Below are 287684 nucleotides of genomic sequence, written 5' to 3' on the forward strand. Positions count from 1 at the left end.
TAATTCATTTGAATGTTCCACAACCTGATTTTATTTAGTGGGGATTTTCGCACCATGGACAGTGATGTTTAATTTGTCAATACAAGACTGTAACCTACACTCATTCATTCATTCAATGAGTTTATTAAACTGTCAGTTTTTTGAGTTTTTCGTGCAGGTTATGCATATTTAAATCTGGAAATGACTCTTTTAATAGAAATTTCACAATATTAGATTGGTTAATTATTAATGTTTTTCCATCAAAAGCTGAATGGCCCCGTTCATACAGGGTTTGTGAGATAAATATAATTATTACAACCTGTGATCCGATTTATGTAAACAGCTGAATTATTAATAAGGTAATTGATTGATCATTTTTGCACTGTGTATTTTCTAGAGTAAACATTGAAAGTTAGCTGCAACTGGCTGAAGAAGCCACTGATCCGTTGGAGGAGAGTGAACAGCACCGAGCAGCTGATCCTGGACCAGGACCAGAGGCCCTGAAGATGGACCAGGATATTTTTCTATTCTTTAATAAATTCACTTTGCTGAAAGGGTCTGGCTCAGAGAGTCCCAGTGTAGTTTAAAGAGTGTGAGACCTGCTTTAATTTAAGTTCAGGTCTGGTTTAATGGTGTAATAAATTCAAACCGATTGAAAGCGGTTGGCTGCAGGTTAAAGCGGAGTGATCAAAACTACTTTCCCCAAGTTAATTTTTATGAAGTCCTGAGTGTAATGAGTGTGGACATCCCTGGTTTAAAGTCTCTGTGGGGAGCAGAGTTTCTTTGTAGTAAAAAAAAAAAAAATCAAGCTTAAACTATAAAATGTAGCAGAATTTTTTAGAAGATTTATTTTTTTCCACAGTTCATCATAATCCTGAGGACTGACTGACTGGACACTACTGCTTTGTTTTGACCCATCAGCCGTACGTCTGACTCCTGTGGTCTGAGGATTCATGTACAGTCAATAACAAAGGTGGGGTTGTGCTTCATTGTTGTAATGATTATAATAATTACGGCCTCGGCTTTGGAGGACTTGCATTTGGTTCCTGACAGCTGAGACGGCTGAGACAGGCGCTCCTGTTCGTGTTATCTCTCGCAGCAGAAACAGACAGTCTCCAGTGTTGCTCTGTGGTCTACAGTGAAATGTTGTATCAATAAAACACTGAGACGGGAGACAGCGGGTATGAATTATTGAAAGGCACAGTGGTTCAGCCGGGGTTCTAATCTCCACAGTGCAGTTAATTTGATGTTCTTGTTTTTCTGTTTTGGAATCAACCTGCAATGCGCCATTCGTCCCCGCAAATACCAGGAACGGGCGAGAGGAGCAGGCCTGTGGGAACCAAACCAATGATCCGCTGACGCTAATGTCCTCTGCCGGCCAAGGTCTCGCTTAATAAACCTCACAATGAGGCGAGCGTGCGAGAAATGGCGTGATCAAAAATGAGCCACGTCAATCTGAGCCCACACACCTGAACCGGCAGCTTTTTAATGAAAGCGGGATCGGTAATGAGGCCGAGTGTTTGGAGAGGCGGGGGCGTGGCGGGAAGGGGGCATTCAGGCGTTGAGGAGCGCCGCGGGCTTAAGGGATATGCTTTGTAACCTGTATCACAGCCCTGGATTGAATATCAATATCTAAGGCAGGCAGCTGATCAGAGGGAAGCGTTTGCTCAGCAGAGTGCGGACGCCGCCGATCCGAGCGCTCATTTATCTCACTGAGAAAGTCGTGTGTTGCCTCTCACAGCAGGTGGGTTCGGCGCCGTGGCAGCGCCAGCCTTCATCGGAATACAATCAGGACTCAACAAATTGCTCGATAAAGACAATTGCTTATTATCTCCCAGCCGCATCAGGACGGGGGAATTGAAGTCCCAGGCTTTCTAATTAGTCGTTCTTATTTTACTATAATCGGTCTGAAGCTGCAGCGAGGAGGGGGGACGCTCCGCCGCCGGTTCAGGATGAGATCTGCCCTGATAAGAATGACTCCACTGCTGTGAGCGTGATAGCTGCTGATACTTTCCTGCAGATGCATTGTCACAGAGCCATTGAGCTCCTTTGTGCCGTCGCGGAGGAGGAAATCGGGCGGATGTTTTTTAAGTCTCCTAAAATTTCTCTCTAAGTTCTCAGGGAGGAATATCTGTTCATTTTCCCAGCTGCTTTATATCGCTCAGGTTCTCAGGGTTGGAAGCCGACTGTGGGTGAGGGCGGTGCAAGCACAGAATCAAACCGATGAGAAAGTTTAGAGTTGAACATGAGGCTCAGATAGTTTTTGGTCTGTGGGAAGACGCTATGTGAAAACCAACATGTGCACAGGGAGAACATGCAAGCTTCAATCAGAAAGACTCTGGACTGGGCTTGAAATGAGGGTCTACTGGCTGCAGCACAGGGAGAAAAATGACTAAAACAATTAAATATAGGGTTAAAATACATTTTAATAATGCACACTTTATAGATATATAGTTGTTTCTCTTTCCCCTGCTGGGGTCAATCATCCTGCGCTTCTGACCAGGAATTAAATTATTACCACACAATTATCAAACATTTTTTTTATGAAATAGCTCTAATTCTCTGTAATTTATGGCTTTTTTTTGTCTGAAAACATTTATAAGAAACTTAAATAGATAAATAAAGGTCTCTCACTTAGAATTTGCAAAGCATGAAGTGTGAAAACATAGCATAAATCAGGCACTGATCTCCAGTAACTACTGACGTGTTCTGCAGCAGTGGTTCAGGTCCAAACATCACAGTCCAATCAAGGAAACTGATATCTGTCCTGGATATATTTATTCTTGCATTTCCGTTAGAAACCGTTGCCGATACGTCTCATTGAGCGCTCCCATCCGACCATGCCCCCATTGTGTCTGTTTTTCTTCTTTAGTGGCGGTATGACTAAATACGGTGTCACATTTGTTTGTGCTTAATCAGATTCAGTCAGGTGACCCTGTGTGCTCGGCGGGAACCAGAGCAGCTTTGTTCCAAGGCAAAGGTTAAATGTAATTTTAGTGAAGTGTGCTTCTTTACACAAACAGAATCCATTCCATTGTGCTGCACAGCTATTGTTTCTAGATGTCTCAACGTTATCACTTTATCACTGTTTTTCTTTTTCGGAAGGGTCCGCTCACTGTAACAGTTCAGTCTGTAACAGTTCAGTCGGTATCTTTCCTTTCAGTGCCAAGCGGAGGGGGGGAGATGACACAGTTTGATCCGCAGCGCCGCATATTGCTCTCTGCAGGATGCACGCATTGCTGCACAAGCCATACATGCAAGGAGACGTGTCTTCACAACCCCCCATCTCCCCAACCTACACATCCTCCAACATTATGTGAAGCAGCTTGTCTTTAGCTTCCACGTGGCAGAAGGGATTTGCATCAGTGGCTACATAACATGCAATGGCATTTAATGTCCCCCCAGCTCAGTGCCGGACGCCAGTGGCACTGTGATGTACGTTCAATTCCTCCGCTGAGGATGATGTGAGGTGACAGTGGATTTGGTCAGGATTGGTGTGACGTGCACTCTGAACAGGGAGCCATCCTCTACGAAGGCAGCCGCAACTCTGATTTTTTTCATTTTTTCTTTGTTGCCGTCCACCTGCTGACAAAGCTGTGGACATTTTCCTGGTAAACACTGGAATCGGTGCTGACAGACGAAGAGCAAACTCGAAAACAGAGTTATAAAATCAGATGGATTGGCAAGTGTGATTGCAGGGCGCAGTTCTGAATTTATTATGTAACGGATCACATAACTGGTATGAAATTGTCCTGATACAGTTATTGCATTTGTATTTTAAACCCATCAGTTCTGCTCCAGTCTCTTTTTCCTTTTTCCATGCTTGTGATCAGCTATCAAGAGAGAAATAAAGCATCACTTCTTATTCTGTACAGAAAAAAACCGACATGCTGCTTTCTAAAAATGTGTGCACAGCGAGATCCAAGCATCCTTTCAGAATCTATAAGTACCCCTTGGTCATATCTCGTTTGCACTGAGCTATTGAATTAGGTTACATTTCCCACTGCTAAGCTTCTTTCTGCTTCAGGAAAACCCAGCCAATATTTGCCAGATTAAACATCTTAAATGCATCAAACGCAGATTCTGTATTGCAGCGACGCTGATGTTGCAGCGCGTGCGAAGCGAGGGATTACTCCTTTAAAGAGGGGTGATGCTCGCTGCAAGTGCCAAAGCAACAGATGCAAGAGAAAGCAACAGATGTGTAAATCAGCTCTCATGAATAAGTCAGAAATTCACTCCCGGGATGTAAAAACTTTGCTGAGCAAATTATACACACACACTTCTCTGCGCTCCGGCGCTGATTGCACTGCATGTCCGCGCACTTGTTACTCACTCAGGCATAAAACATACATCCCTGAAAAAAGGATTCTCCTTTTTTCTTTTTTTTCTTCCCCCAGCTTGTTTCTTTTCTTTCGCTGTCAGCCTGAGTGGTCAGGACAGCATCAGCCGGCATTCGTCTGCCTGGAGGTTTATCTATTAACGGTATAGAAGGATCAGCTCTCTGGAGCAAACTGTGGACACAGTGTGAGTTTGTTTTATGCACCTATTGCTCCCGGTTACCCTGGGGTCACAAAAACTCATTAAGGATGTATTAATGGATGACAGCGTTTACCCAAAGCCCTGCGCAGGCTGCCATCTGTAACCATGCCTATAGTCTAAGCAAAACAAATTGAGACACATGTTAAATGAGGAAAAGCTGCACGCTGCATGGCACATTTTCGGCTCTCACATCCCAGAACAGCAATGAAACCCTCAGAGACGCAAATAAGCGTGGATTCTTGCAGCTCGTGCACATCAGGAAAAGCTACTAGCCTGACAGCCAGTATAGATCAGGAGTTAATCATGTTACTTACCCACTTCTCTGTGGTTTGAGTTCTGGCTGGTCAGTAGGAAGAGGAAATCCTGACAGGTGTCCTGTTCCAGCAGAGTGCTGTTGTGCAGGCAAAGGTCAACAATTAGGGTCACAGCTTTCTGACAGACCATGTCATACTCCTCTCGGTCAGAACTCATGCTCCCAGCTGCATCCTCAGCCCTGTGTGCTCATCCGAGGGGACTAACACACCCACACACACGCAGCGGCGGCAGCAGCGGCAAGCCTGGCATGCGGATGATAAATGCAACTTGTCTCCGTCCTCGACTGATTCTTCTCCTTCTTCCACGGTCCCTCAACTGTGTTTAGACATAAATACACTTCAGTGTGTGCATGCGCGTGAGCACAGTGTGTGTGCGTGTGTGTGTGTCTGTGTGCTTCGGTTTGTTTGTGTGTTGATTTGTGCAAGCCAGGCCAATGACATGAAGGGTATGAGCATGTTGTGTTTGTGCCTTTCTCACACAAGTGTGTGTGTGGGTGTGTGTGTGTGTGTGTGTGTGTGTGTGTAGCCGCCGTTGTGGGCTTAATGAATCACACGCGTCCCCAGGTGATGCAGGGGCTGAATTATTGCATCACATCTAAAGAAGCAAGTCAAATGAAGCACATTAATGACATGCAGAACTTGATATGCTAACAAATGCCAAAGCTTAATGACCCCTTCAGCCCCTCTCCCCACCCACAAGCCTTGATCTGACCGATCTGCCGCCACTTCTTCTCTCAATGTGCACAACCTTAGAAAAAAAAAAAAAAAACCCTCTCATAACGACCAATAGACTTGTTTTTGTCAGTTCGGCTGACACGGCCGATTCCTGGGAGGTCAGAGCATCTCCTGTGATGAATTCCCTCTGAGCCGAACCACCTGTGACTGCCGGGTCTCCGCGGTCCCAGTCCCCCGCCGCTCCCGTCGCCATCTCTGAGCGTCGACGACCTCCAGTGATGATGATTAAACCTCTCGTGAGCGCGGCTGCATGCGGTGCATCAACAATGTGCAAGTGCTGATGCATACTGAGTGAGTTCCATTCCACTTAAACACATCTCTCTTTAACAAGGGCTTTCATACTCAGCTTCAGTACAGCTGTATGACCATTTAAAAAAACTCCACGATCAAGAAATTACTCCTAAATTTTGCCTTGAGCTATCACAAGGCGCACACACAGACAAATAGCCACACACACACACACTCACATTCACATCTCCAGTTAATTTAGAGGCACCAATTAGCCTCTGACATGTGTCTTTGGGACTGTGAGACACGACCAAAATACACCCCAAGAAAATTCACAACTGCAAAGGGAGAACATGGAAACTCCACAGCCTTCCCGCCTTGAAGCAAGCGTTAAACACAGCACCACAACAGTGAAGTTACTGAAGTTACTGAAGTTACTTTGTATAAATAATGTTAGCATTTAAAGAAAACTACAACCTCCACGCCCATTTTCAGGATTATTTTTATAGGCTGCATGAGCTTGACTTTAAAACAAACTTGCACATTGACTCAGTGCCTTTCTTTATTTTATTGGGCTTTTTTTTATTATTATTTTTACTACGCTGCTGTGCCGCACTGTGAAGTCTGGAGGGACGCTGCAGCTAATGAAGCCCAATAAAAACACATCTCCACCAGCGGCCCTGTGCGATTTTTCTATACACCTCAGAGGATTTAATTTAAATTAATTTCTCATATCTAAATGTACAGATGTGTTTACTTTCAAATCAGGGCCGTGAAGAGGAGAAGAACGTTAATTGGCTTCACTTTTTCTCCACGTCGCATTAGACTATATGTGAACTTGATTGAACTCACCATTTGATAATGTTCTTAGCAACTTAAACATTAATCAAAGTAATTTAATAAACCCTGCGACGAATAGGGCTTCATAAAAGTGATTTCATGCCTATCTAATTTCAAAATGATATTGAGTTTTACCAGATCTCCTTCGACTCGCCGTCCTAATTGAGTTAAAGCAGAGTGTAAATCCTACCGTGCCTGTTGGAGGACAATCACTTGGAGATAGCGTGGATAATTGAGAGCTTATCGGAGCGGCCCTCCTTCGAAGGTTGGATCTGGGGTCCGCTGCGCTTCCTGTTACTGTTAGATCGGATCTGCGCTTCCTGGGCAATCCTGATTAACAGGTACGTAACAGATCATTCCTGGCTGCGGGTTTTTTTTTTTTAAAGGACTCAATCAGTTTGCCGCGTCTGCTGGAGTTCATACCGACCGGCGTCCTTTCTTTCCGCCCCAAGGCCCCATTAATGCGTTCACCAATACCTGTATTCACGAGCTAAAAACAAAGCTGGGTAATTACCTCAGGAGCTCCTATAACACGACCCATACAGCAGCTGTTTTAATGTTGGGTAAAAATAGCAGTAGCAGCTGCTCCCCGTGCCATGGCTTTACTCGGGAGGTACTGTCCAAGGGTGTGGGACAATAAAGCGACTTTATGTAATGGCTCCTTGTTAACTCGTATTCCTTCACTCCGAGACAGCTGGGAAATAACCTGCTCTGAGAAATAAGATTATGCACCTTTACCCAGGAAGGCTTGCAACATTTTACCAGCTTTCCACTTTAATAATAAATCTCTCCTCGTGTTTGAGTTTGAGACAAACCCAAAGGAGAAATAACCGAGGAACAATACTGCATTTTACTGTATTTATTTGATTTTTGAGGTATAACTATTTGTTTTTCTTTTTTTGGGGGGGATTTGTAACACGTTTAAGACAGTACCTCAGACTAATAATGCTTTGATTTGGGTAACTTCAGCATGTATTCTTACATACGGTATTTCAGTAAATTACCGTTTGCATTTACCGTTTGGTCAGGATGCCCCAGCCTCCAGTCGTCCAGGCCAGACCCCCCCCCCCCCCGGAGGAACGAGCCGTCGATTGTGTGAACAGCAATGCTCGTGCAATAGTGATTAGCTCATTTAAAGGGCAGGTTCTCGGGGAGGTTGTAGAGAGTCGCAGTGGAATGAGTCTTTCTGCCCCCCCCCCCCCCCCCCCCCCCCCCGAGCCACGTTCCCACTGGCTTTGTCCTCTTTTCGCTTCTCTACAGCAGGTGGTGCTCATGCCACCACCCTCAAAGGTCAGGTCCACTGTGGGGAAACGCGCCACACCAGTCCTGTCAGCTTTGCTGACGGTCATACTGAGAGGCGTAGCTCTCACACCCTCATCTTGGGGCTTCCATGGCTTACGACTCCCGAGCCCCACGTTAAGCCTCCAACCTGGTTAATTTGATGTCGTTAACCTATCTCGTCTTTCAGTTTGAGCACTTCCTGTTTTATTTTGATAAACCCCTCTCGTCTCCTTTTTCCTCCCGGTGCCTCCCCCTCCCCAGTGCGCACATACTCACTCCCCTGACGTTCTGTTGCTGGATCATCTTTCCATCTTCATGTCAAATCACTCAGTGTTTTTCAAGTGTACTGACCGTGTTTTCCCCTGTGACATGTTTTTTTTTTTTTGGGTTGTCCCTGCAGACACCTTTGATCGATCTGTTTGGGCTTATTGAAATAAATCTCTGGGACTTGTTTTCCTCTCTGAGTCTGCATCTGGGCTCTGACGGTGTTTGTGACAACATGTGAAAAAAATCGATGTGCATAAGAGCGCATCTCCATCAGAAGAAGGCTCAAGATGCCCTTAAAGAGGAACCATGCATCAATAAAGTGGAAAAAAAATCACCTTACTTTTGTACTTGAGCACATTTCAAAACCTGTTTTCTTTTCTTTTACTGATTTAACCAGTTGATCAAGTTGTTATGGTCACTGTTGTATTTGCATGCATTTACCTTCCGAAGTGCATATGAGTGTTTGGTTTGTGTGCGTGCGTGCGTGCGTGCGTGCGTGCGTGCGTGCGTGCGTGCGTGCCTTCATCGCCTGATTGGAAAGCAGCTCGTCAGTCCCGTCAGCCAATCCCACGAAGCCACCTGAGGAAATAAAAGCGGCAGATCTCTGACCGGCAGCCAGCTGCTACTGACGGCTCTCACGTGCCGCTTGGTGCAGTCAGGACTGAACTCTGTTGGGTATTGAGGCACTACGTTCCTTGTTTAGTTTTGCTTTCAGGAATCATTGTCGTACTTTCCTCAGTTCCTTTGACTTATTAGTTCAAGATTCTGATAGGTTAGAGTCTATTTTTGTTCTTGTTGGATCTTATTTGTCTTACTTTTATCAATAACTTCTTTTGCTACTGAACTGTGGTCTTTATGTTACTTCCTTTACCCCAACGAGGCGCTTGGAACAGAAGTATTTTCACTTTCACTAAATTTTTTAACGTGTTCATCTGAACTTTTTTCTGAATTTAAGTTGCTTTTTTATTTTAATCTTGCTCGATGATTTTATCTTGCTTGTATTCATCTTTTCTCATTGGCTATTCTCCATCAACAATCCTGACAATAATACGAGGGGCAGTTCTGTTACTATAATTCACCGCTGTCAGCTTGAGTCCAGCTGAACCGAAGGAAAGAGAATCATATTGGTGCAAAGTGTATCAAGTGACTGACAAAGAGGCATCATTGTGTTTTATCATTGTGTTTGTCACACGGCAGCAGTTGAACAATAGACATTCATGTAGTGATTCCTCTTTAGTTTATTTGTGTCCATTTACAGTATCTGTTTTATAATAAATTAACATGTATTTTAAAGTTCATTTCACAGGGGATAGCTACAAATTCTTTGACATATTTAAACACTTTGTTTTTTGTCTAGTAATTAGCTACTTTTAAAATATTTATTTTTGTTATTAACTTTTTGGAAAAAGGAACGATGACAGTTACTTTTTAAAAGTAACTTGCCCAACACTGCTTGTTTCTATTTAAGTTATTAATGTGAGCACTTTGGTGAACTGAGTCAACATCGGTTGAATATCAGGATTTCCTGCTTCTGTTTTTCTTCTCTCTGTTATATTACAAAAAAAAATCCTCAAAACCTGCCATATCTTTTTTTCCTTTTACTTCTGAACCTGTTCTCTCTTACTGAAAGGACTGAACTGGTACTTTTACTTTTATTAAATTATTTAGAGGTATCTGTACCTCTGCTGAAAATGTAAAGCGGGTACTTTTGCTAACTGTAGATTAACCTCACATCACAGCGCACACATCCAGGTGAATTATGTACAAAGTGGTAAAAAAAAAAAAAAAAAAAGATGTAAATCCACAGAAGAAAAAAAGTCTTTCATAGCAGATTGTTAATGTGTTGAAATGGGCACTGTGCTATGATATAAACAGTAGAAAAGGATTTGATTAAAGAGCTCAATTCTAACCGCGCAGTCCATTTTATCCTCTTTGTTAATCATTCATGAAGTGCAGTCGCACAGACCACAAATACTGTCCCTCTCACAAATGCGTTTCCACCGCTGAATAATTAAAACCTCTGCAGCTCCGAAGCTGCTTTAAGGAAAGTAAACATCCTTGTGTGTGTTAATAGTGAATGAATCAGCGCACCTGCTGAGGGGGCTCCTTTTAAATAGCAACACTAACAATCCGAGAGATTAAAATCCAGCCCGTCAGGATTCTGCCTAAAAGCCAAACGTAAATAAAAAAGAGGAAAAAAAAAAAAAAAAGGCTGTGCATGGGTGAGTTCGGAGCAGGTGCGGGCATATTTTCTCACAGAAAATGAGGGGGGCTGCGGCACACGAGGTGCCCGGTTTGATATGCAGATCAGCGTCATCTGCGGTGAATCTTTGTGTGCGGAGAGCCCGGTGGCTGCAGATGTTGAACTTGATTCATCGTGTCAAATGCATGACAAAGGGATGGCTCACTCCGAGCTATGCTAATTGACTGTAGCACTTCCAAAGTTCTCCTGCGGCTCCCAGCATAGGGATTTCTATAGTGTGTACCCGGCATATATACGTGTTTGTGCGTGTACGTGTGGGCGGGTGCATTTTATTGTCACAATTTGTTTATCAAAGCTTCCCAACTTGCCTGTCAGGCAGAGAGAGAACATTGCTATTTTGACTCACAGTTAATCCGGTTAGTAACGGTCTTAAATTGTGTAAGCAGGATTTTATGGGTGTCGTTCTGCAGCCACAATGCAGATGAAGCGATGATCTGCGAACAAATAGATCCGCCGGTGAATATTACAGGAGAGTGAAGGACTCACAGTGAAATCAACTCGTGCTATTTCCGTAAGGACCTCAATGGGGCTTAAAAATACTTACCGAGCCCGAACGCATTGTTTTCCAATAAAGCTGAGCGCACAGCACGAATGACATTAACTCCAGTATGGAAATGTGCAGGTGAGGCGCGAGCGCACGCCGGAGCGCGGCTCATCCCAGCACATCCTGAATGTCACTGAGATGGGTTTGTTTAATTGAGCAGCCCGCCAGAGTAGTTCAGTCCAGGAAGGTCGATTCTCTGCAGCCACTGTAATGCATATCAATCCCAACGCCACGCAAACCCAAATCCCAGCTTTTGTTTCCATTTGATGTTCAGAATTCATTCATGGCAATGCAAACAGAGTGAGGCACATGCAGTTATTTAGTATTTAGATTCATGCTCGCTCAGGAGGAACATGCAACACTTCAGCCGATTCATGGCTTAAACATCTACTGAGACACACCTGCAGGCTGAGCCCGTCAGATTCACATTGCACCTGTACACACACACACACAATATGATAGCAATCTACTAAATGCAAGGAGATGAGCAGAACTTCACGCCTTCCGCTTTGCATTAAAGATGTAAAGGATGCCACGGTCACTTCTCCGATCTGAGTTACTTGATTATGAATGGAATCAGACGTGAGCCTCAGTCTCCTCACAGCTCGTCTGTTACTGCGTGCAATAATAAATCTCCTGCTTTTGTTTTGCACAAATTATAGACTGTTTATGAGCTCCCAGCTTGTAGATGTATAATCTTAAGGGATTAAGGGATTAAAGTTTAATGTTAAAGAAGCTGCATAAAGTTCTGACATTCTGAAGTAGTTGTATAGATACTTGTGGAACTTCTTAAAAAAAATGGCTCGGGTGGATGATACCTTTTTAAATCTGTGTCTGGATTTTATTGTATCAAATTTGGTTTTCAGCAATTCTCCAAAGAAATATTTTCAGTTCTTACAGTTTCAGTGAGAACTGACCTGTTTTGATATTTGACAGCATACTTGTGTTTAAATTTGTTGAAGAAATCAGAAAAATTAGCAGAACAGCAAACTAAACAATACTTTAGTGCTGACAAGTTAAAAATCCACATAAATATAGAAAAAAATCAGAAATATTGATTTACCTGCCTTCTTGTCTGAGGTTTCTTACCCAGTGGTGACCTGGTTACTTTATATCTTAAAGGATAAACTCATACTTTTGTTCAGGAATTGAAGAAAGTGGTGGGATTTCTGGGAATCATCAGTGAGAACTGGACTGGTGGGTCCATCACCTGAGAGCCATCGCATTTTGTTCCATATCCCAAGCAGACTCTTGGTGCTGAAGAAAATGTATTTGCCTGTAAACCCTCAGCATCGCAGCATTAACCTCCATCACCATCATCATTGAGGAAGAAGCTTTTTTTCTTGCTCTTCTCATCTCCGGCTTGTACAGCTGGATATAGCGACCGTGCTGCCACTTTAGCCAGTGGGCGCTGTCTACCTACAGAGCCATTTGATTCATTACTGCTGACAGTTTTCACACTCACCTCGCTGCGGAACATGAAAAGACCAGAGGGGCGTTGCTGGCATCTGTGTCTTCACTCATGAAGCAAACACATTTTTTCACTGAATTCACCGATCACAAACATGACAGCCGATCAAACGGAACTCTTATCCTCGAACCGGGGATGAGCGGTTTCCAGGTTTGTGCTCCTCGCTGCTGATTTAGCAGAATCACTCACATATGTGCACATTAGTGTCTGACATCTTTTATTTGCCATACAGACAGACCAACCACTGCACCAATGTGCTGTATACAAAATATGCACTGATCAGCTGAGATATTGGAGTGGCTTTGGCTCAGGAAGTAAAAAAAAATTAATCATCCAGGCTTCTTTGAAAAGTAGTGACTTTAATAGCTGCTGAGAATTAAAAAACGAAAAAAAAAAAAGTATCCCCTTTGGTCAGGGCCTGACCAATAATGTGGAATAAAGTGTGTGGCACATTAGCTGAGCTGTCAGCGCTGTGTGGGTCCCTATAGTGATTGATTAAGGCATTAAGTTTAGCTAAAGTTACATAAGTTTAAAAAGGAGGTTGCTTTATAGTAGTAGTGTCCAAACCGTAGGGCATGGTTTATTTAAAAATGATTTAAAAATCAATTTCTAAAACTGTAATGAAAGATGTTCTCCACATTGAACTCGACTGTGTTCAGTGCAGCGTCAACCTTTTAGTAACAAATGTTCCTTTAAAGCCACAAACTAAATTCGAAGGGCTATAAAACGGTGAGTTTCAGAACTTCTTGATTGACATTTTTTTTCTTTTCTAACATATCCTGAGAGGTAATGACAGATCGCTGTGGGCTGCCAGGGGAAAACTGGCCGCTCAAGAGTGAGCCTTCCCAGAAAACAAGGTTAATCAAAGAAATGGAGGATAATGCAGACAAGTTCAGGCAATTTAATATTCTTTACCTTGATTATTTGTAATAAACACGGAGCTCAGGCATGGAGAATGACTTGCAGCAGTTATAATACCCTAACCTTCAAGAGGATTAGAAGGTATTATGGTGCTGAGCAGCAGGACTTATTTCTCCGGAGTTTCCATGTTCTCCCCTGCGTCTCCGTGGATTTTCTTCGAGCATTGTGGCGTCCTCTCACAGTGCGGGGGACATGCTGGACCGGTTAGCCGTCTCCACGGTGCACGCTGCTCTTCACCCAGAAAGCTTCAGCTCTGAGTTAAATAAAGCAGATTGAGTTGATGGATGACCGAGTCTGTTTAAAACAATGTTGCTGCCTTTAAGGCCCATTTGCGCATTACTAATTTACGAACATAAACCGAGCGTATGAGCCATCTATAAATTGTGCAGCACTGGCCGACAGTCATCCGCGATACCTCACTGGCTCAGCATCCGCAAACCCTCTGGACACATCAGAATCCCACGTCTAAAGAACAGCGAGGACACAGACAAGGCTCTGTCCATATTCATATGTGTGACACCGAGTATAAAAGAGGGCAGCGGTGGCCGAGAGACTGGAGAAGCAGAAGTTCTCAGGTAGGAATGCCACTATGACCCCCCTCCAACAGCGCCCTGATATGACTGCTCACCGCATCCCAGAAATAGAAGTGGTGAATGAGGAATAAAGACTTTCCCCGAGGGGATTTATTAGTAAAATATGGTTGTTTTAGTTCGTTTGTACTTGTGTATGTCCTTAACGTTGCACGTCACGTCGTACATCCACTGAGTCAAAAGTCCCGGCAATAATTTGTACAGAAACAGACGAGCAGAAGTCGCGTTGACGACAACAAACATGGCGACTGTTGGAGAGACTGTGACAATGCCTGGCTTGAGGAAGAGAATAAAACAGAGGAATGCCTGTTATATTTAGAGGATAGGGAATTTTCCTCTCTAGTACTATTAATGATGGAAATTGATGATGATCTGCATTTTCAATTTTTCACAATGCACATTGGGGAATTTGGCGACTTGCTCGGTAGAGTGGTGTGACGTCCCACATCAGGCCTGACGAGTGAGGCTGAATGGCAGCTTTTTTGGAGATTCTTTAGTTGTTTTTTCAAACTTGGTTGCTGCTACTTCAGTAATGTTTCTTTCTTCTTCTTTTTTTTAATGACAGTTCCTGGTAGTATTTCAGAGTGACGCTTGATTGATCACTGAAAACAATGTTGTCCAGCAGAGCAGACTTTCTAACATGTCAACTAAAATGAACCGATGATACCAGTGAGAGGACGCAGTAGTTTTATTTAAGGATGTAAGTTTTCCTTTTATGCCACGAACTGGCATCTGTTTTGTTCATGTTTTCCAAAAAAGCAGGTCAAAATCCCTTTTCCGATCTGACTCTGTCAAAACAACCCTGGCTGTGTGGGATTCCAGGTTTTGTGTGTATTTGTGTCCTAAATTGAGTAAACCCCCTCAACATAAGGGTTGGAGCATCAGGTCACATGATCGGCCTGAGTTTCTCCAACCTACAACCCAAATACACAGATCTCATTTTGATTACTGAGACTAAAACACTCAAGTTCATTGGTCGAGGTTACAGCCTCACAACTGTACAGTGGATAGAACTTTTGAAGAGGACAGATGGGTTATTGTGCAACAGTTTTAATCGGTTCAGATGTAATTAAAGTGATATTCATATCTTTAGATGATCTGTTCCCTCTGCGGAGTCCCGGACAAATAAAGAGAGGCTGCTTCATTTTGTTCTGTGTCAAAGTTTCACAGCTCTAGAAGCACAACAAGTGCTGCAGGAAAGCTGCCCCGGGTTGACCACGATATAAAAAACCCAGCATGTCTTCTGGTGAGCACGGAAGATTATTGGAGCCGAGTGCTTCTCTTCAGATGTGAGCGCGGATGAAGGCGGAGAGGATCAATGCCCTCTTTGATCCATTCTCTGGGTTTTAGAGAGACAGGCAGAAAAGAGAAGGGCTCGCTTTGAAAGTTGTCCTAAAGGACTGTTGGATCTGTAAGGAGCGTTTTACAGCTTTTTGCTTAATTTGCTTTTTAATTATCTCCATGCATTGTGGCGAGCGGTTTTAATTCCCTCGTATAATTTAGCGAGAAATGTTGCTGCTGACAAAATGATACAATGTTTTACTGTTGGAGGGGGAAAAAACACCGCATGCTATGATAAAAAGATCTTCTGGAGATACAGTATATTAACAGTATTTGAAATAATATGTCTTGCGGCTAATTATCTGTTTCCTTTGTGATGCAAGAAGAATGTTTCATTAAAGCTGCTTTCTGACAGTCTGTCACTATTTAACTCAACTCCTTAAATATTGTGTTTTTGTTGCTTCCCTGTACAACCAGTCTTTGTGCTGGTTGTGGTATTTGGTTCATAAATCTATTTTTTCCAAAAGATCTTAGAACATTTTCCTCCCTTTTACTGAAAAAGACTTAAACTCTGCTTCTAACTAAAGGAGAAAATTGAGGTTTGTGGGCAGATTTTATTTGTCGAAACGAGCAAAATAATTACTTCACAAAGCAAGAACTTGAGTCCATGAATCATTTTCAGTAACTTGCGCATCACTGAATCAGGCGACGTTAAAAAAGACGGTGTTTCCACACCACGGCGAGCCAGAAGCTGCTCAGTTAGGGGGGGGGGAGGGTGTACGGCGGCCTGCGCTGTGAATCGCTCGGAGCAGGATCAGATAGCCGGGCCGCCAGAGAGATTCAGTGGAAACATTTGAGTTATTTCAACCCTCAAATGGACGCATTAACATTGGGAGGGGGGCAGATGGGCTGGGGGTGGGGGGGTAAAGCTTGTCTGGATGGAAGATTGCTGGTATCTGCAGAAGCACGGCTCAGGAGACGGTGATGTGGTTCCAGACAAAAACATCTCTACACACCTTCACCTTCTCCTCTGAATACTAATGAAACAGGCTGTTCAGGTATGTGATGGATTCATCACCAAAATCCAGAAAGGAGGGGATGATGTTTATGATTTCAACTGAAACTAAATGCAATGAGTTGCAATTCTCATTGACGACTAATCAAATGGTGAAATTAGGATTTTTTTTTTTAATCATTCCAGACAAAACACTGGCTCATTTTTTTAATTTGATAGCAGTAAAACATTGTTTAAAACAAGTCGTGATGGTGCAATAAGAGTCTGGAAAAGTTAAAGAAAAAAAACAGCTACATGAGTAATTTGCATCGATTTAATTTAAATGGAAAAGTTTAACAAGACATGTTAAGATAATTGTGTGACCACAGTAACTTAAAGTAACTGTGTTGGCAAAACACTGTGGTCCAAAAAGGTTTCATCTCTGCACATCAGATGTTCTCAGGAGAGCCATATTGAAAGTTTTTTTATAATTCTTTCTTAGACGTTGTGCAGATGTCTCATCGGGATGTTGCATTTATGTCAAAGAAAAGATGATTAATTGACAGTTAGACTTATTATTGACTTAATGACTTATTTCATTGTCTTGACAATGTTGAAATAATTCACATATTTTTCCTGCTTTTGAATATGACGACATTCCTCCTGACACACGTATGAATTTTCAGATTAAACCACACCAGCTGGATTTAACCCTGGAGTTGAAACAAACTTGGAATTTGACCTTTACTCAGTGACTCAGTGACCTTTTACTCAATCTTTAAAGCTATTTTTATGTTAGCACACTAATGCTGCCTTCCAGTTGCTTCAGTCCTGAAATCCTAACATATCTGGAAAAACATTAAAAAACGAATCTAAATCGTCTCTCGACTTTTTCCTCCACATCTGTGCTTTGCTGAAGTGGATGCTTCCTCTTAACGCCGTTCGAAAGGCCACCCGGAGGATCCACGGCTTATTTATGGTCTGATGGGTGTGTTAGTAATTTAAGACACTCGTATCCTTGTATCGAACAGGTGCCTGTTTTCATTACACAGGAGGAAATGTGATCTCCTCGCCACGAGGGGAAGAAACAATAGGAAGAGGGTTTGGAGAGCGAAAGTCCAAACTTGAATGATTAATTAGAAACATGTCAGGAGCCTTGAGTAGAACCGTCTCCATGCACTTCAGGCACATCAGTATTTAATTACAAGGTAAACTCATTAGCAAGAAGTCTCTCCCCACAAATCTGACCGCTCAAATCGAATGCATGTGGATTTATCCCAAAATTCAATGTCAAAAATTGAGATATTTAACATCACTTGGAGCCGCGAGTGGAGTATATACTTCTATTAAAACATGGGCGAAACAAATCCATCTATCTATGTTTGTGTGCAGCTGTGGCCCAAAGTTCTTACTGGCCTTTGCTACCTGATTTATTCTCCCAAACCTCCGCCTCCCGGAGCATGAAATCATCGGTGCAGAAAGATAAGACTCCTGGCTGGGCAGCAGACGCATGTTATTTGTTTCTGTGTAGATAAGCACAGCTTTGGCTGTTGTCTCAGAAATTCCAAACACTTTGTTTTTCAATTTCCAAGTGTGCGAGGCAGAACACGGTCACACACAGGTTCAGCTACTTTTCTAAATGCACCATGTTTCATTCTCGAAGAAATGGAGAACGATTGTTGTTTTGATGGAAGTCCTGACAAAAAAAAAAACTCCAGACATTTGTTTGTCTTTTTTTTTTGTGAATAATCTAAGTTATCTGATTAAACAGACTTTTCAGATTTTCTGAATTTCAAATTTGCAGCTTCATGGTTGTGTTTTGTTTACCAATCCTCCTCTCATTCCAGATGTTTCACTCTGCCCTCATACGTCCTCGGCCATCAGTTACAACCTTTGGTCTTTCTACTCTGTGTTTTGTCTTTATTTCCATATTTCTGATAAGTGTTTGACATTTCAGAAGCAGGCTTTTCTATTCATCTTTTAGAAGTGAATAAATCACAGGATGACCTGTTATTTCCCTGAATACTCTGGTTTCCTCCCTCAGTCCAAAAAACAGGTCTGAGGTGAATTGGTGACTTTTTTGCTGAAAGGTGTGAACAAGAGTGAATGTGACTGTTGTTAAACTTGCAGCCTGTCCAGGGAGGACTCTGTCGCAAACTCTGGAGTGGAGAAAGAGACATATAGACGTCTTATCTTTGTAAGCTTCTAAAAACAACATGGCTACATTACCAAAGTGCCAACCTGTCATTTCGAACCAGAAGATATAACAAGATGTTTGTAATGAGACCTGTTGGTGTTTGTCTTGTTTGACATTTCCGGTCCTGCGGCGAGGTTGTTGAACATAAACATTTTATAATGGAAACGAGAATCTGACAACAAACTGTGCATAGAGATGAGCAGAAACCCAAAATAATGCAGTAAGAGGTTTAATACACTAAAGTTAGCAGCACATTTGGTCCCTTGGGGAACGTATGTTTACCACTTATAACAGGTAAAAAAAGCTTTTTTTCTTCTTTTTTCTTCCTGTCTCAACAGTAAAGAGTATCGCTCTTGAAACTATGTTTTCTGAATATCCTGATACCGTACTTACTTTATACGGTGCAACTATAGCATGCTGGTGAATCAAGGTAAGATGTGCTTCAACATATCAAACCACTAAAGTATCAAAAATCAAAAATAACCAAGTCCACATGAGCGCAGCCTCGCCACGGCCGATCCTCCAGCTCTGGATTTGATTTATCAGGATTGTCGCTCTGCTTCTGCAAACTCTCAAAAGTGCAGTAATGAATAAATAATGTCCATGTTGCACAGTTTACAGCACATTAAGGCTGTGTGGGTTAACTGGTGCATTTTCTGAGAGATGATAAAGTGTCCCATTAGCTTCCGCATTGTCATTTAGCCACTTGTTAGCAAATTGCTTTTCTCAAGACACTTAAAACCTTCAGTAATCACAAGTGGGGTATTGACAAGTGTGTTTTATGTTGTACACTAAATCCCAAAAAAATCTATTGAGCATGTGTAAACCACGTTCTTTATAAATGAGCTGCTGTCACTTGAATTTATCGACTCTGCAGTTTTAGTCCCGATGGAATTTTGTTTTTCAAAAGGTTGCTAAAAACACAGAACCATACAAAGACAGATTTTACATTGTGGTTTTTAATCATAGTCGAACACACGGATTTAAACGCATAACATGCTGCTTTATATATAAAAAAAAAAAAAAGGCTTTGATCCAAGGGTGCAGTTTTATCTTTTGGCAGACCAACAATTGTCAGTGGATTTTCAGAGGATTTCTTCTTTCTGGATTAACATCCAGGGTGTTCCAGTTTCACCTTCCCTCTCTAAAGCCTCACCACGGGCTGCCTCGGCAAAAAGAACAAAACCCTTTAAAAACAAAGCGCCCCGATTTCCCTGCAAATCCAATACTGAACTATTAGATTTGGCAGCGCGAACCCTTCTAGCCGTTTTTTTTTTTTTTTAAACTGAAAGACATTTTAAGAGAGTGCCGGAGCAGGCCACCCTCTGTAGGCTGCGCTCTTTGTTTCCCCTAATAATCAGTTGAGGTCTCCTCCTGCCCACCACCACTCAGTAATCGCCTCCCATAATAACACAGCTGCCACTGGAACGTGGCAGGAGGCTGGAGCCCCCCGAACGTTAAGCGCCTCTGGTGAGAGGGAGGAAAAGCCGCTCTCCTAAGACGGGCTGTATAGGGAACATCGGGCTCTGCAGCCCTCCCAGGGTTTAACGTCTTATTATTTTCCACGGACGGTTGGTGAAATGAATGGTTTAGTCAGCCGGGATGCTTCCTCGGAGTTCAACTCGCATAACTCGTTTTATTCATTACGAGCCGTTCATTTATAGGAGCGTCTTATATGTGAGTTAGATCCGCGCTGCGGAGGGTTCGGTTATGCACACAGGAGGAATTAGACAAGACTCAGCATAGGAATGCACAAATACCGAGCCCGATATAGCGCTATCCAATTATTTCTTTCCGTTGCCGGAGTGTCGCCACATCTGTGACTGCGCTCCTGTTATAACGCTTTGACTTATTGAATTCGTGGCTCGCACACTGGTTGGATTTTAGGCCAGTTTGTTCATTTCCACCAACCATGAATCATATGAGTCACGGAGCCCGAATTAACTGCGTGTAATGAGCAGTTAGAAGGAGTGGCGGGGATGAAAAGCCGTCTTTTTTATCTAACTGTCCACTAAAAGAGGAAGGGCGTGTTCGGAGGGACTCTGACTGACTGACTGGCTGAAGTGGACGTGGAGAGCGTGAAATGACCGTGCGATGCATGATCCAAACGCTTCTCGCATTTCTGAAGCGTCGCACGGCCGCATTGATCGCAGAACAATCGGCTTTCGCACACGCAAGACTGGTTAACATCCTCCGCTCGGCTGTCAGACTCTGCATGCGTGGTGCGACGGCGTGATCAATCGCGGCGTGTTGGGGAGGCGAACTTTAGCTAGCAGATGGATATGTAGAGGAGAACCTCGGGAGTGAAGGGGAAGTAGCTGTTTATTTGCAGAGTGAAAGAGGAGACCGGTGTCGGGATAAATGGAGGCGCAGAGACGTTTCGCTGATGTCTCAGGAAAAGGCTGCCTCGGAAACTCCAAACAATATATTTTTCAGTAGGATAAATGACTTGTAATCTCCCGATTAGGCACTTTGATGGCTCCTGTAATGGCAGCATAAACCATCATAGTCGCACTCAATTTAAAGAACTGAGAGGAAACGTTGAGTTTTACTGCACACGCAGAAATAAAAGGGAGGGTTTTTTTTTTTTTTGCCAATTCCAGCTGTATTTCTCTTACAGTGAACTCAGCAAACGCGAGCGTGCCAGCAAGAGGCGATACCCACAAGTATAGTGCCCCACTCATCAGCGGCATGTGATTGGAGCAGACTGCAGATTATCATGTGGGCTGTGAGCAGCGTGCAAGCACTTAACCGTGCCTTCAGACGCTATTAATCACAGTAAACCCCTCTTGGTAAATGCAACAGAAATAAACTGTGCAAAAAATAAATAAATAAATAGATGAGTAACCGCCACACATACAGTATAGGCAAGGCGGACTGTAATATGCAGCTGCAAAGTAGTGGGTGCAGGAAATCCGCATGTTCACGATCATCGGAGCCACGACAACACGTCGTTCATCTGCGATTCAGTGAGCAAGTGGCATCCAGTAATACTGTCCAATACTGATCACGGACGTGATGTTATGATTTTTTTCAATTCTTCTGTAATCGCTCCCCCAGTATGTAAACACTGACTTGATTAAAAGGGAGAAGCACGGCGGGGGGCCTCGCTGTGTAATTTGGCATCAGCTGTGTATTACATGTGAGTCATGGAAATAGCAGTGATGAGTGTGTTCGGGGGTTTGGTGACACTGTGACGGCTGGACTGAAAGACGCTCTTTGTGGGGTGCTTGACGGCGTGGACAGCCTGAGCTGTTGTTGCAGCGTGGAACAACAAATAAAAATCTGACTCACCTTTGTGCTCAGGAGGCGCTTTTTACTCCTAAATAAACACTATGGCAGCTGCACGAAAAGGAATAAAAGAAAATCTGCGGAACGGACTGAATTGAGAGAAACAAAAAGTCAAAGTGAAGCTCTTATGTTGCTCTGGGAAGCATGTCTGATGCCGAGTAAATCAACCCAATTATTGTACATGAATAAATGGATCCCAGTATAACATCCTCCTACTGCCGCATGCTGAATGTGAATATCTTGTATCCTAGTTGAAATAAATCTGCCCTCAGGTGTGTTTTGCATACGCAGTAGACGATCATAAATAATCCAGCGAGTAAAAATAATAAATGATAACAGCATTTTCTCAATGCATGAATAACAATAGCTTTGAAAAGAATGCATATAGAAAAGTTTTCAAACCTTCTTTATTCAGGAGAGGCTTTGCTGAGCAAGCTGTAGTGCCCCCCCGCCCACCGCCGCCTCCTGAAGAATACAATAAAGATGAGTTTGTTCAATATTTTATGCTGCTGCCTAATGTTTTGCTTTTCCCCGACACTCTTGTCCACAAATAATGCTGGCCCAACGAGCCCACGGTGTGTTATTATCAAGCTCTTCAAAGCTGTCACCCCATTGAGAGGCACCGCTGTGCGGCCGTAAATTTGGAATTCAATTAACCAAAGCACATCTTGACCTTTGATGCAGGAGCACAGCATTATAACGGTGCCGTGCAGCGGTGTGTGCAGGCGCAACGCTCAAAACTGCACATGTAGGTGACAACTTTGTTTTGCGTCAGCAGCAGCCACTAATAAATTTATGATCAAACGCCTGCCTCTTTGTGCTTTTTGCTGTGTTATTCCACTTTTTTTTTCTTCCAAACTGCCCATCTGTCTGTGTGTGGGTCTAAACTGCGTTTTGTGCCTTTGTTCATTTTCTCTTTGCAGAGAGCCGTGTTCGCGTTGAAAGCCGCAGTCTGCCGTGCCAATAATTCAAACAACGATGAAGTTATGTTCCTCAACAAGCACCGGAATATCTCACAGAAACGGCCTCACAAAGCATCAACAGCATGGATGTGCCTTCGATCCATTCAGTTTTACTGTTGCACGATGAAAAATCCATCTGCTTTAAAGAGGCTCCTTGTAAAAGCTAAGCTACGCCTCCGCTGTTCACTGGGTGGCAGCGATGAGCCACTTGAGTGTTAATTTTAGTTGGTGTTGCAGAAGCCATGACTGAGTCCAGTAGATTTAAGTTTTAGCTGAAATGATGCCCTTCTATGCCTCACCACCGCCCCCCCATGTTTCCACTTGTATTTCATATTGAAAAACCAACTCGTTCTACGGGAAAACCATCGTCCTTAAAATGTCTTTGAAATAACATCAAAACTCTGGAATGTCTCATTCTGATTATTATTTCAGCTTACTGTGTTTCTATATTAAGCCAAGAGTTTATATAATGTACCTTCAATACTATTCACCATCAAATGAAGTAATTGCAAACGAAAAAGAAATTCTCTTATCCATCATTGCATAACTCATACATTCACATATAATCAGCCGACTGACACAGTAAAGTGCACAGACCCAGTGAAGTGGTCGAAGTTAAAAATTATTGTATTTTTCTAATTGTTTGACACATTAATCAATTCAAATTGATTCATGAGCCATTTACAGTGCTTGTAATACACTTCATTTTTTAAAAGGGGATTTCAAATAGAGTTAAGTGTAGCACCACCACGCAACCGTTTCAAGCTATAAAATCAAAGTGAGAAGCATTATAGCATTGAAACAAAAATCCATTTCTAATTCATGATGAGCTGTTACCTAATATTCTACCAAAACTGACCATAGTCCATCAGTTTTTAGCCATAGCTGCCATGACTCGTCCTGAAGTTATCGGAAAGTTTGTTCCAGATATTTAAATTCGTAATGTCTCAGTGAAGAGAGAGTCAGTACGGTCCAGACAGCCTGGGAAGTCTCGACGGCTGAAGTGAAGAAGTTGGTATTTTTACAGAGTTTCTTTTTTTTTCTTTTCTGTCTGTTCTTCTGCATCAGTCAGAAATATTGTGCTACTCCAGCTTTACAGCTCTGTGCAGATGGGAGAACTGCACACGAAGAATACACACTGCATATTGCATATTGGCTGCATCAGTGTTTGCTCCACAGGTAGAAAAAGTTTTTCTTACACAGCTATTGTTATTTAAATCATACTAAACTTATAGTAAAAGAGTACTCACGTCAAAGTGTCAAGGTTTTTTCTCTGAAACTAAAGTACTTTTTATGTTAAGTATGAAGCGTACACTCAATGTAGATTCAAAAAACACAAAAATAATGCATTAGTGACTATTCATTAGTTATTTCAACACTGTTTTATGAGGATGCTTGAACCAAACTTACCTAACTTAAATTTACAGATTAGGATGCACAAAAAAGACATTAACTTGGATTTCTGTCACAACTTAGCCCTGAAATGAAGGATGGAAACCTGATTTTAAAGGTGCAGAGCTCCAGCTGCTCCCTCACAGGGCTGCAGTCACAGGTAGCCGAGCGGTGCCACGACTACATAAACACTTTGAATTTATGAAATCTCAAAGGTAGCATTCTGTTGACAGGTTAATTTATTTGACCATAATACGCCCAGAATGAGGGAGATTATTTCTGGCCTGAGAGCTGTTGGGGCAGCAGACAATGTGAAAACTATAAAATGTCTCCATCTAGTGACTAGAATTAAACAAACATGCTTTTTTTTTCACAGAAGATGGGTTTGGTTTGGATTCAGATCTGACTTGGGTGCTTGGGAAAGAAAGAAATCCATTGTGGAAAAACCACACAAAAATGATTTTGTTTTTTTCCAACAGAAAGGAGGGAAATGTCCTTTGACCTTCAGGCTGCCTTTTGCTTCATTTGGTAAATATTTCCATATGCCTCTAACAAACAAAAAAGTTAGGTTCTTAAGAAAAAAAAAAAAAAGCTGCTATCGCTAAAACAGCAGAGAGAATTGAAACCACTGAATTGACTAAAAAATACTCTAAATAATTTTAGAAAAATACAGCTCAAATAGCTGGAACCACTACAAATAGGTAGAACCACTACAACTGCTGTAATGGATAAAAAGTGCTTAATAAATAAAATAAAACAACGAAAAACTGAAAAATTACATGAGGTTAAATAGCTGCAAATAGCCAAAAAGAAATTTTAAAATAATGAAAGGATAAAATAATTAATACAAAGGTTGAACCGGGGAAATAGCTAAAAAAAATTCCCCCAAAAATTACAATAGTTAAAGAAAAACTGTATATATAGATTTCAAAAGAAAGATTAAAAATTGAAATGGATGGAAAGGTAAAAAGATTTTTTTTAATTGCTAAAATAGTATAAGAGCTCTTAAAATAAATGAAAAAAAAAGTTAAACAGCTGAAAAAGGCTTAAAGTGGCCAAAATGGCCCTTTAGGTCATAAAGGTTGTGGACCCCTGGTCCAGGGTCGACCCCACCTTTACCCAGAGTGAGTTAAACAAATGGAAACGTGTTGGTGCTAAAAACTTTACACTTTCTGAGAGAGTAATACCCACAGGAAACTGAGTATTCTTGACCCAGCCTCAGCCGTATGATATAAAATGTCAGTGTTAAATGTTACATCCACCCTGTGAGCACCTAATTTGCAGCATTTGTGCAATGTCACCTCTGTGGAAGATGTCCGTCAGCAGATCTTACATCTATCACCTACCTGACCTCAGGGACAGAGAAAGTTCAACAGCAGCTCTCCTTCTAATTGCACTGCAAAGAAGTATTTCACTCTTTATTTTACATTCAAGGCCATCATGTCGTTTCTGCTTCCTCATTATCCCCCACTGAGCGATGAGCGGCGGAGGTAGATCGACGTGGGCTACATGTGTGTCCTCCACCGGCTGAATTTTAACCACTTTATTGAATTAAACATATCCTGATAGCCTCGGGGGATTTTCTCCATCTGGAGCTTAGCTGGTTAAAGTTGGTGCAAAGAGATTGAGTGGGCCTGATGGATGAATATATTGGGGGTAAAAAAAATATATATATATTTAAAAGGTCATTTTTTCAGGGCCAAGACTTTTTTGTGCTTAAGTAGGGCAGACTTGAAAAAAAACAGGAAAAAAAAACCCAGAAAGGAAGAACATCACTTAACATTATAAGTGTTTGTTTACACTGAACTCCTTCCAGTCAATATTTATTCAGCAACTATTTAGCAGCGGGAGAAGAAAAAATGTTGCTGATGGCTGGATTTAGGTTTAATTACAAGATGAAAGAAAACTGGCTGCAACTCTGGGGCATGATGGGAGGACGAGTGGGATTTTATAATTTCACAGTTTGAAATACAGGGCTTTCTCACTGGTGCTCACACACCGATATTTGCACACACAGCATTCTTGGAAAACTCTCGAAATTACTTGAAACTGAGGACATGCTAAAACAGCTCAAATTTTAGCCAGTGCTCAAGAAAAAAATGACTCTGCATGCAAACTAAACGTTTCAGCTCAACTTCATTTTTTATTTATTTTTTTTAATGTTTGCATGTGCGCCTTTATCTTTGTCGACAGATTGGACCCTCCTGGGCACGGGTGATTGCAGATGGTGCCAGCAGACAGGTGGTCTCTTGAGTTCACTCCTGGTGCTCGGAGCCACAAAATATCTACTTCAGTCGCAGTAACAAGCTCTAAACTTTCCTTCTTTATCCCCTGTGGAGACAGAAATATGAAGGCCCTTCACAGAATATAAAAAAAGCAGCAACTTGGAAAAACAGCAACAGAAAAGAAAATTTTGATCTTTAATACAGGCAAAGTTAATTCTTTAACAAAATTACAGAGAATTATAGAGGGAAATGCAGTCAAATACTATTAAATATCATGTTGTTAGATTATATAGTGGAATGCAATATCAGCATCCAGTGGATGGATGGATGGATGGATGGATGGATGGATGGATAATTAATTGGTGGATGAATGGATATTTAAGCTGTTTGTGTATAAAATAAACTAAAATACAACATTTCGGTTTAAAAAAATTTAAACCACTGGAGTCAATCCCATGTAACCATGGGCAAAGGCAGGGTACACCGTACAGGTCATCAGTCCATCACAGGGCACAGAAGGAATGACTGTTGGGTGAGAGGGCTCATACATACACACGACACACAAAAAGTGAAAGATATTTGGGTTTTGGGTGAAACTTCAGGATGGACCTTCAATGCAGTATAACCTTTACCAATGATCAATCCGGAACTCTCATACAACTTGTGAATGGTACAGTGACATGCCCACGCTGTATTCCAGTATCGTAGAACAGTCATTGTGGTTCTACATGAACAACACAAGCTGCAATACGTATATGTGCCTCTTTTAAATTGGCTTGTATTTTAGGTGTTGGTGTGCATGTAGCGAATGTGAGAGTGTTGTGTGTGCGTGTGGTAAAATATGACTTTTTTATTTACCTTCTGCTTTTCTGTTCAGCGATGGTGTCCGGCCAAAAGATTCCGGTCCAGAGGCCACTGAAGATGGTTCCGGGTTGATCCAAGAGTGGGAGCAGGCGGGGGGTGGTTGCACAGATTTTGACTATTGTTTAGGATTTACTTTATTCATTTGGGGGATTTTTTTAAGTTTATTCTTAAGGAAAATCTTTTGTTTTCTTTAGATTATTATAATTAGTTTTGGAGGGAAGGATTTTAACATAATTCCAGTGAGCTAATATTATGTTGCACACCTATGGAGTGTTTATGGTTTTACCCACTTGAGGTGAACGTATTTAAGCGCACGGAGACCTTCACAGTCAGGGAACTGTCTGTGGATATTTGAGCTGGGGAAGCCACCACTCCACTGAAATTGTCCCATTCACTTTACATATTTTTCGCTCATAAAAATAAAAAGAAGTAGACCATTCGACCTTGGCTCATCTCCTCTTGCTGCTTGCTGTTTTCCACTGCTGGTGCTGTCCTGCTTTCAGCAGGGTCATGGTTAGAACCTAATATAAAAACTGGCTTAATCCTGTGTTTGTTTTATTATTTTTTGTGCGTGGATGAGCTTGTTGTTCGTATATCAATAATCTGATTTTATAGATTTTTTTTCATGAATATCTCTTGACTGTACAGCAAACGCAGAAGGGTCCTCACTGCAGCAGGTCAAAGCTGGCATCATGTAAAAAAATACCTTAATTTATTTTTTTAAAAATTCGTCTGGTCCATAGTTCATGAAAAGATGATTCATGACAGGTTGAAACTCTCTGTGATGTACGTGAATCTCTTCTCAGAAATGCACAAATAATTGGAATTTAAATAGTTAATAGTTTAAATAGTTATGGTAAAAGATCAAAGCTATTCAAATACAGAGGGAATGGTAATTCTCAAAAATCTCCTTTTTAGTTAGAAGCCCTCCTGGTTGATCATCTGTTTCTCCCCTCACATTAAGGGTCCGGGTCCAGATTCAGGTGAAGTCAGGGCTAATAAAATGACAACATTTTGTTGATGTTGCAAATGCATTGGTACATGCATGCAAATGATTGTGTGCCATTCTCTGCTGTATCCTACATTATCAATTGCTTGTATCATGTTCAGACTTTTGGTCAACAGTGCAGGTTTGTAATCCAACAACAGGAGCGGGAGCACTGTATACATACTGAAGGGTGAAAAATACACCGGTGATACTCTGTACTGTTAAAAGAAGCTTTTGCTTGCTGATGTGTCCTGCTGGGATGGCAGTGCCTGCACGGCCTGGTACGGGTCATAATGGTACAGGTCATGATTACCCCTGCCCAGGCCGCTTATTAAGGAATTTGTTTTGCTTAATACTGCTCTTCAGAAGATTCTTAGAAACTGATGTAATAGTGACCACACCTTCGAAAAGGTATAAAACAGTGATGGATGAGAACCGCTTTGGCTTTTTCACTTACAGACTCTGAACTATCTGAATCTGCTCCCTGACTGCGCATCTTGTAATAAAAGACATCCTTTCTGCTGGACTTTGTCTCCGACTGATTTCATTCTCTCCCAGACAGAGAAAACCCTTCAATACTGTAATGCTTCATACAACATTACACTTCCAGTTTCCAAGTATAATTCATATTTCATACAATAATATATCTTAGTCAGTTTTATCTTTTACTTATATGCACTTGCCATGGCTGTAGAAAAGAAGATGCAATTTTATGTACAGTATCTTATCCCAAATAAAAAAGCATGTAATTCACAAAACTCATTTAGTGTCTTCTGGATAGAGGATATTGGAATTGAAAGCAAGTGACATACTGTACAACTTCATCAAGGCTGTCTGCAATCCAACAAAATGCAAAAAGCAAACATTAAACCAAAGAAGAAAAAAGTCCTACTCCACCCACAACACTTATTAAAATAAGCAATCATGACAATATAGATAAAGGTTTATTATTTTATTTTTGTTAAAATTTAAATTGATGTTTCACAAAAACAACACAGTAGGAAACAACACGTCGTCCGCTTCGACGTCAGGATCACGTCCGTGCTTGTGGAGTCTTCGTGTTTCTGCTGCGGCTGTTTTTGTCTTTAATATTTAATTTTTATGAACATTTAAATTGCAGTATTTCCCCGAATAGCACGGACGTAGGAGACAACACGTTGCCCTCTGCATCGACGTCAGGATCACGTCCGTGCTTGGTGGTGTCTTCGTGTTTCTGCTGCTGTTGCTTCTCTTCGTTCCTGGAAACAAGTTTTTTATACTTTTTTCTTCAGTGCATGCTGTTGGCAATTCATTTTTTTTGACTTACTTACTGTTTTGTTCCTGGAAACAAGCTCTTTATACTTACTTTCTTCAGTGCGTGCTCTTGGAAATGAATTTTTTTTTTACTTACTTACCATTTTGTTCCTGGAAATTACTTTTTTTCATTTTCTTTACCTCGTTGTTCCTAAAATTCCTGAAATGAATTCTTTTCACTTTTTCTTAAACCATTTTCTGTCCCGAGTTCCCCATTTCCAGGTTCTAGTTTCCATCCCTAATTTTAAATTTCTTGTTACTATTTCTGAATTCCTCTTCTCTGGATCCCCACCCCCGAGTTCACTGTCCCTAGTCTCAAGTTCCCTATCCCTTTTTCTGGGTTCCTTTTCTCTGATTCCAAGTTCCCTGATCAATCCATCCATCGTCAACTACTTACCTGGGGCAGGGTTGTGGGGGGCAGCAGTCTAAATAGAGATGGCCACACTTCCCTATCTCCAGACACTTGTGTCAAATTCCCCATTCTTTGTTCCCACTTCCCTGCCCCTCATTTGAAATTCCCCACCCCTCATTCTCAATTCCCTGTCCCTTATTCGTGGTTCCCTGCCCCTTGTTCCAGTTGCCCTGCCCTTTTGGTTCTTCTTCCTAACTCGGAGTCCTCCTTCCTCTAATCATCGCACACCCGGAGAAAGGTGAAGAACGGCATGGTCGACTTGATGGCCTCTTCCTTTCCTTGCTGCTCGGCGTCGTCCGTGCTCGTCAGCCACTTGTGGAACGTGGAAGACGAGATCAGTCTCCAGTAGTAGAAGACATCGAAGAGCAACCACAGGAGGCCTGGAGAACAGGAGAGGAGATGCATATTAGATTATTTCTCTATTATTTCTGTTTCTGTTGTTGTTTATGTGCCCATTAATGCAACATGTGTTTGTGCGTGCTTTTGTTTTTTGAAAGGTGTACCTTCAGTACAGTGAAGGTGATTGACCAGCCATTGAATGGACACTACTCAGATTCCATTCAACATTCAAGGAAAAAACTTTGTAAAACTTCCTGAAGAAGTTAGATAGTTAGTTAGGATGCAGCACTTACGTGGCGGGTGACCAAGGGAGTCCATCAGAGCCTGAAGTGCATAAAGCGCCTGCAGCTGTCGTTCATCGTCCGACTCCAGGTATTTTAGTAAGACCGGCAATCTCTTCTTTAGGGGGACGAGCGCGTCCATCCAACAGCTGTCTTCATTATCTGTGCAGCAAAACAGGAGGAAGAGTGAGGGTGAGTGCACGGGCGAGAAGCTGCTGCACTGCCATCTGAGCAGAACACCGGAGGAGCGTCTCCTCCGGGTGCCGCATTGCTTACCGTTCACTGTGGCCTGGCACACTGCCTTCACCAGAGCTCTGACGAAGGAGGACGAGCTCAGCTGAGGTTCTTCCACGTTGGCCTGAAAAACAGATAAACACACCTTCAGATGATCAAACAACCTGCTGTCGACATGGAGCTGCTCAAAGTCGAGTCCTACTGTTCACAAAATATAAATGATGCCATAACAGTTTCAGATTGAAATATCTTCTCTGTAGCCTTTCTGGAAGACATTTAAAAGGTTAATTTTCACACCTCGACCCAGTCAAAGATTTGCTGGTTGCTGGCCTCGTCCTCCAGGAGAAGTCTCTCCAGCTGCCGGCTGAGCTCCTCGGGAAACACGGCGCTTTGAGATGGAGCGTCTTCGGGGACTGCGCTGTCCGGCTCAGTGTACTGGAGCTCCTGTGGGAGTTCAGACGAGAAAAGTGGCTCCACCACCGCCTCCACCGGCTCCTCCACCGGCTCCGCAACCGGCTGTACCGGCTTCACCACTGGCTCCACCACTGGCTCCACCACTGGCTCCACTGTAAAAAGATAATGCAGAGTCACATTTGTGTTTGTATGGGAAATTAACACAATGTTTAAAACAACAACCACCACCTCAAGCTGCTCTGATCTGATCAATGGATTCATGCTTTTGAGAAAACAATCATATTAAAACATGTTTGTGTCATGCAGGTTTGGTGTAGACCACTGTCCCTCACCTGGCTCCTCTATGTTTTGCTCCATCAATGATTGTTTCCAGGACTCTTTTTGTCGCTGCTTCTTGGTTTTCTTTGTCATTTTTTGCAGGTCCACAGGGTTTTGACCATCCTGCACTTCTTTACAATGGCCTCCCTGAATCAACGGCTCGGGATGTGAGGACGACGGTGCGGGCGTCGGCGGCAGCGTCTCACCGGGCTCATTGTCTGCTCTGTTTTGACTACTGAGAAGAGAGAAACAAAACAAACTGATCAGTCAATCAGGACGACACGGCACAAGAAGCACACAGGCTTCAGAGGCAATACTGACGACGATTGGAGACCAACAAAAGCTGGATTGGGTCTTTACCTTTCCAGAGCTCCCATGTCTGGGTCTTGTGGGGGAGTGCAGGGCCTTGTAAAAGGCGTCGACGGCAGCACAGAGTCTCGCTTGGGGTCGACGGTCTGGGAATTCCATGATACCAATGATACTACAAAAGAGAGCAATCAAGGAAAAGTCTCATTATCACCACTCAGACGCAGCAGCACATCACAAAACATAAAATCACTTGTGTGAGAAATCTGAATCTTTTCCATAGTTCTGTGAGCTCAGCTTGGCAAAAGGCTCCCATGTATTGAAGTGCAGCTGGGAGGAGAACTTACCCGACTTTCTGCCGGTTCTCCTGGACTTGGACTCTGTCATGGCTGCCACCTGGGACACAGCAGGTGTGTGAATGGCAGAGGTCTGGGATACTTCTGATGCAACAAAAAGAAAAATCAAGAGAAGATTAGATTTTACATGAAACTTGAGAGGAAAAAGGTGTTTTCATGATGAGAGTTTTCTGAGCTCAAGAGGAGCTCTTACCTGACTTGCTGCTGGTTCCTCTGACGACATCAGCCCATGTCCTGGACGCTGTCTTGGCCTTGACTACTGGCTGTACCGGCTCCGCCACCAGCTCGACCACCGGCTCCACCACTGTCTCCGCCACTGGCTGTACCGGCTCCGCCACCGGCTCCGCCACCAGCTCGACCACCGGCTCCACTGTAAACAAATAATGCAGAGTCACATTCGTGTTTGTGTGGGAAATTTACACACACTTTAAAACAACAACCACCACCTCAAGCTGCTCTGATCTGATCAATGGATTCATGCTTTTGAGGAATCATATTAAAACATGTGCTTGTGTCATGCAGGTTTGGTGTAGACCACCGTCCCCTCACCTGGCTCCACATCTGGGAGTTCCGTCCTCACACTTGGTCTCCTGGGCTCAGCTGCCACTCGTTCCCCTGGTGTGGATGTCACTGCAGGGTGTCGGTGAATGACAGACCTCGGGGATACTTCTGATGCAGCAAAAAGAAAAATCAATGGAAGATTAGATTTTACATAACATTTGAGAGGAAATAAAGTATTTTCTTGCATGCAGCGGAAGATCTTACCTGACTTGCTGCTGGTTCCCCTGACCACATCAGCGTATGTCCTGGACCTGGACTCTGTCTTGGCCTCCACCAGAGACACAGAAGGTGTGTAAGGCCACGAGGCCACGCGTGACTTCACTGTTGACAGATAACGGAGAATCACATTTGTGTTTGTGTGGGAAATTTACACACTGTTTAAAACAACAACCATCACCTCAAGCTGCTCTGATCTGATTAAAGAAATCATGCTTTTGAGGAAACAATCTTATTAAAACATGAACATGTGTCATGCAGCTTTGGTATCAACCACCGTCCCCTTACCTGGCTCCAAAGGTGGGAATTCTGTCAAATAACTTTGTGCGGATATCCATGCAGGGTGTTGGTAAATGCCAGAGCTCTGGGATGCTTCTGATGCAAAAAAAACAAAAAACAAAAAAAAAACAAGGAAAGATTAGATTGCACGGAAAATCTGAGAGAAAAAAAGTATTTTCTTACATGATGAGAATTTTGTCTGCTCATGACAAGATCTTACCTGACTTGTTGGCTGGAGAGTCTCTGTTCCACCCTGACTTGTTGGCTGGAGCGTCCCTGTTCCTTCTCTGTGCCCATGACCTCTCACCCTGTGGCCAAGTCTGGATCCTGTCACCAAACTGTGGCTGCAGAAGGAAAATACAGAGATATTTAATGATCCTGTAGTCTTGAAGGAATGTCACACTCACAGAAAAAGAAGTGTATTATCAGTCTTTTCTTAAAACAATGTAAGCAGGCTCATGCTGCTGCAGGTGGAGAAATGCATTTAGAAAGTCCATTTCTGGAGGAGGTCAGTGTCACAGGTGGTACGAAAACCATTGAAAAGTTGGTAGTTTCCATCCAGCTGCTGCAGGAGGAGCTCACCCTCCCTGCAGTGTGTCTCACCTTTGAATCCCTGGTCTTGACATGAGAGGCGAAGGTCCTGGTGGTCCGATTCACAGAAGGGGCACCCCTCGTTTCTCCTCGTTGATATCGAGGAGCGACGAAAGTTCCTGAGAACACACCATCACACAGAGAAACACAGTTTAAAAACACTGGCTGTTCAGTCATGGTGGCGACTCAATGACATATTTAGGTTTCACTGTTTCTGCTGTGCATGAGGGAAAATCATAAGTCAGCTCACAGATGGTTTGTGTGTGTGTGTGTGTGTGTGTGTGTGTGTGTGTGTGTGTGTGTGTGTGTGTGTGTGTGTGTGTGTGTGTGTGCGTGTGTGTTTTTTTAAACAAAGTTTAAAGTCACAATCACTCAAGCTGCTCTGATCCGATTAAAGTAATGATGCTCTTGAGGAAACAATGATAAGAAACATGTTTGTGTCATGCAGGTTTGGTATCGAGCACCGTCCCCTTACCTCGCTCCACTGTGATTCGTTCCTTCAATGCTTTCTCCCTGGCCTCTCTATGTCTATTCTTCTTGGCTTTCTTTTTCATCTTTCGAGACATGTGAGGGCTTTGACCATTCTGCACTTCTTCACAATGGCCTTCCTGAATTAACAGGTCGGGCTGTGAGGACGACGGTGAAAGCGGCGGCGTCTCGCCGGGCTCGTTGTCTGCTCTGGTTTGACTACTGAGAAGAGAGAAACAAAACAAACTATCAGTCAATCAGGACGACACGGCACAAGAAGCACACAGGCTTCAGAGGCAATACTGACGATGATTGGGAGAACAACAAAAGCTGGATCGGGTCTTTACCTTTCCAGAGCTCCCGTGTCTGGGTCTTGTGGGGGAGTGCAGGGCTGAGATAAATTCATCGACGGCAGCACAGAGTCTTGCTTTGGGCTGGCAGTCAGGGAAACTCCGGATTCTACAAAAGAGATCAATCAAGGAAAAGTCTCATTATCACCACTCAGATGTAGCAGCACATCAGAAAAACAGCAAAACTTTGGATTTCACAAAAAATGAGAGGGGAAAAAATGTTTTTCTTTGCTTAAGACTTTCAACTCATTTTTTCGGGTGCAAATGTGAAGGAGCCTCGTTGACAAACAAGCAAAAATCAGTTGTATGAGTAATCTGCATCTTTTCCATAGTTCTGTGAGCTCAGCTTGGCTAAAGGCATTCCCATGTGTTGAAGCTGTAGCTCAGAGGGCGATCTTACCTGACTTGCTGCTGGTTCCCCTGGCGACATCAGCCCATGTCCTGGACTTGGACTCTGTCTTGGCCTCCACCGGAGACACAGTGGGGGTGTCAGGCGTCGAGTCCACTGGTGGTTTCACTGCTTTCACTGTTAACAAAAAATAGAGAGTCACATTCGTGTTTGTGTGGGTTTTCCTTTTTCTTTTTTAACAAAGTTTAAAGTAGCAACCACCTCAAGCTGCTCTGATCTGATTAAAGTAATCACGCTTTTGAGGAATCATATTAAAACATGTGCTTGTGTCATGCAGGTTTGGTGTAGACCACCGTCCCCTCACCTGGCTCCACATCTGGGAGTTCCGTCCTCACACTTGGTCTCCTGGGCTCGGCTGCCACTCGTTCCCCTGGTGTGGATCTGACCACAGGGTGTCGGTGAATGACAGACCTCGGGGATACTTCTGATGCAACAAAAAGAAAAATCAATGGAAGATTAGATTTTACATAACATTTGAGAGGAAATAAAGTATTTTCTTGCATGCAGCGGAAGATCTTACCTGACTTGCTGCTGGTTCCCCTGACCACATCAGCGTATGTCCTGGACCTGGACTCTGTCTTGGCCTCAACCGGAGACACAGCAGGTGTGTAAGGCACCGAGGCCACGCGTGACTTCACTGTTGACAAATAATGGAGAATCACATTTGTGTTTGTGTGAGAAATTTACACACTGTTTAAAACAACAACCATCACCTCAAGCTGCTCTGATCTGATTAAAGAAATCATGCTTTTGAGGAAACAATCTTATTAAAACATGAACATGTGTCATGCAGCTTTGGTATCGACCACCGTCCCCTTACCTGGCTCCAAAGGCGGGAATTCTGTCAAATAACTTTGTGTGGATATCATTGCAGGGTGTCGGTAAATGCCAGAGCTCTGGGATGCTTCTGATGCAAAAAAAAAAAGAAAAAACAAGGAAAGATTAGATTGCACGGAAAATCTGAGAGAAAAAAAGTATTTTCTTACATGATGAGAATTTTGTCTGCTCATGACAAGATCTTACCTGACTTGTTGGCTGGAGAGTCTCTGTTCCATCCTGACTTGTTGGCTGGAGCGTCCCTGTTCCATCCTGATTTGTTGGCTGGAGCGTCCCTGTTCCTTCTCTGTGCCCATGACCTCTCACCCTGTCGGCAAGTCTGGATCCTGTCACCAAACTGTGGCTGCAGAAGGAAAATACAGAGATATTTAAGGATCCTGTAGTCTTGAAGGAATATCACACTCACAGAAAAAGAAGTGTATTGTAACAGTCTTTTCTTAAAACAATGTAAGCAGGCTCATGCTGCTGCAGGTGGAGAAATGCATTTAGAAAGTCCATTTCTGGAGGAGGTCAGTGTCACAGGTGGTACGGAAAGCAGTGAATAGTTGGTCGTTTCCATCCAGCTGCTGCAGGAGGCGCTCACCCTCCCTGCAGTGTGTCTCACCTTTGAATCCCTGGTCTTGTCTTGAGAGGCGAAGGTCCTGGTGGTCCGATTCACAGAAGGGGTGCCCCTCATTTCTTCCCGTTGATATCGAGGAGCGAAAAAAGTTCCTGAGAACACACCAGCACACAGATAAACACAGTTTAAAAACACTGGCTGTTCAGTCATGGTGGCGACTGAAGGACATATTTAGGTTCCACTGTTTCTGCTGTGCATGAGGGAAAATCATAATTCAGCTAACAGATGGATGCAACAAGTAGGGGGCTTTCAGTCTGCTGTTGGCCACAGGGACAGAAAGACGTCCTGTGTGCAGGCTTCTGGTGTCCCTGTGGTTGTGTGATTCTCAGCCTTACAGAGGATTTCCACTGAGGGACTGACCTGGTTTTCTCCAGTCATCGTTGGAGCGTTGCTGCTCATTTTGCTGCTCCTTCTCTTTTTTCATTCCTGCGTCTTTGCGGACCTGGAGGGTGGTCTTTGGGACCTCGTTGGCTTTCCGAGGAACCCAGTTGCTCTGCGAAGAATAAATGGATTTTATTATTGTCAGTCAAGGAGTTGTAGTTGTGTCAGGTTCTGCAGCTTCAATTCAAACAACAAAAGAATATTCTGAAATATCTTGTGTTTAACCGCATCAACTAAAAAAAAAAGATAGCCTGGTTAAACACGTGTATCTCAATCGAGAATATTCATCTATGATGATCACTGTCAATTTCTATGACACTTCATCATTTGTTTCAGGTCATGAGCCCGTTTACAGGCATACTGAAATCCATAGTGAGGTGTACGTAGTTTGTTTTGAGAGCGAACCTTTGTCCGCGCCTCCGTTGTCAGCATTTCTGGGTCCGTTGCAGGGCTGCCACGCTTCATGCTGGGCTTCCAAGGGTTTTCACACTTGCTGAGTTCACTGTTCTTCAACAAGACGATCCTCCTGGGTAAAGGTACTCCAGCCTCAGTTTTCATTGTCTGTGAAGGCAACAGAAGGAAACATATGGAGCAAACCCCAGCTGCTGTGGGCGAGAGCAGGATACACCCTGGACAGGTCGCCAGTCTGTCGCAGGGCTAACACATATAGACATACAACCGTTCATGCTCACACTCAGACCTGGCTCATTCCATGTCAAATCAACCAATATCCAAAACAGTTCAAGCCAACCTTTGATTTCCATCATATTCAGTCTGTGTGTGCCATTTGGTCCCAAAGGAAGGTCGGAAACAGGTTTTCTGTAATATTTGTATGCATTGTGCTTTTACACCCCATTATATGGGGGTAGGTTTAGGCCGTCATTCTGGTAGGTACTTCACATTGCCATCATTCTTGAAATATAACCACTAAAGGCATGAGATTCACAGGATCATCTCATTTTTCACTGCTGATCACAAAACAATCAGACTTTTTAGCCCTAGCCTGAGTGTGAAATTTTTCCACGTACACACGAGGAGAACATGCAAACTCCACACAGAAAGGTAGCCTCATAAACCAGCCACAGCCATTTCAAATTTAAATTTGGAGTGGGAGAGACTGGTTTACAAGGCCGCCTTTCTGTGTGGAGGCCCCCAAGCCCCCGATATAGCAGTTCTAACTAAATATTCTAAGCAGTTCTAGTTGTATTCACGTCCAATAATTGTGACTGTGAGAATTGAATGTTCTTTTCTTACCTGGGGGGTGGAGTCTTGGTTAGACTCTCGGCAAGCTGTATATCCTCGATTTGAATGGCTCATTTTCAAGCTACTGTGAAACGCAATCCCTTTAAAACTTTCAAAAAGGCAAAAAGTATCAACGAAGTTGAAAATTGATGAAAAAAAGCTGTTTAACACGCGCTGAATTCGCTCCTCTCGAAAATCCGACCACACTCGGCTGTCGCTGGTTCAAATGTGGCTGAATCAGAAGCCCGCTCAACAGAAGTTGTGATGACGCACTCTCTGTTGTCATGGAGACATCAACGGCTCCTTGTCCCGGAAATGCAACGATATATATATTTTTATTAATGTTATTATTTTTTTTATTGTTATTATTATTTACGAGATAAGTCGAGGGAAAAATCTTAATAGTTTGGCTACCGGACCGGCAAAAAGCCTGAAAAAACAAAACAAAAAAAGCAACGTGCTTTTTTGGTTGCGCTGCCACTGAATTTACACTTCATCCAGCAGGACATTAAACAGAATGCCTGATTGGTTATAGGAGGTGCTATTGACACAACAGTCTTCAACAAATAATACCACAAATGTGCTAAATTATGTTTTCAGTTTTTGTCGCTGGGATATGGAACATGAAACACATACGTGCACAATAAATTAATAAATGTACCATTAATTGTTTTCAATGTGTCATTAAATAATGAATGTCTGAGAATGAATTTTTTTAAACTGTCATTAAATCTGTTATTAATTAAATACCAATTATCATAGTGGATTTTTAAGCCTGTGCATCAAGTCAAGGCGGGTCTCAGCTTGGTTAGAATAGATAAAACACGAAGTAAAAACACGAGCTCCGCTGCCTACAAAATGCCCAAATCTTGCCCTTAGCGGAGCTGCTGTGAAAAACAGCAAATGTGATCCAGGAAGCCCTGTGCAGGACTCCTCCAGCTTCGGAGGCTCAAACAGAGCAGATGGTCGCTCCATCACGTCCGCGGTAATCTAAGCCATGTCACGTTTTTAGGCGTGAGTCAATATGATTCATGATTCATGTCTTTTTTTTTAATGCAGGCAATGACAGCGATCCCATGGCAAAAAAACTAACCGATGGAAGCGTTTCCAAAGCTTCAGATTTCTTTTTTCGTTGAACTGGTTGAAAATGTCAAAATGCTTGAGGTTTAATTCCACATGAACGTGCAAAATGAACACATTTGCCAGTCTTATTGAGCTGGTGCAAATCAATTCTTTTTTAACATTGTCTGTCAAACAAGAAGAAGACTGCAGTCAGTAGTGCAAAACTGTAAACAAATGTGCTTTGTTTCAGGTAATGCACATCATTTAAGAAACCCTTAAAGATTATTTGCCAGAAAAAGAAGTCTATCCATAGCATCTGGCTTCAGAGTCGCTTTGTGGCAGGATACAATATTGCCGCTGGGGCTAAAATCCCACACCTGGTAGCAGGACTGCAGAGGTAACACTTTGTAAGTAGGCTTCCTCTGGGATACGTTTGGATGGAGGAGTTTCCACCATGCCAGGGGATCTGTCTCAGCTGTAGCCTATTTCCATTACACTTTGTTGCAAAATCAAAGCAATATGTTAGTACAATTGTGATTTGTGGACATTTCCATTGTATGGTGTTTAAACCCCATCGAGTGGGCTTATTCAGCGATCAACATGTGCTTTGAGACTTTGAGGTCCTCCGGAGCAGCAGTGAGAGCCGCTTTCTTTTTCCATTAGAAAGAAAAAACACTGATAACTTTTCTGCACACAGCCAGGGCTCCTTCAAACCCCTTGTTTTGAACAGTTTCTTCCGAGAATAAATTAAAAAAAAATGCAGAGGAAGATGATTATATTAAACTGAGTAATAAGAAATATTGCATTATAGTTTCCATACATCATTAATGACAGTGCAGAATATGTTTTCCAGTTCAAAAGCAACAGACACCATACAATATGGCGCCACACACACGGTCTAAAAGTGCTGCTTCTCTCCAGTCAGCCCCACCTAAGAGCCTCACCTGCTTGACCATCAGTCCTCTGGTCCAGTCATCCTCTGCATCTCACATCAAAAAAGAAATTCCCTTTTCAGAAATGAAGCTGCTCAGAATGTCATGGGGATGTGCTTCCTAAAGAAATGTATGCTTCGCTGATTCATGCCTTCAAGGCTCCCTGGCATGCACGGACTGGAGCATATTTGACAGTGATTTGGATGAACAAGCATCTGTTGTAACGGATTATATCAATTTTTGTGTTAATAACTGTATCCCCATGGTAACCTACAGGACATTTCCGAATTCTAAACCTTGGATTCCATCTCATATTAGAAGAAGACTAATGGAAAAACATAGTGTATTTTAACAGAAGGATTGGGCCTCACTCAGAATGATTGACAGACAGATTAAAAATGACATCATTAAAGCAAAGCTCAGATACAAACACAGAATAGAGCAAGAGTTTTCAAATATGAACACTAAACAATCTTTTCAGAAAATAAAAACACTCACAGGACAGAAGGTGAAACAGGACTATTCCACAGTCACAGACCCCCAAACCTTTGCCCACACACTCAACACCTTTTATTCCAGATTTGACATCACTGACTTCTCAGCTGCCTGTAACGAGCTCCTTGACACTCTCCCATTTGATCCATCAACATCTCCTCCATTTACAGAAGAAGATAATAATAATAATAATAATGACAATAAACTTTATCTGTATAGCACCTTTCAAGAGCATTGAGTCACAAAGTGCTTTACACATCATAAACAACAAGGGATAAAAACACAGAACAAGAAACAACACAAAAACAGGAAAAGAAACAACAGAATCACAGAAAAGCAAGACTAAAGAGTCGACAGTGTCCGCTGATCTTAGATTAACTGGGAGGGAGTTCCAGAGAGCGGGAGCCACAACCTCAAACGCGCGGTCACCTTTAGTTTTCAGTGTTGAGCGAGCGACTACCAGCAGGCCCTGATCGGTGGACCTCAGGGACCTGCTGGTAACATAAGGCTGTAACAGATCTGTGATGTAAAGTGGTGCCTGGCCATGCAGAGCTCTGTACGTGACCACAAGGATTTTATAGTGTATTTGAAACTTAATGGGGAGCCAGTGAAGAGCAAATAAGATTGGAGTTATGTGGGACCTCCTGGGGGTCCTGGTCAGCAGTCTGGCAGCGGTGTTTTGGACCACTTGCAGGCGATCCAGAGACGCTTTGCTGACACAGGTAAACAGCGAGTTGCAGCAATCCAGGCGTGAGGATACAAGCGCATGGATAAGGATCTCCATCTCAGCTTGAGACACAATGGGCGTCAGTTTGGCTGTGTTCCTCAAGTGAAAAAAGCAAGAACGAATCAGAAGTTTCACATGTTGATCCAGAGTCAGAGCCTGGTCTACAGTGACACCTAGAATTTTAACGGAGGGTTTAATCATGGAGGTATGGAGACATAAATCATCTTTGATCCTTGGCACAAGACTAGGAGGTGCAGAGATAAGAAATTCAGTTTTATCAGAATTTAGCTGCAGAAAGTTATTAGCCATCCAGTTTTTTATCGCTGTCACACAGTCACTTAGAGCTGACAGGGAGGCAATGTTGCAGGGTGAGAAGGAAAAATAAAGCTGGATATCATCAGCGTAGCAATGATAAGAGACACCTTTAACCTGATTGATTATTTGCCCAAGAGGAAGCAAATACAAGGCAAATAGAATTGGACCAAGGGCTGAGCCTTGGGGCACACCACAACGGAGAGGTTCAGATGAGGAGGCGAAGTTACCAACTGAAACAGCACAGCTCCTGTCAGAGAGGTAGGAGGAGAACCACTGCAGGGCTGTCCCTGTCACACCCACCCACTGACCAAGTCTCTCTATCAGTATGCCGTGGTCCACTGTATCAAATACTGAGCTGAGATCCAACAGCACCACCACTGAACAGTCTCCTGCGTCACTGCGCATCAGGAGGTCATTTGAGACTCTAAGAATGGCAGTTTCTGTCGAGAACCTTCGAAAACCTGACTGAAACTTATAAAAAATACCGTGATCATCTAGAGCACTTGTGAGCTGGATCGCAACCACTTTCTCCAAGATTTTTTGCAAAAAAGGCAGCTTGGAGATGGGCCTGTAGTTTTGAGGCAGAGAAGAGTCCAGATTTGATTTCTTGAGCAGAGGCTGAATAACAGCATGTTTGAAATTAGCAGGAACACAACCAGATAACAGAGAGGTGTCGATTATAGAGAGCACCTCAGGACCAATTGACCCAAGAACATCTTAAACAAAGATGTTGGAAAGACATTGAGAGAGCAAGAAGAAGTTTTCATGCGATTAACCACGTCAGAGAGTTGATGCAGGGTTGATGCAAGATGTTCGACGGGAATTGAGCCAATGCAAAGTTGGCAAGGCTGTGGGGCCGGATGGCACCTCTGCCAAGGTGCTTAAGATGTGTGCCATGGAACTGCGTCCTGTTCTGTTCTCCATCAAGCAGGAGTCTTATCACACTGCATGGTGGCCCACACTCTGGCTGGCTTTGGTTCTACTTCTGGGATCCATAGTTCCTGTGCTGGACCGTCCAACGGACTGTACTCAACATAATCCTAGGCTTTACTTCTTATTGTCTCATGATTGCTGTTGCCAAAGCTGTCCGTCCCTGGGAGTGGGATCCCTCCATACTGTGGTTCTCCCCAAGATTTCTTCTTTTCCCACTGGGTTTTTGGAGTTTTTTTCTTGCCGGATGTGAGGGTCTAAGGCGGTGGTTGATTCGTTTTGTCTTGTTACTGTGAATTTGACATTAATATTATGCTTATTCACTGTTTTTTTTTTTACCAATCAATGTAACATCTTGAGGCCCTCTGAGGCAACTGTTGTTGTGATACTGGGCTATACAAAAATAAATTGATTGATTGATTGATTGATTAATTGATTGACTCTGGAGAACATCTACAATCATTCCATTGCCAAAGAAACCACGGCCCTCAGAACCCAACCACTACAGACCTGTTGCACTCACACCTATAGTGAGTAAATGTTATGAGAAACTGATTCTACGGACCATCCTTCCAGCTGTCAATACTCAGCTGGACAAACATCAGTTTGCTTATAAGGCCAAGCGTGGTACGGAGGATGCTGTGGCATGTCTCCTCCACTCCCTCCTTCAACATCTGGAAACACCTGGCAACTTTGCAGCAGTTCTTTTTGTGGATTTAAGTTCAGCCTTTAACACCATACAACACCACCTGATGATACACAAATTACAGCAGTTAAACATTTTATCTCAAATCATCCACTTGATCCATAGTTTTTTGAGCAACAGACCACAGGCTGTGAGGATAGGAACTGCTATATCTGACACCACCATTACCAACGCTGGAGCCCCACAGGGCTGTGTCCTCAGTCCCTTTCTCTACACGCTCTACACTAATGACTGTACAAGCCCCACACCTATCACTCTCTACTACAAATACTCTGATGACACTGCAATCTTGGCTCTCCTCAATAATCAGCACTCCATCACTGCCTATCACAGCTCAGTCACCCACTTCACACAATGGTGGATGTACAATCATCTTTACATTAACCCTGATAAAACAAAGGAAATGGTCTTTAATCCACCCACTCCCAGCCTGAACCATCTCTCCATCAACGGCAACGCTATAGAACAGGTGAACACATTTAAATATCTTGGAATCACCCTGGACAGTAACTTCACCTTTGAGCACCACATCATGGACATTCATAAACGCTCACAACAAAGACTTCCTGTTCTCCGTACACTCAGCGCTCTCCATGTTGCTCCTCATCTTCTGCTGCTGCTGTATAAGAGTATCATTCAGTCCATTCTGTTGTATTGTTCTTCCTGTTTTTACACAATGCTGTCAGTCTCCAATAGAAACAAACTCCTTAAAATCAGTCACACAGCATCCAAAATAATCTGCTCTCCCACGCCAAACATTTCAGAACTGAATGACAGAGCAATAGCCCGGCTTGCCAAATCAATAGTTTCAGACACAGATCACCCTCTTCTTAACTTCTTCCAACTCCTCCCCTCTGGGCGCAGATATCGGACTCTTAAATGTAGATGGGCCCGTTTTAACAAGAGTTTTGTTCCATCAGCTATTGCTGTCCTGAACAGGGTACCTCGCTGATTTACTTGCCAATCTATATTAACTGCTGTTTGTTGTTCTTTGTTGTATAGTCTGTTTTTGTAATTGTCTTATTGTCTTACTTGTGGTGTATGTGATGGTGTCATCTTGAACTGACATGAAGGCTGTGGAAACAAATTTCCCTTCACGGGATAATAAAGTCTTATCTATCTATCTATCTATCTATCTATCTATCTATCTATCTATCTATCTATCTATCTATCTATCTATCTATCTATCCATCTATCTTCATTTCTTTCAATGGGACCATGCCTCTGAGCGTTGTGCCCACAAATAAGGGTGTCTCACCGTAATTTAAATTTTGCCACCGTCAGTGACACCCTCGCAAGAATCAGAGGTAGCAAGAGGGAGGCCGAAGTGAGGAAAACGATGGAGAGACGGCCCCCAGCCTGGAACATCTGAGAGGACAGCCGGACCAGCTGTGATTGTCAACAACGAGCTGGATCATGAAGAAACAGACCACGGTTTGTGTCGTCACAAAAGGATATATATATGCATTTAAAACAAATACACTTTAACTTTTACAGTATTTCACAGTCCTGCAAGTGTGGATGGAACAGTAGCATATTGAACAAAACCCTAATTTCAGAAATGTTGACACAGAAGGAAAAACAATCCTAATGTTTTATGAAAAAAAAATCACTGCAGTATCTGAAGAGCACTTACAGTTTTTCTCCATTGGTTTGGCTCATTTCTTGAAACTGAAATTACATTTTCAAAACTCGAAGATCATTTGGCAAAATGGTCTTACAGTTCAGCTCAACACCATAGTTCACTAGCAAAAGCTCATCTCTCTTCCTAAACTGATCACACATGTTTCAAAGCTTCATTTCTTTCCCATATAAACAGTCAGAGCCTCCAGAATGTAAAGATCCTTCTCAGCAGCTTCGGCTCATTTTTCAAAACAGACCGGACGTTCTCAATTCTCTTGGTTCTCTTGTCAAAAACAACCTGGATGGTTCAGCAAAACACCACGGTTCACCTGTCAGAGATCAGATCTCTTCCAAAACAGTTCACTCAGGTGGAAAAACTAAATTTCTCTCTCAAACAAATGGTCAATGCCCTCAAAATGCTTTGTCCTTTTGACATTGTGTGAGCTCTAACAGTCAAAATGTTTAGATATTTTGTCATTAAGGGCAAAGGACCATTGAAACATTCCTCATCTACCTTTCTGCCTGTGCCCAGTCCTTCATTCATAATGGTTATGGTGATCGTTTTTATCTTCTTCTTTGGGTTTTTTAGCTAACAGAAAATATCGTGTATAAGAAAATGAAGACAAAAAGCATTTTACAGTAAGAAGAACCTTCAAGTTCTGATTCACACATTGCTCTCATACCTCCACGGAAACTATTATAATTTGTATTCACACACAGAGCAACTTCCATCCATTGGAGTTCAATATACTGTAAAATAAAAACAATGAAACAAACAAAAAAAAAACTAGAATTTGGCACTCAGAGAGTGCAGACCTCCGCCACAGCTCAAATCAGTCACCAACAACAATAAGAACACCATATATGATAAAAAAAAACAAACAAAAAAACATTTTATTTCTCCCCAACACAAACAATGTATGGGAGAAAGCTGTTTGTTGCATGTTCATATCTCAAAGTGCTGCCTCACAGTGACTGACACTCCGGAATCCCCCTATTTCTGTCTGTTCTGGATCCTGGTATCCGGAATACTTCCGTGATCTGGATCAGCAGCTGATATCTCTTAGAGTCATTGAAGAACTTACACTGTAATTTTTTTGCTGAGCCCCCTTGTCATTTATTGTTGAGTTATGCCCGACTATGTCAAAGACTGCTATGATAAAGATAAAGATAAATGATAAAGAATCTTTAAAAAAATTCCTAGATCCAGACAGTGATCCGGATCATCACCAAAATTTAATGGATTCTAAGTTTGCCCAAGGCTCACCTTTCCACAAAGTTTCATTTCAATCCATCCATAACTTTTTCCGTAATGTTGCTAACAAACCAACAAACCAACGTGATTGCAAAACTAGGTTAGGTAACAAAACAAAAAGGAAAATTGTATGTAGCCCAATGTACTGTAAATGAAGCTGGAGTTTCACAGCTCACTTCTTCACTGGTCTCCCTCTTCACCCTCCTGACTGTCCTCCTCACCTTCATGCAAACAGATCCATGTCTGGTATTCATGGTATTGAAGTGTGTTTTTGACTAATTTTGACAGCTGAACAGATGATTTTGCAGTTGGTGACTGATACAATGAAATTAGGCTGATATGTTTTGGAGAGAACAACCATCAGACTGAGAATCAATCAATCAGTTTAGATCGACATGACATATTCACTTGGGAATTGTGCTAAATCTATCCTTACTGTGCTTAATCATTCACAAAGATTTTCTGAGACACTGAGACGTGTACTAAGACATTTCCAATGTGATGACATGAATGATAAATACCGTTCTGTTGTGAGCAGTTACAGGGTAGTTTGGAGATTTGTCCATGTTGTTTTGAAAATGTAATTTCGGTTTCAAGAAATGAGCCAAACCAATGGAGAAAAACTGTAAACAACACATCTGGGTTTGGGAATCGGCCTTTTGATAACGTACTTTTTAAGTAAATGTTCACCACTGTTACCTTTTCTTTCATTTAGTTTTTGAGCACTCAAGACACCAGTTAGTGAATGAATGAAGTCTAGGAAGTAGAGTTTCCCCGTTCATCCATCAGAACAGCTGTTTCTGCATCGTCTCAATCACAGGAACCCTGGGACTGTAGGCAGGACGAGAACCGGCACCGACTTGTAAAATGATGGGAAATCCCTAACAGACATCTGAACAGCAGCATATATTCTAAAATGTGTAAATGTCTGAAGGATAATATTTATCAGCATTTGAATGGATTTTATAAAGAACTCCCTTGTGCTGTTATGAACTTTCTCCCTGCTGTGGCAAGTTTTGTGAAGTTTGGGTTCAGGAATTTTTCTGTCTTAGGTCAGAAGAACCACGTGAGAACCATGCACCAAATGGAACAGCTGAGGACGGGATTGAAAGATGTGATGGTTTGGCCAGCTTCATCGGGCTCCCTGGCCCAGCTGCTGACGTTCTGGTCAACAGTTGGGAGACGTGGCCTCCTGAACTGAAAGTGGAGATTTCTGGGGGAAACCTTCCTCCATCCTCCACATGCTTTGAAACACTCAAGCTGCCAGCTCATTTCAAAAACTACATGGACTTTAAGGAAGCACTGGCTTCTGTAATAAATAGTGCACACACTAGATTTGGACCTATTTAAATATTTTTCTGCCTGATCAAAGGATCAGTTAGCTGAATTTGGCTCCCTCTGGTCCCCTGTGATCAGCTCCATGTAATAGGGGGATTGTAGGGGGGGGCTCTCAGGTCTACTTCTGGGCTTCTCAGGGGTTAAAGGTCATGTGTACAATCACTGTCACATTTGCATGATCACCCTGATCTTTAATCACTCTTCATATTCTGCTGCTTTGATGCTGGACAGGACATGTTATGAAAAAATAAAAGCTCATGTTTGTTCTGCTGAATAAAGTCGTGGGTTGGACATCAATCTGCTGTCATTCTTGACAAAACCTGCACAGATTCTTCATATGATGGAAGTGCATCAGTAACAGAAACTCCTGGAACCTCTTCATGTGAGAGCTGAATCTCAGGGACTGACGCAGCGCCTCCATGAAGACTGTTGTCCATTCCAGTCAATCCGAAGTCGTTTATAACCTGAATGGAAGATGATCATGCCTAGGTTGTACTCAAAACTAGTCAGTCATTACAAAGGTTTAAGATTAGTTTTGGTCAGCAAGTTGCTGAGAAATTGTATTGAGGCATACATGTTGGAGATTCAGTTTTGTTCTGTAATATATAGGTAATCTACATCACAAAATGCAGTAGTTTCTTTCAGGATATATGACATCAAGTCTTCTCTCTTTGAGCAAGAAAACAACAGCATTTTTTATTAACACATGAATAAACTTGAACATAATCATCACCAACCATCAACTATTAACAAAATGCTTATAATAATGGCAAGAAGTGATCAAACTATAAGGCCTGTGAACACATGCTACTGTTGCACACAAACATGAACACATGCCCTCGCGCACACACACGCACACACCTGAGGCATACATTCAAGACCATGGATTGCTACTTGACCTCAATGCCAGGTTCCAGAAGATGAAAGTGATCGATAACTAAACATTCCTCTTTAAACAATGCTCAACCAAAAATGAAGACTTGCAGAGACACACAATTAACGGAGCATTGTCTTTACAGAAGTGCTTTCTTCTGGCCTTCTTCAGAGAATGCCCATTTTATGTCCTTAAAATCCAAATTATGAAAGATGCTCAATGGACATAATTGTGAGATTACTGACCCTCAATTGGTTTAAAAAAAAAAAAATCTCTGATGTTTACATATGCGCTCTGGACAGATGAGCGCTTTTATTTTGACATGGCCCCAGTTCAATTTCTGCGCAGTATGCGTGCACTTGCCTTCCCATTAAGTAAAATCTGCTATGTCTAATATGCATTGTTGGAGTCTAAACTTTTGGCGTTTTATAATCAGATCTTCTGGAAGTTACTGTTGTATATGAATATTGGTTTTCATGAAATCTTAAAATTGAGGGTTGTCATAAAGAAGATCTGTTTTTTTTTTTATTATTCCGAGGGTCCTTGAATGCATCGTGCGTCACTGTGACACACGCTGCCTTCAAGGACCCTGGGAAATAACGTGTCAGTGCAGACTGTCATGGCGCAGAGGAGGCCAGGCTCATCCGTGGCGTCAAACTTTGATTCCCACTCCGTTTCTGATATCTCCGCGTCTCACACTCTCTAAAACCACCGTCATCTGGAGAGGACACACACCGGTAAGATATTTAAGCTCGAGTTGGTCTGTTTTTGGGAGGTTTGGCGGGGGATAGATGGATGTTAGCTCGGATGTCATGTTGAACTGGAAAATAACATTACGTGCTTCGTATGAGCACGATTCCTCCATAATGTTTGCAGACGTTTTTAACAAACGGAAAAAAAGGAACTTTTCCTTCAAATTAGTAATTTGTGGGTGTATTATCTCAATTATTAAACACTAAAACATGACGGAAGCATCCTCCTCAGAGCGTAAACATCGAAGTAATTGCCTACAGAGAAGTTGCAGACAGTTGTCAAGACTCTGCCGTGTTGTTATTGCCATGCTTACGTTTTATTCGCATTATCAGCATTTATATAAGTGTGTGTGTGTGTTAAAATGGTGAGATGAAGTCTACGTGTAAGGCGCCACAACCTGACTGATGGAGATGTTTATGACTTCCATCTGTTTCTCCTGCTGCATGAGCAGAAATGAGAGGAATGCAGGGCCAGAAAAGGGGGGAAAAAGCCACCCCTGGTTGTACAAGGCTGTGTCATAATCCACAAACAAGCCTCCTGGGTGGTACTAAACTCATTCTACCCCTTTACCCCTCACATCAAAAGTAAAGAGTAATGTGCTGGTCATCCATCTGTTTTAAACTACAGAAAGTTGCACTGTAGACATAGAAGGACAACACTGAAACAGCACATCCACACATTAATCTGCACAGAGGTCGCCCACTTCTCCATGAACGGCTATCTTGTGCCAATTTGTGTTTTAATTTATCCTAAGTTGTCTTTTCTTCCTTAATCATATTGTTTTTAATTCTTCAGTCATAATTTAGTCCACTCCAGTAAAACAGCAACATCAAAAATAACAGTGACATGAGTTGCATTCATAGTTACTGTATTGGTCGGGATATATGATGCTGATTATGATATCAATTTCCTGTTTACAAGGCAAGTCTTTATTTACAACAACGCCACACACCTGTAGCTGCCTTCTAATGATCTCAGTATGATCCCAAAGTCACTTTTCATTGGACTGACAGTACCTGACATTCAACCGATGCAGTCACAACAACTTCTCCTGTTGTTTTTGAGACCTCTGTAAAATTTATGGTGCAAAAAATCCCATCTTATATTCAGTGTTTCTGTGAGAACAGCATGCAACATCACACGTCTTCTTCTGCACATTTGGACAGCTTGAGGGCAGAGTCTCATGGGTAAATTTGAACCGAAACAAACCTGCAAAAAGACGAAGCAAATCTCAGCAAAAATTGGACTTCAGTATTGGTGGAAATGTGCCGTATCAATTCACAGGGCTGCTTTTGGTGTTATTTTATAGGAGATGGTATTTGAATGTAAGGGAGTGAATTGTTTGTGTGTGTTTGTGTCCATCAGTGTTCGGCTTCACAAAATTTGGGCAAATATGGGATGATAGAAACAGATTATACCTAAAAGGGGAGGAGCGCAACCTTTTCTAAATTACTGCTCTGAATCTGAAATTGTTAGTAACTCCACATCAGATGTGAATCTTGGCTTGTACAAAATGTTTTCTCAGTCAAAGCAAACAGTTTATATCCAATTACAGGGAATCAGAGCAAAATCATAGATGACAGAGACAGTCATTAAATGCACCTCGGTGTGCGACAGCTGGCTGCCGTGTGATTGGACATTGTTTACACGATATGCTCCTGCATCAACAAACCGGGAATATCTCCAGCCGCATGCTGGCTCTTATCTGTGTTGCCGCTTCTGCTGTCCTCCTCCCCCTCCCCCTCCCCAGTGGAGAAAGAGGTGAGTGTGGTGTGGTTGCCTTTTTATGGCCAGGAGGACAGGCTTCGCTGTGGAGCACCGGCGGTTTGTGCTGCTGCACTCCGGTGGTTGCCTCGGCCTGAGTGGCCTGGAGTGACACCAGTGGGAGCAGCTGCCTTTATGCCCGCCAGGTGCCGAATGAGACCACTGAACTTTCATAAAACACTCAACACTGTTGTGATGCAGAAGTGGTCATCATGACAACAGATTGCTGATTGCACTAAAAGTAAACCACCTCCAAGCCAAAATTTGACTTCATAGCTATTAATTGACTTCATTTTATGAACAGAAGAGCTGTTAAAATTCAGATTCTTGACTATAAACATGCAGAGATGATGCCGATGGAAATGGTGATGATCCCTGATGGCAATTACAGATTTGCACCAGCGTGGGGCGTCACTGCCACTGGAACCAGACTCTGTTTGTGATTCAAAGCTTTCACGTCCATGCAGCAGCTCTCAGATAAACATGGAGACTCTTCCTGGGAACAATGAAGCTCTCTCTTGAAGTTGCTTCTTCCGTGTTTCAGTGGCCCAAAATGTTTTTTATCAGATGATTGTGGTGGTTTGAGTTTTGGGCTTTTGATTGTTTTGCCTTGTTGCTCTGGGGGTATGGCAGTGTTGGTCTCTTCACTTTTTAATTCCAATATGAAGTCTGTTCATATTGATGATCATGAAACTTTGTGGGAGCATTAATTAAAAATGTCCCTCGTTTCATGTGTTTGTAAGTTTCAGAGAAACTACCACTCAAAGTTTTGGAGATTCTGATTCTATGTGGCTGTCTGTTATTTGACTGTCTTTCACCTTTTCATGATCCTACAACTTAGAAAGTATTCTTTGTTATATCACAGCTGGGCTCATGATGATTTGCTTGTCAGCAGTTTCCATTTGCATGTGGTGGTAATATGCAAACACATTCAACGCTCAGTTTTCACTTGAAAACATGTGACCATTGCCCTCGATCTCACTCTTTCCAGCCCACGTCATACTTTCTCTTAAAGTTTTCAAGACTCAAGGAAATCATGACATCAACTTTTTCCCTGTAACCTGTTATTAGCATGTTGATAATCATTGTGTTCTCGCTCGGAGGAATCATGTTGTCCCTGATTGCGTTTCCTATAGATGCTGAGAAAAGCTCCCCTCCCTGCTGCTTCGGCCGCTGCTCTGATTAACATGCCAGAATTCGCCACACGCTGCATTTTCTCTGGTTTTTCCTGACAGGCTCATAAACAATGTTGTCAGAATGTTTTGTTGCCTGTCATTTCATTTTTCCAAATAATACTGAGACGGTTTGTGTAAGCATAACGCTGCATAAACTTTAGGAAAGTGAACTATAATGTAATGCACGATTCATCATGCAATTGTTTAAAAGTTTTCTTGTTAAGTCAAGGAACTTTATCACAGTAGGACATTAAACCTGGTCATATATCACCAGGATTTTCAATTAAACTTTGTCGTGTCATGAAAGTTTTTACCTCAAATCTTATATTGCACACATTTCTTGTAATATTAATTTTTTTTTTGGTGTTGCACCAAGATACTGTGTACCATACAGACTATATACCATGAAATGTTGTTTTTTTCATGAGACTGCTGCCTGTTTGACACCAGCACAGACTCAGCGGTGTGAGGAGATGGCTGCGATGACGATCTGCCCCTGATAACCCACTGCTGATCAGATCGCGACCTGTTCCTCATGCGCTTTCGCGACGTTTACACCTATCCTTCAATCTCGTCGTCTGATTGCAGTCTGATTTCTCAGGAAAAGCAGTTTAATGTCAGGTTGGAACAGGCCTTTAAATAAAATATATCCCTGCGACACATGCTGATGTTATCACTTCGCTGGAAGTAGAGCCGCCACGCAGCTGAGCCCGACAGAGCCGCTTTCATAGCTGCTGACTCTGAATCGGCTCAGTGGACTCATCAACATGTCGCAGCAATCCCGGAGTTTCTATTTACAGTTTTAATCTGCAACCTGGCTTCCAAAACTGGAATCAAGCTTCCTCATAAACCATTTTAAGGAATAACGAATAGCTCGCGCAACGCAGTTGGAATCTCATGAGTTTTGGCTGGTTTGTTACTAAGCTCGGTGACTAACGGCATTGTAACTCTGGTCTTCCTGGACCTGACTGCGGGTCAGCAGTTCAGAGACGCAGTCAGACGGAGGGCCCCGGGTCTCGTTCGTCGTATGGCCGGGCTGCGGCGGTACACTGTGCTCTCTGTGCTCCTCACTCATAGATGTGAGATTGTTTCCACACCTCTGCTGTTCCTCCCCCCCAACCATCTCACCTTCCCTCTGCCTTCCTTCCAGAGGATACATTTCTGCCTGCTATTCTTGGAGCTGGTGGATAAACACGCTGGTTTTAAGTTGCTCAATACTCCTGACTCTCATACAAAGCCGCCACAGCTATAAAAAAAAAATACAAACAGAAGCATTTAAAGCTTTTCCAGTTGATGACTGTGAGTCAGCGATCACATATGCGACTGTCGTACTGTTTAAGCAGATGATGGTCTTTCCTTACACAGAACTGATAAACCTTTCTTTTTTTTAATCTCTTCTGCAGAGTTGAGGAAGTTATGTGTTTCTTTTCAGCGCAGGTCTGGCCTGTGAGGCCCCGTCTGTCCTTCAGGAAAGCATTTTGAGTCCTGGCAGAGCTATTTGGACTGCTGCATTATTGAACCCTGGTGTGGAATGTGTGCTAAATCCTTTGGGCAGAGAACCAGGAACTTTACAACCTTTAAACAAATCTCGGTAAGGGGATACCTGTGTATTTTGAGCATGAACGACCACCTCCAAATTGTTTGCCACAGTTGCATGCTACAGATCGTCAAGCCCAGTTTTATCATCGGATAATGGGTGAAAACACAAAGTGCAGTTCATCGGTGATGATTTCATTTATTAAGGAAATACGATATCCAAACCGTTCTGGGTCTGTGTGAGGTTAACTGGTTGTGCCACCACTAACTGATAATGAGCCTGAAGAAGAATGTCTTCCCTTTTTAATTTTTTAGTATATATATATATATATATATATATACACACACACACACAATATATACACACACACACGATATATATTCGTATATATATTTTTTACAGCATTATCTTTGCCACATTGGAAGGTATAGTATGTGAATTGCCTGCTTAAAGTCAGCGTATCAGTTACATTAAAATTTGTACTTTGACTTGGTATCTGCACACAATTCAATCAGATTAACTGGATTTGGAAGATGGTTTGCTCCTCATCTCTGTGTCTCCATCAGTTCATACTGTTCCCTTAGATAGGCTGGCTAGTCTTGCTTTGTTTTTTGTTTTTTTTGCCCAGCAGGTTTTTTCACTTTGAAACTTGTACATAGAAGCGATTTTTGCATTTCTTTGTTGAACCATGAAGAGTTAAACCTGCAGTGTTTTAGTAGTTGTGGGTTCTTTGGTGACCTCCTCGATGATGTTCTCCATAAATTCCCCAGGCTGAATTACCACTGTTTGTTTCCATTTGTAGATAATGGCTCCTGCTTTCTTTCACCAAAGTCTCAAACCCTTGGAAATGATTTTGTAATTCTCTCCAGACTGTTGGATGTTAATGAATTAAACAATTTCTTGTTTCTGCTAGTCTGGTAGTGATCACACCGGAGTGCGGCTACTGAAATTGATGATTATTTTCACTTGATCTGCAAAAAATTAACTGTTTTCTAGGGTTGAAGGTTTCCTCTCTTCATAACCATGCCATTTTCAGCTTTTTCCAATATTTTTGGAGAAGTTTTGTCAATATTTTAGTCTTGGCACAGTGAAGAAGTGATAGCACTCTTGTTTCAGAGGGGGAGGGGGGGGGGGGGGGGGGGGGGGTGTACTCTCACTACAGCGTCAGCCCACTGCGTGTTAGGTGTTTTACCCCCGCCCTCGTCTGGAAATGGACACTGCGAGTGTATTTATAGCCCCAGAACACAAGCAAGCTGTCTTTCTTAAACACGAGTAAGGAGCTGGTGGTGTTCGGCGGAGTCGTGCTGAGCTGCGCTCTCGTGCTTCCTCGACTGCTACACGCTGGCGCTTCGGTCGTGAAAGCCTGGAGAGGTTCGTCAGGTAGGGAGAGAACAGTGTGACTTCTCGGAATTTCTAATCCTGGATTGGTTCTTTTAGACATTTCAGATAGTTCCTATCTGATTGTTCAGAGTTCACTTGTGTTTGAAGGTATTGCGTCCGATGATAACAATCTATGAATGTGAATTTCACGGACCTTTTTCTTTATAAAACTTGAGATTTTGTTGAAGTAATTATTTTCAGAAGATTATAAATGACTGTCTAAATCAGTGTCTGTATTGTACACCGTGTAAACGCTTTAAATTGCTGGTATCTGTCAGCGATTAAGTACTTTTCCATTTAAAAGGTCAACCTTCCTGCTCCGCTGTTTTCCTCCTTTTCTTCTCTCTTATAAGGCTTCAAACGTTTTATTATTTGGTTTTGGGCAGTTGCCAGCAAAAACACATTTGAACAGTTCAGCTTAGGACATTTTTGAACACTGCACTGAGAACCTTTAGTTCCCTTTTTAAGTGTTCTCAACTAAACCAGATACTCATGATTGAGCTTCATTCTGATATTTCTATGCATTTGTCATTTTATCTCAGATGAAAACAGCGTTCTGAGCACCACCTCAGTGAACCAAGACACTCGGAGACAGGCGAGATGGAAAAGCCGGTCTTGCAGACACAACCGTCCACCCTGCCGTTTTTCGACACGGCCCACGCCTTCAACCTGCTGCGGGGGATCCACGAGCTCCGAGCCGAGCGCAAGTTCTTCGACGTGACCCTGTGCGCAGAGGGCCGCGAGTTCCACTGCCACCGCACGGTGCTGGCCGCCGCCAGCACCTACTTCCGGGCCATGTTCGCGGGGACGCTGCGGGAGAGCGCGATGGACCGGGTGGTTCTGCACGAGGTGTCGGCCGAGCTCCTGGGCCTGCTGGTGGACTTCTGCTACACGGGACGGGTCACCGTCACCCAGGACAACGTGGACCTGCTGCTGAAGACGGCCGACCTGTTTCAGTTCCCCTCCGTCAAGGAGGCCTGCTGCGCCTTCCTGGAGCAGCGGCTGGACGTCTCCAACTGCCTGGAGATCCAGGACTTCGCCGAGGCCTACGCCTGCAGGGAGCTGGCGGCCAGCGCGCGCCGCTTCGTCCTCAAGAACATCATGGAGCTGGCCAAGGGGACGGACTTTGAGCGGCTGCCGTGGAAGCGCCTCCTTGAGTTTGTGTCGGACGACGAGCTTTGCGTGGATAAAGAGGAGACGGTGTATCAGATCGCGGTGCGCTGGGTGAAGGCTGACCTCAAGCGGAGGCTGCACTACTGGCCGGAGCTCCTCCAGCAGGTCCGCCTGCCCTTCGTCAGGAGGTTCTTCCTGCTGGCGCACGTGGAGAGCGACCCCCTCGTCTACCTTTCGCCCACTTGCCTGCGCATGGTGAACGAAGCCCGCAGCTTCCAGTCGTGCGAGTACGACCGCTACGACCGGCCCTGCCACCGCATGCGGCCGCGGCCGTCCACGGGGCTGGCGGAGATCCTGGTGGTGGTCGGAGGCTGCGACCAGGACTGCGACGAGCTGGTCACGGTGGACTGCTACAACCCTCAGACCGGGCAGTGGCGCTACCTGGCCGAATTCCCCGACCACCTCGGGGGAGGTTACAGCATCGCTGCCCTCGGGAACGACATGTACGTCACAGGTAAGACACCCAGAACCGTCCAGCCACACAAACACCCCGGAGCTTTGGACCTGAACCAGACTACGTGAGAGAGTCTAAAAGGCTCATTTTCATTATCGCTTGAGTCACTGTTAAATCCTTCTGGTTGTGATTAGAACTCAAGATGTGAGGATAATTGAATCCTCACGATAACGCCAACTATATGAGTCATTTATCCCAAAGTGTATTTGGTCTCATTACAGTTTTTCTGTTTGAAGTTAGTGATGAGCTTTGTCTGGTGCCCCACTTAGTGAAATCCAGATCATAAATAGCGTGCAGCGGTTTCTATCTGCTGCTGTGTGACGCTCCGGTCGTTAGATTTCTATTCCTGCTCCTTCATCTTATGAAATGGACGTCAGACAGTGCTTATAAATAAACCGCCAGCTCTGTGTGAACCGGGAAAAGCGAGGCAGGACGTGGTGTGCTGCCAGTGCAGGACAGCAGTGGCATTATCTTCATCACCATCATCATCATCATCATCACCGGCAGACTGGCCTTGTCTGACTGGATTGCGTCGGTGGTAAATCATCCCAGACTTTCGCCAGGAGTTTGACGCTCCTGTAAAGCGCTGACTGCCGGCCTTAAATTTCATAGCTTCCCCTCAGTGACAGATATAACGGCAGTGTGTGATTGCATAATGTTGACATGACGTAATGTTCAGTTTACCTTATCTGCATTAGTACCAGCTCGACACGGGTCCGGTTTTGATCAAAAGACCTTCTAATATTGAAAAGGGGAGAGTAAATAAGGCAACAAAGACTTTTATTTCATACTTTTATTTGTATTTGTATAAGATAAGGCAGATGGATAAATTTAAAAATAAAAAATGTCAAACTTGAGTCATTTTCGAACCACCAGAGAGCCTCGACAAGATTAATTTCACTGTGTGTTTTCCGATTAAATATTAATAGGTAAAAGCATTCCATATCTTAATGGCTCATTAGGATTTTCCATGTGATTTTACATAATTTATACACTGTCTAGACAAACATCCATCCTCATCAGGCAATACGTTTTGCTGTCACACTGTGGAAATGACTGTAACTCACATTAGGTTAGCTCAGCAAAAGCAATTTATTCATTTCAAATTAACTTTTCTTTTATAATGAAAAATGCTCCTACATGTCCTGCTGTAGACAAAATGCTTGTTTCTTCCAGTCTTATGAATATTTATTTTAACTAATGGTAAATGTTGAACATTAAGTTGCCTGTTCAGCGCTCTTTGGAGTTATTTAGATGACTAAATAGGATAACAAGTCCTTTTTTTAAATTATGCCAATAAAGCTTAAATCCTACTCGTTATTTTTAGTGGTTTAAGTGTAGTTTTGAATATTAAAACCTGAAAAGTTCTTAATGTTTGATCTGTAAAAACTGGAGTCATAAACTTAAAGCAAAATCAGCATAAAGTATTCAGTTTTCAGTGTTCGGTGCTACAGATACTCTTTTGTTTATGGAGCTGATAGATGTGGTGATTTCTCTGCTGACGGCACCACAGCTTCATCTGCTTGTCTCTTGTTTAGCCAGAGAGTTACAGTATGCTGAATGATGAGGTGACGGACATATTGATTTATTGCGTGTGTGTCCTTGACCAGAGGTGTGTGACCGTTCTACATACCACACAGGGAAATGTAGAGGTAGACAGCTCATTAGACTCCCGTTGAATGTCATTGCTGGAGCAGTAAATCCATCCATACAGACTGAATTCAAATGGAATTACCATCGTGAAACTCCATGACCGTGTCCCTCAGGTGGCTCCGACGGCTCCCGCCTCTACGACGGCGTTTGGCGCTACAAGTCCAGCGTGAACGAGTGGACGGAGGCGGCGCCGATGCTGAAGCCCCGAGAGTACCACAGCTCCTGCGTGCTGAAGGGCCAGCTGTACGTGGTGGCGTCGGACAGCACCGAGCGCTACGACCACGCCCTGGACTGCTGGGAGGCGCTGCCGGCCATGCAGCACGCCATGGACAACTGCTCCACCACCGCCTGCAGGGGCCGCCTGTACGCCATCGGCTGCCTGACTGGCGAGGACACCATGGCCATCCAGAGCTACGACGCCGACGCCAACCGCTGGAGCATGGTGAACTGTGGGCAGCTGCCCCCATGGTCCTTCACTCCCAAAACCGTCACTCTCAACGGACTCATCTACTTTGTCAGGTAGATAATAATGGACTCAAATCTAATTTCCCATGAATGGCTGCAAAAAAAAAATGGCTTTGAAAAAGCCAGCCCAACATTTACCACGTCTCGCTGTTCATTGCTGATAATCAATGCTAATCTGTAAAAGGAAAAACATTTCGCCGTTTGTTCAGTAACCAGTGAAGCGATCAGGATGGAGTTTGTTTGTGTATTCGTCTGACTGGAGTCTCTTTCTATTTGCAGGGATGACTCAGCTGAGGTTGATGTCTATAATCCTCAGAAGAATGAGTGGGATAAAATTAGTCCCATGACCCAGGTTTGTATTTCACATCGAGCGTCGGTGTGCCAGCGTTGCCTAACGGCATGTTTGATGATCTCTGAAAACCCTGCATGAGCTTGACTCAGTGCATCGCAAATCTAAGATGACATGGAGGGAAATAAATCTCTGTTAGTGTTGAGACACTAAAGACTGATTCTGTTTTCCACCTGCTTTGATTGAGCAGCAGCAGCAACTTTAGGAGGTAAATTTTGTCTCCTAGATCAGTACATGAGACTCAATGCGCCATCCTGTGGTGTAAAACTGGTACTGCAGGAGTAAACAGGCTGATTTTATTCTTAATGTCACAAGAGTGTTTTCAGGATCACTTTTATACTTTCAGTAATATACTATTCTTATTGTGAGTTTTATCTTTTAATTTTTATTTGTTAGACATTATTATTATTTGAATTTATATATTTTTTTCTAAACAAAACCTATCAAAAATATTTTAGCACATTTTGAATTTTACATGAAAATAAAGTATCAAAAAAACTAAGCTGATTTTCTTTTGTGTGTTTCATATTCATGGATGTGTTTGTATAAACACACACGCTAAGATAAATGGTTAACAGCAAGAAACCATTTAATTTCTTTGAGTTTGAAACTATTAACTATTAAACTATAACACAATATTTTTAAATAGACTAACATTAAATTAATGTGACAGAAACTTCTTTTAGGTTTGTAATCATCTGTCAAAGCTACTTCATTATTTATGTTTCTACTAAGTTGTAACATGTTTAATCATCACATTTCCTTTGCTTTTTTTCCCCCAAAATAGTCCACAACTGGATTTCCTCTTTTAGTTGAAATCTAACGACTGTATCTCACAGGTCCATGTTGGAGGCAGCGTTGCCGCCCTGGGGGGTAAACTCTACGTGTCGGGGGGCTACGACAACACGTTCGAGCTGTCCGACGTGGTGGAGGCGTTCGACCCGACCACTCGCTGCTGGACCCTGGCGGGCCGCCTGCCTCAGCCCACCTTCTGGCACGGCAGCGTCAGCATCTTCCGCCAGTTCATGCCGCTGGTGTCCAGCGCGTTTGAGCCCACCGACCTCCCCGACTCCAACGCCATCCACCTGCACCGGCACCAGCGGCACCAGGCGCTCCACAACCTCAACAACAATCTCAACCAGAACCAGGACGTGAACGCGGCGCACTGAGTGGCCCCGCCCCGCCCCGCCCCCCTGTCCAGTCTGCTCCTCCCTCGTCGTGCCGTCGTCTCTAGTTTACTGTGAATTTACCTCACTGAGGACCGAACGTGTGCACGCCGCTCCTTGTCATGGTGTTGGCAGGAAGCAGAAAGGCCAGATGGACAAAACTGACCCACACACACTTACACACACACACACACACACTATTGCTGTGAATTAAGTGTGTGTATTCTGCAGTGCAGGCTTTCAGATTGTAGGAGGATGAGTTATCGCCCCGCACAGACTTACTCATGTGTTTCGCATTACGAGGTGTTATTGTTAACTCGGGCAACGCAGTACATCGTAAATTTATCGCCATGGCAACAGCCACAGGTGCAATATACACACCGTAAAGGACAAACCTTGCATTTCTGAGCAACGAGGAACTTGTAGCTCAGTGAAACAGCCGGTCTGCTGTTCGCAGTTATGAACCCAATGAGCATCAAATACTGAAGTATTTGTTCAGGCATCATATCGCCACTGTTTCCTCAATACTCTGCAGGATTTATTCTTTGAATTCATAGGCAATAACTCTTCTCATGCCAGTTAGATGCTTTTTATTTAAAGTAGTCTGTTATAACTGTTTTATTTAGGATTTTACGCTGACTTTTTTCAGTTTTTTTTTTTTTTTTTTGCGTCTTTCTTTTTCAACACTTGAAGTCTGAAAATGTATTTTAACTTTTGAGGTTCATTGAAAAACCACGCTGGGAAAAGGTTTATCCCATGAACCTCTGATTTATTTTTTTTTCACCCCGCTGCTGCTGCTTCTTCCCCCAAGAAATGTTATTCTGAACATGAGGCTGCTCATCAAACAACAAAACAAAAACAGCTTGGTGGAAGTGCGGATTTGCCGCCTCGCCTGCCAACGTGGACGCTCATCACTCACAGATGTGAATATTTATGACTCTCCTTATGGCTGATTTATGTCCCCACGAAAGCGCCGCCGCAGCAGCGGGACATCAGTCATACTCGCTGACGATTTATGAGGTTCCAGTGCTGCCGATGGCCAAAACACAAGACAAAGGTCAAACTCCACAAACTCGACTGCATCCTCGTGCCGTTTATACATCCGGTCGATCCTGCTTCCTGATCCTCTTGTGGAGATGAGTAGATGGGAGTCGATCCCGGACGGAAGCTCCACACAGTCACTAAACAAACCAGTTGTTACTGAAGTGACGTTTTTTTTTCTCCTGTTACACTAAAACAAGCTGCATTGAAGCAAAATCTTTTTTTTTTTTCCACTAAAAATAAGATAAAGCAAGTGTTGATGGTGCTTGGATTGAATGTGAGGAACCCAGGTTAGAATTCCTGTTACAGAAGGGAGGGTGTAAAATGAAAATGGCCAAATATTAGGTGTAAGTTACAATAATGTGAAAAACGAGCATTCAGATACTCTATTTGACGTGTGTGGCGAGTGTCTTCACCTTATGGCCACAAGGTGGAGCACCAGCCCCTTAAACGTTAAAAGACACCTGGACTCAGTTTTTAAGCAGCTTGTCTTGGTGCTGAAGAGTTCTGGAGATATCACACACTTCCTGGACGAGACGGTTTCCAGTGGTGAGCGGCGTCTCTCTGTGTGAACATATCGGAGAACTTTTCTTCTTCTTCATTTCAAATTTCAATGCAGCGAGCAGATGTGGGCACAGATGTGTCGCAGCTTTACAGGACTCTGTCCCGCCTCTGACCTGGAGGGGAACTTGCACCACGTCCAGGTTTTGTTTACAAGCTTTGAGAACTATTATAACCCGTGTGAAAGGAGTCAGATTGTAGCTCTGAGCAGCTCCCCGTCGACAATCACAGAAAAAATATCAGCTTTCGACGCAAACGCAATCAAAAAGATTACTCTATCAGCAGTTCGCAGCCCTCAGGCGTTCAATCAGAAAGCACAGCAATCTGTTTACATTCCAAAAACAGCAGCGATCGCAACTGACATCAAACAGACACACCTGAGTGGCTTCATACGGAAGTTTGAGGTTGAATGGGAGGAGTGATGGCTGCGTGTGCCTCGTGTTGACCTTTATATTGAGCTGCATCAGTCGAGTGTGCATGAAGATTCAGCTTTAAAAAAATAATCTATTTATGGACATTCAAGTGGTTTTGTATGTTTATTTATGGTTATATCTCTGCTGTGGTGGCTCATGAATCAACCTTTCTGCTGCAGTGCTTAAATGCTGGCGATGAGGCAGCGATCTCAACTGGAAGTGCACAACAATCTCAACGATTCTCTACGTTTCGGGTGTTTTTACACTATTGTCGGCGCAGCAGTCATCTTAGTTTTTCATACGTTTGTTGAATGGATGTTTTGTAAATACAGTATATTCTTAAGTCCACGTGCTGTGCTGATATGATGTTACCTTTGTGAATAAAACTGCAGGCAGGTCTGAGAGTTTATTCTGCGGAGTCGTGTCTCATCTTTATTATTCATGAATGTACAAAGACAATTTTATTAGCCGAGCTTCTGTAGTGAAGAAGAACCTCAGGTTTTACTCTCCTCTGTACTTTCTATGATTCCCTCCATGTCGATGGTGGACTGGTACGTCTGTGTGACCAGCGGTGTTTGCTCCATCTCCACCGGCACAGAGAAGCTCTGCGCGGCCTCCACCTGTCCCAGTCTCTGATTGGTCACCACCTCCTCCTCCATCACAGCCTCGACCCCCGACCCGATCACCACCCTCACAATGCAGCCCGGGGCCAGGTCGGCCGAGGACGGCTCCGCCGCCACCTGCTCGGCGAAGTAGGTCCCGTCGGCGGCGGCGGCCGGGGAGTCCTCGGCGGCCTCGTTCTGAGCCGGACTTCCCTCCACCTCCTGCACGATGACGTTCCTCAGTTTCCTCTGCCGGGGGTTGTAGTTCTCGGTGCGTTTGTGGACCTGAATGTGTCGGCGCAGGTGAGCCTGGAGACGGAGACGAGCGAGGTCAGAAGACAAATTTTGGCGTCAGTGCACATCATGGTTAACCGATGTCATGCAGGATGAATTTCTTGTGGCGCTTTATAGGAATTTCTGCGTTTGAAATCACTGTACACAGCCCTGACCGGGCGCCCCAGTGGCCTAATGGATAAGGCACTGGCCTCCTAAGCCAGGGATTGTGGGTTCGAGTCCCATCTGGGGTGGGTAACTTATCAAATCTTTAATTATTTGCACGGTGACAGCCTGCCGATATAATTAATACTTAAAAATTGAAAAAAAAAAAACCTCAGGAAGTTCTAATTCTCCTCACATCGGGGCTTTTCTGTGTTCTATACACACGCCTACCAGCAGCACAGTGTGTAACAGGCCTTTATGTGCTTTCTTTTGTACTGAAACCATTGTTTGGACTCGGTGACCTTGTGTGCTGACCTGCTGACACTCTCTCCACATTGCCCCAGTCGCCTAACGGATAAGGCACTGGGCTACTAAGCCAGGGATTGTAGGTTCGAGTCCCATCTGGGGTGTACAACAGTTTACATGCTGCATTTTCATTGTAAAAAAGATATATATATATATATATATATATATATATATATATATATATATATATATATATATATGTATATATACACACCTTTAATCATTTAAAATTGCTTCCACAAGAGAGCATATTGCACAATTTCATATGCAGAAAATATATATATTTCCAAAGGGCACTGTGTATCCCGTTTTTGTAAACAGACAATCCAGGTGCAATATGTAGATTTTATGTAGTTCCACTTTTGTACTTTAGGTGGCAGCATTCAGTCACTTTCATACTTTCAGCTTGGCATTTTGAAGAAGTAATGATCTCTTTGATCACTGTCGTGATTTTGAATAATCAAGAGCTCAAAGCTGTGTGATGTGAACCGTTCAGTCTTTCATTACTCCAGTTGAGGACAAACCTGATGATACCTAACTGTTGAGTTTTATAAGCTTATATCTGAAAGGTTTGAAAATATGACAAACCTGTCGGGTGAACTTGTAGCCGCAGTCGTCACACTCAAACTTCCTCATGCCTTTATGGCGCTGCAGGTGGACGCGGAGCTGCTCCTTTGCTGGTGAAGGCCACAACAGAAGCAGTCACGTCAAACGTACGTTTTTCTTGGTGACCCACGCCGCATGAAAGCAGTTATGTTCTACCTTTGAAGGTCTTGCCGCAGATGTGGCAGCAGTGCGGGCGGCCCTCCTCGTGCTTGCTGGCCTTGTGGCGGATGAGCGCTCCCTTCTCCGTGAAGCGCTGCTCGCACACGTCGCAGCTGAAGGGGCGCTCGCCGGTGTGCGTGCGGTGGTGTTTATCCAGGCTGGCTGGAGCAGAAACAGAGAAAACAGAAAGTTTGAGAGGCTCCGTCCGCTCTGATGTTATCAGGATGCAGACGTGCGCGCCTCACTCTCACCTTGCGTCCTGAAGGTTTTCCCACAGAGGTGACACTGGTAGGGCCTCTCCCCGCTGTGGATACGCAGGTGCATGTTCAGGTTGTTCTTCTGGGAGAACGCGTGGCCGCACAGGTTACATACGAAAGGCCGCTCGTTTCTATGAGGAAGAACAATGACAGAAAAACGTCCAAATTTTCCATCAAACTCACTGCCGATCCAAAATGTGTCCACTGGGAGTCGCTCCGTTTCATTTCATCGAGTTTGTGAAAATTGTGCATAAAGAAGCTGCAGGATTTTAAACACAGAGCAGATGATTTAAAAGATGTGAAGTTTTCCACATAAACGAGAAAAAGTTGAGTTGTTATTTCTCACACTGTTTTACTGATCCGGCACCCCTGAGATCAAATCAGTTTTCAAGTTGCTCCTGAACTGAAGTTAAACCAATCAGCGAGCCAGTTTGAAGAAAGTATGGAAGAGAAAAGCCTTTTTGCATTCAAATGTAGAAACTAAGAGAAAAAATGCCATAAAAAACGACTTCAGTGGAGTAATGAACTACAGATACTTTGTTACTTTCCACCTCTCGTGACGTCATTGTTTAAATTCCTGTAACTGACTTGACGTCTCTCTACCTGTGGATGGCTTTGATGTGCATCTGCAGGCCGTTGCGGCTGGACGCTCGGTGGCCGCACTCCTCACACACGAACGGCTTCTCGCCTCGGTGTTTGGCCGCTTCGTGCACGCGCAGCTCCGTCCGGGTCAGAAAGGTCTTGGTGCACTGGGTACACTAGAAAACACGCGCATCTTTAGCCGGCGTGGAGGCCGCGGCCTGGTTTGAACCGGGTGCGCGACGGCGACTTACGGCGTGCGGTTTGGGGTAACCGTGCACCTTCATCATGTGGATTGTCAAGTTTTTCTTGTACATGAACTGCTCGGGGCACGTTGAGCACTGAGAGGAAAAGACAGCATGTGGTTAAGATCTACTGCAGCGGTTTTCTAAGTGTGGGGCGGGAATTCCCAGGAGGGCGCGGGAAAAGCTTCAGGCGGTCGCAGCGACTCCACTCCATTCATCAACGTGACACATCTCTGCGTCAGAGCCACACACTGTGCTGTAATAATGATTTCCCTCATTTCTGAAGAACATAATCACATATTTAGAGTAGCTTCTGGTCTGTATAGTCGTATAATAAAGAGAAATAAATGTGTGCTGGGTCTTCACCTTATGGGGCATATCTCCTGTGTGCGAGACGATGTGCAAACGCAGCTCCTCCTTGGATTTCAATACGGAGGAGCAGGTCGGGCAGGGGTACGTCTGCAATGACGAAAAGACGTGAACACTCACGTTCCTCAGCGGGAGAGACTCGTGAGACGGATTCCCTCCCTCACCTGCACTCGAGCGCAGTCTCTGATCTCGTGTATGAGGAGGTTCTCCTTCCTGAAGTACCTCTTTCCGCATTTGTTGCAGCCAAAAGGCCTCTCCCCCGTGTGCCGCCTGCAGAAAACACACATTAGTGGACGTTTTACAGCAGTTACGGTAGAGGTGGAGAGCTGTGGTACCTGTTGTGGACCTTCAGGTAGTATTTGCTTTTGAAGGACTTCATGCAGACGGGACACTGCACTGACTGCCTGCTGGAGTCCTCCTCCACGGTCTCGCTCTCCTTGCTTCGGCTCGTTTTACCTCTGCTCTTCTGTGACGTGGACGCGGACGGAGGTGAGGAAGCGGGCTCCTCGGCAGGAACGTACTCCTCGTCCGTGCCCTCATTGATCGCCTCCAGATCCTCCACGTCGTCGTCGTCGTCTTCCTCCGTCGCCTGGCTAACACAGTCCTTCACTTCAATCTGCTGCTTAGTTGCCTGCAAAATCCATCAATAATTTATCTTTAGAAGCACCAAAATCAGTTCAGAAATGTGCGTTTTTTTTTTATTGCGTGCACTGTTTTTCTTGACGTACCTCAGCTTCAGCTGCTGGCTGATCAGAGTTTGTGTTTTCAGTCACGTCACAGCTTTCTGCCTCTGCAGGAACACTTGCGGGCCTCTTGCTGTCAGAGATGGAGCTCTCATCTATCGTCACCAGCCTTCTGGGGCCTTTAACCACACGTCCGGAGCGCGTGGTTGTTGTGGCAGAACTGGAACTGGGAGACGGAGTCAAACTGGCCGTGCTTGCATCAAGGCCGGACTCATCTTTGGTGGCTTTAGTCGGATTCTCCTCCTTCACCGCAGTCGTGTCGACTGCAGACTTCCTGGGCCTGCCTCGCTTACGTTTCACGGGCAGCGGCTCCTGAGGCGTGTCCTTAAACTGCTCGCAGAGCGCCAGAGCCTGCGGGATGCCCAGGCTGCTGGCCGCATGCTGCACCTGATCCAGGTTGTCGGGGTCCAGCTTGAGCTCTCCGGTGTAGACGAAGTTGAGCAGCAGCTCCAGGCCGCTGCCGGGGCAGCCCTGCAGGCTGAACTCCATGCAGGGGGCGGCGGGAGGAGCGGGGGGCTCCTGGAACAGCTCGCTGAAACAGGCCAGGACGCAGCGATGGGCCAGGTAGACCACCCCGCCTCCCACATGCAGGACAGCGTCACAGAAGTTCCCTGCTGCCCTCTGCTGGTTCAGAGAGGACAGGATGCGCTGAGCGTGGTGACCTTCGGCTGCAGGCATCCTCCCAGACCTCTGCAGGCACACAATTTAATCTATAAAACACATGCAAATCAAACAAATTAAGAAAACTATCCTTTATAGAACACATTGGATAAAACATTGTATTCAAACAGTTATGATTTTTTTTAATTTTTTTTTTTACAATAAGCCATAATCCATCCATTTTCATCCCCACTGTATCTCTCTTACTGGCAAAGCCTGTGCTCTACCACCGGGCTACATCCCCACCAAGGCCAGAACTGTCATGATCAACTTTTTCAAAGTTTTTGAAACCTTAAACCTACACTAAGGAACTTTTCAACCTTAATAAAACATTTTAATATCTTTTGTGATGATACATCGACTTACAACTAGTTGAATGACCCCTCTGTCACGGGCTGAGGGCGTCGGTATTGCTTTCACTTGGACTAAGCAGCTGTGAGGAGGGTGGTAGGAACTTTGCACACTAAAAAACTCCAAATGTGCGAACTGCTTTACGGCGTGTGTCACGTCACAATATAACATTGTTTAGCCATCATTAGATTCATTTAGATTCATTACCTCGTCGCTATCCATCCTTCACACAGCCACTGGAAACAAATGAAGGCGAGTTCAGTCCGACAGCATGCCACCGGGAGCAGCATTTTACGACGCCACGCGCTAGGCCTCATGGGAACTGTAGTATTCGTTCAGGCAAAACACTACCGCTTTTGTCCACTGGCGCCGCCAAAATCAGCGAAAACTGAAAGTTCCTTAGTGTTGCTTTAACTAAATTTTTTTATGATTCACACTTTTCAGTGTGTGCCTATATTCAGCAAATAAATCTAAATATAATAAGTGGAATCTAATTAAATACATAATATATGCTGCAAAATGTTTTCTTTTTCTTAACTTTTCTTCTGTTCACTGAGTTTAGGCTCAAACTATTGTTTTTAATCATGTCACCCTGTGACACAAGTTTGTTTAAAATGGATGAATGGAGATGTGTTGTGCATCTACTGGACACATTACAAATTAATATCTCCATACAAAAGAATATAAATCTTAAAGAAATAGGCCATAGGTGTACAGGAATGTTCTGAGACTTTATCACTGCCCTATGTGCCCCATCATTGTTTCTAAAGTCCAGCTCTTTTCTAATTGGTTTGCATATACGCTTGATAGTGTGTTCATTTGAAATTCCACATTTTTATGCCAGGTAAATGAACTGTGTTCTGTACTGTTCCAAAATAATCAACGTGCATAACCAGTGAAGAAAGCCAGTGTGGGATAACTTACGAGTGTAGGAGCAGGGCCGATTTTGTCATTTTTTTGTTTCTGTATCAGTGACTACAGGCAATACAAGGTTTTGTTGATCAATTAAAAACTCTAATCATAAACAATCCATTTCTTATCATGCTGTTAACATAAACAGTCACGTGCTCACCACGTAATTAAAGCGCATTGAGCCCGACATCACTTCTAGGAATTTAAAAATCACATTGACTACCGACAATATGTAGATTTAATCGTGCTGGGATTAAAATTAAAGAGTAAATGCGTTACGGTGTATTTTCCAGACGGTCCCATGAGTGCGGTAGTGGCAGTTTTTGATGAAATGATAGCAGCCCCTTCCTCACCTCCACGTTTCTTTCCCCGATGGTCTCTTTAAAGACGCTCCCTTAAGCGCAGTGCGCCGCTCACACAGCTGCATCCACAGACCCGCATCTGCAGCACGGAACAAAGTTAACCATACGCCCACTGTCTTTAAACAAGCTGCAGCCGCATCAATGCGAACAGGCTGTAGATTAAAAAATAGCAAAGCTTACCGACGGGCAGCTAGTTTTCGTTACTTGTAGGCCCCTAAGGAAGAGGATGTGACGCTATTTAAGCGACGGTAACTCAGTGAAAGGTTTTGTTGTCCGATATCATAAGCTTTACAAAATAAAATCACTAAATTCACTGAAAGACTAATAAATCGCAGGAAAAATAAAACACTTGCATTTATAGATTTATTTTTATTATTTGTTTTGATACGAAGATAACAAAAACTATTATTTGTCAATACTTGAATGATGAATAACACTCCGTGAAACGTTGTAGTCGACCATCCCGACGCGGCGTCTGCTTGTCGCTCACACATGTAATGTAGCCTGTTAGCCCGTTAGCACCAGCGTATCTCCACCTCCTGGGAGTCCTGTGTTTAAACTACAACATCTCTCCGTTTGGTAGAATCAGCAGCGCCGGTTTCTGCAGCTCTGTGTCGTTTCTCCTCAACTGGGGGTACGTTTTCTTCATTTGCTTGCAACAGTAGCAGCTAGCTGTCAGTGCTAACACAAACTAGAGGTGGGTGACGTTAGCCTGTTAACTTCACCTTAAGTTTAAAATGCAGCGATATAATGTTGTTAAGATGATGTTTCTACCTTTAAGATGAAATAAATTAATCTTTAGACTTGCATATTTAAAGAAATAAGTGAGGAGAATCGCTTGTTTATGCGTTAGCTCGATTAGCTTAGCTTATCGCTACTATAGAGTAATGTGGATACGTGTAAATGTGTGGAGTATTTTCATTTTTGATTTTAAAAAGTTTTAATTTTATTTGCATTTCTGTACTTGGGTTTATCTGATATCGAAAACCCGGTTTTAGATCAGTTTTACCTTATAACTCATAGAAATGCTTTTGCAGGATTATATAAAACAAACAAGGATAATAAATTTCATAAAAGCTTTGAATTTCATTGCCTGGTAGTTATTGTTTATAAATAAATGTTTAATGCAATTATCAACGCTCAAACAAGACTTATTGAGTATAGCTCAACAAGTGGGGGACCCACTTTATTTATTGTTCTGCCTCATCACAGAAATATTCATATAAACTCATGACATATCTTCATTTAATTTTTTTATCTGTAGATTTAAGCAATCCACTTTTAATATTGCAGTTTTACTTTATCTGTCAAAGTGTTTCATGTCTGTTTACTCCAATGTATGTAGTTTATTCTTATCACTGTATAAATTGATAATGTAAAAGTGTGTAAAACAAACATTTATATGGAAGAAGACACATCAACCTGCATAAATGTAAGGCGATCTCTATACGGTGTCTGTAAGGTTTCGCTATAAGGCAGAGTAACCTAAATGTATTTGACAAAAAACACATAATTCAAGAGCAAAACACTAACAAAATGTGATTTTTTTTTTTTTTTTTAGCAATCTCCTAAAAGGCAACCCTTTAATATTGAAGGAACAATGCACAAAAAGAAACGGATGATGCTGTACAACCACGTGAAAGCCAGATTTTAACACTGTACTCATCTTTCTACAGGCTCTCCCCTTTTGTTTTTCTTCAGCTTCCACATGATTAGCTTCTGACTACAGGATCATGAAGGCAAATAAAAACACGCATGCAAAGGGAAAATCTCAGAAGTGGAAGGATGTGAGAGGAAAACGATGCAGGCCTCCCATCAGCTCCTCCGACCTCGGCTCCACTCCTGTGGTGTCGACGGTGGTAAAGGAACAGCAGCAGTCAAGAAAGAAGAAACAAAATGTCAAGAGACTGAAAAGTAAAGTCAAACCAGTCTCTGACAACAAGATAAACACGCCTGAGTCTGGCTTTAAGAAATCATACCCTCAGGCTAATGGGAGTTCGGCGTTTACCTTGGACAATGAGTCAGACGACTCTCAGGACTGGAAGGAGTACTCGCACTCAGCTTATGGGAACGGTGTCAAAACCTCAGATGACACGCAGGACGTCCAGCCGGGAAGACTTGAAGGAGAGGCTCTGCACCACTGTGCTCAGAGAGACGACAGACAGAACCGGGCAGTGCTGATCATGCAGCTGGGCCAGGTAAGGACGTTTGGCTACAATCAGGCATGTGTTCATCCCATTTGGCTTGCTGCTGTCGCTGAGTATCTCTTTACTTCTGTGCAGACCCTGTGTTTCCGCGGCAAGTGTTTAGTGACCTGTCTGTACGGTCGAGTAGAAGTGATGGGATTCACTATCGAAGAGGGCCAGCAGCCGTATCCGCTCTTCTCCCCGGCGTCACATTCTCCACTCACCATCAGATCTATGCAGAACCCAGACGACACCAGAGACGACAGAACAGAAGCTTCAGTCATTCTCCAGCAGTATCTCTCTGCAGGTAAGCAGCTCACCTGCTGTGGTAATAAATATATGTAACGTATCTTCAATGAGAATCTCGAATCTCTGTGTTTTAAGAATACTTCAGAATGAACCCTGAACTTTCAAATGTTGAATTCTCCTCCTTCCACAGTTATTGTTTACTATGCTATGGCTGCTACTCACAGAAAAGCAAGTCTGCCACTCAGAGAGGCTATTTTTCACTGATTTTTTGGCAGTTGAAGCCTCATACACCTAATTCTGGTGGGAGTGAGTTCACCTATGTGCATCGGGGTGAAACTCTAGCATACGTCACACAAGGAACTGGGTAGAATTTTAAACATGCAGCACTGTTTGCAAATAAATAGGAAAAGGCTTTTGAGTTTGTTGAATACAAATAGTAGGTGTGATCCTCTTGAGTTTCTTTGTGATCTGGTGAAACCTCAGACCTTCAGAGTAGTAAAGGAAACTTTGGCAGCAAGCAAACTGTTTTAGCTTAAAGGCAATTTGTTAAAATAGAGAAAAGGGCTATTGTTAGTATTTGGAGATGCTTGACAAGAGCCAAGACCTCATTGATCTACTTCCAGGACTTAAAAGATCTGCCAGTAGCATTTTGGTGTGAGAGGTCTTTTGGAATCCATTCTTTAATCAGCCAGCGCTGTTCAGGCAGAATCAGAGGGAATGACACTTTGTTCTGCAGGTGGTCATAATGTTATAGCTTATGGGTGTGTCATGCATTCCTGATTTAAAATTGTACTTTTATTACTACAACATTGCTGGTATCGATATATTAAAGAAAAACGTGTTTCTGCAATGAATATTTGTTCCGTTTGTAGCGTCACGGAAGAAGCTGCTGAAGAAGGTCCGATCCAACACCTCCATCATCCTGCTGGAGCCCATGGAGACGCCGCTCACACGCTTCCTGTCCAGCTTCACCGAGCTCAGTGAGCTGTTCAGCACACCCGCCGTGAGTTCACAGGTTTTCTCTCAGCTGTTACGCAGCCGTCAACAAATCCCACGAAGCGCGCTCGCCTGAGACCAACCCCCACATCCACATCAGCGTCGTTTCTCAGACGTGTCTGTAAATGAAAACTCTTTCCTCACTCGGCGTCTGCAGAGCGAGCTCATGTCCGCTGTTCTCGACACTCCTCTCAACGGTTTGGGCATGATTCCCCTGGACTGCACCGTCGAGGGCATGAAAATATCCAAGAGCTGCAGAGATGCTCTGCAAGCAGTGGTCAGTGCCTGGAAAGGTGAGCCTCTTTCACACACGCAGCTCTTTTTTTCTTTTCCTGTGTGCTACAGTCACGTGTGAGTCGGTATCTTCTCCATATGCATGGAAGAGATCTGAATCAAGTCCATTTAAAAGCTGCAGAGGAACGCTGTCCAGTACACAGAGAGATAGTGAGGGAGCGTCTTGTTCTGGCTCCTGAAGGACAGAGTTATAAATGTAATGCTCATTCTGCTTTCTTGTGAGCACAAAGAAATTAAATATGTCAAAACAATTTTTTTTTTATGATGTGATCAGCCTGTAAAACTCGTGCTCACCACACTGAAACGAACCGTAAACATTCCTAAAAAGTGATATGCGTGCAACACTCATGCTTTATCCTTGTACTGCGTCACAAACGCCATATATAGAGCATATATATGATTGTGCTATGAATTTGGCATAACCTTGATGTATTATTAGCAGTTTTTTGATATAGTCCATAAATATTTCATGTTAAAATATCGCATAAGATCAAATCTTTTTTTCCATTGACTAAGTGACATAATTATTGCCAATCAAAGTTAAGAGATACTCAAATTATCGATTGTTATAAAATAACATCAATCAATCAATATGTTTTTCTGACAATACATGCTTATTTCAGTACTTACTGTCTCTGTTGTTTTCCTTCTGCCCTAATCTCACTGATCTCACTGTGTTTTGATCCTTTAATGAATGAACTGTTGCAGCATGTTTGTCCGTTTTCTTTTCCCTCTTTTCTTTCTTCATGAAAGTGAATAAAGTCAGAAAGCCATGTGTTGTATTGACAGGAGAAATGGAGGGCTCTGCAGTTATCCTCGTCTGTGGGGCGAAAAACGTGGGCAAGTCCACATTCATCCGCATCCTCATCAACACCTTATTAAATCAGTGAGTGTGCCACAAGCTGCCGCTTTCAGCATATCTTATGCTATTAAATTTGTTTTAGAATTAATCGTCCTTTTTCGCTGAATCACTCTATCAGTTCTTGATGGCTGAGATTTGATGGACGGGATCACAGTAACTCGTTGTGTGTCTGCAGCACTACCAGCGTGGACTACCTGGAGGGCGACCTCGGCCAGACTGAGTTCACGCCCGCCGGCTGCCTGTCTTTAACCTCTGTCAAAGAGCCGCTGCTAGGTACATTTTTATCCGCTCGATTTAAATTTTGTTGACAGTTTTTTTTTTTTTCCCCCCTAAGATGTTAAATCTAAATCACTTCAGAGTGTCCCGGTGCTCCCTTGAACCTGCTCGGGTTGTTTCATGTGTCTCTGAACTTGAATCTTTACATTGAGCACATGTCTGATGGTTTTGTGATAAAAGTGCACAAATTCGTAGCACGCCCACTACAGCAGTAACTGAAACAACAAAACAGACTTTAAAGCTCTGGAGTGTTTTTTTTTTTCAGTGGTGAAATAAGTTAGATGTACGTAGGATTTAACATTTCTTCCAAACTATCAATGGTTAAAGGTATTAAAAGAAAGTAAATATCCTAACATAGTTCAGTGAATCATATTCAGGCTCCTTTACTTATTAGGAAAACAATCACGTTATTGTGAGAGTTTTAGTGACTTAAGGACATCAGAATTGTTTTTATTGAAATTTACTGGCAAATTAATACAATTTAGAGACATTTCCAAGCTGTAAACACTTAAAAATGTATAGTTTGGGGAACTTTCCATAAGATTTGATCACATAATGTTATCTGTATGCTTTCTTATTTGTTTGTTTCAATGTTAAGCATCTTTTTTCTGTATCTGTGTCTCCAATAAAAAGGTTAATGTGTCTCTCAAACACCTGTTCCTGTATCCCTGCATGCATCAGCAGACTCACACTCGACTGTGTTTCAGGTCCTCCTTTCACACACCAGCACAGCCCGGAGCACATGGTCTACTACGGACAGTCGTCGTGCGAGTCGGACCTGGACCGCTACCTGGAGTCTCTCAAGTCGCTGTGGCGCCGGCGCTCCCAGAGCAGAGATGCGGCCGTGGTCATCAACACCATGGGATGGGTGAAAGGTCGGCTCAGGCAGCAGTGAAACAGGACGGACCTCTCCGAGCGCGTCGACACTAAACTGTGCACGTGCGTGTTCGCAGGATTCGGTTTCCAGCTGCTGGTCGACATGATCCGCTTCTTCCCCGTCTCGCACGTGCTGCAGCTCAGCCACGGCGGCGTCAATCAGTTCCCCGCCCTCACTCCGGAGTTCCTGAGGACGGCCCACGGCTACCAGACGCACCCGCCCGCCCAGACCGCTCTGGACGAGTTCACGGAGAGCCACAGTCCGCCCAGGAGCTACAGTCACCTGGTGGTGCAGTCGGAGTTTCAAGGAGCGGGGCGCCAGGGAACAGCGTACGTACCCCACTGCAGGGAATCTGACCGGCCACACGGTGGCGTAGTGCTCAGCAGCTTTAACCTGCCTGCCTTCACCATCTTTTGACAGGAGACACCAGCGAACCAATGAGCTGAGAGAGCTGTCTCTGCTGGGTTACCTCAGCCAGCTGCAGTCATCGGACTCCGGGCCGGTCAGACCGCTGCACAGCCTCACTCCATACCAGGTACGCAGCATCCACGTGACCGCCGCGCTGTCCCAACATCAACTTTTTAACCCTGCAGTTCAGTGGCTGAAAAGTCCAGATTAGCAGTTTATCCTAAAAGCTAATTGTGAACGTGCCCTCTGAACCGCAGGTGCCTCACACGGCGGTGGCGTTGGGGGTGGTCCACTGCGACGTGGTGCCAAGTCACATGTTCTACGCCGCCAACGCCAGCCTGGTGGGACTCTGCTGCCTGGCGGAGAAAGTGTCGAGCCGAGGAGGTCCGGTCCTGCTGTCCCAGGCTCCCATCTGTCCCTGCGTGGGCTTCGGTACAGATCCTCAGCTTTTCTTTGTCTGACTTGTAGTTCACTTCCTCAACTTCTACACAGTTAAGAACACCTCAAATGGAAAAATTAATAGTTATTAATTAATATTAACTATTTGGCCTGTTTTTTTCTGAATTCTTGACCGTTTTAAATGTATTGGCTACTTTTTTTTAATTTCGCCAGTCCTCCTGACACTTTTTTCCGTTTTCTTTCTACCAATTTTAGCAGTGTGTAGTGTTTTTCTAAATAGCAATATTAGCAGTGTTAGCCTTTTTAGCCAAGAGTCTTTTTGAAAATATTGGATATGCAAATTAAATAAAAAAAAAATGGGATGAAAATTGTTCTACGTATAATTTTCAGAAAGCTTTAGAGTCGATACTAAAGAGCCTCAGGTTGTATACCCGTTTTAGCAGAAACTTTTAACTGATACTCTGAGTAACAGAAATTCACTACTGCCGCCAAGTGGAATAAAGTGGCATTATTTCTTCCTCTTAAATCTTCCATCCTGTACCTTTAAAAAGGCAGATCTTTGAGACTCCTAGAGCTTCTGTCACAAACTGATATATTACTTTATGTTTCATTTCAATAATGAGCTCACGTGAAATGCTAACAGGTCTCCATGTGCACAAACACAACAGGTTTAATGATTAAGTATTTAGCCTGTAAATCTGTTCTCACTGTGACGGGCAGAAGCGCCGAGTCGCTCGCTGCGGCAGACTCAGGCTGTGTTTATGTCAATAAAACAGAACAAGTTGTTACTCGCAGTGATTTGCGAGCGACTCTCTGCACACCGAACAGAACAATACGGCCCGAAGGGGAGTTTGAGCGTAACAACATGCTCCCCTTCACGTCCTGCAGGCGTCCTTCGAGGCATCGACATGGCACGAGGCCTGTACCTCGTGCTGACTCCAGTAGATCCGTCCGTCCTGCGGAAAGTCAACTGTCTCCTCCTCGGAGGAATTTCGCTGCCTTCGTGCATCCTCACAAAACAGGTCAGTGAAAAACCCGGTCGTACGCAAACGCAGCGGAGCCGTCTGTTATTCCAACCAGGTGTGTGTGTGTGTGTGTGTGTGTGTGTGTGTGTGTGTGTGTGTGTGTGTCTGTGTGTCTGTGTGTCTGTGTGTCTGTGTGTCTGTGTGTCTGTGTGTCTGTGTGTGTGTGTGTGTGTGTGTGTGTGTCTGTGTGTGTGTGTGTGTGTGTGTGTGTGTTCCAGCCCGGTATTGAAGGGGAGATGCCCTACGTCACGTCAGACTACAGCTTCGAGCTCACCGGTGCAGGGAAGCTGCGAACCTTCAAGGGACTGATCAGGCCGGGTCACTTAGGAGCACAGTGACCAATCGCTTCAGCACACCTTCACATTTCATGACGTTAACAGTTTACACAAACCCAGCGGGCTCCGGCTTGTCGCGCCGGGATGCACCGAGGCTGCGCAGCAGGAGGCGGCCGCAGCGCACAGCACTCACAGGACCTTGTTTTGAAGTGATCCTGCAGGCGGCGAAGGAGATCGCACGGCCCCTCGTATAACGCAGCCTCGTGTAGTTACAGCTGTTGTTCCAAGCCTTTTTTCTTTTGCTGGTCACATTCCAAAAGTAAGTACCTGCCAGATATTAAACACATATTTTTCCTCAGACTTTGTGCTTCTTCTTGCCTTCACACGTTTCTCATACCAGCATCACCGCTGGTTGTTGCAGCTGATTGTCCTTATTGTTGATCTTTGTATCATGACACAAGAGTGCAGGACAGAGGTAATAAATTCAGTGAGTTATTTTTCTTTTCTGTTCATCTTGGTCAGTATTGTTTGTATGCCAGTCGAAGGTTTCACTGAAATGCTTTTTACTGTTTTACATCTGTCAGAGAAACACATGTCACTGCACCTGAAGGTCATTTTGATAAGCTCTCTTGGTGTTTTTTGTTTTGTAGACCTGTGTGCCAGAGAAAGGATGAAAATAAACAAAAATAAAAGTCTTTGTTTCTACGTTGCAGGTTTATTTTCCCCCTCAGGGGGGCAGCAGACAGATGTGGCCCGTGATTCTTGCTTTGAACAACTGCAGATGTTCACATAAAGTGTCAAGAGCAGGAAAAATGGCAGTAAAAGTGCCGAGAGACTGGTTTGATGGTGAAGAACGTTTCAGAGACGCGGTTAACTTGTGACTGACCTTTACATTGTGAGACAGGAGGACTCGGAGGAGGACCCGGCCGTAAACAAGCCACTCTTCCAGTTGGGGAGTTGCTAATTTTGTTAAGTGGGCTGTTTTAACGTCCCCTCTCTGCCCCCCGCGCTCCTCTTTGTTCCCCGCCGCCCGCCTCTTTATTGAGAGCACAAACACGGCGCTGCCACATTTTGGCCGAGTCATTGTTTTGGCTTTGTCAGGTCAGATGTTTTCCCAAAGACCTCGTGCAAAAACCAAAGAGAGATCCCACAGCTGAGGTGCAGCCGTGACACCATCCCCACACAGCTGATGGAGCGAAGTGACACATTTCACATGAAAAGCTCTTCACTTCATATTACGTTTAATTTCCGTGGATTACATGTGGGGGGAAAAAGCACAGATTATGCTGTTTAGATGTGCAGGCCTGCAGTTTTTGGTGTCATTTGTGATTGTAAAATTGATTAAATGGGGTTTTGCGGCTGCTGACCAGACAAAACAAATCTATTCAAACAATTATAGGATCCCAAAATAATCAATAGGATTGAAAATCTCATTCGAACACCATTCACTCTTGTTTGCCCTCAGTCACTTTGTATTGGAAAATACATTTTGCACAATTTAATACTTTCTAATGGAGAATTTTTGTGTTAAATTATGTAAAAAAGGTGATGTTCAAGCTCAGAATGTCTTATGAGCAAATTTTAGTACAGGAAAGTCTTATCTCCATTAATAAGTGGACAATTGTTACAGTCGGTTTGTTTCGGCTCTCAAGGACAAACTTACAGAACTTTTCATTCAACAAATGTCAATAACACAAGAAGGAGGATGAATGAAGATATGAGGGAGAGGATGTAACATTTCATTAAAGAAAAACAGCAAGAAAGTTGAGATTTGAAGCTTAAAACCAGACAAGAGCCGTTTGATAAACTGTCGATCCTAAAACAGCCGGAAGAGCTTTTTATCAAAGTCTCCTTTATTGAAGTTTTCCTTCCAAACATTTCTATCAGTGTGGACAATTTAGACTCACCAGTTAAACTTAGAGTATACGTTTTCAGACTGTGGGTGGAAACTAGAGAAAACCCATGCACAGGTAGAACATGCATCCTGATCAGATCCGAGGCTGGGTCCACCATCAGTTTTTACAGACAACTATTAAACTGAAGTCAATATTTTTGGGGCTGCAGAAGGAGAAAAACCTCAACCTGAAACCAGAAGATCAACAGATCATCCCAGGATCATCTGACGGTCTTCAGAACCGTGTGTGTGTGTGTGTGTGTGTGTGTGTGTGTGTGTGTGTGTGTGTGTGTGTGTGTGTGTGTGTGTGTGTCTGGCGCCCCCAGCGGGCGCTGGAGGGACAGCACCAGGCGGTCTTTGTGGATCGGCTCCGGCTGAATGAATGAGAGGAAGATCACAGGAACGCAGCGGGACGCTCGCGCTCCTCCAGCCTCACGTCGTGTCCGCAGGCTCCCGGAGGGGAACCCAGCCTCCTGCCCGCGGTCCTCCAGTCCTGCTCCTGCTCTGAAGGATCCGTGGAGGAAGAGGAGGAGGAGGAGGAGCAGGAGGGGGGGATTTGTCTTTCGCCTAATCCCCCGTTCCTTTCCCCCCGCATCGACGCGGTCTTCCCCCCGCAGACACTCGGCTTCCTCTCTCTGCAGCAACAGGTCACCGCCAGCGTCCGACCCTGCAGCGGATCGTTACTCCGGTTCTCTCCTAACTTTTCCATCGCGTGCATTGAGGGGATTTTTTTCTTTCTTTCTTTCTTCATTACCCCCCCTGTGGGTTCATGTGATCTGCGGCGTGGCGGCTCGTCCTCCAGCCGGGGCGCACTGCGGAGCGGAGCGGGGGGAAGGACAGGACGGCAACATGAACCCAAACTGCACATCAGACATTTCTGGCTGATCGGGGATTCCGGACAGACCCGCAAAAAGAGAGGATCTCTCCCTCCCCCCCCCTACACCTCCCCGCATGCATAGATGGTGCCAAACAAGTGGAGCATGAATTCAGTCCTGCACAAGTCTCCGCCGCGGAGCTGGCTGGGGCTCCGGTTACGACTCAGTGAGTAAAAAATGCATGAAGTCGAGCGTTCATCTCTGTCTTTGTTGCTCCGTGCATCCGTCTTCCACTCAGCAACAGAAGTCACAGCCTCAGCCTGGCGTCCATGGAGCCATAGATGGAGTTTTATTAATGCAGTGTGTATTTACTGGCATTTAAAGCCAAATGAAGTAGTCTCAGCACAGTGACCTGATCGATTATCCATCCATGTGGGCCTCTCATCACAACCATGGTGGAAATAAATGTATATTTCTCAGATTTGGATGATTCACCTGCATGTTTTTTTGATTTTGAGCTCTCAGGCTTTCCTCCAGCCACCAATCTTAATAACTGGATTTGCCAAATGACCAGAGTAATTATCTCAGCAGGAGGCCTGGATGTTTTCCCCAGACAGGAGAGCACACTCTGGTCTGGAGGCTTTCCTCTCGATAGGACAACTCAGCATACACTCACATGATGGATATTATTGTAAATCTCCAACTTCTGTTTGCTGTGTTGCTCCAGTCTGTCTCCTCTAATCGTGCATCTGTATTTCAGTCTTTAAGCACCATCATTGTTCTTCATCATCAGTTCATCTGCTGTTTGTTTGTCCCTCAGGGCCCAATTTGAGTTTATAGGCAAGAAAGTCAATCTTTCTCATCTGTGTGTAAAGTTGACAGAAGTCAGTAAACACTAACCTAAACACAGCGATTTATCATCCAAGTTAATGGTCTGGATCAGTTGTGCATTTTTTTTTCTACCAAATAACAATCTTTAAAAGATGGGCTGGTTACCTGGCTGTATTAGCTGTTTTTTTTTTTTTTTACATAGTCACTGTTGTATCCATCTTAACTTTTTCTTTTTGCATGTTTAGCTGTTTTCGTCTTTCCAGCCATTGCATTTGGTCATTGTGGCCATTTTGGCTGTTGAGTTTTCTTTTAGCATTTTTAGCTTTTTTCCCCTCGCGCTTTGTCCATTTTTAGTTCTGTCACCCATTGAAGCTGTTTTGGCCTGTTGATTCTTTTATTTTTTAAACTTTTTTCAGCTCATTTAACCATTTTGACTGTTTTATCTGTTGATTTATCCAGTTTGACTGCTCCTTTTGACTCTTACAGGTCTACTAACATTTTGGCTGTTTTCAACAGTTAATATTTAAAGCTTCTTTAATGTTTTTCCTTAGCTATTTCAACCATTGTAGCTATTTTCTGTTCCTTTAAATGTTTAACTGGATTTTTTTTTTCCTTTTCATTTTCTATTTGCACCCTTTAAGTTGCATTAACCATTTCCGTTGTGTTCCGATTTCCAAATATCTAACAGATTGGCAGTAAAAACAAAAACATCTGTCTGAAAGGAAGCAGCTTGTCTTGTTTGGATTCCGAGCCGGCGCAGGTTGCAGACCGGTTTTCAGCTCAGGTCCTCCCCTCCGTCTCCTCCTGCTCGCTGACCTTATACGTGTGATGCATGCGGGGCCGGCAGTTCACGGGTTCACGCGCCGAGCGGAGTGAGCGTGGAGTTAAAGTTTAGCAGCCTTAATTGGTTGAGTCTGGAACCCTTCAGTGTTCCAGGCCACCGGAGTCTTAAGCCCGTCTTAAACACACTGGTCTAATCTGGGACCAGATGTCTTGTCTGGTCTCTGTCCTGCGCCGAAAAACAAAAACACAGACTAGAAATGGCAGCTCCTGAATCACTGGTGGAAAAAAAAAAAAAAAAAAAAAAAAAGTCGACTCCAAAAGGCAGGAGGCACGTGATGCCGCCCCGGTTTAGCTGAATGCTTTAATGACGGGGTTCAGTTTGATGCTGCGTTTGACTCATCTCATTTTCCATATTATGGCAAAACCTCACCAGTGCAAATACTGGAGTGGTGGCATGCCTCTGCACGTTCTCCACTGCCAAATTGCGATAGTGATTAGCCGTTAGATGTCCTTGTATTTAAAGGAGGCTGCAGAGAGATGAAGGAGAGCTTGCCAAAACGGGTCGTCACTTTTACGCTGTAAAGACGGACGTGTCTGATTTTCTCATATGAAACAAGTTAAGCAGTTTCAAGGCTCGCTGGAAGGATTTCCCGCTTGTGTGACTTTGAAAACGATGTGCCGAGCTCCAGCTGGACAGGTGTTTGCGTTCGGTTGGATTTCGTGATTCTCGCTGATGGACGACGCTTCGCCCAGCCGTGATAAAACCGCAGATGCTCCAACGAGGCTTTTAAGGACTTCTTGCCCCGGAGATCGTAAGATTTAGAGATAACGTGCGCACTTAATCTTGGGAACGGCAGCTTAAAAAGCAGTTTTGGACGATGCCTCATGAGTCACGCAGATGTTGGTTTTCTTGCAGTTGTAGACGCTCCGGGTTCCAACGCAGGTTGACTTGTGAGCTGAAATTTAAAATTCAGTCTGTTTAACACACAGATATGCAAACATTTACGTTCACAAGGAAAAGTGTGCCTTTAAAGTCACATACCAGCTTTAAGATATAAGAAACGTCGCTCATCACAATAAGAGCCCAGTCTGTTGAAAGTTTACCATCTTTTCTTCAAACGCGTTAAAACAGACGCAGTCGTAAACAAGACATGTTTTGAGATGTTCTCAGTCACATATTGTCCGGAACATTAATCTCGTACCTCAGATTGTTCATGATCTGACAGACGTGGATGATCTTCCACGTTCATGAAGGATGAAGTTCTTTATGGATTTTATATGTTGCCTGTTTTTGTCTGTTTGCACACACACTTCAACCATCCATTTTATCACAGCCGTGATAAAGCAACAGATTCTGAAATGAGCCTTTTAAGGACTCCTCGACCCCGAGATCTTCAGATTTACAGATTGAGTTCTTCTTTATCTTTGGAACAGAAGTGCTTGATATCACATGACCTGCTTTTCATTTCAGACACTCGAGTTCATGTGTGTTCATGGCGACTTCTGAGCTTACATTAAAGTTCACTGAGCGCTGTGGAGCTGCTGTAGATGTTCCTGCATCATTATTTACATATAGAGGTCAGTGAAATGCTGTGAGATGAGATCCACCAGTTTTAACATGGGATTCCCAATCTGATCAGACACATGCAGTGTTACTGAGCCTGATATTGAAAGATAATCTTGACAAAAGCAGCAATAGCTCAAAGTCACTGCTTATTTTGACAGTTTTACACCCAAATAAATCGAGCCTCAAGAGAATTGAATGATGGTTTTTCAGTTGACCATCACTCCAAACCGTCAGTAATATTTATTTCAGATGGATACTCAACAAAGAAGAAAAAAATCATCAAATTTAAACTGCCTTGAAGAAAGTATATCTCTAAGGTTTATTGTAAAATAAAAATCTAAAGTTTCAGATTTAATGTGCGGTCTAAGTAAGTGATTTATCAGTATCGATTCCCACCTCATGAGGTTTGAAAACCGTCGAACAGGCGGCAGCTTTTGATTCGATGCCACGATCATCGCCGATAGATGCTTTGTCCAGCTGTCCTGAAAGTGCAGATGCTTCTCGGAATTTCCTCTGAGCTTTTAGTTTCGAGGTCTTCCTGACCCTGCGGTCTTTAAGATTTAAAGGCGAGGTCCGTGCTTCACCTTGAGAGCAGTGCTTCACGTGATGCTTGTCTGCAGATGTTGGCTTGCACTGCTTCTCACACAGGCCTGAAAGCTGATACTCACAGTTCGTCGTTTGCATGTGATAAAAAAGGCCCATTTAGTAGCCGCGCTGGTGCTTTGTATAACGTCACATGAGCTTCATGGACTGGATAGTGTGCAGAAAGAAATGCTGCTTGGAGCGACTTTGTAATGATGGAAGAAAAAGAAACCGAGTTGAGCTGGTAAATGGACCTGCTGTGACGTCTCTGAGCTTCAAACTGCAGCGATCTGGGTATGTATGTTTTAATCCGTGTGTGTTCTCTCGTGCATGTGCCACTTCAGGCTTTTTTACAGTTCAGGCTTCCTTTTTTTTTTTTTTCAGACTGTCTTTCCATTGTTCTCATCTCGTTTTCCTTTCCCCTCTTCGCCTGTCTGCCTTTTCCTGGTGCCATTCCAGGTCAGAGCCTTCACTGCTTTCTCACTTTCTCCCTCTTGTCTCTTCTTGTCGAAGCGCTCTCCTCATTACTGCCTCAGCATTGTGTCTCATCTCTGTAGTTTTGACGTTTATCAGCTTCACACGTCCCCCCCCCCCCCCCCCATTCGCCGTCACCAACGCGTTGGGCTCGGGAGTAAAGCTTTTACGTCGATGGTGTGTCTGGTTCTGAGGTTTAGCGACGGGCGAGCCCTCCATCAGTGTGTTTTTCCTCTGGCTGAATGGGATGCTTGTGTTCGAGGCTGCAGTGGAAAAGAACCCCGGCAGTGAAGCGGTGATCCACTTCCTCCTGTGCAACATAAAACGCATTTCCCTGCTTGCATCTCATCACTTGTGCACTTCCTGCCTGTGGTTGTAACTGAGGCTACAGCACTAAAATCACTTTATTACTCCGCCATGTAAACGTTAAAGGATAGAAAAAGAAAGTGAGGGGGGAAAAAAAACATGTCAAACGCCACAAATAAACCCTGTATTTAACAGGAAGTTTGAGTCTGACGTCACTTTTTACTGCTTGATGATGTCATTTTAAATTTCACTTAATACAAACTGTACTGTGTTGGTTTTTCGTAAATCCTCACGTTTGTGGTTCCTCCTCCTTTTTCTCATTGGGTGTGAAAGTGATTCACAGCACCACCTTGAGGTAGAAACTGGCATTTCACCTCTGCAGCTGTTTGCTTCTTGCGCGGATGATGTTAAAGGTGCGTTAAGGAGTTTGCACGTTTTATGCGAAACAACAGCCCCTACAGGCCTTGGACATAATGGAGCTTTGTGAAACGCTCGTGCCTGTGGCTTGCGTCCATGTACGTGCACGGAAGAGGGGAACTCCTTCCTCGCTCTTTTAGTAGATGCTCGAGTAAAATGTAAGTTTCTTCTGCCTGGTGGGGTCTGTGCTGGAGTTGTGGCAGAGCTAGAAGCCAGTCTTTTCTTACTTTCTGGAAGATCCTGCTCAGTTGTTGCTCACTAGCTGCTCGTTAAGCATCTGGCGGAGTAATGGCGGACAAAACAAAACTTAAAGAAATCAGGCCAGCGGGAGTGCACATTACTCACATCCTCTCAAATTCTCAGCAAAAAAATTCTGGTGCCGGACCGGCACTGCAACTTTCAAGTGACAATTTAACGCTGTTAGCGGTACTTACAGTGAATATATCGGGGCACATTGTACACACCATTGAATATTTGTAACATATTTATGGTGGAAAATAAGTATTTTTAAAGTTGAAAAACTCCTTGATGCACCTTTAAATCTGCTCTCGAACATATTGCTGCTGAAGTCAGAATACCACACTGAAACATGGAAGTCATCGTTTTTCAAACATTGTGCCTCTTAAGTCCATGTAAACTTGTCAGATCTGATTGTTACTATTGTCTGATTTTATCGAAATGGTCTGAATGTTATGCTTTTTAAGCGTTGAGCTGTTGAAGGTCTTCACCCATTTGGACAAGAAAATGAAGCCTCTGGGTTTAGAGTTTGTCATGATTAATTTTTAAAGCTTTTGCTGAAAATGAATTGAAAATTGAATATGATGAAGTTTGAGGACTGAAAAATGAAAATGAGGTTGTTTTTCTTGGTAAAATACATGAACATTAACCACGGAGCCTTTCTCTGAAGGATGAGAAAGTGAGTTTTTAAATGCAGGGTCATTCCTGTGGCGTGCAGCGCAGGTGAGTCTCACGTTACACACACAGAACAGGTGTTGTGGCCTTCCACACGTGACTGCAGTGTCAGCTTTTGCTGTTTTTAATCACAGATGAAGTCACTGTCATTGAGCGCTCTCACAGCTGGAGGCTTATTTTCTCTCTCACGCATCTCCCCCCGTCGTCCCTTTCTCTCGGGTCGCTTGGAAATGCCTGATAGTAAACTGGAGGAGATACTTTGTTCTAGAAATCCTGACTCCAGCTTGTCCTGCCTTTCATTCACGGCCGTTTGCGTAGTTGTTATTCTCATTATACGACGCATTATTGTTCAGCGCTGGTGTGTTTTCTAGGTTCGTGTTTCAGATGGTGTGTATTGATTCGTTTCCTGAGGGGAGGTTTGTGCGTCAGTGTTTGAGGAGTAAACTCCCAGACTGTTAATAGAGATGAGTCTATCGAGTGTGTGTGTTCACAGGTTAATGTTTACTGTCATTTTTTTTTAAATCTATATATCAATTTTCCAGCTAATTTTCCTTGTTATTCTTATCCTTTATCTCATACTTATATTGTGAAAAACGTTAAACGGTGAGTTGGCTAAATGGCTTTAAACAGCCGAATAAGCAAAAAAGCTCAAATGGTTCAGGTAAAATGTGTTTAGTGGGAAGTAAAAATGTTTCTTATAGTCAGAGTTTTTCTCAACAGTGACACCAGTCGTTAACATTGACTTGCACTCATATTTGCAGCCCTATTATAAAATCAGTTGTAATTCCTGCTTGTCTGCCTCTAACTCCTACTCCAGCCTTAACTAGTCTAACATTAAAGCCCATCTCACCTGAAAAAATTGAGAAGTTTCTTCAAAAAGCTCTCGCCAGTTGCCCCGCAGAGACGATTAGTCCCTTTGATTTGAGTGTGTAGCAGATTCTGGCCCCTGCGGCGGTGGCAGTAGGTGCACGTTCACACACCTCCTCCAACCAGCAGATGTTTACCTCTGAACGTGTCCCTCCACACTCCTAACCTCCACCCTGTCGAAATGACTGTTTACGCGTGTTGCAGCCTTCCACACGACAATAACTGTACTTTCAGAGAATAGGTGTTTTTGATTTCCCCCGTCGCTCTGTTATTGGCTCCTCGGCTGGAGCCCCCTCTGCAATTTCTCCCAGATTGTTTCAATTATGGGATTATTCATATCAACAAGCTGAAGAGTGGTTGTTTGTCCCTCTGTGCTGCTGCTTTAGGGACGGACTGCTAAATTACACCGTGTCTCAGAGTGAGTCACCCAGCTGGGACGGTCCCATGCTCTCTTGCACGTTTGGGCCTCGGCAGTTATAAAAGCCACTTTAGATAAAACGGCGTTATGTTTTAGATTGGAAGAGCAAAGTTAGAATCTGGCACCGAGAGACTGCATGCTTTGTTGGCAAGAAGATCAGTGGATGGGCTGCAGGCGGCCGGTCACAGCCAGCTGTCCGTCTGTCAGCAGCTGCTGAGGAGCAGCTGGACAAATTGTGCTTCGGCAGCCGCTCCGGCGGCGGAGACGCACTCCATTAAAGTCTCTCCGTGGATTAATTTATTCCCATTGATTAGCGAGCCAACCCAGACGGCTCAGCGTGAGGCTTCCTGTCTGATCGTTCCTCATGCACGCTATGACAGCAAAGATTACAGCGTTTAAGAGGATAAACTAGGAGAGGATGCTTTAATTTAAGTTTAGTTTTTCATTGCAAGTATAAAAATTTGATTTTATATTTTTCCATTGAACATAACACATTTGTTTGCTGATTTATTCACGTTTCATCCTGACTACACTACACTGCATTAAATAACTAAACCTTTAGATAAGTGTTGTCTGTTGATCAATGAAATTGGACACAAAATATAGAAATATTTACACAGATACCATGATTTATGCCTTTTTGCTGCTTAAAAACACTTGTTAATCCCAGCTGCATGTCATTTATAGCTGCATGTCTCTGATTGCTGAAGAATTAAAAACGTGTGATATGGGAGATAATTTCTCATCAGATGGAGAAATATCTCACGCCACGATAGCGGCGATCATCACGGCTCCACGCCGAGCTGACTCCGAGCTCCACTGCTCCCAGGTTTTCCAGATCGCGTTGTTCACGGTAACTTCAGCTGCACAAACTCCTCCCAGTGTTTTGCATGCTGTGGTTGAAATCTCATTAGATATTCATGGAGGCAAATGGATGTTTGTTTTTTTTCCTTCCCTGCATGCACCCAGTGAGTGAATTTTCTTTTTCTTTTTTTCTTTTTTGTCCAATATCAAGTTTGCACGCAGTTATTCATGTAAGCTTTCAGTGAAACAGCAAAACGTCCTGCTGGAGTGCTTTTTTTTTTTTTTTTTTTTGAAGCTCCTCTTTGATGCAACAGAAATGATTTTAAATCATTCATGAGTTCTCGTTTTAATCCGTCACAAAGGGAAGTTTGCCGGCGGAGGGTTAAACCCCGGGCCGGGTTTGATGGCCCACCTTGCTAAATATATCCCTGAAACTCCTCCACTCGGGCACGCACAAGCCTTCAACTGCACTCCCTCTGTCAACGCTCCGACACACACACCCACACACACACACACACACACACACACACACACACACACACACACACACACACACACACACACACACACCGGCGGGCTCATTTACAGTCCTGTCGCACACCCATTTCTCAACACACCATTAATACTTCAGTGAGTGCGATTCTGTCGAGAAGCCGTCTCATTTAGCTCCTGCTCGCCGGCAGAGTTACGCCTGCTATTCCTGGCTCGGGCCAGCAGATCACACCCAGAAGAGCCAACGCCGGTCTCAGCGATTATGTCGCCATTGATTTTCGATCTGTGAAAGCTGTGTTTTATGTGCGATATTGAATTTTATGCTGTCACGTAAGAATGGGCGTGATGAGGGAACTGGTGCTGCTCTTCGGCTGGAAGACTTTAATTCAGCGTAGCCACTGGAAACCCGCAATGGGTACTGTTCTAGTTTTGCGTTTCAGAAGCAGGGTAGACGCCTGACTTACTTTTTTTTTTGTGTGTTTTTGCTTCTGACTAATGCAGTGTGAACATCAGCTGTGAAATAATCCAGGCTGCCAATCGGCTAATAATTTTTTATTAACTAATTGCATAATTTCTCTGAATTAATGGCGATCAATTGCACTTCTTTCTAGTTAAAATCCAGTCATTTTGGATTTGCAGGGCTAAATCAACCAACAGCACCAACTACGTCGTTTCCAGTGTTTCTGTCGTTTCTTTGTAAACGCAAAATGTTTCTGAAATGAAAATTGAGGCTTTATGAAAGCACATATTTCTGGTTTTACACTTCAGTAGAAAGAGAAATGGAAGTTAGCTGGTGTTCACTGTGCTCAGCCGCCTCTCTTCTGGCTGTGGATAATCAATAACCCAATTCTATCATACTTCCTCAGGGTGGAAACCTGTCCGGACGTTAAACGTACTGACCACGTCGTCAGTGGCTTCATCACAATCGGTGCTTTTGCTTCAAGCATAACGTACAGCTGAAGCAGCTGTGAGCCACATTGAGCGTTTCTTTAAATGGATTAGAATGACTCCAACACGTGAAGATCAGTTTGGTCTTTTTTTTTTTTAACGTCTGGAGTTTTTGCATCACAAGGAGCTCAACCGCTCCTCTTTGTGTTCGTAGGGGAGCTTTGTGAAGTCTGGAAAAATAATCCAGATGATTTTATTGTGATTACATCATGTTTGTTTTGTTTTTGTTTTTTTTAGATCGCACTCATGACTTGATTCCTTTTTTAAGTTGAAATCCTTGGGACGAGGGGGATTATAAGATGAGGGTGTTGAAATGGTGGAAGAAGGCAAAAGAACACCTGTCCATCTCAGGACTAACGCCAATACACACCAGCACCGTCGGGTGCAATATGGAGCCGCTAATTAACCTACCGTTCATATCGATGCGTATTGAGAGAGAGAGCTGGTGTTACTGCAGAAAAGAAGCAGAAATGGAACCCAGTGTGTCCCGACATGCTGAGACGATGCAAACCGCTTCTCTCATTTCCTTGAATAACAACTGAATATCAACCAGATCGTTTTCATCTCACGCTCCGGCTCTCAATTATTTTCCCCAATTGTGAAAATTCATGTCTGCATGCATTTGCATTCCCGTGGCATTATGCCCTAATGAAGCAGGTATTTTTTGCTGATGTGATTGTGGACGATCAAAGCTTCGCGGCCCGCTTCGCGCTCTGTTCCTGCAGTAGGTGGAAATTGGCCCTCGTGTCTGCAGCCCGGTTCTCATGCCGCACCGCTGCTCTCTTCATTAAAAGGGAAGCTGCTGCGCTGCTCAAAGCTGCTTGAGATTATTACCATATGTCTGCAGAGCCCAGAGCCGCGCAGCAAACCGGCTCCCATCCTACCCTCTAATTTCTTATCCCAAAATTGGACATGTGGGTCGCTATGTGTGACAACATCCCTCCCTTCCCCCGGCCGGCGCGCCACATTCTCACAGTATTTCTTCTCCCGTTTTTTTAGACGCGTAATATCGGCGCATCGGCCTTTTTCAGCAGCACCGGGGGAAAATATTATGCCTCCGCTCAAGTTATCTAACAGCCTGTTGTTTTAACCCTTCAGTTGTTATTGAAGGACGCCGGAGAAGCGGCGCGCGTTGTCTCAGCGTTTCGTAACAAGACTCCCCCTTTGCTCGTTTGCCTGCGCCGGTTTTCACGAGGCCTATGGGTGCATTGTACATCCACAGAAATAACTGAGCTCACTCGCCACAGAGCGGCCGCATTCATAAAAAGGAATAAATCTTCCGGGAGACATAAAGGGCGCGGGCACTAATCAATGCAGAAAAATGTCAGCCTTTTACAGTTTGAGAAAAACATAAAGAAAGTTCACTCGGGATGTAGGAGGTTTAAAAGAGAGCTTTGTGCCACCCAGACCAGAAGCCATTGGCCCAGATTGCCCGTCCCAGCATGCAACTCACCTCTACATGAATACAACACTTGTCCGATGGAGTGGGCAGAAAGCCCCCCTGTCGTCAGGAGATCCTACACAGGGATTTAACATGAGCAGCTCGCCTCACACGCAACTTTTGCTACAGTGTGAGAAACTCTGTCACGGATAAAGTCGAGGCGGCGGCGAGGGAGATGTTCCTCGGCGCTCCCGGAGATGAGATTGCGGCACCTTTTGCCTCCTGGACGCCTGTGATTTAGCCGGGAACAGCTCGGGCGATGGATTAGGAGAGGGGAGCATTTGGTGCCTGACAGCTCCTGGTGGTTGGCCTTCAGTAGGTGATTAGCAGAGAACCGAAAAACACGAGGATCAGCAGGTCGGCCGGTTGAGGAGAAGGTTCAGAGACGTGTGGCGGGAAAGGAGGATGATCAGGATCAGTATCAATGGTTACTGAAGACTTGGCTGTAAAAAGCAGCTGTCTGAAAAAGTCGAAGAATCTATGTTTTTGTCCCTCTGAAGACGTAACGGATTGTACTTCATAGGTGTTTCTGGCCTCATCCTGAGGACGGATCAGAAGGTTCAAAGCGAGTTTTAGCAAGTGCAGGCTGGATGAGGTAACGCTGCAGGTGGAGGTTCTCAATGAACAGTTGGCAGATTAAACGCAAGCTGGCTGGCATGTTTTATGTTATAAAGATGGCTGAAGGGAGGAGATCATTAAATGACTGCAGATGTTTCGATCGTTGTTTCTTCTGAGGCGACCGGAGGTTGTTAGAACTTAACGGTTCCAGTAGAAACGCCGAGGAACAGGTTCAGTTTCAGCTAGACATGAAGAGTTCGGCTGTATTTGTGACGGCGAGGCTTTAGCCGCTTGGAGAAGCGACCATGTTCCTGTACTGGAAGAAGCGCGGCGCGTACGAGCTGGAGGCCCTGCCGCCCTCGCTCGCCCAGGCCGGGATCGAACGCTACTCCTGGTCCTCGTCGCTGGACGTCATCCATGACCTGTGCGGTAAGCCTCGGTCACCTGGAGGCCGCGTTTTGAACCCGTCTTTTGTGCTGTCTGCTTCTCCCACGGTGAAACCGGACGCCGGTTTATGTTTCTTGAAGCTATTATTTCACATGAGTCATATGCCACATGCTGCTAATGTTCAAAGGCTGTTTGGGGGGAAGTGAACAACAGAAAGGAAATGCCGTCAGGGTAACCCCCTTATCACATCTGAATAAATTTAGACCTGCGATGCTTTTTGGTTACTCCGTTCACTGAAAAAGCAACAGTTTTGACTTTTGATAAGTCTCAGTACCTTGTGTGTGTGTGTTTGTGTGTGTGTGTGTGTGTCAGGGGAGAATGGACAGTTGGAGTCGACAGAAAGGCAACAGTAACTCATGTCTACTTGTGCGGTAAACGGAAGACCTTCTCTGACTCATTAAACCTTGAAGCTGATGAGCTGCAGCAGCAGCAGAAGAACATCCGGGGTCACTGCTGGCATAAGAACAAGAAACTGAGGCTCCGGTTTGCACAAGCTCGCCGCGACTGGACAGATAAAGTACGGCTGATCCGAATAGTCTCGTTTTCACGATATGTTCCATCGAGAATGAAGGTTAAAAAAAGTTCCGACCTGAAACTTTAAAGGTGAACTTATTAAATTGAGTGTATGTAGGAAGGTCAGAATGATAAATCAGTACAATAACGCGCTGCTCAACACTATTGCGATCTACGACCTTAAAAATGAACACAACCAAAAAATGAAAAGCTCTCAATCTTCAGCAATATTGGTCATTCGGACCTTTAGTAAAGGCCGAATTTACAAGAGGGCTGTTGAGCTGGATCACATGATAAGAGACATTCATGGACAGTAGAGGCAAAGAGGAAATAATAAAAATGGAGCTTTTAATCATATAATAATGCATGGAGACGTAGCACAGAAGTAGCATTTTACTGTTTAAAACGTCCTGTACCACATCTTATCTGATAATACTGGCATATTATCTGGTTATTTCACTTTTTAAAATGATTACGATCATATTATTTTTACAGGTTTGTTAATGCACCATGGTTTATTGGTGTCTTGATGGGGGAGAAAAAATGTATTATCCAGAATGAACAGAAAAACCCTCTGCGGCGTCTCCACTGTGTTTTTTCTGTCGTTTTATTGATTAAGCTCACAGGAGCAGCAGCTTGTATTCAAAGGCTTTTTAGAACAATTCACCGAATCCAGCGTCTGTGGTTTTGGTGAATTTGAAGAGGCGTTTAAGGACAGCTCAAAGTGTTGTGGAGGGGTGTTCAAGTCGAGTGAACAGTGTGGATCAGTGTGATTTAGGTAATTTGTCATTTATTACAGTACAGATCTGCTAATCTGTGATCTGGTCGATATTGGGAGGATTTTTCAGAGTGTTTGTCATCTGTCATCAAGGTGATTTCAGAGAGGTGTTTAAGGACGGGCGACGGCGTTGATCGTCTGTGATCTGGGTGGATTTTAAGAGACGTTTCCAGACAGTTAAGTTAAGGTCAGCGCTGATTTGGGTGATTTTGGAAAACGCACTTAAAGACGGTTCATCCTGTCACTCATTCATGATTGGGACGGTTTTGCAGAGGCGTTTAAGGACAGTTCGGTTTTAGATCGTCTGCGGTCAGGGTGATTTTGAGGAGGTGGTTAGGGCCATTTCACATCATTTGTCATCTACAATTTGGGTAATTTTGGAGAGGCATTCAGGGACAGCGCAGTAAATGTAATTTGTGAATTGGGTGATTTCGGAGAGGCCTTTTAAGACCATTCAAAGCATTTTTCAAACCTTCTTCCTTGTTTTAGAAACAGTCCTGGATGGGCGATTGTGTCCTGCATCTTGTTTGATTCTGGGCGAAGTTTATGAGTCTTAATTTGTCCGGTGCCTCAGAGCCTCCTCGGAGAGCCCACCAGAGGCTCCCGTCCTGTTTTCACGCTCAGGAAGGAGAAGAAACAGCCCATAAAATCTGTTTACCTGTGATATCATGGTGGGAATCTCTGGGCGAACATTAATTCTGCATGATAGAAAAAAGAAATGGGAGCCCGGTGTGTCGTTTGGACCTGCTCCACCGAGTCCCTCTGCATCCCATACACCGTGGGAGACATGAGATCTGATTTTATGCTGTAAATTTTGACGTGGCACGGGGGCACCGGCTTTCCTGCCGATTTCTGCCGTCAGTGCAGGGGAAGTGATAACACAGCGCCGCGGAGGAATGTTCTTCGCCCTGTCCGCTCGGCCTGCCAGCCTCGTGGAAACCTGACCGGGTTCTGGTCAGCTCGCCTGCAGACCCGTTTGGCAGAGGCTGAAAGAGGAATGCCACGAAGGGAACAGTGGAGCTTTGATCCTGATCCTTTCTCTCCATTACGGTTATAAAGTCCTGATCTCCTTCAGAAAACATTTTGGATATCGTCCTTCTTTCCAGTGCCGCGTCGAACCAGAAATATCAGCTCCGAACGCGAACCCGCCAGACTTTCCCTACTCTGAAATAAGTGTTGGCAACTATTTGGCAAAGAGCGCTTCGGCTCTTTGATGTTTGAATTTTACACGATTCTTATCGTGCTTTGATTCTCACAACAGCAGCACTGGCACGGCAGGCGAGCACGCTCATCAGGACAATCAAATCGTAGCTTTTTCAGACTGTCAGTGTATTATTTTGTTCATTTTCTCCATAAATCGTCAGAGTTCTGCACTTTTATTGTGACACGGGACTGATTTGAGGTGTCTGTTTGAACCAAAAAGACTTCAGCGAAGCAGATGCTGGACAGCTGCTTCGACCTGCAGTTTATTCTGTGATGTTACTTCCTCAGTCGTGCTCTGTGAACGGGGGATTATTGTGGGAGGATTTCTGCAGCCTAAAGACTGCCTTGCAGGATTTATGTGTAAAAGCATTCAAACAGCAGCAAGGAATTCATTCAGACACACGAACTTCAATCAAGAATAAGGACCGAGTGCTTTATTTGTCCACCTGATCTTGCGTTTTTGACCGCTCAGGTTTTCTGGTCCAGGCTGCGTTAAGAGTTGAGGCTTTGATCAAACTGCATCAGATCGGTTTACAAGTTGAATGACTTCTAAAACTACCACATATGGAACAAAGCAATTGTACCGAATTCCCCCTCAGCACAATGAAAAGATAGAAATTAAAGATTTAGCTTGGATTTAAAGTAAGACATTGACTCATTCTGCCCCGTTTTTGTCAGACAGGGTTTAAAGCTTGTTGGCAACCACAGCATGAAGATCTGAAGACGTCTGCCTTGTTGGCGGATGTGTGAAAAAAAAAAAAGAAAGCTCTTGAAACAATATTCCCAAACAAAAGTATGAATATTCCCAAACAAAAGTATGTACATAAGAAGATTGTCAAGCACGTTCGCCCTTTTAATGCATGGTTCTGTAGCAAAATGTCTAAGTATTCTTATTTTTTAGATATTTTCTTTGAAAGTTGCACATAAATCACTCTAAAAACTACAGTTCATGTTAACATAAACTCCAAACAGACAATTTAAAAATTGTTCAAAAACAGCTCTTTTTTAAAATGATAATAATTTGGACGTCAGAAACTCGTCGGGTTAATGAATTTCTCCTCTTCTCTTTGCGCTGCGTCCTCCTGACCAGTTTAGAATATTTCCAGAGGACTAAACAGAGACATTCCTCTCGTCGCACTGAGCCGTGAGTTCCAGTCACAGCAGAACATACCTCCGTTTGCCTCCGAGCCGCGGCACCAAAGAAGACTGTCAGAAGAATAAAGCCACACAGGAGGTCACACTGTTATATAATAATCTCTCAAACCTGACTAATTACTGTACAGTCTGACATAAATGCCCCCCAAAAATTCAAGAAATGTACTAATCTCCTCATGACACCTCTTAGAAATGGCGACAGGGTCTTAGTTTTTTTTCTGAAGTGACTCATGAAGCGCTTTGTTAGGCATGAACGGCTCGCTGGATTTTTTTTTTTCTTTTTTTTTTTTTTTGCTATTAAATAATCTGAAAAAAAATCAGCAGAATAAATCAGATATTTGCCTTTTGTTAAATCCTCTCTCTCTCGTGAGCTGAAAGTCTCGAGCTGCGCCTCTCTGGAGTAGTTTACACTTGTTGTTCTGTGGTTTTGGGTTTTCTGCACGGTGACCTTGGGTTCACTCAGATGTGGTTGAAGGAGGGAGAAAGACGGAGGGCGGAGGGGGTAGAAGAGTGTGTGTGATGCACGTGTGTGTGTGTGTGTGTGTGCGCTCTAACCACCATGGGGGTAAAACAACATGCAGCAGAAGGACTGCGTTCTGCCCCCGCTGCCACTGAACCCTCAGCATTGGAAACAGCTGCAACCTGCTGGTGTTGATACGTCTTTCCACCAGGCCTCAACTCGTCCACCTGCACACGAGCCTTCTGGTTCTTACTTCTTTAAAACACACATTTTTTGACCTGAAATCAACACGATGTGATTTGTGATTGATACAAATACGTAGCTTGTGTTCATGACATTTTCCGGTACTCTCTGTTCGTTGACTGGAATGTTTTAATGACTTGATCTCACAATTTTTTTTTTCCTCCCACTGACTGTAACTTTGGCTGAACTTGAGTGGATCAGTCATTAGATGAACCCACACAGTGCTGACAGCTCTGATATGGAGACATCAGGTAATTAGTTACCTTTTTGTATGAATAACTTTAAAAAAATAAAGTAACTTCACATGAGGAATCCTTTCCAGTAAACTTGTCCAGCACTGATCTGTTGGATTAAATATTCCTTTAGTGACACAAACTGCAGGGCTGCGCAGTATATCGCAAACGTAGTGTTTTCATGCACTCTGAACAAACGAACGTTGATAATCTCGACGTATTTGGCCGGCTTGGGAGAGCCTTACTGTCCCAGACGCCTGCCCACATCTTCTGCCTTCCTTCTGTTTTCACAAAACATTTCGCTTTCTCTCCGGGGCTTAGATGAAAAGACAGATAGCGCAGTCACACTCTGCTTTCAGCCCAAATAGCTGCTGTGTGAAGGCGTTAAATGAAGCATTTGTACAATTTCTTGACCGAAAACAATAGCTTGGATCACTTTAATCTAAATCATTTTTGGCATATATATATATATATATATATATATATATGTGTATATATATATATATATATATATATATATATATATATATATATATATATATATATATATATATATACACGTATATATATATATATATATATATACATATATACACTATATGTATAGTTCAGCATTTTCTTCCTCTGCATTTAAGCCTTCTGCTTTCAAACTTTTCAGTCTGTTGCTCACCGATGCGGTTATCTCTTTGCCAGCTTTGGTCTGCCCGTATGCCAATCCACCTGCCCGCCATCTGTGTTCTTCTCCCAGGAGTGGCGGGAGGGTGTGTGTGTGTGTGTGTGTGTGTGTGTGTGTGTGTGTGTGTGTTACATTACATTACATTACATGTGGGGGCCGTGGAGGCAGCAGAGGCTCACAGAGCCACGGTGTGGATATGAAGGGAGACGAGTCGAAGGCTGAGCAAACAGGAGAATAAGCTCTCTGCTTCTCGCCGTGCCGCAATGAGACCTCAACAAATAAAAAGGCAGAGTGAAGCATTCTTGGCATTCTTCAAAAGAGAAGGGAAGAAAGAAAAAAAGAAAAGCGTGGAAGGCTCACGGCTAAACGTGCGCTCGACTTTTTCTCGCTTCCCTCCTTAACGGGGAGGTTTGGTGTCGCTCTGAGGTCAAGGGCGCCACGAGCGATGGCTGGAGGCGGAGGTGGTCGGACATTTCTCAGAATTTATGGATGTTCTGTCAGGTTGAAAGTGTAAATCTTCAACCTACGTTTGAAATACGCAGGTACCTGGAAAACTCAGCAGGTTTTGACCCATCATACCTGAGGAGACTGCTTCTGGAAATGAGCTTAACAGCACCCCTACAGGCGGTTTGAGGTACTGCAGCTGTCCTTAGTGAGACCAGACTCTGAAAACCTGGGGAAAAAAAAAAACCTGAACCAGTCTAAACCCAGTTTGAAACTGTCTAAACAAGACTGAGTCCAGTCACAGTTGAGCATACATTCATTGGAAAACAACTTAAGCTCAGTCCAGAGTCAAACTAGAACTCCACAAACCAGTTTACCCAACAGTCTGAAACCAGTTCAACCCAGTTCAGTTTAAACACAGTCAGAAACAGTCAAAAAACGAGTCCAGAAACAAACAGATGATCTGAAGTACTTCAGCTGTTCAGTCAGAAACATGTCGAAGTCTACAATCCCCCTGAATAAACCAAGCTTGAAATCCAAGCACAGTGTAAAAAGTGTCAGAAAGCAGCCCAGTTAAAAAAACGACTGCATAAAACAAAAAAAATAATTCATTTTGAACATATTAGACCAGCATTTTTTTGCTTTTCTTTTCTTATTCAGGTTTTTCCATGAAACACGTTAAATATTGATTTTCTCGTTGGGAAATGCTCATTGATGCAGACACACCATGTGTTGTACCATGTTTGTGTTTTTCACAGATTTCCAGACAGTTGGAAAAAAAATGCTGTAGAAGGTTCACTGAGAAACATTTGGGAGCACTTTTGTGAGAATTTACCAATAAAAAAACCAAAAATGTAACAGTCTGTAATTTCAAAGGTTTATAGGATCTAATATTTTTACTTTTGCAATTGAAAGTGGATTAAACTCTGTACATCTGCGTTGAGATTTTTACGTTGAGCGTACGCTCCATCTTCATCGAGCACGTCCACCACGTTGTGTTTTCCACACTGTGCACGAGCCACTTCTGGATGTTATCAGAGTTTAGAATAACAGTGGAGGGGGGGGGGCTCTCGCTCGCTCGTAATTGGATTTCGGAAAATTTATTCTTCATCAGCTTTTGCCAAAATAGCGTTACGCTGTCACATACATCAGCTAATCCTCATCGTAAAAGCCTTTTCCCTCGCAAACATAAACTATGCATGAATCAGTGTGTCGGCCGAGCCGCCAAATGGGGCCGAATTAAAACGAGATGTCGGTTTAATCTTATATCTTCACTTCCTCATATGGACGACCGCAAACGGTCAATTTGCAGAGTGAGTTAGTGCCTTTACCAGATGCTGTGCTGGCAATTATTCTCTTAGGGGGCAAAAGTCTTACAAAAACAAAGCATCCTGCAAACTTGACGGAGTTCATGGCTAATAATATGTGCATATTCTGTTTCTTTTTGTCCCCAAACAAATACCAGTTCATGCTTGAAGGCTGCAAGTAATTGCTTTTTTCATTATCATGTAATCTCTTCATCTCTTCCTCAGTTTAATTAACTAATAATTTATTATATAAATGTCAGTTTCCAACAGCCTTAGGTTTAGTCTTCCTACTGGTTTATTTCTTTTAAGACATTTGAGTTACAATTATGTAACAAATGAAACTACTTAGCTTGTCAAGAGAACTGTTTCAAGTTTGTCTGCTAAAAAAATAATCATTTTGAGCGGTTAATGTGTTAAAAAGCACCAAAAAGGTGAAGGGTGAACATTTTTGAACCAAATTGTGATGTTTAGTTCCTGTTCCTGGTGTGAGAAGTTACAAGGAAGAGAAAACTGATCCAACACACGACACACAGTGACTCACAACACACAATACTAGGCAGGTGGTTATAATGTTATGGCTGATTGGTGTATGATGCAGTATCACACCACTGGAATACAGAATCGCAGTAGAAATCGTCGGTTACTAAATCTCTTCATTAGAAAAATTCCAGTGTTCCGAAGTGAAGCCTGACAAGAGAGAATGTGAATGAGTAGTGGTGTGTGTTGAGTGTGTGTTGTGTGTTTGAGTGTGTGTGTGTGTGTGTGTGTGTTCTCAGCTCGCCGCTCCTGCTCCGGCTTATTTCTGGGCATCTCATGGGCGTTTTGCCCCAGGCGAGGATGGGATGCACCGCCGCGTCTCTCCAGCTCATTGTCTGCCGTCACGTGTGTGTGTGTAGTGTGTGCGCGCGCACGTGCGCGTGCTCGTGTTTGCTTTTGGCTTAATCAGCAGTGCTGAGTTCAGGAATTCCAGTTCATCAGAGAGAGGGAGAGAAAGAGGAAGAGTCAGCAAGATGTGAGCAAGTAGGAGAGAAGATGGAGGTCAGTCGTACTTACGCAAAATTAACGTTTTTCTTCCGCCAAATAAATCTGATTTCGGTTTTCAGTCTGCTTGTGTTTGGGTTTTGGTCACATTAAAACGATCAGGCATAGTTTACCGGCGATCCAGCAGCCGGAGGAGCGCTGTGGGCTTCTGGGTGGAAACAGCTGCAGGCTGTGGTCAAAACAACGCTGATGAAAGTGGCGAGACTCCACCAAACGATACATCTGCAGGCGTCACCGTCAAAACAGCGAGCCGGGAGTCACTCGGCCCTCCGCGGAGCCGAGGCAGAGCTGCTGCCGGGGTGATAATTGGGCAGCCTCTTTCACTCATAATCAAGTAACTCAAAACAGGCAGGAATACTTGGCCTTTGGAGCATGAACCGGCCTCCAGACCTTCAGATGAACCGGCTTCCACGGCGTGTTTGCTCTTCCACATCCCTGCGACGAGACGCGAGATCACGCCGATGAGGCCAAGAGGCGTTTGTTTTGGTGGAAATCTGCGGCGAGGGAGGTTCGGCCTCTTTTGGGAAGCACTCCATAAAAGCTGGCGGCTCGCTCTGCAAGCCTGCCGCTCGTAAACCCGGAGGGAGCCATTATCCTTGAGGCCCGCTGGCAGAGGCCACGGCCGGAGCTGAGCGCGCGTCTCGGCCTGCTCCCAGGACGAGAGAGAGAGAGAGAGAGAGAGAGAGAGAGAGTTTTTCTGCCTTCCTGGAAGGTGCTGGAAGTCTGACAGAGCGCTTCGGGCTTCGGTTGGACTGTTGAAAAGTTCTCAGCCGAGGCTTTCGAACCAAGAAATGAGTGTTGGATGTTTGTAAACATAACAGCGTTCGTCTTTCTGGAACCTGGAACTCCACTTTGGACCTCCCTGGTTCGATACATCCTGCTCTTCATCAGTACACTAAAGCGGCTGACTTTCCTAACATCAGAACGTCGGCCTGGTAACCTTTGTCCTGAGTGGAAGCACCGCAGTGCCTCAGTGCCTCAGTTCAGCCTCACGGGGTTCGAACACGGCTTTGGGCTCCTGGTCTTGTTTTCACTACCATAAAGTGAACTCACTGTAGACGGGCTGACCCTTACCTTCCCGGCGGGGAGGCCTCGGGCTCGGAGGAATGCACCAATTACAGTGTTTTTCCCTCTTCCTCACGAGCACCTTCTGACCCGCGGCTGTATCTGAAGCCAAGTGGATGACTCAAGGTGACTTGTTTCCGCTGGACGGCTCAGAAGAAGGCTGCACAATTTTATTCTTAGGTTTTCTCAGTGAGTAAAATGGTGAATGACACATGACACTCTGCTAAATTCTATAAATATAAAACATATATGCAGGTAATGATTTGTGTCAAAAGAAGTGTAGGTGGTTATTCTGAGATTTTTGAGATGAAATCGCTTTCGAACTTGATGTCCATAAAAATGGATGCATTCACGATCGCTGTGTAAAACACATTGTTCTCTGTGGTGTGGTTTCAACACAAAAACTAACAACAGCACCCACTAGTGGCTGTACATGGTTTTCAGTGTTTCCATTGTTACTGTGTAACATATTTTTTTCAGAATTTTACCATAGGAACTTTTCTGAAATGAAAATGCAAAAAATGTACGCATTTTCAATTGAAACGTCACGTAAACAAGCCTCGGATCATAGAAATGCATTTTGTAGAAGTTTTGCTGTGTTGCTGGTGAAGCTGCTCCAGTGTGGAGGTCATAGATGAGGGGGTGAATCCCTCCTCCGCACGTTGTGACAGTAATTGGCATAGGGTTTCAAAATTTCGGGAATTTTCAGAGTTGGAAACTTTCCATGGAAATAAACGGGAATATATGGGAAGAAACGGGAATAAATAATACATTTACAAAACTGAAGGTTGGCCCTAAACAGGGAACTTAAATATAGTTGGGGGGAATGTATTGTAGCATAGTCTTGGCTAAAACAACCAGATTTTAATGCAAGTACACTCCTCAATCACATGCACACAGCACACTGCTTACTGCAGGGCTACTGAGGCCACGCCCCCTACATGCACTGTGCATTCCTCCATCACATGCACAGGTGATTTCTTGAAGCCTGGAGGCCACACTTTTCGTCTCAAAGCACAAGACTATTGAAGCCACACATTTGAGCCGCGGACTATATAAAGTCAAGTAAGTTTTGATAATATCGTGAGGTGAATATATTGACCAAAGCCCTGTTAACTTGATAATATTAAATGAAAATGTATTAATACAGTTGCAGAAGCTAACTGGCTCGCTGGTATGTTAGGTGCAAAATGAAAGCTATTTTTCATTTCATTGAGCATTTAAGAGGCTAGCTAATGATGGTGGTAGCTACCTCAAATTTGATGCCGTTTCTTCTGCAGATTGGGTGGGAGGGGTGAGTATTTACTCAACTTTCATGTTTTGGTTGTTCATAAAAATAATTGTTCATACAAGAAAAAAAACTGAAGTTCTACTGAAATAAATCTGTTGAAATGTCATGTTTTTGTATTATTTTGCATGGATGTCTGAATGACAAAAAATATTTACATTTATGTTTGGATATGATACAGTTTGTTTAAATTACCCCCATTTTCCAGTTAATTTCCATAAATTCCCATAATTCCCATAATTCCCATGGAAAGTTTCTGGAAATTTTCCGGAAACTTTCCGCCCCTTTGCAACCCGAAATTTGCATCATGTGAATAATGCTATGTGGTTTATTCTTCTAAATAACAGTGCTCTTTCTCTCGCCCCTGATCTATAGCAGCTGTCTCTGGGCTTCAACTAGACTTTATTTGTGTATTTTTTCGTTGGTTTTTGTGTATTTGATTTCCACTCGGTTGCTTGTTGCTGAGTAGTTAAAGTTGTAAGCTGATTAAATTGTTTTAGATGTGTCAATTGCAGTTTTTTGGTGAATCATTCACACTTTTTGCTTTTGTGGTTATGTATATTACAATGGTGACATTGAGATATATTGTGCAGTCAGATTAGATATTATTGATCACAGTCTGTACAGCAGTTCCATTTTACAGGCATTGCACCATAGATTCGACTTGTTTTTCCAGTGTTTGCCCTTCATCCTGACACTGGAATTTAAACCCAGGTCTCAGAAATTCAAGGTCAAGATTTAACCTCATGCACCTCTAGGAGGAGCTGCATTTATGATGTGAACTTCAGCAAAACATTTCTCTGAATCGTGAGCAAAATAAAATAATAAAATAGCGAAAATTAAGTCTTGTAGCTGTTAATATAGAAGTATGCCAACTAAAAGCCACTCTGAAAAGTTTTCCTTCTCAAATATAAACCTTATCGGCCGATCTCAGCTCTTCCTTGTTACTTGTGATTTAACGCTGGTTTTTTTATTGGTGGCATTAAAATAAACGGGTCGTCTGAGCTCGCTCCAAAGGATTTTACAACACAGTCTTGCTTTGCTTAGAAATTTGAGACGTCTTAGCGAGCACCTTCACTGTCCGAGTCCCCGGCCTCCTTTCATTGCTTTCTTTATTTCCTCCTTGCTGCACGTGCGCTCGCTGTTTTTCTCATTACGCAGACATAAATATTGGTGCGCTCAGGGTCTCTTGTTATGATATTTTTATCTTGTGTGTACATGGAGAAGATGGAGGTATAAACACTGCCTTTTATCAAACTCTGAATGCAACCGGCGGAGGAAGATTTTCGAGGTTTATTTGACAACGGTGATTTGTTACTGCGCAGTGGAGTGCAGCGAGCGACGGAGTGCACTTTGCCTCAGAACGCCGAACGGGGCTTCCTCCTCTCATTCGCTCCATTTTCTTCCTGCGCCTTTCGCTCGTTACTCCTTTCCCTCTGATCTCCTCCCAAAAACACACCCAACCCGTTTCCTTCTGTTTACCTTTCCTTTAAGCGAAGTCTTTTACCAAAGTTCTCTCCAAATTCATTACACTTCACTCTCCAGCCTCTTTCTTTTTCTTTTTTTTCACTTCCATCTTCTTATAAACACAGGCGGTTTGACCAAGAAAGGTGTGTTAATGCATATACAGCCGGCTGGGTGGCGGCGTTCAGCGTGTTTTAGTGCTAAAGAGGCAGAGATGTCAAACTGACCCCGTGGTGTTGTTGTTTCAGATGACAAGCCCGTCCAGGAGGACGACGGAGTGGCGTGCCAGCACCCCGACTGTCCCGACCGCAGGAGGGCCTCCAAGGTAAGACGTTAAAATAAAAAAAAAAAAAAAATCCATTGAATTGTTGCACCAGTTTACCTATTTCGCTGGAAAACGTCATGTAAAGGAGCGGGCCGGTCCTGTTTTCAGGCCAGCAGCTCACACCCGTGTCTACGATCCTCTAGATCCTTCTAACCACGGTCTTGATGGCTGGTTCTCCTAACCTTCATCCAGCAGGATGTTATTCTAACCATGATGAGAGAGATCCTCTGGCATTAACAGTGTAGTCACTGAAACCGCAGCGAGGTTTCTCCAACTTCAACAAGTACTTATCTCAACCTATACCACAGTCTTTGAGGAACCAAACAAGTTGTTTTGCCTGATCGGACCTATTTTCCTGATTTGCACTGGTTTTTGAGGGACCTGACGAATCATGGTGAGAGGGACATCAGATAAATGTGTCATTTTGAGGGCTGCTGTGTGATTACATGGCTTTAACTCTGCAGTTTCTAATATAAGATAAGTAAATGTCTTCATTTGAAGAAGCACTCACCCTGGCCTTTGGAGCTCTCTTCAAGCTTTTCATCCTGACTGCTTATCTCCAGAGGATTTAGTCTCGTTACAGTGATCAGACAAAACTGTGAGACTGTTCAGAATTCAGGGAGATCGGTTGAATTTAAACTGTTGAAATTGCAGGATCGTAAGTTCCTGGAGGGACTGACGAATGCGTTACAGTGTGGGCTTAAAATGGCCTTAAATGCAAAATAACATATCTTTTGAAAGCGTAGTATTAATGTATTAACATGGCTTTACCTGCAGTTGTTTGTTTGTAGTAATTTCTTTTAAGATTTTTAAAAAAAAAAAAATTTCACAAAGGTGGAAAAAAATTCACACTGGGAAAAAGAATTCCCATGACCCCCAGACTTTTCTCTCTACTTAAGCTCTCTGGTGCCCCCTAGGAGAAGCCTATATTATTAAAAATAATAATAGTCATGCTAAAATGTAGATGTATTTGTCCCTTTAATTCTGGTTTAATACATTTTCATTTTTTAATCACTATTAATCTTCTGCTCCTTTTTTTTTTTTTTTTTAACATTTTTGCTGTCTTTATTCTCATCACCTTGTCAGTCGTCTATGCAGAACTTTAAATCCTCGTACCTGCTTGTTTGTTGCCATCTTAATGAAGTCTGACTCATTTAAGCATCTGGCACTCACTGCATGTCACCGGACAGTATTTAGTCCTCCTTGTGTTGTATCAGACCTTATAAAAGGTGAAGCAGAGTGGAAAAAGCGGCTTTTTTTTTTTCTCTATTAGGTGTTAAAAGGGGCGTGAGTCTTGCGGCTGTGTGTCTGGCCACCAGACTGTGAAATGAATTATTCCTTTGAAGCCACCGGTTTCTGAAAATGGGAGTCTGGCCAGAGGAGCGAGGGAAACCGACATAGTGTCTGGTCTGCCTGTCAGTCGCTCTGGGATGTTTTGGTTTGTCTGCTTCGCCCCTGACGTCTCCCTCCTGCCACCGGAGCCGGGCATTAGGCGGATTTTCCCCTATTGAATGGCGACGGTGTCTCCTCCTGCTGTCTTCTCTGTGGAAACAATGAAAAGGAAAGATGACAGAAAGACGGCATTCTGAAGTCGCAGAGCATGTAGCGAGAGGGAGACGGTTATATATAGTTTCTCTCCATGGTAACTGAGAATAATAAAGAGAGGAAGGGGGGGGGGGCTGTCGAAGCGCTTAACTCAAACTATCCGAGTTGCCTGCAGCTCGCGTTCTGAGTCTCCAAAATCTGCTTTTCCTGAGAGGATGGAGTCACTTCTTGATCACAATCTGGCCCCTCTCACATGACAGAGTCCGTCCTGCTGTTCAGCTTTGTGCGTGCAGAGTTATGAACAAGGCTGGTTGCTTTCTGCTGTTAGGAACAATGTCTTTACGTAAGAAGATTATGGAAAAAAAACTCCAGCATGTGGACTGGGATGGGTGATATTTTCATGTCCATATTGTAATTCCTATTGTTTTGGGGTGGTCATCCATCCATCCATCCATCCATCCATCCAATCAGAGGTGTCCTATTTAGATGCCTCGACCACCTCAACTGGTTTCTTTCAAGAGTAGCGGCTCTCCTCTAAAGTCTCTCTCTCTCCGGTCGAGCTCCTCACTCGGCCCAGACCGAGGCCCGCCACCCTGCAGAGAAATCTCATTTCAGCCGCTTGCATCTATAATCTGATTCTTATGGTCGAGCCCCAAAGTTCAGGGTGAGGCTGCAGAGCGACGTCGTCCTTCCTCATTACCGCGGTCGACCTCACAATCCCTTTTCCCATCACTTCTGAACAAGACCCCCCCCTTGTGGTAGGTCAGCCCCACCTTATCCGTAGTATTACTAAAACCTGAGGACCCCTGTAACTATCAGAATATTTACTTAGGGGCTCTAACAATATAACGGAGTATCCTTGGGCAAGGCACCGAATTCCAAATTGCTCACGGCGGTGGGATCAGGCTCTTTGCATGGCGCCCCCCCCCCCCCCCCCCCCCCCCCCCCCCCTCCTACGGTGTGCGAATATGAGCAAATGGGTGAATGCAGCACTTTGTTCACAGGATTACATTCATCAAAGCCTGATGTAAGTAAAATCTGTTTAGCGTTCAGTCACTGAGACTTATATCGAGGCTGCAACTGTGTGTTTCATGCATGGAGAAGAAAATTATGCAGATATGACAGGTTTGTTCATACAGCAGCACTCGAACACGGTTCAGTAAGCTTTACAAGAGTTTAGAAATGCATTAAAACTATAAAATGATGCTAAAGTTGTCATCAGAGATCCCCAGAGTTGCTCAAGAAAGCTGGCTTCTTTTTTTTTTTTTTTTTAGGTCTCGATACATGTAGAATCCATGTTTCAAGCCTTTTTTAATACATTTTTTTAAGAGTCTGGGTCTACTTTGAAAAAGCCTGTCTGCCTATAACTGGAAGAAATCCTGATATGTTTTAGAGAGCCGATGTTGGGTGGAAAAAAAAATCCAGGTGGAGTTTAAAAGCTGATTCCGTCTTAAGGACTGCAGATGTGGCGAGCAGGTCTTATGTTTGGCACACAGGTTTATCTTGAAGGGTCTGTTTTTTCTGTTTTAGAAATGTGGAAAAGGAAAGTATCATACGCTTCTCTTGGTTGAGTTTTCCCTCAGAGTTCTGACTTGTGGCCTTCAGTGGTGATTACACTCTTGGAAAAAAGACAAGTCTGTCGGGCAAAATCATCTTCCAGATGAAAAGTTCTCTGGCTAAGCAAATTGATATTTTCTTAGAGAGTCTGTTGAAGTCAGAAACACCACTTTATGTGATTTAATTTAGCAAAACAATAAAACAGAATGGGTGTAATCTTCGTTTTATTTCAGCTCGGTGTCTGGAAGCGTTCCCCATCTGTTTGATCAGTTCTCAGTAAAACGAGTGAAATGACTCCGTTCAGTGGAAAGATTGCTTTTCTAGATGAGTCAGTGAGGTTTCTCACTTTACGCTGTTGCATAATGACCGATCGGTTTTACTACTTCCAACACTTGCTCTTCCCCCGCTCTGGTCTTGTAAAGAAGGAAATACACAGAGATGTCGCAATTCATAAAATTTCTGCTGATTTTATCAGCAGTGAAGAGTAAAAATCTCCCTCATGGTCCATATGATGAACATGCATTGAGGGATTTTCCCATTAAAACTCCGTTCTTCCTTCCTGGTTGTTGCTCAGCTGTTGCACATGTTGCCTGTGGCATGTTTTAAACAGCAGGGGGCAATGTCATAGAAGGCCTGACCTCCGGGACTTTCTCCTCTGCTTCTGTTCCCCTCAGCAGCTCTTTCTCTCAGCGGGTTGCTCGACTGGTCAGAGACGCATTTCTAGGAAGAATCCGAACATAAATATACCCCTCGACTTTCACCTGCTCCGCCCTCCCAACAGATTTAGACACATCAAAGAAAAAAGCTTTTTCTGTGCCCAAAAAAATCAGGAGGAGGAAAGTATGAAACTTTAATATTTCACTTTAACAGTTTTTGAAGCCGCTCCGAACACTCTCTTTGAAAACGCTGGCGGCTTGGCAGCAGGACACAGAGCAGACACAAACAGCGATGCAGAGAGGCTCTCAGGCCGGCCCCGCGCCGCGTCTCAACCTTTTCATTCCCAGACGGGCCTGTCCTCGGTCCTCCTCCTGCCATATATCAGCTCCCGGCGGGACTGCGACTCCTCCAGACGCAGCTCGGCCGGCCGGGACCACAATGAGTTCACCTGCGCCGCAACTTGGTGGAATCAAACAGTGTGTCGCCCTGTTCTCCTCAGCTCCGTCACAGTGTTACGCAACAGTGCTCGGAGGGTGAAACACCTCAGTTCACCTTCACGCTGCGATCCGTTCATGTTCCTTGAAAGCGTGCTGAAATAGCTGGCAGATTTCTCTGGTGTTTGCACTTCCTTTTATACCAGCTGGTGTAAACTAATGAGGCGTTGCTTTTAAAATAGCTGCAGCTTTTCCTTCATCACTGTGTTTATCCTGCTCTCCGATAAGCCCACAAGCTGCAAATAAGCGGCTGACTGTCAAAATGTCTTGTTTGGTTAGTGTTTTTGTTAATTATTAACATGAAGCAGCTTCAGATCTGGTTAGATTCTCATATAGCATGGAAAACTGACATGGCATTGTGGGTCCAATCTTGCTCATATTCGCACATGCATAACGCAAAAATCGCAAATAACAAAAAGTCCATCCTGGTTTAAAGGAATCTTCTTATTTTGGTTCCTTTTAGCATGTTCAGGTCTGATTCTGACTACTTCAGAGAAGACAAAGCCCTGATCCCCCCCCCCGTGTGATCTCTGGCGCCCTCATCAATGGCAGCCGCTGGCCGGGAACCACACTGCTGAACCAACAGTACTAATTCAAAGCCGTCGTCGTCAAATACACACATCAACCCAGTGTGTGACACAAAGAGACGCTCGATCTGAAGCCTGTGTCTTCCTTTTCTGACGTCTCAGAGCGAACTGAGCCGGAGAGCTTGCCCTTGGTTTAACAAGTGGAGATAAATTGTAAAATAAATTAATGAGAGCAAGTAGGTCCTAAAATGACTGTTTTTGAGAAAATGCAAACAAAAAACTGCCCCGTTGTGCCTTTAAACTACCCAGGCCGATGGGATTTTCATAAATAATTAGGAATAAATTATATCAAATAAAGCACAAGCAAAAAAGAGAAGTATGACCTCAGGTCTTGGTCCAGTTCCTTGTTGACAGCAGGTTTTTATGATACTTTAATTCTCAATGTAACTAAGGATCCACTTTATCTTTCCTGTTGTTATTGTTTTAGAAGTGAACCCGAGCTAATGGATGTGAATACTTCCACAAAAGCCTCCCACATGTGTTAGCAGAGTTTTTGTTGTCCCATTTAGGTTATTATTTATTTATTTATTTTACGTTTAAGTTTCACTGTGCCGCAGGGATTAAAAAAAAAAAAAACCCTTGGCTTCAGTCCAATTAAAAGATGACGTTGAATCCAGCGTTATGTCTTGGCCGCGGTGGCGGGATTCGTTTCAGATCAGGCTGGTTAGCGCTTCGTGCTAGTCTGAGCTTGCTCGCTGGATGGATGCTCCCTCATTATCCCCGATGGCTTACTACTACCACCACCACCACCCCCCCCCCCCCCCCCCCGTCAGCTCTGACAGGATCAGACACGACGGATCATAAGGTGTGGGTCGCCCCGGAAACGGGCCCCTCCCGACCCAAACAGCTGGAGGTGCAGGGATAACGTGGAGAAACTGGTGGAGGCGGGGGGGCGGGGGGGGGGGGGGGTTGACGGATGAGGACCCGTTTCAGTCAGCTGATTCTCTTTCTGCCTCCGTAACACCTTCCCGCCTGTTTCGGCACACATTTCGGATTGGTGTGAATGAAAATTTGAGAGAGGGAGATAGAAGTGTTTGCAGTCAAGTCCGACGGCGACTGGATTTGTGATAAAAAATATTTGTAAGAGTACTTGTCTAGTTTTACCCCGGATGTTCGTCCTGCCGCCACCGAATTTCTGACTCACTTGTGCCGTTACTCAAGTTTCTGTTCTAAGGTATTGGCATTACTTTCTGAATAACTTGTGTTCTTTGGCGATAACTGTGTCGTAGCGGTGTGACAATAACACTGAGTTTAATACACTCGTCTAATCATCAAGAGTTGAGTGAAATAATAACTGTTGAGACAACAGGTCAAGTCAGTACATAATCTAATAATCAGCTCGATGAGCAGGACAACAGAGAGACAGCAGCTCTTCTCCGCGTCTCGTAAAAGTTTGCAGTTGTGCAAGAGTCACTCACGGATTACTCCAGGCGCTTTGACGTCAGAGTTTCTCGGGAAGATCTGACATCATTTTAAAGTGAAGAGATGAAAATGACCCGTCTGCATGAAGCAATCGGGAGACTGCAGCTTTTCTTAAAATCAGTGAATGAATCAAATATTATATATATTTATATCCTTTATATATATATATATATATATATATATATATATGTGTGTGTGTGTGTATATATATATATATATGTATATATGTATATATATGTGTGTGTGTGTGTGTGTGTGTGTGTATATATATATATATATATATATATATATATATATATATATATATATATATATATATATATATATATTCTTCATGATTGATCGTATCAGTTTGTGGGAAACTCTCAGCTTATCCACCGTCTCTGTGTTTTCTGGACAAATGTGAGGTTATATGGATTTTATGACACCCAGTTGCTTGAATTATTGTATTTGTTCTTTTTTTAAGTGGAGGTGTGATACATCACTCTCATTTTGCTGTTCCCTCTGCCTCTTCTTCATTCTCCTTTTTCTGGTTCTGCCACTTTTGTCCCCATTCGGTCACATATCGTGACTAATCCTTTGCTGATATGTTTGCTGAATTAATATATTAGTCAGACTGGAATACATTCACATGATGTAGTTCACGTGTGTTTGACTCATCAAATCGTCAGATCAGTCTTTTTCCATGCGCATTTCTCTTTCTTTTAACTTTCTAGACAGAAGCCGACACACTGGATCTACTGACCCAGCACCGCCTCCGACTCTCTGCTCGGGTGAAAACTCTCTCCTATGTGACAGTGACGGGGACCTGCTAAATAAACTCACTCATTGGGCTGCATGCCCGCTTTCTCTATCTGTCAGGTCTGCAGAGATTCACTTCTGCAGCAAAGGCCGCTCAGCGTTCCTAATTTGTCTTCCTCCTCTCACGGTCTTCTTTATTTTTTTGGATCTTTTTTTTAACCGTTTCCAGTAAATGTCTAAAAAGGGCAAAAATGCCATGATCATACCCAGAGTTATGTATTTTCTCTCTCTCTTCTTGAGAATGTTTCCAGTGTCCTCTAGAGAAAGTTGTCACAGCTGATTTATCCCTGTACAGGAAAACACACCATGTTCGTCATCTTTACTCCGATTGCCGCCCAGATGCATAGCATTTCCTCACAGCTTGCGTTGTATTTTAGTACATTGAAGGAACTGGAGACGCTAAATGGTCTTCAGATTGGTTTTTCTGGGAAAAAATGCTGAAGGACGTGACCTCAGCTCATACTGTAAAGTTCTTGGAAAGTTTACTTTATGAAGTAATGCAAGCCGGCTAATGGAAACGGCGGCCTGAAATACTCTGACGGCTCGAGAGACGCTTGGAGCTGAAGACTGATTCTGCGAGGAAAAGTTACCTAATGACCGTTGAGAAGCTGGTGCTAATTTGTTTTTTGAAGGAAGGGTGATTGGGTATGTCCTTTTCCAGCGACCCGTTCCCCGCTCCGCCGTCGCAGACGAAAACATCCACGCGTATAGCCGCTTAATAGACCTGGAGCAGAATGGACGGTCGGAGGCTCATTGTGATTGCAGTTGCTGTGTTTTACTTGCAGACGGGGGAAAAACAAGCCAGCGGAGTTATGCGGTCCTGTTCGGAGCTCCCCAGTGTTTAGTTCCCCCTGTGGGACTCCGCAGAGCTGTTTTGTCCAAAAATTCGCCACATGTGAACCTTAACTGCGTCTATTTGGGTGGAAAAATCCCGTCAGGATCAGACTGGCTGCTTTTCTCTGGAATTGTAACTCACTGCTGTTGATTCACTCTTAATCATCTCCTCATTACAGTCCAGTGTGCTTCATGCCAGACCAGTCCATGACGTCCACACCTTACTTAAAGGCACAAATGTATATGAATGAACAAAGTAGTTAATTTTGCGTTGTTATACTCATGTACAGTTTAATTTAAAGCGTTTGTGTCGGACTGGCTTCCAGTGTTGTGGCTATTCTCCTCGTCAGTCGTTTGGTCATTTGAAAACGCCTATTTCTTTTTTTTTTCATGGTAAACAGTGATTGTGCAGCATTTTTCAGCAAATCATAGTTCTCCGGCCTCACTCCTCTCACCAGACGCAAACATTCACACTCCATCCATCTCCCCCCAACTCTGGTGTTTCCCATGGATCTCTCTGTTCCCCGATCCGCTTGCTCTTCATCATCTGGCTTCTCATCCTCGGCCAAATTTCCCTAAATACCATGTTCAGTTTCATTGCTACGCGAATGATAAACAGCTTTACCTTTTCATTAAAGCCAGCCTCGTCCTCCCACCCACCTGCCTCCGCGACTGCAAATGTTGGTTTTCCTGCATCACAAACTTTACAGGATATCTCACTGACGTTGGTTTTTCATTCGTCTTCTTTGGTTCCTTAGTTATGGTTGTAAAGATTTTCACTGAACAATATTACATAGACAGCGTAGCTTTGCAGGAGTGTCCCATTAAATCAAATCTAAAGTTCTGATTGTGAACGGTGTGATTTTTATCGCGGGCCGACCTGTCCTCGTCTGGCTATAAGTCATCTGGATGAAAATCATCTGCGTCGCTGCAGACTAAACATCGGTGGAGAGACTCAGCTGTTCTGACTCTGCGTGTTAAATGATGATGTTATTATTTAGTTTATGCTGCAAACATTGCTTATCCTGTCTGCGGCAGGAATCTCCTTCCTGTGCTGGGTCCTCGCTGATATTCCTGTGTTTATGCAGACGTTTCTCTGCTGAGCGGTGCGACTGCCGCCGTGCACAGCCGCACACTGCCGCCGTGCACAGCCGCACACTGCCGCCGTGCACAGCCGCACACTGCCGCACACAGCCGCACACAGCCGCACACAGCCGCACACAGGCTGCATGTGTGGCGAGACACTCGGGAGTTCTTCTGCCCGGCTCTCCTTTTCTTTTTTCTTTTTTTTCTTTTTTTTCCAGGCTTTTGGGACTTGTTGTGTCCTCAGAGAGAAGTTGATGACTGTGAGCCGCTGGCTCATTTTTACGTCAAACCACCGTCACCCAATCCCAGCGGAGAGACCGAAAAGGAATATCGTATGAAAAAAGAAAAAAAAGAAACGCTCAATTCCAGAGAAAGGGGGGAAAAAACAGGCATGTTGTGTATGTGGTTTACTTTCCTCGGAATGTAGAGAAGGTTCGTTATTAATTTTGCCTCAAGCATTTCCATACACGCACGTGCACGTGCACGTGCACATACACATACACAGAGAGCCGTCCTACTTTATAGTCCATCAGTGGTGCTCGAGCCGTCTTCATACCTCCGTGTGTGAACATGCAGACCTCGCAGAAGGTTTGCATGTTCTTCCTGTGCGCAGCTTTTCTCCACTCCTGCATCTCCTGGCAGGCCAACGGCGGTCCGGATTGGTTTTGTGGTTTCTTTAAGTGCATGGGGCTGATTGTCTGGCTCCGAGTTGGCACTGAATAAACTGGCAAGCGGTCCAGGGTGTATCCCGCCTTCCAGCCAACGCCGGCCGGCTCCAGCAAACACATTACCCTCATCTGGATAAAGTGGATGTAGAAGATAATTGGATGAACGGGCAGACGTTGATGCCAGTTGCAGCTTGGTGGAGGCAGAGAACTGTGTGTAGTGTGTAGTGTGTGTAGTGTTTGGTCACACTATTGGGCGATTCCTGTTCAACGACAACATTTTGAAAATGACATGACATAAATGATGTGACTGTCCCACTACACCAGATCCAAGACTGCGGAGGCCACTGGAGTACAGAGAAGTCATTGAGTCTTGAGATGTATTCCTAAAAGCTACCTACTTTTTATTGACTCGGTTCACTCCTCATGAAAACAGGTCCTTCTTTAGGACCCAAAATACTGCATTTCAGTTCGAATCTCATTGTTTCCATGTACATTTTTATCATTTGACCAAATTCTATAAACATGTGGCATACTGGACACTTTTAGAACATACATTAAGCAATGAAATTTTCATAACTTCCACAAATATGCTGTGTGCAGAGCTAAAAGTGCTTGTGGGTTCATTATGGAAGTATTTTTTTTTTGGCAGGAAGAAGGTCGGGATGGCTTATAAAGTTTAAAAAAGGTGTCAAAACAGCAGTGGGAATCCTTCCATGGCACTCACACAAATATATAAGATTTGTCAGAAAGGTCTGATGCTGCCAGATCTTCTGTTTGGACAGTTAGAAAGTCATTCAACTCATCCACACCAGTTTCTTTCACATGCTTCCACAAAAGCATCAACCTACACTAAAGTTTGTTTTAAGTGAACCAAACCACGACCGCAGTCTATTCGTCTTGTGTGTATATAAAATGACTTGTTATATTTTGCCGTGAGACATCCCCAACAGTTTCTAGGTGAAGGGGGGTGGGGGGGATGCCGCCAGGCTGTCCGTCAGGAAAAGAAAATCGGCTTGACAGACGTCCAGCAATAACAAACAAGCTGACCTCTGTATGTCCATCCATACAATGTCTCCTCAGGAAGTACAAACACCAGAAAGTGTGTGTGGTGTGGGGCGCAGAGGTGGGGGCATTTAACCAGCGCCGGCACATTGACCCCCTGGAGCACGGCGGTCAGGAAGCAGCATGGCGGCAGACAGGGGAATAACAGGAAGAGGGTACCTGACTGATGCTCCGATGGAAGCGGCCTTGTGCAGGCCGACCAATTTAACAAGGGTTCAAAGACTTAAGAGGGGACCTCCAGCGGTGAGACGGGTTGAGAAAACAACCCTCTTCTCTCCCTCCCTTGCATGCGAAGTGGCTTCTCTTGGCAAATCCTCTTCTAATTGTTAGTTGCGAGCGCTTTTGAGGAGGTAAACAAGCCCTGCTTAATGAAACGTGTGGTGAGTGGCAGTATTTACAGCTTAGCCGGAGAGACACGGGGGGGGGGGGGGGGGGGGGGGGGGGGCGTTAAGGTTTGAAAAGTGTCTGATTTATAATGCGTTACTGTTAAGGAAGCATTTAATGCTTCCGAAGAACCTCCAGCAGCGTCATTTGATTGAATGTTTGGCTTTGATCTGCTTCATTCTTTTTCTCACATCAGCATCCGTGTTATCCTAATGCACACGTTTCCTTTTGTCCCCCCCCCCCACCCCTTTGGAAATGAAATCACAGCTGGGGGGGGTTAATGCATAGGTCAGGCATCAAGGGAAGGTCACTTATGTTCACCACTGCAGTCTTTTCCTCCGACAATGGCGCCCCCGTCGGGTACTAATCCTTTAGAGTAATTGCATCGCTGCTGTCCGCTCTTTAAATATAGCCTCCTAATTAAGGCGAACAGTGGGAGGCGCCAGGGTTCAACAGGTTGGCTTGTTTTGAAGATACGACACAAGAAACGGTGGGGCTGGGGTATTAAAATCTACCCCTCCACTCCCCCCCCGGCCCCCCGCCCCACCCCACCCCAGCTCCTACTTCATACTTCTCTTTACGTTAAGCATGTGCTGCAGACTCGGGGGTCTTAACTGTTTCTTGTGAGTGAGCTAATTGTGGGGGGTTTAAACACGGCTCATCTCGGATTAACCTGAATGACAAAAGAACAAAGAGGAGTGGGCTGAATGTTTGCGGTCGGACTGTAATAGAACATTTTAGCTGTAAATCACGCTGAGGCTGTGCCCTCCCACACACACACACACACACACACACACACACACACACACACACACACACACACACACACACACACACACATTACAGATGATGACTGTTTTCATGTTAGACCGTTGGTGATTTGTTACATTCAAGCGCCACTGCAGTGTCTCACCGTTCAGGGTGAGGATTCCACATTTGTTGTGAAACTTCAAACTTTTAAAGGCAGATTCAACACGTAAAGCAGTAAATAAATGCATTGAAGTATGAATAATAGATGATTTTTTTTTTTCCTTGGGGGTTGGCTTAAATTGCTCGACTGTCAGAGGTATTTAAAGATGCTTAAATAGGAAGTTAAATGTAAAAATATTATGTTAATTCACACTTTTCTCCCCCAAAACAGATCTTGCACGCGCAGCACCTATTCCATCGTGTCATTTCACTGAGTTTGGAAGAAACCGGAAGGAAAAACATGCCTAACGTTGGTCAATCGTAGAGCTGCGCAATGTGTTGCATTATGCGGTCGTCTGGATATACGTGCACGTAGGGCGAAGGACTGATTGAGCTCATAAATTATGTGTAATGAAATGCAGTCCAATCACAGCTGGTGCAGTTTAGGGGTGAGAGAGATACAGCACTTGGGTTTGGAAGATATTAACATCAAGTGTTTGTATTTATTGCAAATTAAATCATTGTTTCAGTACAGTCAGTCCAGTAGAAGGTTTCTTCTCTTCTTGCTTCTAAACCTGAGCTGAGATCATTTGTATTTTCTTTGTGAAACCTCCTTAAAAAATCCCAGAAAACCTCTTTTGATGAGTTTTCATTACATGAGAATGAGATCACCGTTTTATTAATACTGACATGCAAAAATAGCAGATTGTACCTTTTAGATAAAACGCATTCAAACGGCTCATCGGTTGGTTTTCCAGGTCCCACCTTATCTCTTAAGCCGTCTATTTCAGGAACAGAGCATTTCAGATTTTTTAGTATTTCCCAACTCGCCCTCTTTCACAAACTGTTTATTTAATTTCATAACTGACCCAGACTGAACTGAGGCCACGCGTAAATCCGCGAGCGCGTCCGCTGACAGATTTACCTCTCATTCTTTCCCCCTGGTCAGCACTTCTGAAAGAAACCCAACTGAACTCCCTCCTCTGACCCCGCGTCCCCCGGGGGTCAGAGTTCAAATGAAGCACTAAATCAAGGCCGGGGAGCTGAATTAGAAACCGCGGACTGCTCGGCGAGCGTGAGCCGCATCTGGACCCGGCTGAAACATCAAAGTAAATGCTTTGTCAGATGGGGAAACTTGGCTGGCTTCTTCTCTTTCTTTTTCTTTCTTTCTTTTTTTTTTTTTTTTTTTTGTAAGAGGGGAAAGAAAAGGATTGGTTTCAGCGTGAGTTTACATGAGTCAGCCAGGATTTGTATGAGCATGTGGGAGTGTGATCAGGCAGATAGGCGGGGTTGATTATTTCTGTCTGAGTCCTGTGTGTCTCAGCAGTCGACTGCTGTAGTAAACAGAGCCAGTCTCACGGCTCAGTCACGTTCTCTGGATCTCGCCGTCCGGCCACATCCACTGTGTCCGGCGTTTCCTCACTCGGGATTATCTCAGGAACTCTAAGGAACGGAGCTCGATTCAGACTGGGACTAAAGAAGCTTTCACAACCTGCTGGAAATATTGATCAGTTTTTCCATTGGGAGAGCAAAGAGACCAGCTTTTCTGCGGAGCAGAGCTTTCATATGGCAAGTAAACTCAATGTAAGGTACTGATTTTTGTTTGTTTCTAAGGCTTTTATTTTGTCAACTGCATTATTAATAGTTTACAATAATGATAACTATAGTTTCAACTGTTGTACATCTGTGAACTGGCTGTAGCAGACACTTTTCATTCATAATTTATTAGAAAAAAAAATAGCCCTTTGGTGAATTATTGAACTTCTTCTTTTGTAAATCTAAAATCATCAACCTATTTCAAGCAACACTATAAATGAATTGTCCTAATAGAGAGACTGTTTCTTGCTCTTTTGCTTTCTGTGTGAAATCTTCCTGTCCGCCTGCTGTGAGGCAGTGAAGGCAGCACAGATCCGCCACATTCGCTCTGTTTTTCCTCCCATGTCTGCATATTTCACATCTGCTTCTTATATCAACACACCAGTGTACCCCCTGGCACCCGCCAGCCCCCCCACCCCCCTTTTTTCATTTTCCTTATAACAAATTGAAAGTGGTTTCCAAATAATCAATTTCCAAGTCATATTTGGAACAGCTTGCGTCCGGATAAGCATTCACTGGAAGCTCTAATTTGACTTGGATTACCCACTTCTTCTTTCTTTCCTTTTTTTTTCCCCTTTTCCCACTTCCTCCTTTTTTGGTCTTGTTCAGTGCCTTCCTGTCTACCTCTCCTTCTTCTTCTTCTTCTTCTTCTTCTTCTCCTGCCCTGGAGCTATGGATAGGAAGGGCTGGTTGCGTCACAGTCCGGCCAGTCGGTACACTTGACATTGTTGAGGGAGAGAGAGAGAGAGAGAGAGAGACAGAGAGAGACAGGGAGGGAGAGCAGCTGCTGGTGAGTGCTGTGTTTTTTTTCTGCTGTGGCTGTATTGATCACGCCGAACTGATCGTTGTTCAGTTGCTGTTTCTCTCCGTGAGATGTTTTCCTCTGGGTGACGACGCGGTGACAGTGGCATGTGTCATCCGGGTGTCATGTAAACATTTGGTTTGGCTCCAGGGGTTTCTCGACGGTCAGTGGTGTTTCTACTGAAGACAGCTGCGATTTTTTTTTTTTTTTTTTTTTTCCATCTTTCTCACTTTCATGTCAAAGTATTTGTAGCAGCTTATAGAGAAGGTGAAAGAGGATCTTTTGTCGCCTTTCACTGGTTTGTTTGGATCGAGCTGTAAACCCATTCAGAAGCTGGAATATGAGTTGTGTAAAACTACATGTTGGAACACACACACTGTTCGCTGGAATGCCTTCTTCGCAAACACACAGGGAAAAAAAAAGAAAAAGAAAAAGAGCAGTTGCACCCAGTGCTAATTCAATTTCCGAGTTTGTAACTCTAAAGTATTCTCTTCGACGCTGACTGAGAAACCTTTGGGCTGCGTCTGGATTTCACCACTGTTGTTTGCTGCGTCTGATAATGGCTTCAAAAAGCGAGATAAAGAAGGGCCAAAGGTGAGGAGTGGTGCACGTGTGGGATGGTCACGGTCATTACAAGAGAAGGTGTTGTTGATTGGAACACTTAACCTGCTTAAATACAGTGTAAATTTCAAGGAAATAATCCTGTGTAAATGATGAAGTGGCCCATTTCTCCTCAGTGTAATCTGGGGAAGAACACTGTGTCACTGAGCAGAGGAGGACGACGTTGTGAAATGCTGTGTTTGGATACCATGACTGTAACTAAATACGATAAAATAACAGATGAATCACACGATCTTTTCTGTATAATTCAATTCAACCAAGAAGCATGTCTGCAGCTGTCCAGATAGAACATGCAAACTCTGCAAAGACATGGCTGTTATTGCTAAGCACTCGTCTGCGGTGCTGCTTTTCCTTTATTTTTAGAGAAAACAAAAAAAGAAAAACAATTGAAACGTTGACTCGTAGCTCCTGTTGTAAACAGACGCCGCAGGTTACAGACCGACTTCCTGCCTCAGCTTTCATCTGCCAGGCCTGTTTCACCTGAACGCTCCAGATAAACCCATCAAGCTCTTTGATGCTTTGCTTATAGCTCTGGACAATGCATCGTGATATCGACACGCACAGTGTACATGTCACGGAAGACTGCCTGCTCTGCATACTCGGCCAATTAGATGAGCAAAAGAGTGCATTACTGCAACTCATATCGTCTCAATACTCAACAATATTGTTGCATGTTTGCCTCGTGTCAGCAGCTGTAGCTTGCGTTCAATCGCCAGGCACAGTCAGAACATGTTTGGAAGGACATTGAGCAGAAATCTCCAGTCCGTCACTGTTCCTATGATGCAAGACTGTGCTGGCTGTCAATGTGACGAATGAAATTTCATTTCAGGTTGGGTCTAGATGTTTGATTACAAGCTTTCATGTTACTGTTTGGTGGATTTTATTGATTTTGTTAAGTCCCCTGTTTGCTCTCGTTCGATAAATTCTCTCATGTTGGAAATTTGACCTCTCCAAAGGGACGCATGCTGCCTTACAGCCACCTTAATGTATAATATACCAATAATATACCTTCTCCTCGTCATGTCAAAGGTCTGCAACAACATCCATTATCAAAGACCTACGTATTGAGCTCTGACAAAAGTACAAATCACTGTTTATTTGTTCCAATGAAAGAAAAGTAAGTCAGATCAGCTCAGTGGCTCTGAAGAAAAGCGAGATGTTATTGATCTGGAGCAGGTCAAATTCTCCAACCAGCCTGATGCGTCACTGAGAAAGTCTTATATTTGCTGAACAACCTGGAAAAATGACTGACATACTTAGTCAATATTTATCTTGTGTCACTGAGCTAAACGTCTGTTTGCTTTCTATTCTGTGCCAAATGTTTTGCTTTTCCATTTAGTTCCCTCCTTTGCCTGTAAAAGTGATGTCTGATGACTTGTTTCCTAATTTTACACCCATTAGAAATGTCTGGTTGGATTGCTAAAGCCCACACTCATTTGCAGGTAAACTAAATTGAGGAGTGTCTGTTAAATGTAGAATACAACTCTCCTCGTTTTTACATCACTAACATCTGCTTGGTTGAGCCTTGGAAGAGTTTTTTTTTTATTTCTTGTCCAGTGTGAAACTAGATCTGAGCATCCACACAGGCTTTTTGCTGTTAGAATAAAAAAATACTGCACTGAATAGTTCCAGTGCTTTAAATCCCATAAAAACTCATATTTCATATGACTTTGACGCGGATCATCAGCTGGTTCAGATTGTGAAGTTTCCTCCAGACATGCAGTTACACAGGCTCTATTTTAGCATTATGTCTAGTATTATGACTTCAAGTGCGTATTAAAAGCTCTTTGAGGGCTTGTTGTGTTGAAAATTTACTGTCGGGGTGTGCGTCAATGAGCTCGCGACATACAGGTGGTAAAGTCTGCGTGCTGCATTTGTCATTTGAGTGAACAAATCTGCCACCGGCTCAAGTTTCTACTTGTCTTGGGGTGGTAAATGCATCCCGGTGTCGTAGTGCGGCGTCATAAAAAGCCGCATTGGTTTAATGGAAATGATGTCAAACATGCCCGTTTGAATTTACTTTCACTTTTAAGTGTCTTCATCCCTGGTTGGACGTCTCTCCCTCCAGCAGATCACCTAGATCCACCGGCCCGGGTCCTCCTGTGAACCCACTCCACACATGTTTGGGTTCTCCACACACGCACACTGCGCTCTCTCCGGGAAGCATGAAGCCCAGCAAGTGCCTCTGTTTGAGTGAATCCACATGTGTGCGAGGCGTCAGCGCCGCGCAGCAGCACGGCGAGGGGAGAGCCGGTTAATGGGGAACAGGCAGCCGGGCAGGGCTGTTGCATAAGGGGGCCGCAGTAAAAAGCAGCGCCTGGCTCTCCTCCTCCTCCATCTCCTCCCCCTCCTCCTCCGCCCCCTCGCTCAGCCAGAGGACAGATGGCAGCAGAAGAAAGCGAGCAGGCTCTCTCTCTCTCTCTCTCTCTCTCTCTCTCTCGCATGGCACTCCTCAACAGATGCATCGTTTATTTATTGTAAAATAAATCAGACCGGGGCCAGGCCCGGCCGGGCTCCCGCTTTGATCTCCTGCAGCCGTTCCTCCTCGCCGTTTTCAGTCCCACCTACTGGGCTGCTGCTCACGGCGACGCCGCGCAGTCCTGAGGAAAGCAGGGAGGCCCTGTGGGGTCCCTCGCTCTGCTCCCAGGAGGACAATGAAAGTGGCTCTTCCAGACGAAGAGAATCCAGGGAAAAAGTAGTTTCAGTTCTGTCAGCGCAGCTTGATGAAAAGCACACTTGTGCTTTACTCTTCAGACATTTTTCCAGGACGATCCGTCATACTTAATGCAGTAGATGTTGGTCGGGTAGATGATGTAGTGTATTTAGCAAGAAATGTAGATCCTGACAGGACACCTGCATGCAGAGAGAGGCCGTGTAACGTGACCAGAAGCTCGAATATTAAACGCTTCAATCAATCATTACATAACTGAGATCAGCTGTGTGCTTCTCATCATCGGTCTTCGAACATTTCCACCATTTGCTTGTTTCCACTCTCAACACCGCCCCACCACATTTACTGCTGACGCTACAGTGTTGGTCCGTATCTGTAAACTTCTAGAAGATGGACGGAAATATAGACAAAATAAAGGTTAAGTATGAAACCGAAGGCTTGGAGCCACATGTCTAACGTCAAGCATGAATGAGCCGTAAACAGAGGTAGAGGGATCACTTTTGAAAATAATTGTTGGTAACTCCACAATATTGAAAATTATTTGAATATAAACATAAGCAGTAGAGCAAATAGCTTTTAAAAGAAAACCATTTATTTGCCTGCTAGCCTTATTTGGCGCCCTTTCACAGCCAATAATGGAATCACAGTAGAAACCAGAGATAATATTGTGGTAAAGAGTCGTTCAATAACAGCAAACTAGTTTAACTTTGATGAGTCTTGCGTTCTTTCAAAAGAGACCACACACTTTATTGTGAGATCTAAAGAAACGGCGCAATAAGCTAACCTTTATTTGCGTTAGACATTCTGGTGGTGCCAGTGTTTGTGTGGTCTTTGCACGGCACCGCCGCTCTGCCTGCACACAGTTCAAAAAGTCAGCTCATCAGTCGAACTTGGAGGGGGGAAAAAAAAAAAAACGAGACGGCGGTTCAGCCGTAGACTATGAACCACTGGTGATGTGTTTTCATGTCTGATTAGTTTGATGCTTTATAAACCCCGTGAGTCGGTCTGACCGAAGTCTGTCTGGATGTTTGACTGACTCGGTGTTATCCGGACATGACTGTGCACGACCCCGGCTGCTGCGGCGCTAACCGATCATTAGCGTGCGAAGGTGTGTTTATTGGGATGCGATTGTGTGTTTTTCTACTCTTTTTTTTTTTTTTTTTTTTTTTTTTTTTCGGTGCCGGGGAGGTGGGTATTTGATAGCGATTCGATAGCGACGTGGCTCAGCACTGAGGAAACTCCTTCCAAAAAAAAAAAAAAAAAAATCAGTGAAGACTTGCGTGTCAGGACAGGATCTTAAAGCAGATGTTATTTTTCTGATGTAAAGCATTAAAGTTGGTCCATATCATCGAACACACTGAAGCATAATGTCACCAACGAAGACCAGACTGCCGTCAGTGTCCAGTGTTCATCATAACAGGCTCACCCACTGTGTGTTGATTCAGTATAGCTTTGATTTCAGACGGTGTGTGTGTGTGTGTGTGTGTGTGTGTGTGTGAGTGAGTGAGTGTGTGTGTGAGTGAGTGGAGGTTGATGATGGCTGTTTGGCACAATGATAGGGAGTTGAGTTTGCTCTGAGGGTGTGTGCGCCGCTATGACAAACAGCTGCGTGTGTGTGTGTGTGTGGGAACTCCTGTTTTCACAATATGTCATTAAAAGATAAGAATTTTTTTTTGTGTGCGTGTGACGTAGCGCAGCTACGTGAATCTCCTGAAAGTCACCCCACCCCACTGTAACACCCTCGCGCACGCACACACGCACAGTTTTAGCTCTGAATGGGAAAACTCACATGATCTCGGCGATATCAAATAATCTGCTCAGCTCTTCTAATTAAGTCGGGAGAAAACAAAACACACTATTTTTAGCCTCATTGCAGAGATTATATCGAACCAAGCTAATTAATGCTAAACTTAGGCTTTTGGCCGTGGCTGTAATGTACTCTGCGTTAGGTCGATTCCCTGCCAGGACCTCACAGACTGCATGAAGACAAGCAAGACTTTTCTTCTGGGGAAAAAACAAAACCAAGTGCCTCTGCGTTGTGGTTTGACGAGCAAGACCCTCAATTTTTATAGTTTGTTAAATAAGGATAGGCTCTTTCAAAAGCATAATGCAGACTTTGTCAGTGTTTATTACCAAAAGAGACATTTGTGCAACTTTACAGCTGATTAAACCCGTCTGCAGTTGTGAAATGAAAGCTTTGCATGAGGATAACACAGCTCATAAAGAGGAAAAAAACAGTTTAGCTATATGAACACAAACTGTGTCTTGTAGCTTCTCTCCGACAGAAAACATGTAGGTGATAATTACCAGGCAGTCATCTTTAAACAAGATGGATAAGGTGTGGCTATCGTCCTCATTCTTTATTGCTCATCATTAGACAGCTTTTCATGAATCACAGTCACAGGGACGTCTTTTATCTTCTTCTTTTATTTCATATTAATGTTAGATGCAGCTCCTCAGTTAATTTTTCCATTGAAACATATGGCTGACCTTCCCCAAATGCCAAGCTTAACATTCAGAAATTGTAAATTGTAGCTTAAAGCCTCACATAAAAGGTTCGTTTTCACTCATTAATGGTTTATTTCGTCACTGGTGTGTCGAGGACGCGGCTTCGGCTTCAGTGACTTTAGCTGTGAGTGTATTGATGAGCTCAAATTCCAGCCCTCAGAGAACAAGATGGCCAGGGTTTGTTTGTTCCTCTTTATCTGTGGGGAGCTACATCCTGTGAGAGGGATCGTACGCGCTCCTCACTACTCCTTTTTAATGCAATAAAAACACTGGTGCTGCAGCGTGCCGTTATGTAAGTGCTAGGTGTGCTCTGGCAGGACAGGCTGTTCGGAGGACCGCTGACGAAGGAGGCTCCGTGCCGTCAGGTTGCGCACACACTGGTGTGTGATGGACGGCCTCCGTGTCACAGTGAGCGTAATGAGGCTGGAGATAAATAACGCTGTCTGGCCGCTCGGCTCCATCCCCAACCAGGATACGGGAATCTACGCTTTTCCCCGGGTTAATGCTTTTAGGGCTAGGTGTGAAAAGTGTCGGGTAAAGCTGTTTGTCTCGTTAAAATCCAATCTCTTGGCGTGTGCCGGCCTGTACGCTGCATGCCGCGGAGTGCGTTGCCTTCGTGTGCCGCGCAGTTGCGCATGTGGGATTAAGTGTTCGGGTAATAATCCTGATTCACCTCGGGAGGCTTCAGCCGTCTGCTTTCAAACAAGAGCGGCTGCAGCGCTGCTCATCAATGACACAGCCTTGGAACGGGCATGCCTGTGTTTGTGTGTGTTCGAGAGAGAGTGGAAGACTTGGCCTGCTTACAGGATGTGTGGAAACAAGGGTGCAATAAGCAGGTGCCACGTGGCGTCGGATGTGCTAAGCCAAGACGAGGGCCGCCGTGAGGCCCGCTGTGTGTTCTCAGCTGTTGGGGAGGTGATGAAGAAGTGTGTATGGGTGTGTGTGTGTGTGCGTGTGTGTGCGTGCAGTGTTTTCATCTTACAGTCATGCTACCCCGAGTCGCCTCACTAATCCCAGAGCAGGCATGCAGGGGACACACGCGACGCACACTCACATGACACATGCTGTCTCGCACACATTCATGCATTTGCAGTCAGCTGTCCCACACTGTCACCTTCCACACACACACACACACACACACACACACACACACACACCAGAGGGTCTGCCGCTCACACTGGAGCCGCTTTCGCCCTGCATTACATGCTCTCTGCAGGTTTTCTCAAGACTAGATGAACATTTTTATTAATTTTTTTTTATTGGTATCAAATGTGCTTCATGAATAAAAATGTTTCAACAGCTAAAATGGCTTTAAAGGCTTAAACTGTGTGAAATTCAAAATATTAAATTAGCTATAAAAAAAAAAAACTCAAGCTGCTAGAATACCCAAAATGGACTAAACACCAGTTAAAGCAACTTAAATGATCGTCATGGCTGCAATCACTAAAACACTGAGTATAAGTAAAATTAAAAAATGCTTCAAAATGACCAAAAATTGAGGAAATGGCTAAAAACTGTTTAAAACTAACAAAAGTTGCTTTAAGATGATTAAATAAATATCATATCTAAAATTATATCAAATTGCTCTTGCAGGAAAAATAACCAAATGACTGAAATGTCTGGATGAACTAAAAACATAAAAAAAAACTTAAAGAAATAAAATTGAGAGCCAACGTGTGCAAAATACCAAAACTTTGAAATACAACAAGAAAAATATCAGCAGCTTTTAATTGTAGTTTTTAAATCTCTTACATGCAACTCAAACTGCAGTTTGTGTAAATATAACAGAAGTTCAGTACATGTACAATTTAAATTTCTAAGATGTTCTTTTTTGGTGACTTACACCCTCTTCCTTGTGTTGTGGAGAAACTGCCAACTCCAGATCAACAACTGGCTGCTTGAAGGATTTTCCTCAATCCAGAAACATCAATCCTCCTCCTCATTGACTGGAATGTTCAGTATTGGAAGAATCCTGCGCCTTTCCTGAAGTGAAGCTCGCTGGGTGTATATCTTCAGGTGTCTGTCATGACTGTGAGAGCTCTTCCTGGTTTATTTGATCTTCCTCGGTTCGGTGCTTTTTGGTTCACTCCGAGTCTTTTCTTCATCCTGCGATGCCCCGGTTTATCTTGGCCGAGGCGTCCCGTTTTTTCAGCTGCTTCAGTTTCGAGCAGGAATGTCAACGATAGCGAGGAGGGCTTACCTATCCTGGCGATTGCCTAAATATGGCGTCAGAATTTGCTCGCGTTTCTCGTGCCTGGGCTCCACACCTCAAGCGGAATTCACCACCTCTGTGCAATGGTGTGTGTGCGTGCGTGTGTGTGGGGGAGCTGTTTCAAGGAAGTCTAAGTACTCTGTTTTAACAGATTCCTGTGACTTGTTTGTGGTCATCCAGTGTTAAGTTGAGGTCAATGAGTCAAACAGAATTGAAAAACTTGACTTGGTCAATGAAATCTATTGCAACAACTTGGAAATGTCTTCACTTGAATTTTATACTTTTCCCATGGAGCTGTTTTGTCTTAGTCACCATCAAGTGCATTATACACATTTCAAGTTGTGTTTGTGTTGAACTCGCTCCTCTTTGGTCTCCTTGAACTTGAGACGGAGCTGCTAATTGCTCCACCAGTTAGCTATTGATTCGTATCTGGAGTTGGACACATTTTCACTCACAGCAGGTGCTTCATGGGGCGATGACTACTGTTGTCAAAGATATAATAAGTTAGAGATTTGTGCTTTGAGCTGGACTAATTAAAGAGAATTCCAATTCAGACTAATAAACAATTCCAAAAAAGGAAAACAGTGAAAATGTATTGGCTCTGCATATTGTGTTACCTCCCTGTAAGCGTTATCTTCAGACTGATCCCATGAGGTTTTTGTTGAGATGAGCTGCGTTATCCTCCAGTCCGGGCTGGACCGCAGTGTCTCTGGGTAAAATGATATCCAGATATTGAAGAGGCCAGCAGCACAGCCGCTGTCTTATCTGTTTAGGTTAATATCCCGATGCTCCAGCTGAATGTGGTTCACATCTACCTTGTTTTTGTTTTGTAGATGAAAGTAGCCGAACTCTGTTTAATTTGCATTAGTGCATCACTTTTCCCCCAAGCTGTTCCAAGAACTGTGGTTTAAGTAAGCACTGCCACATGGAACTGCCATTTCATCGCTTCTGTTAGTTTCTCTTCACCTCCTAATACGTCTTGTAGCTACAAATGTTTAACTGCTCAGCCGTTAATCAAATGCTTCAAGCGAACCTAACTTTGAGGTTTTCTTTTGTATCTAAATGTAAAAATAATATTTAACTGTAAATGTGTGTGATGAAATAATGAAAACCCAAGCCGTGGGGAAGAGTGGTCAAGTAGATTTCCAATCTAACATTTAGCATCTAACCCAGCTATCATGTGCAGCGTCAACCTTCACTTTGTATCTTGCAGGGTTCTGTTATGATGTAAATTTCATGTTTTCCTCCCTAGTTTCCTCTACATTGTATGCGCTCTTCTAAGGGCTATTTAGAATTGTTCAAGCAAGGCAGGGTCTGCACAGTAACAACAACACGAATATAGAAACTGTTGACATAGTGTTCTGTTTACTTCGCAGTGTTGACAAAGTTTGGTTAGCAAATAAGAATTGAGCGAATTACGTTAGCACAGGGTATGTGAGCCAGAGTGAAACACATATTCTATCTTAGGGTAAGAGCAATGGCCCTTCATATGTTTTCTCCTTCCAACATATTTATTTCAATAACTTAAGAAACCTGACTTTGTGAGACCATTGCTCAGCCAATGCAGCATTAATAGCAGTGGTAAATAATGTTTGCTTGTTTTACTTTGTCTGTGCTCACAGAATGAGAGATAGTGGGATTATTTCCAGCAAGAAACAAATGACGAGTGACTCACTGTCCCACCTTGTGGTAGGAAATAGTATTACAACACTAATTGTTGTAGCGCAGTTGGCACCGCTGCAACATTGCTCTTAAAAATAATCTATATATGTGTGTACCTATATATGTGTGTGTGTGTATATATATATATATATATATATATATATATATATATATATATATATATATATATATATATAATTTATAATTTAATCTATTTAATTTAGCAATTTAATCATAAATGTGTTTTGGCACAGCTTGAATTTTGTTTTCATAGTTTCGATAATTGTTTTGTTCTAAACAAATTGTCACACTCAAAATTCCACAAGTTGATTCATGTACATCAGTATCAAAACTGATGAAAAATAATAATTCAAACTATGAAAATGAAGTTGTAATAAAGTGGAATTATCCTTTAATCCCACATCGGGGTCCTCTACATTGCCTAAGGCCACCCGTCTTATTTTGTTTAGCCTCCAAGCTCAGTCACTGACGCTTGTCTTTGTCTCAGTCTCTTTCTATTTAAAGCCTCCCTCCAGTTGGGGCTCTGCCTGGGTAGAGTGACCCTTGGTGTATTGGAGGAAGGGAGGAGTCTGTACTGGTGGTGGCAGAGGACAGAGAAGAAAGGGAGCCGGAGGAAAAAGAGGAGAAGACCCTGGCTCGTGGAGCTCAGAGCGGGGCTGTTTAATCTCTGCAGGAGCGTCAGATGGCTTTGACAGAGCACAGGCACCAATTAGGCTGCAAGATTAGGGGGGCTTTGTACTTCTGAAAAGCTTCTGGATGGACCCTTTTTTTTTTTTTTTGTATTCTTCCTTCCTGCCTTGGGTTTATATCTTCAGCGGGAATCCTGGCCCTTTCTTAACCCTCAACCCTCCCTTCTTACGTCTCCTCCTCCCTACCCCCCCCTGCTCAGTGGCCTGCTCCTTTTAAAATCTGTGATTATACCTGGCTAGACATTGAGAGCAGTGGATTAATTAGGCAGCCTGCCAGTGTTAGTCCAGAGAAGCGCGCCGTAGAGTAATTTAGCAAGCCGACAAGGTGGCGAATTGGATGTTTATTGCGGTCCTGGGGGGCTGCAGGCATGGATGCAAAGATAACCTGCAACGAGTCCAACTCCCTCCTGCACGATATGACGGTAGAGTACTGGGGTTGGGGTGTTTGTGTTTGGATCTGCACGATGTCGGTTCAACATAATGTTGACACGTAGGCGATGACAACATGATTTCTGATAAACGCTTATGCTGATGATGTTAATGTATTTACGCTTTTAGATTTGTTCTTCCAAATTATGCTACTCTTTCTCTTGCCTCTTGACTTTCACAAGTTCTTTTCTGTGGCCAGTTTTGTTTATACAGACATTCACGTCGACCCAGTCGGTGGGCATCTTGGGCAGCTTTTACCACAGTTCACTCAACCTTTTGCGATAAGCACTCTGCGCATGTTTATCACGATGATGAGTTTGCAATATATTCTGCAGCTCTAATTTAATTTCTATATGAAGTGCCTCTATGTTTTTGATGACCCTCAAATTTTGCATGTTTGGAGATTATTACTAGAAACTACTCTGCCCAGCATTTTGCACACGCATGCATAGATTGCTATTGCTCCACCTGAGAACATGGGAACAATGTCAGGAAGTACATTAGCGCAACCTCAATTGTATCTCCCCATACATCCTCGCTTCCTGAGCGGGGCGTGGGCAAAGATGAGGAGGAGACCCAGGGTGGAATGAGGAGGCTTACTTTAGCGGAGTCCACCTGTTAGCAGGGGATGAAGCAAGGGAGGGTTTAGTATGTCTGGGCAGAGACAGCGAGAGGGAGATATCTATAATCCCGCAGCCTTCTGCTCCATGGCACGTCCAGCTTGCTGGCCGGTTTCAGTTTTTCACCTCTCGGGATGCAGGTTCAGTTCACGCAAGGATAAGCAGCTCTCGGAGGCACTGACTTAAAGTCAATTAGCCGGCCCCCTCCTCCGAGAGGGGCACAGATGGCGGGGAAGGTGGGAGTCGCCAAACCTCAGGAATGCCCGTGGCAGCCTCTGCGGTCCTTTAATTGTGGCAGAAACAATAGGCATGCAGGGAGCAGTTTACTTCAGATGTGTGTGTGACTGTTTTGCCCTTTCCAGTCCGGGCCCAGACTGTTCAGCTCTGTTTTGTATTCCAAGAAGTTTTTGTTGATCTGACTTTCTCTCGTCCCCCCTTTTTCCCCCCTTTGTTTCTTTCTCTGTGCGTTCAGGTTTGCCACCACCCAGACTGCCAAGACTTGAATAGCAAAAGCCCCCTTCACCTGTGTGAGTCATGTGACTCACGCTGCCATTCGGAGAACACAGACAACATGCACTTTGACCGACACCCCCGATTCGACTTGCAACCTCAAGGTAGCCGTGTGTTATTTCTTTATTTGGCGCTGGTGCTCTCACAGAGGCATCGGCCTCCTTACCTCATGCACGACTTCACTTTCTAAACATGCAGGACACCGAGCTGTTGCAGTTGTCTATTTAAAGGCACATCGTGTAAATCCACTTGCACAACTTAATGTTTTCTTTTTCGTGTATTTGTTGTGAAATTCAGACTTTTTAACTAATGTGAGCTCTCATTTAGGTCTGAAAAAAAAAAAAAAACCCTTCACTTTTTCTCATAATAGAGGGTCGGTTCAGCCACATTAGACAAAGTGGAACCAGAGGCAGAAGTTGCAGGCAGATGTTAATCCTTTGTTGTTCATGTTACTCTCAGTTTTGTCAGAGTGGATTCAGCCAAACTGCAAATTAAAAAGGCCCAGATGGGAACACTTGAATAATGAAATCTATTAAAGCAGCTTCAGTATTCTTTCATCCCCTGCAAGATAATGTAAGAAAAACAGTTGTCAAGATTTTTGTAACAATCTTCCCAATTTCTCACTGCTCATATCTAAGCTCCACTGGCAGCTGAAATATTAGGCAAAAATGCTGTTTTAAAACTGAGTAGTCTGAGTGTCTTTCAGCTAGTCAACTGTGCAGAGAGTTCAAGGGTTTTTCGGCCAGGTTTAATATTAATGTTGTCTTTTATGCATGAGACACGCTGAGTAGGCACGCTCATTTATGCTTTTAATGAATGCAAGTATGAATTATTGAAGAGATACTTTCCATTTCTCGTTATTTAATACCTTTTGAAACATAATAGACAACAGGTTGAATCTGACATATGATCTTGTGAGAATCTCGCTCCTAGTTTTTCTATAGTCTTTTTTTTATCTATAGTGAGTCAGAATTATACTATGAACCTAATTACAAATATGCAATTTACAAATGTATCCATGTTTATACACTTAAAAAAACTCTGATCAAGTGTTAATACATGTGGTTATGAAAATGTATTTTTCTAAACATATTTATTATATTTAGGAGTAAAAAAATTAAGGTGACTTGATAAACATCCACCCCAATGCACCTCCAGTCATCTACATGACAAGACAAACATAAGCATACAAACCATTTAAAAAAAAAAGTGAAATCGACTCTTGAAACTGAATCTTCACTAAAGAGTTTGCTATGAAGAGGCGGCTCTGTGCTGATCTGGCAGAGGAAGTGACCGCTGTGCTTCCTCGCCCTTTAGCCTCCATCCTGGCTCGGAACGTGTCCACGCGCTCCTGCCCCCCACGCACCAGCCCCCCCTCCGACCTGGAGGAAGAGGATGAGGGGAGCAACGACCGCGGGTTGGTAACCTCCCGTTACGTCATGCTAGCACTCCGTGTGCCTGTCTGTCAGCCCTTTTTTTATTTTCCTCCTCTCCAACGTAAATCACAACTGTGAAACGTCTCTGTCTTTGGAAGCGGCGCAGTAATAACGGGTGTGTGACTTTGCAGGGAGCGCAAAACGGTGGGGATGAAGTTGGTGAAGAAGAAGCCGCGGAGACGACACACCGACGTAAGTGGTCGTGCCGCAGAAAAAAACCCTACTCTAATACGCCACAGTTCCTGGAAGGAGTGTGGAATAAAGATGGTGGAGAGAAGAAAAAAAAACCTGTTATTTTCTGCAACCTTGATATGAAGTGATGGCATCTGGCAGGCTGTGTAGTGAAAAAGAGCCCCCCTGTGGAGCTACACAGAGCCTGCAGGCAGAAAGCTGAGTGGACTAACAGTGTTCGATCCCCCCGTGCCCCCCCCCTCGCAGGACCCCAGTAAAGAATGCTTCAGCCTCAAGTTTGACCTCAACGTGGACATCAACACAGAGATCGTACCTGCTATGAAAAAGAAAACACTGCGGTGAGAGCAGAGGAGGAAACTCCAACTGAAGACATAATCCACTGCCTTATTGGTTCAGCTCAGTCTGACTTTTTTTTTTTAATTTTTTTTTTTTTTCAGGGAAGTTTTGGGTCCGGTTTTTGAGAGGAACGGTATCGAGTTGTCGCGGGTGGACTTGTTCCTGGACCAGTCCAACACTCCTCTGTCCCTTAACTTCGAGGCTTACCGCTTTGGAGGACACTACCTCAAAGTGAAAGGTAGAAACACACCGATCAACGCAGCAGCAGGAAACTATCCAGGACATCAGATGACACGGAGAGGGAGAAGATGAATTTTAGGACTCTTAAAATAGTTTTATGGTTGATTGCAGTGACCAGCGTTGCTGTTACACATCAACTGAGCTGGGCGCGTCAGTTTGACTGAAGGTCCGTCAGTAATGGGGAGGAAGATGCTCTAAGATCTGGAAGTTGGTGCTGTCAAAAAGTATTTTTATGAATTAATGACAAAAAGAAACTCCAACAAAACAGCTGAAAGGGAAGGTAGCCACTATTTGAACATGGTAATCACAGTCACCAGCTAATACAAACGTTCTGAAACATTTAAATCCTTAAAAGTGATAAAAATCCTAAAATTATCTGAATGTTTTCCAGGCAAGAAAAATATGATTGTGTGAGTCGAAGTGACTTGTAATAGTTGGAGTTGGTTGAAGCCAAATAACGACTGATCATCAACTCAAACGTTTTTGAAAAATCTTCCAGATTGACACGGATTACGATTCTCGTATATAAATTACAGGGCACATGGTTATATATTAAGTGCTGACAGTGTCGTTCATTCCTCCTTATCTCTCTTTACCTTCAACAATAGCCTGGGTGAGACAGACGGCGTGAGCCGGTTTCCTCTCACACCCGTGTGTCTGACTAGAAGGGAAAAGGAGTGGACCGTATCCCTGCCATTTCCTGACAAGTGTGTCACCAATCTGCTCCCGTTCCACAAGCGTGGCTAGAAACGCTGCGAATTCAAAGAAAACAAAAGTTAGAAGTTGCGGTTTGTGAAAGGAAGGAGAGCGCCGCTGCTCTGCGGTTCCAGTTACTGCAGCGTGTGAATCGAAGGCCTGTCCCTCTTCCATTAAAGGGATCCAGTTCCCCGAATGATTGCCTTTCTTTAGAAATGGTCCAGTTGAGAGGTCAGGAAACTGAAGTGTGACCATCTGCGTCATTCTGCTCAGACTTTCTGAGGATGATTTTCTCATCTATCACTGTAAATTAACATTTTTGGGGGGCTAAGAAAAATACGTTCAATCTAGTTTTAACTAACTGACTCAAATTTAGATTAGTATTCATCCGGTGAAGCTGAAGGGAAACTTTGAAAGTGTCATCAGCTATCTTTAGTGAAGATGATAAATAAATGATGATTCTCAGCTTTTTGAGCATCGCCTCTCTCTCACGCACAACGTTCTGTCGGCCGGCAGCTCGACCGGGCGACGAGCTGAAGGTGGAGCAGGGTGTGAAGGACCTGCGGTCGCTCAGCCTGCCCAACATGAAGCCCTCCGGAGTGCAGAGCCCCTACATCCTCACGCCGGGCGGGGAGAAGGCGGAGCACGGCTCCCTGGGGCGGCGGGAGAGCATCGACCTGCTGGTGAGTCCCGCTCGAAACACAAACACGGGCACGCCCTGAGACCGTGGCGGCCTCGCCACACCCTCCGCGGTTTTCCCAGCTCTTCCTCTCAGGTCTCATGAAGCCTCGGGCCGCTTCGGTATCTCATGCTGATCTCATTATCAGCTCATTGTCCTCCATTACCGTTATCTGCGCCGCAGAATCCCAGGGACGCATTTGTGGATTTCCGCTTTGGTGATCTGGCGGCGATGGGTTCACTCAGGAGCGCCCTGAGCGCCGCCGCACCGGTTCCCTCGGCTGCAGGAAGCGGCCGTCCTGTGGCCGATGAGAGACGCTAAGAGCTGCGGGATCCTGATCCGCTCGGCGAGCCTGGAAACGTGGCGGCCGGTCAGCGGGTTCAAGTGGTGGCATTTGGAGCCTCTGAGACGAGGCGTCGGGTCGCAGCTCATATTTACACTCTAAATATAGAGGATGTTGACATTTATTCACCAAGTTTTAACAGATTGACTCAATCAACTCTCTTGTTTTAGTTGTTTTCAGTTTGTATCAAATTTTCTGGCACAAAAGTGAAAAATGTCCTTGAACTTCTTGAATCGAGCTGTGATTGTTTGCCGCATGATGTCAGTCAAACACGCAGTACTGTCGAGTATTGCTATAAATACAAACACTGTGCAGGTGATGATCAGGTCTTTGTGAACAGTGCTCTTTCTCTTGCCCCACATTTACAGCACTTTTCACTGGCCCCTAATTGTTTTTATTTTTCCACTACATGATCATTGGCACTTCCCACCAGCAGCATTTTGAGCGTAAAGCAGTTTGTTGACTTTGTTTTTGGTAGTTTTTTATTCGAGTTTTTTTGCTTTTGCATCCCTCTACATATAGTGGAATCTTGATAACTGAGGCTCATGCATGTGTAGTATTGTAGTGAGGATTTCAGACCCTGGCACTCACTCCAGGTGCAGCAGTTTGCCTTTTTTTAACAAGCCATTTGCTGTTAATTGCCCCCGGGGCGAGTCGAGACTCACCTCCAGGTGAGGCGGGGATGTGACTGTAAACAGATGTCATTGTGGCTTTGGGCAGGGAAAAGGGGAGAGGCCCGCTCAAAGCTCTTTCTGCTGCCATCTGCGAAAGTAGATCACCGAGGTTTAGTCATCCAGCCGCGGCGTAAACACAGGAAAGGTTGCTGAGGAAGGCCGAGCTTTAGTCACAGCCAGCGTCTCCCGTTGCATTCTGGATGTTTTCTGTTTAACCCCGGTTTGTTGCCTCAAACTACCGAGAGCGTCATTCCTCTCCAGGAAGCGCGCCACATATTTTCGGCGTTGCCCACATGGCAGGTGAAGACTTGTCGGCTCAGGATGAGTGAGTGTGGGAAGTCAGGAGCGAAAATGCCAGATCCGCCCTCAAGGGGGCAGTAATGCTTCTTCTGAGGGTTTTGCTGAGAGCAGCTGGAGTTTGACTGGGTGTGCAGCATCACAACACAAGATAATCACCTAGGAAACATCGCCAGTCATTTTTTTATCCTGAGCTATTGACGATGAACTTTAATGAAAAAACACTATAAGAAAATTTTGAGTTTTTACATTATTTAATGAAAAAAACCTGTCAGGATACCTTTATTCATGACTGGGTGTCACAAATAGACAAAACGCAGAAAAACATAATGTGTAAATTCGACTGATGATTGAATTAGTTTGCTTATTATACTTATTAAACCCATTAAGTTTCATTTAATGCTCCTGCTCGTCCTTCTTAGAGAATCTGGGCTGTTCTCAGACAGGATCAGATCTGTGTGAGGTGGCCTGGACGCAGGCGGGCACGGCGGCGGGCAGCCACATCTCCAGCGCCGCCTCTTCTTGCTCAAGCGGGGTATTTCAAGTTTATCGCGGCACGGATGTTACGCGTTAACCCGCGTGGCAGCGCCCTGATAGGCCGCAGCCAGCTTCGATGGAGCAAATCGACTACTTTACGACAGGTTCTCCGAAGACGAACGCCCTGATTGGACGGAGATGCATTCCAGTCCCGCTGATAGTTTTCCCCCGTAAAGCGCCACCGTCTCCAACTTATTGCACCATTTGCAAACGTTTCTATCAGTTCTATCTGTGCCGCCTTTGATCCAGATCTGAATCTGTATCAACTTTCGCCATGTGCGTCATAATTCAAGTCACCATTTTCAGCCAAGTCAAGAAAAAAATAGAAGAAACGGATGCAGAAGCAGAGTAAAACCCACAAAACATGCTGCTTTAAATAGAACGTCTCTCTCTTTAAGCTTTCACTGTGATTCATTTCAGCTTTTAGTCCGTCGGAGTCATTAACGGTCAGGGCTCAGGATGTTTTTACTTCGTCCGTATTCCTAAATGATGTCAGTTTTCAGCGAAAACACCGAAAGATGGGAAAGTGTTATTTTGACGCCGAAGCGGACGCACACAGGTCTGACACATTCTTTCCTGAGCACAGAAACCGATCTCTCCTCGTGTTATTTTTACAGTCGCCATAAAGATAGCCCGACTGTCTGGGACCGTTTGATTGTCAGTAGGCGCTTATGAAACGCTGATCTTTGCCCTGTGTCAGTTGACCCGGTGATATAACACGCACCATCCCAGCCGCCATCTTCCACTCAGGTGGAATAAGTTGTGTGGATTTACAGAACCGGCTTTATTACAGCCCCAGACTGTAAATCTCACCAGCCAGGCTCGTGTAACAGTTCCTTCTTTTGCTTTTCCTGGAGAGTTAAGAACGACGGGTAATGGAGCCGCCATATGTGTGCCCCAGCTCAAACCTCCCATGATGCACAGGGAAAACCTAATGTAGGCCAATGTGACAGTAAAAGAAAGTAAAGCCAAATAAAAAAAAAAAAAAGTTTCTATGACAACGATGGAAACTTAAAAGCCTCTAAAAGAATGAATTAGTTAATATGTAACAAGATTTATGCCTAAAATTCTGCAACTCTGTTGTTACAGTCCTATTTTACTGAGCTAATTTGAACAGTGTGGGGGAAAAAAATAACGCCAGATACAAACTACAAAGCATATTTCTGATCTCGTGACTGATTCCTCTTTTAAAAATAGTTAAAAGTGACGTAAACGTTGCTCCACACGTCAGTTCGAACAATACTTGAGATATTTCCTCGATTATATCACATTTCTCTCTTATTTTTATAAAGCGAGTCATCCCATTGGGTTATTTTAAACGATTGGCGAGAGCAGCTGCTCCAAAAGAAACAGAAAAACTCCCGACTTGGCGTTTAGGCTTTAGTTATATAACGGACAGCGAGATGCAGATAGTGTTGTTTTATAACAGATATGAACTCTATGCTGGGAAATAACCTGAGCAGAGTGAAGTACCGAGAAGCCGGGATGATTTAAAGAGTCCACATTTTAATGATGACACATTGACCGGAGAGGTGGAATCACTTCTTGTTTACTCGTGGATTTTTATCCTCCGCCGTATTCACGCCGCTTCATCTCTCGCGCTGAACTCAGTGAGCTCAGTTTTTGGCGCTTTGGAGCACAGAAGATGTTGCCAGGAACAATTGTGGTTTATTTCCTCTTAAAGTAGGTCATGCAGTGTGTTTTCCCCCCGCTGACACGGGAGAGGAGACAGTAACACACTCAGTCTCTCGGTCTGGCCTCCAGCAGACGTCCCATCGCTCCCGGTCCCGCTAGAACCGAGACCACACTCTTTAAATGTGAAGATCTGAAGCCAGACATGAGTTTTTCTCAGTTTATTCACAAGGCAGGAAGCACCAGTGGTGAACTTGATAATTCTGCATGCAGCTAGTGTAGTTTAAGTTAAGTTTAAATGTTGTTTAAGTGTGGTTTTGGTTTTAAAATGTAAGAATAAGGTGCTGATGGGTCTTCATTAAAGCCTGAGATGAGATCCGAAATGTCATGTTTCATCCCACAACAGCAGCCAGCATGAAACCAAGCCGAGTCCAAACACTGTAAAAACCCTTAATGCTGTTCTAATAAAAGTAGGATGTGCCTCCTATTTGGAGCCGTCGGTTCCACTGCACCGGTTATCTGAAGATCAGAAAGTAGTAGCAAAGGTAACCATAAAGCATGTCAATAAAAAAAAATACATAATCACTTGGGGATTAAAATGAGGAAGAATGGAGTAATAGAACAAGTAAAACCAGAAGAAGGCCAGTTCAGGAATCGAAACAAACAAAAGCATTTACTGGAAGTTTGTGGCGTTTACTGTCACTGACTGAAGCCTTCGGGGAGTGAATTAAAGCTGGACTCTTTTAACATTCATTTGATTATCCAGATAATAGTATGTAGTTAATTCATTACAGCTTAATTATGATTATTCCCAAAATATAGACATTTATGCATTTTGTGTCACTGGGATACATTCTGATGAGTCGTGCATTTGTCAACACGTGGCCTAATTTTGTGTAACTCCTTTCGATGTGGGAGGAGTTCCAGGTCTGTGTGTGTGTGTGTGTGTGTGTGTGTGTGTGTGTGTGTGTGTGTGTGTGTGTGTGTGTAAGGAAGACAAAGAACTTCCCCTTATACCTGCAGGACGGGCTTACACACCTTTATGACTGCTGTGTGTGCGTTTCGAGTGTGTGGCACACACATCATATCTGCCGCTGCAGGCTGCCAGTCAGAGGTGAAAGCTGCACTTCTGAGTTGGGATTTCCTGGAAATGGACTTTTCCTGACGTTGGGATTCTCCACTTTTCTTTCCATTAGTCAGGGATTTTTATTTTTAAGCATCTGAAGCTTTGGGGAATTTTTGTTTTTTTTTTAAAAATCCCAATTTCCTTTGGAAAATGGTTCGTCTGCCCCTCCTGTCCTCGTCGCGCAGCTGGGATGTGCTGCCTCTGGACGATGAGTTTCCCATGTCGCCTCCGGCCGAGCTGAAATCCCCGACTAGTGAGGTGAGCAGGATGACCAAACCAACTCCATTTCACACTTCTACTCGCTAATATTCATTATTTTAATATGCATATTTTTAAAACGTTTATTTCTAGTATGATAACACACTGGGCTGAACTCCAGTGTGAAAGTATAATACATATTATAAATCACAGCTGACAGTAAAACTACAAATATTTGGGGTTTTGTGCTGTCAAATCATGAAAGGAGACATTTTATGATTTAATTTCTCTCTGTAGGACAGAAGTGATTATCCACGACCCTAACTTATCAAATTTAGGTCACATGTCTCTGTGGAACTGCGAAGATATGAAGTTTACCTGTTAAATTAACACACAGTGGATTTTAAGATGTCATCATGGTCTCTAGGGTCAGAATCTTTAGCAATATTTACTCTCTTTAGTGTTACAATGACAAAAGGTTTACAAAAATCTAACTTTTTTTTTTTCAGATTTGTTTTAGTGGCAAATTAACAGTTTAGTTTGAATTTACTCCTTTATGATCTCTTACAAATTTGGGTTGAAGTTTAACTTTTTAAAGTTGTATTTACTGGTTTCACTTATCTAAATCCAAGAATTGAATCCACTGACAAAAGTCACATGACTGTAAAACTAGATCTGTGTTTGATAGAGCATGGATCCACACTGTGTCCTCTTCATTTTTCCATATTTAGAACAAAACCTATATTATACCACATATTGTCAATGTTTGAATTTATTGTTCGTCAACTTCAATGAAAATAATCACATTTAGCATTTTTTTGTTGAGGATTTCAACCTTTCAAAGGTAACATTTTATTTATACTTCACGTTAAAACTTACTGTTTTTGATTTTTGTGCATCAAAATTAACAAAAAATACATTCATAACACGAATTTTGATCTTTAAGTTGTATCTCACAAATGTTAAATGACAGTTTGCTTTACATTCTCATGCTGCTCGTCTCTTCAGCACCATATATTCTGTTTTTCTGACTAGTTTGAAGCTTGTTTTTGTTATAGTTTAAAGAGTGCATCTCTTCAATTTTCTATTCCACAGCTTGTTTTGATGACTGCCAAGCAGATCTGGTTGTGATTCATTTTAAAAACCCTCCTTTTTTCTTGTGAAACTGATAAATCCATGCAAAGGATGATCAGTGTGGCTGTTAGTGCTCATTTGGTGAGCCTGTCTTGTCTTCACGTGTTTGTGTTCATGTTTTCTGGCTGGTTCTGACCTCCATCGGTTACCTATTGATGATTTTGCAGGGCGACGGCTGTGAGAGCTGTGTCCTCCACTGACGTTGTTTTCTTTTATTTTACTTTCCATTTCCTGGTGGCCCACACGTGTCATGTGCCGTGCGCTCAGGCGTGCAGGAAGCTCATCCCGCCGTTGTTTTCCCACCATTAGTCAGCCTACCTGATGGAGGGACGCCCTTATCAGTGGGCTCACATAAAGGCAGTAGCAGGGGGGCGGTGGGGGGAGGGGGAAGAAGAACTACTCTGTGTGTGTTCGCCACTGATTTATTTTAATCCAATCCCGTCCCGCGTAAAGATTTTCTCCATTCCAGGCCAAGGCTGCCTCCACAAATGATAAGATAAGAGCGTGAGTGGATTCAAGGCTTGATATCATTAACCTGTTTGCCCTCCAGGAGACCCTCCGCACAGTCCCCCCCCCCCCCCCCCCCCCCCAGGAAAAAAAAAGTGAGCTGCTTTGTGAAGAGGAGAGCCGGAGAAGTCCGAGCTCTTCTCTGACCGACAGCTTTACACGGCCGGCACAAGGGAAAGCTTGTAAACATAATGACTCTGCAGACATGAATAGAGCAGCCTGATGTTTGCAGAGAGGCTCTGTTTGCTCGGTTTGGGGAAGGGGGTGTGGTGGGGGGGGGTGAAGAGTTATTGTGAAGTGGGGGAAAAAAAGCCAAAAATTGACAGTTACAGCCAACAATTATCTAAATTAACTCATTAGCTGATAAGTTTGGACTTAAAAACCTGCTTTTAAAATTCAATCATGAGACTTGAAACTCTGTGTCTTCAATTCAATGGGGACAATGACCAGAAGCACCTCCTAACACACACACACACACACATGCACATACACATAGAGTTTAGATAGTAGTTAGGTCGCCATAATTGCTGCAGTTTAACTGTTTGTTTACCTGCTGCCTTTCAGCTTTTAAAAAGTCGTCAGACTGCTCAAACGAGAGGCGTGTGTCCGTTTACCTGCTTGAGTGGAGTCGTAAATGTGCCGATCGCAAGTAAACAAGGGAGATCTGCCCCTTTGACCATTATTGATCAGTTCCTCTCCTCGTTTTCATCAGATAGTGTGGAATGTTTCAAGGGTTTGTAGGCAACATGGTGAGTCAATTGTCTCGAGTCGATTTAATTTACCGCTTTCTTGGAATATAAATGGATTCAAATAGACTTTTAAAAGAACAAATTGCTATTTTTTCGCACAAAACTACCAAAAATTCAATAATTTTGAAAATCTTAATCCTTTAAATGTTTGTTTTATTAATTGACACTGTTGTTCTTCGTTAGAAAAGACCAAATCCAGATTTATTTCTATATAAACACCTTGTTAAATCATGTTTTACAATATTTCTTTGTATTGCATCAAATTTAAATGCACTAACCTTCTAAGCCAAGAAAAGTGCTTAGTTTTTGTGATGTTCTTCCATAAATTACAGCACTGAGGTCAAATAATGAAAGTAACATTTAATGGCTTTAAAATATGAAAATTATTTAGTAGATTTATGGACAAAACAATTGAAGTTTCTGTCAAGAATTTTCTGGCAGTAGACTTTTTGTTTTTTATGTCTTGAAAAAAATGGTGATTTTCTTTTCTCTGAGGATAGATTTTGTTTTGTTGCTCTGGCAGATAGATGAGGATTTTAGACCTAATGTTTATTGAGAGGGAGACACTTCCCTACAAACATTTGTACCATATGTACGTCGATGCAGCTAAAATGAGCAGATCCGGAAAAAAAAAAAACTTTACTGAAATGAAATAAAAACTGTCCATGATGATGCCTGAATACATAAAGAATCAGAGTTTAGATGGTGAGTACTTCAGTCAAGCCTCCGCCCGGTTTGAAAGAGCATTAGAAAGAACGGCGGCCTGTTTATTAAGCAGTGATTGGTTCTTGGCTTCTTTTCCTCTCTTTGCTTCGGAGCTGCTTGTTTAGACTGACCCTGAAGAGTCTTTGGCATCTCCACAAACAGCAGGATGTGTGTGTGTGTGTGTGTGTGTGTGTGTGTGTGTGTGTGTGAGAGAGAGAGAGAGAGAAGCAGGGAGCTCCCTGCAAGCTGTCCCACTGACTCCACCTCCTCACATTCAGATCAGCCTCCTTCTTCCCTGGCCGACACAATGAGGCAGGATCCTCCTGGTTGCTATGACTTCAGGCCAGTCTCCGTATGAAATGCAGGCAGGCAGGGCGCCGCGGTGATCGGACGGCGAGACGGCAGACGGGACACGGACGCGTCCCCCTCACTTCAAAGGGGAGCTGCGGTCGGGCACGGCGGGACGCAGACCCGGACCCTCTTTGCTGGAACGGGGCCGCTTTCAGAACCCGGGGGGCCGAGGCTGGATGCTGGACGCTCTGACTCGGCGTCACGGAGACGGGCGGACGGCGTGAACGTGGAGCAGCAGCTGGATCCGGGATGGGCTGCGATCCATGAGTCCAGCTGAAGGATTAGGATGGTTTTTGTTACTTTTGACATGCCTCTGGCTTCAATGGTGAGCACTGTTAACACGGTGGGAAACGACTCGCTCGTATTCCCTGTGTCTGTGGAGAAACTGAGCTAAATTACGAGTTTTCTTCATACATGCGGTCTGTTTGTATCTCGTCTTTTTTAAACTGATCAAGCCGCACAGGCCTGGTTTCTGCTATCACGCAGTGAGACTCACCAGGTTTCAGTTTTCCCAGCAGTGTGCAGAGTCCAGGCTTTCCCTGTCTGGCTGTGGGCTCTCACCACTTCCTGACACCTGTGTCCTTGACCGCCTGGCCCTGAAAAAACCAACAGCGCAAAAAAAAAAAAAAAAAAAAAAAAAGTCCCCAAACGGTGCCAGGCTTGTTTCTTTCGCTCTGAAGTGACTCTAAATTTGAGCAGTTTCGCTTTTCACTCCGGCCTTTGTTTTACAGACGGCTCGTCTCCTTTGCAGTCGAGTCACTGCTTCTCCTTCGGTGATCATTTCTGCCAGATAAAAGGACTTGAAAATGTGCCGGACCCCCCCCCAGGCTCAGATTTACTGTCTTGTTATGTAACCCCTGTATAGGACACTTGTGTGCCTTTTTTTTTTTTTATTGAAGTTAAGTGGCTCCTTGAAAGGTTTTCCTAAAATGGGAACGCGGGCAATACAGAACAATTTACCCAGAGCCCCTCTTAATATTTACATTTCATTTCAGAACATAAACACAGAGAAAACTATGTCCTGATTCTTTATCGCTGCCGTCCATGAAAGCCGTTTCCATCTCGACTGATGGAAGAACTTTTGTTTGAAGAGACATTCAGTTTTTTTCTTTGTTTATTCAAAGATGAGAAAAGTGATTTCCACAAGTCGTCACATTGATTTAGGACTAGAAACCAGAAACTAGTCCTTGGTTTCACCTGCTGATGTGAGAGGATTTGATATCGAAGTGTCTTTTGATGTTGGATGAAACTATTCGAGGATGTCTCGTTGGACTTGGCTGACTTTATCTGGTGTTCTTTACCGTTTTCTGGTATTCGAGGGGAGAAACAGGTGGAATCGTTGATTTTTGTTTTTATTTTTGATACTGAAGAGTAAGTCGCGTCTGAGCTGCAAAATAATTGGCGCTGGATTGTTTCTGTGTGTGTTTATCTTGAGTACTTGATCATTTGACACACATGTTAAGCTGATGTGCTTTGTTGTTGGACGAATCCATCTGAAGATGTCTTTTTGGACTGGAGTGAACTTTTAACCTCCGTGCCCTCTTTTCTCTGCACTACAGTGCAATAAAAGGCTAATTATCAGCTTCATTATTTGTTATTCACCTCCTGATAAAGCCCAAAGCGCAGTTTTACAATGTTTAATCGCCTATTCTGACTTTAGACCAGCTGTAGACTCGGCTTTGGCCATTAGACCGTATTGTTCGTGCATGTGTTTGTCCAAAATATCTCATCGTCTTCTGCGTCATGCTCGTCGATACTTTTCAAACAGGTGAAATCATTGAGAACAACTGAAAGTCATCACCAAAACACGCCACAGGTGCATTGATCAGAAAGGCCCTTATGGCGGGAAAAAAGCCACTAAACTTTTATTAAAGTCTCCAGATACTTGGTTGTGCACAAATCATGTTTGGTTTGCAGAATGTTTTGTTGTCTCAGGCCTTCAGGTTTGGTCATTAGTTCACTGTGTTTGTTTTGGGGGGGGGGTTTGATGGGTGAAAGAATTTGCCAGTGAGCTTCAGCGTCAGTGTCCAGGAATTCCTTGCGTTTGACGGCGAGTCAGCGATCTCCCCTCGGTGCGGCTCCCCCAGCAGCAGATTCCTCAGGACTGACACTCCGGCCACAAAAACAACTGCTTCCTCAGATACGGCGGCGGCCCCTGTTTGTTTGCTTTTGCCGCGGCTCGTAAAGTGGACGGAGATGGCATGAGCGAGGGGTCCGCTGACAGGGTAACAATGGACGGAGAACAATGGCCAGCCTTTAGCCGTCTGTCCTGATGGAACCGACCTCCCGCCTGCTTCTTATGATGTAATGAGCATCCGCGGCCGTCCAGGAAGTGGCCGTCCTTCCCTCTCCTGTTTGTGTGCAGCTATGAGGATGGCTTTAACGGTCTTGTTGATGTCATCCCTTGCACAGAATTCCCCCTGTGATTTCCTGTTTGTCCTGTCTTTGTGTGTTTCTCTTGTCTTTTTTTCCCACCCGCCTGACGTTTGGCCAAACTGTTGCTCGTTCAGATTTTCGTGAACTGTTTAACTGACTCGTCCTCTCTGCTTTCGTAGGGTCAGGCGCGGCGGAGGAAAAACATGACGGAGTTCCTCGGGGAGACGAACATCCCGACCCCGGACGCCCTGGGGCAGATCGGCGGCTCCCTGTCCAGCATCAGCAGCGCCGGATCCGAGAGCTGGAAGAACCGCGCCGCCATCCGCTTCAGCGGCTTCTTCAGCTCCAACGCCGGAGCCGGGCCCTTCGGCAAGGTAACCCCCGCGGCCGGGACGTGGAGCGTGCTGCCTGGACATGTCTGAAGTTTAAGAAACCCTCAGAACAGTAGCAAAGCCACAATCTGAGAGTTCACAAGGCCAAGTCCCCCGAGTGACGGTGAAGTCATTTCCCTCCAGAGTCTCCTGACTTGTTGGCTCGCATACTTTCCTGCCTGCAGCTCTGGAAATGAGTAGGTGGAGGAAAAAGCCCTTTTGTGCTCTTTCGCTTCCATCCAGCTTTGTCTTGATTTCAAATTTCAAACGCTTACAGGAAGAGAATCACGTTTTCGAAAGTATACAGCAAATTACTTTGAAAAGAAACACTTTGGCAGAGGAGATTTCAGATCCTTTTGCAGACTCTGACCATCAAAAACAGGATGAAGTTGAGTCATTGTTTGCACATCATGGAAATGCTCATATTTTGGGGGGAAAAGTAGGAGCAGAAGCTCATTGTACATTTTATGATAATTCCACATTTATGAAATGAACGTCCTCAGCAGGTCGAAGCAGAGACACTGACATGTCAGACCGTGCCGCTGACATCTTTATCAGAAGTTTCCAGTTCTAATAATCCAAGCTGGAGTCGGATGAAGTGGCGGCACACGCCCAGACACACAGTGACTCCTCTGCTCGGCTCGCATCCCGCACAATAACAGCTGTCGGATGGAAACAGTATCTGTCAGTCAGCTGTCAGTGGCGGGCTGCTCTCCTTTCAGCAGCCCTTGTATCCCTTAACCCCTTCAGGGCCAGAGATCCTGGACCTCTGGCACCCTCCGTCTCGCAGGGTTGAACCATCATCTTTAAAAGATGTATCAGTTTTACTCATGAATCTCCTCTAGGATTTTCGCCTTTGGAGTAAATTGATTGGAGTTTAGTGTTTTTCCATCAGACTATTGACTGCTGCATTTCTTTCGGTTTCGTTGTAGCTCTTTACCCCTTCCCCCACCCCCACCCCCTCGCCCTCGCCTTCGCCCTCTATTGTTAGAACGATCTCAATGCACAGAGCTCATTTTCATAACTACATAAGACCTGCCAGCTTTGAACAAAGGCCTGAATGACGGCGACCGTTGGGTGTAGAATCCAGGCGCCACTCAGGACAGGATTTGTATGTTAATACTGCACACGCTCCTCTTTACTTACAGTCTTAACAACAAGCCAGAAGCACAGAAATACTAAGTTGCAGCTGTTGCAGCAGTCGGCCGGGCTAATTGGACGCGTGATTGTTCCCGCAGGAGGTGGACCGTCTGGAGCAGCTCCAGAGCAAGCTCCACACCTACACGTCGTTCGGCCTGCCCAGGGTGCCGCGGCAGCTCTCCTTCCACCAGGACTCCTGGGAGGAGGAGGAGGAGGAGACCAACCTGACGATGGAGGGCAGCTGGCAGACGCTGCTGGACGACTCAGAGGTAGAGGATGATGATGAGGAAGAGGAGGATGATGGGATGAATGGACACACAGACGGGCCTGACTTACTTCCCTATCATCAGCAGCGTTTGTCGTAGTTACCCTGCAGTTTGCTTTCCTGTAATGACGCCCGTAAAGCGCTTTATTGCTGCGAGGAGCTGTCCATGCTTATGTAAATGATAACGCCGGCCGCTCTCCTCCACCTGTTAATGTGTCTGCGAGGCTTTCGGAGCCGCTGTACGGTTCCTCGCGCTCTCCGTTACGTAACGCCGCTGGTTTCAGCTGCTCAGCGTTTTACCAGAAAAGATCGGAGACCTTGCCAAAAAAAACAGTTATTAATTTCTGTCATGACCCCTTTTATTTAATGGAAAAGCTCAAACACAATAATCAGCGACAAGTCAAGATATTACACTGCGTAAGCACATAATGGCACAATAGACTGCAAGTCAACAAGATCACGACTTGACCTTTAAAACAGCTCATTCATCACCGAGATCCCTGTTATCTAAATCCTTGTCCCTTCATGTGACCCTCAATAAATATTTTGGAACTGTTAGGTACAATAAAAAAAATTCCATGTTAGTTTACTTCTTATATAATGAAGGCTATTTGTGATTGTAAAACTGGATAAAAACATCTGTGTCCCAGTATTGAGCTTAAACATTCTCCCATTCACTTCTTAACACATATGCAGCAATACTCAAACTGGACCTGGACCGGGGGCCGAAACCATCACCTTATATAACCTTTTTCATAATTTCCGTTTATATGCATCGCTTGAGCATGCTGCTGTCAGCGTTTTGGAAACTGTAGAGTGATTTCTCGTGATACTCCTCTATAAATCCTACTTATGTAAACATTTTTTTGCCGATTTATTTATTCTGCGTTTGCCATGAATTTGCCGTTGCTTGTTTCAAATATAGTCACTTGACAGGAAGGAGTGAAGCAGAACTAAAAAATAATAGTCATTTCAGTTACTAGTTTAGTTTTTGAGATTTGGCTTAGAGACAAAACGGTTCTGAAGTTAAAACTGTGAAGTGTTAAACAAGCAGAATGAAACAAAGAGAAGAACCAGCAGGAAAAGAAAGTAAAATAGCATGTCTATATATGTGTGTGTATGTTGCAACTTTTTTTTTAAGCCAGTAGAACAATTTTGAATACTTCTGTGTGTGTGTGCAGACGCTGACCCGGCGGCAGGTGCACCAGCAGGAGGCGATATGGGAGCTGCTGCAAACCGAGGCCGCCTACATCAAGAAACTGCGAGTCATCACTGATGTGAGTTGCACAGAAAGCTGCTGTAGTCTGCCGACGCTGTGCAAGATGAAATCGCTCCTGTACCCGAGAAAAGATAAGACGCACAATGAAGGTGTCTGTTGGAGTCTAGAAAGGACGGAGCTATCTCCGCGTGTTGGGAAAGCGTTGAGCTTTGATGCCTTATCGTCCGTCGGGCTGAGCTTTTGTGTCCTGTCCCGCGCAGCTCTTCCTCTGCGGGCTCCTCAACCTGCAGGAGAGCGGCCTGCTGACCGAGGTGGAGCCCGCCAAGCTGTTCAGCAACGTGCAGGAGATCGTCCGCCTCCACACGGTGCTGTGGAACCAGGTCATGCTGCCCGTCCTGGACAAGGCCAGGCAGGCCCGGGCCCTGCTCGACCCCGCCGACCTGCAGGAGGGCTTCAGCACGGTCAGTCGGGGTTCAAACTGTGGGGGAAAAATAACAACCTCAAAGTCAAAAATCTGACGTGAGAGGCAAAACTGATCAGTCACACAAATCACTTTTCTCTCATGCCTTGTACCTAACTTTGACGGACATTTGTAGCTATAATACATCATTTTTATTGATAAATCACTTTAAAATAGCCGCATGTATGTGTTGTTCACAATGGAATAAATGTGGTCACCCACAGTTTAAGTTATTAAAATGATTCATTACTGTATAGGAACAACTGAAAGCACAGATTTTACCACAAAATATCAGGAAATCTCGCCATTAAGTTGCACAAACAATAGGAAAACACCTTTTGATGCTTGCAATCAATTGTATTTGTAATTTAATGTAATTTTCATCACACAATATTTTACATTTATCATAATTTCAATGCATGAGACGTGAATCTGTTTTCCCCTCATCCTGATGCAGCATTATTATTGACGCCTGCCTTTGTGTGTGTGTGTGTGTGTGTGTGTGTGCTCAGTTTGGCTCCCGCTTCCAGCCGTACATCCGTTACTGCATGGAGGAGGAGGGCTGCATGGAGTACATGCGCACGCTTCTCAGGGACAACGAGCTCTTCAGGACCTACGTCACGGTCAGTTCTCTGGACGCGGATTCCTTCACCGCGGCGTTCGCCGCCGGCACTCTTCTCAACTTTTCTGATTCCCTCCTCAGTGGGCCGAGACGCACAAGCAGTGCAACCGCCTGAAGCTGGCCGACATGCTGGCCAAGCCGCACCAGCGGCTGACCAAATACCCCCTCCTGCTGAAGAGCGTGCTGAAGAAGACGGACAAGCCGTCGGCCCGCGACGCCGTCAGCAGCATGGTGAGGGCGGAGAGCGCGCAGCAGACTCACGGGATTTTAACAGCTGTGTGCTCACAGAAGAAAAACTTGGCTCCAGACGTCCTTGAGCTTTGGCATTGAGCTCGATTGATCAGTTTGGTGTTATCGCTCCGCCAGGTGGTGGCGGTGGAGGGCTTCATCAACAGCGTGGACTCCCAGATGCGGCAGCGTCAGGAGCAGCAGAAGCTGACCACCATCTCCGCCCGCATTGACTCCTACGAGGCGGTGGAGGGCAGCAGCGAGGAAGTCGAGAAGGTCTGGACTGACTTATAAGTCGCTCACAGACATCGGGTCTCATCAGAGACTGAGATTCACGCTTGCGTTTGTCTTCTCGCCATCAGATCCTCAAGGAGTACAACCACTTCGACCTCATGGCTCCCATGAGGGGGATTTCACCGGAGGAGACGCGGCAGCTGCACCTGGAGGGGGCTCTGAGGATGAAAGAAGGGAAAGACAGCAGGGTACGGGGCTGACTCACACACAGCCGGCGCTTAACCTCCGCTCCCCGCTTCACGGCCGCCACCTGCGCCTCGTGTCTTGATCGCCTCGCTTCTCACATAAAACCCGGAAAGCATTACCGGGGCTGTGTGTCACGTCTGAAAGTGGTTCATTTCCCCCCACAGATGGAGGTGTATTGTTTCCTGTTCACCGACCTGCTGCTCATTACCAAACCGGTGAAGAGAGTGGAGAAAGTGAAAATCATCCGGCAGCCTCTGCTCATTCACAACGTCATCTGCAAGGAGCTGAAAGACCCCGGTGAGGCGAATTCCAGTTCATCAAATAGATTTTCTTTTTATAATCTGAAGAAAATGAGTTATTTATTGTACTCTCCATGCATGTTTTTTCTGCTGTAGGTTCATTCATTCTCATCTACCTCAATGAGTTCAAGAGCGCAGTGGCAGCCTACACTTTCCAAGCCAACAGCGCCACCCAGGGGCGAAGCTGGATAGATGCAATCTGCAACGTCCAGGTTAGAAAACCATCTCACATTGTCACTGTATTCTTTCTTTCTTTCTGTTTTCATCTTCTCAATGAGAATAAATAACTGTTCCCGGTTCAGAACCAGCTGCAGAGGCTTCGGAGCGAGGAGGTGGTCCGGCAGCAGAAGAGTCTGAAGAGATGCACGGGGGGCGAGGAGGAGGAGGAGGAGGAAGACGAGAGCAGCAACTCCACCACCAGCTCGCCGCTGCTGAGGCACAAGGACCAACAGAATTCCAGGTAAAAAAAATGAATATTGCTTAAAATCCACATAAGCTGAAAGAACAGTTTGATGATAAATAGTTTTTTTTTTTTTTCAATTGAAATAATGAATTTAAGGATAACTGGAAAAATTTGCATTTTGTAAAGGTGTGAATGCCTCAAATGCAGCTTTATCAGTTCCAGGGAGATTTTGACTTCACAAAAGTAATAATGAGACATTTACTCTTCTAAACTAAGTTGTTAAAATAGAGCAGTTCGACTTATTGCATGCTATTTGATCCTCTAGGTTCTTTTATTATTTAGGCCAAATTAAAAAGCCACTCTTTTCACATCGGTTGTTTTTATTATTGAGGTGAAACAAAAGGACTTCTGCACAAAAAAAAAAACCACATGGAGAAATGTCTTCTTCCTGTTTGACCCTGAACTCATCGCGTCCTTTCAGCCTGTCGGACGGTTCCACGGAGACGCTCTCAGTGATGGACATCGACGAGCCGGCGGACCACCAGGACCCTCCGGCCGCCAACATGAACCTCACTGGATCTTCCACGAAAGACTCTGAGGCGGCGCCGCCGTCGAACCCCCGCAGGGTCCACTCCGTCGTCTTCTCCGAGCACGATCACGAGGAGGCGGCGCTGGACCCCCAGTGCCGCTCCCTCTCCATGGACAGCGCCTACGGGACCCTCTCCCCCGAGTCCCTCCTCAGGGAGCTGCAGCCGCCGCCCGGCCAGAGCGAGGGCGAGGAGACGGAGGAGGAGGAGGGCGACAGGGAGGGTCCGGAGGCAGATCACGAACAGGCGGACATCGAGGAGGAGGAAGAGGAGGAGGAGGAGGAAGAGGAGGAGGAGGATGCGTCGCTGGGGTCCCAGCTGTCGGTGGTCCCGTCCTCCTCCAAGCCTCGCCGCTGGCCCCACGTTCAGTCCCGGAGCCCCCGCCTGCAGCGGCAGTCCTCGCTGACCTTGTCCCGCTCCGAAGACAACCTGCTGCAGCGGGTCCACACCGACGCGCCCGCCTCCCACACGCACTCTCTCAGCTCCGAGGGCCAGGAGCACCCGCGGCGCGCCGACAGGGACGCGGCGGCGCTGGCGCACAGCAGGAGCCTGTCGGAGCTGGACCAGGACCCGGCGGACCCCTTCTCCGACGGCCCGGACCGGCCCGACGACCAGGGCCCCGTCGACCTGGTCGGCGACAAACTCAGCGCCACCCTGAGGAGGGCGGAGGCCCTGCACCGGCGGGAGTCGGCCGCCTGCGAGGGCGTCAGGTCTTCCAGCAACAGCTCCGACGGCGAGACGGCCGCCTGCCTGGACAAGGCCAGCCAGTCGGCGGAAGCGTCGCCCAAAAGGAGGAAGTCTCCAAACCAGCAGCACAAGAAGCTGACGCTCGCGCAGCTGCACAGGATACGCACCACTCTCGTCCTCAACTCCACGCTGACGGCGTCGTAAGTCTCAAAATTCTCTCTTCCCCAGAGCAATAAAATCTAAAAAACAAAAAAAAAAACAGATTTAGTGTGTTTATCTTTTGAATGTTTTGCATTTAGCTTGAGAATAAATGTGCACGTTTTAGAAAGGCCTTAATAACTGTATTAGAACATGGAGTGAATGTTTGCATTAATACAGTTGTTTTTCTTTCTTTGTGTCTCTTCAGGGAGGTATAACCACTCTTCCAAACGGCGAACCGGTATTACCCGGACAATAATGAACAACACTTGGACTACGTTTCTTACGACATGAATGCACTCTCTCTCTGACTGCCTTCTCCCTTCCGGATTAATTTTTTTTTTTTTTTCGTTTTTTTTCCGGGGGGACATTGACTGTACCATTTTTTTTGCATTCTGAAAAATAACAAATCCCCCTTTTTTTTTTTTTGTTTTTGTTTAGTTTGTTTTATTTCTATTTGCTGTTCCATTTTGATTTCTGGATTTCTTCAGTGGAAGGGAGAGGCAGCGAGACACTAACTGCTTGCACTTTGCAACAGAAGTAGCATTAACAGAGGGGCTGGGACCTCGAGGTGGACTTGGGGGGGATGGAGGACCTGCGTGCCCCCCCCCCCCCCTCCCTACAGGAGGAGCTGAGAGTGGACGTCCAGGCCTGAAAACCTCTAAAGGAGCCGAACCTCGCACCTCTCCCGAGTGGAAGAGCGGCAAACTTGAAAAGGCTCTCTCTCCACGTGACTCTGAGAGAAGCGCAGCACCGAGGCGGACCTCCCGACACTTGTACTACTCCTGGTTTGCTTCAAGAAAAAGAAATTGCACAGTTATCTTTGTTAAAGTAGAAGAATCACTAAAGAGTGAATTTACATTTACAGTCACACAGTGAATTTGTGTTCGTGTGTATGCGTGCGTGCGTGCGTGCGTGTGTGTGTTTGTGTGCATGTGTGTGCGAATGCTTCCTGACTGAACCAAATCTGGTCTCCGTCTTGAGCCGCCGTGCTAACGCCACCCAGAGACGGGGGACCCGTGTAGCCCAAAGACAAAGTGGTCCAACGCATCCAATCGCAGCCGGATAGGATTTCCCTCCTTAGTGTCCATCTTTGGATTGGTATGTTCAAATAATACGATGCTTCCTTTGATAAAAGAAAAAAGAAAAATGAATCTGGGTGACTTGTAGGATTGCTTGAGGCATCGACGTATGAAAAACCACACAGAAAACCTGAGAGTAAAAAGGGGGAAATAAGGATATTTACCTGTTTTTTTGTTAGTTTTGGCAACTTTAACAAGAGGTTAAAAAGAGGTTTGGGGTGGATTTTCTTTAACGAGTGAATCTGCAGAGCTTTAGTTGAAGGGTTTCTGTCTGGGAAAATTAAAAAAGAAAATTAACATTTCAGATGAGTCATTATTAACCTTTACTCCAAGCATCGCCCCCAAACCAAATAGGTTAACTCTGTTTACTTTTAGTTTATTTTCTGTTTATGTGTAATATTTATTATGCCTGCTATGTTTTATATATAAGATATTGTTTATATTGTTTGCTTCCATGATTTGTACATTTTTTTTTGATGTAGTCTTAATAATTTCTTGTTGTTTTCTTTTTTTTCCCCCTTTGTGAAACATTAATGTGCTATGAACCAAAATCATGTGTTCCCTCTTTCAGGAATGACTTTAAAGTGTCTTACATGAATAAAAAAAAAAAAAAAAAGAAAAAAGCTAAAATAATTTACAATCCTTTTTTTGTATGGTTTAATCCGATGTAATGGAGTGAAAGGCTGAATCTAAATGGCATCGCATTAAAAAGAACAAACGGCACAAACTGCTCTCGCTGTTCTTTTTCTGTTTGTGACGGAGGTCGGCAGAAAGCCGAGGGGAGGTGAAGGCGAATTACAGCTCGGAGGTGGAGACGCTTGGTGGTGGGTGGGGGCGCGGCCCGTTTCAGTCCAGCGGCAACATGAGCAAAAATGGTAGCGGTGTGGTGGGGTGCATGTTCATATTTTGTTTGTTACCAGGATAACCCAAAAAATGTGACCGATTCTGAGGTATTTTGACACTGAACACGTTAAAACTGTGTTTGTAGAGGAAACTGTGGACTTTTCACATAATATGGAAATTATAAATGATTATTTCACTCCAAACTTGTATTCTATGTGCCAAGGAAGATGACAATGCATTTGGAGAGTGATCCAGATCATATCCTGGATACTAAATCTATGGGAAAATATAGGGATTCATGAAAAGTTGGGGCTATTTGGAACTTCGGGTAAAATTTCTGAATGCACGTGTTCAATTGTTTAATGTTTCAGGACTTCTCGCACAACCTGCTGTTCTCTAAGTCGGATCTCAACAACAAAATTTCCAATAGGTGTTTAATCTATGAATCAAACAATAAATTCCTGGTTCAATTAGAGATGGTAAGACCAAGACGGGACCAGCAAGTAATTTATCCTGGATGAAGATCCAGTGGACTGCAGTACCTCACTTAACCACACTTACAGACAGTTTTGATTGACCTTTACCCTTGGATCCACCTTCTTGGACTGCTGCAAGAAAGCCACATGTTGTACACAAACTAAATTAGTTTGTGCTCAGATATTTGTTATTCGATAAACATTTAATAGCATCCAATGAAATTCTCAATCAGATTATATTGCTTTAAAAAAAACAAAAAAGGTTGTCGAAGCCACATTGTGTTGCTGATTTAGGCTGAGAGAGCGTTGATCTGTCCTCTCCAGTTTCTGGGAACTGGGTGAGATCGCATGTCGGGTGCAGCTGTCCGTCTGAGCCCGCCGTCTGCGTTCGCTTCCCACAAGGTTCATCTGAGTGGATCCTGAACGTGCCGGTCAGAGCCGGGGCCCGGCGTCATAGCCAAGGTGTATTTACAGGTGATTATATCAGCTAATCGGCAGATTACAGCATGTTGAGTCCACACAAGCGCCTAAGCCGCAGGGGAAAGACAGTGTGGTCTTGTGGGATTTTCGGTTTAATCTGGCCCCTCGGAGCACAGCAGGCCCCTCCCGCTCTCACATCTGGCCCGTCGGGATTTACTCTTGTAATCCTTGATTTTAAAACAATTTTATTATGCTTTACCGCTGATACGCCGGACTTTAATTATTAAAATGCAGCTTTCTATTTTAGCCATGAATTAATTACACGTCTGCGTCCTATTAGCCTCTAATGGGGCTCGGCGGCGGTCGCTGATGTCTGCAGGTCAGCTGCATCCTGAAGCTTTCTCCACCTTCCTCCAACAGCCTCTATGCCGCATCTAGGAGTATTATATGAAGAAAAACTAAGTAATTAACCAAATTCTGCATGAAAATAAATCGGTGCAGAGTTGTGTGCCTGCAGCTGGGGCAGCGGAGGGTTAACACCACTTGCTGTGGCAGATGTCAAAAACCATGCTGTAAAAATGTCCGATTAACACAAAGGGGCACTTTGGCAAATCCTGATTATAGAAGCACTTTCATTTATTAAACTCTGGCAATCCTCCTGTACTCTTTCTGAGCGGGGATTAAAATCAGGTAGACACCATTGTCTATCCAAACAATCCCTCTTTAAGCTCTGGCCGTTTCCCCGGTGCCCTGGCCGCCCGTCCGGCCGGCTGGCTGTTTGCCTGCCTGTAATCTCAGTAGGGGCTTATAGGTCACTACTACCACTACACATTCCCATTCATCAACATCATCCCCTTTAGAGCGACTAGGTGATTGGATTTAGGACATGTTTAACAGGGGTAGAAAAAAAAAAAAAAAAAGAGCGAGCAGCAAAGCGAGGCGTGTTTACAAGCGCCGTGCTGTGAAAAGGCCCACGGACGAGCGGCGGCCATATGGAATGGATAACCCCGGGAACATCTGCCCTCGATCAGAACCGCGCATCGCCATCAGACCGGCGGCTGTGACCTTCATAGGGTGCTCGGGAACATCTGGCTCTCTTATTCTGCTCCCACGGAGCCCCCGAAAACCTGCATTAAGCAGACAAACGGGCGTCCATATGTGGGTGGTAAAGGCCGGCGGTAACGAGGGAGAGGAGGGGGTCCGCCGCGCTCAAACAGCAGTTTAACAGGCAACAGTTGCAATCCAGCAATAACGATGATGAAATATACTTTCAAAGTTTAAAAAAAAAAAAAAAACTCATCAGACAACACACATTCTGTGAAGCTGAAGAATATAAAAAGAAAGCGTTCAAAAGCCGGACAGGTCACCAGCTCACCAGGGAAAACACAGAGACAGACGGCCACACACACTCTCGTTCACTGAGGGGCTATTTAGGGTCAGTAGTTCACCTCGCATACATGTTTTTTTGTATGCAATCACACACAGGGAGAACATGCAAACTCCACACAGAAAGGTTCTGGGTGGTATTTGAATCCAGGACCTTTTGAGTGAAAACACATTTTTGGAAAAAAGTTTTTTTTTTATCTTTATAAAAATACCAGGTCTATTTTGTACTTTCCTCAACCACATCCCTCAATATGTACGCTTCAAATAATTATGCTCGATCTATAGTCGGAGTACCCGAAGGCCACCTGGGTATCAGAAGCTCATTTTCAAAGTCTTGCCCCCCCTCAGTTCTTGGTCTTGACTCGGTGTCGGGTTAGGTGGTCTTGACTACACCACAAGCTGTCACTACTTGTTCATCACAAATGTGAAAGACTGAATCATCAGTTTTCTAATCAATATAAAACCGTGCCGGAGGAGTTAACAGGAGAGCCTCTCAGTGGTGTGGCTGCTATTCACAGAGAGAATATCTGTAGTTTGAGACTCATCTTCTGCCTCTTTCTGTATTTAGGTGCATATTCTTCATGCATTTGTGCCCTTATTTTCTGCATGTAAAATGAAATTTCACATGTTTGAAAGTGTGTGTGTGTGTGTGTGTGTGTGTGTGTGTGTGTGTGTGTGTGTGTCTGTCTGCTTTTACCCTGTGATGGGCTGCTGGTGTGTCCAGAGTGTAATCTGCATCAAACAGTAGCTAGCTGTCGCCCAAGTTGCATAAAATGAAATAAAATATATATCTATGGGGTGGATGTGACTTTTTTCAGCTTTTCATTTGTTCAGCTTTCCAGCAACAATATTTACAGACCAGATGCCTCCTGTAACGTTTGTAATGTCTACCACGGACAACACGTTTCACCTACATCTAAGAAATTTGGGAGGCATGTATGCGTCATATAAGTCAGTGACAGTCGGACCAGCAGTCTGTGATTTTACATTAACTGTGAGTTTGCGAGGGGTAAACTCCTCACTGACTTTAAATTTAGCCAGTACTATGTACAGCAGGAATTACTGATGAAAGTTTGTCATCTTCTGCATAGTGGTATCGGTATTTTAACCTGAGAGAAGGATGACTGGAGTCCCTCCACGGCTGACCTGTCTGCACGCCTTCGCAAAGCACTCCTTTGTGGATGTGTGCCGCCAAATCCGTTTGCAGGAGCAAGGTGATAAATGTATTGCTGCCCAGCTGCTCTCTGGTGGCATAAATTCATCCCACAAAGATGTGGCATATGTTCCAGGATCAAATTTCTTTGTGTTGTTTTCTAAATTGAAAGAGCATAAGGTCCCACTTCCACGTGACAACATAAACTCCTCACCTCAATAATTGTATCAGAGTGTAAGGAGCTTACTGTAATTACAATATTGTGTTCTTAGGGCTGCAAGCATGAAACATGAAACACAAATCGCTCATTTCTAAATTAAATGGAAACTCGTTTGAGGAGAAGCAATGGCGGAGGAGCGCAGGGGGATTAACGTTTAATATTTACAGCACAATCACACAATTAATCTGACAGTGTGTTGTGTGTTTAATACCTGAGCTGCCTGCTCCCCTTTCTTTATCAGGAGTCTGCACCGTGGGGGGTGATCGCTGCTCTAAAACTTGTGACCCACAATCCACACACACACACACACACGTTATGCAGATCTGCCGCCACAACCAATGGAGTGGTTTAGTTTTGATTTGATTTAATACTTCTGTGGTGACAGGATTTTGCTGACCCAATTGTCAGATGTATTGTCTCCTTTAGACTGTAGCAGAAAAGTTGATTTATAAGAAGAGAGAGTCAGAGTCAGAGTAGCCTTTATTGTCATCACAACAAGTTACCGAAGTTACAAGTTACAACGAAATGACTGGGTTTTAAAGACACCCAGGCAGCCAATTACGGTGCTCCGTCTTAATTCGGGGAGGGGGAAGGGGTGGTGAAGGAAGCATATTTAAAAATAATATGTCATTTAGCAGGTGAACCACTGACAGTAATAAATGTCTATGTGAAACACATTGCAACATGAACAACGAGCATGCTGGGAGTAGCACGTGTTGAACTGCGTTGCGTTGCATCTTCTCAAAGCTGCCTGTAGATCCTGCATTGAGTCTAATTTCCTCAATCATATGCAAATGAGGCACCGGGAGTCGATGTTGCGAAAATTTCATAAAAGGCTGAAAGTAGCTGTGGTGAAGCCAAAACCAGGAACGAATCAGTTACTGCACCGCCTATTTCTCCCCTCAAGTGTTTCCAGAAATACTTTTTTACTGAACTGTTTTAACTATAAAAGAGAAAGATGGCGGCGCGGTCACAAACTGAGCCGCCATCTTGGTCCAGTTTGAACTTAAATTGCCATTGAAGTAGGCTTACAGCCTTTTTCTCAAGAATTTACTAAGCGTTTGATTTTCAGACATGGTATGTTTCCATGCGGGGTAAAGAAGATGCTGAGTGGAAACGTACCTTCAATGTTTTCTTTGAAATGTATTCGCTGTGTTGGATTGGAGCCTCTTTTTGGCCCACGGACCTTATGTTGACACCCCTTCACTGTCATCAGGTTTTTGTTTGGGGGAAATGTGGCTGGAAAGTAAGAAGAACAAAGAATTCCCCTTTAAGAATACAATTTTTCTACTTTTGCTTATTGAATGCGGTTAGAAAAGTCAGGCTGAAGTCTTGAATTCCTTCCTCGGAGCCCTCGAGCCCGGCGCGCGAAGGGTTAACAGGAGGAGGCGCAGCGGCGGCGCTCGGCTCTTCTGGGTGGAGTGAAGTTTACACATGTACTACAGCAAATTAGCTCGGAGGAGAGAGCTTCGGGGGCGAGAGAGGGAGACTCGAACCGGGGATTAATAATCCGGGAAGGAGCCGCGACCCCCGGAGAGCGGCGGCCATGGGGGATGTGAGCGAGGAGGCGCTGCTGGACTACTTCCACTCGGCCGGAGGCGACTCGGGCAGGGTGAAAAACGCAGATCTACTCAAGACATTTAAGCCTTTCATTGGCCACAGTGACCTGCAGCTGCGTGGTGAGTCCGTGCTGATGCGTGCTGGCTTGTTTCATCTCACGTGGTCGCGAGCAGTCATTAAAAAAAAAAAAAACAAAAAACCCTGATCAGACCTCCTCGTGGCCGCATGGCAGTCCTCATATTTACACTGGTATAGATTTTTAACCAGCTCCTGCCTTTGTTTCCTGCTGTGGATCATACATCTGGTTTGAATTAACAGAAAAAGAGGCAGAGAGAGAGTTTGAGCAGGAATTGTGTCATTTCCTCTGGCAGGCCAGTGAAAACACAGGATCCTCTCATCATTGAAATATGTCACCGTGCAGTGTCACATGAAGGCCCAGCACACTGGACCATCTATCTGTCTGTGACTTATCTGTTTTCCACCCTTTGCTCCAGTGGATTTGGTGTAAAAGCTGACTTTCTGTCACTGCTCTTCTCCTCCACCCACTATATTTTCATTATGCAACACTCCCCTGAATCACTGCTTACAACACAATTCTGTTCATATTTGGCCTCTACTGAGAAGTGCTTTTTAGGAGTATCATTACATAACCCTTCATGCTCTTTTTTTTTGGGTGAGTTTTGCTAAAACTCAAAATTCTGACTCCTCTGGAGGGTAGAAATCACAAAGTGAAATCTTTGATCCGTGAAAGGTTTTCATGTAAGACAATTGTTTGTTTCTTGGCTTTGAAAATAGTATTTTTTACAAGGTTTCTGAACAAGTCAAAGCACTACATACACACATAGTCACCACACTTTGATTCTTTGTGGCATCAATTCAACAATCAGCTGGAAACGTTCCTCAGGTTCCGGTCCAGATCGGCATGACGTCAGGAAGAGGCTGCTGCAGATTTTCTGGCTGAACATCCATGAACTCAACGGCCCTTTCCCGCCAGATCCCAAAGGAGCTGATGGACTGAGATCTGGTGACTGTTGAGGCCACTGGGGTCCATCAACCAGTTGAAGAAACCAGCTTGAAATGATTTGAGTCATTAGAAGGGATGACATGAGGCAGGATGGATTCAGGCCTTCGTGTTTTCTTTACACCACATTCTGCCATTTGACAGCAGGGATCAAGAGTCATCAGCAGTTGTGGTGAGCCTGTGTGAGCTGACGTCGGGCTTTTGAGTTGCTGTTGCCTTTCTATCATCTGTGAACCCTCAAAAATGGTAGTGTCTTCTGAAAGCTGTGGCAATAGAAACTAAAAGATTTGAAAAGGGTGAGATCGTGTACCGTGTTGGAGGAAAAAGAGAGGAATCAAGCTGTGAAGGAGGATGTTGGGGTCGATGGATGGATTCAACACAGGACTTTATTCCAAAAGACTGAAGATCAAATTGAACCTCACGGAAAGGGTGAACAATTCTCAACTTTTATTGACAAACTGACTCAAAGAACAGCCAAACAGCGTTTATTGAGAGTCTAAGGATCATGTTTATTCCTGCTTCAGTGGTCAGAGTGGAGGACATGCATGGCAGCATTTGTTGGTTTTGGAGTGAGTCAACAGGAAATAACTCATGTACTGTTGTGTGGTTTTCCTGTAGAACCACCATCTCAAAGTCACCATGAAGCAGCAGCCGTTTTGAGCAGGAATTGGGATCAACACACTTTTTCTTTCAGCAAACATCATATGATGAGCTGTTCAAACAACTGCCATGCAAATAGATCAACATTTAACGGAGACATACTAAGGATTGAATAACTGCGTGTTCTCATAACGTCTGCACTAGAACTGTATTTCAGTTCGTTTTCTCAACGTTGCATCGTCTCCGGCGGGTGGATGATAGAAACACAAATATAAAGTAGAGATGACTGAAAACAGTAAAGTCAACAAACTGCTGCGCTTCTAAAAATACTGTTTGTGTAAACCGCAGATGAAAATTTAATTAAAAAAAACAAACAAATACAGTTAATATTGGTTCCATGAAGAGAAATTCCATTTTTATTTGGCGCACAAACTCAATGAAAACATAAAATCTTTCTTATTTAAAGTTGAAACTCTTTCAGATGGTTCAGTCGTATTAAAATTCTACTATTTTATGTTGCAGCAGGTATTTTGGAGAGGAAGACCACATCAACTAGCATAGATTAAAAGGTTATTTCACTGTAATCTATCCAATAATTCAATATTTGCTGTCGGGTTTGCCTTTTCACCACCCCCAAAAACAAGGGATGAGCTTGTACTGTTGCTTTTACCTTTGGCACTGTTTGATTTCCAAACATATAACCTCCTGAAATGATTATCCAGAGTGACCTTGTATCCCGGCGTGTACGGTCCAGATGCCATGTCAGCGCTGCAGTTGTTGACAGAGGTTTTTTGCAGAGCTGCCTTGATACTCGGCCATCTGACACCGCCGTCCAATTAGAAAAGTGCTTCCCACACATTTAGGAGTCTGTCGTAGCATGTGGCAGCGGCTTTTCGCGTTGTAATTGTGATGATAGTGTTTTAATCATAATTAAGACCACATGCATGACTGGGCGCGGGCCGCTAAACGGGGGCGCTTTTTCATCAGGGCGCAAAACTGGGGCACGCTGGGAAGTGGGATGGTGCCGCAGAGGGCAGAGGGGTTTTTTGTGTGTGTGTGTGTGTGTGTGTGTGTATGTGTGTGTTGCTTGGTTTTGCAGGCCTGTGTAGCTAATAAATAACTCCCATGTCTTCTTTGTTTCTGGCTGTGCAAAGCGAGGAATTCTGTTGTTGAGACAGATGTAAGTGGCCGCTTCCTCGGGCTTTCCTGTTGTTGTGTGTGTATATGTGTGCGTGTGTGTGTGTGTGTGACCCACGCCGCTGTCCTGCTAGTCGTGTTCTTTCCGCGCACGGCAGGAAAAAGGAAAGGCTTTAATTGTGCTGAGCTGCATGCCGACGTGCATCTATAGGCATGAATGGAATACCTTCTGCTGGAAAAAGTGTTCCGTTCCGGCTTCTTTCTATGCAGGGCGGGAGCTTCGTCACGCATTTCGTCTCAATGTCTGTTGACTGGTGTAAACAAGGAGCAGAAATCTGGTCGATTCTGTCAGCTCCCCAGGTGTTTGTTTGTTTGGTTCCCACAGGAAAGATTGAGTCTTTCTGGAATTTGGGATAACTAACGCGTTTAGATTGATGAACTCATTTCCTTTATTTTAAGATGAGCAATCCTGAAAGGACAGCTGTTTGGGAGGTTTTGCAGATATGAATGATACTGATCCTTCCTTATGGCTCATCAGTTCAAGTGTTTTAAACCAGAAGCTTTGAATAAAAACAGTATAATTTCTCATTTAAACAACACTTTCATTCGTAACATGTAAGCTAAACCATTTCTTCTGTTTATTGCCTCCAGCAGTAAACAGGAGTTTAGGGAAATAGTAACTGTTGGGAGTGTAGTTTTGACTAATGCTGTTGGTAACAGACAGCTCAGTGAGGAAGACGGAGAGAGACAGCAGCTGTGCAGCTCTCTGACTGTACATAACGTCCTGCTCCTCCACCTAAGATGAAGAAAACTCCGGAAACTGATTACATAACAGCCATACTGTACCTCTTCACTATAGTAGAGGCATGATGGTCACACAGTTACTTTACATTGAGTGACTCCCTCCACTGCATAAGAGGAAATATATTCATGTCGTAGATATCACAGTTAAAACTGATGTTTTAGATCAAACCTGTCCAAAGTGAGTTGGTCACGGATGACGTGAACTCACACTCTGTTTCAATTTAAAAAGCATTGGAAAAATGAAAATTCCGTTTCCATTCAGTTTTTCACAACATCAATGCTGAGTTCTGCATTCTTTCCTCCTTCTTTCATTCCCTGCTCATATTATTGGTGCTAAACACACACATTGATCATTAAATGTCTTCAGTTCAAAGCTACATATTAAGTTTCCTGCGCTGACCTCCAGTTTTCTCCTCTGCAGCTAAATACAGGGAGGAATTCAAGCTCATCATCGACCGCATCGCTGTGGTGAAGTCAGAAAATGTGAGTGAGCCGCTCGAAATGTTTTTACCTTTTGTGGGAAAAAAGCTCCGTGTGACGGATTTCCCTGCCATCATTCTTCCGCGCTGAGTTATAAACAGGAAAACGTACGTTTTCCATTGAAGAATCACTTAAACTGTTTGGGACTGGAGGAGTGGGTTGATGTGTTTAGTTTGACTGTACCCACTGGTTTCTCCCAGGAGACGGCCGCTGAACTTTGAGTGCCTCTGGAAAGTATTTTTATTAAGTATTTTCACATATTGACTAGATTTTCCCTTTCTCTTAAAGACGTGGTTTGACGTTTATTTTTTTTCCTTTGCTCTCATGTCTTTCTCTTCAGTATTACGCGACACAGACTTTGTACACTAAATGTCAGAAGCAGTTTAACTCAGCAGCAGCTTCCATTATCCTTCAGACGTCTTTTTGAAATAAAATCTCAAAAGACTAGAACCCTAATGTGAATTTCACTCACAACTTGAAAAATATGAATATATACATTTGATGGAAGCTTGGATAAAAGAAACGAAAGTGCAGCTTCTCGGTTTATGCAACAAAGATGTTCGGACTCACTGAAAAGGAGGTGGAACTTTAAAAAAAAACACTTTGGCTCTGTCCTTAGAGTACTGATGGTTAAAAACCTTGCACTCAAAACGAAAATAAAATTGCAATGTGACACCATCCAATACAGCAGCATTAATGCATCTGCATGAGAACTAATATTTCTAAATAATGCATGATATTATAAGCAAAACATCCAAAAGATGTCATGGCTAATTTGGTTATTTCTGTCCCTGAAGTTTAAGACCGCAGTCTAGAAAACAAAAAGACAAACTTAATGAGAACAGCATCTGTATAAAAGTGTATCCAGATGTAAAGTGTATGTAGTGCATCGTTTGTAATCTTTCTGCAGATTATTGAGGCTGAACCTGTTCAATGTTACATGAATCTAAAAGTGCAGACAACTTTGAAAGATGTTGACTAAACTGGTGGTTGGTGTCTTTTTTTTAAACGATTTGCATTACATTCAGACTACACTGAGATAAAACTGCAGATCCTCTCATCTGAGATTCGGCTGTAGAAACGCTAAAACTTAATCCTTCATATTTGCGCTGCGTTCTGTTAACATTATGTTGTAAGGAACTCTCAGCAAACATTATTGTGAGCAGATAACGAAGACCTTGGTCCATGTTTGTGTCTTTCCCGCTGCCGGTCACCTTGAAGATTTAAATTCACTATGCACGAGTCACTTTTTATTCTGTTTTAAACTTATTTATTCAGACTTTTTTTTCTTGAAAATGAAGTTTATTGTTGCACCATTGTGAAATAAAAGTGACATATTAATAGAATAGCACCGTTTAAACTTGGATTACATTATAAAATATGTCAGGTCTGATTTGAAAACTTCCACAAATTTCTGAATACAAAAGCGTTTCAGAGTTTGATGATCCTTCAGAGGTCGTTTTTGGGATGGAGTCAATATCTGTGATCAGAGCCACATATTGCTTTTATCCTGCATTTATTCTTTTCTATTATGATTTCATTTGTATTTCTGATGCAATTACAGTTTGGAAAATATGCTACATGCAGGAATGGTGAAGTGAAGCGGCACACAAAAAGCAAAAAGGCAGGATTCAAGATTTAACAGGATGAAATTTATTTCAAACCTGGGATTATGAGAGGATAAAATTTTTCACATGAAAACCCACCTGGGCAAAGGAAGAACATGCAAACTCCAAACAGAGCCGAACATGCCTCCTCCCTGCCTCATAGAGCTGCGTTGTGCTGTTTGTCTGTCCGTCACAGGGTGAGAAGTACCTCATCCTGAAAAAGAAATACCGACACCTGCTGCACGAGCGAGACGCCAGACCTCAGGGCGGAGGCGGGCCCCAGCCGAGACAGCCGAGTCCGGCCAGGACGGCCGCCGCCGCCGGGCAGTGGGAGGTGGCGGCGGGCGCCCCCGCGCCTCCTCCCCGGCAGGACGAGGCGGCGTCGGCGGGAGACTCCGACGGCGCCGTGGAGGTCAGTTCCGAATCATCCCGCCGTTCTGTCAAAGGCCAGAAGCAAAGCGTGAGCTGGAACTCACACTGAACCCCATGTTTACTCTTTATGCCAGGGAGGCGTTTATCTCCAGACAAGGCCGTCTCTGTTTCTGCGTCTAGAGACAGTTTACACAGAGGGACGCTGTGGGCGAGGGCGAATAAAGCTCCTCTTGCTGCTGCAAATCGAAGTTCGCCACTGTCAGACCAGAGAGAAGGTCAAAGGGCTTAAATCTGACTAAATGCACGGAGCTGGTTAAAACTAATGCACACGAGCGCTCTCCAGTTGTGAAAATGAACACTATGTGCTCCTGGTTTAATGCACAGTAATCCCCCGAATGTCCTTCTACATATTGTTCATGCTATAAACGTGTGTATTTAATCCGAGGTTTAATGTGTGTTATGCTGCTGCTGCAGCAGCGTCGTCCGCCTCACACACGTTTCATCTGAAACCGCCGCCACAGGAAACATTATCTGTCCACGCCCAGATGGTGAACGGCAGAAAAAAAAAACCCAACTGAATGTTTGTGTGTGACATTTTATTTACCAGGGGAGACTCTCTGGAGATGGATCGTCGGGTTTTGGATCGGGTCCCAGCATATGAGCAGCGGGGGTGAAAAAGACAGTTAGCTGTGTAACTATACACGCGGGAACACACACTGCCAGGTGGGAGGACTGGTGTTCAAATCTGATGAGCTGAGCCCCTCAGATCCTGCCGCTCACGCTTCATTCTCGGAGATGCTCGAAGCCTAATGAGCACCTTTAAGGGTTGCCGTTGGTTACCTTTGTGATTGTGGGTCGGACCAACAGAGTTGAAAAGAAAATGTAAATTTAGCTTTTTTAAAGGCTCATTAATAATAAACCACCGATTGCAGCAAACCGACGGCACAACTGCAACATGATGGAAAGCAAAGATTCAAATCCGTAAATAAGTTTTCCTCCTGTAGAACATGGCCTACCCTTTAAAACGGTAATAATAAAGGCATTATAGTTCTTTTTTGATTTTTTTTAACCAAAAGTTGAACTTAAGGGAAGTAAAATACTGTTACTGATACTGGTACCTATGCATGATTATTTTTGTAATGATACAGCAAATTTAATATTCACCAAAGTACAGGTGTTTTTTTAATTCCCTTCTAAATATAATTTAGAACTAGATCAAACACAGCATTAGTGTTTTTAGTATCTGGTTAATGGATGCGCCATATTTCACCGTCACAATCTGAACAACAGTTTTTAAGATGTTTACAAACTTCCTTCATCTGATGCTAATAATTCTAATGCTCCTTCATAATTGATCCAAGCTGAATCTCTTCCATGCCTGAGCACTCATTTTGCTGTGCAGATGGGCTCAGTGTATTCGTAAAGAGTGGATATGTTCTTGCCCTGAAAGATATTTACATGACTATTCTACGTTGGAATTTCAGATTAAGTGTTAGTTTATAAGTTACTGTGACTTAAATCTCCGTCCCACTGAAGCAGTTCCTCCTTCTGCCACCAGGTGGTGCTGTGCAAATTACCCCGCTTTTACCCCACAGTGTGCCAGCTGAATGTGAGGGGAGGAGGACCAGTCAGGGACCAGAATCTGCATAGAAATTAAGCTGCCTGTTATTATGTAAAGCAGCAACATGTTGGGCCTCATTAGGAAGAGAATAATCATTCGGGCCCATTAGAGAGATGGGAATTCATCCCCGATGGCCGGCGCAGCGGATCCATGAAGTACGATGGGGTCCTGTATACAATTAACTGGGGCTAAAGTTGTTTTATTTATTTATTTTTTTTAATTTCATTGGTTACTTTTTCAAAGCTTTATGGGAAAGGTTCAGTGGGAGACATGTTTTGTTTTTTGTCTTCTTCCAAGCGTGTCTGATTTCAACATGAACTGACGCAAAGTCCCAGGAAAGACGGCTCCTTTGTGAGTCCGTCGCTGCATTTCATACACGCCAGACAAAAAAAAAAAAAAAAAACCGTGTCAGAGATGTAACTACACACAGCCGACGGGTGAAAAGACGGTTAATGGCCGTGATATCTGTGACACGGCCGAGAGTGAACCAGATAGCGATCACAAAAGGGGGGGGGGGGCCGATTCAGAGCAGGGACACGCTCCTCTGACACGCTCGTCTTCAAGAGAAGTCTTGTCGGCTCACACGTGAGCTTTAGTTCATTCATGCATTGTGACATGAAATGCAACACATCTGCAGCTGTGAGGCACAGATTCTCCACAGTGTCTCTAATCATAGGATGAACATGCAAACTCCACGCAGAGGAACCTCAAACCCTAAACTTAGAACTGGAAAAAAACAGAAAAAAAAAATAGACTTTTGTTTTGGAAAGTATGAGAATATTAAATGACAGTGAAAACAGGCGTTGTTTCTGTAGAAGCAGGGTTTCCATTAGAATCAGCTGGCCCTCGCCACTTTCTCCCGACACTGTTATTTTGTTTCCTGGGCGCGAACGTCGGCCTCCACCAAAAACTGAAAGAACCGACGCGAGCCAGAGCGTAATGGGCTGGATAAATACCGTCCCACCACTTTTCATGTTCCGCGCGCTGACGTGTGACAGTTTGTGCCCGAGACATGAAAGAGCCGAGTGTTTTAACATCATGTCTCCATGTGATCTGAGAACAATTTGCAATCAAGTCCTCAGAAGGGGGGGGGGGGGGTGTCCTCCTCTCCTCTCCTCTCCTCCCCTCTCACATAAATCAGCCAAAATGACATTTTCACACACTGCTTGAAGGCTGCCCTCACTGCTTTCTCACTCCACAGTGACAAAAACACATGGCCTGACTGCGAGCGCGTTGTTTTTTTTGGCTAATTGTTAATTGGATTGTCATTCATCGCCCCCCCCCCCCCCCGCCTGCGTGTGAACACGTCACCTCTGCCTCGCCGTTTCATTACCTCCCGATCTGTCTGACGCCCTTTGATCACGACTCGTTGGCTGGAAAACCTCACAGCGGTGCGACCGGCGCGTGAAACGGAGTGTGTGTTTTCCTGTGATGCTCCGTAACGCTGCGTGAGCGTTCTGACTGATGCACTCCGGCTTCTCGTCTTGACTCGCTCTTCTGTCTTTCTGTGTTTCAGTCCGAGTCGGAGCAGGATGAGGAGTCGACGGGCAGCATGGGCTCCGCTGCCGTCGCTGTGAGTCCGCTTTTTGCTGTGTTGCAGTAAAAAGTAGAGTTTCTGTACTAGTTACTGCACATAAAAGTCATTATTTGGCCAAAGTTATATTTAATCGTCCCCATCTTGTTAATGTTCATGTGTCTGTATTATTGCAGAGACACATTAGAGGAGGAAGATGCTCTAAAATGTGGTTGTTAGCTCTTCATTAAAGAACCAGCTAAAGTCAGCTAGGTCCACAAATGATCATTAGTCAGTGTTGGGCAGCATTGTGTTATTCCCAACACTGCTACCGTATGACTACACACATCTGCCATCACTGAGGAGAAGATGTTGAGAGAAGTGAAACCATAAACATTTCCACTTTTCAGCGTCATCATGTCTCTAGCTGCGACTTGGTCGGTTATAGGAAATGTTGTGTGACTTTCAGCACTGTGTGCGTGTGTGTGTATGTGACAGCTGGACCCGATAGAGAAAGAGTGGATCTACTCTGCCGCCGGCGCTCGAGTCCCTGACCTGTCCCAGCTGCTCCGGCAGGACCCATCGCTGGCGAACAAGAAGGTAGAAAACCCCTCCGATCTCGCTCTTGAAGGGGGAATTCCAGTTTGAGAACCAACATTCTCCAAATATATTAGATTCTGCAGAACTCCGAATTTTCAGGCTGCTTTTACTGTTGAAGATTTTCTATGAAAAAGGATGCTTCCACTAATTTGTCTCTGATTTTGTCAGTCAGGCCCGAAGTCATAGCTTTGGAAAACACTTTGCAAAAAAAGTTCTCAGATTTGTCAAAACTTGGATTTCTGACTTGAGGGAGATGTCTTTTACAGAGAAAGCAGCTGTAACTGATCAATCGATGAATCATTTCACTGATTTTATTTTCTCTACTTGTTTTTTCTGCTGCGATCCCACCAGGACTTCACCTCGGTGAGTATTTGACGCGGACATGAAACTTGTTGCATTTGCTGCTGATGTGATATCTGGCGGGATCTGAAGTTTGCCCCCCTCTTGTTTTGACACATGGCGGCTCCTGGCTGTGACCGTGGCCCCTCCTCTCCTCGCAGGGGGTGAGTCTCATCCACATCACGTCTTTCTGTACCTCCTCTTCAAATCCAAACTTCACTCCCATTATTTATTTATTTATTTTTTTTTGCTTTACTCTTTTTACAAGTTCTCTCTCCGAATCAGGCGACCCCTCCCTCTCAGACCTGCGTTTTGCTTGCGTAACTCTTCACAAGCCGCCATTTTTCCCCTTAATAGCGTTCTGAGAACCTCGTGTTAAAACACCCAGATCGCGCATTTCAAAGGTCCACTATCAAAAGGATTATGAAAGATAGCTTTTTAGCTCCTGTGCCCCCCCCTGACAACCTAAATCCTTTTATTTGTCTCCCTGTGCGCTTTAGAGATTTGAGCTCATGTTTGTTGTCCCTCCCCTGTGTCACGGTTCTCACACCGTCCTGTGGCCGCGGCGGACCACCTTCTAAGAGTAGCCCCTAAGCCCCTGAGCCATCTCCACCCGGACAAGATAGCAACGGGGAGAGGGGGGTGGAGGGGGCGGGAGGGGGGGGGGATTAAGGAGAGTCTTATTGCCCCACAAAGACTTCACCCACTTAAAGATAATCTGAAAGTAATAGAGCAGGCTGGGATTAATTGTAGAACAATGGCGGTTGTGTTCCTGGGAAGGTGCTAAGTCCCCCTCGGGCTCCTTTGATGCCCCCCCCTCTCCGGCCCTCGTCCTCGCCCCGCTCGGCGGAGGCGGATGACTTTCGACAGACGACGTGCGGAGATACCGAGAGCGTGAAAAAAGTCGCCAAACACTCTCGGGGTTTCCGTCTTTAAGAAGCAGAAGTCGTCATATCAGATCTGCGCCCGGCGCATGGCGGCCCGTGAAGCACATGTTTGAGCAGGACTGGAGGGATTACTCCTCATCCTGGGAGGACTTAAGTGTTTCCTGTTCCGACCGAATGTTTGCGGGGATCAGGTGGACTTATAGCTATGCTCCTCAAACAGTCCCTCGGAGGTAAACTCACTTAAAAGTGAAGGCAGGACACAGGTTATCTCACCTCTAAATCCCAAATCTGGCTTCTCTTCCCCCGTCTGCTCCCGCTCTCCTGGTGACCCGGGACTCCGCTCCCGCCGTGACGGACTTCCTCTGCGCCGCAGTTTGTAAGTACATCATTAGCCCATCACTCCACTCCGTCTCGCTCCACATTTGCGAGGGGAGACGGGCCTTTGTGTGTCTCGTGTCCGTGTCGAGTCGTCTTCAGCTGCCACTTCCTACTTGACTCCCCTGACTGATCGGACATGAGGGCGGTTTGGAGCGGGGGGGGGGAGTTATACCCAGCATCCTGTTCGGCCTCGTCCATCACTCCCGCCCACCGGGGGAACCTGCCGAGCCGCCCGTCAAACGGCGCTGCGGCCAATCCGTCTCAGAATGTGACAGCAGACAGACAAAAGAGACGGAGACGCTCCGGTCAAACGGCATCGATCACAATCTGTCTCCCGACACGCCGCGCAGAGACACGCAGCAGCTCCTCCGTCCTTTCAGTGGACAGAGGAGATTTTTCTGTCTGAGGCTGCAGGACGAGTTTGCTGTGCGTAATTAGCATAGTTAGCATTAGCTCGTCTGGAGGAGACGTGCAAAAAGTCAACATGTGACCCCCGTCTTTGTACTGAGCTTCCTGCAGGACCGTGTCCCAACATGACGCTAAAAATACACAAAGTCAAAATCACAGTCAAAGCTACAGACAGTCAAGCTTCAACTTCTGGAATAAAATTAGACAAATGAAGTCGTTAATGCCTATTTTAATGAAATGAGTCTTTATATAGGTAAATGTACAGGAATACTCTGATCAAATAACTGAAAAAGTTCTTGGAAACCCAGAGAGAACATGCAAACTCCTCACAGACACGGTTTGTTTAGTTTAGAGTCAGATGCCGAATCATTTGTAAATATAAAACAGAATCTGCCTGGGTTATATATTTGAATCAATATGAATTTCTTTTAAAACTGAATTTGGAGAACAGTAAGCGACTTTCAAACATTTATCATGTAACCTGATGACTTTGAAATCCAAACTGAAGCTGCAACAAATGAACAAACTGTTTTGATGCTTTTACTGTAACTGAATCAAAAGAAGCAATAAAGCAGTTTGACTCACGAGAGGCGGAGAAAGTGCTCAAAATGTCTTCAGATGCAGTTAATCAAAGTAAAAGGTCAGCAGAATAAAATGCTCATGTGAAGCAAAATTACTTGAAAGGTTGGCGTGAGCGGAGGAACATTTAAAGATACTCCATTACTTTCCTCTGAGCGGCGGAAACTGAGGCGATGTTTGTTTTGCCATCTGCAGCTAAGACGTAATTCTCAAATGGTTCCTGTTTGATTCGCTGCGTTCGGGGTCACCCTGCAGCTCGGACAGATGTCACTGCCGCTCTCACCTGTTGATGGCCCATAATCGCGCGGTCGCGGCCCGACAGGTGGTTCGCCGTTGGCCCTCTGGAGTCGGGCGTTTTGTTATTTTCGCGTCGCGCCGGGTGTATCTCCAAAGGTTTTCCCTTCCCTGACGCGCCGCTGACAGTACGGCGCTGATGTCTGGGTGGGTCTCCCCTCTGCGGGTCACACCAACATCATCAATCTTCCCCCCGGCGACAGGCGGCCGGCCCCCCCGCCGTGGCCACAGCGCTGTGTTGTTTTGTAATTAGGCTCCGTTAGATGGCAGGAAACCATCTCCCCATCCCTCCTTCTCGCCGGCGCTCCATCCCTCCTCCCCCCCTCCTGTGCACAGCTGGCCCGCTCGGCTCGGACCCGGCTCGTAATGACGCCGCGGCGGCCGACTGGGGCATGTGTTATTAATAACGCCTCTTTCCCTTATTGTTAACAGACAGCCCTGCACTGGGCGGCGAAGCACGGCAACCAGGACATGGCGGCTCTGGTGGTGAACGCCGGAGCTGACGTCAACACCAAATCAGTGAGCGCACCGCCACTTTCTTCTCTTTGCTTTTAGAACCTTGACGCACATGCAGGTTCTTAACGAACACATTTTAAAACCCTTCAAAAATGAACTATTTCTTGGACTTTTGGCGAAGAGATCTTGATTTATGAAGAGGTTGAATGCAGGATACACAAAGAGTGTGTGTTTAAAATAAATGGTGCGCACTGCTTTATTCATCCAAGATTGTTCATCAAATCTGAATCACAGTAACTCTTATGAACTGAAAAAGCTAATAAACTGTGAATGTGACAAGTGTGCAGGAGATTCAACACTCCTGTGAGCTATGTGGATCTTTTCGGTTCTAAATACCGACAGGGCGACGCATCCCGTCATTTTAAGTCACCAAACACACTCGGTGATCCACGTAGTATTAATACCATTTGCTGTTTAGAACTGGGAGAGGGGTTGAGTTTGGTTTTATTCAGTCACTGATTTCTTCTTCTTCTTCTTCTTCCTCCTGCAGCACGTGAGTACCCGGGCCTGCGCGGGGCGCCGGTGGGTTTGTACAGTACGGCGCGGCGCCGGCGCCGGCGCCCGCTCCCGTCCGTCCCCTTAATGATCGCTGCGAAGATCCAGCTGTGCAAATGAATCGCCGCGGCACGGGCTGCGGGGCCGCGGGGAGCCCTCCTCCGCTAATAAATCACGTCATGTCACGTTAATTGTTTGCCCAAACAGAGCGGCCATGTGCCCACATGCGCAACTTTTTACAACTCTGCAATTTTCCAGCGAATTACCATCCAATTATGTTTTTATCATTATCTGCTGTTTCCATAACCTTTGCTAATTTGTGTATTTTTTCGCCCTGCTGTTTTCATTGGCTGTGCCGGGCCCTGGGAACCTCCAGGGGGTGAGTCCTCAAGCTTTTCTCCGCTCAAGTGAAAATGGAAAAGTTGCACTCTTGTAGTCCTTCATGTGTCGGTAATGAGATCGCAGAGGCTTCACTGACGGACCTGAGAGGAAGTTCAGAACACACACGTATCGTCTTCTGCTCTGTGTTTCTGCTTTTTGCCTCACGTTGAGTGTTTTTTGTCCTGCAGGGTTACACACCTTTACATATCGCAGCGCTACACGGCCACCAACACATGCTTGACCTGCTGGTACAGACATACGGTCAGTTTAATGTATAGACATTTTATTTGAAACCATTCTCGTAAACCCATAAATTGTGTTTTGGTCTTTTATTTTAGTATGTATTTCACATATTGATATTTTCTGATAACTGTTTGGTTGCCCCATTTATTTGAACTTTTACATTATTTTCATCTGAATTTGTCTTTTAAGTTACTTTAGAAATAAGTTCCACTTTGATCTATTTTGAAATTCTATGTATATAATTTTCCCCCTTTTTTATATTTTGAATAATTTTATTTCCACAAAATTAAAACCAGTTTAATGTTTTTTAATTATATGGTGCAGCTCTTGGTTTGCACTAAAGTGCATAAAAGATGTGTTACTAATTAGGTTTGATGAACTGTTCTAAAAAAAAAATGCTACAATGTAACATAATTAACTTTTTATAAAAAAAAAAGCTCTTTGTTTTTTGGCTTCACTTAATATACAATTTTCTATCAAAGGTCAATATAGTCGTTTACATAATTGAATTTATGGGGATTTAAAAAGAAATCATTTAGTTAAAAAAGTATAACTTGATTGCTAAGTTTATTTTTATATTATAAACTCTTCCTTAAAGGTGCAATATGTAAGGTTTTATATAATTTCAAAATAGATGTCATAAGCAGAATGAGACAAAACGAGACTCGGAATTTGATTGTGATAAATTGCTGCTTATCTATTGACTAAAATCTGTCATGTGCAGTTCAGGTTTGAGCCACCAGAGGGTGCATTGAGTCAGTCGAAGACGCAGCAGAGAGATGTTTTCGTGGCGCCCTCTTTAGCTGAAGTTCACTGCTGTCTTCTCAGGAGCCAAAGAAAACGTTCGGGACTACAGCGGCCATCTGGCCTGCTATTACCTGAATCCACACCCCAAAGAAGCAGAAGGTCCGGCGGACGAGTGTGACCTGAGTGAGTTCCTCCGATAAAATCAGTGATCAATTACACGCAACTCCTTTTACAAATATAGAAAATGAAAAGTCACTAAACCTTAAAATTTTGATCTTAAATATGTTTGACGGTTGTTGCTGAGGGTGTTCCCCCTCGTATCTATATTTTTCCCACCTTTCCCGTAACTTTTGGTTCTGCTGGCTGCAGCCTTCCAGGTGACTCAGGCCAGAGAGCGGAACAGGAACAGGAAGCTGGCGTCGCTGTTCCACTCCAAGAAGAAGTGGGGCTCGGCAGAGGAGCTGGCCCCCATCGAGGAGGAGAGGACGGCGTCCCATCAGCTCGCCCTCCCTCCCTTCAGACCCAGGAAGTTCTCCCGCTGAGGGAAAAAATAAACACTTTGTCCTTAATTTCACACGCATTGACGCATTGAAGTGTGTATATGTGACATACACACACACACACACACACTCTCACATATCATTCATTTTGCTCGGTGAAGAAACGGGTGCTGCAGGTTTTAATTGCAAACATCTCTGTGTCCGTGCGTGTATTGAAGATATTCATGCTGAAGTGTTTCTTTAAGCTTTCAAGTGTTAATGGACGTTAATGACCAAATGTTGGAGCTGCATGCCTTACCGTGGCAGAAGGTATAAATATGTGATTCCACTAGTTTTGAATGCATTACTAAGAAATCGTAAAGCGCAGTGTGGCGTCAGTGCATCCCTGTTTCTCTCATAAACTGCAGTATTTGTTTTTCTGTCGGCCTTAAAACGAGCTAACTGAGCTGTGAAAATATCCCGAAGTCTCCTGATGAGAGAGGAGCGAGTCGCTTCTGTTCAAGATGAAGGAAATGTTTCTGAATCTGGCATTAATGCTACATTTATAAGGAACTCTTTCATTTTGTGGATTCAGATTTTTGTTGCCGTGGTAGAATTCCTCCATGATTTAAACTAAGTAGAATGATGAATGACATCATTCCTGCAGAATTTTAATTGATTTAAAACCTTTTTGAGTGTTTCAACTTGAGTTTGAGCAGAGATCGTTTGGCTCTGCTGCTTAATTTGAACATTTTTCCAGTGAAATTCTCATGTCGGAGTGATTGCTCTTGATTTGTCTGTTACAAAGTGCCTGAGAACTTTTTTGCAAAAGAGAAAAACAAAATGCACTACGATATTGTTTCTTATTCTGCCAGCTGTAAAGCCTTTCTCACTGTTCATTGTTGTGATTTGATGCGGGGAAAAAAAAAAAACTTAGCTCTTGTTTTTTATTCAGTGCTCTTTGTTACACTTTGTGTTTCAGGTGATCGTATCTCAGCCGTCGTTACATTTTTGCACAATATTTATACAATGGAGATATTTTGGAATTAAAACCAAGTTTTAAAAAGTGCCTCACTTTTTTTTTTTTTTTTTTTTTTCAAACTCTGAATTGATCAAATCTCTCGGTCGCTCCTCCAACTTGTAATAAAGCTTTTTTTCTCTCTCTCTCTCTCCTCTTCCTCCACAGTAATGCTGTTTTCTTAAAGCCGCCTTTGATCTCACTTTAACTACCTGACTCTGAGGGCCACAGATGGAGTAAATATGGGCCCTGCTAACACTCCATAAGGCTTTTAGACCCTAATTCCTGATTAGCTGAAAAGGGCAGCACTTGCTTTCGGGTCCTGGATATCAGACGACACAGAGGGGAACCCGGCCAAGTGTTTTTGTGCTTCATTTTTGAAGCGGAGATGTTGGGAGCGAGGGAGGAGGAGGAGGAGGGGGGGTTGTAATAGATACTTATCTTACTGCCCTCAAGCCCCTCAAACAAAGTCCCCCTCTGAAGAGATTATAACCCAGGGAGGGCACATTAACTCTAATCCCATGCTTTGAGGCCCTTGCACCCCCATACCACCCTCTGCCCCACTTATTTCAACCCTTCTGTTGTTTTGGGAGGGGGGGGGCGGACACCTTGTATCTAGTGCATGTGTGAGTAAGGCCTGTGGCTACACACGAGGGCGGTGTGTGTGTGTGGGAGAGAGAGAGAGAACGTGCACGAATGCATGTGTGTGTGTGGAGTAACAGTTTCAATAGCACGCTGACTCTAATGAAAAGCATTGAGGGGTGCATACTGCTGTGTAACTGATTCCTCTCTCTGAAGAGATTAGGCGCTACATTGTTGGTCCGGTTGCTCATTTCCATGAGAGCACAGCCTCCCGCCGGCCGCCGCTCGGCTTTGTTATTTCGAGTTGGAAAACACAGGGCCCAATGTCCCGGGCTTCCTTGTCGCCATTGTTTCACAAATAGGCCAAAATGTAGATGTCACGTCACAGATGCCCAATAACCTCATTAGCTGCCCTCTGTGAGGCCGCCGGGGGAAAATAATAGACGCACCAACTTCACTTTGTTCGACTTTGAAGTTGATGCAGAAAACTGAGCCGGTTCTGTTTCGTTTATTGTAATGTGAAGCAAAAATATGATCAATTTCAGCAGAAAAATGCTGCTGATGAAAAATGCACACAAAATCTTGCAGAAACGATACAAAGGTTAGTTTGATGATATGAAGAGTTGAATTCACACTTCTTTTAATTTATTAATGTAGAGGATTACTTACTGTCAGAACTGACCCATTTTACAGTTGTATAAACACCCTACATATATTCATTTTATTCAGATGAGCCAAAATACACAAACAAATGAGCGTTGTGTTAAAAAAAAAACACCAACAGATATTTTCACCAAGGTTCATGATTCCTGAAGTCGCACAGATCTTCCACAGGCGAGGAGTCTTTGCACTGCGGTGATTTCTGCTTTCAGCAGCATGCCGGGACATGCTGATCCAATTATGAAGTTTATAAAGGTCACAGCTTGTAATCAAATGGAGCAGAAAGCACTGTCTTCAGTATTACACTGGGCAGTAAACACAGCTTAAATACAATGAAATCTTCATAATAAAAGGAAATGATAAATACAAGTCATTCAAATTTTAGTTGTAATTTGATAAAAACTAATGACTCAATAAGCAACATGTCGCCTTTGTTTTAATACAAAATGCCGATTAGTACAGCACATTCATAGATACCTCTAACTTTAGAGTAACGGTGTCAAACGTGCAGCCTGCGGGCTAAAAGGGGTCCGATAGAGGAGCCAACCGGCCTGATGCAAAATGTTAAAATGGCAGCCATTTTTTCTATCAAGTACCTGCTGTTTCTGATTCAGTACATCTTTAACACAGCAGTGATGCACGTAGAAATTTCAGGAAGAAATTTCGCCACGGTTAGTGGAGGGAAACTCTTTGGCAGATCGGTTTGCACTTGATCTTCTCGGTACGGTCGCTCCTCGAAACAAAGCTCATCTTGATATTTCTGACGTGGACACCTGACGCTGACCTTCACATAAACCTGAGACAAACTGACGAACAATATAATCATTTCATAGTTGTATTGCTGTTTTTGAGATCTTGAACTGAACTGAGTTCAACACTCCTGCTTTCGAGTTTAGGTTTTTGCTCTTTGAAGGATGAATTCTTATACAAGGAGATAAAAAATGTAAAAATGTGTTCAGAGGTTCATCATACCAGCACGCTTAGAACTGCTGTTTGACTTTATCAGATGGAAACAGCTTGTTTTTGGCTCGATCACCAGCTCGGTCGGCCGTCCTGCCCCGGAGCGCCGAAGAAGCGCCTCCCTCCGTCTTGTACAGACGTGCGGAGGAAACCTGCAGCTGGAGCGGCGGAGCGGGCCGCGGCGAGATAACAAGCTGATCTGCAACGACGAGCACACCGGGGGGACCCCCTCCGACCAGGCTGCCGCAAACTGGGCCGGGCCTCCAGCTGAAGGATCCTGGGGGCCCCTTGGCATGCAAACACACATACACACACACACACACACACACACACACACCAGGGAAGATAGCAGCAGCAGAAGAAGCAGCAGCAGCTGTCGCGCAGGCCATCACAGTTTAACCAACGCCGCCTGTCACTCACCCAGCGGAGGGCCGTCAATCAGGCCGAGCCCGGGAGGGAGCGGAGGGGCGGGCCGCGGCACGGCCCCCCACACAAAGACACACTTACATTTGCAAGCGGTTTCAGTGCCACGACTATTTTGAAAGAATGATAGAGTGGTCCTGATAAGAGCAATGACAAAGGACAAAGAGTGGAAGGGGGTCTGGGAAGAGGGGGACAGATAGTGAGGAGGTGGGAGCGCTTGATAACATTCACACTCTGCCGACATCTCTCCATTTGTGCCGCTGCCCCAGGAAAATCCCATTAGGGAGGAACACAGGAATTCTGCTCGGAGGCTTCGCAGTACCGTCGTCCATTGACTCTCAGCTCTTCGTCGAATTTACTTTTACACTTTGGTGGATATTTTATCAGTGGAAATCCAAAATGAGTCAGATGGGACAGTTTTATTCTGAGTTTTGTCTAATTTTATAGACTCCAACTCATTTCATTCAATATTAATGTTGTTGATAATAATGTGAACATTTTTCAAAGACAAACATATCGAAGTCTCCGAGCACCTTTCAACACCTTATGAAGCAAAAAGCCAAAATGACAGAAGTGTGGACAAAAAAAAAGGCACGATTTGTCACATATTCACAATATTGATTAATCCTTTGTGGGCAAAGAGGGATAGAAAATGAAATAACTGAGGAAATGTACCAGATATGTTTCCTTTCCCTTTTAAAGAGTTAAAAAACTAAACATTTATATAAACATAAAGATCATGCACATAAAAAAATATTCAAGGAAAATTGTGTTTTTGAAATTATCTCAATATACTCTTTTCTGGAACAGTTTTCAGTGAAAATTTTTGACTTACTTTATAATACACTTTATAATATGCAATTGCCAAATACTGATGTTTATTGACTACCAAACAAATAACTCAATCTTGAAATATCCTCAAACTTGGATTGAATTAAAGTGTTTGTAAGTGCTTGAAACCATCTTTTTTATGCTGTTTGGATTTGATTTGTCTAACATTTTCTTTAAATTTACTCAAAACTAACAATTATAGGTAAACACTTGAAGCATACATCATAAAATACAATATGATTATGATTGTTTATGGATTTATAATGATGATTGATGGTGTGTCAACCCATTGTTTTATAGTACTGTGATTCAATTTCATCTTAAGGGTATACAACTTTTTATCTGTCATGTTCCCTCATGTATGTAAGGTTTGAGTGGGGCCGATCAAGTATTGTTTAAATGAGAGCGTCACCCTTGACCTTGTGGACTAAAGAGTCAGAAAGAGTTTCTCAACAACAGATCAGAGTTTATCAAACATGATCGCATGCAGAAAAGGAGATTAAAAAAATGTTATTGACTATAAATGTAATATCTTGGTCTGTTTCCTGCAGAACTAATTCACACAACACTCATCTGGTTTCAGTGAGTTTCTCTCGACTTTCTCCTTATTCTAAGCATCATCCAACCTCAACTAACAAGCCGAAGGTGTCTGACTCTGTGGATTCTCTCTGAGCTTCAGTCGTCTTGTTCACACCAGCTGTTCTAATTGCATGTTTAGTTCCTTTGTCGACGGGCAGGTAGGGGACGGCCTCTCACTGAAGCGGCAGCTCGGCCTGTCGTCCTGACCCCGCTCCACACACCACTGACTCGGCAGCGTGCTGAGCCACTTGAAACGTGGAATATGCAGCAAACTGAAGGAGGCCTGGAAGCTCGACTGTTATCAGAAATGAAGATCACTCCATCCTCTCTGCTCTTATCTGTCTGGGTGCTGAGGGACAATCGTCTTGTATTCGGGCATTTTCTTTCCTGTCCCGTAAACGACCGACATCCTTACAGCAAACACGGGAAGCAGAAACCTGTCGGAGCAGAACCAGCACCTGCTCCGAGGCTGAGCCGCCAGAGGAGCAAGAGAATGAAAAGAAAGTCGACAAAAGCTGCGGCCCTGAGCTGTTTGTGTTGCGAGATGTCGACTCCTGATGCCATAAGCCCTTTTTCTCTTTGCTCTGTAGTCGGCCCATTGTTGCTCTTGTACAAATTTGCTTTAGGCCATGTGAACTCCACCCAAATAAATTCCTCCCTTGCCTCCTCCTCCTCCTCCTCCACCACATTTCTTTTTTCAAACTGTTTCTACTACCAGCAGCTTTCTTTCCTAACGTTTGGACATCCAGAAATTAAAAATTAGAACATGACAGAAGCTAAAAGAACATTTTCCATTAGTGACTAAACGTTTTGGTAAAGTCTACAATGCACAGATTTCCATCCGACGAGGCACAAATGATGAAACATGAGAGAGAGATGTTGAAAATGATGAGGAGCTATAATCTCATAATTCACAACAAACTCCAAAATCAGAAATGCATCAAAAGAACAACAGAGGAACTGCCAGTTGTTCAATGCTTGATAAGAAAGTAGGAAAAAACAGCAGGAAAACAAAACAAAACAAGACAAAACAAAACAAAACAAAACAAAACAAAAAAGATACATTACAACTTAACTTTCCTTTTTCAAAGTAAATCTTGTTTTGAAGACCTACAAGGATCCATTTTTTTCATTTTCAGTGGAAATGCAAAAAAGTGAACTCAAATGCAATCAAAAGTAAGTTAAGTTTCCTATTTTTTTTTTCATTTCTTCTGTGTGGTCAATTTCGTTAGCGTACATCCCTGCAAGATTCAAATGTGCAGTTTTTATAACAATGTGCTCATAATGCATGGCAACGTCTCATGACAAGAAATCTTTAATGCATCAAATTGCTCAAAACGTTCAGCTCAGAGGCTGAAGCAACTTGAGGAAGTTGTAATTTAAAGCTTAGTAAGAATCAAAATGTTGCTTTATTCATTTAGCTGATGCTTGAATGATTTCCTAGTTCAAATTTGAGTTTTGAAGTAAATTATTCAACTTCTGGTGACAACAATTCAGCTGTTACTTTCCAAACATGGCCATGTTGTGTCAGATCTTTTATAAAATTTAGCACCATTTGCATGCAATCCTGCAGAATTCAGATTGGTGGATGTGTCCAGCGTCATATAAGGCAGATGCATGAAAATCAGCTTTTTTTAGTATTTAAAATACTCAAAATACTAATACTCATATGCAAAACAATCTGTTCAGATAAATACATACAAATTCATGCAGGTTTGTCCTATCCAATACAGTTTTTTTTGCACAAGTTTTTTTTTTTTGCTGCTAACTTATAAACTACAAATTCTAAAATCACCTTCTCTTTCTTTAATGTTTTGAAACTTTCTGAAGCATGCTTCCACTTTAAAAATAATCCCTGCTGCTACACCAGCACCTCACCTTTAAGACTACTGATAAAACTGTCAAATTGCAGGAGATAAGAGAAGCCACGCAGCTCCTTTGAACACAAACACACGAGCTTAACCTGCTTCTTTTGAAGGCCATGAGAGAGGGACAGTAGTGTAATCTCCTCATCATGATCAACCCTCCTCCACGCACGCGCACGCACGCAAAGCATCTGTTATCTCACAATTATCATATACATTAGTCAACACCTGTTTCGCTTAACTTGGTTTAATTAGGGCCATTCAGGCATTTGCTGAGGTCGAAACACTCAAGACAAAGACCTCTGACATTGAAAGGTGCACTTTGTTAGGATTCATTTGATACATTAACAAATAAAAAGCTTCAGCCAGGACTGTTTGGGCTGCGGCTGACAGTTCCCATTGTGATTTTTCAATTATCTGTTAAAAGACTTGCAAAAAAAGGTTAAACTGAAGCCTCCCTTACTCTAATGTTCCCCACTTATATGCGTGCGTAAAACTTTAATTTTACGCGAGCGTTTTTTTTTTTTGGCTCATTATTATTTATTTATTTATTGATTTGTTGGATTGTTAATTCAATTCCCTAAATGTTAAAATCTTGAGGTAATAAATTGTCACAAGCAGCTACGAAGACTGGCGGGATGCTGCTAACTGGATTCGGGTGATTTTTCGAAGCTCTCCGGCATCAGTGCGAGACGCAAGGAGTGAGAAACACGTCAAATAAAAACACATCAAAGCTTCCCTGTCGTGACACCAAGCGACATGTTAACATATTCGCAAATCTGAAGTGTCACTCGTGCCATTTTTGAAGTTTCGGGTTTGAGCGTAAATTGCTCAACGCGCCTTTTATCCAAATCGCAAAGTGAATCGCGGCACTTTTTACAATTCATAGAGGAGCTTGTAAATAAACGAGTCTCTATTCACTTCTCCAAGTTGTTGCATTTGAATTGGAACTCAAGTTTCTTGCAGAAATGACCGAGTGCATATTTAACCTCCACCGAAACGCTAAAAGGAACAGCGGAGAGCTTCTTTGATGGGATTTGTTTCCAGTGAAAGCTGCAGGTCTTTTGAGCCTAGGTGTCAGTCAATAGTCTCTCTCTCTCTCTCTCTCTCTCTCTCTCTCTCTCTCTCTCTCTCTCTCTCTCTCTCTCTCTCTCTCTCTCTCTCTCTCTCTCTCTCTCTCTCTCTCTCTCTCTCTCTCTCTCTCTCTCTCTCTCTCTCTCTCTCGCCTCGCGCCCTCGGGTGTGTATAAATAGGTGCGGGAGTTTGCGCTGCCACTCACACGCGCAGTTGTTGGGACGCAGGAAAGATGCCCGCCTCGCAAACTGGATTTGGCAACTTCTTCCTGGAGAGGAGCGTCGGCATGGCGGCTGGATACCAGATCCCGGTGCTGGGGTGCCCGCCGGGCGTGCACACCCCGCAGCAGCAGCAGCAGCAGCAGCAGCAGCATCTGGCAGCGATGGCAGCTGGAGTTCCCATAACATACTCAGGACTACAGGGGTACAACTTCATCCCGTATCCGCCCCACAGGCACATCGCACACATGGTGAGTTGATCATTCACGGAATAAATTGGTCATCACGTTAAAAAAAAAAAACAAATCAAGGATGCAAAGACGTTATTTTTAGATTTTCAGCAAACTTCTTAATGACCTCTCCTTGTGTTTCACCTGCGCTCTTCATCGCTTCACTTCTTGATGCGCACGTGCTGACTGTCACCGTCCTCTCTCTCTCTCTCTCTCTCTCTCTTTCAGAACAGCGCCTTCGAGCTGAAGGCCACGTCTCCTTACCACCACGCGCTGCTGGCGCGCGCCGCTCCTTTCTACCCCGCGTACCGCCCGGGGGTGGTCGAGGACCCGGTCAGGGTGGCCAAGGTGGCCACGCGGGAGAGCACCGGCGCGCTGAAGGCCTGGCTGAACGAGCACCTGAAGAACCCGTACCCCACCAAGGGGGAGAAGATCATGCTCGCCATCATCACCAAGATGAGCCTCACGCAGGTCTCCACCTGGTTCGCCAACGCGCGGCGGCGCCTGAAGAAGGAGAACCGGGTCAGCTGGGCCACCAGGGGGAAGTCGGACGAGGAGGACGACGAGCAGGAGGCGGACAGCGACGAGGAGGACGCCGCTTTGCAGAAATGTCGCTTGGACGATGAGGAGGAAGAGGAGGAGGAGGCTGCGCGCGAGCGCGCAGCGGCCGCCGCGGAGGACCCCGCAGCTGCGGACCGGGCGCAGCAGCCGGGCGGCCAGCGGGAAGGCAGACCCCCGGGACTGGTGAAGCAGGTGGACAGCAGTGACTCTGAGCTCAAGCCGTCCGCTCTGGAGAGCAAAGAGGAGCCCAGCAGCCACAAACCCAAAATCTGGTCTCTGGCCGAAACCGCCACCTCGGAGACCGTGAAGAAACCCGCGGACAGTATTTACCACCCGGCCGGCAGGCTGTGGGCAGAGTGGGCCTCCAGGCACGGACTGGTCGTTCCGTCCTGCTACACCACGCACGAGCTCGTCTGAACACGGACGGAAAACTTTTCTCCCTCCTTCCACACATTTTGCACTTTAAACTTTGCAGACTCTCAGGGACCTCCTGAAGTTTGACACGGAGTTCAACGGAGACCAAAGAAGAAAACACGCCGCGTTCCCTGTAAATAAATCTAGATGTATTTTTGGTCCAACAAGCTGTAAATTATGTTTCCTTGTCAGTTCTTGAAAGAAATATTTTTGCCTAAATAAACTTCGGCTTCTCGCGTAATTGTTCCACGTTTACTAATTCTTACAATAAATACATCCTATTTAATATTCATGCTTAAATGTGCGTGAGAATTGACCACATGCATTTGATAATAACTTTTAGGAATAAAAACTGGATTGATATTTTTAATCTGAATGAGTGGGAGCAGTATAGTCAGTTTGCACATCAAAATTTAAATTTTAAATTAGAAATGTCCGCACTATTAAATACTTTAAGGAAATTGTGTGAGCATATAAGTAAAATCTTCACCGTCAGTCCCAGTAGTTTCCATGTAAATTCAAAGCTTTTACCTTTATCTGCAGATAATGAGAACGCTCCTGGGAGCCACGGGATTAAAACCTTTCGGCCTCACCTTTCCATACAAATCCCTACAAACAGGGACGCACACAGAGCAGATTAGCGCCCATCTGAGCCCCTTTATTCCCACAATGCATTCAAATTTAAAATATCCGGAACAAATGATAGAAAATGTTTTGATTTTTGTTTTTATTTCCACTTTTATTTTTGAGAGTTACACCATTTGCCATCCTTCAGTCCAGCTCTCGGGATGCAGCAGAGAAACAGCTTAAAGCTTAGATTCTATAATGAGCTTATAGCGCCCCTTTCAGGAAAATATAAGTTACTACAATCGCAGTAGATTTCTGAGCTTGCTATCAGAAATCCACTCACAGCAGCATAAAATATAAATATAAACTACGCAAAGAATTTTAAAAAAGCATATGCAGCTATATAAAGATAAAGGCTATGATTAAAAAGAAAATGAGAACATTTTTTAAAAAACAAAATGTATAATGTAAGTGGAAACTCAATCTGACAGCCGCAGTGACATTCTGTGTGACCTCTGCTGACCCCTAACATGGGTCCTGTAGTCCAGGCTGGGAGTTAGTGGTTAAGGGAACAACATTAGATCCAGCCTTTGGATAAAAGTGGCCAAAAATAAGATGAGAGCTCAGAATAAAAGAAAATAAGAGGAGGAGCTACAAACAACTCAGTTCTCCCGCAGCAACTGTGAACAACAGTAACTGATACAAAACACAAGTATAGCTTAAATAAACTTTGTCTTTCCTTCAGCACGTTGATGGAAATTTGTTTATCTGTGGTTGTTTCGCTGAACTGACGGAGCATCTTTCACTAACATTAACGGCTGTGTGCACATTTTCAGGAAAAAGATTTTACATCAGACTTCAGTCATTTTCTAATTCTCAGTATTTTGCTGACAGCTGTTTGTGTATGGTCATGTGACAGCTGCTCTACATTTTATGTATAAAATATGCTGAATAAGCAGTCCTTTTCAGTCTGAGCTACACTAAGTTATAGTTACTCCCCGTTGAATAAAATTTACCAGTAGATGTACAGATGACCAAAAGCAGAACAGCTTGTGGAAAATGACGAGATGACCCGACATGTTCCAGCAACACTAAAACAGTCACGTGCAATCAGACAGGTTTCTAGGTCCAAGATGCTCATAGCTTTATTTACAGTACCTAATAAAGTTAATACACTGTCAAGTCAGTAATAAATACCAAGGAACAAAACTACTTCATTAGTAGGATGTATAGTACTGAACAAAGACATCAATTTCCACAAATTAAGCGATTACTGTTTCGAATTTCTTGACTATTTTTAAGCTTTCTGAACCAGACATCAAATCAAATTGCAAATTACTGAGTTTTTATCTGAATAAAAATGCTAAATTCATGCATATTGATTACAATCAGTGGCATCCTGGTTCCTAAACTAGCTCCCATATGTCTGATAGATTTGTGTAAGTCGTGCTCAATTTGGACCTTTGGTAGTGCAACAGACATGTCCGCAGCCCTCAGTGCTACTTCACTGAATGTTTTTCTTTCTGTTATCATCCCAGAAAGTAACGCAGCAGCCTGAAAATCTTTTTTCAAGGAGAAAAACATGCCCATCATCGAAAAAAAAAAAGTGTTTAAATGGCACCATGTTTTGCTTGCAAAATCACACAAGCTGTACAAGTGCAAAACGGAATCACATTCACATATCAGTAAAGGCTGTCCCTATCCTACAACATCACGGTTTCAGATAGTTTACATTTTAATGCAGGGGTGGACTTTGCTATGGGCGATGTGGGGAAGTTCCCAGGGCGCAATCTGTGTGAGGTGGGAGGAAAAACAAAAAACAAAAAACATGGCTCAGCCACAAACGAATACAATTCTCCCATCTCTGATCAACTGGATACTATGGTATGGTTTACTGTCCGGTTTCGTTGAAGATATTGATATTGATAGAAGACAAAAATGGCAATGTTTAAAAAATATAATGACATCCCTACATGATAGTATGACTGTCGCCCCCGGACGATACTCGGCTCACTTGGCAATCGTACGACAACGGGGGCGAGTCAAAAGTATGAGAAGTTGTGGTCGTGTCCGTCTGCGACTCCTGTCGAGGGAGGACCTCCGACTTCCCGCACTCCTGAGTCACGGTGTTTCCATTGGCAGTGACGCCGGTTTGGTCGGACAGACTCGGGTTGTGCTCGTTCTCCTCCGGTTTCCTCAGCTCGCCCTTCTCAACATCCTTAATCAGATCCTTTTTTTCTTCAGTGCAGATGTTTTTCTGTGAAAAAACAGCACAGTACGACAATGAAGTATGTCTGAATGTTCTAGGCTTTCTTTAGATGTGAGAATAGAAAACAACACTGCAGGGGCAGGTTTCATTTTCAGTCTTTTTTTTTTTTTGACTTGTCGAAATGTGTTTGTATTTTTCAGATCAGTTCAGTTACAGAAAAACTTTCTGAAGATAATCCACTTCAGCCTTGCTTTTTAGACTTTTGTTAAAAAAGTATGTAAATTTTTTTGCAAACCACTACACAACTGTGTCAAAATGAAATCTTAATGTTTGTAATCTGTAGCATCATGTAAAAGGAGTTTTAAAACATTCATTACACAACGAAGTGCACTATTGTGTATAGTGTTTTACTTTTACTAGTAATGCCACATTGATTGGAATTGATATAATTAAATACAACCTGCAATGTTCAAACGGAGTAGTAACTTCACTTCCTTTGTATTTTATTCCCCTTGTACAAACAGAACCGATCCAGACACACATGATATTTACCTCTAGCGTCATCTTATAAGATCCTTGTTCACCTAACAGAAAAACAGAAGGAAAAGAAAAAAAAAGCCATCAGTGAATCACTGAAATTTGAAATAGTAAATCTTTGCTGAGTATTTCTTTAGAGCAGAACTTACGTCGCCTTTTGTACCAGCAAACTCCAAATACAAGCACCAGTAACACAACTGCGACCAGCACAATCGGGATTGCCAAGATATGTCTCAGAGTTGGCTCTGGGAAACAAAGCAAAAAAGACATTAAAAAAAAAAATAAATAAATAAAATAAAAATTTTTCATTACACTTTATAACAGATTTAGATTAGTCATTTCTCATTTTAAAGTAATTAAAGATTGGGTGTCAGGACACAATGATGCGCAATCAATTCAGTTCTCATGTCTGAGGTGAAAGAACGAGCTCGTCGCACAGTTAAACGGTTCAATCACTGACGACAAGACTGTTCTTATCATAGAACTTGACTCTGGAAAACCAATTTAGAGAGTACATTAGTATTTATTCCTCTCCACTCCCACATTCTGGAGGTGGTTTCTACTAAACGCCGCTCTGATAAAGCTGATGTGTATGGATGCAGGAGAGACAAGGCCAATGAAGTGATCTGAGTCTGCAGTTTTATGAATGGGCTTCACATGAAATATCAGCTTCTTCAACAGTGCGGATTGTTCACAAAAACATCAACAGCCTTGAAATTCAAGCTGGGGATCCCACGCTTACGACCACAAACCGACATACATTCATGTGACACACAGTGTCTCCTCCTGTGTAGTTTCACTATGAACCACAAGACGCCTCAGCCCCAGCTGCACCAGAGGCGGGAGGTGAAAGTGAGAAAACCTTCACGACTGATCTGCCCACCCACAACTTACCGCATTCGACGTCGGATTCTGCTGTTCCTTCTTTGGATACGTGGAAGTTGTTCCCGCAACTGCGAAGAGGTTGATAACAGGATCAGTCCCGGGTTCTGTTCAGTCATATTCACTTCAGAACATGTTTCCGTATTCCATAAAACTATTCAAGTTAAAGAGAAGCAACAAACAGCCTCCATGCTCAAAATTATATTGACTTTCTTTCCAGCATGACTTTGTTTTCCAGTATTTATCGTCATAACATATAATAATAAAAAAAAAGGTGTTTCCATCTTCTATCACCTTGTCCTTTGCAGGTGCCTTCATTTCTTGTATCAGGTGTTTAAAAAAAGTACAGATTGTTTTTAGAAATTCAACTTAAGATGAATGAGCCCCTTAACACTTTCACGTTCTCGAACAACTGGAATGCTCTATTATTAGAACAGTATGAACACCTGATTGTCATCGCACATGAGGGTTTGTACTTCATATTATACGGAGAAATACTGTAGGTTTCTATACTCACACTGTCCATTTCTGACAGACACTCCTCCAGGAGCTGTCATTGGAAAACTGACCCTCTGGACACTTTTCACACACGGTGTCATGAGTGTGGTTACCTGGAAATCAAGTGAGATTGTTAAAGTTATACAGTTCACCTTCTGAAGGTGCTGAAATGTTCAGTTGAAGCGCAAACGAACAGTGTAGCAGTAGTCTCATGACGCTGGCACTACTCGACTCAACTCAACTCCTCCACTAAACTCTCTGGAAAAGCACAGGTGAGTTTGGGAAGCCGTAAATCAGGATTAAGCTGAAGATGAGAGGACACCAGCTCGACGACGTGTGATAGTTAGCTAATGGGAGCTAATGCTAGTTTGCTACAGTCATCATGTTTCTGCGTACAACAGGCTTCAAGTCATTGCTATTAGATATTAAAATATGAATGCTGTACGTCTGTTTCACATCACTGCCGAGATTAATTCTTTGTGATTGCCTGGAAACTCGGCCAAGCAGCTGCTAGAAAAGTACCTGGTACCAACCAGTAAAGGAAAACCTGAGAATGAGTCGAGCCAAGTTGGTGCTCGTGGTACAGCAAGATTAGTCCCTTAGCTGCTGTTGAATTTATCCTGTAGGCCTGACAGGAAGTTCATTTAAACAAAATCCATTTACATAGTTACAAAATAATAAATTTTGACTTGTCACCGGAGCCATCAGGAAATGCTTTACATTAAAACGTACCACTTGTAGACACTGTATTCTTCCTGGCTGAACTGATCCCTGGCCGATTAAACTCACTCTGGTCGACCCCACATTTGAGAGTGGGTCACTGGGTCAAAGCAGATTTAGACGCCAGTGTTGGTCTTCCTCTTCTACATCTTTAAAAATGTGAAATGTATGTTTCACACGGTCCTTGGACGGACCACAAAGGTACCGTACTCTTCTGAGAATAAGACCGCATGGGTTATGTCCACACAGCAACAGAAATTACCATGAAATATCCCCAGCCTTCATTTGGAGCAATTTGTGGTTGAATATCTTGCCCAAGAACATATGGACTTCTGGAGGGACTGAACCAATAAGCTGTGAGTTAGAAGCTGACTCGTTCTACCAACTAAACCACATACGTCACAAAATCCAAACCTCAAGACATGATGCTGAAATGTTGCATTCTGACAGACCGTTTGCAGTTCTTTCTTTGTCTGGTTCTGAAAATGTCATTTTGAGAGAATATCGCTAAAAGGCGCAAGCATCAATACCAAAAATACAGCATTTCAAAATTTAGAGCCATCATAGACACAGAGCTCTTGAAATTTTTCAGAAATGGATTCAATGAATCTTGCTTAAACAGGGCCTGAACCCAACACACTTCATTTAGAGTAGAAACATTCAGGTAATATTGATGAAGACCAGAAGCCATACCGATGGATCGAGCGCCGAGTCCTGGTGGACACATCCGATGTGGCACACAGGTCAAGCACAGCTCGCTGGAGCAGTGGAAGCCGTCCTTACACTCGCAGGGGATTCGCTTCTTCTTATTCTGAAGGGTACGCCACTTGAAATTTCGATCTGGAAGAAGGACAGGCTTTGAGATGCTTGACCTCTGATAACAGGCGTCTCAGTGTGAGTTCCACACAGTGGATCAGGCCTCACTTTCGTCGCAGTAGTCTTGGCGTTCGCATTTGGTGGCAGTCGTGTATTTTTCCTGGTACTCGTTGTCCTCACATTCTTTGCACTGAGGCTCCTCACATGAGCTGCCGGACTTCATGCTGGTACCTGGAAAATGTGTTTCTCTGTAAATATGTGGAATTTTTAAGTATCTCGAGTGTGTTTGGTTAATTGTAGGGATTTAACTAAATCAAACGGCACACACAGAAACCCAGAAACCATGGAACTTGACCTGGCATGAGGGAAATAAATACAAAACAGCTCATCTGATTCTTCACAAAGAACAATTAAAAAGTGGTTGCGAAAGACAGAGAATGAGGAAACAGTTGAAAGAGGATATGTATTGGTTTGGAGGCCGGGTGTGGTTTCAATGTTAACTGGCTGTAACTGGTTGTCACTCTGACTATCAGTAAACGCCTGTTTGAATATGTTCTGTTGCTGCTTGAAATGGCCAGTTTTAAATGAAGGAAATTCACCACTTGAAAAACAAGGACCCCTTCATTTAGGATCAGTCAGGAAATCCTCCCAGAAATAGCATAAAGCATTTTATAAACATCATGTATAAAGATTTGTGATGATATACATCAATTTAAAGAAGAAAAGTACTCTCCCTCCATCACTTATTGGAAACAATATAGTTCACTTCACTGTAATACAAAAAAAAATAATCGTATTGTAATAAGTCAATCACAATATTTCATTATTACATTATTAGTGTTGAAAAAAGACAAAAGATGATCTGTCTCACTTCTATACCCCTCCATCAAACTCAGGATCCCAGCTGAGTAACTTTTAGATTCCCCCATTCGACCCAAAAGCTGCTTTTTGGGCTGTTGGAGGAAACATGTGACCAGGAAGAACTTGGAGACTCAATTCTAAAAGACCCCCAGACTAACCACTAACCAGCAACAAACCACCACAGTACTCTGCAGCATCGAAGTGTAGTATATATCATTCAAATAGATTCAGTAGGGTGCAGTAACATAAAGTGCAACTGAGTTTTACAGTATAGAAAGTGTCTGTACAGTGTGTGCTTCATGGGCATTATATGTCTTTATTTATATTTCTTTAATGTGTACAGCATGTCTTTGCTCCTGTTTATTTTTGTATCTTTACATTAGTTTCACTTGTGCAGCTGAATCGCAGATTAACACAGAAACTTCAACTGTCTTGTACCCCTGCAAAGGGGAATACATTTTTTTAATGTAATCTAATGTAATCTTGCATCATTGTTTACATACCTGGCTCACACTTGAGGCAGCAGCGACCCCTGTCCTCATACTGGGTTACGGGGTCACATTGGAGCTGAGCAGCGGCCATCGCCTGCAAAAACACACCATCAAGACACGTTATGAATGGATTTTGATGGGCTGCGGGATGATGGCCTGTTGGTTTCAGGGTGATGATCGCAGATTTTAACTTCCCCTCAGCTCAGCGGCGGAGGGGAGTGCCGGAAAGTCCCAAAAAATACGCGCCCTGAACGCACCACCATGTAGTCAGATGCACTTACTTCACCTTATCTTTTTTTCATTTAAATGTTTGCACTGTTATTATTAATAATAGCACAAAGAGAAGTATATTTTGCATGTTCATTTATTTATTACCATGTTTATTTCAAGCTCTTGTTGCTGAAAGGAAACCGAAAGTGAAAGTAACTTTAGTATATTTCATTAAGAAAAAACATCGATTAAACATCATATCAGCTTCAAAACACGACATAATAGCAGATTATCTTTAATTATAACATTAGAAAAAAAATCACATCTGAATTGAAGCAAAAAAAGTCTATTTTTCATCGCAGCACAAAATCTATCAATCGATATCCTCACATATGTCTGCATGAACCAGAGACTCACCAGAAGAGCCAGAAAAACAACCAGCAGACGTGGATGAAACATGATGGATCTTGCGGAATAGACGGTCAGAGAGTCGCTCCTTCCTTCCAGCAGCAGTGTGACAGTGGGTTGATCCGCTCTGGATCTCTAGTTTAACAGCAGGGAGGGAGGGGCAGCTGCGCGGGGCTTTTTCACACCGTGTTTTCTGTCCGGGACCATTTCCTGTAAAATCATCCGCTCTCAACAGCACGATAACAAACCTACCAAAGCCTCATTTATCATTTCCAGGTACAGAGGTGGAGTTAGGAGTTGGGATGAGGTTGTGTGGGTGGGTGGGTGGAGGGGTGTCCCATGTGGAATTTGCATGTTCTCCCTGAGTTGTTGACATGAGTTTCCCTGGAGCCTCAGCTGTGTAAAACAGTACAGACCATGGAACTGTACATATATCGCATTCATCTTCAACACTTAACATAATAACCTCATTATTATCAGAGGTGCTTGAATATTATCTACTTCTTTGACAGTCTCCATTGGTGAGTTGGGGATTTAGTTATGTACTGTTGCACGAGCCTAGAGGAAGTTCAGGTACTTTCATTTGGCTTTACCACAGTGAGGCAGTTAGTGGTTTCACTTAGCAGCGAGAGGGCCTATTGTTAAGATCAAGGCCGGGGGCTTTCTGTGGAGAGTTGATCATATTTTAGCTTTGAACTCTTCCCTTTCAGATTTGACCTTTTGCTAAAAAATGTTCTCTCCACACAATCAACTACATGCAGAGTTCAACTTCCTATATTAGACAAGGTTTTCCAGGTGATAGACAGTGAATGCACTAGAAAAGAGCAACTTGAATACAAGCACTTCGTGCTAGCAGCACTGTGCTGCTGATGAGAACAACCTTGGGAGTTTTGTGGAGTTCATTTCCTCATAGCTAAAACACAAACTGTAGCCAAAAGGATTGTGTTTATTGTGTGTTTTCAGCCACACCTTCCCTGTGGTAAGCGTGTGTTGAGGGCGGGCTTCCCCCCCGTGCTGGCTGCGAAACTGGAGGGTTTTCCCTTAGATTTTACTGCAAACCATCATTCGAGCACTTCGGTATGTATTGGATGTAAATTTAGATAAAACAAACTTACAACTAATTCAACTAGTCCTCTATTTAAAGGAATGCAGTACTGGTGCCTGGACCAGCCAAAAAGCCCCAAGCGTGTCAACTTCTTCAGTGGAAGTTCCAGTTTCGTCTTTCTTCCTGGATATTGGTAACTGAATTGTTCTGGGAATAAAAACATTTTGGAAACACTTTACTTGAAGTACCCGGTAAAAAAAAACATTATAAGTAGTTATAAACACTTATAAATGATCACAATGCTTTATAACCCACTATACAGCATATGGTTAGGGTTAGGTCCTGATGTTATAAAGCATTGTAATCATTTATGAATGTTTATAACTATAGTTATACAGTGCTATAATGTACTTATAATGTGTTATACAGGGGTGCTTCAAGTAAAGTGTTACCAACATTCAATTATGCAGTCACAGTTAAATGTGTGTTTTGGAGAACTTTCAGCGTTTGATTTAGCAGGCCTGATGTTGAACTCACTGGAATACGGGAATTTAATTCCACAGTAGATGGGGAGAACTATCATAGACATAATAAACATACAGTATACAATCTGACTGACAGTTTACAGCCCAAACATCAGCTCTGAACTGCAGGATTTCTGTCCACAGAGCAGGAAAAACCTCCACACCGACGCCCTCTAGTGGTTATCTTGGTTTATTAGTGGAGAAGGTGTCATTTCTCACATCACTTTTTACATTTGCACAAAGGTTTGTGCATCTCTTAATAAAATAATCACAAGAGTTTTCATGTCAGTGAAAATGTCATTAAAATGAAAATTTCTCACACCATTGTTCACGAACAAGACGGTAAAATGACTTTATCATGAGTTTACTGTATCAGTGTAATCTGTGTTTTAATGAAAAAAGTCAGATCTTGGTGACACTAATTGAACATGCTCAAGACAGCATAATATACTGTCTACAGCCAACCACAGGGAAGAAACAAATTAGTGTATTTAGTGAGATAACTGACTATACAAGTTTCACGTTTTTATTGCATATCCTTTTGGCAATTCAATTTTTTTTATCAGCATATTTGTACTGTTAACTTTATCTGCTTGTATTCGGATAATACACATATGCATATATAGTGCAATAAAACAAGGAAATACAAGGTGGAACAATGAAAAAAGCAATAAAAGTTCACATAAAGGTGAGTTTCAGGGGCCATCAGTGCTGGACAACAGGATTCACAGCGCCCTCTGCTGGATGTAAAGAGAAAAGCAACGCATGGAACACCAGTCGGCACAAGTTGAAACATGTAACCTGACTGGAAATGTCTGCAGTTTCACAGAGAAACTCTTTTGTGGGTGTGACTCACAGTTTTCACCCGAGAGGACTGAAGCATGACCTGGAAGGAGGCGGAGGCTGCAGGCAGACAGAAATCACTGCTCTCTGTATGACAAACAGAGGAAAAGATCCTCTTAATAAACTTTATTTTTGCTTGGGACTCTTTGTGTGAAATCTAACCAGCATGCCAACTTTAGGCTCAAAGAAGAAGGAGGGTCAGCCCAGGCCGGATAAACACTCAGGAAGCTCCATGCCACAGGTACTGTACACGTTCAGGGGAACATTAAAACTGATTTTCTTCAATCAGGAAGTGTCAAGATGCCAGTTGACTGTATTGTGTGCCACCTTGTCTCAAACGGCTCACTAAGTTGTCACAAGAGTGTGTTCTTGTTTCAAGAGAAAACACACTCAGATCTGTGCAGCCAAGTTTTGGTTCACCTTTACTAAAGCCTCTGGAGGATTGTTTGCTTACTTCCTCAATTCAAACCGACTCCCCTGCAGTAGTTTCTCGTTTCCCAAAATCAGGAACCTAAACTTTTTTCGAAATGCGTCAGACAGGAAAAGACCCACATTGTGCTCCAGTAAAAGCTCTTTTTCAACCAGATGTGTAGACTCCAGTGCGCCTTACCCTAAATGTTCTTAATTTACTTTAAAGGACACTGGAGTCCACAGACATTACATGCATTACATATAGAACAAAATCACACAATTTTAACAACAGAATATTTTGAAATTTCATATGGATGCCAAATTTTCAACTATTTTTACATCCTATTGCACTAAACTGTCCAACTGTAGGCTATATATGTTAAAATACATAAGAGTGCATCATGTTTTTAAACTTACAAGTTAATTGCATTGCTGTTTCTGCAATCATAACTTGCAAAGTGAAAGTTTTGACTATTTATTTACATTTTAACAGTGAAAATACGGCCACTGGTTAATAAAGATAGGAAAAACCAGTGATCTTTTGAAATACAATATTTTAAGATGCAGTATTTCTTCATTTGATGAACTAAGGGTTCAGATTCCAGATTCTGAAATAAAAAAGTCCTAAAATATTGTTTTTCAGTTTATGTGTGATAAAAATGAAGTTTCACAGTTCCAACTAAACAGTGGGGAAATCCAACTGTTCTGCTAATCTGATTGTATTCTCATTTTGCAAAAAAAAAAAAAAAAAAAAAAAAGCCAACTACTTACCTACATTGTACTTGCATTTTAGTCAGTAATCATTCAAATGTGGATATAAAAGGAACAAATGAATAAAGATTTAATTGGTGTATTTGTTTTTTTTGAAACCTCAAATCGTCTGGAATTTCTTTATTTAATGATATGTGCATTTGAGATTTCTCAATTTTTTGTAAAACGGGAAACTAATAACAGGGCAACACAGTTCTTCTTTCACATTGGAGTAGAATAGCTATAGCAGGATTTGAAGCCACAGGTTTTCTGACTCCTTCATGAGTAACTTTGTTTTCAGACCTTTTAAACCTTTTTTGTTTATAAAAGTCTGTGACTTGATTTGATAACTTCAGTATTTGGTATTTGTGTATTTCACTGGAAAATGAAATGATCTTGGATTGCAGAGGAATAATATAGATATTAATATTAAGTGTTTACTTTTGTTCCAATGGAAGTAACCCCTCCAACATGGTTTTTTAAGGAATAGAAATCTAACATTCATTCCTGATCTGGTGCGTCTGTGTTCTTTCAGCTGACCAACGAGATGCAGCTGAGCATCATGAACAAAGTGAAGAGTGGAGAGCTGTCCATCGAGGACGCGCTGAACCGGGCCCGGCTGGACGGACAGCTGCTCAGACAGAAGAGTCAGGAGAGAATCAGCCATTTTTCCACTTTCTACACCGCTCCGCAGGAGGTAGCTGCACTTCCATCAAACACTTGACCTTCTCGTGATTTAGATGTAAATTCTGAGCACTTTTAGGGAGATAATATCTAAAAATTTGGTGTTTTCTTTTTTCTTTTGACCCTTTATATCAATGAGGGCCAAAGAAATATGTGCTCTTCTTCATCTTATATTTTAAATGCCAGTAAAGATAATCACTTCCCAAACATCCTGCTAATGGTAACCGGCATCTAAAACTGGAGCAATACAAGAATCACCTGGAGAAAAGGGGCTCAGAAGTAAGTCAAATTAATCAACTAATCACCTACACAGCAGTTCTGACACTATTTTTAAAAATAGTATCAGCACTCCTGCGCAGCTGATCCATGCAGCTTAGACTTATGATAACTGAAGCTGCTAAAAAATACAATGTCACTGGGTCCACTTCTGCTCCCTCAACACTGGTGCAGCAAAAAAGCTGCTCAGCCACCTTGGATCGGTTTTAAGCAAACAAATTCTTTTAATGAAAGAATTCAGATATAAAAGATCTGCTTGGCGATCTGACATTTGTGTTTAATATTTGCTGTTTCCTGCAGGATCGAGAACCAAAACAGTACAACTTCAGTGTGCACAAGCACGGCCGCTACCGGTGGCAGAAGCGAGTTCTTCAGGTGAGTTGAAACAACGAGCGAAGAGCGGCAGGTAAGCTCTGTAATCCAGAGTGATGCTGCTTCACACTCAGACAGGTGAGATCCACCATGTCTGTGTCACACTCAGTGATCTGATCATCTGTATTCACACAGGGAAAAAGATTTTTTTTTTTGTATTAATTAAAAACGTGATGAAAAACTTTGTTCAAGACCTTCAGAAATAGCAAAAATTGAACAATTGGACTTTAAAATAATTTTATTCAGAGAAACATTTTGCTAGTTGAGGGAACTAAAGGTTTTTTTTCAAAATGCTTTTAATTTTTTTTTCTTTAATCATAAAAGAGACATCTAGTTCCTTTTTTCTGTTAAAAAAATCATATTATTCAAAATCATCAAGCATCAAGCAAAGAAATCTGCAATATAGTACCAAGAATATCAGCGACTTAATTAATTAACAATCAAAACAAGAGAACTACAAAAATTAGATTTGATACCCTGGAATTATAGTGTATATGTTACATATTGGCTGTATAAGATGGGTAAATATACTCCCATAAGTGACCCTAATGGATCATGGACATATATACTCTCTCATCAATAGATTTCTACTGCTCTGGCTTCAAACGCCCAGATTTTCATGTTCATTTGATCAAACAGGATTTGAACCTCAAAACACAAAGAGGAAACCAAACACATCAAGTTTCACAGCGAATGACAAAAAGAGCCAAATATATTCACTTTTATGCTTAATTAATTTCATCCTAATTAAAACCCAAACTCTGAGTTTCAGTTTTTTATATAAAGAAGTTATTACTTGATTTATCTATTTATTTATGTTTTGAAAATCATTTTTATCCTACCTTTCACTTTGATCATGCAAAGGCCTAAAAAGTGGTTTGCGGCCCACCAGTTGATCATCTCTCCTCTATCTGCACACATCCAGATTGATTTCACGACCAAGCTGCTGTGCAGCATCGAGAAAGGCATCGTCAAGCGGCAGCTTCCCTTCTCTGCTGTCAAGAGCTGTGATGATGGAGAGAATTCCCGCTTCTCCATTTCCTTCAAAGGTCATCATGATTACGAGCTGGAGGCCACTTCGCTGGACGACAAACACAAGGTGAATTTTGAATTTGCTTTCGCTTGATGAAAAGAAAAAAAAAAAAAGCAACACTAAAAAACTGCACAGTAAATAGGAATCAACCTTAAATTTACATTTTAACAATTTGCACCAGGTGGAAGAAGAAGTGTGTCCTTATGTGAACAATTATGTCTGACTGTTTTATTGGGAATTTACCGTCTTTCTTTTGGTGCAGATTATGCAGCTCGTGAATCAGATCATTTATGGGAACATATACCAGGAGTCTGCAGGGGACGATACAGAGCCGCACCAGCAGCCTGAAGCACCGCAGAGCCTCCGGGACGGAGTGCTGCTGCTGCACCGAGGCGGCCTGGCATCATTCAAATGGGTGAAGTACGGCTCGACCCTTATTACCGCAGCGCCGCCTGAATAAAAGTGACGGCAGCCGCGGGGAATGTGAAATTACTTGTAAATTGTATGTTTCATAAACAGACAACCGAGTCTGTGATTCAGCTCCTTACAACTTATTAATAATACAGCTGCTCTTCACTGTTCTGTTTTCACAATGGAGAGCAGGTTGGTTCTACTGACGTCCTCAAAATATTTGCCTATTTCTGTGTTCAGCTAGTTAGTAAAAAAAAAAAAAAAAAAAATCCCCCCCAAAAAACCTGAAAACTTTCATCCTCAGTAATGACAATGCGAAGATAATTTATTTAATGTAGTTCATAAGTAAACAGGAGTTAAATGTAATAGTGACCGAGAACCAACAACCTGTCACAATTACCGAGCAACAGTTATTCACAGAACTATTGTTCAATTCATCACCGATTGTAGGAGTCAGTGTGTCTATTTTTAACTCACCTGTTTGTCTGGATTCAGTTTTGAACGAGTGCAGAATTTTGCACATATCGCTCACACAAAACTGACAGAATACGTTTGATTCCAAAACCGTAAAGGATAAATGATTTGAGTTTTCGCTTTATCGTGTAGATTTGGGGAGAAAAAAAGTCTGCTCCCTGTTTAATGTGTCATTAAATTTAAGCAAAAGCAGGGATGAGAACTCACCTCTAAAGTCACGACCACTGTGCTGTTTGTAGCAGTTGTAATTTAAGGTCTATTCCTCTGCTGCTTTCTCATGAACAGGTGTTGAAATGACTTCCTGATTGGAATTATTGGAAATAATTTGCATTAATACGAGTTAGAGGCTTTTTTTAGTTACTTTAATTTTTCCTGCATTGACTACATTTCATTCACACGAATATGGTTATTTTAAACTGGCAATCTGACATTAGACATTAGTTTATCCCCCCACTTATCGCATTGCTCATTGTTCATCAACTCAGTGATCTGAGTTCTCAGATCTCCACGATCTGAAGTGAGGTCATTTGAAAGAAGTACAGGAAGACAAAATTCAAACCGAAGTAGATATTGACTTTAGGTGTAATATTAACAAAAATCTCTATCCGTGTAGTTTTTGAACTCTTACCAGGCATGGTGTGTGTGAAGGAAGTAATCGTTTACATGTTAATCATCTGCTTCCTGTGTGAGACCGTTATCAGCCATCATCTTTCAGAGCCAAGTTCCTGGAACTGTTCCCTTTCTGACCGATCTCTGTGTTTCTCTTTAATTCCTCATTCTGTTACAATAGAGCTGAATGTGAGCGTAATGAGCTGGCAGGCAGACCTTTCCCACCTTTGATTAAAGCCACGCAACCTGCTTCGACCTGCTGCTCTAATCTTTTAGCTAAGCTGACCGACTTCTAACGGCGGTGCTATATTTAGCTGAAGGACAGTAATGAAAGCAGCATCGATCCCCGGATCCACACAGTGCCAGATAATAAGCATATTTCCCAAAATGTCTATTGATTCTTTAACTCTTGAGTAGAAATATTCGCTCTCTCTTTATTGCTCTAAATTGACGGTGGCCTTGTGTTGCCCACTTGGCAATCCTGCTGCGGCGCATTTCGCGCACAAAACAAGAGCTAAACTCATCAATCAATGAGGCAGATATGGTGGCAGGCGTTTGCTTTTGCAGATATGCTGTAGATCAGCGCCGGCCCCAGTGGCCTAGTAGAGAGAAAGCACATGCATTTCAAATATACTCCCAGCATCACTCTGTACAGTTTGGAAAACATGGATGGTTGTAACATTTTTTTTGAATTATTGTCAATAGTTCAGTCTCCTGTTACAATAATGCCTTTAAAATTTGAAATAGTCTAGTTATTCACATCTGCCATTGAACAGTATAACTGTTATCAACTGTTATCAACTGTTATCAAGTATCATGCTGTCTTTTTGCACTTGTCTCCCGGAGATGAAATCAGGCTGGAAGTGGCTCCTGAGCTAAACTGAACTTGTTATGCTCGTTGGACACAGTCCTGGTCCTGTTATCCCACATCACCTCCGTTCCACTTCGTTCCAGGTACGAGGTCCAGCTCCACCCGGGCCAGCTCACACTCTCCAGACGGAGGGTCCCGACTGACGGAGAGACGACAACGTCAACGTCAGTATCCGTGCCCATTGTCATTCATCTGTCACACGGCGACACCACCGTCCAGAAGACCCAGAGCCCGGACTCTTTCAACCTGGTCACCCACAAAAATGAGTACTGGTGAGTCCCGGGCTCATTGAGAGGTGTGAATATCACATTTTGTCAACCACACCTCATGATGTTGCTTCATTGCAGGTATAATGCCATCGTTCTGGGCTCAGAGTTGGAATTATTAGACATTTCTCAACCTGAAAAGGGAAGATGAAGTGTGTTTTTGTTGATTGATTTCAGGTTCAAAGTGCCTCTATCAGATCAAACATCAGGCCCTGGCTCCCTGCAGAAGGAGCGGGACGCTTGGGTCCACGCCATTCATAAACTGTGTTCAAACTGGAAGAGGAAGTCCATGGGCGAGCACATGTTTCTGGAGGCACAGAGCTTACGACCCATCAGCATAGCCGAGGACCCTGAAGACAGCGGGTCCGATCGGGAGTCCGGCGGCGGGGCCGACGCTCTCCTGTCCTCTGCTGGTGACACGAGTCCAAATAAACCCACTCCTGATCGGGAGAGGCCTGTCCCGACGCCTCGGGTTAGGACTTCTGCTCCAGGTACCGGACCTGGTACTTCACCTCCCACCCCAACGTCACCGACTGCCCCCTCCGCTGCCGCCCCAACGTCACCAACGTCACCCATCTACTCAACGCCAATGTCGCCTTCTGCAGTCGCCCCATCTGGGCCCTCTCCGTCTTCGACCGTCCCCGTGTCCCCCCTCCATCCGCCCACTCCCCGGGTTGTGAAAGAGCCCCCACAGCCTCAGCCGTTCATCCCGGCTCCCCCACCGCTGCCCATCAAACTGAAGAAAGCCTTCATCAAGCGGCGTACCAAGGCCTTCCACTGGGACCCCGTCGGTCCGGACAAGGTAACGCTGCCAGTTTCCACTCATAACTTCATCCATCAGAAGACACTAGATTACCATATTTTCACAGTTAAGTATAAAACCTACAAAAGGTTTTCATCAGAGAGAATCTTTCATATTCAAATGCAGTATTTATTTTTTTTTTTGCAAACAAGAAGAACAAGGGAGAGGGTTAGTTTCTCTTCATTTGTTTGATATTACTCTTTGTTGTGTGTCAGCTACTTATTTCCCAGTGTTGTTCTTTTGTAATTTCTGTATTGATTTCCTCGTAACATTAATTTGCCTCGGTACTGAATTAATTTGCTTCTTGGCAGATCGCAAAATCATTCTGGAAACAAGAAAGCACCAGGAGGATTGAAATCGACACATCACGCTTATATGAGCAATTTGCTGTTAAAGATCCGGGGACGTTTGCTGTGGCAGAGCCGAGTAATACCCAGCACATTATGCTCAATGAGAAGATCGCACACAACTTCAGTGAGTAGCTCCACCATGAATATTTCAATGAGTTTTTTTTTTCCCCCCCCATCATGAATCAGCTCCATCAGATAATATTCAGGATTTGACGAAGGAAGCAAAATAATAAACACCATTTCCCGTTTGTAATGAGACACCATTCTTCTGGATTAGGCCAAATAAAGGAGCTTATTTCTGCTGTGAATTAGAAATTAGAAGGTGTCTCTTCACAGCCACCAGAGGGAAGCAGCATGCAGAAACTGCAGCTCGGCATGAACGGTGTGAATTTTGAGCATTTTCCTTCATAAGGCGCAGCCTAACCTGAGAACTGTTTGAGGGAGAAGTGCTGCAAATGTCCTCCCTTAAGGGGGAAAAAAAGTCTTAAACTTGGTCTGTGAAGCTGACAGAGGGATATTTTTCATGCCTGCCTGCAGGGGGCAGTGCATCACCAATCCAGCACTGCCAAAACTGGCCACTGAGTCTGCAGAGGGGGGTTGTGGGATACAACATATTCTATTTCTCATCTGATGGTGTTTCACCTTTGATTAACTGAGAGTATATAGCTTGTATATTTCACGAGCTGAGAGCCAGGGGAGAACAGCTCAGGAGCCGGGCTTTCGCAGCTCCTCCGAGCAGCGTGTCACTGCCAAGCTGGTGCAGACGTGGCGGCGGCGGCGGCGGCGGCGGCGGCGGCGGGCTGCTAAATGGAATCAGTGCCAATGTGCAGACCAGCAACATAATTAGGGATCTCATATTTATAAAATATGCATTCAGGATCTGAGCAACAGCAGCAGTGATTTCACGGCCCGACACAGAACGCTCCGAGACGATGATTCCTGCCTGACCTGAAAGTTTGGGTTGTGCCAGGCGCAGCAGCCGAGCGAAGACTGCCTGCAGGCCGACTCCAGGCCATGCACCGTTCTGCTGCAAGCTTCACAAAAAACCTTTTGAAGGAGAAGCAGGGAACTCCTCTCGTTCTGATAACACAGACATAGAAAGCTGCGTTTTGCCACACTGATAAACATCTATTCAAACACAGAAACACAAGTTCGACTACTATGAGCTAAAGTAACCTTGATATTCATATCTAGCCACAGGTAACATAATGCGGCATGTTCATGGACATAACTCTCTGGCCAGGGGTGTTAAACATAAGGCCTACAGGCCAAAACCGGCCTATAATAATGACAATTTTAAAGTAACGGTAACATTTGGAGGAACTGTGATTGTATGTGTTTGTGGTGAATCTGCCCCCTTTTTGTTGCAACTTTTTATTGTGATTTCTTACAAATAGAACGTCCCAATTATGGAGCAGGAGGAACAAACTAATTATAGTTCAGGGGCTAAATACGACCCAGTTTCATCTTGAATCGGCCGGATTGGTAAAATAGTGCCTTAAAAATTATTACAATGTTAACAACAAGCTAGTTTTAATGATACCTTCTGATGCAAAATACAGTGAAATGTCACAACATTTCTCCCCCAGCTGTTGCATTATGCATGCTTTTACAAACTCACCTTGACAGCATCACTTGACGCTAGTTTAAATCTACACTTTCTTTAAAATTTACATCGTTTACTTTGGGGTCTGACGGGCCAGATTGGAGCCTCTTGGAGACTGGTTTTGGCCCGCGGGCCTTATGTTTAACAACACTGTTATAAAACGTCCTCCTCCTAATAACTGATGTATCTTCATCAGAACTTAAGGAGTCAATTACTCACATGTCACTGCAACACCATAATGCACCTATAGGAAAGTCTACTTTCCCAAATAACCGCTACAAACTTGCAGTCAGCTAATAATGTGTCAATAATATCAGCAGGTTTTTTTTTTTGTTTGTTTTTCAAAGCCAGACCGTATTAAATATTGGTACTGAACTACTTCAGTACAAGCACTTCCATCTCCACACTAAAGCACAGCGGCAGGACTAAATTAACTTACATTATTGCATTTTGAATCTGAGTTTCAAACAAGTTTTAATCAATAAATTCTGTTTTTGTAATAAAGCAGACGAGGAGAGAATATGTCCAAAGGTGATTTCTGCCTGTTAAGTCGATTAAAAAAACAAACAAACACATGAATTCCCCCAGGAATAAGAGATGGGGAAAAAAAGGACTTCTCCTTCCCTCTTCCTCCCTTGCTCACCGTCTCTTGGCGGCCCCCCCAGACACACACACACACACACACACACACACACACACACACACACTCGCAGCTCGCCCCCCACCCCACTGCTCTCTCTTGTTTGCATGTTTATCACCACAAACCTGCCTAAATTGGGGCTGTTTATTCAGCTCATATCTCATTCTTTGCCACACTATTTATTCATCTGATCCCATTACACCGAGAGTCCGCGTGCATGCAAACGCTCTCGCTCCCCTTTTTGGTTTCCCCCGTACCACAGAGAAGCGGCTCCGCAGACTGTGAAGCTCCACCTTCATCAGATATCACAAATATGTGATCGATGATTAACAGTAAGAGCTGATAATTAGCATCCGGCACAAAGCTGGCACCACAACGAGAATATGCTGTTTGCAGGTACATTCCGAGGCAGGTGGAGTTTGACAGCTTGAGCAGGTGGTTGCCTGACGATTGCTTTGTTTTTTTTGTGTGTGTGTGTGTAGTTTAATCTGGTAATCAACATGAACCTTATGTGCGAGCAGCAGCATCAAGCTGCACTGAGAGTCGATGATCTACACACCCGAGCTTGTCTTTCAAGAGATCGCAGGAATTTAAAACCTGTTAAACAAGAGGTCGCCGAGTGTTTTGATCTCTCTGAAGTCACACATGGTGGGAAATGCCAGCAAAGCTGTGTTGGAACGTACAGGGGGAGTTTCTGGATCCTTCAACAGTTTTTCACAACAACAGATAGTTGCCCCTGATGTATGAATTTGTGGATCGTCCTAAATTGAGGTTCATGCTAAGATATTAATGGACAATGCACATTGTGGATTTACTACCAATGTATGAAAGCGATTGTGTTGTTCAAAAGGAACTGCATGTCGGCTCAGCAGGCTGCTGCTGTTATTGTGATGAGAGACATGTCCTCCACTGGCTCCCCACAACTTCCACTTGCTGACTTTATTGTAGGATCCTTCCTCTGGTTGCACCTCTGACTTTAATCGTTCGCCGACAAAATGCCATTTCTTTTACAGAGGAGCCCATGTGAGCCTCCTAAAATGAAAAAGACACTGGTTTTACTTATAAAAATGGCTTCAATGATGCAAGATGAACAGCTCTCCAAGACATTATGGAGTCTGGTTGTTAAAAGTTTAACATATTAAAAGAAAGAACTCCAAACTCTATTCTGGATTTGACAGGAAACCGATGAAGAGAAGCCAGAATGTGATCACTGCTGTTTGTTCTTCTTGCTGCAGAATTTAAACTGCTGTGTGGAAACTTTATCTCACCTTTTTCACCAGCGAGGGTAATTACAATAACACCATTAGCAGGTGCTTACCTGGAAACCTTCACCTACAGCCTGCTCCAGCATCGCTGTTGTGGCTATGAAAGAGTTGAGAAACTGTCGTGAAAAGCCTCTCAAGAACGTTGCGTCACCGTTCGAATTGATCCATCTGGCACCGATACAAAAGGAAGAGCAGAGACACACATCTGAATGAGATTGTTCTTTCTTAACTTAGAAGCAAATTCTTCTGATTCAGCCCGTGAAAATCTCCTGTGCGCGTTATCGGCCCGTAGAGTCTGCACGGTACACAACCATCTGGCCGATGCAGGCATGCCAAATCAGAAACCCAGAAACCCAGAAACCAAATCTAAAACTTCCTTTTTTTGTGATCTACAGAGAGATTTTCTTGGTACTTGTAGACTCGGTTTGCATTTTGTGAATTCATTTGATGAATGGCGTGACTGCTGGTGGAGATCAGAGAGAGGTTAGGGTTCCGACATATATATGCAAACGAGGATTGTAAGTTTCGTTTTTGCACTTGTGACTTTGGATTGTATGATGCGGTCTACAATTTGCATCAGTGTTAATTATGTTTCAGATGATTTGCAAAATGCATAGGGAGAACATGCAAACACTACATAAGCACTATCCCCTGTTACTGTCCAAGTGAAAGCACAGGACAAATGTCAATTCGAATAGAAAATATCACAGACTAAGAACTGAAGTTCAGTATTTGTACAACTTTACATTATTGATACTGACGTGACGTGACTGTATTTTATGTACAGCTCCACCGGTTGTTCACAGCCCCGGGTTTGATAACTGTGAGGGATGAATTACCAAAAAGGTCTTGCAGCACACATTCATATTACTTTTTTTTTTCCCACAATGAAACTGAATATTTCATAAAAGTCAAAATCTGAAAATTTGCCAGATATTAGGAGAAGCATTAACAGTACAGTGGAAGCGTAGAAGAGTCGCAATGAAGAGGAGTATTAAATATGCGGTTAATCAAAGTGCATTTGGTTTCGGACTGTGTGTCCGACTAATATGGGTATTTACCTTGAGCGCCGCGGCGCACGCTGCCTCTGTAATGACAGAAAATGTGGCTCTCCTAATTAAAAGTACACCTGTGGCTTCCCGGGCTTCCTGTGGGACGCACTCTCCATTTCCATACTCTAATTTGCCAGGGCAATGCCCAGTTTGTCTGAGTGCCAGTCAACAAAGCACCTCATTTGCACTTGTATCTGTGTATCTGTGTGTGTGTGCGTGCGTGTGTGTGTTTGGGCGGGGGCAGATGAAGCAGCCGAACCCTCACTTGTGAGGACTGTGGTGTTTCTCAAAATACTTTTTGATGTTGTGATTCCTCACTCGAAAACGTAACATGAAAGCATGTGTTGGTTCTGGCGAGGGAATTGCTGTCTGGAGTCTTTAATGTCAAGGATTTGGAGACGTGATGATTACAGCTTTGTACCTCTGATACGCTTCTCATTAGGATGATTATTTTATTCACTTTGTCATGAGCAGACTTTCAATCAGTTTGATGAAGTGGATTTCATAGTTGTCTGCAGCTGCCTGCAGCCTGACTGTAAGAGCATCTCCAGGTCAGGTCAAGGTTGAGTTTTGGTTCCTTGCTTTGTGGAGTTTGCACGTTCTCAGAGGGTGTATTGTTTCCTCCCATAGATGTGAGTTGGTGTGTGCGTGTATTTCTTCCGACCTGTCCAGGTTGTAACCTGCCTTCACCTGAAGGGCTCCAGACCCCCCACGGGGCCTGATCTACTGACGGTTCTTCACAAATGAAACCAGGTGCTGAAGTGGGCCTGCTCCAGTTACCTTATTACCCATGATTCCCAACACTTCTTATGCAACAACACAACTGTTGGAAGCAGAGCGTCTTTAATGATGCTCCGCAATGAATAATTTAATCCATTTGCAGTTCTGAAAGCGGAATAAAAATACAAAGAACATTTACTAAATTTCAAAAACTAAATACACAAAACCGAGCTGCAGGTTTCAACGCCCTCTGACATCCCTATGGGAACAAATCAGGGGCATTATTTATTCAAAAGCATTATTAAGCAACATTTATTTATCTGTTTTTGACACCTCAGTTTTACATCCTGAGTGATCATCATTGATTCCTCTTTTTAATTTAATACGGAAGTGACAAAAATGTGTGGAATAATAGAGCACCCGCTAAAATCCACTGAGCAAGGAAGTGGGACAGAGGTGGGGAGGACACTGACAGAGGGCAGGCCAAACCAGGAAGTACACTGATACTGCAGACATTGTGGGTATTAAGAAGAAAGCAGAAGACTCATGCAGGGGTGTGAAACAAGTAACAGTGAGAAGAGTGTGTGATCAATTAAAAAAAAAAAAAAAAAAAAACACAGGATGCAAAGAGTGTCACTGAAAAGAGTTTAGATTTAATAAACTTAAGTTGAGTCCTACTACTTTTTAGAGCATGTTAGGCTTTCATTGTATTGACTTTATGTTTTATTTGTGTTTTCACGTGTTTGAAATTAAACACTTGAAAGCTGTAAAATGCCTCACATGGAAAACTTGGATTTTCCACCAAGAGGGTGTTATAAGAAGGCTGAATGTTGAAAGAGCACTTGTTTTTATTGTTATTGTAAAAACATTTGGTTATATATAAACTATTTTAACATTAATTCAATAAGTAAAACTCGTAAAAACAATATGAGTTTCCAAAAAATGTAGTAAAAGGAAGTCGACTCAGTTTCAAGCCCTCAGAATAAGCCGGTAGAGTGTGTATCACAGTCAGCAGGTCATTCAGGAGCATTTTCAGACCTCCAAAGGTTTATAGTTTCCTGAAGAATGACAGCTGGATCGGACTTTAACCGAATCAATTCCAGAACATCTGACGGGCTCCAGTTTGTGAAAAATGCCCCTTGTGTTTTACATTTTTGTCTCAAACTCTAATGAAAGCTTCCCACGGCTCCTGAATTATGCAGAGGCATTTTCTATAAAAACGTAAAAGAATCACATCAGCTTTGACTTGATCGAATGCAAATTTGTGCATTCCCCTCAGGCGTTTGGGAGAAAGTAATTAAGCAAAAGGACCCTTTGTCTTCTGAATGCTTTTTGAGTCATTTCATCGCGGGATAAGAAGACTATCCGTCAAAGAGGAACACTTTCATGTACCATTGAGTGTGTTGACTTTTTCTAATCTATTGTTCCTCCAGACATTTTCCTCAAAAGTTTCCTGGTGCAGCCGGGAGAGCTGAAGGACAAACTGTTCGTCATTAATGAGGAAGATGGAGGCCTGTCTGATGAGCACATCACCTCTCTGCGGAGGTACGACTCTGTGCCAAAAAACTGCTGCTTTGTATTCACTCCATATAGCCTGACGACTGGAGCTGAGAGGTGAATGACTTTTTGTGCCCGGGTCCGTAGGCGCTGGATGTGTGTGTTGGCAAAGGTAAAAAAAAAAAAAAAAAAAAAAAAAAAAAAAAGAAAGAAAATTTTGGAAGCCAGAAGCTTTGCAAACCCTCAGCAGAGGACGGGAGTTGTGAGTGTGTGTTGCAGCCAGGACCATGTGAAACAGGGAAACAACGTGAGCAGGCAGCGTGTTTCACACACTGCGTACTAATACTAAAGAGCAGATGCCAGAACCTTTTACCAGAGCAGCTTACTAATAAAACTTTCATCCTGGGTTATTTGCGGAGATGGAAACTATTGACATACCCTGAGGAATATCTCAGGGAAAAGGGGGTAAAAGGCTTCCTGACTGTTACCTGCAGTTTACTCCGGATGCTGACCTCCTGGAAGGCACCACTGATCTAATGTACTGCGAGGAGGATTTTTTTATATATTCGATGAAAACGTAATATATATTTTAATGCGCTGCGGCGTGGGCCCAAGGAATGAAAAAAAATCTTGAAAGAACCACTCCCAACAGGTGCTGCAATATTAATGAACCGTGCTACTCCAGTGGCACGGAGCCCGACTCCGGAAAAGAAAAAAAAACAAAACAAACAAACAGCAAATGTCTTTGGTTTGAGGTCAGAACGCAAAGGAGTGACAGAAGGAGGAAGTCCAATTTAAACCGAGCGGGTACAAGCCGGCAAATGGCTGTTCCCATCAGCGTCTCGCTGGTTTATGGGACCCGACGAGAACCATCAGCGCCGCCCGGCTTTTAATCGCTCGCCAGCAGAAATCAGTCTACTGGCTTCAGTCCGGCGCAGAGAGCCAGGGAACATGCAGCGACACCAAGGGCCAAAGGTCAAAGAGCGGCAAAGTAAATACGACAGAAGGAGAAATTCATCTTCGACTGTTATATAAATGTTTAAAATCAATCGACAGACAGGAATACATGTTTTCATGTTTGTGTCTCGGAGAAGCAGCGCGTTGTGTTTCATGCGCTGCAACTTTTGACCTCAGGTCGGTTCAAGTTAAATCGGCACAGACAATCTTGGATTTGCTTCATATTTTATTTAAATACCTTCATCTTGTTTGCAAAGCTTCTGAATGGTAAGTTTATTTAAGATATGGTTTATTGAATCTTTTTTGACAAAACAAAGGAAAACTCGTCAAACCCGTCTCATTACAGCGTTAGATTTTAGTGACGTGTGTAGTAAGTAAAAGTAAGTCAAACTGCAACTTGCAGGATCTGAAATACCAGTTTTTCAAGAGCTGGAAGCATCAGAGTTCAGCTCAGTCCAGTTTCGAAGGCTCCTGTAATCTGATGAGTAAAGGAGGTCAAACTTTCACACAAGGCATTCAAACTTCAATAAAACACAACAGACACAGGCTGACACTCCTGGATAATGTTCATATTGATAAAAAATACCTCAAATTCTTTGAGCCATTCACTTAAATCTGTCCCGTGTTGTTTTATTCATGTTTATCGACAGATGTTCTCCCCTCACTTGCAAGTTTTTTTTTTTTCATAAAATCGGAGGAGCAAAGCTATTGATGCCCTTGAAAGCCTTATATAATAAGCAACTCTCCATTAGTTTAAATATTCATGACAGAATGACACCCCGTCAGTCTGAATGTGTCCATAGTTTCTGTTTATTACAAATGTGACACTCAAACGGCACTAATCTGCGTTATCAGGACTGTGCCAATGTGATTTGCTCGGAGTCACTTTTTTGCAAATGAGCTTCGGAACACAAGAAAGAAAATGAAGAAAGAAAGACGCTTCTTGGGGGGAAATAAGCAAATTGTTCTACCTTCAGCACTAAGTAGTGTATTTATTTGTTTGTTTTAAAGGAAATGGACGATCCACTCTTGGAAACATTGAAATTGTTTGTTTAATTCCAGGTATGTTCCCACCGTGGAGGATGTGGAGATGTACAAGTCCCACAAAGGGCCGGTGTCAGAGCTGCACATCGTGGACCAGTACATGCTGGCGGTACGGTTGCCTGCTTTTTATATTAATTAACAAAAACACTGTATTCATTTTTGGTGCATACTTTATCCAAATAAGGGTTGCAGAGCACTTGAACCAGTTCAACAGTTGTGCTTCACATTCTTAATCACATTCACACACACACATATCCTCACATGCAAGTGTTAACAGCTGCCATGCAAGGTGGATCCTTGCATGCATCTTACTGAATCCAGTGATAAAAAAGGTTGTCTTCTTCCAGTTTTTCAGACTTTTTTCCTGTGATTATGAAGTTTTGTCAGGATTACGCCTCAAAAAGTAATGAGGAGAAAAACAATCCTGGAAAGAAAAATCATGAATTCCTCTGTCATTAGATTTCTGCTGCACCCGTCTTAGACAAACTTCCCTACCGCGGGATAGATCGCCTCTTCCTGGATGGCCACAGTCCTGCTGGGTTTTATCTACTTCATTGTACCTGAGTGTAACGAGTGGCTTGTTAGCAATCATAAACACCAGGCCTGTTGGAGAAAGGAGACGTACGGTGGTCTGCCGGGATCAGGAGTGGACACCTCTGCCCTAGCAGAACACGTCCTCAGCAGACTTCTCCAGAGTTTGAGCTCTGGGAAAGACTTCTTTAAAGGGTCACAGGAAGGAGAACTGGACAAAGTCCAAGTGGACATTGGGTCAACTGTTCTTCAACTCAGTATCAATTTAGCGTGACCAAGTGGTCTGGCGCTGCGCCAGATGATTCTACAGCAGTTTCATGATTGCAGACAAATTGTGAGCGTTACGCTTAAATCACTGGGGCTTTTCCAGAGTTGGAAAAAGTTCATTCTTCGTAGTGTGGCCCAATGCTGTCACCTCAACTATTGTCAGGCAGGCTTCTTAAGTCCTTAAAGTCTTCAAAATAAACACCTGACTAGGAATTGGAATGGAGGGATGTTGATGTTAGCAGGAATCAGCAGCGCAGTGACTCCCTTTCTGTCTTTGACACATCATGGAGTAGACTGAGTCTTATTGGCCACAATAAGTCTATCAGAAGAAGAATCTATGACTTTAAACACCATCAGGAGAACCTCTCTGCAACACACGCACACTATAGGCATGATTAATAGTTTTTCTTCACATGTTCCAGCAGATCTACAATAACAATGTCAGTTCCCAGAGTGATACTTGAGGTGTTCTCACTCTTGAAATAACAATACTTCTCCATCAAAGTGTGGATTTAGTACACCATCCTATGGATCAGTAGAGACATTTCTTACACGTATCAGACAATTAGTGGGCTTCAATGATAAAGAAAGATAATTTAAAGGAACTTCTATGTTTGCATGTTGCTCTTTTATGCATGCATGCATTTAAAACACACCACTAACACTAACTAGTGCCCTGGTGTGCAAAGTACAATACTTTGAGTGTTTCTGCTTCCGACATTTAAGTGTGTACAGTGATCATTTTTTTATATTTTGCCATCCGGACAGAATGCTTGCATTTCTAGTCGATCTTTCTGAGCCTCAGTTTACTGGTGTGTCTGTGCTTGTATTCATATTGCATCTCTACAGCAGTCTGTTCAACACAGAGAAGGCAGCAGTCTTCTCACCATGAAAGCACTGAAATAACTGAAAACTGTCTCTAGCCGGTGTCTGTAAAATATCCTCTCCTCGAAAACAGTGTCTTAAAAAAGTAGCTTAACATTTCTAGTTTATAACGCGGTCAGTTTGGAGCTTTAACTCAAGATATTTACAGACGGTGAAAATCCTCCTTGAGTCCTCGTCCCTCGGCCGATGCTCAGTCTGATAGGAGTTCTGAAGGACTCTGGCACAGCAGAGCAGAAACCACTTCACCGCCGCTTGACATCAATTGACATGAACCCCTCAGCAGAGCGGCTCATCAGCGAAGGAGGACTAATGTCATCTGTGTGGAGACGTTCTAGGATAAACAGCAACAAATGTAAAGCTAACTGCAGTTTCTGCACTGGGCTTGACTCTGAAGGAGCGACCGAAGAGAGGAACACATGCAAATGGGAAGTGAATGCTAAGTGATGCAGAAGAGGAGGATGCGCCCACACAGCAGTAATTACAATATCTCATTGATCATATTTCATTTCATTTCTCAAAAAAAAAAACCCTGGCAGCAACAGACGAGAGTCAAGAGGCTCCAAAGCACAATTCACAGTGTGGCTGCATGTTAGAAAAACACAGTGAATGGTCACTTTCAGTAAGTACTGGTGCTCAGAACGGATCTATTCCTGATCCTTAGTCACCTGCCGTCACGCTCGCGTACCGTGGGTGTCGTGACGAGCTTCATCTGTTTATCAGCAGCCATGTGGAGGTGCTGGAGGGAGCAGGGGTGGAAACATATGACCTGTGAGAACATCCCTCTCTACAGGAACATCTAACACCACACAAAGATGACGCCATCTACCTAATGCATGAAGCCGGCAAAACATGCAGGAACATCATGTACTTACATTGCATTACATGCAACATAATCAGCTCTAAGTAAAGCAGGAATTCAAATGTTGCACTTGTTCACTTTCCCCTCCTGAAATGTAGTGTCCTGCAAATTTAGTCATTCTGCACACTCTCCCAAGAAGCCATTATTTAAATCCAGAAATTGAAAGCTCTGGCATATTCTTTATGAATTATCACAATTTTTTTATCTTCATTATTACTCACCATCAAATGTGACTTCCATGCCATGCGTTCTCTGGACGTCCTGCACACACACACATGAACACACACAGTGCACTGATGTGTGTGGCCTGCTGGAGCTTTGTTGGACTTGTTAACTGCACATTTCTTTACAGCCCGCGAGCCGCTGTGCCGTTATTTAATGTACGCTGGATGCAGAGGGCTCTGCGGATGGATTACATGCAGTGTAAAGAGTAAAGAAAAATGTTCCATTTTTTTTTTTTTTTGCAATTTGTCACAGGAGCAGCCGACGTGACTGATCCTACAAATGCGTGTTCCTTAGAAATATAATGATTTGAAAGGGTTGTAAAGAAAGGTTTTAGGAGTTGGAAGATGGGCCATACCGCACACAGCTGGAACATTTTACTCCTCAAATAGCATTTTTCAGTTGAGTGCTGAAACTGTAAGACTGGAAAGTATGATTGTAACAGTAACACTTTCCACTTTATTCATAATCATAACATCTCAAGACAAAAATAAGGAATGGTGGGAAAAGGAATTCCCCTGATGCCCATTATCTTCCCAGCGCTTTGTCTTGAACCCTCTTCACATGTTATTTAAATGTAATGGTACAGAGTTATCACTGCTACACATGAATAATTTAATAAGCACACATTTCCAAACTTTTTTTGTTGCTTTTTTGCAGATTTTGAAGTGGAAAAAAGAAATTAAAGCCCCTTTCAAAGATTCTCTTTAACAGTCATTTGGTATGTGGAAAATCTGGGTCACCCACTAAGCAAATAATTGCACTTTTGTGTATTGAATGTTTTTTTTTTCTTCTTCTTCTTCTTCTTCTTCTTCCATTTTTAACCCACAAATAAGTACTGGCATTCAAGCAAGGACACTGGAAATGTGCTGCGAAGGTTTCATCAGCAACTTGAAGTTGCATTTCATTTTAGGACGGATTAGAGCGTTTCGGCGTCTTTACTGGCCACAACACGCTGACATTTAATGAAAGTCTGTCCTCCCCCTCATCCGTGCAATGGTTCCTGTGTGTCCGCCTCGCCTCACCGCTCCACACCTCCATATTTCCACCGCTGCTGTGTTTTTCACTCTCCAACTATACCTTTGATGAATTTGGCCAAAGACCTCAATTCAAACTTTACTGGCGTGAGGCATCGATTATTTTTTTTTTTTCTTTTTTCTTGTGAAGATGAGTTGAGGAGTTAAGGTTTTCCCTCTGATGAATCTCTCCACTTAGAGGCTGTTTGTTCCTCGACGCCGCTCAGTGAAACAGTGCACCGCTGCTTTTATGGCGGACGAACTTTCCCTGCTTCCCTTGCTGCTGATTTGCAGTCGCCGGATGAGTTTAGCTCAACCTTTTCCACTCGGCACACCGACGGTTGTATCGGACCGCCTTTGAGATCGTAATACTGAACGTTAAAAACATAATTTAAATGTGTACGAGGCCGTTTGATTAAAGAGCAGCACCAGTCAGAAGCAGACAAGTCAAACAATGCCGAAGTAAATCTGTCAGAATGTAGTAAAAGAATGGAACATGGAATAAAATACGAAATAAATCAAAAACTGTGTTATTAAAGGATTAAAGAAAAAAACTGAGGAGAAAGAGACTCGGATGACTTTAGGACAGTAAGTTGAAGTGAAGTGAAATGACAAGGAGGGTTTAATGACATGATCTAAATGAAAGCACTGATTCTCTCGGCTTTATATCCTGAAGAAGGTCGTTTTAAGGCCGACGGGCCCTGATGGCAGGAGTGCGGCTATCTTCAGATTTTAATCTTGGATTTGGAGCAGCCAGAAGGGGCCAAGCTGTGGATCTGAGGCTGTGAACAGGCTTAGATGGCAACAGTCATCCATCCATCCATCCTTGATGCTACTTCATCCGAGCGCGGGGTCGCGGGGCGCCGGAGCTGATCCCAGCTGACGACGGGCGAAGGCCGGGTTCACCGGAGACGGGCCGTCAGTCAATCACGGGGCAAATAGAGGAAGACAGACAACCAGACAGACAGAAAAGATTCTTTCTTGGATTTATTGAAGAGAGAAAAGAGTTTAATTTGTAAAAAAAAAAAAAAAAAAAAAAAAGAAATAAATAGTCATAATTTTTCAGGTGTTAGAAAATGGCCTAGTTTTTAATAATGTAGCATAACTGGGGCAAATTAGATTGAATACTTTAGTGGATTATTGACTGAAAAATTAATTCAAGACATAACACCTGAGGTACCGGTAGTTTTGTTGTGATCAGTGAAATTCAGAGATTGCAGACTTCAAAGTTGATCTTGTTTTGTCTTCCACTCGTTCCCCTTCAATCTAACTGTTTTAATATTTCAGGCTGAGACAATTGCAAATTGGAAACAGTTTGGCATCTTTTTAAATCTTTCTCCTGCTTTGAATCCACGACTTGGCTTCACTGAGCAGACAATCCGCCTGCTGCTCATCAGAGGTAGAAAGATGTCAACGTATCTGTGTCACCAGCTGACGATCCTAATATCAAGCATTCAGTTTGTGTTCAGGTCAGATTTAACACAAAAGTTACAGTAGATTAATTCAAACTAGAAAATATAGCTATAGTGTCTATTCTCTTTCACAGTTAAAGTCATTTATCAACTCAGACCATAAATTTGTTTAGTTTTCACACCTGCTTCCTGGGATTCAAACTCAGATCACCCACACTCAAGGTTAAGTCACAAAACATGTACATATCTGCTGCACAACTACAGTTCACAGCTTCACTAGAGTGAGAACTGGAGAAAGTACAGTGTTTCATATCTTATTCACAAGACAGAAGAAACACCACCTTCCCCCCAAAAAAATTGTAGAAAGTCCGCTACATCCTCGTTCATATTTTTCAGTTATGTTTCGGTTGATTCATGCTCGACCTTTTCCTTTACTCCACCTGGTTGTGTGAATTTATTTATTCTTTTCATCTCGATCGCTTAAGATACAGGTAAAGTCTTAGAAACTTGGAGACCGCCGCTCCATGATGGACTGGGGCGTACACAACCGTCCATCATTTGAATTAAGTGTGTATAGAAGATGAATGAACTTGTACTTTATTTATTGCGATCGCAGATTCTTGATATTGCAAACTATTTTATCCAAAATTGCAGAGTAATTTGTGATTTTTGTCAGACATCAACCTGCAGAAAAAGAACCATATTTCAAAGCCGCTCCTTTGCTAGAAATCACCCGTCTAATGACTTGTTGTGATAAAGTGCAAATATTTAAGGCTTTCTTCTTTAGCTTGAAAACATGGGCTCCGCTATTGTTGCGACACAATACCGGAGCGGCCTTGTTGCTCTGGAAGCTGCAAATCAACATGTGAGCTGCGGCTTCTGTAAACCTCACTGATCTTTGGTGGGAAAGTGCAGAAAACTTCCGTTTGCATGCCACCGAAATGTGGGGCGACCATAGCAGCGGTGGCACCTGCTTGCACCTAGGGAACAGTGTGCATGATTATCCCGTTTTGTGTGGTTATTTGGGTGTGTGGAAGGATATTTGTGTATGTAATCAGGTTTTTTTTTTTTTTAAATGTGTGTAATACGATCAGTGTACTTTAAAAGATCTATAAATGTCTCCTTTGTTTTCTCCACTTGCAGCTGACCTCTCAGCAAAGTGAATTTTCCGCAGTGGATTTTGTAACTCCTGGCAAACGACAGGGTTTTGTCTCCAAGGCGGTTTTTTTTCTCCCCTGATGTGTTCTGGCTGGCGAACTCCTGTCAGTACTTTTAGTTTGTACTCTGTCTCATCTCAAAGCGTTATAACACCTAAGCCCCGTTGTTTCCAAGTGAAGACGCAAAACCTTCGTTGGGTTTATTGTGTCTGTTAAACAGTTCTTCTGCACATGCGCAAATAGACGAGTGTTTTAAAGGTAATTACAAATGAAGCTGAACAAACTTATGCAGCTTTTCGTCTCTTGGTGCCGTCACGGTTCTGAGTTGACATATAGGCCAAGTGTGCTGGTTCTGTAATTGTACCTAATAATTAGTTTTGCCCTCAGTAAGAAATTACCGACAATTAAAACAGCATCCAGTCGATATTTTCTTGCTGTGAGCCTAAATGAAGCCTCATAAAGCAGCTGGAGCTGCAGCAGAGTCAAAGTCTTGTTTCCTTCACTGTTGACATTCAGAAACCGTCTTTTTATCCGGCGAACAGTTTTGAATAATCGCTTCGCTCTCTGGATATTTGTGGACGTGACACCCACATCAATAAAAGGCATTTTTCACTATTGAACAACAACAAAAAAATATCAATACATTAAAGTCAGGGGTGTGACATTTGTCTTCAGATAAATGAAATCCCTCTGTTTCTGTCCCAGCTGCTGCTCCGCTGTGCTGCTGTTGTCTTTTCTTTGCCTTCCCTCCAAACCCTGCATGAGTGTATGTTTATTCTAAAGCCCTATGTTTGAAAGCTGATCAGTCTCGGAGTGTAAAGTAAAAATCCAGCGCTGTGCCAAGACAGACATCCTTCAGCTTGTTCCGTCTTACCTCTGAAAAAATCTGCAGAGATGAGAATACTTCTGTTTGTGCGTCTGAGATCTGTCGCAGCCGAGGAAAAAAAAAACCCCCAAAAAACAGTCATATGATTCCCTTAAACAGTGACAAATGTGTGAACGCTTTTTAGCCCAAAGAGGCTGAATTAAAACAGTCTTACCTTGGCATGAAACCAGCATGATTGTTCACCTCCGATTAGAAATTTAAAATGTGTCAAGAAATGTGACGAGCCGAGCCGAGCGATGCCTGAGTGTGTGGAAGATGACACATTCTGGGAGGGTAGAAGGAGGCGGGGGGGAGGAAGAAATAAAATGACTACATTGTGTTGATTTCAAACACTAATCCTAATATCGTTCCCTTAACTATCTGTCAGAAGAAAAAAAAAATTGGCCTTTGGCTTGCGGGAGACGGTACCTGAGCACGAGCGGGACGTTCTGACAATGTGGAGTGATTTATTAGAGGTTAGCACAGACACAAAGGTCGACTAGGCAGCTCAGCCAATCGTTTAAAAGTGTCAGGCCTTCAGTTTCTCTGTTAAATCACCCCGCCGACAGGCCCGCAGCACTCCACTCTCGCCCTGCGGTAATCTTTCCAAAGGAGTGGAGTCGGCGAACAAGCAGGCAGCCGCGCAGCGGCCGTGTCTCCCCGGAGCACGGCCCCGGCAGCAGCACGCCTCTGAATAAATCACATGGAAATAGGCTGTACGGCGACGTGATAATTGTGCTCCCTTCTGTACGTACGCGGCTCATTATCTCTCCCCTCTCCTACAGATGTGCAACATCCCCTACCTGGGCACGCAGCTCGACCTGCTGCTGACTCTGAGAGAGCTCCCGATCAGCATGAACGACCTGCAGCCCGTGAGTTCACCCCCCCTCACCCCCCCCTCACCCCCCCGCCCCCGATCGCCCGCCGAGCCAAATCAAAGGTCGAGTCAGGCTGTTTTTAAACTTGCTGCCCCACTTCAGCGAGCCGGAGGAGGACGAAACCTGCACAAATGTATTCTGTAATGCAAATGTTAATGCTCAGACACACCGAAGCTTCAGACTTAAATGAAAAGAACATCTGTGGACAAACTGAGATTAATACATGAAAGCTTTTTCCTCTTCCAGTTTGACTTTTTTTTTTTATGTTTGAAGTGGTGCGTTAAGTAGTTCCTATTCTATTTGCTTGATGGTTAAGAGTCTTGAAAACAGAAAAGGAACGAGAAGCACTTTAAGACACTTCCCTTCATTTGACGGAGAAGAAAGGATGGAGCTTAATCAAATCAAGTTCCATTTTTGTGTAGGTGGCATTAAACTTTCCTAAAAATCTCCCATCAAAAAAAAAAAAAAAAAAAAAAAAACACGATGAAAATCCATTTGAGAGTTTTATCAAAAGAAAGAAATTCTCAGTTTGTTCTGCAAACTTCTGTGTGAAGGGTGGGGATGGGGGTGGGGGTGGGGGTGGGGGGCTTCATGTCCGTCAAACGGTGAAGTTTTGGGTCTTTGTGTTGAATGCAAAGCTTAATGTGTTGGTTCTGACGGGTTTTTATCTCAGCTCGGTAACATGAGCATAGCTTAAATTCAGCCTGCTGCCTAAAATTCACCAAGTTAAACGCTGCACTATCTGCCCACTGTCAGATGAGGTGAAACACACGGATTATTCCGTTATCAAGACTCCTGTTGACATTTTGACCTCAGAGTAATGATTTGAGCCAAACTGTGCCGACAAAATATACTTTTCTCTCAGCTTTTCGGACACATGCACACACACACACTGTTTCAGGTGTGATTTCACTTTAAACAGTGTGGTCTGCAGCTTTCACATCATGGGATAAAAGTAATTCCATAATTTCAATTAGTTTTATCTTCTATTAAATCCTTCTTTTTTTTTTTTTTTTAATCAAGATGTTATCATAAAAATTAACAGTCTGTTTTGTTTTGAAGTCATCCCGTGACTCAAACAGCCAGGTATTTTGACTTATGCAGGATGAACATCCAGACGTGGCCGGTTCGTTATTAGTCAGACTGATCGTTAACGGAGGATTGCTGTTTATTGGCATCGGGTCTGCAGGGTGTGAAGATATTGCAGTCAGACAAGAATACCTCCCAGCTTCTCAGGTCGTTTTTATTTCTCTCTTTATTTTTTTTTTTTCCCTCTTCTTTTTATTGCGATTCTCTCAAGCTTCTGTTCCTTTCAGCATCAGTGCTTCAGTCCTAATCTCCTGTCTGCTGACTGTCTGGGAATGAAGAGAAACAACGGCTGAGACTGATGGCACTGTAATCTATTGACTGTGACTGTAATTTTTCTTAGTCTAACACACAGAGACAAACATATTGTGCGCCGGCAAGATGACTCGACAAGAAAGATTAGCAATTTCATTAAGTTTCAATTTACTCTGAGGTTGTTTTTTTTTTTTGATGTTTTTCTTTAGCAGCCTTGGATTTATTAAAAAAAAAAGAAAAAAAAGAAAGGTCATTCAATCAAAACTTCGGTATTTGCATGCAGGTATGAGGTGACAGAAACTAAGCTGCAATCCAAACTTCAGTCTCTCGTAGAACAATGTGTTAAAAAATGGAGTCTCGGCCGCTGCGTCCTCTAAATCCTTCAATTCTCTGACACAACAGGCGTCTGGATGCCTGAACAATAAGGCTTTACCTGCCAGCCGACGGGCAGGGCTCGAGGAGAGGAGATGGAGAAGTCGCCGCCAGGGGGACGCCTCTCATCCGCGTCCTTCTTGTCGGCGTGTCTCTGCCAGGATGACGGGTTTCGCCCTGTACTTTTCCGTCCAGCGCCTTTTTTTAATAGAGTTTTTTTCTGCTCTGCGTGCAGCCGTTTCAAAATACACTCCGTAAAGTCCAAAACAAAGATGTGATGTGAAGCCCAGCAGCGCTTTAGACACGAAAAAATAGATTTGAAAGTGTTAGAATAGTAACCGATGCTTTTGATAGAAATTCAGAGATGAAAACTACTAAAATCTCACAATTTAATATCTAATTTGCAATTATTCTTACTATTTTCATCATGTTATGACTCACTCAGTGTCACTTGTTGTTCGAGGGGTTCAGGGTTACTTGGTTAGAGTTTGTTGTATCCAGATACAGAGGTGTTTGAAATAATTAACCTTTACTAATCACTTAATCACCCCGATGGGCTTGATCATTTCAAGTGGCTCGTAAAGTGACTTCACTCCTTTTTTCGGAGATTAAAGCAGTAAATTGTCACTTTCCTCAACAACACCTTAATCTATGAGGCGCTAACGAACAAGAGAAAAGGCAGCACCTGTAAAATGTCTGTTCCTCTTCTCATTCGTCCAAACCGGAGGCGAACAGCACGAACCGATAACCACTTTTACATGATGATCTTTAATACATACAAACAACAGTTGTGTTTTTTAAGACCGACTGTAAAAAGTCGCAAAATAGGCCATGAAAATGCCCTTAATGCACCCGAGTGCTGAAATGATCCGTCTGTAAATACTTCGGCGAGTGAATGGATCAGACAAAATTCCCTGAGGGGACGCCATGCGACTGTCTCGGACAGTGATGTGTGTGAACGCGACGCTGCGGTGGATTCCTGAACCAGTGGAACAGTGTAAGATTCTCTCGTCCGCCGCGTGGTGAGATTGATAATTCGGAGCGGAGAAGCTCCGGGAACCGACGGCGTCCCGGTCTCCGTTGCCGGTGGGGAAGGCAGCAGATGCACATCTGCCAAAAACAATGACTAAATCCTCACCGCCGAGGTGTTTTGATTTCTGTGAAAACAACATTTCTGGTGTTGATCAAGATTGTTGTTTGAGTTCGGCTTATTGCTGCCCCCTGCGGTCGCCGGCACGAAAATATCCGGCCCCGCTGTGGCTTTCGCACCAGCATCTGCAGGCTGCCATCCCCACGCGGTGAGGAATGTGCCTCAATTTTCATCTCAGAAACATGAAACCATCAATGTTTTGCCAGTGTTATGTTTCAGTGGCAAAAAGCCCGAAATGATCGTCTCATGCCGTTTTAGTCACACATTTAAAAGTTTTCTGCTCAAAGAACAGATTGACTGCGCAATTCAAACCTTTTCACTCACCCAAAACAGATTATTAACTATGTTACAAAAAAACCGAAAGCAGCCTAGATACTGATATCTATGGAGCAGGAGTGTCAAATACGTGGCCAGTGGACCGAAATCGACACGTCTGTCCGCCGTCAGGAAGACCTCACAAAATGTGGAAATGAGTCAAATTTCATCTTGAATTTTTAAAGAAAAAAGAAAGTTAAATCATTTATTTTCCGTCATTTGCTGCACATGAAGCACATATTGAAGTAGAAATGGTATTTTTGTGTTTTTGTGAGGCTTGGAGTTTCACTCTTTTTTGTCAACTTTTTCAGGTTTTGTGAAAAAAGAAAGAAGACAAAATATATAGAAAGTAATAAAGATTATTATAGTGTGATTTTGCTTACCTAGATTAAATAGCTCTAGAAAACATGAACTGAAATGAATTTCATAGTATATAACCTCCATGGATTTTCATTTTGATTAAATATTTTGTGCTTCATTTAAATCAAACTTTGCTAAAAATGAATACACATGGCTGAAATTTACAGTTCTTTGTAGGGTTCTTGATTTGAAAATCGCCAGCTTTGCATCAGTTCGATTTACAAATTCCTTCTTGAGCAAAATGGCAATGAAAGCCTCCCCCACTTCACTCCTGCTGGCATCAATGTTACCGTTTCTCTAAGCTTCTGTTTACTGCTGGAGAAGCATCTCGTGAATCTGGGTTCACTCAGTCCTCTTAACAGGAGCCTGAAAAATGTCCAGCTTTCAGTGACAGAAGGATTAGCCTTTAGATATTATTTTCATAATTTTCTGTGGGGAATTTAAAAATGGGCCATAGTTTATACACCTGATCCACATACCGGTAACACAACCAACCCACATCTAAGTAAGCAAGATAATTAAAAGGGAGCAAGGTTTGATTTGTTAAAGAACAAGTAGCTTTAATCCAGTACTGGTTTTCAGTGATTTGGACAAGACGGGAGATTTGAAGTTGACAGAGTCGCATACTAATGAATGATCTTCCCAAACAATGGGGTTCTGATTAATATTTTTCAGAGGAGAGCAGATGTTGTAATTCAGAAATGTGAAATGTGTTTCATTGTGAACGAATGGAGAACCTCTCTCAACAAGTTCCATTGTTTTGTTTTTTTTTTTTTTTCCACAGAGTCGTTCTGTGGAGAAACGAATGCAGGAGCCTGTATGCGCCCGGATTACTGAATGAAATGACTTTGCCCCGCGCCCCTGTGTTTTGTCTTCCAGCTGATTAACCAGAAGATCAGAATGTGCACACAGCTGTACAACTGCGGGTCATTCGTTTCCGTGCTGGAGTACCTCCTCGCCATTGGCAATTACCTCAACGAGAACGCCGGAAAAGGAAAGGCCAAGGGATTCCGCCTCTCCTCCTTACCTAAAGTAGGAGTCCGCCGCCGTTGCCTGACCTTTGATTGAGTTGCGGCGCCGCGCTAATAAGACTACTCATTGACATACACGGCGGGGCTTCTGTGCATCTTTCAGTTTTCTCTCCGCCGCTCGGGTTCACTGGGGTCTCCGCCGCCGCCGCTCTGACAGTTTTGTGGCCGTGTCGCCGCCAGCCTTCAGAGGGGGAAATGAAACTTCGCACAAAAAGTGGTCTCTGGGGGGGGTCTGGGTGTCTTAGAAGTGAACAATCTCCAAGTTCAGTCGCTCAGTTAGTGGGTCTTTTTTTATGAAGCAACAACGTCTGAGCCCGTTTTCGGGCTTACAAAGGAGCGGCTCTACACTTTGGGAAATATCCGGCCAAGACTGAACAAGAAAATCAATACTACTATAGGTGGCTGGTAAATACATCACTATATAGTCTGTATTAAAAAGTAAACAAAATGTTGGTGCGACGTCGCAACCTGCTTAATCAGGGCAAAGACTTTCTATCTACTTTAAGATTTTCTTCTTTAAAAATGAACTAATGATACAGAAGTATAAGTCAGTTGAGAAAACAAGAAAATAATGGACGTTTCCCTGGAAACGCAGCCAGGTGGGGGAGGTATGCTAATAGCAGACAGCATAGCTGGTTTGGCAAGTAGGGGGGAATAGCAGCATTGGCTCTCTACAGATGTAACAAATTTACAGCTCAAACACTTCGAGCCATCGCTATAACCTCTCCGAAGTCAGAATTTTCACACTTTCCAGTCGCTCCTGAATGCAACACAACAAACTGTTGGTTATGAATGACGCTTCCTCCTGCCTGCCTCAGGAAGAGGCTCTCAGACTCTTCCTCTCTGCTCGGCTCTGTATAGTCTTTTCCATATTCTTCTGCATTCGGTCTAAAGTGCTCCTCTGGGCGCCGTTCTCTCCACTGGGAGGGTTTGAGGGGCAGCGCTCCAGTCGCAGAGAATAAAACGTCTGCTCCTTTTTAATGAAACCGAGGCCCCTGCGTTCCCTTCTGAGGCCTTTCTGGGTCTAATTGAGAAGAGTAAACTGTTGCTGCAGACAGACTTTGCTCAAACTAATTGATGACCGCTCCCACAAAAACGGCATCAAGTTCATCCGGTTTTCCAGAGTTTTGGGGCTCTGTGAGCATCAGTATGTGATGGAGGACCTTACCTTGAGAGATGCTGTTTGCATTAAAGGGTTAGCACCAGAAAATCATCGCACCTTGCATTTAAATTCTCTTGTTTTTATGCCGAATGTCTTCCTGCCACATCCGGAATTCAAACCCAGGTCCTCCAGGCTCAAGGTTACCAGTTCGATACAAATACACAATGAAGGCAAAGCAGTCATACATAGTTAACAAGATCCTTGGTTGGTATTTAGCTATAATTTTGCATTACAGCAATCTCTTTGAGGATTGTGCAAATGCATTAGGGTTTTAAATAGTAATTCATGTAAATTTGTAAGATATATAATAAAAAAAAACAGCTACTTCAAATATAAATGAAACCTAGAAAATGTCTCCAGACTGATCAGCGAGCGGGTAAAGCTACTCCAGTGCACAATTTTTCAACTCTGTAAAGTGTTTGTGGACGTTAAAGATGTAAGTGACACCATCCAAAGTGGATTTCTGCCAGTCAGAAATGTAATGTGGTGCAAAAGATTGGGTTTTCTGCTGCCGGGATTTGAATATGTATGGAGGGGAGACGACACCTTCACAACTGCATGTTTGTGTTCATCCTGTGAGGAAATCATTTATTTGCATAATGTCCTCAACTAAAGGGAAGGGGCCGTGAAAAGTGTGGGACAGTTTTGGTTAAACATCTTTTACTAAATCCCCTCTGCAAACCGTTAAAGCATTTAGGTAAAACTGCCTGCTTCAGCTGTGTTTTCATGAGAAATCTGGGGACGTAGACACTTGATCTTCTCTGAACTGGTGCCTAATAATACACTCATAAAACTACTCATGTGCAGGTTTAGTGCTATTAGTCACAATCCAAACAGGAAGTGAGAAATGGGGTTTCGGTGCTAAGATGTAGCAATTTCAGGTTTTCATGAAAAAGTTTCATTTTTCCTGTTGGAAAGATCAGAAGGTGCAAAAACAACCCGAATGCAAAACCCACAACTTCAATATAAATGACTGAATTCTGAAAAATAAGACAAAAGTTGCAACACAAATAAAAGAGTTGCCATATAAATACAAAGGACACAAAAGGACACAAGTCCAAAAACTGCTGCTCAAACCGAATAAAGCACAACTTCAATGTCAAAAGCTTTAACTAAAATTAAAAAAAATAAAATGCACAACTCAAATTAAAACAGCGAAGACTCAAATACAAAAGCCACAAGTTAAATATAACAACACTGGCTTAACAATAAAATTCATAAAAGAAACTCAACATAAATTAGTCACAACTAAAATACAAAAGACACATCAGAAATATGAAAGCCCCACCAGGACTGAATGAAGTGTGATGAAAGTTAGTGTGAACCAAATGAATATGTGACATGTTGCCACGTTCGCAGCAAAGCAATTAATCAGCACAACTGCTCACACACTCCTGCATGTGTTTTTTTTTTTAATCACGATCATGATTTTGCGAGGAGATGATCCTGATGAGGCAGAATCAATAAAAGCCTTCATCAGGTCTCCAGATTGTTCAAAGTCTATTCTTCTTTGATGATTTGTTTTCAAACTAAAAGATTCTCCTCTGATATACCAACCTTTGCTTCTCTTGTTGCCACAAAGAAAAACATTTTAAATGATCTGTTAAAAATTAATAAATACATTTATTAGTGCATAAAGAAACACCATGCGTCTCTTCTGGACATGCTCAGGTTTCTGTCTTTGACTCAAGAGTAAAATTTGCCAAAGATCTTGAGAAAGTCTCGAGAACGACGTGAGGCCATCAGGTTAAAGGTGGACGACGCGCCTCAAGGTTCCACTCCAGCTGAAGAGGCCTGACGGAAACTGTGTGGATGATGCACAGATCAGTGTCGTATACCAACAATAACCATGTGTGTGTGTGTGCTGTGTTGTGTTGTTGAGTGTATCTGCCTGGAGACTCCGGGTCCGTTGAGGCCGAGCTCCTTTCTCACTCTGCTTTCTCTCCACATCCTCAGCTCTCTCAGCTCCGTGGAACAGACAAGAAATTCACCTTGCTCCACGCCCTTGTGGAGCAGATCATGTTGCACGAACCGAAGTTGGCCGCTTTCACCCAAGACTTGGCAGAATTCGAAACTGTCCCTGGAGGTATTTACTCGTCAAGATTTGATCAAAACTGGTGAAAGTGGTACTTTGCGGTACAGATTAAGTGAGACGTGTTCTTTCTCTGTGTCGCTGCTCTTTTTTTTCCTCCCTCCTCCTCTGGACAGCTTCCATCAAGGGTTTGACCGCAGAAGTAGATGGTGAGTAGATCACGTTCTACTACAGAGCCACATTTTACTACCGTGTCCAAAGACAGTTAAATTTGCTGAGATTGCTGCAATATTGACTTTCCTTTTCTGTGTTACTTGTGAAGGAGTGTGATAGTAACATTTTCTCGATCTCTCTGCAGCTGGAGTCTCAGTATTCTTTGTCCAAACGTGGTGATCTCATTGTCTAGGGAGTATAGGGTCTCAATCCAATATATTGTCTATATGATGACTTACAAACAGTCGCCATGAGCACAAACAGAGCAGAGCGCAGCACACAGGAGACAGCATCTGATTTAAAGCAGCTATTTGCCACAGTGTTCAAATATCATGGATTGTAACCGAGATCTGTGTGTGTGTGTTTCTTCAGTCCTGAAAAACGAACTGAAGAAAGTTGTCGAGTACAGAAAGACAACCAAGAAGAGAAACGCTGGAGCGCCACACCCAAACTTCTTCAAAGACCTGAAGGTGATCCAGAAACTCCTCTTCTTCATTATATATTCATGTGATCTGGGTGTAACACAGCGGAGCATTTTTAGTAAACAAACATGGTGCTGATTGAATTCAGTGTTTCTCATCCGGCTGCCTCCATTAATCCAGCAAGGATTTTTCAGTCTTATTTTTTTTTTCTATGTATTTACTACAGCTGAAGATTTAGGAAACTGAATGCAAAGGAAAAATTTGCACCTAAGGAAAGTGATGTGAAAGTCAGTGAGGAGAAAACCCTCCACGCCACTGTGTGTGTTTGTTCATGCTGTGAGAAAATCATTTATTTGTACTGGTGTGTTTTTGATATAAAAGCTGCCGACCAGTCACGCAACTGAAAAAGTGTGAGTTAGTTCTCAGACTGAGTAGCTACAGTGAATCCGTGACCTTTAAGAGAACTTCTAAGATGCAGCCTTGTGTCCAAGAGAGACAGCAGCTCTGCAACTCCTGTAGTCACTAAGCCGATAAATTCTCAGTGATTGAAACTGCACAACTTTGTAAAAGTAATCAGTGTTATAACCACACAATAGTGAAACATATTCTTCTACATTTCTTGTATTGAGCTAAATTCTCTCTGCAAGCAGATCTAAAGTACGTAAATGTTCCTGGCTGCTTCAGTCATGTTGCTGTAGAAATTACCTGCTGTCAAGCATTATAAGTCAGGCAAACAAACAGGAAAACACTAAAGGGAGGCAGAAATGTGAAGCAGTGTGAACACAAGCGGGTTGTTAGGTTCCCGGTCTTTTGTTTCTTGCTGCGGTGCTGAGGAGACAGCGTTTGTAATTCAGCTTTATAATGAATCTTCCAACCTGCATCTCTCTCACTTGCTCACTGTTTCCATCCAGATAATGTATTCCTCTGTATGTGTGTGTGTGTGTGTGTGTGTGTGTGTGTGTGTGTGTGTTCACGCCAGCTCAAGGAATGCTGCAGATTCTACTCCTGCTTTCCCTTCTCATTTGAAATTTGCAACAAAATTAAATCAAGCACCGTGTTGCTATATATAAACATTTCCATTTGTTTTCTTCATATTTTGCACCTTCTAGTGGGGAATACTTTATAATACATATTGCATGAGGCCAAACACAGTTTCCAGTGATGCTGCCAAATACTCAGTCCTTGAGTAAATATAAAAAAAACCACACGGCGGAACGCCTCTGCAGAGTTGCAAACCGTCACTAAAGGTTTTGTTACATGATTGAACCGTCTGGAGGTGGTAAGCCACCACTAAGAGTCCAACTTTAAATTATGCATCTTCAGCTATGTAGATGTGTTGTGGGGTAATTACTGGCATTATAATCACCTTATTAAAAAAGACTTGTTTGTCTCGCGAGTCGCTGAATTGCCAATGAAGTCAACCTCTCTGTTCGCCAGGCGGTGATCGATAAGTACGAGGCGGATCTCTCGGCTCTGACGAAGACGTGCGAAGAGATGAAGAAACTCTACTCTGTCATTCTGGTAATCCTTGAGTTATTATTTCAATATCTCTTTCGTAAACCCTCAAAGATGGACGATTCCCCGTCCTGGTTGCGTTTGGATGGCCCTCGTCAATTACTTGTCATATTATCTCTCCTCCACACTGTGAGAGCACATATATTTTCAAAGAGGAGGAAGTCCACCGGGTTACCTCTCTCTTTTTTCCTTTTTTTTTTCCACAGCAGGTGACCTTCAGGGCTTACTTGAGTATATAATGCCGCTCGTATACAGTTTATGGCTGCCGTTTAAAAGCTAGCGCTGCTGATTTGCGGCTCTGAAATATGTTCTGCTTTCTCGCTCCTTCGGATAGCTTTCTCAGTTTGGAGAGACGGATGTTGCCAGAAGAGACAGGTTCATCCTGACCCCCGACGTGTGATGCTGAATTAATGAGCGGCTCAACAAAATATTAAAAGATAAGGAACTGTTAAAGCATCCCCGGTGGGTTTCTGTTATAGTCGCTTTCCATGAAGCGCTCGATGAGGCCACAAGGAGACATAATGAGATATTTAGTGATAAGCTCCTGTTTTAAAAACAGTCCTTACTGCTTTCATTTGTGTGTGTTTTTTTTAAGGTGAATTTAATTTCAGCAGAAGTCCATTCATGGTTAGAATATTTCTATCTCAAGAGGACTAGTTATTTCAGCTTGTTTTATTTCCATTTATTGAGTAAATCTGCATGTTCACGTTTCACAATAACAGAGCCACAGAATGCAAGAGTTTTCACACAGTGTTCAGAAGCAGGAAGATGTTCAGCAGACAGCGAATTGGTTCTGGGATTCTGATTAGTAAAAAATATTAGTAGTGTTGGAACAAATTTACGAGTGGCAGAAAGTAGAGGCTCGCATTTACAGACACACATAAGAATGAAGATGTTTCAGACATATTTATATGCCGTAAAGCTTCTCCTGCTCTCACATAGAAATTTGCACATACTGAGGAAAACATTAATAACCTGATTTCTATGGCGTAAATCAAAGATACTGAACAGTGTGTTCCACCTGGGAAAGACCGAAGAGACCGCCGCTGTGGTCAATGGTTTATATTTGCTCTTAACTTGAGGATTATTTAGTTTTAATTTCTGTCAGCCACATTCACATGAAGCAGCTGCATTATAAAAAGAACTTAAACTCATTCTAACACCTTTTACCTGTCACATAAAACACCAATACTCACACAAATATACAGCTGACAATGCCATTATCACAGACGTTTCTGCAGGAAACCTCTAATCAGGTAAGAACCAAGCAAGCAAAAAGTGCAGTCCTAGGAAAATCAAAAGATGTTCGTCACTTCTTTCCCTGACTTGTTGTACTGTTTGAAAAGTTTTTAGGTAATATTTACAAACTGACTTGCAGCCAACTTGCATCCATCAAAAGTTACCGTTTACTGCAGTGAACACACACTCTGGTATCAGTGTCACAGGCACTCAGTTTTACACATCAGGTCAATTTAAAACTGCATTCATGATGTGCAAAGCAAGAAATAATTTGTTTTCTGGGAACACACGTCCTTCTGGCTTTAAAAATAATTCAGTCATATCTAAAAACTGTATTTCAGATGTATGTAAAAAAAAAAAAACATGTAAAAACAAAAAGGTTAAATGATTTAAGTTATGAAAAAAGTAAAACAATTGGGTGAGAATATAATGTTCCACTTCTACTGATGAACATTTCTGGTTTTGTTTTTAACATTGAGTTTGAAGTAAAGTCTTTCAACAAGCAAGAACATAAAGAATAGTGTGTGTGTATTAGATGGTGTAATATCTTTGCATTTTTTCATGTGTATTTTCACCCTAAAATGTCACAGTAGAGATACTGATCAGACTTCTGATCTACTGCAAATGGAAAAATCTGCTCTCAGGGTAGAAATCAGGGACAAACATCTTTCTACTCATCCGTCCTCCAAACAAACACTTTCGGAGCGCTTTTCGCCGACACGCAGCATCGCGTCACTTCCTTCTGTCGCCTGTATTTGTGGCCTCTGAAGGTCAGACTGAACAAACACATGGACTGTCTCTGCTGTTCATACAGTTGACCCATATGACAGTTTTTTTTTTTTTTTTTCTCAGGAGGAAAACTCGCTGATCTGTCTCAGAGAAAAACTCCTCAGCCGCTCATATCTTCAGATTTAGTGGAGGCACTGGTGCTTGTGTATTCTTTCATCACACAGTGTATAAAGCAGAACATTTTCTTTGCTCACTAACCTGCTGTGATTGTGTTTATAGAGCTCAGGCCTACTTTTGACATCTTAACAGGTGCTACGTCTTTTTTATAGTGTCCCCCACCAAAGATCGATCAATACAAAAATAATGCCTATTTTCTCTGCTTTCCCGTATCTCTATGGACAATCCATCATCATAGGGCGTCCACTTACCCTTTCTGCAGTGTGTGAGCACTGCGATGCGACGGCACCGTGTGTGAGCTTCAGCCTGGCGGGGAATTCTTTCACACTTCCCCACAGTTAGACACATTTTTTTCGAGCTGCTGTCACACATCAGTGTCCATCTAATGACTGACTCACTCTTCAAATTCAGAAGAAGTTAGTGGGAGGAAGATGCTCCATAATCTGAGTGTTAGCTGGAGCTCCAGTGAAATGAACGGTTAAGCATTCTGGGAAATGCGCCTGTGTATCTTCTTTCCAGGGGTGAGCTGAGAAGGCTGCTCTGGTGTGTGTGTGGTGAATATAAAGCTACTTCCAGGAAGCGTTTAGCTCAGCTTAGCGCAGAAACCTCCCTCCCAAAACAAACGGCTCATCTCCCCCAAGCTTTTGACTGAAAGGATCCAGCACAAACTCAAAATTCCAATAACACAAAGTTGGTTCTTTGTTGACTTCACAGCTAAGTCCTCACATTTTTTTTTTTTACTCTTGAGCTCGAACACAAACTGTGAAGGACGAGCGGCTCTTTAGCAGGGCGGCAGCTGCGGTTCGCTGCCTTCACACACACACACACACTAGCGGGCTCTCCATGCAGCCGTTGGTCAAACACAGAGCGACACGAGTTAAAACATGAAGGCGTGGGTTTGTGAAGGTGTAACGGCGCGCTCCTGGTTAAGGTTACTCCGGCGGAGCGTGAATTAAACATGAGGCAGTTACACAGATTGTGCGGAGAGGCTGCGCCGGCGAAAATAGAAACACGTCCGCATGTCAGATGGACGGCTGAGAGCGTCAAGCCGCCGCTGCAAAAACAGCCTCCAGGTTCCTTCATCAGACTTTAATCCAGACCTGGAAGCCAACCTCAGTTTCATCACCTTTCATTGACTTTATGTGGTCAGTAATAAAGTAAATGCAGAAGCAGTTTCGCAGCTTTCTTGTGTTGCTTCTGCTTTTTGTTGAGACTGAAAATGCAAAGTACTTCAGAGAAAAAAAAAATATGCAAAAACTATTATCTGCATCCAATTTAAACTCATGAAGCAATGAAGAAACACATCTCACATGCTGATGAGGGAGTGTTCCTCACTCAGCCGCAGCTTTTCTGTTTCTGTGGAAATATCAGGTTGGTATTGATCGTCTGATCTAAAAGTCAACAAAAAGGCAAATAAGCTATTTCTTGGAAATGTTAAACATTTAAACAGAAACCTTACAGATTGATGTAATATTCCTTATATTCGCCATAAATCACTCCCTACAAGTATAATTAAGAATGTTCCGGACATGTGGCCTTTCACAGTTTAACAAGTTGACCTTTAGCTGCTGTGTCTCCTTCAGGCCAGGAGTTATTTTTTAATCAACAAGAAAAAAAACTGCTAAAACACAAATGGTACAAAATCTTGCACGTTTATTCAAAGATCCTCTGCTGAAAACCTGAGGAAATTGATGTATATTGGTTTAAAATGTGGCTTTTCTTTCTGTTATATCATTTTCAGGGAGATCTTTACATCTGTATTGGACAAGTCACTATATTTTATGACTTATTGTAAAACAAAAAAAAAAAAGAGCGACTATATTTCTGTATAAAGTTATTAGATAACACAAACTACACTGTATTTTCCTCGGTTTGGTTTTGTATTCAGTGACAAATATCCTTTATCCCATGATTGTGCAATAAAATAAAAGTATGGAAGTGAAGGAGAAAGTGGCTGCATTAACTAAACTATCAGTCACCGCTGTGTTTACGAGACTCAGACTGGGTTTTGGCAGACCGGATCTTGTCTTGAATATCAGGAAGGGGACATGGAGCCCGTGAGTCACACAGGCGAACACGTGCGCTCACCTGAACTCAGACGCCTCCTGGTTATATACAGTTTTATATACAGCCCTCAGTCTGCAGATTGTCCCCAGCCGATTTCTGCACGGATCTCCAGCCTCCGTGCTTTTTGTTGTGCTGAGCTGGGCATTAAGATGTGAGCTGAATAAAAGAGCTAGAATATAAAATGACCCCACTTTTCAGATCTGTACCCAGGGGGACAAAGAAACCGTCTTATATTCGGACAAATATGGTAATTACTAAATCAATCCATCTTATACGGCTTCTGCTTCATCCGGCTCAGGGTTGTGGGCAGGGCACACCAAGGACAGGTTACCATCCCATAACATCACACACACGCATGCACGCACCTGCCCACATTGAAACTAGCTACACTCATCATTACTCGATGGTAGGAGCCTCTAGATAAAAATAGGTTATACAAGTTTTGAGCATTTCTTGGTGTGGATTGCTCAAACTGAGTATTTATTTAGGCAGAACTTTAATGGGTTGGATTTCCCTCTGCACAAAAAACCCTGAGCTCGGGGGGGTTAAGAGTTTTGCTGAAGGACCCACAGCTGTGACACGTCGGCTGTGGGATTCAAAGGAGCAAGCAGTATCCACAAAATCACGGAACATAAATGGAAATGGGTTTCTTCCTCAAAAAGGAACCACTTCACCCCACACTGCGCTTTAAGCGCTTGATTTGAAGCTTCGACTTATTAAGCATTAACTTTACATTGTTGTAAAAAAACTCAGAAATTTACGCTTGTACTTACATACTTACTTGTGTGGCTCCAGTTGAGGAAAGGTCTTGAGGCACAGTGACGGCAGCGTTTCCGTTGACCGCTGAGCCGATTAGCGTCTTACTCATTAACATAAGCACAGTGTTTCACACAGTTTTGGCAAACAGGGCTGATAATCCATATTCATATCGGCAAATGCACTAAATGCTTTAATAAATTAGCTTCCATGCCACAGCCATTTAGCAGATGAGGCGCTCAAAGTGCTCAGACAGAGAGAATGAACTCTGCTCATCCTACTTCTGTACCTCCCTCTGATCTCTCTGAAGCTGTGGAAAAGAAGCATCCTCCCCCAAAAAATTAAATTAAATAAATAAATAAAAAAACTCACTACGAACCCCTTCAGGAGCGCAGGCGAGCGTGATTGAGACTGACTGGGCCGTGGTGGAGAGCAGGAGAGCAGCAGGTTGGGGAAAAGGCGTCATATTTAGTCACGTCTCGTCACGGGGGAGGAAAGAAAGAGAATTCATTAAGATGCCTTTGCAAAACCAACATGCAAATTTATTAAACATAGAAGACACTCAAGCAAGTTTTGGGGGTTGATTTTGCAGATGTCTCTTTTTTTCCTGTTGTTACTCTGGAGGCAAGATAACATTAAAAATGAGCGCTAAATAAAAGAGGAGGTTTTATGTAACTTGTCCTGACTAATTCCTCCTAATTTGATAGATTTTCAAATTAAGGGCACGTCATCAACACTGAGGGCAGATACGACCGTGCCGCACGCTCAAAATTAGTACAATATTTAATATACAGTATGTCAGTGAGACATTATACCACAAAGTTAATTTCAATTTACCAACTACATTTAAAATGCATTCAGTTGTGCTTCCTTCAGCAACATACTCAACTTTGAAGATTAAAGATTTTAAATTATGTTGATTTATGGGAAATATAAATCTGTATTTTCGAAACAGTCTGTGGCCAAATTTCACTTGTTTATTACCCATAGTTATATTATCGCAGCATTTCACCTGAACAGTAGACTCCACCTTAGACGAAAGCTTATTTAAACAAACAAATGTTTTCATTTCAGTCATATTTGTGACACAGTGAAATGATTTGTGGATAAATTTCTCAAACCTCACTCATGGTTCTTTGGTTGTCTCGGTAGATTTATTCAAAGACAGTTTTTTTTATGCTAATGTTTTCATTTTTAGTTAAGTGAATCGGTTGATAGCAGGGCCTTGAGTCACTAAGAACAACATCAGAAACATAATTTGTAATCAGGAATATGGGACTGGAAATTCTGCATGTAGATCTGAACATGATCTGGTTGAAACTGTATCATGACTGGGTTCCTTTGCTTGGCTTTGCCCTGACGGGTGTGCATGAAGCTCGGCAGAGGAAGTTTTCCAACATGTTGAAGGTGACTTCAAATAAATCAGAACTTGGCAAAAATTAAAATAAAGGTATAATACGGTGATGCCCTGTCATAAAGTAGAAACTGTGGAAAGAAGAAGAGGGAGAACAAATTGAGAAAGAAAGGAAAGACTTGAGGGTACAACACAGAAAGTCTTTTACAGTGAAATCTACTAATAAAAGTTGATGTGGGGGGGGGGGGCGCAGCTGAAAAATGCCTCTCACCACAGTATATATCTTTGAAGAGTTGGATGCAAACAAGCTGAATAAATAAGAACTTTAGAAAGATTATGGCAAAGAAAGGAAGCTGATTTCTTGGGATCTCACCTAACTTTGTGTTGCTCTCAGGCAGCTGCTGCCTTTGTGGGACCATGTGGATGTAACTAGCAGTGTAAAGCACTTTGGGACTGGTGAAAGGATCAACGTGTAACAGATACATGACTCACAAAAAGTTCTATAGTTTCAGTAATTTTTGCACAACTTGCTGTTTGTTCTTTAACAAGCAGCTTAACGGAAAGATTCCCAACGGTGTGTGTTTCCTGGTTCAGTTAGAATCGACATTTAAAGCGTTTAAAACATTAAAACCTCCTCATCATGCTGTTCACATTTTGACACGAGAAAAAGGCAACACTAAGTACCTCACCACTGAAGGCTTCAAACAGGATGTTCTCAGACGAAGTGGCCGCTGAGCCGGAAGTATCACAGCAGGTTGAACAGAGACACGGAGAGATTGGAAGAGATGTTCTTTGTCCACGTCCCTCACTGATGACCGCTTCAATGTGAGCAGAGCCAGTTGGAACTGGATGATGAATGCCACTGAACTCCAGGCACATTTAGTAGTAATAATGATAATAACAATGCATTGGTTTTTATAAGGTGCCTTTTTTCTCGGAACTCAATGTCGTTTACAATTACTTTAATCATTCACTCCATACTTGATGGTGGGAGGCTGTATATGTAGCCACAGCTGGGGTGGAGTGACGAACGCGAAGCTGCCAATACAGGACTGCCATACACTCTGAATGGTACAGTGACAAACCCATGCTACCTGAAGAACATCACTTTGGACCTGCATGAACACCACAGGTGTACTTTTATTTCCATGGATCACAATGCTCCAGCTCTTCAAGGACGAAACGACTGCTGCAGACCGGACTGCCTCGACCGGAGAGGCCTGCACTTTCTCCAGACCTGAATCCCAAAGAAAAAACCTCTGGGAGCAGCTGAGTCACCGTGGAGAGGCTCGTAACTCTGTACCCAGAATCTCAATGACCCGAGGGCCGCCCTGAGCGGGATGCCATGCCTCAGCAGGCGCTAAGTTGACGTGTGAACAGCATTAGGTGTCATTGTTAAGCTGGAACTGATGACAGGCTATTGAGACGCTGACTTTTTTATTTTGCGGTCGACCCATCAGTGTTTTTGGCGTCTACCGCATGCTGCCTGACTGTCATGGTTTAATCACATTAATCACTGTCGTATAAACTTTTATATTCTCTTTGAATTTCACCCAGAAGCAAAATATCCCTATCGTCTTGTAAGTCAAGTATGAGTGAATTCCATTTACCATTTTCAACAAGATTTGAAGACATCAGCTTCAAGGAATTCTTAGACATGGACAGGAATGCTAAAAATGTTATGACTGTCTCTGGTCTCCTTTTCCTTTTGAACCTGTTATAACCGTATTATATTTGCTTATAATTATTAGGTTTACAAGGCTTTTACATAAATGCTGAACTCAGAGGGGTTAAAGTGTTGCGTTTGCAAATTTAATTTATGTTTTTAATTTTCAGCACACTCCACCTCTGACATTAGTGAATTCTCTGTGACGGTTATGCATTTCTAATATCTGCTCGGAGATGAAGGAGCGCCGTATAATAGCTGACCTTCTTTTCTTTAATTTTGTTTTGTAGATTAGCGTTTACCGCCACGGCAACGATACGCGCTCAACCAACAGTCAACCTCATTATCCTTCTTATCCTCACTCGTTAGAGTGAAACCGCACTGATTCGACGAACAGGCACTCCCTTTACTGCCACAAAATCCCTTTTCAGGTGCGGCTGTAAATTGGTTTTATTGGGCGCCGTGTGCATTTGCAGAAACGCCTGGAAATATTCAACCTGCAGGAAGAACAATGAAGCTGATCAGATCACCAGATTATATCCCTCAAAACTAAGCAGAAGGACAACATTTTTCTTTTTTACTCAGATCTGCAGGATCTGATGGAGAGTAATAGTAGAGTGGAGAGTGAATAGTAGGAGAAAAGTATATAAATAAACTAATTTGCACATCTGATGCATAAATGTAAATGTTTCATGAAGTGAACAGGTGTTGATTAGCAAACATCTTTCTTTTACTACGAGTGATTTTACTGAAAGCGTCCCACACCTGTGTAAATCTTTGAAAAATATGCTTTCTCCAAGGAAACCTACTCAGTGGGCTGGATATACATGTATACATGCATCATCGTAACGTGAATAATGGTAAAGGCCGGAATGATTTGCAGGGTGGTGGGATGGAGGAGGAATTAGTGGATCTGCTGAACAGCAGCTATAATGGCCATGTTGTACATTTGCATTGAAATTAATGGATGCTTTCAGTCTTCTGATAGTCCCGCAGCTGCTTTTCAACTAAAGATGGTGAGAGGCAAACAAAGCGAAGTGTAGGTTGGACCAGCTGCACTACGAACGTGATTTCAATGCCAATTTAACTTCTTTTTTTTTTTTTTTGTTAAGCTACAGCAGAGTTTTCTCCACACAGAGGGATGTGACTTTAATTGGGCATCTTGAGACTGAAACAAACTGAGACACTTCACTTCTGCCATTGAGAAAACCAAAGGGCACTTCTGCCGACGGAGCAGATGTCTCCGAAAACATCCTCATTTACCCAAAACCAGCAGAAAGAGGTTGCTGTTCCTAGGATTGTTTTAACTTGTAGGGGTGAGCTTTATCCTCCATCTCCTACTAGTGAGAGTGATTACAAAAAACATAGCGGAGATTTGCACATGAAGCAGGTTTGTCATCTCGTGTGAAAACAAGTCGTGTCCTAACAAACTGAATTGGACTCGCAAAGCAGCTATTTGAAACTTTATGTTTTGAAATTAAATTTGATGTGCAGAAAGTATCTGCACCACAAAAAAGGTTCAATTCCAAGTAAAAATGACCCTCTTTCTCATTTTTTTCCATACCAAAGCAGATTCAGAACCTGTTTTTTTATTTTTTTCATGGAAAAAAAACAAAATTGTTGGGGGGAAAAAAATCAGATTGCAAAATATTTCAGGACTTTTTCTCTTTGCTATGTTTGCTTTTTAAAATGTTGGGGGGATTACATTCCATTTGTGTCTGATAAACGTCTAATACAGTTCCTTTTAAGCTCTGGTGTCTGGTAAAATTCTTTACTAAAGGAAAAACGTGGAGTTAGGAAAGTAGCAGCTAAAACTGAGTTTAAAGTCAATGAGGAAAATGAATGTGAATCAGTGAAATAAAGAGTGTGTCAATAGCTCGATGTGCATGTCATGCGATCTGTCAGACTCATGACATCTGAAGAGAAAGTGACATTTGCAAAGCATATTGCAGCGTTAGGAGAGCGGAAAAAGAGAGTCGGCAGCGTCGTTTGAGTCTGTTCAGTCAACGGCATTCGATAAGCCAATTAGAACACTTAACCGCCGTGACCCTTTCTGATAAAGTTTGACTGAAGAATTACTAACATTTTCGTGGCACTGACCCCCACCCACTGAGGCAGGAGTATTAATTTGGCGGCACATGGCTTCCACATTGTATAAGTGCACTCAAGGACCGGGCTGCATGCAGAGGCAGTATATGAGGTAATTACATCCAAGGACCATTGTTACCGAGTCCGGCCGCCGCCCAGGTGCCGCTCCGCTCATGAAAATCAAAGCAGCTGTTAATTGTGAAACAATTTCTAAAAGCTCAAAGGTCTTACCAAAGTGTAATTGCTGGCGTTTTTAAAGTTTATCATTTCCAAGCAACTGACTGATTTTTTTTTTTTTTCTTGTTTTGTCCAGGTAAAATTTGGAGAACCTGCGGATCAGGACTCTCAGGAGCTCTTTGGGATGATCTGTCAGTTCGTTCAGGACTTCAGAGGAACACAAGCCGAGGCTGTCTGAGCTGCAGACTGCTTGATGAAGGACTCTAAATCACACTGCAGCTTTTAACGCTGATAACACGGATATTGCGCCCGTTTCTAAAAGTTAGGGAAAAGGGATAAATATACGTGATCCCTCCATTTTCCCTGATGAAGGAGGTTTTATATATTTACTACTGATTTTCTTCTTTTTTGTTGTTATGTTATGTGTGTGTGTGTAGAAATACTTCCCTGTGTAACTGTTAATGGATGTAACTCATTGTCGAGTGTTGCTCATGTACCTGGATGACTGGCTGTCTGTGGAAATCAGTGCTGCGAATATAAAACCGGTCGATGTCGGTTCGTCGCCGACTTGCGTCTTCGCCGACATTGGTTCTGAGTCGAACGTGCAGTGGAGGATGGGAAACCCTCTGCTGGAGAGGAGCACTCAGATGCTGAAGTGTGCCGTTAATCCCCGCAGCCGTCTGCCGGCAGAGCAGCGAGACAGGCATCACTTCAGAGGCCAGCTGAGGTGGGCGGACTCCGGGGCGTGCGATTATTGGGAACATTCGGGGACGTTTTTCTCTCCGGGACGAGCTCCAAGGCCGTCTGCGGTTCGGCGGCGTGGCCAGGAACGCAAAAGCTGCCCCTTCAGAGAACAGAAAGGTCTCCTCAGAGGTGATTTATGTGCTTTAGTGTGCCTGACATTTTAATCAGCGAACAGGAAAAAAAAAAAAAAAAGCATTATGGTTTTAAGTGGGACTCATGGTAATGAATGACACCCCTTACAGGGCGGAAAAGCTGCGCATTTTCCTCTGAAACGAGGAACCAATCAATTTAATTAAAGCATTGACACAAACTGGTGCTTCGTTAGCAGCCAATGTTATTTTCACAGAGCTCGGACTTACAGTTTCTATTTAATTATTAATTTGTTCAGATTGCACTTGGAGCCGCACCCCTCCGCCATCCCTACACTACAAATGCACCTGATTGTATGTTTCCTGTTGACTGCCTGACTTTTCTATATTAAAATAAACTTTTGTTGATGATTCTTTATTATTTCAGCTGGCGTAACTGTTCTGCTCCATTAAAATTGCCAAAGTTTCATTTAAAAAAATGAGAAGTTTGATAACTTGATCAACAGTTTACCCTTTAAATAGAAATATTTCACATTTAAAGAAAAAAGTGTGAAATGGTATCCCTCTGTCCCCCTATTTGATATCAGAACTTTTTCTTTAAACCTTAGTTTGAAACTTTAACTCTGCAGGACTTCTTTACAGCATCAGTCGACTGGATTCATGATGCTTCTTGACGACGTTCATTAACAAACAGCTGGAGTGTCGCTGGCGTGAAGGCGTTATTCATTACTTTAGTGCGACTGTTAAAACTGATAAGTTCTGATATCTGTAGAAGACAACAGATCAGACTTTGTTTCCTGTACTTGTTTGTAGAAATTAATTGCCTCACCTCCTCTTGTAGGATTACAGAAACCTCCTTTGAGTCTGCGCACCCCGGTGACTCATGGTGTGACTCGGTTTTATCTGTACATGGTGGCACGTTGGAGCGCGTTTCTTTTTTTGGGGGAGAAAGTTTATACAGCCTGTTTTAATTGGAAGCAAAGGGAGTAAAGCAAATTCTCGTCGGATGAAAAGTAAACTTGTTTCAGGGTCGCGTCTCAGCAGCTGCAGTGTGGCTGTCCGTGGCTTTAAAGCTGCCTTGGTCAATATCTTCCGTATCAGTGATGGATGGGATTACTGTGTGTGATGTGAGGGACGCCGCTCAAAGTGAAAATCAAGTTAATTATGTGAACATTGCGGATCGTCTCACTTCTGCTTGGCGCTCGCATCTTTTCGGCTCACTGAGTTTAACACCAGGTGAAGTAACTTGTTTGTTGAAATCAGCATCACGGCATAATTCTCAGTCGAAGAAAGATGTCGGGTGAGTGGCTTTAGCTCAGTGGAAGAGTTTATCACTGTAAATGTGTGTGTTGCTGCATGTGTGATCAGTACGACGAACAAGTGGTGAAGGCGGGTTGCTGCTCCGCTCTTCAGTGATAACTTGTCAACGTGAGACGCGGTGGACCCGATTCGGCGAAGAAACGCGAGCGAGGGCACGCTGACAGATGCTCAGACGATCACATTAACATTGGTGTGTTTTGCATTCATGAATATGGAGAATCAGGAGTTTTCTAGATCCCAGTTTGTGCAAAACACTGTGTTAACAGATTGATGGACAAAATACAATGTCATTTCCTACCTTTTGCGTTTTTTTTTCATTGCATCTGTTTTTGAAAAAGAAATGCAAAACAGCTCAGCCTTCAACATGGATGTTGCTCTTATTGTGTGAACAGTCATTTTTATCAAGCGCTTAATTTGTTGATGGACTGTCTATGAACGGATCCTAATGCACCCAAAATCTTCATTTGAATACTTGTCTCAGTCTTGGTTGATCACCGACAAAACGCCACATACTGAGAGAACAATCTGTTTGTGTGAGCAATTTGTATACGTGCTTCTCACAGGATTTTATTAAATAAGTTGTTCTCGCTGTGCGTGTCTGAGTTTTCTGCAGGTCCTCCGGTTCCCTCCCACAGTCCAAAAAACATCCCATAAAGATGAGCTGGTGACTCTAAATTGCCCCCCGGTGTGGATGTGAGTGTTTTCTGTTTATCTGTGTTTGCAGTGTGATGGACCGGTGACTTGTCCAGGGTGCAAAGTCAGCTGGGATTAGCTGAATCATCCCCCGGAGACCCCAAGCTGGCAAAGTGAGGCAGAGAAGGAATGGATGGAAAAGCAGGTTTGAATCGATTTGCAATAATTAATTTGATGTTGGTTATAGATTTCAATCACTCGAGCTGGTAGGAATGATTTCATTGGATGATTCCGTTTCAGGCCTCTATTACAAATGAACATAAATGAGTGGATATATCAGTGCCGTCATAGTCAGACTGCAACAGTTTGTAGTTTCAGCTCGTAGTTAAGCCACCAGGTTTTACTTTACTAGACGACTGTGTGAGCAATTCTGACCAATCAGCACGAAGCAGCTTCTAGCTGATGAGCTGAACAGAGCAGCAGCAGATTTAAAACACAATCTATATATTTAAACAAATTTGACAGGAATTTTTTTTAATGAACAGGAAGCACTTAACCTGTAGGGATGATAAACGCCCTGATACTTTATTTAAAATTGACATGATTTCAGATTAAAACTTTTTTTCTACTGATTTCCTACTACTGATTTGGAAACATATACCTCTAAACTGTTAAATCAATCTCAGAAATTCTACTTAGACAATATTAAAACTTCACAGCAAAGGACAGCAGCTGATCCTATCATTAGCTGAATTTATATGGTCACACTTTTGTCAATCAGATTGAATTCGTTCAGATTCCAGGATGTTGTGCAGGTTTATATAAACTCAATTCATTTCAGTGATCAATCCCATAATGCTTTGCACTGACGTTTACCGTTTGTGGCACACACACAGAATCCCACATCGAGCTTTTACCCAGAAGCCCTTCATTTTTAAAAAATGAATTAACTACAGTGACGACACCTGTGGTGCTTCTTTTCTCTAAATATATATATATATATATTTTTGAAACTGCAACATCAAAGAAATATTCTCTTAGTTCAAAATATAATCAGGAAGCGACGACCGCAGGTCTGTTTTGGCGTTGGGTACACAGTCGCATCAAGACGTTCGGCGAACTGACGTCACATTCGTGCACGAAAAGCTCCGACTGCAGGAAGTAGCCCGGTGTGCCGTTTAGAGCGACTCTGATCGGATGAAAACCCAGACCACATCGCCCCCTATGATCTGCCCGTCATTCCCATCAGATGGAGCAAATATAATCAGACCGGAGCCGCAGCTCGACTGACAGCTTGAACTTCAGTCTGCCTCCCGCTAACTGCCGGTTTCATCTCTCTGAAAGGAGACACATGTAGCACTTTGTATATTTAATTAGCAGAAAAGGGTGTTGTAGAAATGGGCCAGAACATTTTTGAAGAAGGCTGCTCATTATGTGCGACACAGTCAGCGTGGCACGAGCGGAGGATGTACACTCCTCTTGACTGTTAATTAAATTTCTCCGCGGCTTCGTCTTTTCATCAGGACGCAGTGGAGGATCACAGGTTTATTCCTTTACGTATTACTTCCCCTTTTCCGATGATGAAACGATCCACGCCGACTCTAGATAAGGAGCGAGCTAAGACATGAATATATGGATGACACCTTTGTCTGTTTCTGGGCTTTTCTTTGCGATGGTTGCATGTTCTACCTGTGTGTGGGGGATTTTCAGTAGATACTCAAGGTCAACTAGAGAGATAGCCGATCTCAGAGGTCAAATCCCACTTCTCTCCAAATCTGAAACTAAAGCCTGAGCTGTGCGGCGTTCTTCATTCTGCACAGTTGTTCAGCTATCTGCTGCACTAAGTAAAGGAAACTGTACTGACAGATGTTTTTTTCTGTAACTCCACTACAGTTCACCAGATGTTTACAACCACGCCGTAAGCGGTGTGTGTTCGATATTTAAAGCTTTTTTTTTTTTTAAACTTCCATTGAACCCATCAAGGCTGTGCTGTTTTTAAAGCCACTGGTGAACCTCTAACATCAAAAACAAAAACACAACGATCATATTTCTTAAAAATCTTTTTTTTTCCTGCAGTACTTAAATAGTAAAATATTTCCTTCATTCAGAATTACAATACAGTCGCAGTGAATGAAAAAGAAAAAAAAGGGCCCCGGAGAGTCTTGACCTTGGAGGTCCTGCTGAAGCAAAGGGTCCTTGAAAGAATTTTCTATTGGGTTTCCATCAAAATAAGCCAACTTTTATAGTCTCTGGGCGGCCGCAGAAAGCAGGGGGAACCACGACGAGCCGCCCAATGGAAGGGAGTAGCTGGGGCTTTGTGAGCACGTCAACAAAGCGCGTCCTGAAGGACGCTGGGATTACTTCAGGAAAGCAACACAGGGCATGTGCAACGGGAGAGGAGAAATATGTGCTTTTACGTTTGACTGCAGAGAAATGACAAAAGCTGGAGCAACAGCTAGAGATGCATAAACATTTCTAAGGAAATCCAGCAGCTGAGAGGAGAGGAGAGCATCAGGAAGTATTATTTCGCTTTCCACTTGCCATCTGCCACGGAAGATGCTGAATCTTATACTTATAAAATGGATCTTGTCACTTTGAGAGCTGCATTTGACATTTGCATTATTTTTTTTTTTTTTTTAGGTGCACCACATTTCAGATCCCATCAGTCCGGCTTTCTCTTCCTGATTTAACTTTCCACGTCAATCCAAACCACTGATCTGCACATTATGACAGATTACAATACGTGCTTCTCTCACTTCTTCTTACTTTAGAGCAATAGCCAGCAGAGGAACGGAGAGAAATGCTGCATCGCACAAAACCAGGAGTTTCCTGTAAAAGATGAGATATTTCTTTCTGATACAGCCGATAATGACTCTTTTGGACAGTATTTATACTTTAGGTTCTGAGTGGGAAAGTGATTATATTTGGACATTTTCTGACTAACAATGAGAACTTGATTTAGTATCACTAGATAGAGCTTGTGCAAGACTCTTGATTTCTTTTTGAATTCAAAAAGTCATATTTAGGCAATTTGTTTTCAAAGAATACATCATATTGTGACACACCAGCTCTCATCGTATCAGATGCAGAAAAATAGGCATAGAGACATTTTTAAATTACAATACATGAAATATGGGTGAATGTTCTGTCTTTCCAATTTCTAAGTACGACAGCCCTGATTCTAAAAAGGGTGGAACACGATGTGCATTTATATGCATAACTCAATGCAGCGGTTTCCAATCCTTTGATTCTATTTTCGGTGGAACAAATCAAACGTATTTCAAGTTGAATGTGCGAAATTTTACCACTTCATGAAATATAAAGGTTCTTTTTAAATGTGAATTTGAGTGGCACGGTGGAGTAGTGGTTTGCACTCTCACTTGACAGCAAATGTGTTGCTGGTTTGAAGCTTCTAGCTTTTGTAAATTCTCTCTGTACATCCAGTACTTTGCTTTTCAAGAATAAAGCTGTGGTGGACCGGTTCTCTTGGCTGAAGACTGGGCGGCCTGCTGGGGGGACGGTTTGATTCTGTAGCTTTCATGTGCAGAGTTTGCATGTTTTGTCAGTGAACCGTAGCGTCCGACTGCAATGCGAATGCTGGTAATGTCGTGATTCTTGACGGCAGCTGTTTCGCCCCCGGTGGCGCTCTCCTTCAAATGTTTTCTACTAAATGGTTTCATTAAAAGGATAGTTTAGGGCAGCATGTTGTCACAAAATAAAGTTGGATTTAGCTGCATTTCACGATCAGAAACTAAAATTTCTTCCACTTTTGTTATTTGAAATTATTGTGTGATAGTATTTTTTGGTTCCAAAGAACACCTTGACCTCTGCAAAATTCAATCATTTGAATTTTGTTTTATTTCACAAATATGAGGAAAAACTTTTAGAGCTGAAAAAAAAATGGCAAAAAAAGTAATTAATACTGTTTTTCTCTTACAAAGAACAACACATAAAGTCTTCTAATAATGAACAGTCCTCCACCAGATGCTCTAAATGTGTTCCGTTTTTAAACATTTATGCATTTAACACTTTTACTGCATCCATTTACTGGTTGGCAGCTCACTCGATTTTGCCATTTTGATCACTTTCAGCAGCGTAATCTTATGATCTGTTGTTGTTCAGCAACAAAGATCAAACGGCTGCATTCAGAAACACAGATTTAATGAGGAGGAGGATAAATCCCCAACACCAAACGTGCCAGACTTTTTTTTTTTCTCTTTAAATTTTGCAATATTTTCTCTCGATTTTTCCTCTGCTCGTCTATCTAGAGGCCTCATTGTCAACACAGCCGTTCATGCTTGGAGCTAAATGTGATCAAAAATGTAATGCATGACCTGCAGTTGAACTCTTACCTCAAAAAAAAAAACACCCCATAACATCTGAATGTGTGTCTATCTTTGATTTTTAATCTGCAGTGTGCCGGTTAAAACAGGGAGCTGGAGCATGCAGCGCTGTGTAAGTCAGAGGAAGGGCATTAAAATTGATCTGCTGTTTTATGGGGAGCGTATAGTGTCACAAGGACAGAGGTGACAAGCTTACGTCGCTAATCTTCTGTCAATATCCTCACGGGACAAAACCGCGGGGTGCAACAGACAAGCAGGGACATTTTAAATCACGCCTCCTTAAAAAAAAACACAGAAAAAAAAAAACCTCATCAGAATCCAAGATCTAATACCAGATGAAAAACTGGAACTCATCAAGGATGAAATATTGAAGATTACTTGATATTGAGGAAGGTATTTAGCTGTGGAAAGTTTTGTATTCACCAGTGCTGAATGCAAAATGAGTTCAGCAGAATCACCAGAAGCAGGAATTCACTGTCTGCCTGGAAAAGGGTGTGGCCTGCTTAGACAAGGCACCCTGTAGATTTCAGAAAATTAAGTGTAAGTAATCAATTTTTTAAAGTAAAATGTGACAAACACATGTCACCTGATTTGGCAGCAATCTGAAGCCACTGAAAATCAAGTTCAAATGGGGAAAAAAAAGCTTAAAACACATCTACTTCACTTCCATATATATAGACAAAATGGTAAAAAAACATTAAGGAAAGTTGAAAGAGCTGAATGATACTTACACTGAACACTAAAATGGCAAAAGTCGCTAAAATGACAATATATAAAGAATTATCCTAATGAAATATAGTCAGCAGACTGATGTGAATAAAACTCACATAACTTCTCATAAGTACATTCTTTCTGAAATGATCTACGCCACAGTGACGACACTCGAAGGCCTGAAGAAGTCCACCTCCCTCATTCTCTGCTAAATAATTTCAGCCAGTTATAGAAAGTTTCCTGACATACAGCTGAAGTTTGTGTATCGACATGACAGTGGAGAAGAAAAAGGACCTGCAGCAGATGTTGAGGGTGGCAGGCTGCATGATAAAGACACCACTCCCTCCCCACGGAGAGACGGACACTGACTGATTACAGAAGGAGCCCATATGTGTTTTAAAGATGCCCACCCTCTTTGGATCCTTGGTGCGTTTTTAAAGCAGAAGTAAAAAGTCACGAGATGCAGTCACCCTGACTCCCTGGTGAACAAATATCTATTCGGTATTTATTCAAACACCTGTTATTCCTATAAAGAGCAATAAATAAATAAATAAATAAATAAACAAATCGCCGCTGGAGGTGAAGCCTGGGTGATTTTCAGCCCACCTGTGCAGTGAGATTATGATGAGTCACCACATTACAGTGACACCTACAGCCGGACTGGACTGGGCGCCGTGGAGAAACCTGGGAAGTTAAACTCCTGCTCCAGGGCAGAGCCAAGTAATATGCTTCTATCAGAGTCACTGAAATCACTGGGATGTCCCCAAAAATGTGTTCCGGGGTGTGATCGTGTTCGTGGATGTGTTCCAGGATTTCTCAGAAGGGCAGACGGAGCGGTGAACATAAATGTTTGCGGCTGTTAGAATCAGGCAGTGACTGTATTCTTCATTTGGAAGTTATTTTTTTACGAAGGATTAGGAGATTCTGAAGCTTCGGTAAAGTCGAGCAGGAACAGGTAATTATAACTTCGAGCACTTGTGCGTGCGTAAAGTGGATGTCGGGGCGCGCACACACATCACATCACTGCGGGAGCAGCTGCTGTCAGACGCGTTACTCGGAGTGGGAGTGAAGGCTATGGACGATTCACCGACTGATTCACCTCTCACAGTGGAACAACCGTCCACAAAACATCCTCTACGGTGTCTGCTTTCGCTCCGTGCACTGAAAATGACGCGCGCGGACAACAACCGGTGATCTCCCCGCTTTCGCAGGTGTTCGCGGCAGAAGACTTTTGTTTGGCGGTGTGTGTGTGTGTGTGTGTCTTTTTTTTCTCGGATATGGCACATTTCAGGATCCATTAGGAGAATTTTTTAAGAGCGTCAGAACGCGTCTGCGGCGCGGGAGAGCGGTGGAGGGACGAGGAAACTTGCGTGGCGCAGGAGACGGTCTCCCCTTTTCCAATCGGCGCTGCCGCGCGGCTGTGACAGAGAAGAAGGGAGCCATGGTGAAGTCCCTCATTCTGATGCTCAGCTGGACTGCGATCTTCGAGGTGGCGGCGGCCCAGAACGACACGGAGCCCATCGTCCTGGAGGGGAAATGTCTGGTGGTGTGCGACTCCAACCCGGCCACGGACTGGAAGGCTTCGTCCTCCCCGCTCGGCATCTCGGTGCGCGCCGCCAACTCCAAGGTGGCTTTCTCCGCAGTCCGGAGCAACAACCACGAGCCGTCGGAGATGAGCAACAAGACGAGAATAATCTACTTCGATCAGGTTTGGACCTTCTTTCTTCTTCTTTTTTTTTTAATATTCATTTATCATGTCAAGATGTGTTAAAATAAACATTCAGTCTCACTTTACATTTCATTTCCGCATGTTTTACTTTGAATTCCCGAACAAATTTGAATCTTTATGCGTGATTTATTTTTGCAAATAAACATTCACCCTTGCAGCTCACTTTGGACTTGTTATGAAATGATAAAGTGTCACTTCAGCCGAGTTTGCGGGCTGGGTGCAGTTAACGCGCTCGTCGCGCGCGCAAGGCTGGAGAAGTGGCTGGAGGATGTTTGAGGGCGGGCATCCTGCGGTGCCTGCGCGCACTCACGCACGCACACGCACGCACTCCATCTTGATTTGCCTCAAGCTACCCCCTGCCGCGCACGCGCGTGCTTGCGTGCGTTCCTGTACGCGCGCGCGCGCACCCTCACCTACATAAATACACCCAAACAAAATCAAGAGCAAACAAACCAGGATTCCTCTTAGTCATGCATTGGTGGGCAGAGCAAGGTGTTGGTAACAATATCACTCCAGCTGATCCTCTGCCCTCTTGTCTCAATTACATAATCTGATCTTTTGCTGCTCTGCGAGGGATCTGATTGGTGTGGGTCACGTGCGTGCGTGCTGTTGCTATGAAAGCAGCGTTTGTCAAAGGTCTTGGGTCTGCAGTGGTCTGGTCCAGGTGGGACTGGGCTCCTGCAGGTGGAGTCCTTCATGTCCACAAGCAATCCTCTATGTGTTTTTGGTTTTTTTTAATGTTGTCTTCTAGTATAACTGTGGAGTTCTTAAAACCTTTTAGTGGCACTCATGAGACAGGGGTAAGTACCACGCTGACTGACATATTCAGGTTGGATCATTTTCAGCAGGCAGATGTAATAAATATATATTTTTGAAGCATGTGGGGTAATTTCATTACTGTGTAAGGCCGACTTGTGTGAGCCTGGACAAAAAAAAAAAAAAAAAAAAAGGGCTGTGGTCTGTTCAGGGGCGGTGCTCTGTCTGCCAAGCAGGAACACCAGATGTGGTGAGTGGATGTAAAGGTTAAGGAATCTGGTTCTTCACTCTGATTTGCATTTTTTTCACAACACATTGGCATTAAATGAACATGATATTGCTTCCTGTGCATGGCATATTAAATCAAACTTCTCTTTTGCACATGATGCAGGAGTGGTTAGCCTTTTTGCACACTAACGCATTCTCAAACCAATGGCTGAGGTATTCTTTATTTCTTTCTTTATTTATTTATTTTTGCTTTGTTTTGTTTTTTGACCAAAATGATTATTTAACCAGGCTCTCATATCAGCTGTTCAAGTTGCTGGCCTCCTCTGGTGAAATAAACAACAACGCACCAAACAAAACAAAAAGATTACTCCGTCCTTTGCCGAGCAGATCGTGTTGTTTTACCCACCATAGTGTAACGGTGTGTGCCAGGAATGAGATGAGGCTGTTTTGTTTTGCTGAGCCCAGATCATGAGACAATGTTGTTAGATTTGATTCAGCTTATTCAGTTTTTAAATTGGGAAAAGAAAACTGGCCATTTAAGAGTCTGACCAAACAGTAAATGCTGTGATGAAGTTTTTAAATACTACTAGAAATTATACCAACTGACTGATGAGCCGCTCACAGTTGTTTTGGATTCTGGGGTGTAGACCACACGCCTGAAGTTCAATAAGAAGAGAAAAATGGATTCTATTGACCCGATGTGAGACCAGTGGGATTTAGTTCCCCTTCGGATGTCGGGATTAGGTCCATTGAGACGACGGTTTGAATGAAATGTTTTTTTGAAGCGAGGGGAACTCAGGAGGAGAGTCTGGTGGCCACAGCGGTGAAGCATGCATGGCTGATCTTTCCTATTTAAATATTTAATGCCAAAGCCCCTTTGATATTAAAGCCTTTGCTGGAGTGCTGTCTATATAAACATCTTTTGTCATGATGTGTATTTTACCCCCTTTTCTCGTCCGTTATCTCACAGGTGCTGGTGAATATAGGAAACTACTTCACTTTTGAATCAGTATTTCTGTCCCCGAGGAAAGGAGTCTACAGCTTTAACTTCCACGTGATTAAAGTGTACCAGAGCCAAACCATACAGGTATTACCGCTTCTATTCTTTCAACTGTGAACACGTTGTTATTGTTTCACTGGAAGAACTAAATATTGGGACATATTAGGATATTTTAAGACCCAAACTAGTGGTTTTCCAATTGACTGCTAGTACACTTTTCCAACGTACAGTGCCAAAACAAAAAAGCGTTTATCGTATTTTGAGAAGTATAAAGGACTGTGTTACATTTTCAAAACTTTACAACTTCTGGAAATCACAAAAAAGTTGCACAAAAGCTGCATTTTGACCACAGGAACTTTCCACTAGCTCAAATAAATTTTTTTTTTAACTCAAAACGAAGCCACTGGTCCAGAGCAGTTATTTTGAGAGATTTTGAAACTTTGGATTTGGGTTCATTGTGTCATTTATTACCTGGCTGCCACATTTAAAGGCCTCCGCAGTCATGTACCAAATGCTTCTCTTCATTTGTTGCCATTGTTGCTTGATTGAATGGAGGGCTTTAGAATTTCTGGTGTTTTGGATTTGACGCTCGTCTCCTTATCAGTGTTGCGCCTGCTAACCCTGCGAGTGCTCGTCTCCTTATCAGCGTGTGAATAAACCCATTTACAATAACGCTCTGTTTAAAAAAAAAAGAAAAAAAAAAGCCCAGGTTCACACTCCTCCATGTTTACAGTCCATCCAGCGAGGATGAAGACTTCTCTATTGCCGAAGGCGCCTGATCTCCTTCGCTCCTTTCTGCATTGGAGGCGTCCTTCATTCAGACACTGCTTCTGCTCACATCCTCTGCTTTTCATAATGCTTCCAGGACGACAGGCTGCAGTGGAAACGCTGGCAAAAACAGGCACAGGGAGCCTTTTAGGTCCTTGAGAGGAAGTAAGCTGAAGTAATGTTCTGACATCAGGCTGTCAACCTAGTTGAGGTTTTCGCTCTATAGAAAAGCCAAACTTGGTCCTGCACTGAAACAGCCGGTCTGAGTGTCCTGAAGAGGCGTTCCTGGAGCGGCTGCAGTCCTGCTGTGAAACAACCCGATTAAGACGTGAAAGCAATCGCAGTAGACCGAAGAGCGCCAAATGAAAAACACGACTAAGGAGAATACAAAAAACTCCCAACAAACTCTGAGCCAAAGTCTGAGATTTTCTGCCTCTGCGACTTCAGGAACACAGAACTATCAACAGCAGCAGAATAATGGCGTGCGTGTGCTTCAGTCTGTTTGCAGCTGCAGCAGCAAACTGCTGCGGCTCCTTTACAGTTTGATCCAAATCGTCACTCTGGTTGGAAAACTGCGGAAAGGTCACAGATGCTTTCGATCCCGTGACTGCCGCCGACTTACGGTGAGATAAGAGCAACAGAGAGAAATGTGGAAGGTGTGAAATTTGCTCGGTGAAGAGTCAAACGTGATCAGGTGAAGCTCTCACAGGCGGAGAACCAGAGACTCCATAGAATTCAAACTTTTCTAAACAGATGAGATTTTTTTTCTACTGAAGATTAATCTTGAAATTTTTCAATGGAGGCAGCTGTCATTAGAAATAAGTTCAGCTCTGCCACAGCTACACGCAAAATCTATGACAACATGACAAGAAAACTGATGGAGAGTTGGAAGGATCGAGCACTCCTACTTATAGCCAGGCTTTTCCATTCAAGGTCATTGTTAGAATAAGTAGGAACGGCACTGGCATTTAAAATGATCATGCTGTGAGTAAAAGATTTACAACTATAAATTATCAGCACAAATAGCATCAATTTATGTTCCTCTGCTGAACGGGTCTGTGGACAGAATATCTATTAGTCCAGTTTTTTGACTGGTAGATTGATGTATTGTAAAGCGCTTAATGCTATTCTTCAGTTTCTCACATTTATCTTCTGCACGTAGCAGCTCGTGTTTTCCCCAACAGTTGCAATGATGTAATCTCGTCTGCTGCTGCATATAAAATCCATGCATGTTTCCCCTTTCCTCGCTGAATTGGAACGTTCAGCCGATTTAGATTAAAGCTCTCGAACTTGAACTTTTACAGTCCCAAGTCCTGTTTTTGGTGGGGGAGATTGCTTAGTTTGAGGAGGAGGTTGCAGTCCTGAGATCTGTCGTTGCCAGAAAAGCGACAGGCGTCGGTAACGCCGCTGCTGGTCGTTTCTGCTTGGAGAGTGGAAATAATCACTTTTCTCCACGTGCTGGGCTGAATTTATGTACCTGATCACGTATCAGTCAGCACTCACCCCTGGAACATCCGGAAACACAAAGTAGTGTTGCATGATTGTGCACATGTTGCATATTTTAAACACATTATTTACTGGATGATTAATGGAGGAAATGGAGATGACAAGCTTCTGTACATTAATACGTCATCTTACTAAACGCTTTCTATTGTTTACCTAAATTATGGCTGAAATGCCTCATAGCAGACCTTTTAAAACCTGAATTTCATATCATTTCATCAGATAAGCAACAGGTACTTATTTATGACTGATTCAACTTCAACCCATTGAGAGTTGGGGTGTCAAACATAAGGCCTACGGTCAGCAAATGGGCCGCTGAAGGGTTTAGTTGTTTACGCTTTCTGTTTTAATTGTTCTTACTGTGTCGTAAGAGGAGAAGAGATACCAGGCCTGAGCAGCAGAGAGCAACAGTTCCTGTAGGAGAGAAATCAGCCATGCAGCAGCGAAAGCGAACAGGTGTTCTTGAATGCACACTGAAATTGCAGGATCCGTGTGCTTTTTACCAACTTTAGCCTGAGGAAACGCTCTCTGGCAGACAGGATTCCAGATCTCTCTCCATATTTGGAAATAAAGTAAAAACCCAAGGAATTTCTTCTATTTATGACTGGAGCAAAATGCAAGCAAAACATCACCAAAAAAAAGCTTTGCTAAAAATGCATCAGAGAAACTGTAACTGTGCTAAAGAAAACAAAGATGGCTGAAACAACACAGAAGCTGCTGGGTTACAATGATCAACAGTTCAAATCAACAGATAACAAAACTTTAATTTATCAGTTTAATTCAGCTGTGTACATGAGTGTGAAAACCCTTTTCCTGAATAATTTGGCAACTTTTTACACCACATTTCTCACTTTCACATCAGTTACATCACATAGGACCAGAGTAGTTGGTTATGCTGAGTATTGACACAGCTAATGCTTGAGGTGTTTTTTTTTTTAATTAGTGAAATGACGACTACAGACGATCTTCCTTCTTTTAGCTCCCTATTTTAATAAAAACTGCGTTGTTTTGGCTCCTAACTTTGGCAGGTTTTACAACCAATCAAGACGTCCTGATTGATGCTCTGAACTGGAAAATCATCTGACAACTTATTCAGTATGATCACTGTTTAGATAACTGGAATAATGTTGATTTTGTCAACTTATGCTGATTTTCTAAATGTGTCAAATTAATGAATACTACAGCTATTTAAAAAAAAATACATCTGTTTTGGTGAAATATAATGTATTTTCCAACAGGTTTTATTAAACCAAATGAAATTCAAAAAGTAGAATGAAGAAATTAGTGTTTAGTAGATGAATTATTTGATGTGTCACTGTTTCTCAATTGTAATTTTTCATTTTTTGTCCAAAAGCATGTTTATTTATTACATTTTTTTTAATGGTGCCACATTTGAAATAAGCATGCATTTGTGGCATGAATCGCAGAGCTGAGTATTGTGGTCTGGAGACTGAAAAATTGCTAAATTAAAGCCTGAATGTAGAAAACATTGACTCGCTGAGCCGGAGCCTCGGCGTCGTGATGATGAAGAAGCAGCTTCGCGCCTCCTCGTGCTGCTCACACTCCTGTTTATCAGGCTCAGATCACGACATCTGTCAGGCTGTGGGAGAACCAGAAGCTCAGAACAAGAGTCAGCGGCAAAGACATACTTGTTTGACACCGAGCTGAAAGATTAAACTACTTCTGTTGGGTGAAACTCACATGTTCAGCTCTGCTGCTCATCCCACAGATGCATGCTGCTCACAAAAGTGGCACCACTGCAAGGACTGATCTTTTTTTAAAATTTTTTGTTAATGCCACTGTTGCTAATTGTCGCTTCTGTTGGACTACCCACCCAGGTGAACTTGATGTTGAACGGAAAACCCGTCATCTCTGCCTTTGCGGGCGATAAAGATGTAACGCGCGAGGCGGCCACCAACGGAGTTCTGCTCTATCTTGAAAAAGAGGACAAAGTCTACCTAAAGCTGGAAAAGGGAAACTTAGTTGGTGGATGGCAGTACTCGACGTTTTCTGGCTTTCTTGTGTTTCCTCTGTAAAAAAAAAAAAAAAAAAAAGAAAAAGAAAAGAAAAAAGAAAATAAGATTTTAAAAAAAGAAGATTGATTGTAAGCTTCCTGACTTCTTCATAATGTGTTGTCACGGTATAATCAAAACATTTCTGCTGCTGCATCTGATGGATCTTTCCAGCTGGCTGATAGATGGAAACGGATCACAACAGAGGGAGGAAATAAGACTTTGGAAACTGTTCACATTCCCAGTCTCCGTCCAGATGAAAGAGGCTTGAAATGTTCCCTGTCGCTACTGTATGTTCCCGTCACTCAAGCAGCCTCAGAGAGGAACACCGAAACCTCCCAGAAGTACTTTTTGAACTTTGGCTTGTTGGAATATGTTAAGCATACTGATTCCTCCCTCCGGTTTTGTTGTTTCTCATGGCGACTGTTGCATTCAGATACATCTGCCTTTGAGTGTAAGCTGTATATGCCTCTGTTACTCGTGCAACCTGTCATCACTGAAGTATTCACATTGCTAAACACTGGCGGGCTGGTTTTACTGGAGGTAAATGTCGCAGATCATGAGCCGCTCACACAAGAGCGATGTGATGAAGGAGGTCGCCGATCGCCATCGTTAATGGTTGTGGAGGTCTCTTGATTGAATAATTTTGAGAAATAAAGAAGGGGTTGATATTTATTGCAAAGTGTGTTTAATGATCGGGGGCATGGATGGAGCGCTGCTGGGCGTCACTTGCAAAATGTCACTGAGAAAAAAAAAAAAAAAAAATTATTTTCCTCCCGGCTTCGGCATACCTGAGTCGGATTAATGGGGATCTTGAACAGACTCCTGCAGAGTTCCATCATTTGAATGAGATGTGTTGGAACATGCATGACAGGGGTGGATCAGGACGGGGAAACACTGATATGAGGGGGACAGGAAAACACTCCGAAATCATGCCGGAGCTCTGATTCACTATGAAGGGACAAGAAACCCCTACAAATACACGCATAGAAATGGAAATACAACACAAGCGCAGACGCGTAAAAAGAGATGAAAAACAACCACAAAGAGAATGAAAAATGACCATAAAGGCACGCAACAAAGAGATGCAAAATGATTGTAAATGCATACAAGAGCTCTACAAAAAGAGCGGAGCAAAAGCACATAGAATATAACAAAAAAGAGAGACGACACAATGAAACATGAAACATCTACCAATAGCTGGAAACCAACCACAAAGAGAAGCAACATGACCCCTGGAACAGGAGCGCTGGAGTTCGACACACACTCGCCCATTCAGATCACACACCATTATATTTCCAATCATTTAGCTGCATGGCAGAGAATAATATTTAGTTTGTGTTGTATTATAGGGGTCGTTGACCCACACTTGTAAACATTTATAGTCATCCTTTATTCTTTCGCAGCTACATTTGAAGAGAAATATCATCCCGGGCTGAACCACAGTAGTTCTTTTTGGGACACGAGTCTTTAAAATAATTACTTTAAACCAAGACTTACAATATTGCAATTGGCAATAAAAATGTCACTAGTTTTTTGTGAGGATCCTGCCTCTTAAAATTTCAGTTGGTGTCACAGTAAAAAAGAAAAAGGCTTGCACAAGCAAAATGCACTTCTGAATATCACAATACTTTCTGCTGAAACAGAGTTGATGGAAACCAATAAATGGAGTGCTTGTAAACTGTGAAAACAGCCTTATCTAGGACTCCAAATAAATGCAAATGCATTTCTCAGTTAGAGGTTTGTGTGTGCACCACATGTGAGTGCTGTGTTGAAAGTCCAGAGTCGACACACTGATCAGAATTTGCAGACATGAAGGAACAGCAACTTACTGATTTTGGACAAATCTGAGTAAAAGCAAGTCACTGTTAACTTTTTCATTATTTAACGTTGACTGTAAAATTTACATTGAACTTATTAAATAATATGAGTGCCTCAGCATGATCGAAAACTAAGTGTTATGAAAGAGTTACGTGTGACGGTGGATATAAGAGGAAAACAAAATATAAGTACTATCAATGGTTCATGTGCACTTTCTGGAGTCCAAAGATGACATTATGGAGACCTCCGGTGTGTAGAGGTTATGAGAGAAGCAATATGACGTAAAGGAGAAATATTACATTAAAAGTTACAATATTTCATTTTAATAATTCAGTTTCATGTTAATAAATATAACCTCAAAACAACAGTGTTGATGCAGAGCTGGAATATCCACCAAAGTGAGTTATCCAGAGTGTTTCAGTCTGTAGATTGTTTTAATACAAGTGTTTGCACAACCAGAAGGTGTATGAAACCAGAAAATGGATGGAATAGAAGAACCGTTAGGGACAGTTTCAGCCGCCCTTATTGAGACTGGAGCTGGGTTGAAACGAGGAGCCTGATCGCTGGAAGATCTGCCTCCCCTCCTACTTTAGGAGACTTTTTTTTGATGGGATAACTTGGGACTAACATCTTTTAAGTTATGATGGAACTTGTTTGTGAAAAGATGTTTTGAGTTTTATTATGAATTTCAGAAGATCCAATGAAGAGGAGTTAATATTGGATTGATGTGATTTCTCCTGGTAGTTCCTGTCAATCAGCTGAGGACTTCTGAAGCAGTTCGGGACACCCTGATGACAGGGAATCACTGTAGTCTGTTCGGGAAGGAATGGACGTGTGGATTAATTTCTCAGCATCTCTCTGAGTCAACATGTTCCCGATCTTAGATTCGCCTCACAGTGGTGCAGGAGGTCAAAGGTAAACCATCTGGTGTCAATGTAAACATAATTTGCCTCTCAGAAGTTTTGAACCAAATAACTTCTGTTTTATAAGACTTCCAAAGCTTAAAAAAGGTCATTCAGGCTTTTATATCTTTAAAGGTCCCATATTACACCTTTTTTTAACATCAGTGTCAAAAGTCAAACAACATTATATTCACAGTGTGTTACTCCAAATTCAGTCTTGCTCCTGAATTTCGTCCATTCTAAAAGTCCTTCTTTGTTTCTGTGTCTGATAATGAGCTGTGTCTGCCCACGCCTACTCCATGCCCCTCTCGGGGAGAAGCTTTCGCTCATGTTTACGGCTCGTAGAAACGCTGCCCCTTTAATTATAGCTTACCAGTTTGAACCAGAATCTGACCCAGAAGCAGAGGCTTCTCCAAAAGTTCAGACTCTGGCTGCAAGCAGGACATCTTAGAAGAGTTAGTTAAAAAATACTGTGTGTCTGATGGGGTTGCTTAGTTTGGTGTTGCAGTTTCTACCATGTAGCTAATGCTAGCACCTGCTAGCTGTAAGGGGAAGTCTTACAGTTTTGCATATTAGAATGAAATGTCACCTTCACACATTCACTGAGAAGTGGAGCAAGCAAATGAGGAATATGGAAGGCTTTCTTCACTTCTGGGGCTTCATACACAGGCTATGGGGACACATATTACTGCTAATAAACCATTATTCAGTGGATGCTGTATAATATGGGACCTTTAAGACAAGTCCATCAGTATCATCTTGTTTCATAGATAAATAGATTTGTGTAAAACCTGCAGAACAGTTGAGTTTAATGGATTGTTTTCTAACAATATTCCCTACAGGAAGCATGTACAGTGAGAAAAGTATAGGTCCAAATTCAGAACCCTGTGGAACTCCATGTTTTTACTTTAGTTTGAACTGAAGAGTCATCATTAAATACAATGAAGTGGAACTGGTCTGATAAATATGACTGAAACCAGTTTTGATCAGCTCCTTTCATTTCACCGATACATTTTAACCCAGTGTCTCTACTAAGATGTTTTCAGTATCAAATACAACTCAAAGAACCGGATGAGGACACAGAAGAGTCCTTTTTCTGAGGTTATGAGAAGATCACTCTGACCAGAGTTGTTTCTGTGGTATGATGAGCTCTCAGTCCTGAAAGGAACACCTCAAAGAAATATTTTGGGTTTGAATGGTCACATGACTGATTTGAACATGTTTTTTTTTTTTTTTTAATTATTTTTACGCCCAGGCCATGAGAAACTAAGTTTAGGTTGGATACTAGCCTGGAACATGTTGGTGTTGTCAGTAAGAAAGACAGGGAGCCGATCACTGGACTGAGATAAACCTGCATCATGAACTTCATTTCAGACTTGGTAAGGAGCCATACAGGACCAGACTGGACGGCTACAATGTTTTCAAGTGGAAACGCAAAACTTTCGGTGCACTTTAGGTGTCTGTTTACATGACAGTGGTGCTCAGACTCCCAAGGTGAAACTTTTTGAAAACGTTCCGATTCCGTCTTCCTGTAGATGGGGAAAGCAGCTGATCTGAAACGCTGCTACTGTGTGAGTACACCATGGCCACCGTAAATAGTTTTACTGCACATCTGCGAGCAAATAGACAATAACACCGATGGCGGCCTTCAAAGTGGCATAACTGGCAATCCATATCCTCCCAGGACTTGGTAGTTTGATAGTTTTATACATAAGGTCATATTTTGGCTTTATGTCAGTCTTACAAAGCGATAAAGCTACCAAAAACTAAATCTATAAATAACAGCTGCTGATTACAGATGTCAGACCTCGATATCTTGACTTCAAGCAGCATTGCACTTCTTTAAAAAGGTGTCCGATATTAAAAAGCCACATTACATGAACGTCATCATTACCTGAGTATACATAATGCTTGACACCCGGTTTAAGGAGCTTAATAAAGTTTAATGGCCATCTGAGAGCCTCAATTGGCTAACAGACTGATAATAAACAGATCCCCGTCACAGCTGGCAAGCATAAACAGCTTCCTCCGGGCAGCCTGGGATATCCGATGAATTAATAACCTCCCTAATTGTTGCGCTTGAGCTCAGACTAAGCCTACAAGCTATAATTGCTCTCTGCTACATGTCTGAAGTGGAGTTACTGTCCTCGCCGCAGTGTGTGCTGCTGGTGCAAAGTCAAGCTGCAAACAAAAAAAAAAAAAAAGAAAAAGAAAAAGAATAAAGTCAACCTGACTGCTGCTCATTTACAACATTATTTTTCATCCTGCGATGATAATCCACGTCCTCATCAGCCTCTCTGAAGTGCTTAGTGTTTTTCCACTTTCACTCCACAAATTAGTTTCCACATATTTGTGTCGGTGACAGATCAGTCGTCCTTGTGATCGCTGTCAGAGTTCACAATCTGGAAGGAAACCCTGAAGGGAAGCCGCTTTACTCAACAGGCCTCCTGAGTATGAGCAGTTACTTTACCTGCAGAAAAATACTGAAGCAAGACTTGCAAAATATATTCACTAATATAGTACTTTTTATTTCAATACAAGTGGTTTATTAAATCTCCCTGCAGTTTGCCCATCATGCTGTGTGTATTTAATTTGCTGAGCTATAAAGAGCTTCATTTTATTGTCTGCGTTACACTGAAAGTGTGTTTGCTCACATTGGTAGAGTCCTCATGATTGTGGAAGCTTGAATGTACTGCTGAAGTGCTCAGAGCTGTAGTAGTTCATTATTTTATGACCTAATTTTGTATTTGAATGATGTAAAGGTAAAGCTATTGGTTCAGCGGTTCTAACTCGATCGTTATCTTTTAAATTCATGTAATATTTGTATATTTTAATGTGGTCAGTTCATGTATTTCAGACTTATGACGTAACAAATAAAACGGTGATTTTTCAAAATGGATGTAAAAAGTGATTTATTTTCAGTTTTGCTTTCAGAAAGATGAAACCTTGAAGGCTGAACTGTGATGAAGGTCAGTGCGCTCCAAGTTCCCCGGTTCGAGTCCAAGACTTCTCTGTGATGAGTTTGTTCTCTGGTTTCATCCAAAAACGTGCATTTCAGGTTAAATGGCGACTTAAAATCGCCCCAACGTGAGTTTGTTTGACTGTAGTTCTTCCTGTTCTGTTGTGAGGAGAGTCATTTCTTTAGCTGGATCGCCACGAATTTGGAAGTGAACTTTATTCTAAGATATCTTCTTTATCAGATTTTGAGTGATTATCTCTTCGACATATTTGTGGTGTGCTAAAATCAGATCTATTTGATGTAGCCCTTCAATATGACCGATATCAACTAGACCAACTCTACAGGGCTCAGCGGCAGTTTCAGTCACCCCAACAGGATTTCAACAATATGTTTGCATGCATTTGTGATGCTTGTTTACGTATTGCTACATAATATTTCCCTTTATCATTTATCCCACAAACCCACGATAACTAAGGGCATTGCATGTTGTTTTTCCTTCAATGTTCAAATCAAAATGTCTGCGCTGTATTAAAATTGAAATTCATTCTTCATTATATTCTGTTTTATTAATAGGAAAAGCCGATGTTGTCTCTTTGAGTTATCTCTGCTTTCAAATTAACCAGTGATAAGTAGAGGCTGGGCTCAGGGAAATGCTCTAAATCTTTCTAAAATGATTGTGTATTCAAGCTCAGGCTCTGCGGAAACTGATAGTTCGAAGCCTTAAAAATGAGCCTGAAATCATTTGTTTTGTTTTTTTTGTCCCCACTTCTTTTCATGCCAGTTATTGTTTGGGCGAAGATTTACAACAAACGCACCGTGCACACTTTAGCTGAATGAACGTTTCACAGTGACAGTTGTCTGCGGTGATTTACAACAGATAAGGATTTTAGTTCCAATTTCCATCCAAATTAACAGAGCAGTGCTGCTTTGGGCCTTTTTGTATCACAAACAGTTGAAATAAAACCGTTTTAATCTCATAAAATCTGATGGTGGTGGATGTGATAAGGTAGCTTTTGCTAACAAGGTGCTAGAAAGTGACTTTTAGTAAGTCATAGCGGAAAGCAAAGTAAAAGCATTAAAAGTGGTTACAAATGTAAAATCCAGTATATTGGCAATATATATATATATATATATATATATATATATATATATATATATATATATATATATATATATATATGTATATATATATATATATATATATATATATATATATATATATACACACATATACATATATACATATACACATACATACATACATACATACATACATATATTCTTTTCATGAGCAGATGAACAGATAAAATATATTTTTATCTGGTAAAAATGGCTCACCTGCTCATAAAGCTCAAAGACCTCTGTGCTTTGTGAATGACTAAACCACAGGAAGGATTACTTATTTGTCAATTAAATAGTATCAAACACACACACAAAAAAAAAGCTATCTGTATTTATTTGAAAGCTCTGCATCAGTAATCTGGCACGCATCAGATCATCAGTCTCACTTATTTGCTGGAGGATGTACCGCGGTGCTGCACCTCCATGAATACCAAACATTCTGAAATTAAAAAAAGGCCTCTCGTCATTGTCAGTGTTTGGTGTGTAAGTGTTGCACAGTGCCAACAATCGCTGAACAGAGACTTCTAAAAGGCTTTTTTTTATATTCTGACATGTGTTTGTTTGAAATGAAATCTGGGGTAAATATGTTGGATGTGATGTTTGTGTTATGTGTATAAAAAGCAATAATGCCTCCTGTTAATGAATCTGATGCCAAAATCATTTACGGGGAGATTATCAGCCGCTGCAGCTTGATTCGTTTCCGGGCGCGTTTGGGCTGTCGGATTGACTGTTTATGAGATAAGAAATATCCTGCTGGAAAAGTCATTTTAAGTAAACCGCATATCTCTTTGAATCTACATGAATTTCATTAAGCGGTAAACAGAAGGTCATCCTCAGAACTTCACACTCTGTGGCTTTACGATCGCGCAGCCGTGGGACAGAACTCTGCTGCGGGGAAACGACCTGCGCTCCCACTGTCCTCCCAGCTATGGTGGCAGGTGTGCTGCGCTGAATTAAAAAAAAAACAAAAAAAAAACCCTTCATTCTAACCTTTCGGGGGACAATATTGCAGTGTGATTGGATTTACTGTCTCTAAACAGCGTTTCGCTTGAAGCAGATTGTTTCCAGCTCTTGCTCTGAGATATGCAGAGCACCATCCACTGGGACATGTAACCCCTGAACTGAATTATAACTTGGCATTAATCCAAGCACAGTTAAACATGCTTCTCAAAGCAAAAAGCAACTCAAAGCTGTTTGGAATGTGGCTTTTTCCACAACAAAATACAGATCTATGAATAATCCCCTATTTTATCACATAACTTGATGTGGTACTGATCATTTTTACTCTGTAGGTGCAGAGTGCATATTAGCACAAGACAAAATACAGTGAAACATTCATAAATGTATCCTTACAGCTATATTTGACAGTTTACCTAAAATTCAGAGACACTCCGAAGCTTAACTTGGACATAAACCAGACCTTCTCACTGTGTGTTTTTATGTACCGTCGATGAGACTGTCAAACTTTTCCTCTTCTCAGCAACGGTGCAGATATGCAAGAACTAAAAACCTCAAACATGCAACCAATGGGCAAACACCAACCCACCAAAGGTACTTTTATCCAACGACATAAAAAACATGACACCGCCTTGGATTTTCAAATGAAAATGTCCATTTCTGATTAATAAACAACTTTACTGCTAGGAAAGTAGCCATGCTGTCAGATTGGTATTGTAAAACACAAGCGAGTTGGACGCAGTTGCAATTGTACGACACCTGGATTTTTAAGCTTTTAACTGTATTTTGCACCCAGTAGCATTGATGAGAATCACTTTAGTCTGAAATGGCATTCTTTTTTTTTTCCCCCCAGTTTGTTCAGGTTTTCTCCAGTTGACAACTCTGTGAAATTGTACAAATGCACGACAAATGGACAATTTTCGAGTTAAATAAAAGCATCTCTGGATATTTGTTTTCCTACTATTCAGTTAAACAATGTAGGCCAGGGGGAACGCAGAGAATCCAGTTCAAGGTAGCATTTATATGTGGTGACAAGTTAGTAAAATATCTGTTTCGACTTAAACAGTGGGTCGTGTATTACAAAAATTCTCCAGTCAGACATAACATTTTAACAAGGATGGGATTTATCGATGTAATATTATGCGTGTCCCATTTTTGATCCATGTTTGTAGCAGACTGTGTGTTCCGACAGCTCTCTATCAGAACCAGAAATACCTCCCGCTGCAGTCTGAGCTGCAGTCGCTCAGCGAACGGCAGCCTTCAGTCTCTGTGCATCGGCGAGATTTGGCCGACGGTGGACATTTCACCAGTTAGCATGTGACTGCCTCTGTCTGAAACTTGAAAAAGATCCTGACCCGTGCAGACTGGAAACGCCCTCTGAAGAGCTGCAGAAACAGATATTGTTCAAAAACTCAGAGATCTCGGCCTTTGCCACGTCTCGCTCATTTTTTTTTTCATATTAAAAAAACTTTCAAAACTAAATATTCACGAGCAGTAAGCCATTAACAGATGTCATGTTGAAGAGATAATAACTGTTGTTTTTGTCAACAGTAAGTGGTCACAATGTTACAGCTCAACCCAGGATCACAGAACAGAGTAATCAAAGCCACTATGGCCTCCTGTTTGTTTAAGAGTTTTTTTATATATGTGCATACATTTTTATTTATCATGTTGCAGAATGCAACTTTCAAAAGGTCTTCTTATAACAATTATTATCTAAGTATTTAAACGTTGTAATTGAGGCTGTTAAATAGCGTTAATGTGTTTTCTATGTGTGGACTTCACTGCGAGCAGAAAAGAGGCGGCCAATTACACTTTTATATTTTGAGACAACACAGTCCATCACTGCTTTTCTACAATGTTTTGTGAACAGATAAAGGGAGAAACTTAAGATGTATTTATTTCTGATGAGAAGAATTTAAATGTATTTGTTTTATTTGAATTTGCACATCCTTGATCTCACTGAGGATACTCTCCAAATCAGTCAGTATTGAGTCGGTTTCAATCCAAGCACTTCTTTAATCAAGCATTTTGTCGTACACTTGGTGATTATTTTCAGCTTGAGCAATAATATGCTAAAGTAGCATTACGATGACTTGAGTGTTTTTTTTGTTTTAAGTATTCTACCTACCTCTCGTGAGGAGTAACAATTGGGCCTCAAGAATATATCAGAAATGTATCCTCGTTGGACTGAACTGAATCCAAGAAGAGAAAGAACGCCGTTTGGAAGTACAAAACATATGCTTAAGTGTTCAGTGATCGCAGGTCACATCACAACTCTCTGATACCAGGTATGTATGTTTATGGATTGATTTTCATATCAGATTATCAATATTAAGATTGCAGTATTTTTGGGAAAAACTTGTCCTTTTTTAAGTTAAAAGTGAATATGCTAGTTAGGCCTTAAGGCTGGCACACTTTAATGTTACTTCTTCTATGCTAAAGCTAAGCTAACTCCTCAGTCAACACACTCAAAAGTAGTGCAGCACTTTCCCTCCCATGACGAATAAATATTTAAACAAGCCCAGAGACTGTTTCATTATATGGTTTTTAAGCCGTGACATATGTATCTGTGAATTATGCATGTACATGTGTTCCTGCTCGGCGTACCCGAGTTAAGCAGACACGTTTTAACCGCCTTGTAGAACTTTGTGTTGGTGCCGGCGTGCGCGACCCCGAGCTGATTGAATCTGTAAATGACAGCTGTGACTTGCTGATAAAAATGGGTGGTTGGAACTAGAAATGAGACACGACAATGATTTATGTGGGGTAAAAGTTGAGACCCACTGCTGACTGTTAAAAAAGGTGTTGAATTATGCGCCGAAGTATGAGTGTTTAAAAAAAAAAAAAAAAAAAAAAATCAGCTACCAGGATAAGATAAGCAAGATTTTTCTGATATGGACATGTTGCATCTTCAAAAATCAAGTCAATCACCATATTTGCAGCAATCACAAGAGGACACTTGGATCTGATCATCAAAAAGTGAGAGCTGACCCAATAACCTGTGAGTCTACAGAGATGCATACAGCCACAGGAAACAGTTACTTTGAGTAAAATTGCAATGTTGTTCACCGTTCAGCATTTTAGTAGAACACAAGCAGTCTGTGTCAGCTTGAGCACGCATTGGTGGAGCAGTGAGTATTCTGCCCTCATGGCAAGACTGTCCCTGGTTTGAATCTGCTCGGGAGTTTGCATGGTCTCCCTATGTGTACTTCAGGTTAAAGTGTTACGTTGGTTGCCTTTGTGTTTTGTTCTGTGAAGGACTGGCAGCCTGTCCAGGGTGTCTCCTGCCATTATTCCATGCAGCCCTGTGTTGATATCCCATATCGGCATTCAAATCAGTTAAATCAAAGTAAATGACAAACCACCCTTAGGGTGTGTGATATTAGGGCAGCATGGAGGAAGTAAAAAAAGAGTTTTAGTCATTTTGAATGGTTCCTTTTCTAAGGGGACAGGCTGCGCTGTTGCTAGGTGATCGGTGTGCCACTTTGCAGCACAATGGCCCGTAGAACCCCCCTTCTCAATAGCTCTACCCTGCCACTGAACCGGCCTTCTGAAGAAACGGAGGGCAGCGTCCTTCAAACATCTGACACCTCTCAACCAGGGCTGTCGCGGTAAACCGGTATTGACGATAATCATGGTCTTAAAAAATGAAATTTCAATATCGTGTTCAAAATGCGCACATGATAATATCGTAAAGAGGATCTAGTGCCACTTGAAACGTGTTCAAGTGTATTTTCAAAATCCGCTCCTGTTCTTCCGCCCTGCCTCGTCTCCCTCCTGCAGCCTTTTCTTATTTACGTTTCCAGGTAAAGTGATGCTAGCCGAGTCTTCAGTAGTCGAAAACAACCACATCAGTTCAAATGAAATCTTCTGACTTGTCGGGCCTCATTTCATCTGTGTGTATCTCAATATCACGTGAACTTATCCCATTCAGACGTAGGACGAAACTCAAGTGGTAAGTTTCCAAGTTCCCAGCTCCAACAGAGCATAATTACAAATAAATATGGAAATTCACTTTTTTTTGACCACAACAAAAAGCCTCAAGCTTGAAAACCAAATTATAAAACTAAGTAAATAAAGTGCCGCTATAATCTCCAAAAAGAGAACCACTGTATGTTTCATTTCATATTCACTTTCACCCAAGGACACAACCCATGCAAACACAAGATGCACTCAATGCCTTATTTCTTTTCATATCTATTCTTTTCGCTTCGCATGCATTTTAAATAAGTTCCGCATAATGTGCAGACACAGTAAGGGGCTTAGCCGAGACACTCGCATGTAGTGAAAGCGAAAATATTGTGTCTTTCTTTCCTCCACATGGCTGCATATGAGGGGAGACATTAGCCTTGAAATGAGTTCATACGCTTACGAAATGCTTTTCTTTCAAAGTTACATCTTCAGGGGCAGAGACTGAATCCAAAAAGGACAATCCCATTGGTGTTTTTTCTTAAAAAAAAAAAACCTGTTAATTCCCCATAATCTTCTCTTCTGTATGACTGCAGGCATCACTCAGCTCTTGAATAAGTAAACAGCTTTGGAGATAAGACGGCTACGTGCTTTAGGTAGCAACAGATGAAGATGAGCGTTACATGACTCATGAGTCGGATATTCATCTTTGCATTCTCTGACTCATTTATTTTTCTTTTTTTTTGCCACTTGAGGGGGCAAAAGACACAAAAAGCAGTATTGTGTAGGATACGGGAAATGGCAACAAAACAAGACACAAAACGTAAGGTCTTTTAAGTTTGGTCGGCCATTTCTCTGGCAGTAAGTCTCATAACGAATGGAAACGAGTTTGTTTTCCCACACGATAAACTAGGACAAACGCTGGTGTGACACTTTGACAGAGCAGCTGACAGGACGGACGAGAGGGCGCCGACAAGACTGTGGGAATAATGTTTACATGCCGGGGAGACGAGACGAGCCGCTCACAACTTACAGCCATTCAGGATCAATGCAGCTGAATGCAGCCAAGAGGAGGTCATGAGACGCGAGGAAAACTGCAGGTGCGGGTCTAAGAAAACACAAAAACAGATGTGACAGATGCGGGATATCACCTGACAAAACAGGCAAGAAAATACAAGGACTTGACCGATGCTTTGCTGTCAGTGACTTATCAAAACCACTGATGAATGCAATAAATAACTTTCATATTGAGGAGAATCGAGTGGAAGTTATGGCTCAGATTTTACGTGTAAATTGCCCATACACCTCTGCTGAGCATCCCTCATGTGGGATCATTTCAAAGAATAAAAAATACATGATATCAGATTTAAGCGTCGTTAAAAACAGTTTAAAAAAAACCAACAACATCAAACACAAATGTTAAGCTGAGTCTACAAACCAATACAATATTCTTGCAATAAGCCATTGCGAATACCGTAAAGCTTTTGTTGGAGCAGAATGAAAAGACAGTTCAAGTAGAAAAACAGAAATATCTGCGGCTGTCATGGGGGGCACAAATCTTTCTTTTATTCCGGTGAGCCTCTACACTGCCCTGCAGCTACGAGTCACTCATCCATTTCTCTGCCTCTGTGCTCATTTTCAACATTTTCGGCATATTCAGACGAGAAATGACCTGCTCTAATAAAGACAGAAAAAAAAAGAAAAACATTCCAGCACCTTTCTCTGTGATAAACATTCAGCCGGTGGCGGTCGGCCTCCCAGAGTTCATTGTTAGAGAAGCTGCCGGGCTTCTTGTTAGATCTGAACCTTTTGATTTCTTGCTTCAGCAGAATAAAGAAACACCGCCACGACTGTTGTGGTGGCATCCGCCTGTCAAATTCCTTACTGGATCTGAATAGAAACACAGCATTAGCACCTGACCTTTAATATTAATCTATGACAAAACGCTCTAAACACTTCAGAGGCGATGCAGCTGACATGAAAATAACGCACTTCACAGGAATAACAGGGCTTTTAGATAAATAGATTATACTCTGGAAGGCCAGGGAGATCTGCCTGCCAGATCCAGAGCAGCCATAATGAATGTTAATAACTGCTTTGCTTTGATTAAACTCATGCAGGATTAGACCAGACCGTCTGGCTTTGCTGGGCTTTATTTCAACCTTTAGCTTTTTGCTGATGGAGCGTTGCAGGGATGGCGTTGGCGTCACACGGGTGGTATTTTTTCCAGTGGTTCTTGAATTTTTGCAGATGAACAGTGACGATCTCATTTATGTTTGCGAATCAAGATGAAATTCCATCCGTCCGTCCGTCCACTGTTCGCCACTTTACCGGGTACATCCTGGATCGATCGTCAGGATGAGTTTTGATCCATGAGCTGTTACAGACAATGGGACAAATTCAGTCTGATCTGCGGAAACATTTAGTCAAATAAATTCAATGTCACCTGATCATCCAGTGTCAAAACTACCAAGTCTATGAAAACTGACTCGCTTACGGTGAAATCAAAGCAGCAGAACGGACAGCGTACACAGAAAACCAGCACAGTTCAGTGTTTAAGCTCCTCTCACAGCTCTTGTGTTTAACAACATGCTTTGACATAAGTATCTCTTCAGTTCACGCTAATGAAACACTTTTGAGGCTTTTAACAAGAAATTCAACCCAAAAGTCCATTGATGTGGACGTGAACGAAATATTGACTTTTCTCGGTTTTATCATCCATCCCTGACACATGTGGGTCAGGAGAAGAGGACTCAGCGATGCTCGACACCGCCGTTGTTGATAAACTCATTTTATTGACCGAAGGGAAAACAAAAATCCAAAAACCATCCACTCAAGGAAAGCAAAGTTCACAAAAAGCACTGAGGAACGGCAGCACAGGAGGGCAGAGACACAAGAACGCAAGAAGAACACAATAATGAAGCCACTCCGAGGCGCTGGGACACACACAAACCCACACATTTATAACCAAGCAGTGGCGGGCTGGGCAGTTCTTACCAAGGTCTTCAGAACTGTGGCGCAACCAGAGGAAAAACCATGAAAGGGATCGGACCTACCATTTGAATTTATTTAATAAGCATCCATGGGCACAGTATAATTAACATCAGTCTGTAATTCAGGCATTTTATTTAGGGCAGCAGAGAAAGCCTTGCCCTGACGGCTCACCACTGTGACCGAGCCACCATGTGACAACAATCACACACTCAGGCACAGGTGAGAGACACCAATATTAACAATTATAGAAAGAGGGGAAAAAAAAAAAAAAACTTGTGCAAAAAGGGAAGGAACCAAAGAAAGTTTAGAGCCGAGTGAGATGTAGAAGCGAATAAATGAATGAACAGCGAGTGTCTCCACTAACTCTTACAGTGAATGAAAACATCGGGATTCCTGAAGGTTACGGCAGGAGTGGCTGAGACGCAGACGGAGATGAATGAGGGAAAAACATTAGAAATATTGCTCGACTACGCTAGATATGGAATATTGAGCGTGAAGAATGTTTTACTCTGCTGAAGAATGTGCCGGTGTGCTCCGTGTAGCGTACGCCACACACTGTAAGCTCAGAAGACGGGAATCCTGTGTGATCTGTCTTTTGTTATCTTCAACTGTGTAGATCTTCAGATCTGTGAGGGTTGGAAGAATTCTGTTGAGTTTTCCAGCCTTTAAACAGGAAACAGAGTGAGACTCATAAAAAAAATAGAAAAAACACAACACAACATGAACCCTGACACATCCCACAGCTTTTTTTTTTAATTTCATCTACTCTCACCGCTCATAAAGTGTTATTTCCTCCCACCTTTAACCGTTTTTATCTTCCTCACTTTACGTCACCTGACCCGCACCAGATGGCAGGCGGATCAGCTTCGTGACTGGCTGCTGAGCGTTTAGCAGGAGCACAGCCAGATGTTTCCAATCTGCTACCAAAGCAGGATTTAAAGTGGTGCCACCCTAAACTGTTGGATTGTTCTTTAAAACAATCGCCAAATATCATCCGTGCCTCTTTCCTCACTTCTTTCCCGTGTGGCACTGTATGAAATTAAACCAGTGATTTGTCTGGATATCCTTCTAATCTTTGATCAGGTTTCCAGCAACGTTTACAAGCATTTCCATTAACGCTGCGAAGATTAGAGTAAGTTTAATTTTCCTCAAACAGGTTTTTAATCAAATAAATTTCCATCTGCAGGCTGAAAAAAAAAAAACACTTTCTGTGAAAGGTGTGTTGTATAAAGCTTTATGGGTGCATTCATAAGACGTTATAGCAATTCTTTATAAATGTTCGTTACTATATGACAAGATATTTTTAAGAAATACACATCATTCAAAATGTTTTATATCTCCACAGAAAAGTGATAAATACACACATTCATGTGCTTTATATTGTTTCTCTCATGTCTTCCTTCAGTCAATGGGGTGAAGAATGTGATTCTTCAATAAAAGAATGGTTAAATAGCCTGTCGGCTATACTGAGTCCTCATCCTATCAGCTGACAATGAAAGGTTAGCGAAAACAGCTAAAATATATTTTAAAAAATTCTCAAACAGCTGAAAGGGCTAAAACAGGAGTGCACAGCTAATTTTCTCAAGGGACGACATGAAAAACTACTGCAGAGGGAGAAACATTAGCCGACTTCAGTTTTGCTCAATAAGAAAATTATCTCCTGATAATTACCGAACAGCTCAAATGGAGAAAACAGCTAAAACTGGAAAAGATTTTAAGAATAAAAGCTTCAGTCAAAATACTGATGGATGGATGGATGGATGGATGGATGGATGGATGGGGCTCCTGAACAACTTGGTCCGCATCTCATCCCTGATCATTTCCTCTTTAGCGCCCGTTCTGCTACCTGTTTCCTTCAGATGTGGCATTCCCAATCAAACCACAAATTTAAGGAGGTTTCTCTCTTCCCAGACGACTCTCATCATCGCTGCTTAACTTGCTCTTTAATGCTGGTGAATTATACATCAGTCAGATCAAAGCGCTGGTCATTAAATAATAACATGTTTTCTGCTTCTCAGAAATCCAGTGAAGATATGCATGAAGGCATGAAGCACCTCACTCCAGCTTAAACCGACTCCCAAACAATTTGGAAGAGCATCAAACAAGGCTGCTGTGCAACGCGTGCTTCCACGGCGGCGCGCACGGAGGAAGAATTCAAAAGGCGCCGTATGCAAATACGTCTGGAGCACAATTGCTGATTTGCCGGGCTTAAGGATCGCAAACCCCCTGTTTGCATGCGGCGCGGTTTCTCGCGGCGCCTCCGTGCCTCATTCCGACTCCTGAATAGTAAATGAAAAGCTCATTTGGAGAGGTGCGCGGGCCCCGGGGTTGGGGTCGAGGGGGGCATCGAGGGGGCAACTCGGAGTTGCTCTATATGATGAGATTTCAAGTTGGCTCATTACTCACATCGCTACCTTTATAATTCAGGCAGCTGTCAGGATCCAGAGGGACGGACAGCAGAGGAGAGGCTGGATGTTTTTTGGCAAAACACTTCACGAAAAGGAAAAAAAAGAAAAAAAAAAGAAAAAGGACTAGCTAAATAAAAATATGCCCGTCAATTCCAGGTGGACGGCAGACAGTCGTCTGCACAAAGTGAAGTCTGCATGTTCACTTTAAGAAAACATGTAACACGGAAGGCAGTTTTTACTCGGAGTTGCTTCAATGAGGGGAAAAAAAAAAAACCATGGAAAAACGCAACAACTATGAATTGATTTTGACAGAAAAACACTGAAATGTTTATTTTCTATGCCTCAAATAAAACTAAATCCAAGGTTGTGTAGCGTGTGTGTGTGGGCTCGGAGTCGGGCATCTGAGATGGAGTGGGAGGAGAGCGGCTGCAGGAGGGCCGTCCCCACAGACCGAATCAATATTCTATGTTGTGTTATTATATTTCACACCTGAGCATATACACTTCATCGCTCCATATAGGCCACCTTAAATTTATATTTCTAAATCCTTTGGTAACACAATAAGGCTGATGCAGCCTAACAGTGTGTGTGTGTGTGTGTGTTCTGTGGGAAACCAGCCCTTCCACTCAGCTGTTTTTGATGACAATAACAACAAACGACACGCTGAGCTTTCAGGGGATTGTAACCGTTCCTTGGAATGCGTCGGTGAGTGAGACGAGCTGCATAATGCAAGGGGGAAGGAGTTGCACATTAACGGTAATGTGCGCGCCGCGGCGGAGACGAACTGCCATTGTCTCGTCATCCGTCTCTTGTGAGATCGCGGAGCAGGACTGAAGGGGGAGGAGGGGGATTACTTACTGACACGGCAGCTCAAGAATGACTCGTATCAAAAGTGCATTAGCGGCTTTTGATGGACAGTGAGCATGAGCAGAGAATCTTCCAACCAGATAAAACTAATATTGAGGCGGTCTGCAGATGAATGCATGTGCAAATAAAAACAAAAACAAAAAGCAACAACCAATCAACCCATGACCTTTAAGACTTTCCTGGAGCTGTTTGATTTCAGTTCACAGCAGCTTTTTTAACTCATATTCTCCAGCGTGTGTTCATTAAATCTCTAAATCCAGGATGTTTTTTTTTTTTTTTTAACCAAAATGTAAAAATAAGCCTTAAACTTTCTGCCCTGTGAGTGTTTCCACGCTGCAGGTCCTCGACATGATGATCTTCAAGTGTGTCAACACATTCGGCGCCTTGACAGCACTTGTTCACCTCCGTTTGATTGCAGCGATCTCATCTTAAGTTGGTAATTTCATGCATATTACATGATCAATTGTTCCTCTTTTAATTTCCAGCGGCACAATATCAAATGAGTTATGCAACACGACCCAGTCAGAAGATTTTTGCCTCACAGCACTCAGTTTTTTGGAATAAAAAAAAAAAAATCTTCAAATTGCTGACAGGTGGGGATAGTTAATTAGGAACTGCACGAATGAATAAAATATATTTGTACTGCAGCGTTACACGGTCTCCATCCATCCATCTTCGAGACTGCTTTAACACAGGCCAGCGGAGCCGATCCCAGCCGACTGCGGGTGAAGGTCACCGGTACGTCACAGGGAAAACACAGGCAGTCACACACACTCATATTCAAACCTGAGAGCAAATTTATATAAATCAAGTGACTACAGATGCTTGTTTTAGGACTGTGAGAACCCAGAGAAGACGGCAAGCCACTTCGCCGCTCTGCTTTATGTCTAACGTACTTATCAATAACAGTACAAATGAACCTTTCCTTCTGAAAACAAGAATATTTCTTCATACTATGTTTTACTTTGGGAAAGTATTTTTGCGAAAGTCTTTTTTCTTGCTAATAAATCGTTGCCGCTGACTTTGTTAGGAGTTTGTGTGACTTGCACAGCTTCATGCATGTGGAGGATGAAGACTCCGAACAGGAGATGAGGCTCAGCTTTTTTGTTTTAACGATGAACTGACAGATGGATGTAGAGGTCAAGCGACTATAGGACAGGATTAGAAAAATCTGCTGGACAAAAGGAGGAAGAGCTTCACTGAACGAAACTGAAGTTGTGGTTTTCTGACGAGATGAGAAGAAGCCTCACAAATATTTCATGATTAGCCCATAAACCCAAAATGACAAGCTGTCAAAAGCATTTTCTCCTGATCAGTCTGCATCCTGTTGTGTCACAAACCCGAGTCTCGATCAGTAGACAATAAGACATGAGAACAAATCCACCAGTGTTAAAAGAAACATGCAGCGTTTCTCTGCCGTCATTAATTCGACGCCACTCCGCAGGGAAATATTAGTCGCTTAATCAAAGTCGTTTTTAAATTCTCAGCTTCCTCCACAGTGAGAACAAACATCTGTCTGGACATGACTGAGCAGTGAAAGTTGTTCCAGTCTTAACTTTGACACATAAAGCGCTCCACCTCTGAGAGAATCTGACAAGACCGCGAGGTTTGTGATTCCCTAATGATGAGACTGGAGGATGCCAACACCGAGATGAGTAAACATCTGAAAAGCTCCACTTCAGCCTCTGAATGACGGTCTCACATCGAGGGAGGCATTCTCCGGATCTGAATGACAGATTATTTATTCTCATTTGCTTGCCAGTGGCCCACGCTCGGGTTTGAGAGCTCAAAGTGTCTCTTCAGCGCTCGTAAAATCAATGAGTGAAAAGATGGAAAAAAAAAAACTTCAAAAGCTGCTCCGCATGTTATCGCTCCAGCATTTCTCACAACATACAATTAATCTATTTTGAAAGAGAAATTCAATCACAGGTAAGAGCCGAGTCATTTGATCTGTTCGAGTTGATCACAAATCAAACCTTCAGTTTCCACTTGTGTCTGTTCACGTCAGCTTTCAGGTTCGTCAGACTCAGAGAAGATTTTGATGATGACGATGAAGGAGAACTCCGTAGTAGTGATGATGAGGATAATCATTATTTCATTTGCCTCAGTTCCTTCATCAGCATCTATTTGGCACATTTTGCCAGTTCCTGGTCAAAACCGTCTCTGGAAATTAAAAACTGTTTGCTTACAGCCCAGTGAAACCAGGATTTGATCTACACGGTGTCAGAACTGCAGGGAAATCAGCAAACAACTTCATCCAACCTCTCGAAGAAAGTTGAATTAATCTCGGTTCTATTAATGTTGAAGAAACACTTCGGCAGGCTCAGAACACACATTTTTTTTAAAAAAAATATTTTTTTCCTCTTGTAGTGACAGGCAAAAAAAAAAAAAAAAAAAAAGAAGCCAGCTTTTGGAACCTGAAGATTACACAGGGAGAATATGCAAACTCTCTTCAGCCTGGACTGATATGAAGCAACGTGCCAGCCACTACACTGGATAGGACAGAATTTATTTTAACTCTTGCACACCTCTGAAGTCAAGCACATACTACGATAATCAGTTGCACAAACACTTAAAATCAACTGACACACACACACGAGCAACACTTCGCATATAAACTAGTATACATTCACAAAAGCCCACACACATTCACACAACACACTGTCCTGTGGATGCTCTCACCTCACATAAACATGTGATAACAACTCAGGCTGCATCAAGCTTAGTAAATTCATCGTGACGTCAACTTGCACAATATAAAGATCACAAAACAAAACTGCTGAGCGGTCGATGATTTGTCTCAGTGGTCTGCAAATTCAAAATAACAGAATTTCAAATATGGAAAAAAATAGAAATCATGCTCAGTAATTAAAAAATCTTGATCAACCGACTGGTTGCTAACGGAGAGATGCTTGAAGTGTAAAGAAAAAATCTCTGAAAAACAAGAAAGTTAACAACCAGCTCCACTTCTGAGATGCTGTTTCTGGAAACTGCAGATGGACGTGTGATCGACAAAAAACAAAAAAGTAAGAGAAACAGTGCTGCTACTTGGAAAAACCAATGCAGCGCTTGTGTGGATCGTCAATATATTACAAGCACATTACTCAATAACAATATTACTTTTACTTAAAACCATGCAGCTCTAATGAGAAACTGCATTTCTGTTTTTTGTTTCTGCAAACTGAGATCAGCCTGGATCCATCAGAAGGATTAAATCTCCAAATTGGGATCGTTTAATCATCACACGGATGGCTCCCCGACTCCAGATGCCCTTGTGAGGGTTATTAAATTCTTTTCCTGGGTCTATCCTTGGGGTTAAAGTCTATTTCTCATTCGGTAAATAAGATTTCTGTCTTGTTGTGAAAGCAACCTTACTTCAGTCGGGCCATGTGCTGAATTACAAGCACGAGCTCACAAATTCTGTGTTCATACTAACGCATTTGATGGTCCAGACCGTCGGCTCTCTCCCTCTTTTTATCTTTTATCGACACACCACAAGGAGAGCAGCAGGTTAGCTTAGTGAGACGGCGGCGTTTATCGTTGTGAGGATCTAGATTGAGGCTCCGTCATTAGCGATCACCCGCCCTGCTGAAGTGTCCTTCAGCTCCACGCTGCATCCTAAAACCCGAGGTCTTCACGAAGCGGCTAAAAAGAAAGAGAACCTCCCCGCTGGGGCCAACACCAATCGCCGGATCTTTTCTATTATAATTGGCAACCTAAATGGGATTTGACTCATTTTATAGAAAATGTAGCACTAGGAACTCTGGGAAACCTATGCTGTGAAGGCCGGTTCTTTATTTGAAAGATTAGACAATTTACAGACTTAAAAACAAAAGTTATCCTAAAACCCATTTTTATTCCTTGGCTTTTAACCCAGCCTGATCCTCTGCTGCTGTTTTTATTGTTTGTATCATTGTCTTTTTATAGTTTTTAGTTTAACCAATATGTCCATTTATGTGCCTCAGTTCAGCAGTAGTTGTTTTTAAAGTGCTATATAAATAAAGTTGAGTTGATGATTTGACATTCACTGGCAGATTTTCAGAAATCCATTTTATCTTGAGTGATGAATGTGTAGCAAAACAACATTGTAGGTCAAATACTGTAAATGTTGGACTGTGTTCACTTCAGCGTGACAATAACTCACACTGTGCAGCTGCCAAGGTCGTTCAAGACTGTTCAACAGCAGAGTAAAGTGAAATATATCAATGAATCGCTGCGATGTACGTTAACAACACAAAGAGAGCGAGAGAAGCCCCTCCTCCGGGACGCTCGACTCGGGGTTGAGAGCAGAGCGGCGTGCGTGCAGCTCTGCCATGGCACATAATCGAGTGCACTGCTGAGAGTTCATTTCCCCTCGTCTCTCCGCAGAGATATTTATGAGCCCGGATGATAGTGTGTCGCTTTCACTCTGCGCCACAATGACTCTTCATGTATCTCTATTGTCGTCTCATCACACTGATCAACATCAATTGAAGCAGCGAGATTTCAGAAGGTTTCTCTTTTTTCCCTCCAAAATTCCACTCGATGACTTTGCGACGACGCTGCGACTCCAAGAGTTCTGTTTACCCGCAGCGAGTGTTTCTGTCGACTCCCACTGACGTAATGAACCTTGAGATGCGTATTTGTACCCCGTTGTTCGGAGTGAATTATTAAAAGGCTTTATTAACCATGCCAGTCACTGGCAGAACAGGTATGCATAATGAATCCTAATGAATTCTCTTATCTCGCTCTGCGAGCAGATCAAAGGATTTCATTTTGGCAGAGGAGTAACTCTATTTCAACGTGACAGATGTGCCCACTGTTTCATTCTCATTCCAAAATCTCTACAATTTTGGGATGGACTGACGTGAGCAGATTGAATTAAAGGCGCCGTGAGGACGACACCCGCCCGTGACAGGTTTTAGTGGAGAAAGTTGGGGGAAAAAAATGATAAAAGCAGTAGGAATAAACTTTGTTTCTATAGCACAGAGATCTTCCACTTGTCAAATCGAAGGAGATGTTTTTGTTACTTTGCACTAGATAAAATTTCACTGGATCAGAAAAACACATTTAACCTTTTAAAAAAAGAACAGTTTTAGGCATTTAGGCTGTTTTAGTCATTTCTGCCTTTTTGTCCTTTTTCCATTTGAGCTATTTTGTCCTTTTGCAAAAAGTCGTTATTATTCCTTTTTATCTGAGAGATAAGAGTCATTTGAGAACAAACCTGGTGTGTGAATGAAATAGAAACAATATAAAAATGTTTATATATGTATAATTTTGTGAAAGCATCAACAAAGCCACAGAGGGCCTTTACAATGATCAACTCCATGTTTCACATTTAGCACAACGTGTTTAGCTAAAAGAAATACTGACGAATAAAGAAAAAAGTAAAGCAATAAACTTCGATGTTTGATCACGTCCACGTGTGAACGCTGCTGTTCTAACCCTCACGCAGACCAAACAGGTGAGCTATACGCCTCAGGTTCTAACATCATCCCACTGAGTTTACAGGCTGCCTGAAAGCAGCGGCGACCGAAAAGCTCCAGGAGACCGAACGAAGGAAGTGACAGGCCTCAGAAGTACTGCTCTGTAGCAGATTGTGATTTATGTGCACAGCGAATGAATTCCTGCAGTTGTTTCAACACATTACACTCTATATCAACTGTGAGCTCTTTCAACATGCATGTGTCGCTTTTAGATTTCAAAACAGCAACTGCTGTGGAAGTCATGTTACAAAATATAAATCTGCTGAGGGTAGGTTTTGTTAATATCATTGCATTCCACAGATCAAGGTGGTTTGAACCCTGATCTCTGCTGATCATATCTTATCGTCTTAAAGACATTTACCCTATTCAATTAGCATAAAGATGCTGCAAAGTGAAAACTAGACTGGTAACTTTTGTTTCTTCTTCTTAAAAATCAAACACATTTGTACATCCTGTTGATGCCAGACAACTGCACCGGGGGTGTGAACAGAGCCTAAAACACCCCCTGAGGGACATGATGAAAAGTGCAAGACTTGGAACAAACGACGACACAAATGGGACGTTGCAGACCCGCACGTGAGTCCCGATGAAGTTATACCACGGTTTCTAAATAACACCTTCAAATTTGGTGGCAGATCTCTCCAGCTGCCCCAGCTGCACTCTGCTTTCAGTGCTAATTAACAAATTTAACATGGTAACACTTTCATTGCACGTGTGTGTGTGTGTGTGTGCTGGCATGAGCATTAGCTCAAAGTCCCAAACCTCACAGAGCTGCACGCTCGATGTGCCTCCGCCACTTCACACTCTCTCAGTAGATTTTATTCAATTATGTTTACGATAACCTCAAGATTACATTTTAATTTTTGCTGTTTCTATTAAAACAAAGAGTTAAAGTCAGTTTTACTATATCATCAAATAAAATACGTTCCTTTGTTCTCTCAGGAAGAAAAAAGAATAGTAAGAAGAATTGTAACCATCCTTTAATTTTGCAGTTCAGCAAAGTTTTAGCAGTTTATGAGCCTGAAGAAGCATCAGTCAGACACGTGGTTAACTGCAAATGTAGGATAGGAGCGTCGTCAGGACGCTGCGGCTGTTTGTTTGACCCTGTGGAGGGAACGTGACGGATGACGCCCCTCAAACGGTGGTTACTTTGGTCTAATCAGCTTTTTCCGCCGTCATGAATCAGATGATGCAAAGAGAAGAATAGCGCGGGGATCCTGCTGTGTGGAGAATCGCAAAAGCTGCAAAGAGAGGGAAACTTTCTGGCAACTTTGCAGGATGCACAAATAAAGTCCAGCAACAATTAAGTCTCCTGAGAGGAGCAGCAGGCGGATGTGCTTATTCAAGGTAGTCTGGGCGAGGTCTCAAACCCGGAGACGCCGCACACCCACGGAACCAGAACTCAGTCTCTCTCCAGCGCGTAGAAATCAGTGCAAATCCATCTATCTGCCCGTCTGTCCTCCTCCGTGGCCGATGCCCGCCGCTGCTGGGGTGCAGCGTTTTGTCTTTGGGTAATAATCGTGTGTTTTCGCCTGAGTGCTCCGGTGGAGGCAGCCTCGAGGTGCCGTCTGCTCAGATTTAGTGATATTGGTGTGGCGGTTCAACTGCACGGTGTGACACAGACAGAAACGGTGCCGGCAAATGAAGGATGAAGGTTTGTCTAGAAATCTGTCCGTGTGTGTGTGTGTGTGTGTGTGTGTGTGTGTGTGTGTGTGTGTGTGGACAGCAGAGACAGTGAGTCCATGTGCAGGAGGATGGATGGGTGGGCTTTCACCCTTTACTGCTGTGACTTGAAGAAACTGCCTCCACCACCCAGTCCTGCGTTGCACAAACATCATTGTATTCATTTTGCTGTATCATGCAGCACATTTACATATTACTGGGGTACGCAGCTCAAGTTATTACAAAAGCAGTGTTGAACTGATTTTCATTCACTACTGCATGCTGGGGGAAAATCAGTGTATCAAACCGCTAAAACACTTAAATCCACAAGGCAAAGCTTTTATCAATGGGATGCGGCTGAATCTAAATCTGGAGTTGCTGCTATCAAGAATAATAATAAAGACCTTGGTGTGATTGTGTCATTTAATTGTCTTACAAGTGTTTTTATTTGCTTATAGCCCTCTAAGTGGGGGTGGTAATCTCAGAGGGCTCGGCTAGAGAACAATCTGTCTCTTCATAAGCCCATGCAAATCTCCACAGATCCATCACTGTCTATTGTTATTATTAGTTTTGGCATTAAAAAAAAAAAAAACTAATTTAGAAATCAGAGTTGGGATAATTAAAAATCCAACTAAACCCATTCCCAGAGGAATGAGCACATTGGATGTCTGAAGCTGCTGCCAGCCCGGTCGGAGAGATGCGGCTCTGCAGGCAGGATGCATTTCATTTTCAGTGACGTGAACCTTGTAAAGCCCTGCTTGATCTCTGTATATCACTGGGGAACTCACAGACTCCTAAACTGCAATATATCGCTTCAATATAACTCTTCTTTCTCAGATTTAGGGCTCTTTGACTTTGACACAAAAACTTTCAGCTCATCGAAGTCGATACAGAGCAACATTTATTACACAAACAAACCAAATGTGTTTGAAATAGTGTTCACTCTGTTCAGTAGAACACAACTAGATCATCGTTTATTTGAGAGATAATCATGTTAGGAGTTGAGAAATGTCAAGCGTACGGATTTAAACCAGTTTAAGGAATGATTAGAGGACTGGTTCTCAGCATCAGCAGGACCGCAGTTCTTGTTCTCGGCCTGCAGTGGTCAGTATTTAACAACAGTGGCCCAAAGGAGCAGCAGTGAGCTGGCAGCAGGGATTATGGGTAGAGTGTGAGAAGCAACAAGCTTGGCTAGCTCAGACTGATTCACAAGTTTTGCTGCCTCTAATAAAAAGAAGTCAGAATAAAAAGAAGGAACCAAAACAATGTGACAGCGGAGTTCCTGATGCTACGGCAATCTCTAGCTCAAGGTGAACCCAGGCTTTAACAAAGAGGTGAAATTATTGATGTACTGGAGGAAAAGTCATGGAAGATGGACTGATTGATGGACAGATAACGGTCTATATGATTTGTTAAAAAACAGCTGTGAGTGAAAGGATCTAAAAAGAATAACTAGATTTGGAGGAGGTTGAGGCAGATGGATGGATTTTATTTAACAACTTGATCAGGATCCACTTTCAAGTAACTAAACAGCTCCTTAGGCTGATTCTAAATTTCACTTAATGCCTATTTATTGGCAGAGGAGCATTTTAGTATTGCTTAGCAAATTCCAACTGAAGAAAGATCCAACAAAAACAATCTTCTGATAATCCCTTTCACTTCTGTGTACATCTCAAATATTATGATTTCAAATAAATCCAAGTAAATCCCACCAGTCAGAGTTTAAATGACAGTTTTATCAGTCCCAACAAAGGAGTTAACAAGTACAGATACTCTCTGTATGGGGGGAAAATCTTTGCTGCAGTAAACTGTGCAACAAAAAAAACGTGTTAATTATGTGTAAAAATATCATTTCAATTTAGAAACTTAGGCACCAGAGCTGTATAACACCCGCTGGTGAAAATTGAACATCAAGACTTTTCATGTCAGTTTCAATAAGAGGTTTTGAGCAGATTTGCAGCGACGGACTCCTCGGAAGAGAAGCGCCGAGAGATTCAAGCCTAAACGAAGTTGATGTGTACAGTTGGTCATTACTGTAAGAAGAAGAAACGGAAGATTCCTCTTTGCACATATTCCCTGTTATGAAGCAGAGAAGAGAAGCTCCATGTAGGAGAACCGACACTGTCCCAGCTGCAGGTCGTGTTTGAGGAGGTCCAGACAGTCCAAGGTCAGGCCGGTAATAATGTCTGAAGAGGAATAAAGGTTGACTGTGAGGAGCAACGACGCTTCTGTTGAGCAGAATGTTGTTGGTTCATCTACTGACACAGAAAAATGAGTCGTTCTGCCCAAAAAACAGAGAGAGAGCAGAGCAGAATACTACTGCATTTAGGAAATGGGGTTCACTTTTTACTGAAGACAAGCTGCTGGATCAGCAGAACCACTCTGTGGTTCTTGCTTGCTGGACTCATATTTATCTACTATACGGAAAAGGTCGAGGTAAAAACAACAGTTCGATACAACGAGGATGACGGGAAAGAAACCATCATACTGGCGTAACGCCGGAGTGGACCTGATGACTGCCGGCGCCGTTCAATCAAACCACCAGACTGAAAATATTCCATTTTCAGAAGCAGCAAGTTGGACAAAAGGTCTCACCAGTCCAGCACTAAGACAGAATCAAAAGAACTTCACAAGCGATGAGCAGGGAGGTGATTGAAATGCATCAGTCTGAGAAGCTCCGCAAAGACTTTTTTTTTTTTTTTTTAAAGCTTCGAGGCTCCTCAGATTCACTGTGAGAGACTTTTTTCCTGCAGGTAAAACAACTATGACCCTTCCCATAACTGGACGACCTTCCAAAATTCCCTCAAGAACATGACAACAGCTCACCCAGCAAGCCACAAAAGATCCAAGGAAAGCATCCAAGACACTGCAGGCCTCTCTCGCCTCAATGAGGCGCAGTGTTCAAAACCTCGGTATATGAAAGAGTGTGTGAAAGGAGCATCCAGGGCATCCTTCAAAACCGGCGAGAACAACAAACACAAGAGTCTGTCTGGTGAAACATCCAAAACGTCTCGCTCTCAATAGAGATGTCCATGCAGGACGGCAGTGCATGTAATGAAAAAGTGATGGAAGAAAAGATTATTGACTCAAGAGATGCCAGGTCTGGCTGCCAGCTTCCAACTTCAGCACAAAGAAAACCGCAGAACTCAATAATAACCTGAAATCACAATCTCTATAAAACCCATGTTTAAAACAACAAGATATTTACGTACACAATAAAAATACATAAACAGATGCAACTCCATAACTGCACTCAAACAATACAGATGGTTTTCCTGAAACACCAAAAAGTCATTTGACACTAACATGGTCATCAAGTTGTGCAGGTTTGCTCTCATTTCAATATAAATTAATGAATAAGAGTCAGACTTTGTTGAAAAGTTGAAACTTCTTCCCATGTGACCAAAAACCAGATGAATATTTTGTAATGTTTTCCCTTTAACGTCTTTTTAAAGCAGGCATAAAGTTGTAAAAAGCATACAAAAACTCATCCAGTGTGACTGTTTTTTCCAGATGAAGCTGAACCAAAGTGAAACTCGGCCAATAACGTATCATTTAAGCCTTTAACTCATGGCTTTCTAACGTCAGGTCTTCTCAGTCCTGGAGTCCAGTGTGCTTCGTATTTCAGCTTCTTCATGTCTTCTTCTTGCTTTTAAAGAAACCCAATAACGAGCCCTGATTGCAATCAGGTGCGCTGCAGCTGGGTCTGGAGGACCGGGGCAGAGAAGCTCTCAGTCATTTTAGTTCAGGGACGACATAAAGTCCAACCCATCATCAAAATATTGAAATAATAATCTTTAAATGTTAACGTCTAACTTTTTCATTGTCGTGGCGCAAAGTTTTTGTTTTGAAAATATCTGTGTTTTTGCCAAATGTGTGTCACAATTACTGTCAAATATTCTCTCTCTATCTATCTATCAGATAAGAGATTTGAATGTCAATGAACGTAAACACAGAGAGGTTAATGACAGTTTATTGGAAAACAAACGCGATGTTCAGATCTGGTACATGCTGTGACTCTCCAGGCCTTGGAGAAAACAGCTCTAATCAAAAGCACGCTGCTTTGTTGATAGAAAACAAAATCCAGGCGGCATTAAGTTTCATTCAAAAATACATTGGCTGCTGCAAACAAACGCCACATAAAAGCTCATTTTTAGGGAGACAGCTTTGTCACATCCTCAGCTCTGGGCGAGTGTGTCTTATTTATCTATTTATGCCTCCATCTGTCTTCCAATCTTCTGCTGTTGTGCATTACCTGTTTCTTGTTAGGTTGTTGTTTGTCTGTTTACGCTCAGTGGTCATCTTAATACATATTGTACAGATGTCAGTGTGTTTCAAAGCAAATTTACATTTTTTTTTTTGTCTTTCTTTTCCTTCTGAGAGGATGGAGACTTTCACATACAAGGAGAACGAAGGCATTCTGTTCAGTTTGTACATCGGTACAAACTAATGTCTTCCAATCTGATATGCTCAGTTTGACTGTTTCTGTGTGTTCGTCCTGTGTTGGACCGGTGACCGGTTCAGGGTGTACCCTGCCGCCGCTCAGAGGCAGATGACATCTTGTTTGCATCCGTTTATTCAGTCGCAGCTTGACGTTGGCTCGGGAATGGAACTACAGCTCGTGAGCAAGAAATCAAACTGAATGAAAAATTGTTTAATGTGAAGGGAAGAACAGTTTTAGCACGAAGGGGCGTTTAGTACTAAATGATCCAAGCAGAACATTTTGTTCTCAGACCGCTGCTTCCAGGAGGTTTGTTTCTAACGGCAGAATTTGTGGCAGAGTTTTTCCAGTGGAACCAGCACCAAGTTTCCGTTTGAAAGGCTCACGGTCATTCTGAAACCTTACCCATTCAAATGCAGTTCTGGCCGGCTCACATCACCACGGACCATTTTCCAGTTAAGCTGCAATAAGTTTAGATTGCTGATAGACGTCCTTTATTGCACGGAGCTGTATGACACCACTGCATGTCAGTATTATGTATCTCTTTCTTCTCTTTTCATACCCTCCTGCAGAACCTCAGACTGTGGAAAACTTCCCAATCTGTGACGTTCGCACACATAAAGTCTAATCATTCGGCTGTCTGATGCCAGCTTGTTTGTTGTTCTCTGTCCCGTCTTTTTCTCTCTTATTGTACCCTAACCTCAACAGGATACGGTTCTATAGGAGCTGTCTTCCTTGTGAGAGTTTGTTTCCTTTCCAATGTCACTTATACTCAACAAATATGAAACTCAATTGATTTTTATTTATATAGTGCAAATACGACACGGCAGTCTTCAGACACTGTTACAGAGAAAAACCCATCAATTCCACATGAGCAAGCAAAGGCGACGGCGGAATGTAAAAACTTATTTTAACAAGAAAGAACCTGCAGAACCAGGCTCAGAAAGAGAGAAAAGGGACAGAGACAATGAGAGAAAAGCAACAAAGAGAGCTGGCTGCTTATTGTACGGAGGGATGGAAACCCTGGTTTGGGCAGGTTGTGACACAAGGAAAAACAGATTGTCACAACAAAGTTCTAGATCCTAGTTCTAGAGAGAGAGAGAGAGAGAGAGAGCAGACAACAGGAGAGAGACAGAATGTCTTTGTTTCCTTTATTTAGGAGTATTTCATCTGAATACAGATTGTGGGGGGGCGATGTTGTTATTGGGGCTGTGTATATATAAATGAATGGAAATGAATTTAAAAGAGGTCATTAAGTGAAGTTTATTCACCTATATTTTTGAGGTTTCATTTTAATCTGCTTTTTTGTTCTTTTTTAAATCAGATTACCATGCACTTGAGGATACTGTACACTGGAGTAGTGTGTGTGTGTGTGTGTGTGTGTGGATGTGTGTGTTTATGTAAACTCGCTCAGCAGGTTCTTATCCATGCAGTAGCATTCTGAAGGAGCTTTACTGTAGAGCCTTATTTTCTCCGTCCCGCCATGTCTCCGTTTCATTTTGAGAGAAATCCATTTCGGCTCTCTGCACGAGCAGAGAGAATCTATCCCGAAATGATCCTCAGAGACACCTGAATTGTTGCAACCACAAACGCTCGGTTTATAAATATCTCGTCAGTTTTCTTCAGCTTGTCCAAACATTAATACCCCCGAGAAACAGCATCATGAAAGATGTAGGTTGTTTCTCTGTCCGGGCTCATTAAATCCCCTATTAAGCTTCCAGAAGCAGTCAATACGCTGCGTCTGAACCATTTGGCTCACTTTAGAGATCACGCCTCACCTTCAGTCACACTGTGCTTCGTCTCGCGTGGTACCAAAGTGACACCCAGCTGAGTAAAAACACAAAGCCCTCCGACAGACCGGCTGCTTTGAACGTCTACAAACATCAAGCTGTGCTCCCTTATGGACAACCATTTACATGATCGTAATCTCACACTTTAATGGCCTTTCTGAAATACGCGCCAGGTGCACAGGGGTTGATCATACATGTCAACTGTGGAAAATGAGAAGAAGCGCTTTGGCGGCAGCACTGGAGACGCAGAAAAGGTTAGACTGAGATACGTGACGTTAAAGGACCTAATACAAACAGCTCGGCGGCCAACAGATACATAATCTGTCTTGATATGACAGCTGGCATGTACGGCGTTACGTAACAGATGGCGACACGCGCTCTGTAACGGGAAGGGAGGGCGGCCGCGTCGCCTCTCCGTCGTTTCCTTCCTGGAGAAATCGAAGTCCATAACAGGTCTATTTCTCTCGCTGGAAGCACAAATCTCATCACCCCCAGACTGAGACGTTATCCCCTCCTCACTTTAATACTGTGACACGTGCCAGATATCTTCTCCGCTGCACAACTTAATCCACGGCGCGCCGAATCTGCTCGATAAAGTACCGTCTTCCCACTTCCTTGTCAAATAGCTCCAGAAGTCTGCGGCTAATATAGAGATCAATCAAAGCTGGATTCATTTTAATGGCTTCTGCCGGCCGTCTGCAGTTTGGATTATTTTACCTGAATGCCCCTGCAAACTCAGATATGATGAAATTATGCTATAAATCAATATAAATCAATGATTTCTTTAAAAAAAAAAAAAAAAAAAAAAAAAAAGAAAAAAAATTGGATTCTGGATGTCCATTTCACCTTGTTCTGGAGCAGTGGTGGGCATTCCCACCTCACACTAATAGTGTTTCTGGTTTGATTCCAGCCTTGAGAGCTTTTCATTCGCCAGACCAGAAACTCTTAACTGAAGTCAAGCAGTGGATCGATTTATAGGCTTCTGCATGTGTGTGTGGAGGTGTAGCGGTTGGCACTGTTCTCATCCACATCCCTGCAGGAGTATTTCAGGTCTGATTCCATGCTTGTCGGCCTTTCTGAGTGGAATTCGCATTTCCTCTGTGTGCACAAGTTTTACTATGGGAGCTTGTTTTCCTCCCACAGTCCAAAAACGTCGTCATGTTTCCCGTCCGCTGGATGGTAGAACCATCACATGCACTGGTACAGAGGTCTGCTACTATTTGGTACTGTTAAGTTGTTTCAAGTGCTTTTTGGCCATTTTAGCAGCTTCGTCCATTTTAGTCATTTTAGCTGTTCCAGTAGGTTTATATTAATTTACTTTCTTTAGCAGTGTAGAACCATTTTTGGCTGTTTATAGCAGCTGTTTTACAAATTTGTGACACTTCTATATGCTAAATAAGAAAGATTGGCCTTTGAAAAAGTAAGATGAATGTGCTCATTTATGTGTAACTTAGTGAAAGGAGCTGAGAGCCGCTGAAGAGCCGCGTAAAGCTCCATAGCTGCAGGTCACAGACCTCTAGACTGGTATAACAAGTCTGTCCCGACGAAGAAATAATATACTACTCTTTAGATATTAAGTCCAACCATGTGTTTATTTTCTGTCAGTTTTCATCCTATTTAAACACTGAGAAAAGCACAGCAGTATAGTACTAAATCTCATTTAGCATTTGTCCCAGCTTAATATTACATTTCTCCAACTGTGTCAACTATGGGATGAACACAAAGCTGACTTCTTTAAGCTGACAAACCCAATAATCTTGCTTAGATGTGGCAGTTTCTCCAGAAGACGCCTTTTTTTTTTTTTAACAGAATAATCCTGAATTACTGAATGATAGCTTCTACACATTACATGTGATGATAATATAATCTGAACCGAATACGCTGAGTGGGACTGAAGAGAGTGAGAGAGAGAAAAACCATAATCAGTGAAAGTCAAATTTTAGGATTTAACTTTAGTCTGTAGTGTCACTGGAGAGATAAACAATAACTCTCATGGTTTAAAGTCACTAATTTGTTTCAATTGCATGTTTTGGTGGGAAGAAACCAGAGGAAGCCTGAAGTTTGTCATAAATATCAGCAACCACTTTGCGTGGGTAAATTTAAAAAACAGTGTGAGTGATTTCTTTCTCATTTAAAGTTCATCCCCAGACTCAAATAACTTTTATTCAGTCAATTAGAATTAATCTCCTTGAAGCTGCATTTATACTCTTATTCTCATCCTGCATTATGCAAAACTCTTACAGTGATTTAGATCTGAGTCTCAGGATACTTTATATAAAAAACTGCAGGATCCTTTGGAGCGCAGTGAGATCCCACCCCAGCTATCAGCCTCCAGTTTATTGCCATGCAGCTATTGTAAGCAACTTGAGCCCCAAACATGAAAAAAATTGATTGTCCCATATTTCTCCTAATTACAACAGCTGTGATCAATTTTGCGGTTGTTGTTGCATCCAATTACTTCTTTGACCAAGTCCCCACAGCCCTCTTCCCGCTGAAGCTGCAGCTCAGCAAACAAGCCGCCGCCTCACGCTGTCTGGGACGCTTTGTGTTTCCGTCCGTGATGTGCGGGTCAACGCCAACAGCTAATTTCACATTTACCCCCCATAATTTAACCCTCAA

At 43.1% G+C, this 287684-nt stretch overlaps 9 protein-coding genes and 1 non-coding gene across 20 annotated transcripts; 8 read left to right on the forward strand and 2 right to left on the reverse strand.

Annotated features, from left to right (window-relative positions):
• The first annotated feature begins 48940 nt into the window (after positions 1–48940).
• Positions 48941–62620, forward strand: klhl21 (kelch-like family member 21). Of its 2 annotated transcripts, none has more exons than XM_030118687.1 (5): positions 48941–49066; positions 55481–56565; positions 58332–58737; positions 58963–59035; positions 59872–62620. In XM_030118687.1, exons 2-5 carry the CDS (start codon positions 55539–55541, stop codon positions 60199–60201), a joined length of 1836 nt encoding a protein of 611 aa, XP_029974547.1. In that variant the 5' UTR covers positions 48941–49066; positions 55481–55538; the 3' UTR covers positions 60202–62620. The 2 variants fall into 2 exon arrangements, with proteins under 2 accessions (XP_029974547.1, XP_029974548.1); XM_030118688.1 differs by lacking the exon at positions 48941–49066 and adding an exon at positions 54778–54938.
• Positions 62613–69043, reverse strand: zbtb48 (zinc finger and BTB domain containing 48). Of its 2 annotated transcripts, none has more exons than XM_030118685.1 (12): positions 68983–69043; positions 68794–68881; positions 66503–67227; positions 66110–66405; positions 65939–66044; positions 65772–65864; positions 65415–65501; positions 65185–65339; positions 64576–64712; positions 64322–64486; positions 64148–64236; positions 62613–63124 (listed from the first exon to the last, which is right to left on the reverse strand). In XM_030118685.1, the coding sequence occupies exons 3-12, from the start codon at positions 67193–67195 to the stop codon at positions 62708–62710; spliced, it is 2238 nt and encodes a 745-aa protein (XP_029974545.1). In that variant the 5' UTR covers positions 67196–67227; positions 68794–68881; positions 68983–69043; the 3' UTR covers positions 62613–62707. The 2 variants fall into 2 exon arrangements, with proteins under 2 accessions (XP_029974545.1, XP_029974546.1); XM_030118686.1 differs by having other exon boundaries at positions 66503–67207; positions 68983–69031.
• trnar-ccu (transfer RNA arginine (anticodon CCU)) lies at positions 63270–63342 on the forward strand. The gene has a single exon. It is a non-coding gene; the product is annotated as a tRNA-Arg (tRNA).
• A 227-nt stretch (positions 69044–69270) lies between the features above and the next one.
• Positions 69271–77344, forward strand: nol9 (nucleolar protein 9). Of its 2 annotated transcripts, none has more exons than XM_030119622.1 (13): positions 69271–69499; positions 70479–71000; positions 71085–71295; positions 72110–72240; positions 72391–72526; positions 73317–73413; positions 73565–73662; positions 74373–74540; positions 74619–74871; positions 74963–75077; positions 75208–75382; positions 76238–76371; positions 76593–77344. In XM_030119622.1, exons 2-13 carry the CDS (start codon positions 70536–70538, stop codon positions 76710–76712), a joined length of 2103 nt encoding a protein of 700 aa, XP_029975482.1. In that variant the 5' UTR covers positions 69271–69499; positions 70479–70535; the 3' UTR covers positions 76713–77344. The 2 variants fall into 2 exon arrangements, with proteins under 2 accessions (XP_029975482.1, XP_029975483.1); XM_030119623.1 differs by having other exon boundaries at positions 69271–69436.
• Positions 77345–78997: 1653 nt separating this feature from the next.
• On the forward strand, positions 78998–152658 carry plekhg5b (pleckstrin homology domain containing, family G (with RhoGef domain) member 5b). Of its 7 annotated transcripts, XM_030118965.1 has the most exons (21): positions 78999–79584; positions 103324–103400; positions 129710–129851; positions 131065–131164; positions 131315–131375; positions 131622–131713; positions 131813–131949; positions 133164–133330; positions 144135–144329; positions 145565–145735; positions 146913–147008; positions 147211–147411; positions 147923–148033; positions 148114–148263; positions 148399–148536; positions 148623–148742; positions 148905–149037; positions 149136–149251; positions 149342–149499; positions 149924–150916; positions 151123–152658. In XM_030118965.1, exons 1-21 carry the CDS (start codon positions 79503–79505, stop codon positions 151130–151132), a joined length of 3450 nt encoding a protein of 1149 aa, XP_029974825.1. In that variant the 5' UTR covers positions 78999–79502; the 3' UTR covers positions 151133–152658. The 7 variants fall into 7 exon arrangements, with proteins under 7 accessions (XP_029974826.1, XP_029974825.1, XP_029974824.1 ...); XM_030118966.1 differs by lacking the exon at positions 151123–152658 and having other exon boundaries at positions 78998–79584; positions 149924–150920; XM_030118964.1 differs by lacking the exons at positions 78999–79584; positions 151123–152658 and adding an exon at positions 91137–91187 and having other exon boundaries at positions 149924–150920.
• A 5238-nt stretch (positions 152659–157896) lies between these two features.
• LOC115408756 (ankyrin repeat domain-containing protein SOWAHA) lies at positions 157897–174553 on the forward strand. 2 transcript variants are annotated; one of them, XM_030119664.1, is made up of 13 exons: positions 157897–158173; positions 162038–162099; positions 163900–164115; positions 167213–167269; positions 167708–167809; positions 168161–168172; positions 168310–168312; positions 171127–171213; positions 171701–171703; positions 172082–172084; positions 172275–172347; positions 173158–173259; positions 173446–174553. In XM_030119664.1, exons 1-13 carry the CDS (start codon positions 158041–158043, stop codon positions 173616–173618), a joined length of 1026 nt encoding a protein of 341 aa, XP_029975524.1. In that variant the 5' UTR covers positions 157897–158040; the 3' UTR covers positions 173619–174553. The 2 variants fall into 2 exon arrangements, with proteins under 2 accessions (XP_029975524.1, XP_029975523.1); XM_030119663.1 differs by lacking the exon at positions 168310–168312 and adding an exon at positions 170158–170162 and having other exon boundaries at positions 157898–158173; positions 168161–168173.
• A 7220-nt stretch (positions 174554–181773) lies between these two features.
• Positions 181774–183187, forward strand: irx7 (iroquois homeobox 7). The gene is made up of 2 exons (XM_030119067.1): positions 181774–182016; positions 182224–183187. The coding sequence occupies exons 1-2, from the start codon at positions 181780–181782 to the stop codon at positions 182971–182973; spliced, it is 987 nt and encodes a 328-aa protein (XP_029974927.1). The 5' UTR covers positions 181774–181779; the 3' UTR covers positions 182974–183187.
• A 1476-nt stretch (positions 183188–184663) lies between these two features.
• Positions 184664–191356, reverse strand: cd40 (CD40 molecule, TNF receptor superfamily member 5). The gene is made up of 9 exons (XM_030119792.1): positions 191179–191356; positions 190564–190645; positions 189308–189430; positions 189077–189223; positions 187683–187776; positions 187178–187236; positions 186433–186528; positions 186299–186330; positions 184664–185794 (listed from the first exon to the last, which is right to left on the reverse strand). Exons 1-9 carry the CDS (start codon positions 191218–191220, stop codon positions 185507–185509), a joined length of 963 nt encoding a protein of 320 aa, XP_029975652.1. The 5' UTR covers positions 191221–191356; the 3' UTR covers positions 184664–185506.
• Positions 191357–193654: 2298 nt separating this feature from the next.
• On the forward strand, positions 193655–238924 carry LOC115408797 (formin-like protein 13). Its single transcript, XM_030119723.1, has 17 exons — positions 193655–193822; positions 195278–195439; positions 196003–196077; positions 197000–197173; positions 197370–197527; positions 199556–199744; positions 199916–200540; positions 200852–201014; positions 207607–207718; positions 209690–209780; positions 217671–217757; positions 222181–222333; positions 225451–225580; positions 225703–225735; positions 226112–226209; positions 227599–227682; positions 238066–238924. Exons 1-17 carry the CDS (start codon positions 193748–193750, stop codon positions 238165–238167), a joined length of 2511 nt encoding a protein of 836 aa, XP_029975583.1. The 5' UTR covers positions 193655–193747; the 3' UTR covers positions 238168–238924.
• Positions 238925–246646: 7722 nt separating this feature from the next.
• On the forward strand, positions 246647–254200 carry cbln4 (cerebellin 4 precursor). The gene is made up of 3 exons (XM_030119639.1): positions 246647–247477; positions 249453–249569; positions 253592–254200. The coding sequence occupies exons 1-3, from the start codon at positions 247211–247213 to the stop codon at positions 253787–253789; spliced, it is 582 nt and encodes a 193-aa protein (XP_029975499.1). The 5' UTR covers positions 246647–247210; the 3' UTR covers positions 253790–254200.
• The last annotated feature ends 33484 nt before the right edge of the window (positions 254201–287684 follow it).

The sequence above is a fragment of the Salarias fasciatus genome, chromosome 20 (assembly GCF_902148845.1).
Source record: "Salarias fasciatus chromosome 20, fSalaFa1.1, whole genome shotgun sequence".
Classification (NCBI taxonomy): domain Eukaryota; kingdom Metazoa; phylum Chordata; class Actinopteri; order Blenniiformes; family Blenniidae; genus Salarias; species Salarias fasciatus.

Bases quoted from the DNA above. Each gene is read 5' to 3' on its own strand.
- klhl21 (XM_030118687.1), top strand. From the start codon at position 55,539: ATGGAAAAGCCGGTCTTGCAGACACAACCGTCCACCCTGCCGTTTTTC. The intron at 56,566-58,331 runs GTAAGACACCCA...CGTGTCCCTCAG, and splicing joins GAACGACATGTACGTCACAG to GTGGCTCCGACGGCTCCCGC. The intron at 59,036-59,871 runs GTTTGTATTTCA...TGTATCTCACAG, and splicing joins AAATTAGTCCCATGACCCAG to GTCCATGTTGGAGGCAGCGT.
- zbtb48 (XM_030118685.1), bottom strand. From the start codon at position 67,195: ATGCCTGCAGCCGAAGGTCACCACGCTCAGCGCATCCTGTCCTCTCTG. The intron at 65,502-65,771 runs GTGAAGACCCAG...TTTTCCTCTCAG, and splicing joins CAGGAGATATGCCCCATAAG to TGCTCAACGTGCCCCGAGCA. The intron at 63,125-64,147 runs GTTTGTCATATT...CTCCGTCTCCAG, and splicing joins GCTACAAGTTCACCCGACAG to GCTCACCTGCGCCGACACAT.
- nol9 (XM_030119622.1), top strand. From the start codon at position 70,536: ATGAAGGCAAATAAAAACACGCATGCAAAGGGAAAATCTCAGAAGTGG. The intron at 75,383-76,237 runs GTACAGATCCTC...CACGTCCTGCAG, and splicing joins CTGTCCCTGCGTGGGCTTCG to GCGTCCTTCGAGGCATCGAC. The intron at 76,372-76,592 runs GTCAGTGAAAAA...TGTGTGTTCCAG, and splicing joins CGTGCATCCTCACAAAACAG to CCCGGTATTGAAGGGGAGAT.
- plekhg5b (XM_030118965.1), top strand. From the start codon at position 79,503: ATGGTGCCAAACAAGTGGAGCATGAATTCAGTCCTGCACAAGTCTCCG. The intron at 129,852-131,064 runs GTAGCCGTGTGT...CTCGCCCTTTAG, and splicing joins ATTCGACTTGCAACCTCAAG to CCTCCATCCTGGCTCGGAAC. The intron at 144,330-145,564 runs GTAACCCCCGCG...TTGTTCCCGCAG, and splicing joins GAGCCGGGCCCTTCGGCAAG to GAGGTGGACCGTCTGGAGCA.
- LOC115408756 (XM_030119663.1), top strand. From the start codon at position 158,041: ATGGGGGATGTGAGCGAGGAGGCGCTGCTGGACTACTTCCACTCGGCC. The intron at 172,348-173,157 runs GTCAGTTTAATG...CTGTCTTCTCAG, and splicing joins CCTGCTGGTACAGACATACG to GAGCCAAAGAAAACGTTCGG. The intron at 173,260-173,445 runs GTGAGTTCCTCC...TGCTGGCTGCAG, and splicing joins GGCGGACGAGTGTGACCTGA to CCTTCCAGGTGACTCAGGCC.
- irx7 (XM_030119067.1), top strand. From the start codon at position 181,780: ATGCCCGCCTCGCAAACTGGATTTGGCAACTTCTTCCTGGAGAGGAGC. The intron at 182,017-182,223 runs GTGAGTTGATCA...TCTCTCTTTCAG, and splicing joins ACAGGCACATCGCACACATG to AACAGCGCCTTCGAGCTGAA.
- cd40 (XM_030119792.1), bottom strand. From the start codon at position 191,220: ATGTTTCATCCACGTCTGCTGGTTGTTTTTCTGGCTCTTCTG. The intron at 189,431-190,563 runs GTATGTAAACAA...CACATTTTCCAG, and splicing joins CTGCCTCAAGTGTGAGCCAG to GTACCAGCATGAAGTCCGGC. The intron at 187,237-187,682 runs GTGAGTATAGAA...ACCTCTTCGCAG, and splicing joins GTCTGTCAGAAATGGACAGT to TTGCGGGAACAACTTCCACG.
- LOC115408797 (XM_030119723.1), top strand. From the start codon at position 193,748: ATGCCAACTTTAGGCTCAAAGAAGAAGGAGGGTCAGCCCAGGCCGGAT. The intron at 199,745-199,915 runs GTGAGTCCCGGG...GATTGATTTCAG, and splicing joins ACCCACAAAAATGAGTACTG to GTTCAAAGTGCCTCTATCAG. The intron at 207,719-209,689 runs GTACGACTCTGT...GTTTAATTCCAG, and splicing joins CACATCACCTCTCTGCGGAG to GTATGTTCCCACCGTGGAGG.
- cbln4 (XM_030119639.1), top strand. From the start codon at position 247,211: ATGGTGAAGTCCCTCATTCTGATGCTCAGCTGGACTGCGATCTTCGAG. The intron at 247,478-249,452 runs GTTTGGACCTTC...GTTATCTCACAG, and splicing joins GAATAATCTACTTCGATCAG to GTGCTGGTGAATATAGGAAA. The intron at 249,570-253,591 runs GTATTACCGCTT...CTACCCACCCAG, and splicing joins ACCAGAGCCAAACCATACAG to GTGAACTTGATGTTGAACGG.